Source organism: Anabrus simplex, chromosome 1, assembly GCF_040414725.1.
Source record: "Anabrus simplex isolate iqAnaSimp1 chromosome 1, ASM4041472v1, whole genome shotgun sequence".
NCBI classification, from domain to species: Eukaryota; Metazoa; Arthropoda; class Insecta; order Orthoptera; family Tettigoniidae; genus Anabrus; species Anabrus simplex.
Window position 1 is genome coordinate 1,722,473,619 of NC_090265.1, and position 254,095 is coordinate 1,722,727,713.

A 254,095-nucleotide genomic window follows, 5' to 3' on the forward strand; every position below is an offset into this window, starting at 1 on the left:
TGTGGTAGTTAAAAATAAATGTGATAGAAAGGAAGGTCTTAAAAGTAGGACTGTTAGGCAGTACCATATGGCTGATAAAGCAGGCATGAAGCAGTTTCTAAAAAGTAGCTATGATCGGTGGAAAACGGTACATAAAAATGTAAACAGACTCTGGGATGGGTTTATAGAAATTGTTGAGGAATGCGAAAACTGGTTTGTACCATTAAGGGTGGTAAGGAATGGTAAAGACCCACCTTATTATAATTGAGAAATAAAGAGACTAAGAAGGAGGTGCAGGCTGGAAAGAAATAGAGTTAGAAATGGCTGTGGAAGTAAGGAGAAATTGAAGGAACTTACTAGAAAATTGAATCTAGCAAAGAAGGCAGCTAAGGATAACATGATGGTAAGCATAATTGGTAGTCATACGAATTTTAGTGAAAAATGGAAGGGTATGTATAGGTATTTTAAGGCAGAAACAGGTTCCAAGGAGGACATTCCAGGAATAATAAATGAACAAGGCGAGTGTGTATGTGATGATCTTCAAAAGGCAGAAGTATTCAGTCAGCAGTATGTATTGTTGGTTACAAGGATAATGTCGAGATAGAGGAGGAGACTAAGGCCAATGAAGTAATAAAATTTATGTATGATAACAATGACATTTACAATAAGATACAAAAGTTGAAAACTAGAAAAGCGGCTGGAATTGATCAGATTTCTGGGGATATACTAAAGACAATGGGTTGGGATATAGTACCATATCTGAAGTACTTATTTGATTATTGTTTGGTCGGAGGAGCTATACCAGATGAATGGAGAGTTGCTATAGTAGCCCCGGTGTATAAAGGAAAGGGTGATAGACATAAAGCTGAAAATTACAGGCCAGTAAGTTTGACATGCATTGTATGTAAGCTTTGGGAAGGCATTCTTTCTGATTATATTAGACATGTTTGTGAAATTAATAACTGGTTTGATAGAAGGCAATTCGGTTTTAGGAAGGGTTATTCCACTGAAGCTCAACTTGTAGGATTCCAGCAAGATATAGCAGATATCTTGGATTCTGGAGGTCAAATGGACTGTATCGCGATTGACATGTCTAAAGCATTTGATAGGGTGGATCATTGGAGACTACTGGCAAAAATGAGTGCAATTGGACTAGACAAAAGAGTGACTGAATGGGTTGCTATATTTCTAGAAAATAGATCTCAGAGAATTAGAGTAGGTGAAGCTTTATCTGACCCTGTAATAATTAAGAGGGGAATTCCTCAAGGCAGTATTATTGGACCTTTATGTTTTCTTATATATATAAATGATATGAGTAAAGGAGTGGAATCAGAGGTAAGGCTTTTTGCGGATGATGTTATTCTCTATAGAGTGATAAATAAGTTACAAGTTTGTGAGCAACTGCAACGTGACCTTGAAAATGTTGTGAGATGGACAGCAGGCAATGGTATGTTGATAAACGGGGTTAAAAGTCAGGTTGTGAGTTTCACAAATAGGAAAAGTCCTCTCAGTTTTAATTACTGCGTTGATGGGGTGAAGGTTCCTTTTGGGGATCATTGTAAGTATCTAGGTGTTAATATAAGGAAAGATCTTCATTGGGGTAATCACATAAATGAGATTGTAAATAAAGGGTACTGATATCTGCACATGGTTATGAGGGTGTTTAGGGGTTGTAGTAAGGATGTAAAGGAGAGGGCATATAAGTCTCTGGTAAGACCCCAACTAGAGTATGGTTCCAGTGTATGGGACCCTCACCAGGATTACCTGATTCAAGAACTGGAAAAAATCCAAAGAAAAGCAGCTCGATTTGTTCTGGGTGATTTCCGACAAAAGAGTAGCGTTACAAAAATGTTGCAATGTTTGGGTTGGGAAGAATTGAGAGAAAGAAGAAGAGCTGCTCGACTAAGTGGTATGTTCCAAGCTGTCAGCGGAGAGATGGCGTGGAATGACATTATTAGACGAATAAGTTTGAATGGCGTTTATAAAAGTAGGAAAGATCACAATATGAAGTTAAAGTTGGAATTCAAGAGGACAAACTGGGGCAAATATTCATTTATAGGAAGGGGAGTTAGGGATTGGAATAACTTACCAAGGGAGATGTTCAATAAATTTCCAATTTCTTTGAAATCATTTAGGAAAAGGCCAGGAAAGCAACAGATAGGGAATCTGCCACCTGGGCGACTGCCCTAAATGCAGATCAGTATTGATTGATTGATTGAAACCTACACAGGCTGTTCTTGGTCATCTCCAACAAAATAGTAGTGTTAAGAAAAACGTTGCAGTCTTTGCTCTGGGAAAAGATGTAAGGAGACAAGCTGCTCAACTAAGCAGGATTCCGAGCTGTCAGTGGAGAGATGGCGTGGATGGTTATTAACAGATGAATAAGGATGAGTGAAAAGATCATAATATGAAGATAAAGTTGGAAATGAAGATGATAAATTAGGGCAAATAGTCATTTATAGGAGGGGGAATAATGGATTGGAATAATTATCAAAGGAAATGTTTGATATATTCTCCAAGAAAAACCAAACCCAAGTAAAAATTGATAGGGAATCAGCCTTCTGAATGCAGATCAATGATGATTGAATGAATAAGGCAAAATATCAACCAGCCAATCAGGAAAGAAGAACAACGAAGGGCATGAAAGTGAAAGACTCGTGTCTAATACCGGTGTGGCTGGGAAGGAACAAGATTTGACCAGGGCAGGTCAGATGAGAGTGGAGACTCGGCTAGGGGCCCTATTTTCACCAAATTACACTCCCAATTCAGAACTCCTGGATTGCCATTTGAGTTACCTCATCCAACAGGTAGCAGTTATTGTGTGTGTTCTCTACTGCCCTCATCTCTAGGCAACCAGATAGTCAAGGTTTGATTCAATGTCAACCCTAGGGTGAAAATTTCACCTGAAAAATCATGCTGTGACAGGTGGAGCATCCGGCCTTAAGCCCCCAGCCAAAATGACCCTAGAAATATCTTACCACAGTGCTGTGTATAATTAAATGTTATTTTTCTCTTTCAGAACAGAGTATCCCCCTGTCATCAACATTCACGTAAGTAACAGCTAATAATAGTATGACTGGTAGAGGTGTTAGAAAACATTTCTATTCTTTTGAAGATTTATTGATTTAAAATCCTAAACTTACCTGATGTGATGAATCCAGCATTCATAAAAAATTTGAGTACTTATTGTGATGTCATTAGGGCGCAGTCTTACTTTTTATTATTTTAACTCATGTTCTTCACATTATCACCTTAATCATTCAATAAGTGCACTATTAATTTTTAACATATGACAATATCATTGTTTCATGAATACAATGAGTTTAACATTTGTCACTTTTAATTAAAAGTGGATAAGGATGACCCTGAATATGGTAAAAACTAGTTCCTTAACATGATGTATATATAGGCCTAATGACAAATTCAAATATATTACCTATTGTAATATTATAAATAGTTCATTAATATGAACCGAACATGAAGATTACTTCATATGACATAGTTATCCATCAATACAATAATTTTGACCGTCATATTTTAAGTCGCCATGTAACGAGCTATCAACGTGCTCTTTTAAGGTTTGTAGCAGAGAACTGTGCTCCCCTCGTCATTTACAGGTCACGTGATTTAAAATTAACTTGGATTTACGAGAACCTCCTTAGGTTTATGCCACGGTTGTAATATTGTCATCAGTAACTGAGCCTTGATTCCAAGGGTGGAGAGACAGTGAAACTTCTCAATAACAGACAGGCTTTGGGCAAAAATGAATGTCTATTATTAACCAGCGCAGGGTGTGAGGTTACTAGGAACAGAAGTGGGCCCTCACCCATGAAATAAATGAAGAAAGTCTTTTTTTTTTTTTCAGTTTTAGATTTAATATGTTAATTAATTTTTCTGTATTTATTTTCATAAGAATTATTGTAGATTTACAATATTTTAGTTACAAATGTAGGATATTCTACCTTGTTTAATCAGTATCACATACATCTCATTCACGCGTGACTCTTTTATGCATTTCTGCCAATTTGAGATTGGTAGAATGCACAGTTTGTTTTATATTGTCTTCAGAGAAAAATATATGCCATGCTTCCATTGCCAAATTTAAATTTCATGTTTATCTCCTGGCACCTGGTAGATGTCCCACAGGAATCCTATGCCTAGTTTTATGAGTTGTGCTTCTGCATGTACATCCTGCATGGTAAATGCATCTTTCACTGTTTATATGGATCTATTTCGCACCACATGATCAGAATTCACAACAACAGGTTCTGTTTCAATTCCCAAAAACTCAATTTTGCTACTTTGTTCAATTCGTTTACCATTATCACTGAAACTATCAATTATATCATCTTAGTCTTCAAGTGCTTCTTCCTTCATCTATCCATTGTAACATTTTCTGTGGAGTCACAACACCCATAGTTCAATATATTTACAGTATTCAACGATGCAGAAATATTAATGTAACTAGGTACAAGGTGAGGGAAAATCTCAATGAACTGCAAGGATTACAACAACAACAACACTTCCCCAACAAGTAACAGTTGCAGACTGACACAGAAAACAATGAAAGTTGAACAGATAGAAGGATAGGCACGTGCACTGTGGGACATGACAAAAGCACCACATGCCCAGTGCCGGGTTAAGAAGTGACCGCTGTTCAGAAAAAAATGCAGGATGTTACACAATAAGATAAGCATAATACACTACTTTGTGAACATTCAAAGAACAAAATACACATGGTGAATTTAAATTTACTAAAGAAAATACTGTAGGGCCTACACATAGTGCAATCTATTGCGAATTTACTGCATTGCCCATTATCTTTCATTTAGAACAGCCTCTAACTTCTGGCCAGACCCACATTGTCCGAAATCTTTTCCTGAATCTTTACAATTACAATTGTCTTTCCAATATAAGTTTCAAGTTGAGATGCTAAATATGTTTGCATTTCTCCAACACTTCTCATGATAATCAAACAGAATACCACCTGCATTTAAAAAAGAAAGAAATATGTTTGGTAGTATCATTAAACAGTTTGCTACTGTCCGTTGTGTCAGATTCCAGGAATTGCAACCATTTTCTTTCAGGGTCCATTATTAAGATGTTTTGTTGCATTTGGTAGGAAGTTTTCAGTGTCCCCATCTGTTATTAACTATGTCCCTTAATGAGAAGTAATACTGCCATTAAACCCCATGTATTTCTGCTGGAGAACTTTTCTTTTTTGCTATTTGCTTTATGTTGCACCAACACAGATAGGTCTTATGGCGACGATGGGGTAGGAAAGGCCTAGGAATGTGAAGGAATCTGCCATGGCCGTCATTAAGGTACAGCCCCAGCATTTGCCTGGTGTGAAAATGGGAAACCATGGAAAACCATCTTCAGGGCTGCCAACAGTGGGGTTCGAACCCACTATCTCCTGGATGCAAGAAGGAGAACTTTAAAATGTCCATAATTTACAGGTGCCCACTATTCAAAGGTAAAGTTTAACTTTGTCTTGACTGTTGCTGTTGATCTGGAGATGAATCATCACCTTCAAAATCAGTAACATCTGCAGCATTCCCATTAATGATGCCAATGTAAACAGTTTAGAGCAACAAACTCTCCGAGATGCACTTTTATGCCACTGTCTAATGATGTAGCCACAACTGCTGCGTGGGAAAGTCACGATTAACTATATCCATTCTAAGCAAGTATTTGTAGCTGAGGTCAAGGCTGTCAATTGCAAGTGTAATTTCATAAGAGACAACAATTGTGGAACATCTTGTGGAATACATGACTGAACTAGAAGGTCCACAAAGTCTAAAACTTCATATGGAAATCAGGAGGAAGATAATGACAATTGTGAAAAAGCTAAAGAAAGGAATGTAAATTGGATGAGAAATGCAGAACCTAAAGCCACAAGATAACTGTTAGTGGTGTCTGAAGATCTCTGTCCAGTCCAGGATTCTTCATTAGCAGTTGTCGTTGAAATGTGAAGTCTATTCCATGCTTTGTAAATGAGAGTGCTCTACAGTGAACAAAAAAGATTACTGTCAACTTCAAGATCAAAGCAGTACAATTCTATTGCAAGACAGAAGGTGAATAATATGAAGTTCCAAATAGCTTGCTTCACAGTCATCGTGAGTTTTGTAGCAGAGCTCTTTAGTTAGTTTGGTATACGTGTGCCAATGTTTCTTCTTCCTACTGAGGAGTTCTGAACAACTTGCACTGCATTGTGAAAGAATATAATGTAATCACTAAGACAATGTTCTCCTTTGACAATTGGTAAAAAACAAAATATGTATTTTACTCTGTTTCATGAGTAATCATAATCAACTGGTTCACCAAACTTCATAGGGAGATGGCTTCTAAGAAAAAGACATTCAGTGATAGAAATGCTTTACTTCAGCAAAAATATTAATATTGCCCTTCAACAATAGAGTTAAATGTAAGTTACCTTCAATTTTAAACGTATTACCAAAAACTTATCTGAGCCCCCTTCAGATTACAGCAAAAATAAAACAAAATAACACAAAATTCTTTTAAAAAATGCTTTTAAAATAACACCAGTTTCCTTTTGTAATTATGAACTAGTATTTATCTCCAGCTATCAAAATGTATGTATTTTGTGGAAGGAGGAGTTTTATCTCTTCCTAAATAACATTCATTCTTCTTCTCTTTTAGCCAAAGCCTAAAATACAACAAGGCCGCCCTGAAGATGAAGGAGGTTAGTATGTGATCTTTACAAGTCTCCACAACATAGTGTCATTGTAAGTTAATGGAGAGTACCAGTATCTGATAAACTCCCATTGTTTCCAACATTGTTGCTCCAGTAATTTCGGTGGACAAAATACGATTTGAAATGATAGTCACTTATCAAGCCTCATTTATGTTAGGAAAATTGGGAAATTAAACCTCAAAGTTTGGAGGAGAACAGCCAGTGGTGTAGTTAGGTCACCTTCTGGCCCTCTACATTGCTTCCTGTTGTACCAGAACGAGGATCCTTTTCCATATTCCCTACTCGTGCATATTCCAGAAGCTAGATCATATCCCTCCTTGTGTCACAAGATTTCTTATATAAATGAATGCTTTTTCCTTCTAGTTCTTTCCTATATTCTGTCTCTTCTCTTGTACTTCATTTCCATTCTCTTTGTTTGTGGTGGTATTTATGTACAGTTTATTTTAATTAATTTAATTAATTAATTTTAATAAATAAATAAATAAATAAATAAATAAATAAAAAATAAATAAATAAATAAAAATGATATTTTTTTACAATTTTCTTTACGTTGCACCAACACAGATAGGTGTTATGGAAACATTGGGGTAGGAAAGGGCTAGGAGTGGGAAGAAAGCAACCATGTGGGCTTAATTAATTAAGCCTGGTGTGAAAATGTGAAACCACAGAATACCATCCTAGGGCTGCCAACATCGGGGTTCAAACCCACTATCTCATGAACACAAGCTGATAGTTACGTGACCAAAACCATTCAGCCACTTGCTCGGTACAACTTGTTTTTCGAGTATGAAAGTGCACATTAAAACTGCACAAAACCGCATCAAACAATACTCACTACAATATAATAGAATATTTGTTGATTTAGGTTCTTTTCTTATGACAGTGTTTATAAGGTAAAATAATCAACAATTGGTGGAGCTGTAATTCAACTCTTTGATTACTGCTTATTGTTTGTTTCAGTTGGCAGAGTGGCAATCAATTGGCCGTAAGTACCTACAGAATATCAACAGGCTGGTAGAGTTTCTTGCCTTGGGAACCAGCGTCGTCTTTTGTCTGTGTTACTCCCATGTCGCTGCAGTTCCAGAGATCTAGGATGTAAATGATACAGGCCTTAAAGAGAGTAAAACCCTGGGTAGTTCTAGGATATACAGCAGGTAATGGACACGGTGGTAATGGAAAATACCTGTTATTTCATACAATGCAGCAATGAGAAATTTTAGATACTGGTCCATTTTGATAGTTAAGCGCAGAGCTATGCGTGGAACCAGCTTAATGCTATCTCGTAAAGTGCGAGAATGAGAAATTGTAGATTATATCATATTTCATTACAAGAAGGACGGAGCTACGAGTGGAACCAGTTTTACATGTGTGGCAATGATTAAGTTGTGGATCATGATGAGGTGTATGGAAGTGAGAGTAAGGCTAGTGTTGGCACCAAGTACAAATCAAATTACCCTAATATTAACAAAATGTTACCCTAAATTACCCTAGATTTAAAAAGTGCATGAAGGCTTATAGTAGTTAGTGCCCATTAGACTCATACTAAAGAATAAGACTAAGTATCATTTTCTGTAAGCCAGACAAAAGTCTATATTTCTATGAGTTAGCAGTGACAATATTTATATACCTATTCTATTACATTTTACTGTGTTTAAACTAGCTGATGATCAAAATCTGTCTATTGAATCAGAATAATAATGTTATTGGTTTTTATGTCTTATTAAATACCTCTGTGATTTGCAAGGAAATTTGTTTGGAAGGGTAATAGGGAGGTACATTCAGGGAAACAGGGTGGCCTAGGGAGCGGTGATAAGGAAACAGGGAACTGAAAATCAAGCGGGGATGACATAAAATTGTTAGTGTTGAACCGTAGAAGTATTGTAAAGAAAGGAATAGAATTAAGTAATTTAACAGATATATATTTACCAGATATTGTAATAGAAGTTGAATCATGGCTGAGAAATGATATAATGGATGCAGAAATTTTCTCAGGCACTGGAGTGTGTATCGTAGAGATAGGATAGGAATGGTGGGAGGGGGAGTATTCATTCTGGTGAAAGAAGAATTTGTAAGCTACGAAAATGTTAAAGATGAGACACATGAAATTCTAGGTGTAAGGCTCATTTCTAAAGATAACAGGCAACTTGATATATTTGGAGTGTACAGACCAGGAAAGGGTAGCACTGACATGGATTCGGAATTATTTGATAGGATAGTTGGCTATGTGGGGAACGACATGGAAAGAAATGTGATTGCAGTGGGAGATCTGAATTTGCCAGATGTCAATTGGGAAGGAAATGCGAATGACAGGAAGCATGACCAACAAATGGCAAATAAGTTAGTATGGGAAGGACAGCTGATTCAGAAAGTGATGGAACCAACCAGAGGGAAAAATATCCTGGATGTGGTGCTGATAAAACCAGATGAGCTCTATAGGAAAACTGAAGTAATAGATGGTATTAGTGATCATGAAGCGGTTTTTGTGGTAGTTAAAAATAAATGTGATAGAAAGGAAGGTCTTAAAAGTAGGACTATTAGGCAGTACCATATGGCTGATAAAGCAGGTGTGAGGCAGTTTCTAAATAGTAACTATGATCGGTGGAAATGGTAAATAAAAATGTAAACAGACTCTGGGATGGGTTTAAAGAATTTTTAAGGAATGCAAAAACAGGTTTGTACCTTTAAGGGAGGTAAGGAATGGTAAAGACCCACCTTATTATAATAGAGAAATAAAGAGACTAAGAAGGAGGTGCAGAGTGGAAAGAAATAGAGTTAGAAATGGCTGTGGAAGTAAGGAGAAATTGAAGGAACTTACTAGAAAATTGAATCTAGTAAAGAAGGCAGCTAAGGATAACATTATAGCAAGCATAATTGGCAGTCATACAAATTTTAGTGAAAAATGGAAGGGTATGTATAGGTATTTTAAGGCAGAAACAGGTTCCAAAAAGAACATTCCAGGAATAATTAATGAACAAGGGGAGTGTGTATATGAGGATCTTCAAAAGGCAGAAGTATTCAGTCAGCAGTATGTAAAGATTGTTGGTTAAAAGGATGATGTCGAGATAGAGGAGGAGACTAAGGCCAATGAAGTATTAAAATTAACATATGATAACAATGACATTTACAATAAGATACAAAAGTTGAAAATTAGAAAAGCAGCTGGAATTGATCAGATTTCTGGGGATATACTAAAGATAATGGATTGGGATATAGAACCATATCTGAGGTACTTATTTGATTATTGTTTGGTCGGAGGAGCTATACCAGATAAATGGAGAGTTGCTATTGTAGCCCCTGTGTATAAAGGAAAGGGTGATAGACATAAAGCTAAAATTACAGGCCAGTAAGTTTGACATGCGTTGTATGTAAGCTTTGGGAAGGCATTCTTTCTGATTATATTAGACATGTTTGTGAAATTAATAACTGGTTCGATAGAAGGCAGTTCGGATTTGGAAAGGTTATTCCACTGAAGCTCAACTTGTAGGATTCCAGCAAGATATAGCAGATATCATGGATTCTGGAGGTCAAATGGACTGTATCGCGATTGACCTGTCTAAAGCATTTGATAGGGTGGATCATGGGAGACTACTGGCAAAAATGAGTGCAGTTGTACTAGACAAAAGAGTGACTGAATGGGTTGCTATATTTCTAGAAAATAGATCTCAGAGAATTAGAGTAGGTGAAGCTTTATCTGACCCTGTAATAATTAAGAGGGGAATTCCTCAAGGCAGTATTATTGGACCTTTATGTTTTCTTATATATATAAATGATATGAGTAAAGGAGTGGAATCGGAGGTAAGGCTTTTTGCGGATGATGTTATTCTGTATAGAGTAATAAATAATTTACAAGATTCTGAGCAACTGCAACGTGACCTCGATAATGTTGTGAGATGGACAGCAGGCAATGGTATGTTGATAAACAGGGTTAAAAGTCAGGTTGTGAGTTTCACAAATAGAAAAAGTCCTCTCAGTTTTAATTACTGCATTGATGGGGTGAAAATTCCTGTTGGGGATCATTGTAAGTATCTAGGTGTTAATATAAGGAAAGACCTTCATTGGGGTAATCACATAAATGGGATTGTAAATAAAGGGTACAGATCTCTGCACATGGTTATGAGGGTGTTTAAGATTTGTAGTAAGGATGTAAAGGAGAGGGCATATAAGTCTCTGGTAAGACCCCAACTAGAGTATGGTTCCAGTATATGGGAACCTCACCAGGATTACCTGATTAAAGAATTGGAAAAAATCCAAAGAAAAGCAGCTTGATTTGTTCTGGGTGATTTCTGACAAAAGAGTACTGTTACAAAAATGTTGCAAAGTTTGGGTTGGGAAGAATTGAGAGAAAGAAGAAGAGCTGCTCAACTAAGTGGTATGTAGGATGCTAAATGGTTTTTCCTAAATGTAAAATGTTCATGTATTGAATAGGTGACAAAATAAACAATTTAGCATCCTACATTCAGTATCTTCAATACGGATAACAATGACTTTTATCACTTGTAAGTGGTAAGTTCCGAGCTGTCAGCGGAGAGATGGCGTGGAATGACATTAGTAGACGAATAAGTTTGAGTGGCGTTTATAAAAAAGATCACAATATGAAGATAAATTTGGAATTCAAGAGGACAAACTGGGGCAAATATTCATTTGTAGGAAAGGGAGTTAGGGATTGGAATAACTTACCAAGGAAGACGTTCAATAAATTTCCAATTTCTTTTAAATCATTTAGGAAAAGGCTAGGAAAACAACAGATAGGGAATCTGCCGACTGCCCTAAATGCAGATCAGTATTGATTGATTGAAGACACCAAAAATGTGTCCTGTAGTAGGACTTTTACATGTCAGTAAATCTACTAATGTATTTGAACTCCACAGGCCTGAGCTGGAATCGAACCCACCAACTTAGGCTCTTAGCCTTTGAGCCTGGCCTAAGGTAACATTTGATCTATTTTTATAAAGTCAAATTATAAAATGCTGATTGATCATTATTATTTAGGTTTAAAACCTGATCTTTTTAAATGATTGGAAATAGGCTCCTTACTCTGAATAGAACTGAAGGTGTTCTCTCTCTGTCAAATTCATCAGTGGAAATAATTTTGTATTACAAAAAGCTGCCACAGAAGTCAGGTAAATACAGGCAGGACCCTCAACAAGACTGAATCCATTTAATTTTGTATTCAAAACTTGTAACTTTTCATTATTAACCTAAATTTACCCTATGTAGATTTGTCATCAACACCTTTGTTTATAAGGAAAGGAGCAAACAAGTGTCAGAGAGAGACATGAACATGAGATTTCAAGAAGAATGAGACAGTGATGCTATATAAGCTGGTGTAGAAGGCAGCTCGGGATCAGTTGGTCGCGAGAGAGGTCAGCAACTAAACCTCTGCGGTATCAGTCCCTCGGGTACGTCACCCCTGATACCAAGCCGGGTCATCGGAGTATGCCTCAGACTAGATTGGACTCGACATACCGGATCTGGTCGTCAGATAAATTAACGTGCAATTTCAAGAGGAAGTGTCTTCATGTAAACGTCTAAGTAGGATCTGGTTGTCAGATAATTTAACTTACAATTTCAGCCCAAAGCTTTTACAGTGAAAAGAACAGTTAACCCCTAGCATTTGAATTTGTTTAGCTGGTCACATACCCCATTTATTTTTCTGGAAATGTATGGCTATACTGTTATTTTTTCTCAAGGCTAAAACAATTTATTTTGCAGAACTCAATCTGAAATAAATCTGTTGACATGCTTTGAGCAAATGTCCCTATATACACTGACTGAGCAAATTTCATAGGATAGCGGAGCACAGATTTGCAGGTGTGTTGTCTGCGCACCACACGCCCCGTGTGCCAGCAGCAGTTGTATAGAAAACCATGTGAGCAGTTGGCTGTGCATGTGACAGGTGTAACATGGAACGACGTCGTGAGCTGACACCGTTCGAACGAGATATGGTGGTTAGAGCCCCATGGATGGGAAGTGCGATTTCGGACGTGGTGTGGGAATTCGGCTTCACACAATCAACCGTGTCTGGGGTGTATTGTGAATGGTTGAATGCAGGTGTCACCGTCCACAACAGAAGAACGACCGGCCGTCCAGGCACCCTTGATGACCGTGACTGGCGACATCTGAGACGGATTGTCAGTAGTGACAGACGGGCAACCATGCAACAAATCATGGCTCAATTCAACACAAGCTGTGCTAGACATGTCTCCCAGTGGACAATCCGTAAGAACATGGGTTCTATGGGGTATGGGAGCCGGCACCGCACACAGGTGCCACTGTTAACCCAACGTCATCAGGCACAACGGTGTGCATTTGTCGCCAGTCACCAGGAATAGACACTGGAACCATGCCGATGGGAGGCACCGTGTGTAGTGCAGACCACATGAAGCGATGGATCCCACCTGCCTCGAAGGTGTGGTCCAGGGCGCTGGTGTCTCTGTTATGGCCTGAGGTGCATTTTTCTGGTATGGAATGGGCCCCCTAGTTGTTCTGGAAGAGGCTTTAAATGGTATGCGGTATGTTGGGCTGATTGGAGACCATCTCCACCCATTTTTGGCCTTCCAGCGCCCAGACGGTTCTGCGGTGTTTCAAGATGATAACGTGTCGCCACATCGCTCCGACGTCACCCGGAAATGGTTCCAGGAACATGCAGCGGAGGTCCAATGACTGCCATGGCCACCCAGGAGCTCCGATATGAACCCTATCGAGCATTTCTGGGATGTTCCGGAACGCAGGCTCTGTGTCACGGATCCTGCACCCACAAACAGACCAGCATTGGCGGCTGCTCTACAAACGATTTGGTGTCAGCTGCACCCAGAGGAGGTGGTGATTATTGTTTTAAGAGGAAGTAAAACTAGGCAACCATCCTCTATTTAACACTAATCAGAGGGAAAAACGGAAGGGGTCCAACACTTCGAAAAATGAAGTTATCGGCCAAAGAAAGGCAAGGGCCACGAAGGGCGTGAAAATGAAAGACTCCCTAGCCCTCGCAAACCCAATAGCGTCGGGGTCGGAAAAGAACAAGAGTTGACCAAGGGAGGTCAGATAGGATAGATGAAAGTGAGGAGCCTGACACAAGTAAGTGGAAGCAATGCCAGGACTCAGCTGAGGGCCCCGTGGTCGCCAACCCACGCTTCAAAGTTCAGAGCCCCTGGGGCCTCTTTTAGTCGCCTCTTACGACAGGCAGGGGATACCGTGGGTGTTATTCTACCACCCCCACCCACAGGGGGAAAGCATCCAGAGGACTACCAGGGACTTGCCAAATCACTTCCACGGCATCTCACTGCAGTTCGCAGGGCCAGAGAAGCCCCACACGCTATTAGGTGACTATCCCATGACATTTGCTAAGTCAGTGTATATTCACTTGTCTAATTAGCGTGGGTAGGTGGTAGCATGGTAGTGCAACTTCAGATTCACTGAATATTTCTCAAACACTAACTTTCACAAAGACTTGAGTTCAAATCATTCACAATCGCAGATTGCCTGCCTAGATCATACCAAGAATTATATTTTCTGAAGTCTAGGTATTGCCCAAGAACTGGCTACTTAAAACACGTTTTTCTTGGAGTAAACATTATGTCAGAACATCTCCAACATACGAACTTTAAGGGCTGATTTGAAGTTAATGTCTTCTTCTTGTCCCCAGCATTTATCCCATATAATTCCAGAGCTCACTTTTCTGTACTTCACTTTCCATCGCTTCCAGTCCTCAGACATGTCTCTCACATTTTGTCAGTAATTGAAGCCACTCCAAGTGCAGCTCTGACATCCTGATTTCTTATGTTGGCCAATTTACGGAGTCCCAGAAGCCATCAAGATGGTGTTCATATCTTTTTGTCATGGCCAGCATTCTGAACCATGTAGTGAGTGCTACAGGACAATGACTGTTTTGTAAATCTTCTATTTTTTATAAAACCGAACTTCCAGCTAAAAAGTACTCGCATATCTTAGCACCACTTCATCAAGGCTGCATTTACTCTATTCCTTGTGTCTGACAGTTTATCACAATCTGAAACAAAGACTGATCCCAAATATTTAAACCAACTTGTTTTAGGAAGATCAACACCATCAATGTTGATGGACCCATTTTGTTGCACTCCTTACGTTAACCGTATTTACCCAAGTATTTACCAAGAGTTGCAGAAGATCATCATTATTATTATCATCAGCAGATTCCAAGGATGTGGTGACTGAAATCTGCAATAATGGTGTCAGACACAGGATGAAGAAAAGTGGAGATAAAGCCGACCCCTGGGGCACACCAACTTGGATATTAAATAGTGCAAAGATTCCTGCAGCATATCACACAGAGCTGGTGACATTCCTATATAGGAGATGGATCCATTGAACATAAACTTCTAGGATATGGAGCAATCTGAGTGCGTACTAAATAAGATCATGCAGTACTTTGTCAAATGACTTGTCAAGATCCAGGAATGCCATGTGGAGTGGTATCCATTTCTCTTGGTGGCATTCTATTAGGAGGCATGCAGCATGTATGACATCGACCCTTCCTCTATTTACTGGTTCGGTGTGACATCAAGAGTATTGCGAAGATGCACGTCCAGGACATATTCACAAATCTTCCTAGTATGGCAAAGCAGGCGGAATGGTCTACAACTGGAGCATTCACTGACATCACCTTTACCCTTTCCATATTGGAACTGTAATGCTGGTAACCCAGATAGGAGGGACTTCATATTCATCAGCGAGTTTATTGAAAAGATCTGCCAGACTCTGAGCTGCTTCAGGCACAAGCAGCTTCTGTACTTCAGCTGGAAGGTCATTTGATCCGGTTGCCTTTCCATTTTCCATTTTGTTGATAGCCATGGCATCTTCTTCAGCAGTGATGAATGAAGCTGATAATATTTCATAAAAGTTTCATGAATTTGAGAACGAGTATTCCTGAGACAATAAGCATCTACTTAATTCAGAGTGTTTTACTACACCATGGTGCAAATAGATTACAGACTTATTCTGTCATGACACGGACAGACAGACAGACAGACAGACAGACAGACAGACAGACAGACAGACAGACAGACAGACAGACAGACAGACAGACAGACAGACAGACAGACAGACAGACAGACAGACAGACAGACAGACAGACAGACAGACAGATGAAATCAAAATATCAAAGTAAAACTGTCTCATCTCCACTTTACCAGGAATTATTTAATATACAGTTAAAAAACATAACCTGGAATTCCATGTTGAAAAATTAAAATATAATTCGATCGACTGAGGGTATGGAAACCCACTAATCTGTATTTCACTAAACACTTCTTTTTCCTCTTTCAGGATAATACGAACATCATACGTTACGGTAAGTACCACCTAAATGCATTGTTTCAGAAACCATCAGCCTACTTCTCAGTTATCACATTTAACTGTTTTAACTAATAGTAGTCAAAATAAGTTCCTCTTGCTGGTATATATAGGTGTGTTGTTATCCATTAATATAACTTCCAAGTTCTACCAGTTTTTCAAAACAAACTTTGAACAGTAAATCATTTTTCATAATCAGTATAAATAAGTGAAAAGCTATCTTACAAAATATTCAGGAAACCCACTGCACTTCACATGTAATAGCAAACAATATGCACAAATTAGCAGGACTGATTACAATGATCAATACCATTGCGCACAACAGCTTTCAAAAATATAATACACACAATAAAACAAATTGAAATAGAAAACAACCACAAACTTGACATTATTAAGAACACAAAAATAAAACATCAGAAAAACACCATCTGAAAAAACACAAGCACTCAATTACATGTACAAGAACACATCTAAAAATAGCCTTCAGAACAAACAACATGCTGCAAAGATACATCACAAATGCAACCTAAAGACCTTCTGTCTAAATGTGATATTTATGAACTCAGATGGCAAGAACCTAACTGCAACATCAAATATATATTCAAAACAAAATACAGTTTTAACACCAGGAACAAGGGACACAAAAATGCCATTGGATACATGCGGTACGGCATGTATATTCCATGATATAGATGTTGATTCCCATAGGGAATCTGAAATATTTGTCCCAAATGAGTAAATTTATAATACCAATATAAATGGCCTGTTATTGGACATTATAAATTTTCCAGCTAACTCGATCCTGGTTGCCAGCATTTTGCTCTTGTGTGCTAGGTTGGGCTCATCAGCTGGTACCTACCAATACGCTGGCTAGTGCATACCGTGGAGGCTTGCTTGCTCAAATGTTTTCATTCTCCACCCTGAAGGGGCCAAGGGATGCGGGAGGTCAGTAAAGGATGTGAATAAGTTGGAGATGGGAGAGGATGTCTGTCTATACTTAAGTATGGGACAATTGCTTTATTTATTTCATAGGTTAAGTTACAGTCTTGTATAAGAGAGAAGATATAAACTAGGGTATGATGGGCAATGTGGAGTGTCAGGATGTGAAAGAAAACGGTTTTACACACATTAAAATACCACAAAATAAATCACACGAATATAGGAAACTATGAGCATTTCAGAAATTAATATGCCTGGGACGTACTGCAAGGCGCAAGTATAAATGCATGACCGTAGGTCGGTAATGTCTTTGAGGTTGAGTCAGAGGTACTCCTGAAGCGTGTGGTAATGTGATAGGGAGGACCCACATAAAATAAACGGTGGTTGGTACGCGTGGATTTTGACGGGGTGGAAGGAGGGCTGTTTTGTCTAATGTTATGTAAATAAAAACAAGGCATCATTGAGATATGTGTTTAATTGACTGTACAGTTGAAGGTGTGCCATAAAACTACTTCTTCCTACAATATTTATCCATTTATACAGGTGAAAAGTTATTTGTTGCCTAACAGCAACAGTATGCAGTAGAGGGTTAAGGTAGAGCTCCTGTATTTGTCTAGTGTGAAAATGGGAAACCACAGAAAACCATCTTCAGGGCTCCGACAGTGCAATTTGAACCCACTATCTTCTGGATGCAAGCTCACAGCTGAGTGCCCCTAACCACATGGCTAACTCACCTGGTGAACCAATTCTTGTCTTTTTCTTCTTCTTGCTATTGGCTTTACGTCGCACCGACACAGATATGTCTTATGGCGATGATGGGACAGGAAAGGCCTAGGACTGGGAAGGAAGCAGCCATGGCCTTAATTAAGGTACAGCCCCAGCATTTGCCTGGTGTGAAAATGGGAAACCATGGAAAACCATCTTCAGGGTTGCCAACAGTGGGGTTTGAACCCACTATCTCCCGAATACTGGATACTGGCCGCACTTAAGCGACTGCAGGTATCGAGCTCGGTATGTGAACCAATTCAACATAACGTACAGGCTCTTTCCAGATCATAGAAAAATAAATACAGAGGCTGCTGTTGCTCTCTGCATTTTTCCTGGTGTTGTATAGCACAGAAGATCATATCTGTTGTGCCTCTGGAGGTTCAGAAACCACATTGAGACTCAGGCTAAATCCTCTCTGTGATAACTCGGAGCTAGTTTAATAGAATTCTTGCAAGAATTTTACCTGCAATTGCCAAAAGCAATATAGCATGGTAGTTCCCACATACCCTATGATCGCCTTTCTTGAAGCATTCTTCAAGTCATCAAGTACTTCTCAAGTTTCCCAAATCAAGAGGATGAGTGTGAAAAGTACAGTCTTTAAGGGACCAGGAACCTTTCTTGGTTTTCGTTGACTGAGTGCTTTGGTGAAGTCTCTGTATGTGGGTGGAACTGCCATGGTTGTTGGGGCTGCTGACAGACATTACAAAGTAAGTCCTCGGCGACACTGGAGACATGATTTAGAAGCGCACAGAAATGTTCCTTCCAATGATCTAAAATTTCTCCATTACATTACAAGTAATGGAATTAAAATGTTCAATGTTTCAAATTGTGTTACTGTATATTGTGCTAATTTTATGAACACAGCTGTTTCTTGCAGGATAAACCTCTGTCACAGGAAACATTCTCACACAATTTTATTATTTGTCCTTGAATGTTCTCTTAATGATATTGTGATGGATGGCAATATATTTTAGATGATGTAACATTTCAATGTGATCATGTTTACACAGCAGAGAAGATTGTTTCCAATTCCAAATATAATTAATTCAGTTCAAGCCCTTGACACTCTGATCACATTTGAAATTAGATATAGTGGCTGCATACAAGCTGCTTGCTACCCCCTGTCAGTCAGGTGATGGTGGTGATTATTGTTTTCAGAGGAAGTACAACTAGGCAACTATCCTCTATATAACACTAATCAGAGGGAAAAATGGAAGGGATCCGACACTTCAAAAAATGAAGATATCGGTCAAAGAAAGACAAGGGCCACGAAGGGAATGAAAATGAAAGACTCCCTAGCCCTCGCAAAAATAATAGCGTCGGGGTCGGAAAAGAACAAGTGTTGACCAAGGTAGGTCAGATAGGATAGATGAAAGTGAGGAGCCTGGCACAAGTAAGTGGAAGCAATGCCAGGACTCAGCTGAGGGCCCCGTGTTCGCCAACCCACGCTCCAAAGTTCGGAGCCCCTGAAGCCCCTTTTAGTTGCCTCTTACGACAGACAGGGGATACCGTGGGTGTTATTCTACCGCCCCCACCCACAGGGGGACCCTGTCAGTCAGTACACCATGGCTCTCTTTCAGCTGGGGATCTGTCTGGTATTAGCATCATCAATTTCCTGGTACCATTGTAACCATGGCGACCAGTAGCGCCATCTTCTCACTGTGTGCTTTCTTCCTCTAACTAAGAGCTTGAAAAAAATCTCATTTCAGATGCTCTTCAGTCCAGAATTAAAATCCTTCTTGCCAGAAAATAAACCCTGAACCTTGGAATAAGAGACAGGCATGCTACCTCTACACCACAGGACTGGCTAATAATTAAAAAAAAAATAATAATAGTATCTTATTTACAATATGTAGAAAGTCTTCATTCTCTCACAATTCATGAGCCTTACCATTCGTTTGCAAAGACACTCATTTTTCTCTCAGTTTATTGGAACGCTTTTTCTCCCCTGTGGTGGAATCTCCGTACTCCCTGCTACTCTCTCTCTCGACTTCTCAGCCCAAAAATAAATCCATGATTCTATGTTTTTCCACGTAGCAGAGAAAATGCAGGAGGGAGGTGTCATTAATATTTCTATACTAGGTGATTGGTTATTTATCTCCAAGTTCTGTTTGTGATAATATTACTTTTTGGATGCTTAACTTTTCATTATGTAACAACCATCTGTTATGTCATTTCAGCCAACTCCTGTTGCCACAGGAAATAACCGAGGTATGTATGTAAACGTGCAGCTTAAACATCTACAAAGAATAGAGCAGTCATTAGGCTAGAAATGAGAGGATTAATCAGAACTGGATGGACTTGAAATTTATTTTCCTTTCCAACTCATTGTATCAGTACACAACACACAGAGCTGACTACTAATTAACATTTATTACAACCATTATGTTTCAATACCAGGTATTAAACTTCCATGAATGCAGATGGCATTGATTAGGAAATTCCCAGATGTCAGTGTATTCATAGTTTAATGAATTTGTCAAGTTCTAGATTTAACAATCCTGTAGTCTGTTTAGACATGGTGGTAACCGTAAATATTAGAATAATTTAATTTTTCTTCTGCTAATTCACTTGAGAAAAAACAGGAATTTTTCATGGGTTAGCCAAAGATACTTGTTCAGTTATTAAAGTAAAGTGAACTCGTGAGTTTGTGCTGCACAATGGAGATGAGTTGCAATTACCATTTTGAACACATACCAGCCCTCTGTCATTCTTAAAATCCCGGTACAGGAATTGAGGATGGTAGTTGATAGTGTTATGGAGGCAGACCTCTTACATACCTCAAAAGACCAGGTGGAATGAGTACCATCCTCTATATAACACTAATCAGAGAGAAAAAATGGAAGGGGTCCGACACTTCAAAAACTGAAGGTATCGGCCAAAGGAAGAGAAGGGCCATGAAGGGCATGAAAATGAAAGACTCCCTAGGCCTCCATACATAATACCGTTGGGGTCTGAAAAGAAAAAGAGTTGACCAACGGAGGACAGATAGGGTAGGTGAAAGTAAGGAGCCTGGCACAAGTAAGCGGAAGAAATGCCAGGACTCAGCTGAGGGCCCCATTGTCACAGACCCATGCTACAAAGTTCAGAGCCCCTGAGGCCCATTTTACTTGCCTCTTAAGACAAGCAGGGGATCCCCCACCCACAGGGGGAACACGTTTGACTTGTAAAATGATGTCACGCAGAGAATTTAAAACTGTCACACTAATAATTTCAATTAAAAATTATTATCACTTAATTTCCAGCTGATGACTACCTATTAATTTCAGCATTGGTGAACATTGGCTTCTGTGACTATTTCTCATTATATGCTCTAGTGTGGCCAGTATGTTTGTAGCCCTGTTCACTGACCCATCGTACCAGTGAATAACGGTCTGCTCATTATTATCAATCCTAAAGTACAATGGACTGCTCTCTTCTGCTCCCCTCTCAGAGCACAAATGTATTATTCCATCTCCCTTTCAGTTGATAGCAGCTGTGACCATCATCTTCCCAAACCCAATGATTCCGGCCAAGTACGGGCAAGTAAGTTTGAGGAGGTCGAAGAAGGAGGAGTAGGAAGAGATTGTGTTCTTGATGGAGTAGCTTTATTCATTATTTCTTCAAAAGGGATGTTAGGTTTTCTGTTATTAATAAGTTACCATTAGGATTGGTTCTTTGACCTATATTGGTAAAAATGTTTTCGTATATAGTTAGCAGAGTACCTTTACTAGCTGTTTGAATAGTGTAGACAATGAATGACATAGAGAACTCATTGCTGAAAATCTGTTTTTCTATTACCTTTTAACATTTGTGAGGATGAAGATGTCCCCAAGAGGGACAAGACATGTTCCTCAAATTTTATTTTAAAGAATAAACTTTTAAGTATTGTAAAGGTGGACCTTTTTCTTTATAAGAATCAAAAACTATTCAGAGTTGACAATACAGGCAAAAAATGACTTTGTTGTTTTAAAAATGTTTGGAAATGGATCTTCAAGAAAAGTCTCAAGGCAGTGTTGTTCTATTTTGCTGATTTTATTTTCACATTGTTTTCAAAAATATGTTTTTATTTTAAAAACTGAAATTGCCATATTGTACTAATGTGAATACTTATAGAGTTCTCAGAATACCAAAGAAAATGGGTATGATAAATGATTGTTTAACATTTTATCAAAAAATAATTGAGAGTTCTGACAGAACCCTCCATAGTATTTGAGAATTAAGAGCAGCCACCATGTGGTAAAAATAAATAGACCTGGTGAACACGAGACCTGTTGGTGTCTTTTGAAATGAAACTCCTTCACAATGCAACTTAAATGTCGACAGCTTAAGGTCATAACAAAGTCATTACAGTCCCAACTAAGTCTATACAGTATCATGTCTATAAGTCTGTTACTATTTCTTACAATGTGTAGTCGAGTGAACTGTTGGTTCTGGTCAGGTTAAATATAGAGTAATTGGAAGTGAAAACTTGTGTGTTTGACATTTGTATTTTTGTTCTTTTGCTCACAGGTCACACATCACGCACCCGCCTTTCGTAAGTACCATTATTAGATATGTTTGTTAAGAAATGGGGATATTTAGATTAACATATTTTATCGAGTTGTAGTGTGTATTTCAATGGATACCCTGGGGTGAATAATGAATCAGTTACTATTTCACAGGAACGAGCTCAAAATTAATTAATGGAGCTACAGTAACACTATTATAACTCTCCATCCTTCTTGTATCAAATCTTGCTCACCCATAAACAACTGAAATGTTATTTCACCAGTGGGGGTTGTCACATCCTAGTAAAGGTCCTGAGAGTCATTACTAGACCATATCCTCTTTAAGCTCAGGTGGTCAGGACTGTTGTGGTCCCTAAACTGGAGTGATGACACTCACCATCTTTTAAGAGTCTTAGACCTATGAGTTGCACTTCCAGAAGACAGGCCAGGGCTCCTTAGAAATACCCGGCTGTGGCTTATAAAGTAAGCTGTGTCAGGATGTTTCAGTAAGGATGAAGAGGTGGCATATTATAAGGTGTTAAAAGAGAATGTTAAAGTGCAATGTGGGAAATGATATCATACAATATAATGTTTGGCACTGTTGCAAAAACTGGTCAAACTTTAGGTAAAAGTAAGGACAAATTGTCCCCACTATTACACCTTGGATGTACAAAATTCCCTGTTGTGGCAAACATGTCATCCATTGGTACACATATCATAGAAAAACAATGAAATATTCGCCTCAACCAACCACAACCAGCTGAGCAGTAAATCCGTAACAATGAAGATGTATGTCACGCACAGTGCACAAGAGGGACAGTCTAAACTCGTTTCTACTATGGTTCCTACAAAACCAGGCGAGTTGGCTGTGCGGTTAGGGACACGCGGCTGTGAGCTTTCATCCAGGAGGTAGTGGGTTCGAATCCCACTGTCTGCAGCCCTGAAGTTGGTTTTCTGTAGTTTCCCATAAAGTTACTACAAACATTGCTATGTAGCATTTTACATACAAGTAAAGAAACCACAGGCACCAGCACTTCACCTGCACATTATCACAAACCAGAATTGAGACTGATATAGTGATACAGTTTCATTCAGAGCAGCCAACTTCACATCTTTAAATTCACAACAGTTTCATTCATCCATTTGCTATTACTCTTCATTCATCTCACTCTCTAATTCAAGAACATTTCTACTAAGTCACCGTAGATAATTCAATGTTGTACTCTCTGTTTCAGGGTGAGGAGAATGCCATCTTTCTCCATATCTGTAAGTATGATTTTGTACCTCACTAAGTATCATAGTTTTCAGTTATTTGGTCTTAAATATAAATATAAGTATGAAACCAATTTAGGTTTTGATGTCTTAAATGTAAATATGGGATCTGATCGATGTTTGGATGTCTTAAATGTTGTTCAGTCCTTATCCCATTTCTCTACTGTGCCGTGTACCATATTTTACAACCACTTTCCCTTCCTGATGTCAAGCTCATCTGGGGAGTTTAACAAGATGAAGTGAATGACATGACATATAACAGTACCAAGGAGAGGGTGAAACCCAGTGCCAGCACATAACCTACTCCTGTTGTATAGGACCAAGGCTTAAATTCCTCATCTGATGGACAAATCACCATCAGGAGTATCATAAGCCCTCACTCTATATGAACACTGTGGTGAGGTTTGGCACGCACTCAAGTGATTAGAAATTGTGTACCAGCACCTCTTGTACCCTGCCACCCCACAGTCTGGTGGTAAACTAAAGCCGGCTAACCACGGTGTCAGACCATCTAGACTTTATGCCTTAACAATCACGGCCACCAGGCAGGCTAGTTTTGATGTCTTAAATGAAAATGATTCCTCCTTCTTGCCATCGACATCTGGTAATCATTATTGTCTGTTATTCCTTCCTCTGTAAACAACTGGTGAAAGTCTCCTCCTTCATTCTTACCCTTAGGTACCAGTAAGTCTCAGTGTCATTATCATTATTTTATGATTTTGTATACCTTTTGCTGCATGTTCTGCTTCTTCTCCTGACTTCCAGTCATTGAGACTTATATTTGAAATGATTGCCCTGATTTCTCATCATCATAAATATCATAGATGTACTTTACTTCAACTTTATATTTCCTTACTAGCAGTTACCCGCGGCTTCGCTCGCGTGGATTTCGTAAAATTATAAAAGTAATCATTCCTTGGTACTGTAATAAGACATTATCTGAAAATCCCCAAAATATAAACACTCACCAACAACGTGAGTTTCATTTACCCCGGAAACTCTTTATAACCACGTTTGTGTTATTGCCTTTTGGGGTTAAGATAACCATGCAACGTAGAACTGTACATGTGAGAAAGTCTTCTCTCAAATTGAAAAAAAAATATATTTATTTCCATCTATTTCCATGTCTGTAACATCTTCAGTTTTTGAGATAAGCTATAAGTATCTCCATCAAAAGAATTCAATCCCCTTATCAGTCCTTCCCATTTTCCGAAAACAAAAAATACATGTTTCTTTACTTTTAAAGGAGATTCCAAATAAAATTTTTGCGTCTATAACATCTTCAGTTTTTGAGATATGAGCATCCTTATAAAAAATTATTTCTTCACTTCTTTTCACCCTCCGTTAAATGCCTTTCCAAAATCAAAAAAATATGTGTACCTGTATTTTTAAAGGACTTTCCAAATAGCAAGTTTCATGTCTGTAACATGTTAAGTTTTTTATGTATACTCTAGATATACCGGTACTCATTTTAAAAACTCACCCACTTTTTCACTTCTTTTCAGCCCCTTAAGTTGATTTTCCAAAAACAAAAAATATGTGATTCTTTATTTTCAAAGGAGATTCAAAATACAAACTTTCCCATCTGTAACATCTTCAGTTTGTGAGATATAAGTTTCCTCATAAAAAGAATTCAACTTTTTCTTCTCTTCATTCCACCCCCTCTCCCTTTAAGTGGACTTTCCAAAAACAAAACATATGTGTTTATTTTTAAAGAAGATTCAAAATACCAACTTTCACATCTGTAACATCTTCAGTTTCTGAGATATAAGTATCCTCTTAAACATAATTCAAATCCTTCTTTACCTATCCCCCCCCCCCCTCCCCCACCTGCCCTTTAAGTCAATTTTCTGAAAACAAAGTATGTGTTTATTTTTTAAGGAGATTCCAAATACCAAGTCTCATGTCTGTAACATCTTTAGCTTTTAGAAAGATAAGAATCCTCATACAAATAATTCAATAAATTTTTCAAGCCTTTCCCTCCCCCTTAAGTGGATTTCCGAAAACAAAAGAAGACGTGTTTTTTTATTTTTAAAGGAGATTCCAAATACCAATTTTCACACCTGTAACTGTCAATTTTTGACATAAGTGTCCTTATAAAATGAATTCAACTCCTTTTCACCCCCTCCCCCATAGTTTATTTTCCTCTGAAATGTGTGTTTATTTCTTTTAAAGGAGATTCCGAAGACCAATTTTCACGTCTGTATCAACTTTAGTTTTCATAAGGTACATATCCTCATACAAATAATTCAAATAATTTTTCAATTCTTTCACCCCCCTTAATTGGATTTTCCAAAATCAAAGGAATATGTGTTACTTAACTTTTAATTGGGATTCCAAATACCAATTTTCACATCTGCAACAACTTTAGTTTTTCGGATTTAAGTAGTCTCATACAAATAACTCACCTAATCTTTCAATTTTTTAACCCCCGCTTAAGTGGATTCAACCCTCTTTTCACCTTTTTCAACCCCTCTTAATGGGATTTTCCAAAAACAAAATCATACATGTTTCTTGATTTTTAAAGAAGATGGCAAATACAAATTTTTACGTCAGTAAACTTTAAAGTTTTTGAGATATAGATATACTCATTTTAAAATTTCTCCCCTCTTCACCCCCTTAGGAACGGAATATCCAAAACCCTCCCTTAGTGAGCACCTACACTCTAGTATAAATGTATCCCCAAAATTTCATTGCATTATCTCCAATAGTTTTGGCTCAGCGATGATGAATCAGTCAGTCAGTCAGTCAGTCAGTCAGTCAGTCAGTCAGTCAGTCAGTCAGTCAGTCAGTGAGGACATGTTATTATATATACAGTATATAGATATCCTTTCTCAAGAACCATATGCAGCAAAAGAAATTTTTATTAGACCCTTAGTTTTCCTTGCCTATGTCCTTGGTGACCTGTTCTTTTATCTTACTTGTGATGTAATTTGTTGTACATTGCTTGCAGGATGTCTAGGTCTCTGTCACTGCTTAAGGTATATTATATCTACCAACATGTGCCCTTTGGAAAACAGACACTGTATTTCAATGCATACATGGGCTTTAATTTCACTATGTTTCGGCTTAGGGTTAATAATATCACCCTCTTCATCCTGGACATATTAATCCATTTCAGAGCTTTCTGTAATTGCATTTACGTATTATTATTAAAAGGCTGTCCAGATTAAGATAAAGTTCGAATTAATGGGGTCCGGATTAATGAAGTTATACTGTACTATGGAAGTTAAAACTACCTGTGGTCAAGAACTATTCAAAGGATGTTAAAAGAGAAATATTAAATCCAGTTTTCTGAATACTCTAGTGCTATAGCCAAATCATTGTTGTCCATTAACATAATCTATTTTTAATCACTAATGAACCACAAACATCAGATATAATTTTGATTTCTTCTCTTCCTTAGGCTCGACCATCAGAGCTGGAGGTACCAGATGAGGTAGCTCCTGGGTGCTATTGGGGTAAGTAACAAATGACATGCGAATAACAGTGAAGTTAAGTGATAATGGCAGTAATTATCTGATACACAGAAGCAATTTACTCTTGATGAGGAGAATACCTCAGAGAGATAGTATGCCACCTAAGGAATGTGGATATTATAAACCTATAAGTAAACTAGACTTGAACAAGGTAAAAGAGATGGAAGGGAGGTGGTGGTGGTGGTGGTGGTGGTGGTGGTGGTGGTGGTGGTGGAGATTATTGTTTTAAGAGGAAGTACAACTAGGCAACCGTCCTCTATATAACACTAATCAGAGAGAAAAATAGAAGGGATCCGACACTTCGAAAAATGAAGATATCGGTCAAAGAAAGACAAGAGCCACGAAGGGTGTGAAAATGAAAGACTCCCTAGCCCTCGCAATCCTAATAGCGTTGGGGTCAGAAAAGAACAAGAGTTGACCAAGAGAGGTTGGATAGGATAGATGAAAGTGAGGAGCCTGGCACAAGTAAGTGGAAACAATGCCAGGACTCAGCTAAGGGCCCCGTGGTTGCCAATCCATGCTCCAAAGTTTAGAGCCCCTGGGGCATTTATAATTGTCACTATAGGTAGAACTGAGGCGTCTGAAACTTAATCAGCAGATGTTCATAAAGAGAAATGCGATGCCTATAAAGCCACAATTCCATGCTACAAAGCAAAATACAGTAGAACTCTGTTACAGCAAGAATCCAAAACAGCAAAAAATTTAATCGTTATAATGGATCATTTGTGAAATTCAGAAAAAACCCACACATTAAAATAGGTATAAAATGACAATCGGTCTGTTTAAAACTTGGCTTTTTACAGATGATATCCATACTATGGCTTACTCATTTTCTAATTCTGTTACTATATAAACATGTTTGTTCAATTTCATCCATAAAATTGTAATAGTACCCCTCCAGAGGCTCCTGTGGCAAATGTTTCTATTTTCTTATACAGACAGCTTCACCTAACCTAACTTAATCATATATGTATCATGAAAACATTTTCATTATAAATTTAGATAGAAACAGAGTTTACCAGGCGAGTTGGCCATGCGGTTAGGAGCACGCAGCTGTGACCTCACATCCAGGAGATAGTGGGTTCGAACCCCACTGTTGGCAGCCTTGAAGATGGTTTTCCGTGGTTTCCCATTTTCACACCAGGCAAGGTAACAGGCTGTACCTTAATTAAGGCGATGGCCACTTCCTTCCCATTCCTAGGCTTTTCCTATCTCATCATTGCCATAAGACCTATCTGTGTCGGTGCAATGTAAACCAACTAGCAGACTTTCCAAAATTTAACCAGATGAGACAAATACTAACCTCTGAAATCAGTGTTGCACTCTGCCATATTTTGAGGTGTGTCACTTCTTTCTTAAGTTCAGTACAAAGCATTAAGAATGAGCAATCATTTATTTCAGCCTTTATTTCTAATGAGTTGTTGTTGGTTCAGTCATCAGTCCATAGACTGGTTTGATGCAGCTCTCCATGCCACCCTATCCTGTGCTAACCTTTTCATTTCTACATAACTATTGCATCCTACATCTGCTCTAAAATGCTTGTCATATTCATACCTTGGTCTACCCCTACCATTCTTACCACCAACACTTCCTTCAAAAACCAGCTGAACAAGTCCTGGGTGTCTTAAGATGTGTCCTATCATTCTATCTCTTCTTCTCGTCAAATTTAGCCAAATTGATCTCCTCTCACCAATTCGATTCAGTATATCTCCATTCGTGATCTGATCTATCCATCTCACCTTCAGCATCCTTCTGTAACACCACATTTCAAAAGCTTCTATTCTCCTTCTTTCTGAGCTAGTTATCATCCATGTTTCACTTCCATACAATGCCACGCTCCATATGAAAGTCTTCAAAAACATTGTTCTAATTCCTATATCAATGTTTGAAGTGAGCAAATTTCTTTTCTTAAGAAAGCTCTTCCTTGCTGGTGCTAATTTGCATTTTATGTCCTCCTTACTTCTGCCATTGTTAGTTATTTTACTACCCAAGTAACACTTCCTATAAGACTTCATTTCCTAATTTACTATTTCCTGCAATTCCTGCCTTTGTTCGACTGCACTCTATTACTTTTGTTTTGGACTTATTTATTTTCATCTTGTACTCCTTACCCAAGACTTCGTCCATACCATTCAGCAGCTTCTCAAGATCTTCTGCAATCTCAGATAAAATAACAATACCATCAGCAAATCTCAAGGTTTTGATTTCCTCTCCTTGGATTATGAGGTGGTGGTGGTGGTGATTATTGTTTTAAGAGGAAGTACAACTAGGCAACCATCCTCTATATAACACTAATCAGAGAGAAAAAATGGAAGGGGTCCAACACTTCGAAAAATGAAGATATCGGCCAAAGGAAGACAAGGGCCACGAAGGGCGTGAAAATGAAAGACTCCCTAGCCCTCGCAAACCTAATAGCGTCGGGGTCGGAAAAGAACAAGAGCTGACCAAGAGAGGTCGGATAGGATAGATTAAAGTGAGGAGCCTGGCACAAGTAAGTGGAAGCAAGGCCAGGACTCAGCTAAGGGCCCCGTGGTCACCAACCCACGCTCCAAAGTTCAGAGCCCCTAGGGCCCCTTTTAGTCACCTCTTACGACAGGCAGGGGATACCGTGGGTGTTATTCTACCGCCCCCACCCACAGGGGGGGGTTTGGATTGTGATCGCCTTTCCAAATTCCTCTTTGATTTCCTTTAATGCTTGTTCTATGTAAACATTGAAAATGAGGTGGGACAAACTGCAGCCTTGCCTCACTCCATTCTGGATTGCTGCTTGTTTTTCAAAGCCCTCGATTCTTATCACTGCAGACTGATAATTCTTCGTTCTCGGTATCTGATCCCAATCCCCTTCAGAATCGTAAACAGCTTGGTCCAATCAACATTATCGAATGCCTTTTCTAGATCTACGAATGCCATGTATGTGGGCTTGTCCTTCTTGATTCGATCCTCTAAGATCAGACGTAAAGTCAGGATTGCTTCACGTGTTCCTACATTTCTTCTGAAGTCAAACTGATCTTCTCCCAACTCAGCTTCAACTTGTTTTTCCATTCTTCTGTAAATAATACGTGTTAACATTTTGCAGACATGAGATACTAAACTAATGGTGCGGTAGTTTTCACACCTGTCAGCACCGGCTTTCTTGGGAATAGGTATAACAACATTCTTCCGAAAATCGGATGGGACTTCTCCTGTCTCAAACATCTTGCACACTAAATGGAATAACCTTGCCATGCTGGTTTCTCCTAAGGCAGTCAGTAATTCAGGGGGAATGTCATCAATTCCAGGTGCCTTGTTCCTATTTAGGTCACTCACAGCTCTGTCAAACTCTGACTTCAAAATTGGGTCTCCCATTTCATCAGCATTAACAGCCTCTTCTTGTTCCGGAACCAAATTATCTACATCTTTACCTTGATACAACTGTTGGATATTTTCCTGCCATCTTTCTGCTTTGTCTTCTTTCCCTGGAAGTGGCTTTCCCTCTGAGCTCTTAATATTCATATACCTAGATTTCCTTTCTCCAAAGGTTTCCTTGATTTTCCTGTATGCAGCATCTACCTTTCCTAGGACCATAAAACCTTCGACATCCTTGCACTTAGGCGTAGATATCAAGGATAATTTAATAAAAAACCACCTATTCAATACTTTCCACGTTTAATGTGGTAATTATCTACATGATTTTATGTAGACTTATTTAGGTCAGGTACATGTTTCACCCATTATGTTGGGCATCTTCAGCCTGTAAACAACCTTTAGGTCAAGGTTTGGGACCTTTTTAACCAATATAAACATACCAATATATACACTATATACAATATATACATTATATACAATATATACAAACATTAATGAACTCTTAAGATGGGTAACATAAGTTGATACAGTTAAGTTTTTTGGTCCTAATCTATCTAATATGAAAAATGTCCAAAACTAAAATGGATCTTCTTTTTGGTAAAGAGGATTACATATCGGAGTTTATGTGACCCCTATATCATATTAAGTTCTTGACATACCGTTATTGGTGACAGGATGTGTCGTCAACAATAAGTGGAGATTTGAACTGATTGTTGCTTGTAGGTTGGTTATGATTGAAAAATATAAATTTAAATTAGATGTGTTTTTACTTGGCAGTTCTATTCTGGTTAACTTAAAATGTTCAAAAATAAAAACAAAATGAAACGGATCTTCTTTTTTATCATAAGTCTTGAGAAAGGGTGATATTAAAATTGGGGCTTATTTGACCCACGATTTTCATTTTCATGTTCTTGACGTAACTAATATTTAAATGTGTTGTCATGCACAAGTGGAGATTTAAAAAACCGATTGTTGTAGGTAGACTGGTCAAGAACGTTGTGAATGTAACTGTTAGTGTCTTGATTTTGGGTCTCATGTAATGTCAAGGAATTGACAAGAGTACAATATTAAGCTGTTTCATAGTTTTAGGCTGCTGCTTAATTGAGAAGGAACATCCTAGACACTTGATACAGTCTTGTGTGAATATTGTTCCCGTTGATGTGTTGCTTGGTCTTTGGGAGGGATCTTAAGGATATCTGTAATGAAGTAAAAAAGTAATATTGAATTAAAAATTTAGAGTACGCGTTGTGATAAAATGTATTAAATTAACAGCTCTTAACTGTAAAATGACTTACTTGTTCAATTAATACTAGATGGACCTGTCTGTTCCGGCAGCGCCTGTCTTATCAACATTTCAACTCCTGGTGTTGTACTGGTGCGGTAATGGAGGGGCGGGGCATGAAGGGATAGTGGGGGTAGGCTGGTCTATGGGCGTGTGTGCTGTTGCTGGAGGGAAGTTTGTAGAAGCGATATGGGTGGGTTTAACTTTTGGCATGGTGGATGAAGCATTTGAGTGTGGAGATTTAAATAATTGAGGGATTTTGTTTTGATCTGAATTCACGATATTAATTAATCTAGGTGTTAATTTGTACAAAGGATTTTTAATTTCATTGACGTCGTTGAGATTTTTATTCTTATTGTAGGTTTGATCTAAAAAGATGTGTAGATTTTCCAGTTCATTCATTAATTTCCCTTTACCTATGCTTCTAATGATGGTAAGATCTTTCTCTATGGATGTAAAGTGATGGCCCGTTTCTATCATATGTTGGCTCATCACTGAGTACTTATTGTGTTTTTGAGCGTTATAATGTTCCAGATATCTTGTGTTAAAGCTCCGGCCAGTCTGTCCAATATAAGAAAAATCACATTGTGTACATGTTAGTTTATATATGAAGGACCTTGAATAATGGTTGCTATTGTGATTGAACTTGTTGTGGTTAAAAAATATGTTTCGATTGGTGTTAACTGTCCTGAAGGCTATATTAATATTGTGCTTCTTTAAAGTATTTGCGATCTGATGGACGGCTGGGTTGTTATATGTAAATGTGGCGAAACTAGTTTTTTTAAGGTTTTTCTGTGACGAGGTTAGTAAACAATTTAATTTTGATTTTATTGATCAAACGGTTGACCATATCTATTTTAAACCCGTTGAGTTGAGCAAGATTCCTTATGTATTTCAGTTCAACTTTTAAATTGTTGGGAGAAAGAGGGATTTTTAAAGCTCTATAAATTAAATTATAGAAAGAGGCTTATTTTTGGGACTTGGGGTGTAGGGATGAATTCATAATAGTTAAGGGAGAATGTGTAGGTTTCCTGTATATTCGAAAATCGAAGGAATTATGTCCGCGTGTAATAGTTAAGTCCAAAAACTTTAATGAGTTCCTAACCTCATCCTCTTTAGTAAACTTAACATTGGGGTCAATTTTGTTTAGGGACTCCAAGATCTCGTCACTATTAGTGACATTTTTGTCGAAATTACGAAAGTATCGTCTACAAATCTCAGCCATAAACATACGCCTTTTAATTGTGTTATAATTTTTGTGTGTTCTATTGTGTCCATATAAATGTCTGCTAAGATGCCAGAAAGAGGGTCACCCATCGCTAAGCCTGTTTGTTGGTAAAACTTTGCATTGAAAGAGAAAAAGTTGTTGCTTAAGACAAAATTTAATATCTTCATGAATTCTTCAATTTCCATCTTACTAAGGCCGCTGTGTTTATTGATATTATCATTGATGATTCTTACAGTTTCTTTGGTAGGGATGTTTGGGTACATATTTACGACGTCATAGGAGCACATTGAGTGATTGGGTCACAGCTTAAACTTGTTTAAAATTTTGCAAAAAGTGAATGAATTTTTTAAAGGATGTTTATTATTGAATACGTAATGTTTTTTTAGGAAGCCGTGAATGAATTTTGATACTTTATAGGTGGGGCTGTTCAGTTTACGATAGGGCGTATTGGAATGTCCTTCTTATGAATCTTTGGTAAGGCTCTGGCTGTCGGAATACTAGGGTTCATGTTAAAAAGTTTTGTGTTGTTCTTGTTCATTGAAAAGAAAGTTAGAACTTCTTATTAGAGTTTTTAGATTTCGCTGAATTCTCATGGTTGGATCTTTGTTGACTATTGTGTATATATTATCCTTAAAAAAGTCTTCTGTTTTTGGAATGTATGTGTTTTGATCTAGGAGAACTGTGGATCCTCCTTTGTCCGCTTTTGTGACAATAATGTTGTTGTCGTCTATTTTCTTTTTTACGTTCTGGATCAATTTTTTGTGGTCGAAATTTGAATTTGCGTTTATTTCTTCCGCTAATTTTGGTAGTTTCTTTTTACCTCAAATCTGGTATCATTTTGTGTTTCGAAAGGGAGTTTAGAAATGTTAGCCTCGATCTCAGCTATTGCATTGATAATATCCCTTTCTTTTTTCTTGCTAGGCCAGTTATGCTTTAAGCCTTTATTCAAGATCCTCATTTCTTCTTCAGAGAACTGTACGTCTGTCAAATTAACTACTGTGCGTGTATTGTTCTGTGACGGAGCCGCTTTTTGCGTGTCTGAACTATGTTTTGGTAACCGTGATTGGGATGCTTTTAATTGAGATAGTTTCTTGTCGAGAGTAACTTGCTTCCTATCCAACAAAGCAATCAATTTATTGTCCACATGTAGTTGGAAAGAGTTCCGTTCTAACGGATGTAAAGCCTGAGCTAATGCTAAATGAACTTTATATAACTGCAGATTTAAAAATGACTTCTTTTTATATGACGCTTTAATTTCATTTCTTAACCAAATGTCGTTGACCTTGTTTTGAATTCTAATCAAACTTTGGTTAGTTAAGTTTTTTCGCTGTGTAGGCTTCAAAAATTTTGGGATCAATTTCAGTTCTAGACACTGTTTTAGAAAGGCTATGTCTTTAGTTAGTTTACTTGTACTTGTAATCCTTGCACTTCTCCTTCACCCATTCTTCCTTATCTACCTTGCACTTTCTATCCACTTCATTCTTTAATCGCCTGTATTCTTTACTGCCCTCTTAATTTCTAGCATACTTGTATTTTCGTCGTTCATCAATCAGGTCTAGTATCTCCTGAGTTATCCACTGATTCTTAGTTGATCTTTTCTTCCTTCCTAACATTTCTTCAGCAGCCCTACCGACTTCATTTTTCATGACTATCCACTCTTCCTCTATTGTGTTTCCTTCGGCCTTTTCATTTAGTCCTTTTGCAACATGTTCCTTGAAACAATCCCTCACACTCTATTCTTTCAACTTGTCTAGATCCCATCTTTTTTGCATTCTTTCCTTTCTTCAATTTCATCAGCTTCAGATGGCATTTCATGACCAACAAGTTGTGGTCAGAGTCCACATCTGTTCCTGGGAAAGTTTTGCAATCCAACACCTGGTTTCTGAATCTCTGCCTAATCATAATGAAATCTATTTGATACCTTCCAGTGTCTCCAGGTCTCGTCCATGTATACAGCCATTGTTTGTGGTGTTTGAACCAAGTATTGGCAAGGACTAAATTATGATCAGTGCAGAATTCAACCAGCCGACTTCCTCTTTTGTTCCTTTTTCCCAATCCAAATTCTCCTACTGTACTACCTTCTCTTCCTTGGCCTACCACTGTATTCCAGTCTCCCATCACAATTAGATTCTCGTCGCCTTTTACATATTGTATTAAATCTTCTATCTCTTCATATATTCTTTCGACTTCCTCATCATCCGCTAAGCTAGTAGGCATATAGACCTGCACTATTGTGGTGGGCATTGGTTTGGTGTCTATCTTGATGACAATAATTCTTTCACTATGCTGGTCGTAGTAGCTTACCCGCTGCCCTATTTTCTTATTCATTATTAAACCAACTCCTGCATTTCCCCTGTTTGATTTTGTGTTGATAATTCGGTAGTCGCCTGGTCAAAAATCCTATTCTTCCTGCCAACATACTTCGCTTATACCAACTACATCTAACTTTAGTCTATCCATCTCCCTTTTCAGATTCTCTAATCTACCACAACGATTCAAACTTCTAACATTCCATGCTCCGACTCGCAGAATGTCAGTATCCATCTTCCTGATGATCGCCCCCTCTCGTGTAGTCCCCACCCGGAGATCCGAATGGGGACTAGTTTACCTCCGGAATATTTTACCCAGGAAGAAGCCATCATCAGTACATCATTCATACCGAGAGAGCTGCATGTCCTCGGGAGTTAGTTACGGCTGTAGTTTCCCGTTATTTTCAGCCGTGCAGCAATATCAACACAGCTAAGCCATGTTGAGTATTATTACAAGGCCATATCAATCAATCACCTAGACTGCCGCCCTTGCAACTTCCGAAAGGCTGCTACCCCCCCTTTCGATGAACCATTCCTTAGTCTTGTCTCTCAACAGATACCCATCCGATATGGTTGCACCTGCGGTTTGGCTATCTGCTTCATTGGGACACGCAAGCCTCCCCACCGCGGCAAGGCCACATGGTTCGCAGGGGAGGTCTAATGAGTTAACAACTGCTATTGGCCACATTATTTATGCATCTGTTGTAAAAACATACTCTCCGCTTTCATTTCAAATTTTGTTTACAGTGCACTACTCGACTGGCATTACTAATCAGTTGTCGAAGATGAGTTAGTGCATGTCGCGAGAAAAAAGATACTGAAGATGGTCTATCACATTTGAAATAATCTCTTGAGTACATACATTGTGATAACAGAAAAATTAATGTTCTTAATCACTCGTAATAAATCTCAATGAGAGGATTCTTGCTGAAACTGGAGGATATTACACAGTTTAATATAGAAATTTACAAGGGGCAGGAAAAGAACTGTCACTACAACAGTGTTCTCTCTATGTGTTGTACTCGCTATAACAGACTTCTACTATGTAAGTTAACGTCTATAGAACTAGTGGGTCCTATGGTTGGAGTTAGAGACACAATAACATCCAAATTTGCATAGTTCTGTAAGCTGCTCAGGCTAGACAATCAAATTATGAACATGGCAGCCTTGGTAGCTGTTAAAGAGTTCTATTGCTACTTTGAAGAATCATTTATATAACTGTTATGGCTGACATACAGGAATATTATTTATCATCTGATTATAGAATGTACTATAAAAAGTGTTCAGAATGCGTTGTCTACTGGCAACCTCTATCTATGGGAAGCTGAAGAGCATTTGCTTAATAGAATAATCATGTGCATGTATATTTTAATTAAAAGGGAATTACATTAATTAGTGATTCTCAGCCATTCCATCAAGGAAGCTGAAAGGCTGATAGCACGTGCATTGCGTTCACCAACAACATCCGACAGAAATTATAGTCAAATCAATCATGAAGTTTTGCAATAATTTTTAGGGTGATGCAGTTCTATAACTACTGTACCTTATTGGGAAGCACTTCCCTCTTATTACAGACAGCAAACTGTTGTCACAGATATTCCACAATCACAACGCATGTCCTCAAATGACAACAGCTTGCTTGGTGCAGTATGCCTCACTCCTTTCTGGTTTTAACTATTCTGTACAATTCAAGAAGTGGAAGAAGCCCCACTCCTGTACCCCAATCTACCCAGTGATGAGCTAATATGAGATAAAGTAGTTCCTCAGTTGTACACTGATATATTATACCAGATAACTGGTAATATAGAAGATCTCACCTCAACAACACCTGAAGCAGTGGGACTAATCGCATTCACTTGTAACTCAGCTTGCATCGAACATACTCGTCAAGCAGATAAGATAAATTTGATTCATTCTACTTGTGTGTAAATTTTGTTGTTTGTATTTTTCTTAAGTTGGTCAGTTTCAAATCAGTTGTTTAATAAGTCTGTAAGATACACCATAACCTAAATAAATAAATAAACAACTGCACAGACTATAAAAAATATCCAGTGCTCAACATTTTTCTCCAAGACCTGAAAAATAGCAACAGTTATTTCCAGTACACTTTAAAGAATGAAATTTTCTCTTCAGGAACAATCCAGTGTTAATTACTGGCAGTTTCCATTCCAGATTTCTCAGAAATTTGCATAAGACTCACCTGGAAATGACATAAAGAAGCAATTCGCTGGCCAAACATTAATTGGAATATTAGTAGTTGTGAAAGCTGCTCTTCCAAATGATCAGACCCTTCAAAAGCACCTGTTCACCTTGGGATACTCCAGTGGAAAGCTGGGAATGAATAAATATCAATTATGCTGGTCATTTTGAAAAATTGGTTTGTCATCACCATCGTCATTTCCCGTTTCCAGCTTCCCGGGTCAGGTTGTGAATCAAGGACCTCCATCGCTGCCTGTCTCTCCACCACGCTTCTCCTTTTTCAACTACATCTTCTGATTTTCCTCCCCTCTTCTCTATGCACTCACACACTGAATCTGTCCACCTCTTTCGGGGTCTTCCACATGGTCTCTTTCCTGTTAACTTCTCTGAAAAATCTTTTTTTTTTTGGCACTCTCTCTTCTCCCATCTCATCATATGCCCATACCACCTTAGCTTTGTTGTTTCTATCCTGTCTTCAAGTTTCAAGATTCCTGTCCTTTCCCTCATCTCTTCATTTCTAAATCTATCCTTTCTGGTCTTGCCCTTGATACCTACCTCTTAGAAATTTCATCTCCGCTGCCTGTATTCTACTTTCCTCTCATTTTGTTCAGTCCACGATCTAGCTGCATAGTTTAGTATGGGTTCATAATAGGTTGAATATAATACTTTCTTACATTTCTTCTGGACATCTTGGTTCCACAAAATACCCCCTAACACTCTGGTAGAAGCTGTTTTCTTGTTGTTTTCTTTTTCCAATTTCCTCGGTAATCTTTCCATCTTCTTTGATCACACTTCCCAAGTACTTGAAACTTTTAACCACTTCCAGAATTTTACCATTCAGTTTTATATTTTCCTCTTCCTTCCTTCCTTCCTTCCTTCCTTCCTTCCTTCCTTCCTTCCTTCCTTCCTTCCTTCCTTCCTTCCCATTCTCATCACTATTGAATTACTTTTCTCTGTGCTAACGTTCATCCCAATTTTTTCTATTTTTGCACTTCTGTTTCATCCTCATCCCATATCACTATATCATCTGCAAACAACATGGCTTTTGTTGCCTGTCTTCCCAATCTCTGTTTAATGTTCTTATAAATTTCATCCAAGACTATGATTAATAGTACACTTCCCTGTCAGACATCAGTTTCAACTTTAAACTATTTTGTTTTTCCTATCCTGTACTAGTCTTCACACTACTAACATAATTTTTGTACATAGCTTTTATCATTTGCACTTCCACTCTGTTAATTTGTTTTTTCCTTAATATGTCCCATACAAAATGTCTGTCAATAAAAGTCATTACTATGTCTTTTCCAAAGTCCCATCGTTTCTCCATCATATGTCTTAATGTAAAGATCAGGTCAAATGTTGATCTGTCTTTGCTAAAACCATACTGTTCTTCTTCCATTTCTCCTTCTAAAAAAAAAAATTAAAAAGAAAAAAAAAAGAGTGCAAGAGTGAATCAAGGCCTCATAAAAATTGGTTTGTAAAGATAGAAAAGTGGTGGTGGTAGTAGTGGTGGTGATTATCGTTTTAAGATGAAGTACAACTAGTCAACCATCCTCTATAAATCAATAAGAGAGGAAAAATGGAAGGGATCCAACACTTCGAAAAATGAAAATATCGGTCTTAGGAAGATAAGGGCCATGAAGGGCGTGAAAATGAAAGACTCCTTAGCCCTCACAAACCTCAGAAGAGTTGTAGGTAGTAGTAACATTCGGCCCTGCCAATAAGTAAACACATCTTTTAGCTCCTTACGACTGACAGGAGATGTTGTAGATGTATTCTACCGCTCTCACCCACAGAAGGAAGCCTGATGCAAATGTATTAAACTCAGCTATGCAGCTACAGTTACCTGTGTGTATCTCTAGTGTTCTGATATCATGGGAGATACTGTACTGCTTTTTGCTGCTCATGAACTTTCATCTCTTTACTGCTTCTGGGCAACAGCAGACTTCCTCTTATTATGACATACATTTCATCCAGCTGTTGACAAAATCATCATCATCTGCTTACCTCCTAATTTAGCTACAAAGTGCAATGACTATTAATATTAGGCTACCCTCACAGCTTGGAATGTAAAATGTTCAACCTTGATAGTGACATAGATTTATGAACTTGTAAATCATTTCTTCTATAAGAGAATTTCCTCTGCAAGTTTAACAGTTTTTGTTAAATACAGTAGTTCATTCAAATATCACCATTGCTGACATGTTATTAATTCTATTTTGGAAGACCAGTTGATTGGTTGAAATGTAACAAGAGAACATGTAGAACTTCTAATAAAGCCTGCACATGGAGGCTGAGGAATGGCAATGAGAAAACAAGCTTTCTGTGCAGGCAGCATCGTAGATGCCTGGACTAACAGTAGCCAGTGTGATAGGGAATTGAACATTTTGCTATTGTTCTTAAAGCACAAAATATATGTACAAAAGAAATCATACTGAAAACAAAAATCTGCATACTTATATTTTAAAGTGATGGTAGCTAAAGAGAGTTTTTGTATGCATTCTGCACAGAGGGGTGATCTTCTCTTCTTCAGACTAGCTCTGCCCTATCCCTGGTGATACTTTGTACAGGCTTGAGGACCTGACTGTGTATGTGGGACACTGTAGCTATCTTATTATTTGTATGAATGAAACAGATGACTTTCAATAACATTAACACAGCCTGAATTCGTTGAAACTCATATATATAATACTCATCTGTTGGAGAGGCGACGAGTACTCTGAAGGATGAAAACTAATAATTAATATTTTTCATTTTCCGCAGTGCTGAGGAATAGGAAGCGGGCTGTAAAGCGCCCGTGGTGTTTCGCCTGTGAGGAGCCTTACAGCCTGCCAGTGAAGCACCCAAGAAGGTGGTAAGTCTTATATTTAATATATACTAGCTGCTTCGCTATGGAATTCTACATTGTATATGGAATTCTAGTGTACACATTGTGAGCAAGATTGTATTAAATTGCATAGCTCTTAACGTTACCGTAGAAATGCAACGGGGAAGTCACCAAACATCTTTTCAAAATCAAATCAAAATCCCTTTATTTGCAAATGAGGTGTCTACCTCGGTGGCAAATGGTACACTAAAATACATTATTGTCAAGCACTAAATATTAAATTAACAAGAGAAGAAAATTTTCCTATAATACAATATTACACAATTTATGCTAACAATTTTGTTTATTAAACACACAGCTTATCCTTAATAAATTTATATTGTTTACAAAATTCTACTTATAATATCTCCTGTACTACTTACAAATATAGTAAACTGATATGCAGTATGTGGAATTACTTCAAATGATACTATACAATAGTATAAGATTAAACTTTACATTGCATTTATTTACTTATTTTCTTTTTTACCCATTCTGGAACCTAAGTAGCATAACGACCTGCTGCGTCTTAACCAGAGACCCTTTTGCCACCACTTTTCAGAGTTCCTGAAGGGCCTTCACAGCTACCATAGCGGTCCCAGAGCCCTCGAAGTACCCACTTTTCTCACATGAACATTGAGTTAGGGAATTTTCACTGTAATGGTAGACCTGCTTGCATACCATCAGTCACAATCAGATTGGGGAGTTTTCATTATAATGGTGGACACTCACTCTTCACCTGTCTTTTTACATCCTCAGAAAGACTGTCTTAGTGGTTATCCGAACTGAAATGAACATACATTACAATGATGTCAGTAGGAATGGCGTGATTAAAAGCAGTGCTTTCACATGAAATACTCGATCAAATGAAACACCACACATTTTCTCACTTTTAATGGACAGGACTACACTGCCGATCTAACAGTACATAGTTCCAGAGCTGGAATGACCAAGCCGCAGACAGCCGTGATTCGTAAACACTCTTTGTCATTTTACGGCGGAGAGAGGGTTGAATAGTGGAGAATCCCAGGGCAAATACTATGCCCTTTTACTAATCTGTTTCATATGAGTACCCAATGAGTCGGAAAATGTCAATTCACTACACTGGCGGCAGATATATCTATCTGACTTGAAGGCAAATTTGTCCTCCAAGGCAGATGAGAAACACCCTCTTCACTGCTAATTTTGAATAAAATGATTGTAGCATTTAATAAAAGTGAAGAGGAAGCTTTTCTTAAGAAACAGCTCTTTTCAGGGTTGAATTTTGAGTTATTTCGTAAATTGTGTTGCTATAATTTGGAATAGGTCTAAATTGTTTTTCTAGATCAGGCCATACTACTACTACTACTACTACTACTACAACCACCAAGTTAGCCTCTGCCATAAGTATGCACACCGTTCATTCAAAACTGCGCATCAGAGTAGGGATCAAATAGCTGGAATACTATGAAGACCCAGTGTGTTACGTACCATCTGTGTCAGATATGAACCCGAGGAATGGCATGATAAAGAAGAAAGTTTTCTAACTCCCCGGCTATTTCCCTCCAATATTCAGTCAGGCTATTATACTCGGTACACAGCAGTAATCCCATGTATCGGAGTTGAGAGGCAGCATAAGAGACAAATAATATCACAACAAACAATGGTCAATGTAATGATATTGTTGATCAATGTTTTGTACTTTCGATATTGTAGGCCTTCATATTTAGTTTTCTCCCAACTCTGAAATACCACTCATCATAGTCGGTACGATAAAACTGAATAAAACATAAATGATCGGAAAATGTATTCTCTGTAACTTTTGTGATGTAGTACTTCTCGATAGGACCAAAAACAAACGTATTTAAGAATTAACATTTAGGTGCCATCCCCTAAACTACAATTTCATCCAGGGTGAATAAAATTGTTTATAGCTTAGAGTATAGTTTCTTATTCCCCGACCCTATATACTGATTTTTATTAAATTCTGTTAACCCTTCTGGAAAGGTAAAAATGGATAATTACAAGTAAGTATTCTCATTTTGGTTCCGTATTGAAGTTGACGTATAACTCAAATATGTATGCACACTGTTCAATCAAAACTGTGCATCAGAGTAGGGATCAAATAGCTGGAATACTATGAAGAATCAGTGTGTTACGTACCATCTGTATAAGACATAAATGGTCAAAATTTAATTCTATATAACTTTGGTTATGTAGTATTTATCGATACGACTACTAATAATGTAAATATTTGAGATTTAAATTTTAGGCCTTCCCCTAAACTACCATTTTATTCATCGTGAATAAAATGATTTATAGCCTAGATTATAGTGCCTCATTCTCAGACTTTGTATACCAGTTTTCAATGAGATAGGACCACTAATTACATAAATATTTAAGAATTAAATTTTAGGCCTTCCCCTAAACTACCATTTTACTCAATGTGAATAAAGTTATTTATAGCCTAGATTGTAGTTATTTATTCCCCAACTTTGCATACCAATTTTTATTAAGATAGGACCACTAATAACATAAATATTAGAAAAGAAAATTTTAGGTCTTCCCCTAAATTACTATTTCTATTAGCGTGAATAAAATTATTTATGGCTTAGATTGTAGTGACTTATTCTCCGAATTTGCATACTGATTTTTATTAAATTCTCTTTAGCCATTTTCTAGTGATACGTGTACATACATATATACATGACAGACAGACAGACAGACAGACAGAAATTACGGAAAAGTAAAAAGTGCATTTCCTTGTTACTATGGACATGACCGATACAGAAATACAATTCTTTTCAAATTCTGAGCAATGTACAGACAATTTTATATATATAGATGTATGGATATGATCATATTTATCTTGTCATCCAGACTTGTACTGGTACTAATGAACAGCAATTTTTCATGACCCATAATTTGATTTAACCTATAGATGTTTTAAACTTTTCAGCATAATATCCTTTTCGACATAACATCCTTTTCTTTCAATACATTTTTCCCAAAGTTCTGCAAATTTGAAAATGACCTCGTGGTAAAAATCCTTTCCATCATCTTGTAGACACTGGTGCAATTCTTACTGAATTTTTCAATGTTGCCACATAGTATTGACCTCACATCTGTATAGGTAGTCAGGGATCCCGTGGGCCTCTAGAGAGAACATACTCCTTAAGTGAGGGCTCCCATTATCAATCAGTCAATACTGATCTGCATTTAGGGCAGTCGCCCAGGTGGCAGATTTCCTATCTGTTGCTTTCCTAGCCTTTTCCTAAATGATTTGAAAGAAATTGGAAATTTGGTGCATTGCTTGATGGAGCTGGCAAAGTGTTTGGACAAAACTGCAAGCAAAAGTTCCTTTTAGTTCAGTTTCTGATGACCTCACATTTTGTTCCCGGTTCATAATGAAGGAACCAGTTTTCATCATCTTTTACACCATTACTTTCATTTCAGTGTCTACAGAAGACCCAGTAGTTATGAACTTCTCATCAGCCTAAGCTTGCACTGCACTGTATCCTGCTGAAGGTGATGTGCCCAACTCTTTCCATCTTGCATTCAGTGCAGGGGAACCACAATGAGGCTTCTGTTTCAATTTCATTTCCTACCTTTGCTGGCTCCAATGCACACTTCTTCATGGTAACTCTGAAGTCTACGGCAAATTTCAGCAGGAATTTCTTCTTAACCCTTTTGGAGCCAGGAGCCGATCTGGTCAGCTGCTCACCATTAGCTGGAAGAGGCCACGGCTCCGCCTCCACTCTATTACTGTAAAGTGCCAGGCCGTTTTTAGCGGAAATACATGTATTTTAAAATTCGCGTACATTCGCAAATACCGACATGAAATTTTCTACATATCGACTACGTAGAATAAACAACTAATTTAGAGTGATATTATTTATGATACATAAGAGTATACGTAATGATGTATAATGTATTTCTAAATACAATTATATATAATAATTAATCTGAACGAGAAAAATGAAATCATAAAAAATAAACATTCAAACATGCCACTAGTAAAAACAAGACAATTTTTACTCATCGATAAAATTCACGTATATGTATCGATGTATGGCAAATACTGACAAGAAACTTTCTATGTGCGGACAACATAGTATAAAAAATAATTCTGAATTATTAAAGTATAAAAAATCTAGTTGATACCTTTTCTCAGTTTCGATTCTAGTATCTATTAAAAAGAATTTTACAATACAACAGAACATACACAATTACAAAATGTATATAGATGTTGCTTCCCATAGGGAATCTGAAATATTTGTTCCGAATGAGTAAAGTTGATAAGTGTGATAGGTACCAACTGATGAGCCCAGCCTAGCACACGAGGGCGAAATGCTGGCAACCAGGAATGAGTTAGCTGGAAAATTTGTAATGTCCAATAATGGATCATTTATATTGGTATTACAAAATGTATGGCGCTAAAGCCCTGGTTTGCTTTGGCCTGCTAAACGACCGGTGCTCAGTTTGAAGACCTGCAGTTTACGAAGTGACGCATTGTCAGTGAGACAAATCCTCTCGGTCATTATCCTTGGTTTTCTACACCGGGATCGCCCTCCCACACTCAGATATCTCCTCAGTTGCAATCCTTAGGGTCACTTAGGTCAAGTGGACTTCGAACCAACCCTCAGGCCCAGGTAAAAAATTCTTGACCTGGCCGGGAATCAAACCCGTTACCTCTGGGTGAGAGGCAGGCACGCTACACTTGGCCTGCGGGGATGTTGGTGGTGGTGGTGGTGGTGGTGGTGGTGATTATTGTTTTAAGAGGAAGTACAACTCGACAACCATCCTCTATATAACACTAATCAGAGAGAAAAAATGGAAGGGGTCGACACTTCGAAATATGAAGGTATCGGCCAAAGGAAGACAAGGGCCACAAAGGGCATGAAAATGAAAGACTCCCTAGGCCTCCATACGTAATACTGTTGGGGTCTGAAAAGAACAAGAGTTGACCAAGGGAGGTCAGATGGGATAGATGAAAGTGAGGAGCCTGGCACAAGTAAGTGGAAGCAATGCCAGGACTCAGCTAAGGGCCCTGTGGTCGCCAACCCATGCTCCAAAGTTCAAAGCCCCTGGGGCCTGGCCGCAGGGACCGGCAGTTACGTAATTATAGAGGACTATATGTGACTATAAGGTTTAGGAGATAAAAAGTGAAAAGTAAATTGAAGTGTGATATGGGCGTAGAATCAGATGGAGGGTCATGTTTAGTTCCAAGAAGTTCCATGAAGTAGACAGGAGGCTGAGGAATGTTGTCAGGTTCATTGGGAGAAAATTCCACAAAATGTTCTCCAGAGACATTATTATTATAATGATCTTCGTTATCACTAGTTTCATCTACCACCGTATTCACAATAGCTTTAGTGCCGTTAGAAACAAATAAATGTCTCTTGTTTAGGTGCAATGATTCCGAGGGCGTGTACAGTATAATTTCATTGCTACTCTCTGAACTAAATTCGCTATCGCTATCCGATAAATCATTCGCGTTAACTTCGCATTGTTCCAAATACTGTATTAATTTATCGTCATCAATATGTGCTGAAAAAATATCACGTAAACCACTTGCCATTTTGCTGTCAAAAATCCATTCACTGCAAGGAGCAATCTCTTACTGACCGGTTAGCGGTATTTGTAAACACAGCAAACGACTCTTGTGAAAGCTATAACACCTTCTTAGATCTGCCAAAGCAAGGTCAGGCACTCAATAACGTGTAGCCCCTTTACTATAGGTTGTCACAAAAGTATGCACAACACTATAGGTTGCCTCAAAATTATGTATATCACAGAATTCTAAGCCGGCCGATGTAATCAGCTCTGGCAACTTCCGACTGGGTTTTTAAAGGCTGATCTGATCAGCTTTGGAAATTTAAAGGGCGGGTGCTCGCAAGAGGGTTAAACAAAGAATTCAATGAGAGAAGAGTGCTGAAGAGAAAAATCACTATCAATAATTTCATACCAACTGTTCATCCCAAAGTGATAAAAACGAATGATATCGCAATGCCTAAAGTACGGAAAATAAGTTGATGAATTCCTAACTTTTTCTGCTCATTTATTTTATATAACGGTTGTATTGTGTTTGAATATCATTTATGTTGCCATGCTGTACTCCTTCCTTTATCTACTGTAAACATGAGATTCTTATAACTTTGTACTTACTCTTTCATTCTGTCTCAACTTGCTGACGTGTTAATATGGGGCATGAAGTAGACAGCGTTACAAAAGCCTGGATTCAATTCACAACCCCTTCGCACTGTTCATGTGAGTTAGTGAATATGATGCTGCTGCTAGCAATTTTGGGTTGTTAAGCCTGGAGAAAACCCCTCGGTACTCCTTGATTCGAGTAGTTTATGAATGAACACAGGGCTTCACCCACTCCCTACCTCATCACTATCCTACATTCAGATGCACAGGTCACCTATAGGCATCAAATAGAAAGACCTGCACCAGGCGAGCTCAACATGTCCTGAGACATACCTGGCACAAAAAGCCATGAGAATTACAAAGACCACACAAGACTAGTAAGATGAGCTGTGAAATTACTGTGATTTTTATATTTTTTCATTTCTGGTACCAAGTTGGACAAATATAATGTAACCTGTTTAGCAGTTGTTGTATTTCTTTCTGTTAATCTCTTTTCAGCCCTTGAGCTCGCTCATCTGGGACCTCCAACAAAGGGCGGGTAAGTGTTTTATACAGCTTCCTAGGAGAAAGCATGAATTGAACAATTCAAAATTAATTCTGATAAATCAGCATTTTCAAGTGGATTAGTAATTTTATTGAGAGTGTACATTGTATACACAGAATAAATAACTATGAGTAGGTTAATATCTGAGAGAATGATGGTCTAAACTAAACTTTTAAACACTATAGGAAGCCTGTGTCAAATGAGAAGCAGGCGTTATGTTGTCGCATTATCCAACCCCCTCAATGAGCTGCGCTACATGGAAAATGTCACTACGTTATTATTACTCGTGCCACTCCAAAAGTTTTTTACTTCAAAAAATGACAGCAAAAGAAGCAGCTTCTCAATTGAAACAGACTGTAAAAATTGAACATGCATACTTTTGGAGTATCTCTTCTGGCTCTTAAAACTCAAGCATCCCATCTTGATCCCTTTAGGGAATTTTTGGACACTTTCTTCTTCTAGGGATCTTGCAGTTACCAGGTTCTCTGACACAAATGTTTAAGCTTCTAGGCTGCTTTAATTTGCTATGCACACCTCTGTATACTTCAACTTCCATATATTGGTATAAATACCCACCCTTAGTATAATAATTCTATTTTCAAGTTTAGTCAGGCCACTTAAGGGGGCTATAATTTTATAATTTCTCACCAGCATTGTCTATAAGCTAACAATTCAACTTTAAACCTGCTGGAATTAGCTACAACATCTATTTTATTACAAGATAAGTATAATATTTAATATTAAATTCTATAACTTGATTGGATTTCTTTTTATACCAGCCTCATCGAAAGGAGGGTGAACACCGTGAAGTGAAGGGGGACGACCATCTGTCCCCCAAACCGGGCCCAATGGGCCCAACAGCCACCCCTTCAAGTGAAATATCCAACAGCAACACCTTCAGGGTGAAATATCCAACAGGGCAATTATTCTGGTGCAAGCATCATCAAAGGTAAGTCCTGTGGAGGTTAACGTCCCCACAAACATGCACGGTGGGTACGAACCCATCCTCCCTAGAGTTTTACCTATTCTAGTTGGCTCTTAACACTTGGGTACAACCATCACAAGAATACAAGAATCCTATAGATTTCATCTTAATAAGAACCCAATTGAGAATTTCAACCACTCGGCAAATTAAGCAATTCTGCCCTCGAATCCTAAGAGCAGAACTCAAGATAAAACTGCATACAACAACAAGGGGCATCTAAGTGATGGAAGGAAACCCCTGACAGCAGCAGTTTTCAAGAACATTTTCTACAGTTGGGCACCCCAGCCCTTACAAAAGTCCCAGAAGTGTCATGGCATAAGACAAAGAAATGGTTTGCAGAGATCTGGAAAAGAAATACTGGGTGCCAAAACAGCACCCTAGCTTTAACAGACTCAACAGCACAACTTACTCCCTCCCCAGCATCTACCTCCTCCAACGAATTTTCCCCTGGAAGTGAACATCTTGAACAAACTGACCCTGACCCTGCAGCCAACCGCGACAATCTCACCCAGTGTTACTTCAGCAGACACCTCCCAAAGAATGATATCATTGCGATATTCCCCCCTCCCGCTTAACTGCCAAAACCATGAAAGCCAACAGGATATCCCTCCAAGAAACACTCACCTACTTGACCAATAGCCTGTCAGTCATTGAAGAAACCTAAAACCTTCTCATCCTAATAAATCATGTCAAAAACAGTCATGAATCCCATAACAAAAGCCCTAGAAAAATTTGCAATACTTCTGAATAACCTATCCCAACCGACATCTCAATAAATCCACAAGCAGAGACTGCATTCTTCACAGAACCTCACAAAACTAATAGTACCCAAACCCCCATAGAAACAGATACCAAACAAACACAGAAAAATGGGCTAGGCAAGGGATCAAAATCAAAGCCCCATACAATCAATATCAATCAATGCATTTAGGGCAGTTGCCCAGGTGGCAACTTTTCTTAAATGATTTCAAAGAAACTTGAAATTTATTGAACATCTCCCGTGGTAAGTTATTCCAATCCCTAACTCCCCTTCCTATAAATGAATATTTGTCCCAGTTTGTCCTCTTGGAATTCCAACACCGCCCAGAACCCTGATCCGAGCCAAAACTGTGCCTCCTCTCAACCAATGATGGAGGTGGAGACTACCACTGCAGCCCCTGCCCCCACACCACCACCAAAGACTCCACCACCTACACAGCCAAAGAGAAATCACCTGAATCCCCAGACCCAAGGCAAAAGCTATAACACATCTCGACAGCTTGTAATACAATGTTTCAACTGTCAACACTTACACCACTCCGCCCACGGCTGTTCTCATCCTCAAGATGTAACAGGTGGGGGAGTAACCCCCACCATTCTGCATGTGATGTACCCAAAGAGAAGACAACATTTGATAATTGTAAGGGTGCCCACGCAGCCTCTTACCCTGGTTGCCCCCTTATGAGAGTAGCAATCAGACATAACCAAGCCACACTCAACAGAAAAACACAGCAGACCCAAACTAGTGGACTTCAACATAATACCTCCAAACTTAAATCTACCTCCTGACACTATGAAACTGGCTCTACAGTTACTAACTACACTCATTACGACGGAGTGGTACTAAGCAATAATACCAAGGCAGGTGCACTTTTAATACGTTATTGATAACTTCATACCAACAGGTAAAACTATTTATGGACTTTTGACTTACCATAGCACACAACACTGGTACAGTGAGAGGGTACCAATAAAAACATAAATTATGCACAAACAGTTAAGCAACATCAGGCGTGGTCATCCACTGGATGGATCCCCACATCTGCGCTCAGACCCAAACTAGGAAGCATCGAGTTCTTTCCTAACACCTGACTATATAAACTTACTTGTCACAAGTCCACAACTCAAAATTTAATACTAAAGTAACTAGCTGCAACTTGAATGCGTGCTTTGTCATCATACGCCATGATAGCTGCCCGGTTGGAGAGGATTTCATACCATACTTCTTAACATTACCTAACATTTGCTCTGTAGTCAGCTTCATCCTTAGTTGGCTACAGAGCTAAATTACTTCCACTCCACAGTCGTAAGAGCAGCACAGAGATGCACCAGAAATAATGAAAAAACAAAAGAAAACCTTGCCTCCCCCCTTGGGGTAAGGGGCATTGGGGTGTACAAACTGGTTACAGGAGTATAAGGCTGGAGCGGAAGCTAGAGAACAGATAACAAGATAGAAAGATCTAGAAGACATGTAGAAAGGTGGTGTTGGTGATTATAGTTTTAAGAGAAAGTACAACTAGGCAACCATCCTCTATATAACACTAATCTGTGTAATAAATTGAAGGGACACTTCGAAAAATGAAGATATCGGGCAAAGGAAGAAAAGGGCAATGAAGGGCCTGAAAATGAAAGACTCCTAGGCCTTGGGAACCTAATACCGTCGGGTTCGGAAAAGAACAAGAGTTGACAAAGGGAGGGCGGATAGGATAGATGAAAGTGAGGAGCATGGCACAAGTAAGTGAAGCAATGCCAGGACTCAGCTAAGGGTCCCATGGTCACCAACCCACGCTCCAAAGTTCAGATCCCCTGGGGGGCCCCTTTTAGTCGCCTCTTATGACAGGCAGGGGATACCGTGGGTGTTATTCTACCGCCCCCACCCACAGGTTGAGTCCCTTTTAGTCGCCTCTTACGACAGGCAGGGGATACCATGGGTGTTATTCTATCACCCCAACCCACAGGGGGAAGACATGTAGAAAAAGACTTTAAAAAACCTCAATTGCAGTGAAATAGAACATGCAAAAAGTGACAGAAACCATGAGCACTGCAAAGAAATGTGTATTTTATCTTCAATCCACCCAGATGGATTTCGGTTCTTAAAAAAAAGGATTATGGTAAACCTAAAAAATCAATAACCACTTTATTATTTATTAATACAAATTCATTCCCCCCCATGACAAGGATGCTACAAACATAAAATATACTGATTACAATTTTTTTATGTGTACCGTATATCTTTTTTACAATTTTCTGTATGTCACATTGACACAGATAGGTCTTATGGCGACAATGGGATAAGAAAGGGCTAGGAGTGGAAGAAATTAACTGTAGCCTTAATTAAACCTGCTCTGAACATGGAAAAAAAAGGAAAATAATCTTCAGGGTTGCCAACTGTGGGTGGTGATTATGGTTTTTAGAGGAAGTACAACTAGGCAACCATTTTATTATTTATTAATACAAATTCACCCCCCACCCAATATAACAAGCATGCTACAAACACAAAATATACTGATAACAATATTATGTGTGTGTGTTTTTTCTTTATGTCACATTGACACAGATAGGTCTTATGGGGGTGAATTTGTATTAATAAATAATAAAATGGTTATTGATTTTTAGGATTACCATCATCTTTTTTTAAGAACAGGCACTAATCAGAGAGAAAAAATGAAAGGGGTCCGACACTTCGTAAAATGAAGGTATCGGCCAAAGGAAGACAAGGGCCACGAAGGGCCTCCATACGTAATACGTTCATTTTTCAGTAGATTTTTGTCAGATTCGAGATGGCTGAAACATTTACTTAATAGGCGTGCTTCGATACGTGCCATAAATATCAGTTGCCGTTTATTAGTGCCCAGTGTTCAGCATGCTTCTGGATACTGGAAGATTGAGGTACGATGGAGTAAAATAAAAGAAATCGGAGAACTGCATCAGAACAGTCCGAGGACTGATAATTTAAAAAAAAAATCATAACCTTATTTATTGCTATTAATGAAAAAAATGAAATCCACAGTCGGTTTCCAGTCATTCTACAGCGTCAGGAATGAAATGAATGAAGCCCCCATCTAGCGGCGAGGATAGGAATTGTGCCAAAGCCTGTCGCACTCCTCTGGGGCAATGATTAATGGCTGACAGATGAAATGAAATGATATTAGAGAGTGTCGCTGGAACGAAAGATGACAGGGAAAACTGCAGTACGCGGAGAAAAATCTGTCCCTCCTCCGCTTTGTCTAGCACAAATCTCTCATGGAATGACCGGGATTTGAACCACGGAATCCAGCTGTGAGAGGCCGGCGCCACGGAGGCTTCCTATTATTATTTTGTTCATATCGGCCTACTAACATCCACGTTATTTGAGCTGTCTTCTCTGGGCTTTGATCGTTGCCAGTGCTCCTTCTTTCGTTGCTGGTGTTGATCTTTTCTATCCTCCGTCCACGTCTTTCCCGTCTTCAACTTTGGCTTTTCTTGAAAACCCTGGCGGTCCTTTAGTTATTATTATTATTATTATTATTATTATTATTATTATTATTATTATTATTATTATTATTATTATTATTATTATTATTAATCTGCTTACCCTCCAGGGTCGGTTTTTCCCTCGGACTCAGCGAGGGATCCCACCTCTACCGCCTCAAGGGCAGTGTTCCGGAGTTTCAGACTTTGGGTCGGGGTATACAACTGGGCAGAATGACCAGTACCTCGCCCAGGCGGCCTCACCTGCTATGCTGAACAGGGGCCTTGTGGAGGGATGGGAGGATTGGATGGGACAGGCAAGGAAGAGGGAAGGAAGCGGCCGTGGCCTTAAGTGAGGTACCATCCCGGCATTTGCCTGGAGGAGAAGTGGGAAACCACGGCTTCCAGGATGGCTGAGGTAGGAATCGAACCCACCTCTACTCAGTTGACCTACCGAGGCTGAGTCGAACCCCGTTCAAGCCCTCATACCACTTTTCAAATTTCGTGGCAGAGCCGGGAATCGAATCCGGACCTCCAGGGGTGGCAGGTAATCACGCTAACCACTACACCACAGAGGCGGACATTATTATTATTATTATTATTATTATTATTATTATTATTATTATTATTATTATTATTATTATTATTATTAATTTGTTACGTCCAACTAACGAGCACGTCCGAAATTATTTTGCACAATAATTCACGTTTTCTTTCCACTACCTCTTCATTCTTTCACTGAGTGCCTTACTACGTTCTTCTGCCCATCTCGTATATTTCTTTTCAGTTTTCGTCGACGCAAGTATGGTAAAGAAGCTGCCGTAACCTTCATTAAGGTACATCCCCAATATTTTTCCGGTGTCAAAATGGGAAACCACGGAAAACCATGTTCAGCGCTGCTGCCGGTGGGATTTGAACCCACCATCTCCCAAATGCCGGCTCATAACTACGTGACGCTAACCACACGGTCAGTTTTTAATAATTTAATGATATGAAGTGTGTGGTGCCGACTATAGTAAATTGCGAAAATAATACGAAGGAGTAGAAGAAGAAGAAAGAGAAGAAGAAGAAGAGTATGAGGTGTGGAATTAAACGGGGTCACGAAGCTAGTTGCAAATTGAAGACGGCGTAGGTTCTTAATTAATTCGCAGTGGCTTGGGGATTGAACACTGAAGAACATAAGTCTGTCTAATAATAATAATAATAATAATAATAATAATAATAATAATAATAATAATAATAATAATAATAATAATAATAATAATAACAATAATAATAACTGTTAGAAATAATTCAGTCCTCGAAAACCAACAATGCATTGGGGAAGACTCAATAGTATCCGAACTTTGGAAGCAGGCTGGAGACAGGACAGTCAACAATTTGACGGAGATCCCCCAAAACACCTGAGAGACTGACTCGACTTCTGCCTTGCTTTAAGAGGACTAATTAAAGCAAATATCCGCTTATAGTATTGGGAGTTAGGGATTGGAATAACTTACCAAGGGAGATATTAAGTAAATTTCCAATTTTTTGCAATCATTTACGAAAATAGGAAAACAACAGATAGGGAATCTGCCACCTGGGCAACTGCCCTAAATGGAGATCAGTAGTGATTGATTGATTCAGCCCTTGCACAAGAAACGAGACTTGACCGACATGAACAACTTTATTGAGAAATCTCATTCGTACCCTAACTAGATCCACAACTAGGACTACACCAAGTGGGATTCAGAAAAGGGCACTCTTATAATGAACACATATTCAACCTGAAGTCAGTACTATGACAGGTAAAATGAAATGGCGTATGGCTCTTTTAGTGCCAGGAGTGCCCGAGGACATGTTCGGCTCGCCAGGTGCAGGTCTTTTGATGTGACTCCCGTATGTGACCTGCACGTCATGATGAGGATGAAATGATGAAGACGACACGGACATTCAGCCCTCGTGCCAGCGAAATTAACCAATGATGGTTAAAATTCCCGACTCTGCCGGGAATCGAACTTGAGACCCCTATCACCAAAGGCCAGCACGCTAACCATTTAGTCATGGAACTATGATAGGTAAAAATGGCTGGTGAGTAATATGTCATTGTCTTTGTCGACTTTATGAAGACGTATGGCTCAGTTGACAGACTAGGATTGGACCTGAGGACCCATGACCTTATTCAGCAGAATTTAAATAACACCAGGTCACGAGTGAAGTTCAGAGTAACGCTCTCAGAAAGTTTTGAAATCAAGATGGGGGTGAGACAGGGAGACGGTCTCCCATCTCTCTTCTTTAACTGTGCACCGGAAAAGATCATAAGAGAGTCGCGAAAGGAGTTAGCTAGATAGGGGATTCCATGTGGTATCTCTCCGGGACACAAGCGCAATGGACTCAATATTGATTGCCTGTTATTCACCGACGACCTGACACTTACATCTACAGTAATTCAATAGAAACTTCAGTGAAACAACTCATTGTTATCAGACAACAAGTATCAAAGATAAAGCTACACATTTCGCTCGAGAAAACACAACAAATGACGAACATCAGTGAATATTCTTAACACTGTTTCTGGAGCAGGGCAAGATCACGAAAATCAACGGGTTTAATGATCTGAGAAAATAGCTGGAACGCAATCTCTCCGAAGGAGTAGCACTATGAGCTCGAGGTAACAACTAGAACTGGTATACAAACTGACCAAGAACATGAATAATAAAAATTGTCTCTCCAGTAACACTAAAATGAAGCACTACCAGACAGTCATCCACCCTGTAGCCTTATATGCTTCAGAATGTGTAATACCGAGCTCGATAGCTGCAGTCGCTTAAGTGCGGCCAGTATCCAGTATTCGGGAGATAGTAGGTTCGAACCCCACTGTCGGCAGCCCTAAAAATCGTTTTCCATGGTTTCCCATTTTCACACCAGGCAAATGCTGGGGCTGTACCTTAATTAAGGCCACGGCCGTTTCCTTCTCACTCCTAGCCCTTTCCTGTCCCATCGTCGCTGTAAGATCTATCTGTGTTGGTGCGACGTAAAACAACTAGCAAAAAAAAAGAAGAAGAAGAATGCGTAATATTCAACGGGAAGGGACTTATCGCGTATCATTCAATCTGTAATGTACTCGTATTTCCACTACTGTTTACACATGAAAAGCTCTCGACTTAAATCAAGACTCATCAACTCTTCTCTTATTTATTATCTCCTTTTTCTAGGAGAAACTATAGTATTACTTTACTAAAACAAAGACATTGTTCTACCAAAGCAATATTGCCAACCCTTATCTCCCCTACCAGTTACCAAGTTACATTTAGACAATATTTATATGTAGGTTATGGACAGGAAGAATTATCGTACCATCGCGAGATAGTAGTGGTGACTTTGTAAAGTTATTTATTTTATTAAGCTGCAATGGGTGGAAGTTGGCACCATGTGTGGTAGGTTCGGATGTGAAATGGAGCTCGGGTAATATTGCTGTAGTCAAAGAGGTGTAACAGCACATCAATCAATCAATCAATCAATCAATCAATCAATCAATCAATCAATCAATCAATCAATCAATACTGATCTGCATTTAGGGCAGTCACCCAGGTGGCAGATTTCCTATCTGTTGTTTCGCTAGGCTTTTCTTAAATGATAGCAAAGAAATTGGAAATTTATTGAAGAACTCCATTGGTAAGTTATTTCGAACCCTAACTCCCCTTCCTGTAAACGAATATTTGCTCTAATTTGTTCTCTTGAATTCCAGCTTTATCTTCATATTGTGATCTTTCCTACTTTTAAAGACACCACTCAAATCTCTTCGTCTACTGATGTCATTCCACGCCATCTCTCCACTGACAGCTCGGAACATACCACTTAGTAGAGCAGCTCGTCTCCTTTCTCCCAAGTCTTCCCAGCCCAATCCTTGCAACATTTTTGTAACGCTACTCTTTTGTCGGAAATCACCCAGGACAAATCAAGCTGCTTTTCTTTGGATTTTTCCGTTTCTTGAATCAAGTAGTCTGGTGAGGGTCCCATACACTGGAACCATACTCTACTTGGGGTCTTACCAGAGACTTATATTCCGTCTCCTTTACATCCTTACTACAACCCCTAAATACCCTCATAACGTTGTACAGAGATCTGTACCCTTTATTTGCAATCATATTTACGTGATTACCTCAATTAAGACATTTCCTTATATTAACACATAGATAATGATCCCCAAGAGCAACTTTCACCCCATCAATACAGTAATTAAAACTGAGAGAACTTTTTCTATCTCCGAACTCGTCCAGGCAAGGTCAAATTGCCAGCATACCTTGCCAGCACTTGTGAAATTCTAATTAAAGTGGTGTGTTTCCGTGGAAGTGTATTAGTTTCTCCTGGAGGAAACTTCAAACCAATATCGACCGTAATTCAACCTCAGTAATCTGGATGGAAAGCCAAACGCTGATCCATTGCGGAAATACCCCCCCCCCAACGCCCGCCCTCAATTAGCGTTAGTTTTCAGTTCAGAGGCTGATTGGATCCTCAAATAGCGCCACGTAATGTTAGTTGCGGGCCAATTGACCATGTTTGGAACTGTACCTCCTTAAAAGGACTATTGGGTTTTTTCGACTTCTTGTTGCCGTGAGGCTCCTTGTTATTTTCGAAAAATTCAATAATTCGAGGAGGATAAGTAAACAGATTTACAAAGTCACAAAAATGGTGGTGTTGGCGGTAATAAAGAGACTCTTTATAATAAGCACGCACGCGTTTATTTCAGGTAAAGGAGAGAGTATATGGGACCATATGCTCCACATTCATCTAGATTTTGTTGTAGACGGGCAAAATGGAGACGTGGCCGATGACTCGTACCACCGTTACAAAGAAGATATCGCTATACTCAAGGAGTTAGGGGTACGTAACATATTGATCGGCCTCCAGAAATGCTCACCATACTCTCTCAGAATATCATCTGATGTATACCTTTGTTACAGGCGGAACTTCTACAGGTTCTCCATCTCGTGGCCACGTATTATGCCAACAGGAGAGGCGAACAACATCAACCAAGCAGGAATAGATTACTACAACAAACTGATTAACGAGCTGGTGGATAACGGGATACAGCCGATGGTGAGTAGATTGTCTAGAACTACCAGTGCTGCTGAATACAGTGCTCTAGTAGATTTATTATTGGGATGCACCCAATGAGAACAGTACTGTAGGAGATTTATTGACAGAAAACAGCATTCAGGGAGGTGTTTCGTTGGACTACGGTCAATTGTGAGTGAGTTATCTTGAGCTATCAGTGTTGTTGAATACCTTATTCTGTCAAATTTATTGTAAGGATATATACAATGGTGATCGAGTTATCTCGAACTACTAATACAGTTAAAAGAGTATTCTAGGAGAACTATTGTTGGAATACAACCAATGGTAAGTGATTTACTTTCAGCTACCATCGATATTTTCCGATATTATGAGCTCTACTATCGATAGTAATCGATAGTTTTCAAAAAGTGGAACGAATCATGAAAATAGGACCTTCACTGAACACAATCCACACAAAAAATTCAGTAGAAATTACAACTATTTCGTGCTATGTAATTTCTGAAATTCAAATCGGAATCACTCATAAATCTATTTAGTGGCACGTCCGAGACATTCTCGAGCTGCACGCGCTTGCCCATAACGTGACCACCCGAGAATTTTTTTTTTTCAGCTGCAGTGTTCATTTGCGATCGCCCGACATTTTCTTGGGTATAGTAATATCTTTGGAAAAATGTTTTACAGCATTCTGAACGGATGGCAAGAGAGTTTTCAGTTGCTTTGGTGAAGCCTTTGGCCTAAAATTTGCCTTATCTTCTCTCGCCTATAAGTTTTACATTCTCTGACTCACCAGCTGACAAGGTAAGCAGAAATGGCGAGGGCGAAAAGGAAGAAATGTTTGTCTGATGACAAACTAAGGGACTCGCCTACATCAAAGATGAATCTCTAAATGATACTGGTAATTCTGATAGTAGTAATAATGATTTTTCGCATGATGACCTGGTATTTCTAATGAATGTGAGGAAGATATTTTGTCGGAAACAATGCTGATGGTATATGTAGCACATACATTCGTGTGAAAAAAATGTAATCCTGTAAATACTGAACGATCTAATATAATTCCATTTGCGCATATTCTCGTTTAGGGGTTCTATTACAGTATTCCACACTCATTGCACTTAGCTAACTTTTTATCCTCATTACGCCTAAACCACTTCCAAACGTCAGGTATCTTCCTTCTGGGCATCTATATATGAAGTTCAAAATTTTAAACCGGGATATTAAAGTTACTACCAAACAGTGAAACATCTGTACAATTTCTGTTAGTGCGAAAAATAAGTCAATAACGAAAAAACGAAAACTATCGTTGACTATCGATAGTAGGCAACTGACTATCGATGTCAGACGATAGTGGTCGCTATCGATAACTATCGATAGTTTTCCGTCTCTAGCTACCAGTACTGTTGAAAACATCATTCTAGGAGAATTGTTGTTAAGATAGAACCAGTGGTGAGTTATCTTCAGCTACCAGTACTTCTGAATACAGTACACTGTGAGATTTATTGTTAGGATGCAGTCAGTGGTTATTGGGTTATCTTGGACTCTTAGTAATGAATGAAGTGAAGGTACCTTGCGTTAAAGGATACAATTGTATATCTAACATATAAATTTATTTTTCCTTGTGCTTATAATATTTGGCCAATGTTAACACATAACTAAAAAAATGTTGAAATGTATCCTTGAATATTTTCTAGAGGAAATATTGTTTCATAACAATGTTTTCCCAGTATAAACTCACGTGTGCAGGTACTGGAAATGGCTCTAATGTAAAAAGTAATAAATAAATGAGGATGGTGATCGTATCCAAGTATCCTCAAATAATTTAAGCGCTCCAGTATGAAGCAGCCACAATAGCTGTATCACTGACTGTGATGGAATTTTCAAGTGGAGTTTCCAAAGGACAGCTTGGAGAGATGATCAAATCGTGAATTGCACAGCAGTCTCAATCAGCATTCTGTGTATAACCCCATCTTTTGAGGGAAGCCTAGGTTCTCGTCACTCCAGTCCTTATCCTGTTAAGGGCCTTCCAGACAGTTCAAGATTGTGAAGTATGTGCTGGAGCTCCTTCTTTTTGCCGATTCCAGTCCGATAGTATGGACTGTTGCTGCCAGTGTTGGTGTGGCTGGTGCTGCCGTGCTGATATTAATGAAACTTCTCCGTGACCTTAGAAAATGTGCTATGCCAAGCCTGTGGAAAAAAATGACGGTTTTCCACCTCTTGTCTCAGTTATATTCAGCTCTAGACACAGAGAAAATAAAAATCTGCGTACATACAATTATCTCCGCAACGAGTAGGGATAGGCGGACAAGTGCAAGGAGTTCTTATGAAAAATACTTTTTCGAAAAGCAATGTCCTAGAGTTTTAATGGGCTTAACAGGTCGCTTTAAGTATAAATTACCTTTTAAAATCAAACCCAGCGAAGGTGTTGATGAAAATTTCTGATATATTACACACTGCACGAACTTCTGCTCCAGCACTACTTACTTGATATAACCCAGTCCGTAATTGTAACGGAAGCACTCTTGACCTAATGTTAAGTGATCAATGTAACAAGGAATATGGATACGCTACTGCAACAAGATCCTAACCAGCCCGCCCTGAAAGTACAAGCACTACTGTCATCGTGCAAATACATTTTACTATCAAGTACAATATACCATATAGTTTTAGGAGGGCAGAGTTTGGACTGATATACTATAACTGTGAGTCGGTCTATAAATAACAGTAGACAGATTTTATAATAATATTGTACTTATTCAGTTATATAAGACGCAGCACCTAAAACAAAACCATCTTCTAGCAGCAAATACCCCCTTGCTTCTCTCCTGAAATAAGACAAAAAGTAAAATGGAAAGAGTATCATAGAAAACTGTGTTTTGAGAAAACCGCAATTACAGCTTTCACTAATTGTCTTACCAATTGTACACATTTTTCATGACATCGAGTGACGAAGACTCGAACTGCTGTGTAACTTGAATTATTAAGAAGACTCACAGGTAGTGCAAGAAGTTAAAAGATATAAATGCTAATTTTTACACGTCAGACACGTTTGACCCACGGCTGGAAACTCCACACAAATCATTACAATACCCGCAACCACAACCAAAGAGACTCAAGTCAAACCGATAATGAAGCGCCAAAATTACACCAACACTCCGGAAATCAAACCCACAACTGATTCAGACATGCAAACAAACCCAACTCCAAACATCCCGACTCCCCCACCCCAGCCATACTCACACAACACAAACCGTTCTCTGGACAGAGGCCGAGCAGGTTCCGAACCCAGCCCCAAGCCCAAATACACAAGATACAGCTACACAGACTAGGAGCAGGCGCTCTGCCCCTAAGTCCGAGATACACCCACCACGTAAAATCAACACGGAGACTCGAACCCATACTCGCCCACGTTCATAGCTAGTTACACAGTGCTTCAATTGCCTGAAACTCTATCACTCCGCAGCATCCTGCTCAGAACGCACCCGCTACAACAGATGTGGTGATTCGAACCACCACGCAGATTGTAAGGTGCCTCGGGACCAGGTGAAGTGTGCGAACTGCCAACGCAGCCACGCCGCTTCGTTCCCTGGCTACCCACATTTTAAACAGGAAATATGAGCACGCTACAGACACTAACTATACCTCACCTATGCGAACACACATCCCCCTCCTCTGCTAGGTCTCCAAACCTCTCCCCTATCGAGTACAGGTACCCCAATCACCCCACCCCCACCCCCACTTCTGCTTCAAATTTAACCATGTTTAAATTAGCGCAAAATATACGGCATGCGCCGTTGCAGTACCAAAAGCAACATCCGGCATGGTTGGTCCCTGGATGGGTTATCATTTAAGTCCAACCACACAGAACATCTGCGTCAGCCTTGTCACGAATAGAAACAGGCCGCATCACCTGTTAATAGTTCATTTACTTAACTTATCATTATTAACACCAAATACCCTCCCCACAAGCAAAATTTATTAAGTTTTTAACAAATTCATAAAAGAATATCCCCTAATTAATGACCGAAATATGAATGGCGGAGGTGCACCGGTATTGGTACCTCTCAAACCAGGCTCATAAGAATGACCAGGTTTGCTCTGCTGTAAAACTTCCATTGCCTACTTCGGGTCCCTTTCCGATCAACGGGTCACGTATGTCATACCTTTGTTTCCAGTTGGTCTATGGAGCCATCTGTGTTACTTTCTCTTGGACTGCCGAAAGTAGTCTCAGAATATAAATGCGATCCTTTCAATATTACCAAATATAGACCGAATATACATCGAGTGGAGTTTCCAGTGGGATACACGTTTGCTTCTCAATAAACCCTGTTCAGTTTATCAGTCACCTCGATGAAGCCTTTACGGTGAACTCTGGACCCCAAGAATAATTATTGGTAAATCATGATCTCTTCTAGGAAGGTAGCATTATATACAGCAGGACTAATGACAATAATTAATTTCTCCACAGGTCTCCATGTATCACTGGGATCTCCCTCAGTGGCTCCAGGATCTTGGAGGATGGACCAACCCAATCATTACCGACTACTTCGAGGACTACGCTAGGGTCCTGTACGAGAACTTCGGTGATCGAGTGAGTGCTCTTTGGTTCTTGTATTTACTATACAGGTATATCCTTGTTATTCAGATAGCAGTAAGGAGGGTAGCCTTATAAGCACAGGAGGTCCAGTGGTAGCCGGTTATGTTCCCTTTAAGGGAATTAAAATATTCGATTCGAAATCTTCGGATTAGGATCACTTAAACGATGTCTGCATGGGTTACGTATTTTCACAATTAACAATAAAATAATTTCAAGTAAAGGAAGAAATCAAAAAAGAAATTAAGGTATTTGCTTCACGTCGCACCGACACAAATAAGTCTTATGGTGACGATGGGATAGGAATGTCCTATGAATGGGAAGGAAGCGGCCGTGGCCCTAATTAAAGTACAGCCGCAGCATTTGCCCGGTGTGAAAATGGGAAACCACGAAAAAGCACCTTCAGGGCTGCCGACAGTAGTATTCGAACCCACTATCTCCCGGATGCAAGCTCACAGCTGCGCGCCCCTAACCGCACGGTCAACTCGCCCGGTAAAAAGAAATTAAGAAAATAAGAGATTGGACGCAGGGTGCTACGTTACAAGGAGATGATTATACCCGAGTTTCGAAACGAATAACGTAAACTTATCACTTTAGTGGCTTTTGAATACAATATTTTATTTCATTCTTTCTTAATCCATTTACCCTCCAGGGTTGTTTTTTTCCGTCGGACTCAGCGAGCGATCCCACCTCTACCGCCTTAAGGGCAGTGTCCTGGAGATGAGACTTCGGGTCAATTGCATACAACTGGGGAGGAGGAACAATACCTGCTATGCTGAACAGGGGCCTTGTTGGGGGACGGGAAGATCGGAAGGGATAGACAGGGAAGAGGGAAGGAAGCGGCCGTGGCCTTAAGTTAAGCACCGTCCCGGCATTTGCCTGGAGGATAAGTGGTAAACCACGGAAAAACACTTCGAGGATGGGTGAGCTGGGAATCGAATCCCACTACTCAGCTGACCCCCCGAGGCTTAGTGGACCCCGTTCCAGTCCTCGTACCATGTTTCACATTTCGTGGCACAGTCGGGAATGAAACCCAGGCGTCTGAGGGTGGTAGCTAATCACATTAACCACTACACCACAGAGGCGGAATACTTTACTTCATACTGTGTTAAATTTACTTTTTAATTTCATTTCATTACAAATAATTTTCATTTATAGCGACGCAAATTGACGATGTTTGATCACTGCATTGGCGTTTTCTTGTTCTGTTGCCCCTGTCTCCCTGTGAAAGATATTAGAGGTGTGTACATGGAGTTACGTTGTAATAAAGCATAACAAGCCGCGAAACTGTCCACTAAGCTACCAGAGTCCTAAACAAGGTCTTAGATTAACGAAGGCAATACAACTGTGATATGTGCGGTATTTATCTGTTGGAAATGGATTAACCGATACATTAGCCAGTATTGTACCGAGCGAGTTGGCCGTGCGGTTAGGCGCGCGCAGCTCTGTGCTTGCATTCGGGAGATGGTGGGTTCGAACCCAATTGTCGACAGCCCTTAAGATAGTTTTCCGTGGTTTACCATGTTCACACCAGGCAAATGCTGGGGCTGTACCTCGATTAAAACCACGGTCGCGTCCTCCCCACTCACCTTTCCTATCCATTCGTCGCCGTAAGACCTATCTGTGTCGGTGCGATGTAAAGCAAATTGCAGCCAGTATTGTATTGGCTACAGATTACTGCGAATATTACGAATGCAGAGACCCGATTGCTTGTGTAGATGGATATGGATCTACAGTGCTGCAGTCAGGCGAAGAAACACTACAACAAGGTTAAGTTTTGTGTTCCTTGTTTTATGATCTCTCTGACTATCCGTGCTTGCATTACTGCGAAGCTGTTATCAGACGTGAAATGGCAGTTAGAATTGAAAGATCAAAGGCAGATAACTCAGAAAATCATCCTGCATACGGACAAAATCCATCAAAATCGAAGGCTTAAGTCAGGGAAAAATTTCCTTCATTCTACAAAAAGCCTTACGGTACTGCCCAGAAATATCAAAGTAGCATCACGGAAAAGAAAAAGTTAAAGATATTGAAGACTGAATTCCCTGAAAACATACGTACATATTCACTATAGACTGTTATGCCTTTAAGAGTTCAGTCTGCAAGACTCTGTGAGTTCACTAAACCCCTCCACAATCCTCTAGTTGTGACCAGCTCTGTGGCCTCATTTACTTCCATACGTCTTATCTTTAAACTAGCAAATGTACCCGTGCTTCGCTACGGTTTTTTACTCCGTACACGGATTTGTAAATAAAATATTTTACACGCCGTAATTGAGATTTCATTAAATGTATTAAAGTGCAGACCTCCACTTCGATATTCACTCCTTCTAAATGGTACATCATATTAACAAACGGTTTACGTTATTAGACGCGCCTTTTAACCTTCTACGTGTTTGGTTCTGAAAACGTTTCTCATTTCTCCCATATTTATGGATTACATTGAGTTCGAAACTTCGGATAGGGTGAAAATTGAGTACATTTTTAACACTTTACATTACTTTTTGCACACTTATGTATAAGCTAGAATCATGAATTTGGTCCACATATGGCCCCCAATCGTGCCAATATGCGCACGAAACTCAATGACTCTATCTTTCGTATAAATGTATCAAACAATGAAATATTCGTGTAAAAATCACCAAATTTACGAACAATCCAGAAATACAGCCAAATATAACTTATAAGGGAGAGAGATACGACTGAAAGTCGTAGTACCAAAGTTGTAGATTACTCCAAGTTGAACGGAGATTGTGCCATCCGTTTATGTATACGACTTACCGTTTAGCCAACATATAGCTAAAAAAGAATATCTGCACAGTCATTAAAACTGCCTCACCATTTCGATATTTTGAGGGGTAAAATGTGAGAAATGTGACATTTTCCAATGTTTCCTTCGGTTAAGGCTAAAAGCTATAATTTCGCCAAATTTCAATTTTCTAGCTCGCCTGGCAGATAGTGCCGCCATCTTTATTTGGGGGGAAGGGGGATAAAAATTAGGAAATTCACGATTATTTTAAGCCCACGAAACATATAGGTTGTCGCTATGGATAACTTATGTGACTGCGTTGTTATGCTGAGCCCAAACTTTGAAGCCCCCTAGCGTGCCCACTTCGGGGAATTTTGATAATTTTCTATTTTTCTAGGGATGCTGGAGTCATTAGCTTTTCCGGTACCAAATTTGAAATTTCTGAGGTTTCTGGAAGTGCCTCATTAATTCACGTCTATTTTCTTTTTTTATACGTTTATACAGGGTGTTAGGTGTATACGTGCAGGTATTTTGCTAGTCGGTAAAGAAAAGTACATCTCACAACACATACTATGTACGTTTTACCTTGTCTTATTAGTTTCCCTATAAATGAGCCAAATATTTCAGGGGCTAATGTGTTTTCAATTGCCGTAGTAGGAAACGCTGGTTATGTCATACTGTCCTCGTGTCCTTGAGTCACGTGTTCAACTACACTAGCAGAGTATAGAAGTTGTTGAACCTGTTTGCTATCGCAGGCAAACGCATGTTCTTGTACTCCTCCCATTGTCGCTGGGGAAGAGAGGTGACAGCCCACGTGCGAGACGAGGTCATGCTGTACTCGTAAACCGGTCTAGTGTTCGTAATAATAATAATAATAATAATAATAATAATAATAATAATAATAATAATAATAATAATAATAATAATAATAATAATAGGTTTTACGTCCCATTAACTACTTTTCGATTTTCGGGGACACCGAGGCGCCAGGATGTTGTCTCACATGACGTCTTTTACATGCTACTAAATCTACTGAGCGAGGCTGACGTATTTGAGCACCTTCAAATATCACCGGGCCGAGCCGGATCGAACCTGCCAAGTTGCGATCAGAAGACCAGCGCTCTACCGTCCAGCTAATCAACGTGGCATTAGAGCATCCGTTTCACCATATTTAAGGCATTATATACACGTTGAGACCCATAGTTATAAACGTTGATGAGTGTTCTCTAGGCAGAGCATTAATTACGAGTTGTCAATTATTATTCTTCCTATTATTATTATTATTATTATTATTATTATTATTATTATTATTATTATTATTATTATTATTACACATGCCTTCGCTCCATTGATTTATTCCAAAAAGCATTCTTGTTTTTATTTTAAATGTAATATGTTTGAAGCTCAAGACACTTTTAAATCTACGTATACCAATCAGATGAAGAAATGATTTTGTGCAGCTTTTATGTAAGCAATCCGAGTGACGTTATACTCAGCAGTACTTAGCAGTAGTGCGTGAACAAGTGAATGCGACATTGGATGTGGGCTCCACGCTACCTACCCCACTGTCACTGTTGGCTGCCTGTCCCGCAGTCGTGGGTTAACATCACTGTAGCCAATTGATTACATAACGGAAACGTTTACATGTGCCGAACTAGCCGATATTCACCTCGTTTACGGATAGCTGGAGAAACTGCACATTCGGCGAGGAAGCTGTACAGAAGAAGATTTCCTAACTGCTGTATTTCCAATAGCCGAACGTTCGCCGCTGTGTACCCAAGGCTCCGGGCTTCATTCTCGGATTGAGTGCCGTGGATCGCAACGCGATCCCTTGGATCTTCGGCGGGAAGAAGGATTTAAAAGAAAACTTGGCCAAAGGAGCTTGGCAAGACAAGTAGGTACATCTAACCAGACTGCTCATCGTACATTTCGTGAACAGCTGTTGTACTGTACCCACAGCACTACCACAACAAAGTTCAGCATCTCACTGAGCAAGTAGTCGCATGGTGTGCGTCACGTAGTTATTAGCCTGCATTCGGGAGACAGTGGATTCGAACCCCACTGTCAGCATCCCTGAACATGGTTTTCCGTGGTTTACCATTTTCACACCAGGCAAATGGTGGGGCTCTAACTTAATTAAGGCCACGGTTGTTTTGTCACATTCCTTTCCTATCCCATCGTCGCAGTAAGACGATGGTATAGGCAATTGTAAAAAAATTGAGCATCTCCAAGAAGCTGATTACCTACCAAGAGCTGAATCCTGTACCTGGTTCTTGTAACAATGTGAACGTAATGCAGACGTTCCGCACAGTGAGTTGGTTACAGTTGAGGCATCCTTTACCAGGGAGTGGGATGTAATTATTTTTCACAATGCCCTTACGTGAGCAGAAGAAGACCCTCAATGCCATTCACCAAGGTCATTTCCAGCACAGGTTTTCTAAAAATATTAAGGCTGTAAATTCGGGAGATGTGCTTCTTGGGCCATTAGAGCCGCCTGCACCACTGACTGACTCTAGTTATCTCCATTTTATGCAGTTTTCTCTGCCAGAGCCTCTGGATGACGTGCCACTACAGATACGTAAGCGGCTGTGGCTCATGCACCTCAGTATGTATGCTTGTCGATCACTAGAACGCCGTTTCCCCAATCGGTGGGTTTGTCGGTATAGTCCCGTCAGCTGCCATCCGAGTTCAGTCCACTAGATTTTTATTTCTGGACGCACCTCAAAGACTTGGTGTACCAAGTGGAAATGCCGATGAATTTACTACAAGACGACGTATTGGGGATGCCATCATAACTGTGAGAGCTGACATGGAGGTGGGTGAGGGATTTATGCTGTCACCACATGGAAGTCGGTCGTCGAGTTAACGGACGACATTTCCAGCACCTTCTATGAAAGAACAGAACGGTGATTTTGAAGTACATGTTCCAGTAATTTCGGAGTCGTGTTCAGTGTTATGATATTTTTTGCTATTTATTTTACGTTGCACCGAGACAAATAGGTCTGATGGCGACGATGGGACAGGAAAGGCCTAGGAATTGAAAGGAAGCAGCCGTGGCCTTAATTAACGTACAGCCCCAGCATTTGCCTGCTGCGAAAATGGGAAACCACGGAAAACCACCTTCAGGGCTGCCGACAGTGGGGTTCGAACCCACTATCTCCCGGATGCGAGCTCAGAGCTGCGCGCTTCTAACCGCACGGCCAACTCGCCCGGTAGAGTTATGATTAACAATTCGGATAATAATTCGGAGTTTTTGACAGTTCACTATTTTCTTTTTCGTGTATTGTGACAAATTAAAAGCTACAAAGTTTGAGTGTGATGGATAGCTTTTATTTTAATAATAATAATAATAATAATAATAATAATAATAATAATAACGTTATTTGCTTACGTCCCACTACTTGTTACGGTTCTCGGAGACTCCGAGGTGCCGGAATCTTTCCCACATATATTCTTTAAGTCTACTGATAGGAATCTGACGTATTTGAGAAGGTTATGATGCCACCAGACTGAGCTAGGATTAAGCCTGCCAAGTAAGGGCCAGGATGCCAATGCTTTGACAGTCTGAGCCACTCAGCCCGTAAACTTGAATTTTGATGCGGTTAATAAGAACTGCAAACGCAGCAATAAGTTAATGATTTTTATTCTACCATTAATCATGGGGATATACTAAAGACAATGGGTTGGAATGTAGTACCATATCTGAAGTACTTATTTGATTATTGTTTGGTCGAAGGAGCTATACCAGATGAATGGAGAGTTGCTATAGTAGCCCCTGTGTATAAAGGAAAGGGTGATAGACATAAAGCTGAAAATTACAGGCCAGTAAGTTTGACATGCATTGTATGTAAGCTTTGGGAAGGCATTCTTTCTGATTATATTAGACATGTTTGTGAAATTAATAACTGGTTCGATAGAAGGCAATTCGGTTTTAGGAAAGGTTATTCCACTGAAGCTCAACTTGTAGGATTCCAGCAAGATATATCAGATATCTTGGATTCTGGAGGTCAAATGGACTGTATCGCGATTGACATGTCTAAAGCATTTGATAGGGTGGATCATGGGAGACTACTGGCAAAAATGAGTGCAATTGGACTAGACAAAAGAGTGACTGAATGGGTTGCTAAATTTCTAGAAAATAGATCTCAGAGAGTTAGAGTAGGTGAAGCTTTGTCTGACCCTGTAATAGTTGAGAGGGGAGTTCCTCAGGGCAGTGTTATCGGACCTTTATGTTTTCTTATATATATAAATGATATGAGTAAAGGAGTGGAATTGGAGGTAAGGCTTTTTGCGGATGATGTTATTCTCTATAGAGTGATAAATAAGTTACAAGATTGTGAGCAACTGCAACGTGACCTCGAAAATGTTGTGAGATGGACAGCAGGCAATGGTATGTTGATAAACGGGGCTAAAAGTCAGGTTGTGAGTTTCACAAATAGGAAAAGTCCTCTCAGTTTTAATTACTGCGTTGATGGGGTGAAAGTTCCTTTTGGGGATCATTGTAAGTATCTAGGTGTTAATATAAGGAAAGATCTTCACTGGGGTAATCACATAAATGGGATTGTAAATAAAGGGTACCGATCTCTGCACATGGTTATGAGGGTGTTTAGGGGTTGTAGTAAGGATGTAAAGGAGAGTGCATATAAGTCTCTGGTAAGACCCCAACTAGAGTATGGTTCCAGTGTATGGGACCCTCACCAGGATTACCTGATTCAAGAACTGAAAAAAATCCAAAGAAAAGCAGCTCGATTTGTTCTGGGTGATTTCCGACAAAAGAGTAGCGTTACAAAAATGTTGCAATGTTTGGGTTGGGAAGAATTGAAAGAAGAAGAGCTGCTCGACTAAGTGGTATGTTCCGAGCTGTCAGCGGAGAGATGGCGTGGAATGACATTAGTAGACGAATAGGTTTGAATGGCGTTTATAAAAGTAGGAAAGATCACAATATGAAGATAAAGTTGGAATTCAAGAGGACGAACTGGGGCAAATATTCATTTATAGGAAAGGGAGTTAGGGATTGGAATAACTCACCAAGGGAGATGTTCAATAAATTTCCAATTTCTTTGAAATCATTTCGGAAAAGGCTAGGAAAGCAACAGATGGGGAATCTGCCACCTGGGCGACTGCCCTAAATGCAGATCAGTATTGATTGAACATGTTATTTTCGTTAAGAAGGATGAACTGTAGGTACGTTAATTTATGTAGTTTAATAACATGTACATTATCCGTTTGAAACAAAACGTTCAATGTGCTTTAATAATTCACTTTCAATACTACCTATTTGGATATCTTATCCCATGTATTATTTCCTTCACGCAACGAACGTTGTTTACGTATACGATAGCATGATTTTGCCTTGTTTATTCTCCATTTATGCAATACAAAACGGGATAGTAGCATACTTCGTGTCCTGGAGTACCTATCCTAACTCTACTCTCGAATAATTATAATACCACATAATCTTACAAACCCCGTATCGACACAGATGATCAGGCCATTTCCACACTCTCTATAGCATGGGACTGATAACCACAAATATCCCAATCCCCTAAAGGACCTAACAGCAACAGAACCCACATTAACACCGGCTATTCGATACATCTCTATTAACTGAGATAGATGACTAAGGGCGTCTGAAGGTCTTGAACATGGAAATCCACAGCCTGTTTCCATTCATTCGACCGGGCCAGAAATGGAATGATTGAAGCCCCTTGTAGCTGCGAGGATAGAAAATGTGCCGACTGCCGAAGCCTGTCGCACTCCTCTGGGGCAATGACCTGCACCTGGCGATCCGAAATTGTCCTTGGGCATTCCCAGCACTAGACTGACAGATGAAATAAAATGTTAATGAAGAGTGTTGCTGGAATGAAAGATGACAGGGAAAACCGGAGTACCCGGAGGAAGCTGTACCGCCTCCGCTTTGTCCAGCACAAATCTCACATGGAGTGACCGAAATTTGAACCGCGGTATCCAGCGGAGAGAGGCCGACGCGTTGCCGCCTGAGCCACGGAGGGTTCGTGAAGATATTGAAACGGAAACAAAATGCTAACAATTTATCGTGGACAGGCTGCTCGTAAATAAACCAAACTGGTTTGGGAAGAATGTTAGGTAACATATCATGAACCAGTAGTACCAGCCTTCAGCTGTTATCTTGGACAGGCTGCCTGTATACATAAACAGAGCAAAACTATATTTTCACATCAAAGAGGCGTATTAACTACTCTAAAAAACATTATATCCCTCTGCTCATGAAAATAACTTCCGACGATTATTAAAAAGTTGATATATATATATTGGTTCTGCACATCATTCTCGATTGCTACAAGAAATATCTGCACCTATACACCTAACAGTCTGTATATATAAATCACTCCAGACCGACTTGCTTTTATATATATATAGATAATTACAAACTGAGTCTAAACATCGTCGTGTTGGTCTCCCTCTACCTGTCTTACCCTCCATGACTGAGTCCATTATTCTCTTAGGTAACATATTTTTCTCCATTTTCCTCACGTGACCCCCATAACCGAAGTCGGTTCTGAATACCCTCCTGTCATTGTTCCCACCTGGTTGTATCAGCGATCATTCTCGCTCTTTAATTTGTGTTACTTCTAACGTATGTATAAGATATCGTGAGTCCACCCAACTGTCACTCCCGTAGAGCAAAGTTGGTCTGAAAACAGACCGAGGTAAAGATAGTTTGGTCCGAGAGCTGACTTCTTTCACAGAATATATTTAATCGTTCTCAAGAAATCGAATAATGTAAGAAACGGCATTTCCACTTCTGAAGTAACAAGTTAATTCTTGAGAGCAAAGGCGGCCGGGCGTATGGCTAACTACTCTATCACACTTAGGGCCAAGTGTTAGAAAAGTGACAGCCTTTGCCTTTCACTCCTCCAAGGGCCTTTATGGCCTGTACGGAGAGGGCTGTGTTCAATTTTTTTTAGGGTAACAGAAACATACGCCTCGAAACTCTCGAACGATTATTCTCAGAGAGAGCGGTAACCTTTACGGTAAACCCTCCAAATAGTCCTCCAGATCAGGCTGTTCCAGCCGACCTGCTCGCCAGTGAGTAGCGCCATACTCGCCGCCTTACGTAACTCTGCAACATGCAATACAGCTCGGCTCTGAGGTAAACTGTCGTCACGGCGCGGTGGATACCTGTTGCGGAGAATATTGTTGAATGAGGATGCGTCATCGTGAAGGTGGGAATGTAGGAAATATTCATAAGATGAATTGAAGATACAGAATACAATATGTTTATTGAATATCAGAAGGAACACGGTTCACTGCGGACACAAGTGCTGATATATCGGGAGTCGATGCATTTGCTGACAATATGCGCAGAGCATTCTTCAATGTTGGTTCTCCGAGCATTGATTTGTCTTTGCATTGTATTCGGTTCATGTCCGAGAAATGATGCTCGCAACAGTATGTGGACCCAAACATACACATGAGCTGTGGTGCGTTCTTGTGCAGCCTGGGAAAGGTTTCTTGATGCAGTGAACGATACCATCGTGATAGATCCAGTGTGTTGTAATATCTGTCTTCTGGCAGGGTAACATTCTGTAAGTCTATTATTTCCACCCGGTCTAGAAAGCCCAGAATAACGGCGGATAGGATTCGTCGTCCTTACCACACGACACTTCATAATCTGCAGGCATTCGGGCTGAACAGCGGTCAATTGGTAGCCCAGTTTCCTCCGGGGCTGTTGTGCCGTGGGGTTTAGTTTTTTAATTATTTCTGACTGTGTTCACGGCGGATAGTCATGAGGGGTATCTGAGAAAGGAGTGTTGAATAATCACACTTCTTTTTCAAAAACATCGAGCTCTTGGAACCTCATTTCAAATGGACTGGAGAAGTGCCATGATCTTCTTTATATAATTGTCCAAAGAGGTCTCAGGAGGGATTTTTAAAGAGGAAAGACGAGTGAAAAATATTAAATCTCTATTTCGAATCTGCTTCTCAAGTCAACGGAGCTTTTCTGTGAACCCTCTCAGTTTATCGTACATATCTACGATTAATAGATCTTTTTCTTGCAATGACGTATTCAGGTGGTTTAGGTGCAAGAAACGCCAAGTCTGCTACCCATGTTTGATGACCCATTGTTCTGCCTGTCCTTTTATTTCTACGAAAAGAGCGAATTTCTTAGCGAATTAAAAAAAACACGCCATGAATTTCCCCGACTCAGGGTGCGAACAGTGCTGTGGTAGGATATATCACCGTAAGCCGCTTCGAGATCTTTTGAAAACCCTTTGAACTTACGATGATTAACACCGTGACGCAGACAAAATTTACACACATCACTATATCTTTAATAATAAATTCCAGTTCCACTGCTGCGGTACAAAGTGCCTCTTGATAACTAAAACAGTGAAAAATGCCTCAGTCAATGCAACCATTTCTTTTCGCATGAGTGCGGAATCTTACAGACAAATTTGATTGAAATGTGCAGACGGGAGTGGGGAGCGTAAGGTGCTGTGTAATGTATGATTAATACGGAGTAGGTTTACCAGGTGTAAGCGAGGAAACCTTGTGTTACATAATGTTTATTCTCAGATATTTGGGCTACCGTTACGCTAAAACCTCAAAATAGTCCCCTAGAGTGCCCACAAAACGTAGCCAGCGATTCGAAAGAAGAAGGATACCAGTCGCCTCACCATGCGTAAATTTTGCAACCTTATATTGAACAGCATTGGAAATATTCTCTCGTGTCCCAAACCGTCTCCCAGGCAATAGTTCTTTCATTCTGGGGATAAGGTCAAAATCGCACTAAGATAGGTCCGATGAGTATCATGGGTGTTACAGTACTTTCCACTCGCAACGCTGAAGTTGCCTCTGCTGTTGACAAGATTCGAGCGTTTGTCTCGAACGGCACGACGTAACTGTATCTGCAGGAAGGTTCAGTAGTACGTTGCTGCCATCGTTGTGCCACGTGGAACGAAGTGACGCTCAATCATACCTCACATGTCGTAAGCCAAAATGACCATCAGCTTCACCGAGGAAGGGTTTTGCCAGAACTTCTGTCTTCGTGGTGATCCTGCACGTCGCCATCCTGCAGACTGGAGTTTAAGCTCTGGTTCATGCGCCCTGGCCCAGCATTCATTCGTCACATCCATTCTACACACTACTGCAGTCCAATTGTCCTGCGCGTGGTACCCGTCCAACTAGTGCAATCTTGTACTGTGACAATCAATCAATCAATCAATCAATCAATCAATCAATCAATCAATCAATCAACATTGGTCTGCTTTTATTACCGTCGCCCAGGTGGTAGATTCTTATCTGTTGTTTTCTTAGACTTTTCTTAAGTGATTGAAAAGAATTTGGAAATGTTGTGAACATATCCCTTGGTAACTTATTACAATCCCTAATTTCCCTTCCTATAAACGAAAGTTTGCCCCAACTTGTCCCCTTTAACTCCAACTTTATCTTCATATCGTGATCGTTCCTACATTTCAAAACACCACTCAAACTTATTCGTCTACTAATGTCATTCTGCGCCATCTCTCTACTGACAGCTCAGAAGATACCACTTAGTCGAGCAGCTCGTCTCCTTTCTCCCAAGTCTTCCCAGACCAAACTTTGCAACATTCTCGTAACGCTTCTCTTTCTTCCGAAATCACCCAGAACAAATCGAGCTGCTTTTCTTTCCATATTTCAGGGATCCTATTTACCAGAACCATACTCTATTTGGGGTCTTACCAGCGACTAGCATGCCCTGTCCTTTACATCCTTACTACAACTCTTAAATACCCTCATGACCATTTGTAGAGGTCTGTACCCTTTATTTACAATCCCATTTATGTCGTTATCCCAATGAAGATCTTTTCTTATATTAACACCCAGACAATGATCCCCATAAGGAACTTTCACCCCATCAAAGCAGTAATTAAAACTGAGAGGACTTTTCCCATTTTATGTGTCTATGTGTCCAATGTCCATGTATAGTTTGGACGGGCAACCGATCCTCAAACGGCAGCAAAGAAAACAGCATATATTTGATCTCCTGGCCCCTCGCTTGCGCAACAAGAGTTGATTTACGGAGGTAGTAGGCTTTGAAATGGAAGTGCTCATTCCCCAACAGAAATCCTCACAGCTCTGTTGCCAATGCACCTCTTAAGAATAAATTAAATGCTAGCATGTTTAAATAATCGACGTAAAATATGACAACCATGCTCTTGAAAGCCCTCATTTGCCTTTGCACCCCTTTTTTCCAGAGGTACCAAATCGACTGCCAACACTCTTTATCATAAGTGCGGGCCACATTTTGGGATCAGGAGCTGCCGCCTGGGGTTACGTTCACCGTCCCAACTTTACACTGACAAGGACACATCGGCAATGGGTAAGTCGCCGATCGCGATGAAACTTGGAAAACACATTGAGGTACACGTAAAAATGATGTCGGCATCAATTTTGGGTGCCAACATTCATTAGAGCGTTAACTACGGGGCTTAAAACTTGCGACATTTCAAATTCCGCGCGATCAGCGGTGAATACCTGCTGCCCAATGCTAAGCTGGCACACTGCGTACCTGGAGACACGCCTATGCACCTCCTCCCCTCCACGCTCCAATTGGTTCACCACCGCAGCCGGCAAGCGCGGGGAGAAGGGAAACGTGCGGTGGCAACCAATTGGAGCGTGAAGGTGAGGAGGTGCAGAGGCATGTCTCCAGATACGCAGTGTGCCAGCTTAGCATTGGTCAGCAGGTATTCATCGCTGATCGCGCGGAATTTGAAACGTCACAAATTTTAGGCCCCGTAGTTAACGCCCTAATGAATGTTGGCACCCAAAATTTATGCCGACATCATTTTTACGTGTACCTCAATGTGTTTTCCAAGTTTCATCGCGATCGGCGACTAACCCATTGCCGATGTTCCCTTGTGAGTATCACGCTTTCCAGGACACATCACCGTTGTAAGATAGCACCGTGCAAATATGAGGAGTAATATATTAGCCGCGACTTATTTCCGGACCCTTGTATTTGAAGTTTTGTGATTTTTGACTGAATATTATTTTATACTGTAATGATAACAATTTTGTGCAGGTGAAATTGTGGGTCACGTTCAATGAACCAGCAACCTTCATGACTGGTTATACGTCGGAGAGGGGAATGGCACCTTCAATCTTCAAACCAGGTGTTGGGGATTACCTGACAACTCACCACCTACTGATAGCACATGCTCGGGCCTATCATCTGTACGACGAGCAATACCGTGCTACACAACAAGGTAATATTCATTAGGTCAATATTTTACAGTAATCCAAGTAGTATTAGTTATGTAAAAGTTGCTGCAAGCTCAGGGCCGTATTTTGACATTCTGTCGCCTGCGGTAGTCGTTATTCTTTCCGACTAACTGCAGTACAAACACGCATGGGCATGAATTAAAACTATTTCAAAATGAAGGATACAAAAACAAAAACTATTAAAATGGAATTTATTAAATATATTTTAAAATCAGTTTAATACAGGTCCGTCTCTGTGGTGTAGTGGTTAGTGTGATTACTGCCATCCCCGGAGGTCCTGGGTTCGATTCCCGGCTCTGCCATAAAATATGAAAAGTGGTACGAGGGTTGGAACTGGATCTACTCAGCCTCGGAAGATCAGGTGAGCAGAGGGGGCTCGATTCCCTCCTCTTGCATCTCGCTGTGGTTTTCCGTGTTTACCCCACTTCTCCTTCAGGCAAATGCTGGGATGGTACCTAACTTAAGGCAACGGTCGCTTTCTTCCCTCTTCCTTGTCTATCCCTTCCAATCGTCCCACCATCCCCCCTCTCAAGGCCCGTGTTCAGTATAGCAGGTGAGGTCGCCTGGGCGAGGTACTGGTCCCCCTCCCCAATTGTACCTCCCCTCTTGACTGCCCTCACTTGGCTTTGCACCCCCTTTTTCCAGAGGTACGAAACCGACTGCCAACCCTCTTTATCATAAGTGCGGGCCACGTTTTGGGATCAGGAGCTGCCGCCTGGGGTTACGTTCACCGTCCCAACTTTACACTGAGTATCACGCTTTCCAGGACATATCACCGTTGTAAGGTAGCACCGTGAAAATATGAGGAGTAATATATTGGCCACGACTTATTCCCTAACCCTTCAACAACAGTCTCGCGCTCCAGGACACTGCCCTTGAGGCGTTCGAGGCGAGATCCTCGCTGAGTCACAAGGAAAAACCAACCCTGGAGGGTAAATGGGTTAAGAAGGAAAGGAGAATTTCATTCAGCAGGCCACATCAACAGGGCCTTGCGCCGAGAGTGCCCAGCTGCAGACTTCCTTATTATGGTTCGAATCCCACTGTAGGCATCCCTAGTTTTCTGTGATTTCCCATTTTCACACCAGGTTAGGGCTGTCCCTTAATTAAGGCCACGGCCGCTTCGGTCCCACTGCTAGCCCTTTCCTTTCACATCGTCACCGTAAGACCTATCTGTACCGGAGCGACGTAAAGCAAGTTGTGAAAAAAAATTATAAAAAAAACTTTTATTATGTCATCGTACTCCACATTTCTCACCGGCTCGGGTTCTGTACTGTGTACACCACGGCACTAACTCCTTCTGTGAATCAGTTGTAGAGTGTCGACCTCCCGACCGCAACAGAGTGAGTTCAAACCGTGTAGAAGTAGTCGGATTTTTGGAGGGTGGAAAATGGTCGGTTAGACACTCCATGCCGTAAAATGTCGGCATGTAAAAGATCTCTGGTGACACATTGATATTTTCCCGACAATATTCAGTACATTTCAGCCACAGACGGTTTACTCTGCCATCTAGTGGGCCTAGAGTAGAACGGAACGTCGAAATTGACGAGCAAGCAGCCAGATAGCGTCAAATTAAAATGCTTGCACACGGTAGCTGAGGCCATACGATTATTATTATTATTATTTATTATTATTATTATTATTATTATTATTATTATTATTATTGTTAAGAAGCCTTTCTCGTGAACAGTCGAGAATTTTTCTGAGGACGCAGAGCACAGTTTTCTGCTAAACGTTAAGAATTTCACCTTAATTTCTTGGCACGGCACAAGCCCAAAAGCCTGTACAATATCATGTCTATTATTATTATTATTATTATTATTATTATTATTATTATTATTATTCCATTGCATATTGCGGTCTGATTCATTATGTCATGGGGCTCTAATTTCTTAAAAAGTACCGTAATTCTAGATTTTGAATTCTTCCTATTAACTCATGTTTCTTTTTAATTCTCGTTTCTTGTGCTGTGTAACATTTTAACTCTACGGACACTCATTCTGCAACAGGTACCCTGAACCCTTTAGGTCCATATTGAGGGATACCTACCTTCCTTACCTATCAGCAAAGCTCATGAGATCTGTCTCTTGGGTCGTTTCGGGTTCTTCGTCACTTGCTGAGGTAAAGGTAGGGTTCATTAATTCTAATCTATCTACTGGAATGAAAGGTCTGTTTAAAAGATTCCTATTTATTCAGGAAAATCTGAAGCAATCTGTCACTGGTATCATAGAAGTCAACTGTATCCACTGGACACCACAATCATTTTTACATAATGGTCAGAACACTGGTGTGAGACTTTAATGTAATTGCCTGATGGGCATTCTTACTAGAAACCATTGTCTCAATTATTAATCATTTAAGAAAGGAAAGTCTGGAAATCCTTAAATTCGGCTTCCATGTGAGATCACATGTACCATCATAGTGATTCGTTATGGTCCAGCCCTCGTAACACGAACTCTGGACTCTGAGTATAATTAAGGCCGTCCAATCGGTCTGTGCCACACAGTGGTTCTACGGCATGGACCCTTAATTGAATCGATGTGACCTGCGTCTATGTCATGGACCGACATCTAATCTTCTAAGTTACTTTAAAGTCATTGTGGATGATGACCGCAAGGAAATGATGCTACAATGGCATATGGCCCTAATCTAAGTCACTGAGGTTGATGACCCCCTGACCATCCAAGTTTCTAGGCTGAAGGCTAAACACAATTAAGTTACATCGGTTGATGACCAAAGTTTCCACTTTACTATCCCCAGCACATTCACTGCTCAATCAATCAAAGTTCAATAATTACAACAATAGCAATGCTCACAAACTTTGTGGCAGTAAAATCCATTTCCTTCGGATATGTCCCTTTAATCTTTACTTTATTTTTAATATTCCCCAGACAACAAACTAAAATTTCCAGAATGCATCTCCAAGTTATTCGCTTGATTAAAGTTATTTCAAAATGCGGTTTCACTGAATTTAATAATTAAATAAATTTAAATGATTTAATGAAATGTTAAAGATCAGTAAATTTTATCTCCGCGGACTCTGGTTTCTTCACAAATTTCTACGCAGCTGTGATGTGAGTTCAATATTGCGATGTTTATCTGGCTGGAAAAGAATTTGTTACATCATTCATATCCAGCTATATATCTCGTATCGTGATATCACACTTTAAAATTCTAATCTAGTCCTAACCGTTATTAACACTTGGATATCCTAATAATCTACGTACAAACCAAACAACTCGCCATATAATTACGATGTCATATCTCGTCATTACCATATGAATTTTGCACACCCCTCACAGACAAACCGATCATCACGACCATCGCTCTATATTTTGGACAACCCTGAAATTGGGTTACTCTGTTCCTTATACTCAAAGTTCGTGATTTCAAATGTTCATTACGTCCCCAATTACAGTACTTCACAATACTTAGATCATTACCGGCTATGAAATTTCAACTAAATCCAGCATTTTAACGTTTCCCTGGCCGAGAATACAGTCTCAATACCAAGCCTGTCCCGTTAGATAGCTGAGGTGTCTCACCCCCCTCGCTCGCTTGGCAGTTACAGGAACCACCTGGTTTATTCACAGTTGACTGACTTCTCAAATGTTCCCTTTAAACTCTGCCGACATAATTAAACAAATACGATATTCTAACCAACAAAATGCACAGATTATGCTTCAAGATGCCCACACTAATTATACGCGTCGCCAATTGATACCGCTATAGATTTCTATGAATTTCTTTCCATTCCCAACATTATAAAATATTCCTCGGGCTATCATGTCCCAGCTTCAATGACAGGACTCTAACCTGATTCGCACATCTCATCTCAACTCATAGAAACACTCCTCGGGCTTCAGTGTCCCGGCTTCAATGACAGGTCCAACCTGATTCACAAAACTAACCTCTGTTTCCCAGCTCCACAATTATCATCGACAAAGAACTGGAATAAAATCCTCACTAAAATACCGACGTCTAATATCGCACAATGCATTAATCATGAATAACTTCGCATAAATTATATCGTATTTAATAACTTGATTTTTACGAGAAATGACTGAAACATTCTACTAGATCTTTTATTTGTCAGTCAGACACAGTTTAAAATGGGCATAGAAAAACGTTTCTCTCCGTGACCAAATTCATCTCCCTTGGCTCTCACCCGACAGCGCGCTTCCTCTCGATTGAAAATGAGTAACCATGGATTATTATTATTAACGTCAAATTGCAGACAGAAGAATTTTACGTCGAATGAACATCTTACATTGACATCACAAAATACAGGCAGTACACTCACACGGATGACGATCTACATTGGACGTGATATCACTTCGGAACCCTATTCAATAACTTTTTACAACATTATATGGCACTCGCAAGACTTCAAAATTTTATCCAAGTGGAAAATAAAACAAATGCCTCTTTTAGTCGTACTCTCACACTTACAAAACTTAGTAGGGCGACCACTGCGTCGTATATCCCCATTCAAATACACTTTTAGAAATCACGAGACGAGATATAAGAGGTAGTAAGATGGGAAGTCACCTACCTCATGTCGTCACGCCAGTATTCATCTTAGAGCTCACCTGTGACCCTGGCATTTTATTTAGCCATCTTTACATTCATGGCTGTACATCTCATTATATTTCTTCAGGTTTCCTGGAATAAAGCATAAAAAAAAGAAATACCCTTCACTTGTTTGCGGAGCGCACACGATGGATTATAATTATTCCCGCACACGAATTACTTAATCACATTAGAATATTTCAGTACTTTGACCGTCCTATCTGATACACTTATTTCTCTCAAGAAAACTATCTCCCCATGGAGTCAAGACTTAGCCGCAATGGCTAAAATCTGCAGTTGAACTCAGTCTACTTTCGTTGGTTTGATTTAGCAGAGCAGCTCAACAATTTTTCGTCCGCCTTGTATCACAAATGCCGGAGAAGGAAGCTTCGTCATGGCGTCCCTTCATATTTATAGCAGTTACCCCCTCTCTTCGGATCTCTCCCTTTGCCGCCAAGAAAATTTCTCTAAATTTTCTGATTTACCTAAACTGTAATTTCAAGAGTTTTGAAAGTGACTACATGCTTGCTACATTTCTGACGATAGTGTTCATGGACATTTAAAAATTTTACGGGTTCGATTTGTGAGATGATCGACCTCCTTTGATAGGCACTATATTTTTTTTTGACTTGGCGTGGTCACGCCGTGTACACGCGCTTTGAAATAGTTCATAAAAATGACTTGAGATTCTTCCGCCGTCGACACGTGTGGTTGACGTCACGTACCCCAGAGCGTGGGACCGAAGGTAATCACCCCCTCGTCACGTGCCAAGTCCATGCTATCAAGAATCCAACTTTTAGTTTAATTGTTACACTATGCATAATGTTCTTAGGGCACAAAGGTCATGGGTTCAACCCATTCTATGAGGCCTTTGGTAAAAACAAAAGGTTAAAGTTACTGGCCGAACACTTGCACTCCTTGAAATGCACATGAAATACGTAAAAATCAACTTGGGCTTATGGACTTACGTTACAGAGGCTAAGCCTATACTACGGAGGTTACAAAGGGTTACAAAATCGTAGTCACCTCGACATCAAGTCGAAGGGGAACATTCCCTGTTTAGAGAAAGTTCTTTACACTTGAGTGAGAATTTACATTAAGAAATAAAAGTTACCTTGCGAAAGAAATTTTTAACTTTCCTCTCGAGCTATTACAGACTATTACATTGTTAAGTAGAATCTGCCATTATCTCTAGCTGGTGGACCTCCCGAAGATGGACAAGGGAGCCCTTTCTCTCTGCCTCCGTTACGAGCACACCCTAAACTGGAGTGATCACAAAGACAACATGGTCCGAAATGTTACAGCTTTTATACCGGAGAGGAAGGTTCCAGATTTCTCTGGGCCTAGGCCCTGACACGATCGCCATTCTTACTGGTTAATTTAATAAATGTCAAAAATTGATGGTTGGTTACTTATAATAAATGTACAAATATATACATTTATTTATTTATTTATTTATTTATTTATTTATTTATTTATTTATTTATTTATTATCCATGAATAAAGCCCTACTTTGTCTAGCATATTAGGGCTGTAGGCTATAACTAGTTACCTTAAATATTAAAAACATATAATTCAAAATTTTTGAAGTGAGTGATTACACACACAATTAATTACACTGGGAGAAAAGTAAAACTATCCTTAATTTTTTTTTTCTAAAATAAACTGCAAAAACTTAAAAAATTCTTTCAAACAACAGATGTTGTGAAATATCCTAAAAATAGGTTTGACTAACATTACTGTACAACAGTTTAAGTGTTGTTCCAAAATATATCTAGCTTTGCTGAAGAATGGGCAATCAAAAATAAGATGAGTTGCAGTTTCTTCATCTCCACAAACACAACTGTTATTACTACCAATTTTGAATTTATGTAAATAAAATTTAAATTTTCCGTGACCCGAAAGAAACTGAGTGCTGGTGAAGTTTGGTTTTAATAAACTGCAGTCCAAACGGTCCTGTACTTATTGGCTAACATATTAAGTTGGCGGGAAGAGATAAAAGTGTTGATGATAGAAGTGTTGATATCTTTAGAATACCAAAAACAACCAATAAACAATTCAGGTTAGGAAACCCTGACGCCCAAAATTAGTCTACTTTGAAAATTAATAGTTCATCCTCACCCCAGACGGCGCAATATAAATTGATAGTGGTGACATCTGTCAAGAAATGTCCAAACTTCTTGTATCAAACAGTTTGACGACCAAATTCTAGGTGGCCTTGTCAAAGGCGCTTAATTTAAATGCATGGGGCGGGTGTACCCCGGTACACTCTTGTCGTGCTGTCTGAACACTACTGTCACACCGGTCGAGTTGGCCGTGTGCGTAGAGGCGCGCGGCTGTGAGCTTGCATCCGGGAGATAGTAGGTTCGAATCCCGCTATCGGCAGCCCTGAAAATGGTTTTCCGTGGTTTCCCATTTTCACACCAGGCAAGGTAACAGGCTGTACCTTAATTAAGGCCACGGCCGCTTCCTTCCAACTCCTAGGCCTTTCCTATCCCATCGTCGCCATAAGACCTATCTGTGTCGGTGCGACGTAAAGCCCCTAGCAAAAAAAAAACTACTGTCACACAACAGCCTCACTCAGCCGCTACTGGAAATACTAACTATTCCTCTTGTAGTGCTGTCATCGTCAATAATCACTCATCCCGGGAAAAAAACCTGATAATTCTTTTCTCTTTGTTAATATTTTTGCAGTAACATACTAAGGTCAACGCTCTCTGTCCTTTGACTCTAACAAGATAAGTAATTTCATAATAATACTGAAGAAATAGCCAAGTTTTACTTTGTTGCTATTTGTTTTATGTCGTACCGAGACAGATAGGTCTTCTGGCGACGATGGGATAGGAAAGGCCTAGGAGTGGGAAGGAAGCGGTCGTGACATTAATTAAGGTACAGCCCCAGCATTTGTATGGTGTGAAAATGGGAAACCACGGAAACCCATTTTCAGGGCTGCCGACATTGCGGTTCGAACCCACTGTCTCCCGGATGCAAACTTACAGCTGCGCGACCCTAACCGCACGGCCAACTGGCCCGGTCCAAATTTTACTTCCTGCTTTTTCAAGAATGCAAAATAGTCACTGGTAAGAACCAGATAAGTTGAGTTATCTTGCTAGTATTCTGAATATTGTTAATAAAGTGGCTTCAACCAGATAAGTCAGTTTGTCTTACGTGTAGAATAGTATATTTTCTGTTGTTATTGTGGACGTGGACATCATTACCTTGTAAATGAATTATTGGTAGTGAATTTATACAGCTGCCTTTATTATAGGGAACTGTTAAAATCTTACTAGCTAACAATACACAAATGTGAATTACATCACTTTGGTTTTTACTGGTCCACATCAGAAAATAATGTCTGGTCAATACAGGAAAGGTCACTTACATTTACAACCCAAAGAAGATATTTCATTAATATTTCGATTGGCACAAGATCAAATGAAAACTATTCTTGAAAACGCTATGTCATAAAACACAGAAATATTTGATAACATTTGGTGAATCGGTGATTTCGTGCTTTTTTAGAAATAAAACAAAAATGTTTTCCCAGAAAACTTCATTTTTTTGACTAATTTTCTTATTCCCTGGGATAAGTGAGATGTCCTTGAACGGGATATCCCAACAGACTAATTTGAGGCTGCTCTCTCGATTAAGCACATAAAATTACATTTTTTCCGTCGACACCGAATGTCTAACGACTTGAGTCCGGATGTTCACACAGTAATAGGTTAAAACACGAACTAATTGACTAGCAGGAGATGGCGTCTAGCCCGTTCTTTCGAACTGTAGCAAGAGAAACATAACTGTAGGGGTTATAATTGGCTGAGCCCCTGTTGTTTATGCAAATCTCACAACAGAACTGTTGTCTGGGCTGCGATATATTTGTTGCTCGTTTCAGTCAGTACGCATTGTAATCTATAACTGCCTAAATATCCGGACTCTACCTCATGACGTGCCTGACATGGTGGTGGTGATTTTTGTTCAAAGGGGAAGTACAACAAGGCAACCATCCTCTGTATAACACTAATCAGGGAGAAAAAAGGGAAGAGGTCCGACACTTCGCAAAATGAAGATATCGTCCAAAGAAAGACAAGGGTCACGAAGGGCGTGGAAATTAAAGACTTCCTAGCTCTCGAATGCTGTAATAGCGTCAGAGTGGGAAAAGAACAAGAGTTGACCAAGTGAGGTCGTATAGGACACATGAAAGTCAGGAGCCTGGAAGCAATGCTAGAACTCAGCTAAGACCCCGTGGTTGCCAACCCACGCTCCCAAATTGAGAGCCCTTGGGGCCCCCTTTAGTCGCCTCTTACAACAGGCAGAAGGTACCGTAGGTGTTGCCGTACCTGATGATAAACCTGTCTGAACTGACTCTTCCTACACATTACCATAAAGAAATTGAAATTATTTACCTTGAACACCGGAGAAAATGCTATGTATGTATGTTGTAACTGAAGACCTTGTGCGTGTTGTAGTGTTTTGTTCACGTTTTGAGCAGGAAACGAAGGAGTGTTGTAGGGATCGACACCTCTCCGTTTTTCCGTAAGTGTTCTGTCCCCACTAAATTACTTTGCATGACATTACAAAGCAGAATATTGTGTTCGGGAGAAAACGAACACACAGCTCTTGGACTTTACCTTGGATATCTGTAACGTGGTTGCGAAGTCCCTTACTCTTACCGCCTGAGATACGTCAGTGGGGCAGTAAAGTAACACTTGCTCTTTGTAACAAACTTCACGCAGACCAGGCGGTCCCATGACTATGATCACTATTTCTAGTGTTATGTACAAATAAAAGCTTACCGATAACTATTTGCATTTTTTTTTTTCAGGAAAAATATCCATCACCCTGTCCTCAAGTTGGGAGGAACCACTGACCAACTCCACAGCGGGTGCCATTGCTTCAGAGCGTTCTATGCAATTCGTGGTATGTATTTATGTATTTATTTAATATTCTTCTTCTTCAACTGTTTACCCTCCAGTGTCGGCTTTTCCCTCGGACTCAGTGAGGGATCCCACCTCTACCGCCTCAAGGGCAGTGTCCTGGAGCTTGAGACTCTGGGTCGGGGATACAACTTGGGGGCAATGACCAGTACCTCGCCCAGGTAGCCTCACCTGCTATGCTGAACAGGGGCCTTGTTGGGGGATGGGAAGTTTGGAAGGGATAGACAAGGAAGAGGGAAGGAAGCGGCCGTGGCATTAAGTTAGGTACCATCCCAGCATTTGCCTGGAGGAGAAGTGGGGAAACCACAGAAAACGACTTCCAGGATGGCTGAGGTGAGAATCGAACCCCCTCTACTCAGTTTACCTCCCAAGGCTGAGTGGACCTCGTTCCAGCCCTAGTACCACTTTTAAAATTTCGTGGCAGAGCCGGGCCTCCGGGGGGTGGCAGCTAATCACACTAACCACTACACCGCAGAGGCGTAATATTCATTCATTCATTTGTCTATTTATTTATTTATTTATTTATTTATTTATCAATATAAAAATGAAATTCGTATCTGGAACAGTTAAAGAATACGTGTACTGTACATGAGGATACATTACTAAACATATAGGCCCCACCATGTAAGCGCGTACACTGAGGGTTCAACCATACTCTTTCTCCCCTATTAAAACTGAAAACAGTTATTTAGAGTTATTTTCTAACCGTTGGGTTTGGTTCAATGTCGCCAACCATACAGTTTAGGGAAACTACTCACCGATATGACGTCTTACAGTTTCCGTTCATCCCGCATGTGGCATTAAATGGTCATAATTTTATCGTGATTTGTGAAATTATACTTATTGTCACTGCCGTACTGTTAAAATCACTAGCGTTACATTTGCGATCGTAGCAGTGGGCTCATCACTTGGAATGCTACACCTTTCCAAGACGCTGACGGCTAGTGCGCCGTTGAGACACCACTGCAAGCCCCTTATGTAGGACACTGCCTATTTTCTCTTTCCGTAGGATTTAAATCCTTTGGAAAATACCAAGTAAGTTGAATTGTGTCAGGCTCGAATAATGCATTTAATAGCGTAGTTCAGGTTAAATGACGAACGCATTATTTCATTAATACGGTCTTATTTCGTCCAATTCGAATGTATAAGAAGCATGAAAAATCTACAAGAACTCCTCCGAAAAGGAAAGTAATGTTACCTCCTCTATAAAGAACAATTCAGTTGAAATGGGAAGCAATTTCGTTATTAACCTAATCGTGTCTTATCACAACTTGGGTAAGGTTTGAAGATTTAGCCTTTGTGTATTCTTATTGACTTACGGCACATGTACTTGATACACATTTGCTTGTGTATATTATTACAGCGAGGTTTCTCTTCAGTCCGACAGGTAATTGCACATTTCAAGAAGGAAGCTGACTTATTTACATCAAGCAAATACCGAAGAACATTGACACATCCAGTTTTTAACTATTGCGATGTTGTGTTACTGGATGCTACCAGTGAACACAATAAGAAACTACAGAGAACTTTAAACTCCTGCATTAGATTTATTTTTTGATTGCCTCACATGTATCCACTTTTTATGCAAAAATGTCTTTGTTAAAAGTAGAGCAGCAGAGAAATCAGCATGTATCGACCCTTGACCGAAAATATACCTGCATATCTTTCCTGTAATTTCCGTTTTCTATCTTCCTTTCATGGCCGTGCCACGCGATCTGGGTCAATAATTGCAATACCTCCACATCATACATTTGCCTTCAGTATTCCTTTTATCGGGCGCTAGAATATGGAATGCTTAACCCCCTGAAATTAGAAATTGTTCCTCATTAATTACCTTCAAAAGATAGCCTAAATATTTCCTCTGGAATACGTAAGCTATATTATGTAGTTATGTGTGAATGTCTTGTGTAACTATTCCCAAATGTTGTCATAAATTACTGCTATATGATATGCATTGCACGTAGAGTTGTTAATATTGAATTTATTTTGCTCATTTTATACTTGCAGATCTTTTAGTTTTAGTCTATAATTTATTATATTATATAGAGTATATTAAGTTTGTAACGGCTCAAATCCCGTTACAAGGTAATATCTGTATTTCATTATTATTATTGCATCTGTGATATTATTATTATTGTTATTATGTCCGTATTATTATTATTTTGTTATAATTATTCAATTCCATTATGCAATGCTTGTCGCTTGCGTATTTGTAATTGAGTGTATGCATATATACGTATATGTAGATTAATATTAAATACCTGTACAGTGAGAGTTTCGATATATCAGATGTGGATGTGACGTTGTTATATTGTGCAATACTGCTGACATTTCTGCCAAGTCATCGCTACGTCATGGCTACGTCATCGTATTTAGTTAGCACTGAGCTCACTTTCTTTGAGAAACCCAGCGAGCCGGCGGCGGTTTCACAACTGTATGTAATATTTGCCGCGCGGTAGGAGTACATCATACTTATTTCTGGAGATTACGTAGATGCGTCAACCAACGTCTATATAAGGTGGCTGCATATTGTAGCGTCAGTCATTAGTCATTAGTTAAACGGAAGCTGAACAGTGAAGAAGTCTACTAGATGAAGAGGCCTCAGTCGGTCAGTCAACGAGTGTGAACTAGAGATGGAGAAGACTCAGTGAGCCATTAATTATTGGTCATTAAGAGAGTGAGGCCAAAGTTGGTCGCTCACTTAGTTGAAGATACGGACGCAAGGGCTTACTATGGAGTCAGAGAGGGATACCACCTGCCATGAGGTAATACCATATTGACTTACAAAGAAGTCAGATGATATGGAGAAGAAGCAGTCACAAGGATGTATCACCAAGTTAGGCGTGACACATCTACAATAAACACCAGATCAAAGGAATACGTCGTAATTACACTCAAAGTGTTGAAGATACAGTCAAGTGAATCAGTGAGGGAAATATTTCGTATAAATTGTTAAATGTCCGGTCAAGAAGAATTCAAATTCATGCCTAGTTTCTTTCAGTTGCAATGTCATAATTTCATATTCTCATCTGTTTTATCGCAACAAGACTCACTATTTTATATATATTATTTAAAGGATATATTTTGCTCTATCAAACGAATTCATAGTTTTATTTCAATGACAGTGAAATATCTTAATCTCAAAATTAATGGGGAAACCGAACGCCAATCTCCTTTTCCCAGAACTTATATGGTATGTTGTCAAAAGTAAGCTTATTACCCCACACCCTGTTAGAATCAGTATTAAATGTTTACAAGTTTGAACATATATAATGTATTCAGTATCAAGTCGCATAATTTGGTTAAGTGTAAGAGAGGGCCAAGGGCCCTAACTTCACCACAAATAAAGACATCAATAAATAAATAAGAATACAGTTATCGTAATGCGTATATAGAAATAAAGGCAGAATATATATAACATTAAACTGAGTGCGGGTGAGAGAGAGAGTGTTTATTTCCTTAATTTCTCATTGAGCTTGAAAACCGTCTTAAATATGAATATCTTGATTTTTCATTTCCTTCGATAAGGGAGCCTGCAGTATAGATACTTATATTGAGGTTAGTTTGTGATTTCAGTATGTAACTAGTCAAGTTGGCTAGAGTGATGAGCCATTAAAACAAAGGGAACAGGGCTGTGATATTTGCTTTTTTAGTGTATAGCCTTACGTGCACCCTATCGGCACTGCAGCCCTGATGATCATTGGCCTACCAAGCGATTACTGCTCAGCTTGAAGGCCTTCAGATTAAGAGGCGATGCGTGCTCTGTTTCGAAATATCGCACTAACACTTCGAAGGTTCTTGGAGACGCAGGTATGGGGAAGGGCTTGGAAGGGAAAGGTAGTGGCCGCGGCCTTAACTAAAGTATAGCCCCAGCATCTGCCTGGTGTGAAATTGGGAGACCGCGGAAAATCATCTTCAGAACTGCCGACGATGGGATTCGAACCCACTATCTCTCGCAGCCTCTATCTCACCAACAAATAGTTCCTCAATTGTTCTTACGTACGCTAAGTTGCCCTCAAACCAGCCTTCAGATCAAGGTAAAAATATCTGACCTCGTCGGGAATCGAACGTGGGGCCTCTCGTAAGAGACAGGCTTGCTAACCCTAAACCGCGACTCCGGATTAAACACAAAACAGTCAATAAAAACATTATAGCAAAAAGTATGAAATTTTGCCCAAAATATGGATCTCTATTATCGATCCCTTAGTTCTGAGGATCGCGATCTCCGAGGAGGCTTTTGCTCAGTCTTCATCTCTTGCGGCCCTCAGCCAGAGGTGGTCCACTAAAGAGATTCAATCCAGTTATATTCATGGTGTTTCACACAAATTTAACATGCACCACTAGGATTAGAATAAGAATTACATTATTTGTAGTTACAAATAATATACACATAACAAAAATAACACTTCTTTACCGTAGCTTTGGCTAATCATCATTGATTGACAAAATCTTCACTCGGCTTCTCATACACACTGAATAGAATCCACGGTCCCCACGTGGGACGGGTCTCTCGCTTAAGTGGTTCACCTCAGTTTCGCTTCCTACCGGCAAACAGCTGGTCATCTAGCTCTCACTGCCAACATAATATTCAAAGAATAAAAGCAAATTTTAATAATTTCCTGTAGTTACTAAATCTTTCGATCACTTGGTGAGAACTTGATATGTTCTTAGCTTTCAGTATGTAGATTAAACTAAGTTCAACTCCGAACTTACCGGGCGAGTTGGCCGTGCGCGTAGAGGCGCGGCTCTGAGCTTGCATCCGGGAGATCGTGGGTTCGAGCCCCACGGTCGGCAGCCCTGCAGATGGTTTTCCGTGGTTTCCCATCTTCACACCAGGCAAATGCTGGGGCTGTACCTTAATTAAGGCCACGGCCGCTTCTTTCCAACTCCTAGGCCTTTCCTGTCCCATCGTCGCCGTAAGACCTATCTGTGTCGGTGCGACGTAAAGCAACTAGCAAAAAAAAAAAAAAATCCGAACTTGCAGAATAAAATGTAGGTCAGAAATTGGATTCCACTCCATAGTTAGAGTCCTTATCCAACTCATAATCACGAAGACATGAATCCGGCCTCCGGCGACCAAAATTTCAAAGAAAGGCTGTGATTGTTTCATATCACTTGTTCTTTTTAAGCATTTCCCAGGTGACACCATAATTCAGCTTGTAAACATTGAAATAATTTCCACCTCGTGTCAAAATCCACTCCGCAGAGCTCGTAAGTTTCCAACCTCATGGTTGGACCATTTGACAGTTGTAAATATAGCTATAAGTGAAATCCTAATAATTATATCACGAGACGCGTCATCAGACTATAATCTCTCCCCCTCCATGGCGATATTAACTGGTGTCACCTGGCGTTGTGAACGCGTGATGTGTCACCTATATAAGTAACTACCTGGTAGTACCCTGCTCTGCTCCGGCACTTATTTTAATATATATTTTTACGATTTATATTACCTGTTTGCAGTGAATATTTATAGATATCTTTTTTATTTGTGACGTTGACTGGTCGTTTACGAACCCTTTAGTAGATTTAGAAAAATTGTTATGTGTACAATTTTAAGTTTTAATTTGGAATTATTTAGTTTCACGTTAAACTATTTCTTTGTTACACCGCATATTGCCTGGGAATTACTTGTTCCTTTCAAATAAAAAATAACAGTAAGTTATAAATGTACGCATTTACGCGTCGCACTATACTGTAAATATATACACGATTCCAACTGTCGTTGAGGCTGCCATCCTGAAAATTGTGGATTAAACCCTAATGCCGGTTATTTTGACATTTCGTCTTTCACTTCTCAATGTGCCTGGCGATGAATGCTGAACTTGGACTTCAGCGGCATCCAGAGTGTCACAATTCATCTCAGCAACCCGAAAACTATGGTTTCCACATTACTATCGGTCGTTTTCAATCATTTTTAAATGTCGTCCCCTTTCCTACAGGTGCTAGGAGTATCTTATCCTCACAGTATTTTTTCCAGGTATTAAATCATATGTGTAGCAAGATTAGTTGAGAGCTATGTCGAAACATACACACACACAGCCATAATATTGGTCACTTTGGACATTTTCTTTCTTCCCCTTCCCATCTCCCATGTCGATGGGCGCTGAACATGGACTTAAACGACATCTGCAGTGTCACCATTCATCTCAGTTACTCCAAAAACTATGGATTCCACATTAACATGGGTAGTTTTCTATTACTTTTATATTTCACCCCTTTTCACTCCCGCCCCTAGGATCGATAGTTGTGTCTTACACCCGCAGTTTTTTCCCCACACATATGTGTACCAAGTTTGGTTGAGGGCTGTGCTGTATCCTAGACACATACATCCATAATATCGACCATTTTGGCTATACGTTTTCATCTCTTCTCAATCGCCATGCCAATGGAGGCCGAACTTGGACTTAAACGGCATTCAGAGTGTAACATCTCATCAACCCAGAGAACTACGGAATTGACCCAAAATTGATCGGTTTTTATTATTCTTGAATGTCATACCCTCCTCACCAACACCTCAAGAGATGCTAAGGTGTTTTATTACCCCTACGGCATTGTTTTGCAACTCCCATTCCGACTGGGATTTAACTATGACCTAAACGGCATCCAGAGTGTAACAGTTCATCTCGGCGACCCCGAAAACTGTGTATTCGACACTGATATCGGTCGTTTTAGGTTATTTTTTACACTTCAATCCTCACCCGGGTGTCTTGCCTCCAAAGTCGTTTTTCAAGATAGTACGTCATATGTGTACCAAGTTTCGTTGAGAGCTATGCTGGAACATACAGGCTACAAATTCATTCGTAATCTCGATGATTTTGGACATTTTCTTTTTTCACCCCTTCTCACCTCTTTGACGATGAGGCTGAACTTGGACTTAAACGACATCTAAAGTGTCACTATTCATCTCAGCTACCCCGAAATATTGGACTTCTATTATTTTTATACACCATTTGTATACTTCACCCACTTTCCACTCCCGCCCAAAGGGTGTTAGAGGCGTTTACCCCCAGAGGTTAGTTTTCCAGATGGGAATGGCGTATGGGTTTTAGTGCCGGGAGTGTCAGAGGACAAGTTCGGCTCGCCAGATGCAGGTCTTTTGATTTAACTCCCGTAGGCGAACTGTGCGTCATGATGAGGATGAAAATGATGATGAAGACGACACATACACCCAGCCCCAGTTCCAGCGAAATTAACCAATTAAGGTTGCCTAATAAATAATCAACGGCAGTTAAAATGTCCCGTATTTTCATGCTTGTAATCTGATCACGCTAGCGTGTGTGAACGTTTCATATCTCTAGCTTGTAATTTAAATTAATAAATCCTTGTAAGTTAGATTGTTTTGACTGTCGATTAAATAGCGTATTTTCTGAGAAAAACGGTATTCATGCGCGAATAAATAAGCATCTAGAATGTCGCCATTGTCTGTAATCCAGGTAGGGAGAACATAATTTTGGATCCAAGGCAGTCACCAATATGGTAACATTTACATCTCATAGACATAACTACTATTATCGAGAGGTAATGACGTTTTCTCTTTGACTCCATCGACAATTGATGCAGTATGTATGTAAGTATTTACGTATGAATAACTCCAGATAACAAATGTAATACTCATCTTTCAGCTCGGAATACATGCTCACCCCATCTACAGCAAGGAGGGAGACTATCCTGCAGTGGTTCGTGAGCGAGTTATCAAGAACAGTAAGGCTGAAGGTCGAACTCGCTCCCGTCTGCCAGTCTTCAGCAAGGAAATGGTGGAATACATCAGAGGTGAAGTATTATGCTTGAGGAGCAGAAATTTACTGCATTGGTAGATTAAGAGAGATTAAGCTCAATGGATCACAATGCATGTATAATGGTAATACCCTGTTTATCCAGAATGATTATGTAAATAATACTCCCATTTTAAACTCAAAACTCGTCCTGAATCTCAGATGAATGATATTTAGGGCCGCTTCACACTAGGTGAAAGGAATCGGTTGTTGGAATCGGCTACCAGACGCCCGTGCTTATGAAACATTGTTTTAAATGAAGCTCTTCCCTCTGGGTTACTCTGGGCTGCCATGGCAGATTTGCAACCCCAATTGGGGATAGCTAGTGAACCATTGCTCGCCTGCAGACACGTTCCGTTCAGAACTCCCTTCAGTGTCACTGTGCATTTCAAATTCCTTCTCGTTAGGTATCCCGCTTCAAGATACTATAAACTGTACTGCATGTCTGCCCCTTAATCCCGTCTCTATATACGGGTTCGGGGATGCGAAAAGATTAATTTACATGGCATGTTTTTACGGCCAGATGCCCTTCTTGACACCAACCTCAGTTTAGGAGTTAATGGAGATGAAATGAATTGTGTTGAATGAAACTGTGGCCTACGAATAGGATCTCTTCCGGTATTTGCCTGGAAGTAAAAATAGGAATTCACAGAAAACCATTCTCAGAACAGTCGACTGTGGGGCTCGAACCAGGCGTCTCTCGATTGCAGAAATTGGCTCCATAGCCGTAGCGCGTTGACACGAGCGTATTAAAGAAAATAGTTAAAAAATACTTTATATTCAATATGAATCATCTGTCTAGACAAGGGGACCGAATACGGAAGATTTAATTGTACAAAATATGCAGGTATCTGCAAGTTAAACTGTGAGAAATATAGTGATAGAGTTGAGAAGAGTAATGAAGTAGTGACCAGCACTCAGTTCAACTTACCTCAAAGTTAAGGTTATTATTTTCTTTAGCCGGTGTTGTTCTCAACTTGATATCCGTTCCCGCAATTTCTTTCACACTTTGGAAGAGTACCTCAAAAGATTTCTCCGACATTCTAATTTTACCAAAAATCATGATATGATCACCACATAAATCATCGAAATGTTTATAGAAAAATCCTTCTTCCAAACGAATTTTCAACATAAGTTGTGAATGAAACCTGCAACGCTTTATTTTCTTCTTTCTTTTCGACAGTAACAAGAGCAGGCCGGGGTAGGCGGTTAAGTAGCGCGGTGGGCTACCGCTCGGCGACGCGGACATCACATGAGCTACTCTGTAACCGAGTCCTGCCGCCTCGTGGGAAGCGGCCCAAAGTTAAGAGGATGTCACTGGCAAAAAGGACTTTATTCTTAGATGAATAAATGCAATTCCTTCAGAATTTGTTGAAATGTTCAGGAGTATAGAAGGGTGAACGGACGTAGAGGTCGATGATGTCAGCTCGTGGTTGCACTGCGACAGTTAGATATACAGAATTTCAGCTGACAGACGAGGAGAATATTGCGGCTCGTTTCAACGTAGGATAATGTGAAAAGTGAAGGTAATTCTGATGACGATGCTGGAACAGAGCTAAAATATGCAATTTTCTGTATCAATAAGTGACAATGATGCTCGAAAATGTATGAATATAGATTTGGTGACCAAATTTCCTGAGCCCGAATTCGGCACAGATGAATGGTTCATATTGGACTGTTGATAACACCACAATCACCGCTTACACACTCTTCGTAACTGCTTTGATACAGTACAGGCATAGATTGATATAAAACACGCCTTACTTTGGTTCCTTATCTCTTAACTTCTAAATATTTAACAACTAAAAATGCGAGTATAATCATAGGTGATATGGATGAATATTATTATTAACAAGAAAACATTTATTGAAGTTTGTACACACCGAGCTCGATAGATGCAGTCGCTTAAGTGCGGCCAGTATCCAGTAATCGGGAGATCGTGGGTTCGAGCCCCACTGTCGGCAGCCCTGAAGATGGTTTTCCGTGGTTTCCCATTTTCATACCAGGCGAATGCCGGGGCTATACCTTAATTAAGGCCACGGCCGCTTCCTTCCAATTGCTAGGCCTTTCCTATCCCATCGTCGCCGTAAGACATATCTGTGTCGGTGCGACGTAAAGCAAATAGCAAAAAAAAGAAAAGAAAAGAAAAAAGAATAAGTTTGTACAACATACCTGAACAATTTCATTCCATGTTTGCAATTGAAGCCGTCGATGGCACCGAAGATGTATACCAATCGTACTTCTGTGATGGTGATGACGACTTATGAGTACTTTGTCTCATTCAATTTGTCAGGCATTTCTGAGCAAAGTTCCGAATGATTCATCTGGTTGATGACGATCGAATTTGTTAGATATTGCTCTCTGTAGCGGAAAACGTCAAACCACGCAGTAAGTCATATAAGATTAGATGATATGTTGTTACTTCTACTAAACTCTCAATATCACCTCGCAGAATGGGAGGCACTTAATTGAAAATCTGTATTTTCAGTCATAGCCCGAAGACTGGTTGGATCCTCAAAATGGCACTACCTAAAGTTACGTGGTTACCAGGAAACCGCAAAACTGCATGCCGGCGCTCCAAAATGAGGCGTACCTGACAAGATGTGGTGAGAGGTAGTTTGCGATTGCTTTTCTCACTCGGCCACAAGTGCTATTTCAGCAGGACTGACCTCATGAGGTTTCATAACACTCAGACGCACTTGTAGTGGTCCGAATGTCATTGCTCAGCACAACACGTACCTCAGCACATTGTCACAGCCATAAATGGGACTGGGGCATCGGTGGAGGTTACATTTTACTCTGGTCTGTGCCAAAAGAAAAAGGGAAAACCCTGAATAAAGAAAGAGTAACGGTGGATCACTGAGAACCAAGCATTCCACGATGGTAAAATATGCTGAGTAGTGCTGTGGGAGGTTACAGAACTCAGGGATGAAAATAGTTTGAACTCATGCCGGTAGATAGGGCTGTGGGTGTCAACGTGGCGATATGTGACAATCACTTCGCTGAAAGAAGGTTATTTTTCTCGAAGGAATAGAAACATTGTTGTATAGAAACAAGAGATGTTCATTGTATTTTAAAACGGAGATCATAATCCATATCTAGTGTCAGTTCAGGCGTTTAAACGTTCTCTTTCTTCTCAATATCGCTGTGAAAATCAAACGGGTGTAGGCATTTCATATAGATGAATTAGAAGCTCGATATAAGGTGAATTCCGATTTCATGTGGTGAAGAGAATGAGCCCCCACCACCACCACCACGTATCTAAAAGAAATAGTCTGAATTTATTAGTGAAATTCTTATTTTCAAAAGCCAGTAAATTCGTGTGCTTAAAAATGGTGGCAAATTTCGTCCCCCTGTGGATAAGGTCGGTAGAATAACACCCAGAGTAACCCCTGCCTGTAGTAAGAGGTGACTAAGAAGGGCCCCGGCGACTCTTAACATGAGAGCATGGGTTGGCGACTGCAGGACCCTCAGCTGAGTCCTGACATTGCTTCCAATTAGGCTTATTTGTGTCAGGTTCCTCACTTTCCAATATTCTGGCCGGCCTCCCTTGGTCAACTCGTGTTCTTTCCGGGCCCGGCGGTATTAGAGCACTCAAGGCGTAGGGAGTCATTCATTGTCACGCCCTTCGTGGCCCTGGTCTTTCTTTGGCCGATACATTCATTTTTCGAACAGTCGGATCTCATCATCATCATCATCTGTTTACCCTCCAGGTTCGGTTTTTCCCTCGGACTTAGCGAGGGATCCCACCTCTACCGCCTCAAGGGCACTGTCCTGGAGCTTCAGACTCTTGGTCGGGGATACAACTGGGGAGTATGACCAGTACCTCGCCCAGGCGGCCTCACCTGCTATGCTGAACAGGGGCCTTGTGGAGGGATGGGAAGATTGGAAGGGATAGGCAAGGAAGAGGGAAGGAGGCGGCCGTGGCCTTAAGTTAGGTACCATCCCGGCATTCGCCTGGAGGAGAAGTGGGAAACCACGGAAAACCACTTCCAGGATGGCTGAGGTGGGAATCGAACCCACCTCTACTCAGTTGACCTCCCGAGGCTGAGTGGACCCCGTTCCAGCCCTCGTACCACTTTTCAAATTTCGTGGCAGAGCCGGGAATCGAACCCGGACCTCCGGGGGTGGCAGCTAATCACGCTAACCACTACACCACAGAGGCGGACACTGTCGGATCTCTTCCATGTTTTCTTTCTGATCAATGATAATAGAGGACGGTTGGCTAGTTGTACTTCCTCTTAAAACAATAATGACCGAGCTCGATAGCTGCAGTCGCTTAAGTGCGGCCAGTATCCAGTAATCGGGAGATAGTTGGTTCGAACCCCACTGTCGCCAGCCCTGAAGATGGTTTTCCGTGGTTTCCCATTTTTACACCAGGCAATTTTTTTTGTAAGCGGCTTTACGTCGCACCGACACAGATAGGTCTTATGGCGACGATGGGATAGGAAAGGCCTAGGAGTTGGAAGGAAGCGGCCGTGGCCTTAATTAAGGTACAGCCCCAGCATTTGCCTGGTGTGAAAATGGGAAACCACGTAAAACCATCTTCAGGGCTGCCGATAGTGGGATTCGAACCTACTATCTCCCGGATGCAAGCTCACAGCCGCGCGCCTCTACGCGCACGGCAAACTCGCCCGGTGTGTACCTTAATTAAGGCCACGGCCGCTTCCTTCCCATTCCTAGGCCTTTCCTATCCCATCGTCGCCAAAGATCTATCTGTGTCGGTGGGACGAAAAGCAAAATAGCAAAAAGAATAAAAAATAAAAATAAAACAATAATGCATGCTAACAGCTGCGAGCCACTCGCTCGGTATATCACGGCTAAACTATAACGCTGAGCTGAAATATGTACGCAACAACCGCGATAAATCGGCTTTCTAGTGTCTATAAATAGATACCAGTATTGTAAATAAAGTACATCACTCTAAGCCATTAGACTAACAGCAAGGTGCATCCATTCTAGCTAACTCTGTTATAAAATGAATAACACAATGTGAACACTAAATATTCTATTACTTCAGACAGGTACATACGATTACTTCGCACTCAATTACTACACCAGTCACCTGGTCACGGAGATGGACACCGGATATGATCCATCTATTGAACGAGACTGTTATGTGGCCCGCTCCTTTGATCCATCATGGCCGGAGTCCTCTTCGGAGTGGCTTAGGGTGAGTTTAATAGAGAATGATTACAAAGCGAATATCATTGTACCTTAATAATATCTAGGAGCTAGCATAGTGAATATCTGTTAAGTTTTCTCTATGTTTTGACTTCATACTCTGCCACAAATTTAGGACCAGTTTTAAGAATGTGATGAACTCATCACCATTTAACTCAACTGATAAGAAAATTTGTTAAAATTTCACTCTCATTCATCCTAGAAATATTTTAAATTCAGGTTAATGCTGAAATAATACTTAAGATACAGATTAGATAATTTCCTGTGTCCTGACACACTGTATTCTAGCAGACGGAAAGCATGTCTGTACCTGGGTTGAATCTAGATAGGAATACAGAAAAGATGAGCAGACCACTCAGTTCGTGTGAAACGTTTGAACCAGATGACCATTTGGAACTCAAAGCGGAGAATATGAAGTAACAGTTCCCATAATATTACGGAATGTCTCATTCTGTATTTCTACAGAAGAGAGAAGAATATCCAAATGCTCTTAAACTATGACTTCTGTGTCGACCTTGTGAAGAAACAGTTCAGAATTTTTAAAGGCAAAATTGATGCAAATTTTACACAGGTTCTTTTCATGAATTCAAGTAGCGTGAATGCCTTACTTGTCATCTTGTCAGTATATCACGGCCAGTCTCACCAAGGCCATTCGCGTCACTCACTCAGGCCTGTTCCGAATTACTCAACAAACACTTTGTAATAACTTACTTTTCGTTGATAAGCTTATTACATGTTATTTATTTGCCGGGCCGAGTGGCTCAGACGGTTGAGGCGCTGACCTTCTGACCCGAACTTGGCAGGTTCGATCCTGGCTCAGTCCGGTGGTATTTGAAGGTGCTCAAATACATCAGCCTCTTGTCGGTAGATTTACTGGCACATTAAAGAATTCCTGCGGGACTAAATTCCGACACCTCGCCGTCTCCGAAAACCGTAAAAGAGTAGTTAGTGGGACGTAAAGCCAATAACATTTTTTGCTACCGCTTTTTCTCACACCTGTGGGGTCGTGCGTGCGAACTGCGTCGCACATGTGGATTTGGCCCTGTTTTACGGCCGAATGCCCATCCTGACGTTAACCCTATATGGAGGGATGTAATCACTATTGCGTGTGTCTGTGATGGTTGGTAGTGTGGTATGTTGTCTGAATATGATGAGAAGAGTGTTGGGACGGACACATACACCCAGTCCCCGAGCCAGAAGAATTAGTCAGAAGCGATTAAAATCCCCTATCCGGCCGGAAGTCGAACCCGGGACCCTCTGAACTGAAGGCCAGTATGTTGACCATTCAGCCAACGAGTAGGACAAGGCCAATAGTATTATTATTATTATTATTATTATTATTATTATTATTATTATTATTATTATTATTATTTCTTTGAACCGAGGAGGCGATCTTTGCGCCAGATATTCAACAGTTTTACGTAACACTGGAAAAGTAAGTATGCGATCCCTTGCCTTTAAATCGTCAACCTACAGAAGGCAGAAACTATTCTGAAGAAAAAAAGGAAATTAATTTACATACGATATAAACAGGAGTGGGCCCAGTAGTGAACCCTGAGGGACATAACGTTTCTCGGATAATAAAAACCAAACCAAACCCCATGGCGCAACAGCCCCGAAAGGCCTTGGCCTACCAATCAACCGCTGCTCAGCTCGAAGGCCTACAGATTACCAGGTGCCGTGTGGTCAGCACGACGAATCCTCTCGGCCGTTATTCTTGGCTTTCTAGACCGGAGCCGCCAACTCACCGTCAGATAGCTCCTCAGTTTTAATCACGTAGGCTGATAAGACCTCAAATCAGCCCTCAGATACAGGTAAAAATCCCTGACCTTGCCGGGAATCGAACTCGGGGCCTCCGGGCAAGAGACAGACACGCTACCCCTACAACGCCGGGCCGGCTTCTCAGAAAATATTTCTCCCTTGCAGACTGAACGCTGTAAGGCATAACAGTTTATCTATATATATAAAATAAGACTTTTGTCTGTACATTGCTCAGAATTTTTGAAAAGAATTGTATTTCTGTATCGGTCATGTCCACAGTAACAAAGAAATGCACTTTTTACTTTTCCGTAATTTCTGTCTGTCTGTCTGTCTGTCTGTCTGTCTGTCTGTCTGTCTGTCTGTCTGTCTGTCTGTCTGTCTGTCTGTCTGTCTGTCTGTCTGTCTGTCTGTCTGTACACGCATCACTAGAAAACGGCTAAAGAGAACTTAATGAAAATCGGTATGCAATGTCGGGGAATAAGTCGCTACAATCTAGGCCATAAATAATTTTATTTACGCTGACAGAAATGGTAGTTTAGGGGAAGGCCTAAAATTTAATTTTCAAATATATTAAATTTCCGACCATTTATGTCATACATTTTTACTGTACCGACTGTGATAAAACAGATATTCATGAAATTGTAATTTTTTTCCTAAGTCCATATCAACGCCGAGCCACGAGAAAATGGGTTAACAGAATTTAATGAAGATCGTTATATGGAGTCGGGGAATGAGAAACAAAAGTCTAAGCTATAAACAAATTCATTCACCCTGGATGGATTGCAGTTTAGGAGAAGGCGCCTAAAACGTAATTTTTAAATACCTATGTTATTGGTGCTATCGAAAAGTATTATATAACAAAAGTTATATTGAGTACAATTTCCGATCATTTGTGTTTTAATCAGTTTTACCGTACCGACTATGGTAAGAGTGGTATTTCAGAGTCGGAAGAAAACTAAATATGAAGACCTACAATATCAAAAGCGCATAGCATTGATCAACAGGAACATTACATTGACCATTGTTTGATGTGATGTTCTTTGTCTCTTATGCTGCCTCTCAACTCCAATAGATGGGATTACTGCTGCGTACCGAGTATAACAGCCTGACTGAATATTAGCGGAAAATAGCTGGGGAGATAGAAAACTTTCTTCTTTAGCATGCCATTCCTCTGGTCCATACACTATCTGATACAACTGGTACGTAACACACAGGTTCATCATAGTATTCCAGCTATGCGATCCCTAATCTGACGCGCTGTTTTGAATGATCAGCGTGCATACTTACTACAGAGGCTCACTTAGTAGTAGTAGTAGTAGTATGGCCTGGTATAGAATAACCATTTAGGCCTATTCCAAATTATAGCACCACAATTCACTAAATAACTCAAAATTCGACCCTGAAAAGAGCCGTTTCTTAATTAAAGCTTCTTCCTCTTTAATTTATTAAATTCTACTTTCATTTTATTCCAAATTAGCAGTGAAGGGTGGGTTTCTCCTCTTGCTTGGAGGAAAAATTTGTCTCCAAGTCAGATAGAATTTTCCGTCGCCAGTGTAGTGAATTGAGATTTTCCGACTCATTGGGCAATCCTAGGAAAAAGATTAGTAGAAGGGCATAGTTTATGCCGTGGGAGTCTCCACTATTCGACCCCCTCCCTGCCAAAAAGACGAAGGGTGGTCACGGATCACGGCTATCTGCGGCTTTGATCATTCCAGCTCTGGAACTTTGGACTGTTAAATCGGCAGCGTAGTCCTGTTCGTTAAAAGTGAGAAAATGTGCGGTGTGCTTTTAATCGCTACTTTCCTACCGACGTTTTTGTAATGACCTATGTTGACTTCAATTAGGAAAACCACAAGGTCAGTCTCTCTGAGAATCCAATCCCGTAGCGAAGCACGGGTACATCAGCTAGTAAGGAATATGTAAATAAAATGATCATATCATTGTGAGAAAAAGCCGGCCACTGTGAGTATTTGTGTGGCAGATAACGCGGAAAGCAATGTGTTAGTTATAAAATATACTGTGTAGGTATTTGATATTCGAGTTTCTTAGCAGCGCAGTTCGCTACGTGCTTGCCTCCTGGGTTGTCCGTGCAGAGGCACATTCATTAGGTATGGCATTGATCATCTTTCTACTGAAATTCCTTTCATTATTCTCTATTCGAAATTTTACTCTTATAAGAAAACAAGTTGGAACAGCAAACGTCGGAAGGAAATTGGTAACAGCTTGATGCGAATAAATAGTTTGTGAACCAGTGAGCCCATAACTAAAGGAAGGCGTCCATCACTCTTTCGCTTTCTCTTGCTGGTGGTCGTTATTATTGTTTTTAAGAGAAAGCACAACCGGGCATCGATATATCACTTGTAAGTGAAGCTTCAGTGACATCATATCGCAACATAACCTGAAATTCCATTGACAGAATGGATGCTGTGTAAGAACATCCTGCACCAAAACTCAGCTGCAAGTTTTAACTGGAAGGTCACATCGCATGACACCAGACGTACCAGCTGCAGTGAATATCCCTATCAGTTTGGGGACTGGAAACGGTGTGGCTTGAGGGGTTGATAGAGGCAACTGAGGTCCGTTCTTTCTTCGGGAGTGGGAAGACAAAGCGGTAACGCATACGATGATTCACGCACCTTATATGTCGTGTGCGCATGATCTATTGCACACCGTTCGGCCCTTAAAGGGCATCCCAATCAGATTCATCCAAAAGACACTTCTTAAACTATATTTTTCGACAAATTCCGATGTCAATTTCAAAAACTTCCACTTAAAACAAGCAGCTAGTTTTTAGTTGGTGACCATATCAGCGAAATTTCCGGTAAGTTGAGATGTGATTTCGCTGAAACTTCCCTTGCTAGATTAAATCAGAATATAACAAGGACGAGATCCGACCCGTAAAAGAAAGAAAGAAAGCTTGAAAGGAAGAAGCCACATAGAATGTGAAGTTTACGGGTTAGAATCCATGTGAAACCGTTTAATATTATTCTGGTGGTTTAACTTCGTACTAACACATCGAAGGTTTTCGGCGACGCAATGATTGGAAAGGGTTAGGATTGGGAAGGTAGCGGACGTGGCCAGGTGTGAAAATGGGAAACCACGTTTGTTTAATTGTTTGTTTGTTTGTTTGTTTCACATTTACGAGTGATAAAATGTTTCTGTGTTGTTTATCACCAAGCCTTGTGTTCATAGATGGTGCCCTGGGGTCTACGATAGCTGATCAATTGGATCCACAAGGAGTACGACGGACCCGAAATTATTATCACAGAGAACGGGGTCTCCGACCGCGGGACTTTGGACGATCAAAGCCGCGTCAGTTACTATACAGTAAGTACAGTCATCTTTACATCACTTTCCTACATATGAGAGCAACGTTATTTCCCTCCAGTTATTACAATCTAAGAGGTCACCGTTTTTCGGCATCTTGATGTGGAGTCTTACTGAACAGAATAAGCAGTGCCGTTGAAATGAAATGGCGTATGGTTTCTGGTGCCGGAAGTGCCCGAGGACGGTTCCACTCACCAGGTGCAGTTGTTTTTATTTGACTCCCGTAGGCGACCTGCGCGTCGTGATGAGAATGAAATTATAATGAAGACGACACATACACTCAGCCTCCCTGCCAGCGGAATAAACTAATGATAGTTAAAATTTCCGACCCTGCTGGGAATCAAATCCGGATCCCCTGTAACCAAAGTCCAGCACGCTAACTGTTTAGGCATGGAGTCGGACAGTGCCGTTGATAGGAGACTCCGCCAAGAATAAGCAGCTTTCAGAGAAGCTCGTCTACTGTGGTCCAGATCAACACACTTAGGCTAATCAATGAACAATCTGCTGAGTATCCGACATCTTTCGTATATACTTTTCATGAAAAGGATTTTGATGCTGTTAACCGAAGGAAAATGTGGAGGGCTATTGAAAGTTTGGAATCCCACAAAAGATAGTTCATCTTACACAAGCAATGTACAATGAATATTCTTGTCAAGTAGAATGTAAATAGAAACTGTCTGAATCTTTTGCTGTGAAATCTGGAGGGGACAAGGATGCCTCCTGTCGCCAGTCTTGTTTATCATGACACTGGATTATATATTGAGAGAGGCAACGAATATAAATCTTGCAATTCGGTGAGGATTAAATAACAGATTGGAAGAACTGGCTTATGTCTTCTTGCAGAATGTTTTTGGGATATAGAAATCAAACTTAATGACTTAAAAATAGAAGCTAAAGAAGTAGGCTGAAAGATAAATAATAAAAGACTAAGGAAATGTGTATAAACCATCGTAAAATTCTACCTTCACTACATAGAATGTGTATGGAAAGGTTAGAGCAATTTTGCTATTTAGAAAGCGTGGCCAGTCAGGATGAAGATGTTTTAGAGATGTGGTGAGTCGGATAAATAAAGCTTTTTTTTTTTTGCACAGTAACGACCAATATGGAAATCCCCTCATATTTGCATAAAAACGAAGCTAATAACATTCAACTCAAATATTAAATCTGTTTTACTGTATGGAAGTAAGACCTAGAATGTGACCAAAGACATTACCTCAAGGTACATACCTTTCGGAGGCCACAAGTCAAAGTCTCGTAAAACAGCAGATATTGAGAAGTAAATAGAGGTGGATCGGTCACACTCTGAGAAAACCTCAAGGAAGTACCATAAGACAGACACTGAGTTGAAATGCGCAAGGTAGTCGCAGGCAAGGCAGACCGAAGATTACTTGGAAAAGAACCATAGACAGGGAGATAGCTGGAGTCAAAAGGATATGGAGAAGGGTGAAATCATTGGTGGTAGATAGAACAAGCTGGAGAAATTTCGTCGAGGCCATATGTTCCGCCTAGAAATTAAAGGAAATAAGTCATGTACAGTTCGTAATTAATACCTAATTATGATGATCGGCCAACGGCCGTAGCCGTGTTGAAACACCGGATCCCGTGAGATCTCCGAAGTTAAGCAACATTGGGCGTGGTCAGAAGTTGGATGGGTTGCCACGCGCTGTTGGTTGGGGTAAGGGAATGGAGGAGCGGAAAGGAAATGGCCACCCTACCGCACGTAAACTCCGGCTCAGGAACACCTCTGCGGAGGTTCGGACCTGCCTTCGGGCAGAATAACCCTTACCTTATGATGATCGAGTGTTTGGTAAATCAAGGCATTGTGCAAAACATCGTTAATGTAGGGAATCCAAAAGTGAGCATTTTGTCATGAAGCCTAATGCACACATTTAGTGTGCACCTCTTCTGCCAATATAGACTTATTAGTTCTTCACTGGGAGAACAGATCGTCGCAGAAACTAAGGTTTAACGTGACCGCGAGAACGTTGTTCTGTCATTAAGTGGTTTAACGGTACACTAACACATTGAAACTTTCGGCAACGCAAGGATGGGAAAGGGATAGGATTCGGAAGTTAGCAGCCGTAGTAAGGTAGAGCCCCAGCATTTGCCTGGCCTGAAAATTGGAAACCATGGAAAACAATCTTCAGGGCTGCCGACAATGGGATTCGAACCTACCATCTCCAGAATGCAAGCTCACAGTTACGCAAACTGGGAGAACAGAACGCCGGTCTTCCGGGAAAGTTTATCTCGACTTATGATTAATAATAATCTGACTTTACGTCTGAACTTAGAGGATCGAATTAAGAAAGACAAGCCCACGTACAATGCATTCGTAGATCTGGAAAAGGCATTCGATAATGCTGATTGGATCAAGCTATTTTGAGATCTGGAAGTGGTCGAGTTTACATAGAAACAAGAAAACAAAACTCAGTCTACAGTGATAAGAACCGAAAGCTGTAAAAAGTAGCAGCAATCCAAAAAGGAATTAGACAAGGCTGCAGTCTGTACCCTCTCATTTTCAATGTTTCTATAGAACAAGCGGTAAAGGAAATCAAAGAGGAATTTGGAAAAGGAATCACAATCCAAGGACAAACAATCAAAACTGTAATTTATTGATGATATTACTGCAGAAGATATAGAGAAATTGCTAAATGGTATGGACAGAGTCTTGGAGAAGGAGTACAAGATGGAAATAAATAAATCCATAACAAAACTAATGGAGTCCACTTGAACGTAGTCAGGTGACGCAGGAAATATTAGATTAGGAAATGAAATTTTAAAGGAGGTCGATGAATATTGTTACTTGGCTGGTAGACTAACCATTGACGGCGAAAATAAAGGACATAAAATGAAGAGCAGCACAAGCAAGGAAGGTCTTTTCTAAGAAAAGAATTTGCTCACTTCGAACAATGACATAGGAATTACAAAGACATTTTTGAACACTTTCGTATGGAGCGTGCCTTTGTACGGAAGTAAAAAATGAATCAATACTAACTGGAACGAAGCAGAATAGAAGGTTTTGAAATGTAGTGTTAATGGATGGATATCACGAATGATGAGATATTGAATCGAATAGGCGAAAGGAGAAAAATTTGGGGAAATGTGACCAGGAAAAGGGATAGAATGATAGAAGACATCTTAACTCTTAAGACACCCAGGACGTGTTCAGTTAGTTTTTGAGGGAAGTGTAGGAAGTAAAAATGGCAGGGGTAGACCAAGGTATGAATATGAGACAAAAGTCTCGTGTTTTCACAGCGGGTCTTCGGTTCGTAGTCTTTACCTGAAACGGCAATCCGTCTGTAATCTTGATTGACAAGTCTCACCTATCACTTCTCTTCACATGTATACCATTGTCACTTAACACAGCAGTTTCATACAGCCAGGTTCGAACACATGTTTGTTGACTCTTACAACGCACGACTGTTGTAGAAACTGCCACTCCAGACAAGACCGATAACACGCACAATGAATTCACGTGCTCCTATAAGATGTCAACTCGAAAGACCTGCACAAAACAAGGTGATGGGAAAGAAAGGCAAAGGGAAACCACGGAAGAAGATCATTGAGAGGTAGTTGAGATGATGGGATGCCAAGGTTATGGAGAGATGAGAAGGATCGCAGAGAACAGATCAGTGGTTGCAGCGACAAGGCAAAGCCTTTAGATAATGATGATGGTGATTATTATTATTATTATTATTATTATTACAGACCAGAGTAACCAAGATTGTTAACGCACTACGGCATTCAGGAGACGCGTGAGTTCGAGCCCCACCACCTACTACCTGAGAATATTTTTCTGTGGTTTCCCATTTTCACTTCCAGGCAAATGTCGGGACAGTTTCTATCCATAGACCACAGCCGATTCCTTTCACCTCCTTACCCAATTTATTTCACCTTCATTCCATCTTCCTTGGCTCCTCAACTGATGTTGGCGTCAGGAAGGGCATCCAGGTGTAAAAGAATGCCATTTAAATCTCATTTCATTCCCGACGCCGAGTCGAGAAATGGGACTAGAAACACGTGCATTGCTAGTAGTAGTAGTAGTAGTAGTAGTAGTAGTAGTAGTAGTAGTAGTAGTAGTAGTAGTTCACGTGCTTCCTCCACACACACAATGAACTCTTAGGTTACGACTCGTAATCAACAATCCATAACTGACCGCAAACATAATTTAGCTACGACCAGTTCGAGGCGAGCCTGCTTTTATACAGGGTTTACATTTCAAATCTTCCCTGTATAACTTTAATTAATTTAATTAATAAACACGTTGGTTTAGATATTGATGAAGGAATTTCAAAACCAAGGTTAATTGCATTCTAGGTTTCACCCTCTCACCCCAAGTCAACGTCTTTTGATATTTGAAATGACACACCTATTGTTAATACTTATTTTCGAAGCAGGATGCATTTGTTAGTACATCTCATTGTTCTCATATCTTCTATTTTATATCGTATTGGAAATTTGCGTAAATGCTTTTCTTAATCGGTAACTGTACAACGGAGGTGGTGGTGGTTGTTGTTGTTTAAGAGAAAGTGCTACTAGGCAAGCATCCTCCATTAACACCAATTAGAGAGAAAAATGGAAGGTATCCAACACATCGAAAAATGAAGGTATCGGCCAAAGGAAGACAAGAGCCATGAAGAGCGTGAAAAAGAGACTCCCTAGGCCTCGAGACCTACAATAATACTGTCGCGGTCGGGAAAGGATAAGCGGTGACCAAGGGAGGTCGAATAGGAACATGAGAGTGAGGAGCCAGCTAAGGGCCCCATTGTCGCTAATGCACGCTCCCAAGTTAAAAGCCTCTGGGGCCTCTTTTAGTAGCCTCTTTCGACAGGAAGGAGATAGCGTGGGTTTTATTCTAACGTCCCCACCCACAGCGAGAGTGCGACAGAGGCTGGTTACAAGATTTTCCGGAAAAAGAGTTTGGTAGTAGAAATGCCTTAGAATGGCCAGACATCACCAGATCTGACACCTCTAGACTTATTCCTATGGAGTCACATGAAATTAATTATTCATTCTCCGAAAACCATAAAAGTAGCTAGTGAACGTAATAAAATATATTTTAGCCGACCTGGACGGCTCAGATGCTTAGTCGCTGTCTTTCTGAGCCTAAATTCACGGGTTCAAATCCGGCTCAGGTCGATGGCTTTTAAAGGGTGTCTTACAAGTAAAAACTCCGTTTCGTTGGCTTTTGGCACGTTAAAAAACTCCGCGTAACCATCCATAACACGTCCGCAATTTTTATGTAATTCCGAAAATAGCTACTTGGGTTCGGAGTTACGCCTTAACTGGAGTCCAAAGAAGACGATTAATCAGAAGTCGTAGAGATGACAGGGAATTAATTTTCCAAGTACATGTTACCATCAGTAGTTGCAAGGGTTATGGTATTCTGTACACCTATAAAAAACAAGAAATAATAGTTTTGAAATACAAAGAAGATAGATTTTATTCAGAATTTTGAAGTGAAGTTCCCCAGTATAACACGTTAGCAGTTACCGAAATGTTGTGGTATACTGACACCGAGAATCGTTTTACAATTCCGTATATGTGTTACAGTGATCTAAAATCTCATAAAATCATTCCCCTTACGAAGCAAGCCGCCTTATTTTGCAAAGCCAAACTATTCATCTGGCGTTTATGCCGACTACGTTGGTTTTATAATAACATTCTCTTAGCAAGGCAAGCCGCTTGGCTACTATACTGCGACGGTGTCCCCCATTTTATTTTAATACCTTGATAGGAGCAAGTTAGTCTAGCTCCAGCCGTGAGTAACGTCACCGAATTAGGGCGCCACCCACTCGCCACTGCAGCAAGCATTCAGGGACGAGCCAGACGCGCAAGGCCAGCCCCCTTTGTCACCTCTATGTCATCGCCCCATTATCTCACTGGATGCTTCCCTGACGGCATTTGAAATAACTAGATGATGAACCTAGAGCTTTCGGGTTGCAGAGGACTCCAGCGGTGTCTTCTCTCGCAAAGTATAAGGAATTGCCGGCTTCCCTATACAAGGCAGGCTAGACGAGCATCAGTGTTTTATTTTAGCTAGCGATTGAAATGGTTCAGTTCTTTCAATGGTGAATGCTGCTGTGGAGCACTGGGTCAGTCCGTGATAATAATAGAGTATGGCCTCAGGAGAAGCCTAGTGCAGGTCTTTTTCTAGTAGGCGGCCTATTAGGCAACGTATATGTCTGTGAGAATGGGGCTCTACCTAAGATGGTTTCTAATGTTGAAGACATCACGAACATCCTGACCTCGAGACAGGAGCATTAACTAATTTAAGGTTTAAATCCACGATCCGGGCGGGAATCGAGCCGGGGACACCCTGGGCAAAAGGCTAGCGCGCAAACCATTTACCCGTTGAGTCGAACGATCAGTCAATGTACGATGACGACTGAGTGCTGTTAGTGTTGTGTTTGTGTGAATTGACAGCGAGTGCGGGACATTGCAGCTGTGTGGCAAGGAACAGTGAACGAAGACTGCCGTGAGTGTATGGACAGTGTACCACGTACAGTACTGTAAGACTGTGTTGCGCGTGCGCAAGCTGTGAACTGTGTAGTCGTGATAGTTTACATGGAACCTAATTGTGAACTGCCTGAGGGTCTAAGTGACAGTTGTGGAAGAGTGCGTTGTGTTATTTGCTTTAATTTGAAATCACTAGAGTGAATAACTAGAGTGCCTGAGCGATGAGAGTAAAGAGATTGCGCGAACTGGTGTAATTGTGCGCCTATCTAGCTGTATGAGCAATTATTCATTAGTTAGTAAATCTTTGAGTACACGTTCCCAGTTGTATGCTCAGTTAGCTACCCGCCTACATGTTACAATATTAAATTAAGATACTGATAATATTTAGACTGTGTATGACAGTTATTATATAATCAATAAGTTGAATCTGTAGTAATAGAATACTCTCATATGTTTATTCTGGGAGCAGAACGTGTGGTTATGTCACACTGACTTTTTGTGGGGGGGGGGGGGGAAAGAGATGGAAAATACTCCAAAATATCTGCTTTTACAGAGTCACTTGGCTGAAATCCTAAAGGCAATCCATGAAGATGGCTGTAACGTGGGGGGATTCACAGCTTGGAGCTTAATGGACAATTTCGAGTGGCTCAGAGGATACTCGTAAGTATTGACACATATTATTTTTGAAAAAACAGATTATATTAAAAAATTAATAGTTCATTAATTATTTACTTCTAGATTGATTGAATATTCCGTCTACGTTATGACTAGAAGTTTTTTCTTCTTCAACATAAGAAGTACCTTTTCATATTTTCTCTTATTATCCTGATTAGTGCGTTTCAGCATGTCAGCGCACTTCCTTGTAGTACCCATATTGATTGCACATCTCTTTTCTGTGTATAGTAGTCTATACTTATTGTATTGGTATGGTCATATGTCCTCGCTGACACACGTCTGAATGGCTGGCTCAGGACTCGCTGACTGCCTCGAGACTGCCTCGCGCTCACTCACGACTGACTCAAGACTGTCTCGTAATCGCTCTGTTTACAGGCCAGTGAAAAATTCCCGCAGTTTCAAATCCAGACCATTCCAACGCTTCCCCATTGTTGGCCGTTTCTAGCGTTTTCGGAAGGATCGCAGTCAACTTTCTCACCGCATTCCTCAACAATGCACCTACGCTATTGTTTACATTCGCTGTTGGCCACACTCACATTCTCAACGCTACACCGGCATTATCGCCTCACGCCAGCCACCACATCTTGCACCCTCATTGTTACAGTATCAGTCATCTTCATCGTTTTCCTCCCGTAGTAAGCATATGGCAAGATAACAAATATACTGATCATTTTCTGCTCCTTATGAGAGCAAAGATGGTGCTCATGTACAAAGATCATTTACTTCAATAATGTTGGCACAGATTTAAGTCTACAAGATGAAAATGGAAACGAAATTAAATGTTAAAAATATCCGAACCATGCTGAAAGTTGAACATTAACCCTTTCAGACCTGAAAGGAAACTGGAGGCGTGAATTTTTGTTTGTATGTCAAAAACTGACTAAAATGCTCCTCAATACACATATTGATAGTTTATTTTGCAAAATAAAAACTAACATCCGAAAAAAAGGACCCACACAATTGTGCGTATCAAAATTCAAAACCTCGTTGTATCACATACGATGATGTATCTTCAAAATTTACGTTCACTAACCAATGTACACACTTCATTGAATATATTCCGGTATTCAGTAAAGCTTCTAGATTAATATAAACGCAATAAATAAATACTTACTTTTGGCACTACTGCTTCTCGCAATCTCGCCGATCAACTGTGCTTTTTAAACTCTTCTTCCTTCGCCCTGGCGGTCAAGCGCATACTAAAAACAATTGAAACAGACGCCACGTGTCCCGCACAATCACTGCAGTCCGGTCTAGCGCCGAAAAAACATCAAATACGGTCAGGGATAAACAAAATACGAACCCGCACAATTGTGCGTACTCGGTCTGAAAGGGTTAAATTAATAAACATGTATAACAATTCGAACGAACCATCTATATGCTTTGTTTTCATTTTTACTTTCTTAGGCGTTTCCACTTTTCAGCAGTTGCCTATTCTCAGATGCCACATATCCCTATCCTGCCAGTCTTTTTCGGATGGCTTTAGCTATTGTTCCCCTCCATATTGCCCTTGGTCTCCCTCGACATCTTCTCCCTGGTGGAGGCTTGTGGCTATCGCTGTTCCTCCATCCGTCGGACATGCCCGCAGCATCTCAGTGCTCTGTAAATGGTTCTTCCACATCTAACCTCTATTCTTACTAATTCATTCCTCTCATGCTCCACCGTAACAGATCCATTTCCACAGTCTCAGTCTCTTGTTCAGGGCCCAATACTCTAAGCCATATGTCTGAATGCTTTCAACCACAACACGCAGCACCGTTTTCTTTGTTTCTCCAGATATGTGCCGACTCCAACAGATCCCGTTTAGAGATTTAACAACTACCCCTTGCTTGACTTATCCTGTGTGATATATCCACATTACATTGGCCAGTCTTGGCCATTAGTACTTGAACAGTTCCACATTTTTCAACCGACCGAACTCAAAATTCAAATCATCACCTTGATCACTTCCAACAAATATTCTGTTTTATTCATATTGACTGCTAATCCTCAGTGTGTATATGCATCCACTAACTTTCTCATTTGATACATGGCATCATTCTCATCCATAGCAATACGTACTTAATCCTCACCAATCAGTAGTGTGCAGTACTGGCACACCCAAACTTCTGCACTGCCTATTCCAATAGCCAAGAACACTTAAATGCAGCTGATGACATAGAATATCCTTAAACCTTTACTTGTTTATAAAATTTCTGGTATCTTATTACCAACCTTCACAGCTGCCTTGCATCAATGGTACATTCTTTTCACCAACTCTATTTTTGCACCATCCATACCAACATTTTCTAATGCCTTCCACAGTAATTAGCTTGGCACAGAATTATAATCGTTGTCTATATCAACAAACACCAAATGAAGATCTTGATATTTTGCCAACATTTCCTGGCACATCTGACGCACAAAAGAAAAAATTCTATCCACACAACGTTTTACAGCAATAAAACCCACCTGCTCCTGACATACAACATGTACCAAACTTTCCACTTTGTTATTTTAATTACTGTACTACTGAACAACATTCTCACCGAATACATGACACTTCTTCCTCTGTAAAATGTAACTTAAACAGCTGTGAAATAGTACTATTACTACTACTATTATTATTAGTAGTAGTACTATAGGTACTACTAACCGAGTAGAGGGCGGTTGGCCACGGTTCTACCGTGGTTCTACACTTCTGCATTCGGGAGACGGAGAAGATCAGGCCGTCTACCGTCAGCTGTCCTGAGAATTGTTTTCCGTGGTTTTCCATTCTCCTGCACTAAAAAGAACGCCGGTACAGCTCCTAATATAGGCCACGGATACACCCACCTCACTTTCTCCGCAAATTACATCACCTATACAAACCTCCCTGGCCTGAGAGACGGCGTTACCATCTAGGAAGCCCGCCGCCCCCCTTTAGGGGCAAGCTTTAGTAGTAGTAGTATTTCTCAGCTGTCCAGTTGCTTAATTGTGTGTTGAGTAAACGTAAGAAATCAGTTACTTTCACAACTGCTGTAAATATTCCAAACTTGATCTTTAACCCAAGATACACGACCCAGGAAAGAGCACTTTAAAAATAGTGCATAAAGACACTGTTATTTAATACTGTAACAAAGAAGGCCGAGAGTCTGGAGGGTCTGGCCATAGGCGACAATGCCAGCGTAAGGATTAGTCTGTCACATATCTTTCATGCAAAAACAAAATATAAAATATAACGTTCAATGTTTCAGGGAACGGTTTGGTTTGTACTCCGTGGACTTCAATGATCCGGCAAGGCCCAGGACAGCCAAAGCTTCGGCCCAAGTTATGAAGGAGATCTTTCACACCCGGCAACTACCAGAGCAAACTAACAGTCGATATCTTAACGTGTTAGCTGAAGAAATGGTAGCAATGTTGGCGTCATAACACTGTATATAATTTAAAAAATAAAAGTATGTATTTCTATTAAGTGAAGGTCTTCTCATATGCAAATTGTCATCGAATCCCATCGTTAGCCTCAAAATGAAATTCGACTTGATAATCTGTCCATAAATAAATGGATTGTTCTATCCACGCAGGTGAGAAGTTATGATGGCTAAATGCTATCGAAGCATCTGGGTTGAACATTTTCACACTTTTACCAGTTATCTTCATTCCTGAAGAGTTACTTCTTTCGATATATATAGGGTTGATGACTAAATTTTTGATCACCGAGCCCGATAGCTGCAGTCGCTTAAGTGCGGCCAGTATCCAGTATTCGGGAGATAGTAGGTTCGAACCCCACTGTCGGTAGCCCTGAAGATGGTTTTCCGTGGTTTCCCATTTTCATACCAGGAAAATGCTGGGGCTGTACCTTAATTAAGGCCACGGCCGCTTCCTTCCCATTCCTAGGCCTTTCCTGTCCCATCGTCGCCATAAGACCTATCTGTGTCGGCGCGACGTAAAGCTATTAGCAAATAAAAATTTTTTTTTTGATTAACTTTTATACCACCTTCAGTTACCTACAATCGCCATGGCTTATATTTCCAAATGAGATGTGTAACTGATTTGCTCTTTTCACAGCACGGAAATTCATTTTTGTAATTTTTTTCTAAATTCAGTCCTGGTGTATCATATAGGACATAGGGTCATTCCATTCTTTCTAACAAGGGGACATTCCCTACTCGTCACCACCGATTTTGCTCAAATTTATAGAACATGCAGGGCTTGGCTAGAAATGAAAGTACCCAAAGTGGCAACTCCAGATGGCCAAGCGTATTTTAAAAAAATGTTGACGCGGCTCTGGCACCGTATTAGCCACTTACGTTATCGCGCCCGCCGAGCAGTTGTTGGCGTAGCGGTAAGAGCTTGGACTAGTAATTCGGTGGTCGTGGGTTCGACTCCCCGTGTGGAGTCTTTCTCAATTTTTGTATTATTCATTTATTTTAATTTATTGTACTTATTTATATGCAAAAGGCATATTGCACCCATAAGCGAATTTGCCTAATTAATTTACAATTAAAAATTGAATATTTCGCATATGAGATACCACAGTGAGGCTGTGAATCTAGCAGTCACAAAGGAACTTTCTGGCGCCAGTCAGACGGCAAGAAGTATCCACGAAACTCTTCTCTAAGCACGACCAACTTGTAAACCAACCTAAGGGTTCCTTCCAATAAATTTTATGACACCGCGTAGGAGTGGCGACTTGCTGTTCGGTTCTCACGAGAAAAGCACGCGTTGAGGCCTGACCTACTTAGCTAGGACAGAAGGGACAACGACAATAACCGCCAATCCTTGGGAGGAAGTGGAAGTACCCACGTTTGGAAGAGCGCGAAAGTCTCAGCCAATCAGAAAATTCTAAATTTGAATGAACTGTCACAGCGGGAAATCTACAGTCAGTATTTCGCGATCTGAAGCCCGTTGTGGTGGTGAGAAACAGTGTCCTGATTTCTTTATAATATTTGGTGAATTATCAGTGCGAATCTGTGGTTAATTAGTGCCTAATTAATACAATTTAACTTCACACGGAGGAGTAAGAGGACCTAGAAGAATGAGCTGTCATGGCGGGATGGAGCCATCCACCGGAAGAAAATAACACCAGTGACGCGCGCCGTCGTGTGGATTATCCTGTGATCATTTCCCGCAGCGCATTATCACATGTGAGTCAGACAGAATTTAGGAAGTTCTGCATATAAATTTTGAAAACTACAACCTACGGATGTACGATAAAGCGCCCCCGAGGACTAGATTATTACGCCACATCCCTTCCACGGAACTATTTTCCAGGTGGTCGGAGGACTCTTTACAAAACCCAGCGACCAGAGGGCTGAACTCTCAGTTGTTGTCTTGAATATTCTCAGTGTGTTTCTTGAATTCTCAGTTGTTTTGAGTACTCTCGATGTTCTTCAGAATTCTCAGTTGTTTTGTTGAGTCTTGGCAGTGATTCTGTGTGTCTTAGTGTTACTTCAATATTCTCAATGTATCTACGTTTGACAGAGTGACAGAGTGTGTCAGCAAATTCATTTAGTCAGCTTTACTTTTGGCTGGTAAGAAAGCGATTAGACACTTGTAGGCATTTTTAGAAAGCCTTGTATTATTTACTTGGGAGAGTAGCATTTCAGAAAATGAACACTTTAACAGACTTTTACTGTAAATGCAGAGAGAACAGGCAAGGGCTACACTTTCAACTTAATAAAACTCACATTACGAGTCGAGAGGAACAAGTCCATGTTTTCAGCATATTTACATAAAAACATCTCTAACCAACGGGTAGTTTCACATGTGTTAACAGCATAAATATTCTCCACAACATAAACTGTATTTTAGCTTGCTTCTACCATTCAATAAACTGTTTTAACAAGCGAGATATTTACGGCCAGAAACTAGTAAAGACAGACAGGGAGGAGATTGACTTTCTTCAATGAAGGCCGCAATAGTAAACCTTGAGGAAACAGTTATGTCCCGGTGGGGTTAATGTTCTGTAAGCTGCAGTGTAAACAAAGCTGAGAGACCGGCGAGCAGACCAGCAGGTGATTTCCAGGTAGATAGTGAGACGACCGTCCAACACAACAGGAGTCTGCAGTGGTAGCATCTAACTTTCACTGGAGTGAGAGAAATGCGAGTGTTTTATGCTAATATAAACGTGTGTCACGGCATGGCAAAAATGTGTCAAATTTGCGTGTGTAAAAATCTGGAATACCACATCAGCTTGAAGATGGAATTCTAATTTCACCATGACCGAGGCTGGAGGGCGAGCCAGCCTGTCTCCATCACACAGGTATGAGCATCGATAAATAATGTAAATAAATATGTAGGACCGTGGCTAATCGATGATCAATGTAGTTTAGGGTAATTAGGTAGGATTGTAAATAATTCACGGTTGATAATTGTAACTATAATAATAATAATAATAATAATAATAATAATAATAATAATAATAATATTGCACTTTCAGCTAGGATTATTTGTGCACTTTGTTTAGGTAGATGTTTGTTTGCGTGTTGTTGGTTTATTTCTGTAGTATGTCACTTTGACAGTTAGGCAGCTATGATATTTGATCTATTGAGTGTAATGCCGTTTTATTATTATTATTCATCATGTTATTTAGATCGTGGGCTTTTGAGTCACATTTTGTTGGTGTTTTGATCTTGTAGACGCCGCCGCGATGATTTCAATGTTTATTTTTGCTATGTTTGCGCATTTCAGTTTGTTTTATTTGTGGAGTCATCCTTCAGATGACCGGTTTTGATTGTACCTATCCCGTGTATTTTGCGACGATTTTTGGTAGACGCGAGTATTTATTTCTGTGTAGTTGCGGTTACGCATGTTTCAACATCTGTGTTTTGAGAGGCAATCTCGTCACTTTTTTTTTATTTTAAGAAGCAGTGAGTGCCATTGATGAGTCAGCTCTGAGATTTTTGTGATGTGTTAAGCAGAGAATGATCGAGAGATCGAGCTAGATGATTAATATCCCTGATGATCTACGTTGATAATGGAAATATGATTTGGACCATGTTGTAAGAAGTCGTAATGCGCACGACAGATATTTTGGCCGCCGGATACGAGCGAGGCCGTATTGTGAGAATAATGAATAATAATGACGTCGAGAATTAATGAGTAAATAGAATTGTGAAATGAAGAATTTAACCACGAGTGTTAAAGGTGTTACGACATGGGTTATGATAGTAGGCAGAAGCCTGTATTTGTTTAAATAATTCCAGGGAAAGTAGACGCTCGGCAAATAATGCTAGCCAATGTACAATGTGAGCAGAGCGACGAGTCAATGTGTTTTGAATAATCATGTAGAGTCATGGATGCCATGAAATAACAGTAATTTGTCCATCAAGGTTAAATAGTATCATGTCCAGACATTTATCGTCTGAGGTTACAGATTGCCGTCAAATTCACAATATTTATATTTTTGCTACTCGCAGCGGGGTATATTTTTCTGGAGACTCCGATTTCATTTGCGCACTTCCATCCTTATTAATTTCCAGTAGGCCGCGATGGTGGGATCTAGTTTTGTTTATTTGTTTTTCATTCTGATTGTACTTTTTACCATTTATTTATAGGACGTAAGCGTAGGTGAATTATTTATATTTGATTTGATGTAAATAGATAGGTGTAGATAGGCTAGTTTTGATTTCTGTATTCTCTTTGTCGGAGCAGTGTTTCTCCGTTAATTAATGTAATGATGTAAATAAGATCTCAGATGTTAGGTTTATGGATCATCGATTATGTCACAGTCGAAACTATAGTAGTGGTATGCTCATACCAGGCATTTATGTAATTACCAAACTTTCCTTTTAAAATCCACTACATTTTATTTTGAAATGAAGCGATCCTTAAATAAATAAATTGTATAAACTGCCGCAATGAACGAGATAAACAAGATGGCATCTGCCTCCATCTAGTGATGGTACCCCAAATATGAGTTCATAATGAAATGCAGTCAGCGGCAAATGCAATAGAAATTTAAATGTACAAGGATCGCTATCATTTGAATTGTTAATATCAGGCGTTTGGCCTAAATTTCTGTTTATTCTTAAGAAGTCCAGTCTATCACAGGTATGCAAGTGAAGTTTTTAAATTTAGATGAGTGGTTGGATACACTCAGATTGATGTTTCAATAATTTATTTTGTTTAATCATGAGGTGTTGAATAAGACAACGGTTATGTAGGAAATGAAGTGTGATGTTCATGGCTGTGTTTTCTTCGAATTATTTCCTTATGTGATACACTTGCTTAGTGCAGTCTATGATTATTTAAATTTGGGTATTTTTACCAAATGAGCCACATGTGTTTAATATTTGATAACTCCTATGAGTCAGTGGATTGATGACGTAACAAATTTAATTTATTATGAGACAACTACTTTAAATTTATTTTTGAGAAGTATTATCTCCGTAATATAGTTCTGTATTCCAAGAAGGTGGTCTTTCTGACCAGAGTTTTAAACTGAGTCATGTTATTAACTTGAGGACTGTGTCAACAGAGTCTGGAATATTTTAATTAAGGTGTGACCTTCAGTCAGTTTATTAGGCAGTTTATGATGTTTTGTAAGGCAGATCCTCAATCTTTAATTTTCTTAGTTTCATTGATTTCATTTTGTTTACATTTTCACTAATTCAGTTTACGTTCATTTTTAGCATTTTGCATTTTTATTTAATAAATTAGTCTTTATTTTAATTTTTAATTCAGTCTTTGGGTACCGTCATTTTAGTTAGTTTACCCCCTCTTTTCATTCCCTCACTCCTTATTCGACGGGTGGCCTCTCCGGGGATAACGGACGGGCACGACTGAGGAAGAAGAGTCTACATGCAGCGGTGAGTATTATTTACATGTCATCTATTACAGGAGCAGCCGGCGCAAAGAAGAAGGAAGAGATCACCGCAGTTGTTGCCTTAAAAAGGGCACAATATAGGATGCCATTTTTTTAATGAGCGCACCTTTGTAGAAAATTTGGAGTTGCGAACTTTCCCGACGTGTTCAAACAGAAATTCTTCTTTTTTCTCCTTTATTGGCTATCTCCCCTCCTTGGGGAATGTGCCATAAATGTGAATAGTTATTTCGCTGTAAGATTCATTTTCACCTGACTAGTGAAGGTTGCTCCTGGCGGCTCTACACAAACAATTGATTCTTGGCGCAGATAGACAATGACAATGAAGTCCCATTTTTTTTTACCTTTTCTATGCCTTTTGCGTATAAATAAGTAAATAACATTAATTATTCACTTCTTTGTGTAACTGGAAAATGAGTAACATAAAAGTTGACAGAGAAAACAGTCTCCACACGCGGAGTCGAACCCACGACCATCGAATAACCAGTCCGAACTTTTACCGCTACGCCAACAACTGCTCGGCGTGCGCGCTAACGTAAGTGGCTTATACAGTGCGAGAGCCGCGTCAACATTTTTATTTTTATTTTTATTTTCTATACTCTTGGCCATCTGGAGTTCCCACTTCGTTTACATTCATTTCTAGCCAAGCGCTGCATGTTCTATAAATTTGATCGAAATCGGTGGTGACGAGTAGGGAATGCCCACTTGTAAGATGTATGAGACGCCATCGTTTTGAGCATCTAGTATCATATGTTATACAAATGCCACTCTTGTCGCCTCACATTATTATTATTGTTATTATTATTATTATTAGTAGTAGTAGTAGTAGTAGTAGTAGTAGTAGTAGTAGTAGTATTTGTCTTAGACCATTCCTATGCTGTTATACTATGTGATGGCTAGAGTTTTCAAAAGTAGAAAATCAAACCATTAATAAATAATAAAAACATGTGGCATAAGTAATAGGCCTACACCTCGTAAACAGGAGATGCTAAGAACTTGCCTCCTCCAAAATTTAAATTGTACACAAAGAAAGCCCTTACTTAGAGGAAAACGCAAGTGTCTGGGAGTGTGTGAGAAATGAATAATAACGGCGTATGGCCTCCGTAGCGGCCTGAAGCAGGTATGTCGACTTGAGGCCACATAGGTGACCTGCGTATCTGTGAGTATGAGGCCCTTCCTGAGAAGAATTCTAATGTTAAAGGAGGTCGAGATACCCAGATTCCGAGCCAGAGTATTTAACCAATAGAAGTTAAAATCCATGATCAGGCCAGATATCAAAGCCCTTGGACTAAAGACCAGCATTCTAATCATTAAGCCGTGGAGCCGGACAACATGAACGAGTGAATGAGAGGATGGTTAGAATTAGTCAGTCAACTGGTTGATTAAGGGCAGTGAGCAGTATTCATCTACTTCCATTAAGACTTCATTTCCCAGTCTAATATTTCCTGTATCACCAGAGTTCGTTCGACTGCACTCCATTACTTGTGTTTTGGACTTATTTCATCTTGTACTCCTTACCCAAGACTTTGCCCCTATCATTCAGAAATTTCTCCAGTTCTTCTGCAATCTCAGGTACTTACGTATGGTTCGTCCATTATTGGAATATGCAAACAGTGCTTGGGACCCTCACCAAGAATACCTAATAAAATAAATAGTGTGCAGAGGAAAGCAGCAAGATTTGTAACAGGGGATTTCAGGAGAAAGAGTAGTGTATCAGAAATATTAAAGTAACTTGGGTGGGAAACTTTAAGTAAGAGAAGGGAGAAAACTAGACTTATAGGATTATATAGAGCCTATACAGGAGAAGAAGCATGGGGAGAAATCCTTGACAGGCTTCAGTTGGAAAATAATTATATCGGCAGGACTGACCACAAGTATAAAATTAGAAGGAATTTTTTCATTCATTGGGAAGAGCGTGAAGGAGTGGAACAGTTTACCAGGGGTAGTGTTTGATCCTTTCCCAAAATCTGCACAGATATTCAAGAAGAGAATAAACACCAACAGAGAAAATAAATGAAAAGTTAGAGGGCATTCGACCAGTGCAGGTTATTGTAAATAAAAAGTATTTGTGAATAATTCCATTCCCTGGTCTAAGGAGTTTGGACAGCCGAAGTAGGGGACTGCCTGCGGGGGTGAAGTACAGTGGGGACTTCGAGGGCCCTGGGACCGCTACGGTAGCTGTGAAGGCCCTTCAGGAATTCTGAAAAGTGGTGGCAAAAGGGGCTCTGGTTAAGACGCAGCAGGTCGTTATGCTACTTAGGTTCCGAAATGGGTAAATAAATAAATAAATAAATAAATAAATAAATAAATAAATAAATGCAATGTAAATTTTAACCTTTTACCAGTTGTATAGTATTATTTGAAGTAATTCCACATACTGTATACGAGCTGACTATATTTGTAAGTACAGGAGGTATTATAAGTAGAATTTGTAAACAATATAAATTTATTAAGGATGAGCTGTGTGTTTTATAGAAAAAGTTGTTAGCGTAAATTGTATAATATTGTATTATAGGAAAATTTTCTTCTCTTGTTAATTTAAAATTTAGTGCCTGACAATAATGTATTTTAGTGTACCATTTGTCACTGAGGTAGACACCTCATTAGCAAATAATGATTTGATTTTGATTTTTTGAAAATAAGCAGATACAATAAGAGCAATGACCAATGAGAATTGATGTACGCATATATGTTACATTTTTTCAGGCTGTTTCCATGGCTAGATGACTAGCATTCTGGCATTTGGTCCATGGAGACCTGAGTTCGATTCCGGGCCGGCTCGGGGGTTGGGATTGTGTGCCGTCTTCAACACTATAATTCATCTTAGGTGGGGCCCCATCCTCACAGACGTGCAGGTCACCTACCAGACATCAACTCGAAAGACTTGCACCAGACCTCTCCGTCCGGATGTCACACGCCATTATTATTATTATTATTATTATTATTATTATTATTATTATTATTATTATTATTATTATTATTATTATTATCATTATTATTCTTTTAGACCTACGATAGACCACGTGGTTCTTAACTCTGGTGAGCTCTTTTCTTCCTCTTAGCCCAGTATTCCTTCATTCTAGCGCTATGGATGTCTTTTCTTTCTTGAGTCCATTTCACTCCTACTCCTGGACGCAGTGATTTAGTTGTTAGTGACTGGAGAGAGTCAGATGTCTTGACTAACTTTCTGAAATCTCGGTTGTAAATGTCAATGTGATCAATTTTTAGGTATTGTAGGTCTTTCCGTACTAAATTCGTCCATTTGGCACTTGTTGCTTTCCCTCTAGATACAGTGTTGAAGATCCTTGAAGTGAGTCTCTGGCTGTCCATCGTGACTACGTGACCATAGAAAATTAGTCTTCTCTTCCTCATAGCTGTTGTAATGCTCTCTATTTTACTGTACAGTTCCTTGTTGTGCCTGATTCTGTAGCTATCTCCTTCCTTAATGGGACCCATAATCCTTCTGAAGATCTTTCGCTCTTTCAGTTCCAGTTTTCTTATTATTTATTATTATTATTATTATTATTATTATTATTATTATTATTATTATTATTAGATTTTCCGATGATATTTTTCTTTTACCCGAGATTGAAAAAGAAATAGAGAAATTGCTGAATGATAGGGACAGAGTCTTGGGGAAGGAGTTCAAGATGAAATAAATCCAAAACAAAAATAATATAGTGCAGTCGAACGAAGTCAGGAGATGCAGGAAATATTAGATTAGGAAACGCTGAAAGGAAATAGATAAATATTGTTACTTGGGTAGTAAAATAACTAATGATGGCAGAAGTAAGAAGGACATAAAAGCAGACTAGCATAAACAAGGAAGGTCTTTCTTAAGAAAAGAAATTTGCTCACTTCAAACATTGATATAAGAATTATAGAAATGTTTTTGAAAACTGTCGTGTGGAGCGTGGCATTGTGAAGAAATGAATCATGGACGATAACTACACTAGTGTCCAAAAGTTAAGCATAATCACTAAACGAGGCCATTCCGCCGGATAGGAACGTCAGACGGATTGCTGAACAAACGGAAGCTGAATCACACACCATATGTCACACAACTTGTCCAGAAAACAGAAAACAGGTTCTGATAGCTAAGGTACATCTTCGACAACAAGTAACAAAACTTGGCAATGTCTTCCACAACAAAATATGCTGTTAATAGGGTGTATGGTTACCCCTAACGGTCACACATGCTTCGCAGCGACGTGGCATGCTCTCTATCAGCTGGTCCAAGAGCTCATGTGGCAGTCGATCCCATTCTTCCGAAAGGGCGAAGCGAAGGTTTTGGAGGCTGCCGGGATGCAATTCGCCTCCCCAATGCATCCCAGTCATGTTCTATAGGATTCACATCCGTTGACCTCGCCGACCAGTCCATGCGATGAATGTCTTCCTCAGCCAGAAATTCATCCAGCAGAGCAGCGCGGTGCAGTCGAGCATTATTGTCCATTGAGAGGAAGTCTGGACCAAGCGCACCTTTGAAGAGTCGAACATGTGGTCTCAGTACCTCATCCCTGTATCTCCGAGCGTTAACAGTGTTCCTCGGACCACCCATGAAGATGTGCAGGTCAGTACGGCCATTCAACATGATGCCGCCTCACACCATCACGTCACCACCACCATACTAGTCCGGTTCCACGATATTCCTGTGGTTGTATCGGCTACCCAGTTTTCTCCAGATTAATGTGCGACGGGAATCGTTCTGCAAACCGAAGGGGGATTCATATGTGAAGAGCACATGATTCCATTCATTCATGGTCCATTTTCGATGTTGACGGCTCCACAGTAAACGGGCCCGTCTCTGTGCTAGAGTGAGTGGATGCTCACCGCTGGATGTCGGGCTAACAGCCCTGCTGTTTTGAGCCTCTGGTACATAGTTTGCCGGGAAACGGCAACCCCCGAGACGGCTGCAAGCTCCGCCGACAATTGTCTTGCAGATGCACTCCGATTTCGTCGGGCGGTTAAGGCCAAATTTCGGTCCTGCTGTGGGGTGGTGACCCTTGGTCGACCTTGTATTGGCCTACGACTAATATCTCCTGTGTCTTGAAGTCGCCTCCAAAGCCTACAAATGACACGTTTTGGCACATTCAAGGATACAGCAACTTCGGTCCGTGTCTGGCCTGCTTTCAGGGCGGCCGAGTATTCTACCCTGCAAAACGGGGTCCAAATGGCATCGTTGTGCCATTATGTTGTCACGTTCACACGAGGCTACACTCCACACACTATAACAAGGCAAACACGACTGAGGGAATATGGGGCGCAGGCACTTGCTGTGTTTACCTTGCGGTTACGCCGTTAGTCAAAGCAGGGAACACTCCTTTCCTATACAGAGCGAACACGTAAGGTTGGTAGGTGCATATGTCGTGCGATTTGCGGTCTATTTCCTGTTGCCCTGCTTATTCGTAACTTATGCTTAAATTTTGGACACTAGTGTAGCTCAGAAAGAAAGAGAATGTAAGCTTCTGAAATGTAGTGTTACAGAAGAATGCTGTAGGTGCAATGGATAGATCGAATCACGAATGAAGAGATGCTGAATCGAATTGGTGCGAGGAGATCGATTTGGATAAATCCGACAAGAAAAGTTAGAATGATAGGACACATCTTAAGACACCCAGAACTTGTTCGGTTGTTTTTTGAGGGAAGTGTAGGCGGTAAGAACGGTAGCGGTAGACCAAGGTATGAATATGACAAGCAGATTAAAGCAAATGTAGGATGCAGCAGTTACGTAGAAATGAAAAGGTTAGCACAGGATAGGGTGGTATGGAGCGCTGCACCAAACCACCAGTTTATGGACTAATGACTGAAACAACATTATTATTATTATTATTATTATTATTATTATTATTATTATTATTATTATTATTATTTTCTTTATTCCCGTCCAAGTAGCGCGATTGAATTTATTTAGTTGCTTATGTTGTTGCCTTTTTCTTCTCCCCATATCACTTCATTTTCCCGCTGTGGCTCTTCTTGCGATCTTTTTTACTAAGTTTTGTTGATATTAGTGCTTGGATGGCCTGCAAAGCTGTGATTGTCGATTAATTTTATGAACATAGATCTGTATAATACAATGTCATCTGTGATGCCTATTTTCTGATTTTTTTTCCAACTCGAAAAGTCATTTTTTTTAACTTTCATTGATAGGGCGTGGTTCAGAATTCTTATGGTCCGTCTCTGTTTTCCCTATCTGTGAATATGTCCGTAATATTTCAAACGTCTCTTCTTTAATGTATCTGAGATTTTCTCTGAGTGTTGGTATTAGTCATGACTCATGAGATTTCCTTATCATCCAGATTCCCCCTGTACAGACTGATCCAAACAAATCGCTAAGGTTTATTCTCTCTTACATCTTTAATCAATGATCTGCCTACAATGATCAGTGTTTCAGATGCAAATTACAGTGCGTTAGGCTTGCTTAGAATGTCGTAATGCCTTGGTTTTGCATTTCGGGATATGGCTTCTTGATTATACGTATATGTTCCAAGTGAGTCTGTACCCTCTCTGTGGGTTAGAGATCATTTTTCTGTTTGCTTCAGGATTCAGTCCTGAAGGTTGGATGACTTCTCCCAGGTAATTTAATTTAGAAACTTGGGATATTTTTCCATATTGGGTTTTCATTGGTTGTCCATCTGGGTACCGAAGAGATCCTTCCATGCAATGGGTTTCTGGTATGAGATCTGGCGTCTTGTTCTGCATGCAGTTCCATAGATTTTTTCAATGGATGCAATCACTTCCTGTCATCTGACTAGACTGCTAAGTCATCAGCGAAGGCCAAACACTGTAAATTAATTTTATTTTCACGAAGTATGCCAAGGATTATTTCTTTAACTTCCTTTTACTCAAATCTTAATCACTTTTTCCAAAACAAAATTAAGCAATAGAGGTTACCGCACATCTTATTGTCGCTCTCCTGTTTTAACATCAAATGGCTCAGACAATTCTCCCAAAAATTTAACCTTTGAAGTGGTGCCTGCCTGTTAGTGTTTGCATGATTAATTCTCTTGTTTTAGCGTATACTTTGAATTCTCCTAGTACACGGAAAAGTGTCGATCTGTCCATCGAGTCATATGTTTATTATTGTTATTACATCCTACGAAATTGAATACTGAATATCAAAAGCATTTTTTATTATACAAGAATCACACGATAGTAAAGCAGGTAAGTACTATGTTCGTAATAAAACAACTACCTTCAATATCTAGAGGATTGGAGAAATCTATTATACCAGTTCAAGGGCTCATACACAAAACAACATTCTATAATCAGATATAAGTAGGTGCCTTGGTTCTTCACCTAAGTCCTTGGGTCGATAAGTATGTATTTATATAACTGAGTTTCGGGCTTGACGTGTCTAATTGTTTACCACCTGCTAAGTGGTACTTGACCTTCAGTGAAATAACGGTTCATTACCTGATACCGGTATATCATCGTCTCTTCGCAGAGGTACAGTAATCATTTTCAGGATGATACGCGCTGTCAACACTTGGCTACTGTTTCTCGGATTCCTAGCCATCGGAGCTGTACAGGGCGCCAGTTCTAACAACCAGTTCCCAGATGGTTTTCTCTTCGGGGCAGCCAGTGGTGCTTACCAGGTGGAAGGTGGTTGGAACGAGGACTGTAAGATTCAGTTCAGATACAATTCAAGACATTAGCAACAACAACGAGGTAATATTTACCCTTCGGCGTGTGAATCTATATTTGAAACCACAAAGCGCGTAGGTGATTTCTTAAATCACTATCCTTTGGTTCGGATTCCAAGAAAAACTGTACAATCCCTGGTCACAATCAAGATAGCAACAGTCAGGTAAATTTTCAAACTTACATTTGGTTTTATAAACGTCTGTTATAGCTGGGTTTTATCCACACAAAAATGTTGCATAGGGTAATATGATGGCAGGAAACGTCGAATAAATGCTATTTTAAAAAAATATGTATATGAACGGTCAATTTCGCCAGGCTTAGTGGCTCAGACGGTTGAGGCGCTGGCCTTCTGACCCTAACTTGGCAGGTTTGATCTTGGTCCAGTCCGGTGGTATTTGAGGGTGCACAAATACCAGTAGCGGCCTACTCGTAAGGACTTTCAGACAGTGTCCTCCATAGAGAACGAGAGGGCTTTTAAATTTAGTTTCTCTCGATATTTGAAGTCAAAAACTGGACTCGAGTAATGCTAAGAATATTACATTCATCGCAATACTGTAAATTCGCATCAATAAGGAAGATTGTTCGGCAATATGAAACTTAGGTGAGTAAATTTTAGCGCGCAGTTTGCTGGTAAATATTTTCAGGTTGAAAGTAAGGCACGGACTCTCGAACTCCCGTCCCGGATATAGTAAGGGTGAGGGGGGTGAAACGTAAGAGGGAAGCGCGCTGGTGGGCTGTTTCCCTGTTACGAAGGGTGCGGGTAGGGGCTTTAAGCACGGCAAAGTTGTGATGTTTGGGACATCACTGAAGGTTTTTAATTATTGAACTATATATTTAATTGATAAGATGTATATATTTAATCACTGATAGGTCATGTTTAAATTAATATGTATATATATATAGGGTCTTTATCATCCATTTCAATCATCATTTCATTTCTTTGTATCGCGGCTATAACGTATTCTGAACGAACAAATTATTGGGTAAAGTATTTCAACATCACGCATATTTATAACTTGCAGTAAATTTTCCAATAGCCGTTGTGAGGTGACCAGAGTCAGCAGACTAATTTCAGCCCAATTCCAGGAAAAGTACGTCATCGAGATTACGAGAGACCTTACCCTCTCCACCTCATGAAGATACAGTTGATACATTATTAACACCCACTTTTCAAACTCGGCTTGGGGACGCTTTATTTCAGCGGGAAAGTTCAGCCTATGCGAATGAACGTAATGAAGCAACGTGATGGATTGACAGCTATACATCGGAGAAGGGATGAGACCTCGAATCTTACTGGACCATGTGATATGGATGATGGAAGGAGACTTGTGAACCGATAAATACCACCGACAAGGGCTGGAGAGGACATTCATTCGGACAGCCGGACTTTCTCATTTATATACTTATTCATTCTACGTCTACACATCGGAGAAGATTTTAACTTAGTTCACTTCGCATCTGAGTATATTCTACTCAAAAGTTACTCTCATTGGGACTTGTTATCTCAATGACGAGAGGTAGTCAACGGGAGACCGGTTCTGACTGGTATAGGGGAGCAGAGCTTTTATTATGAGTTTAGCTACGCTACTGTTCCGTAATAAGGAAGAATACAAGTGTATTCTCTCCATGAACATAACCCATGGTGGTTTTGCATTTAAAATTAGGACTCATTACGACTTTATGTAAGGAGTACAGTAGGAAGTGTTAAAGACAGGAAATGTAGAGGCAGGAATGGAATCCAACAACAGATGAGGCAGCCTGTACGAGAGATCCACCCATCTTCAGCTTCAAGACAACAGAGTCTACATTTGGTGAGCTTATGGCATAAGTTACTGCAAGTCTTCGCGCAACAGTTCATTTTCTTAAAGTTAATTTCATTCACTTTTTATTTTGCTTCCGTAAGTTCAGATTTCGTTAATACGCCGTTACGTCACGTTTTCATCTTAATAAATAGCTGTTTTAATTTGTATTTTATGAAATGATTATTAATGATCCTTAAATTCCAAGTTAGTGTACTTAATGATTTGTGTTCCGTTCACCCCACCCCTGGGAGTTTTTTGAGTCTCATTACGTATTATTATTTATTATTATTATTATTAATTATCTACTTTTGTTTTCAAGCCATAAGCTTGAAGACTGGCGCCCTTGGGATACTGTTTCTGGAGAAACAATGACATATCATTTATTTATTTAATATTAAAGTGACCCGCCACGCTATAAATTTGTCATACATCTGTGGGCAAAGTGGGTACGTCACAAAGTCCGTAGGAGTAAAGGTATCTTCACAAACACCTCGACGAGTATGCGCCAGCCATGGCTGCATGTAATAACAATAAATAATAACTAGAGGCCGCAGCATTCCTTATAAATAGGTCAGATAACTCGTCTTGATATGCCTGTCGTAGTCTTATTTTCCCTGCCCTTTTCAATGGTTTTATGCACATTTAATAAGAAGCGCGCGTTATGGTGTGGCGCAGTTCGTAGTCAGAACTCATCCATTCTGAAGTCATCATGCTTGGTGTTATGTCGTGGAAGGCAATGGTATTTTTAATCACAGTTCATATAGAACGGTTGTCTTGTGTGCTCATAGATTATTGCCTGGAATGAGCGTTTCTTGCCAAGCAGAGAACTTTTTTTAAGATGTATGGCCTTCACTCTTTCTAGTGTAGCTAGGTTATCCTTCGATAGGTGTTCCCAGATAATGTCTAAGAAACATGTCATGATGGGGTCTGTTTGTACATAGACTTTTTCTCTTAGCAGAATGTATTTGGAAGCTGAGAACGGTTAGAGAATCATAGGGTATCTAGCAAGGTATAGTATTATTCCGTAATCAGAGGAATCAGATGCTTGACAGTTAGTAATAAAATATGGCTGCATGCAATGGCATTACTAAGGATGAAAATCACTATATCAGAATACCAGCAAATGTACCCGTGCTTCACTACGGTATTCTACAGTGTACACGGATTTCTCCGTAAATTACTGTAAAGGCAGAGAGTAAGATTATATTAAATCGCATGCCTCTTAGCGCTATCCTAGAAGCAAAACAGGGAGGACGGAATACGTCGTTTTCGATGTAAGGTAGGCATTGGGGAAGTTTTGAGGATATTGGCAAGCCACAATTCCTACTGCCAATCACAATCGAGTGCAGGAGTTTCTGCTATAATGGCAGGCTCACCTGGCAACAGCCATTCACGATAGATATTGAGAGTTTTCATTATAAAGACAGGCCCTTTTTCGTAATGCAAGTCGCAGTCGAGTTCGAAAGATTTGATTATAACCGAGAAATGCAGCGCTATCTAACGTATCAACAACGAGACAGGGCAATAAGCCATACGATCAAAGTTGTTGATGTCTCCAAATAGAACGGCGATTATGCTATCTGTTTTGTAATACGACTTACCGGTTAGCCGCCAATTATCCCGAAACGAAGGTCTGCGCCGTCATTAAAATTCCATCCATATTTCGATATTTTCCGGGGCCAAAAGTTATACATTTTCATAGCTTAAAATATTTCCTCAAATAAAATAGTGTCCAGGTTTCGGGATTAGCACTCGCATACAGTATATACAGAGTACCTAAAGAAGAAAATAATACAGTTATTAAAATTGAAATTAATAGAAAATAGGATTATAAGGGAGGACAGCCGGATAGGACAAATATGTGAATACCAAGTCGATGTATTACAAAATCAAATGCCCCTCAATAAATTATGCCGGTATGAGTTATGGATATAAGAAAGCGGTAACAGAAGAGAAATGTAGGCCCAGGGATTCTTAGATGAAAATATAAGATGACTAATGGTGTTATTACTTAAGCTATTCGAGAATGGTTATAACCTCCAACAATATTCCGCCAGAATCCCGCAGAGTGGCGATTGACGTCTCTCTTGCTTTCTACCCAAGGAACAACCACGAATTTACAGGAATGATGACGAACATAGCAATACGTTACTTCCCTGCTGGCTAGCAGCCAGAGACGTTGCCATGGTAACCTGTAGGTTCGTTGTCGGTCCGTTGTCTGCTCAGTACAGAGCATGATACCCGCAGAAAATAGTAATTTTCTCCATCATTTTAAGAGTAAGCTAAATCATGAACAAAACAGAAGTTGTTTATAATGAAGAGACGTTTCACATACAGTCCACGGAGTTTACAGAAAATCAATAGTATAAGAGAAAATGGAGGAAAACCGTTCTGGCTTTCCTATAAACCCCCGTCTATTTAAATATTTTAAATGATATGCATATTCAAGACCTTTCCGGGGATGCGTGTACTCTAAATATTATATCGCTTGGTCGAGATCTATCCAGCAGTTTCGCCGTGATGGTGGAACAAGCAAACAGACAGACACAAAAAGTAAAAACCACCGATTCGGTCTTGAATTGACCTAAAACGGATAAATATCTGAAAAATTGGCAAAACAAACGAAATTACAGACAGCGGGCCCCCAACGATTTTATTTATATATATTAGAGATTTTTAGGAAGAAAGTTCTTACAAATGGAAGGCTTCCAAGGGAGGAAGGAAAACAAAACAGGCACAAAGTGGACTGAAGACAGGAAAAAGAAACACAGTGAAACAATGAAAGAATACTGGAAGAAAAGGAAAGAACAACTAAGGAGGAACAATTGAAATTGTAACGTGGTCCTTAGAAGGCCGGAACGCAAGAAGAAGAAGAAGAAGAAGAGAAGTGTTGGTCGCTTAGCAACATGCTAAGTACAGAATGTATTGCGGGTTAGGGTAAGCCTTCGCCTGCAATTATTGGAGTGATCATTCAATGACTTGATTTCATGATTACTCAAAATTGGCTGAACTTAGAAATCTATTAATGTCTCGTGATTCACCAGCAGGTAGTTCCGGAGAGATTAAAACAAAAGTGAAGCAAATCGGTCCACTAGAACGTACGGACGGATTTGCCAAAGCTGTTCCTAGTAAACTCCTTTAATATATATATATATATATATATATATATATATATATATATATATTAATGACCTTGTATGCCCTATTTTATTTATATTTGAAGACGAAAAGTAATAATGAATGATAATGAAATGTAACATTTTTCGTGGGTTGGGTAATTTAGTGGTCCAGCTAGGTTATATTTTTAAGGGGCACATTGAAAAAACTAACAGTCGTGTTTTCCTGGAACTATCTATAGCTATAACGAACGAGCTTCTAGACACAAACTTTTACCCGCGCCTTCAGTTGATATGTGACGACAGGGAATGTTGATTCAAATTACAAAGGTGAAGTAACACGGGCCTCTGGCTTGCATCCCGCGATTCGTGAGGGTTGGCAGCAGTGAGCGAGTTCGTTTTCGCGCGGAAGACTTGAATGAGTGCGGTGGTACTGGTCTGTAGTTGTACTCTTTGATTGTAACCTTTCTTTATGCTCGTACTTCGTGATGATTATTCTGTGTGCTATTAAGCATTGAAAGTAGTGTGTTAATTTACCAGTGCGATTGTATTTCGGAGCCGCTTGTGGTGATAGCGATATCCTCCTGATTCTTTATCTGTGCTTAATAATAATAATAATAATAACAATATAATAATAATAATAATAATAATAATAATAATAATATCCATTCTAACCATGTTAGGGCGGTTAATTATTCCTGCTTTTGAAAATTAATTATATGGAACTATTTTCAAGAGTAGACGTCTTTCGGTTGACAGTAGATTAGAACTGAAAATTCTAGGATATCCGAAACCTGATTTAAATATTACACAGGTTCAGAATCCTTGCAAAAATAAAGGTGGCTGTACCAGAAAATTCAATCGCAGACTGGTTGTGTGGATGTGAGATAAGAAATACGTACCGGGCGAGTTGGCCGTGCGGTTAGGGGCTTGCAGCTGTGGGCTTGAATCCGGGAGATAGTGAGTTCGAACCCGACTGTCGGCAGCCCTGAAGAGAGTTTTCTGTGGTTTCCCCATTTTCACACCATGCAAATGCTGGGGCTGTACGTTAATTAAGGCCACGGCCGCTTCCTTTCCATTCCTAGGCCTATGCTACCTCATCGTCGCCATAAGACCCATCTGGGTTGGTGCGACGTAAAACAAATAACAAAAAAATGATATAGTACATTCTTTTGCTGCACGGGTTAGGCTATGAATTCTCGTGATCTCGCGTGGACATTAACTGGTGTTAGGCACCTGAAGCACTTGAATGAGTAAAACAAACTAATCTAGTGAAAAGCATAGGATAAACAATAGTATTCCGTTCACGATGCTTGGTAAGGTAGACATCAGGTGCCAGTAGGTAGTGCGTATAGGTTGAAAATTAAACAGGTCAATGAGGAAGTATCGAAACACCGTTACATACTCAGTAAAACGATTGACTGCATTAAGTTTTGCGGACAATTTGAGTTCACACTGCGAGAAAACAATGAAACCGATTCATCCGATAATCCTGGAATTTTTCGTGGGTTGGTTAATTTAGTGGTCCAGTTAGATTATATTTTTAAGGGGCACATTGAAAAAACTAACAGTCGTGTTTTCCTGGGACTATCTAAAGCTTTAAAGAACGAGCTTCTAGACCCAAACTTTTACTCGCGCCTTCAGTTGATCAGAACAACCGGTACAATCATCCAAAATCTTACTCAATTCATTTTTGCAGACGAAAACTGTTCTTACGCATCCTGCCCTAAAATTCCATCCAGTAGCGGATTTTTTTCGGGACATTCTAAACGATCTCATCTAATACGGCTGTCCGTTTGGAAGATGTGGAGGAAAACGTGGAAAATCCTTCTGAATTACAATTTTTAAAATCCTTTCACTTGCTTGCTGTGGTATGCACAACGCTCGATAATCCAGTTAAATTGATAGGCGTAACCATGAAAAATTGCGTTTGTACAGCATTCATTCTTGTCTGTATACCTGTGTGTTGCCCGCTTATCACATTCGAGCCATCTGCGTTAGGCCTATTACTTATTGGAGGACTTATTTGTCTCCAGTTTATCTAGTTCGTCAAATAAAGCTTGTCTAATTTTGTATATACGTAATTTTCACATCAGATCCTCAGTTATGGTATCCTTTAAATGTAATCATCATTGTATATACAAATGGCAAAAACAGTTGATAAGGGCAGCCTTAAAATCTCAATTTACTCTTCTCTTTTCTGTCAAAATTGTCAAGAAACAGGTGTGGGGAAAAGTAATATGCCCCCACCCCCCTGCCGACCTAACAGTCCACCGGCCGCCACTGTCAAATACGTCTGTCCCGTGTCAGTAGATTTACTGGCACATAAAAGAACTCATCCGGGACTAAATTCTGGCACATCGGCGCCTCATAAAACAGTTAAAGTAAATAGTAGGACATAAAGCAAATAACATTATTGAAGACATATTTCCAAAATGTCGTGCCTAAAATAAAGTTGTTAATGGATTAGTTAATATAAACGTTGAGGTCTTGCAAGAGCAAAACCCCCTTTCTCAAATGTTCGTCCGTCGGATAGAGACTTTAGCCTTGAGCAGACACCTTTCTATTATTCAATAGGGGTAGGCTATGTGCCAACATCGGTTTTCACCCTCCGCCTACCTCACTATCATTATTGCCACCACATCATAATCTGAAACACACTCTCAAACCACCCACAGGCGTACAGTACACCAGAACACTCTGAGGGCGGCATTAATTTTTGACAGATGATCTGGTAACAGATTCAAGATGGCTGTAGCGTTTACTTATTCGATACGCGTGCTTCGATCCGTGTGATATAAGTCAGGGGCCGTTTCTTAGCGCCTAACGTTCCGTTTGTTTTTGAATCCTTAGTAAACATTTCTTGTTAAAATAGTGGTGTAATCAACATTCAACTGCGATTAAATCGTACGTTATGTAGTTCTAGAGAGCATGGTTTGGTAGAGTGTTCAGGCAAGTGAAAGAAAACTGCAAGGTTCAGGTTCATTATTGTACAGCTTGTCGCACTGACACAGATAGGTCTTATGGCGACGATGGGACAGGAAAGGGCTAGGAATAGGAAGAAAGTGGCCTTAATTAACTTACAGCCCCAGCATTTGCCTGGTGTGAAAATGGCAAACTACTGAAACTATCTTCAGAGCTGCTGATAGTGGGGTTCGAACCCACTATCTCCCGGATGCAAGCTCACGGCTGCGCACCCCTAACCGTACGGCCAACTCTTCCGGTCTACAGGATTCAGAATAAGGATTTGCCATTGCCGAGTGTATCAGCTTTGCTAATGCAAAGTTTATGAGAATCTTTGAATATCGCCCATGACTGTATTCTTCCTCTTCTTCTTCATGATCCTTTACACTTCTCTCGTTAGTTCCCTTCTTCTTTCGTGTTCTCTGACTTACAGTTTTCAAAGCAGAGGTACTTTATTTTTCGAGAACGATTCATAGAATTTTAATTAAACTGGGTGCTCCCTTTCTCAATTAATGTAAATTTCACTCGAATCTTTCTTTGATATATCTACGAGTATTACGTCGGAAACTGGAGTCTCGCGGAGTTTCGAAATAATGAACAATAAATGTTAAAATACATTAAAATTCATCTAAATAAAATCCATAGGAACTTCTCCAGTTAATGATGATTCTTATATCTAGAGCCAGGAATTGTAAGCGGTAATAGGATAGAATGCAAACTACTGAAGCGAGTACCAAGTATAGTCTAATCTGCACAGCGGTTGTGCTATGAGAATTGCATAAATTTAGGGGTTCGGCCCATCAGAATCCCTCTCTCTCACTACATTACAGAAGAGCGGCCCAGACAACAGCTGCTAATAACCAAATTAGTTTGCATTCTAACCTATTACTGCATAAAATTCTGGGCTTTACTTATATCATAGTAAATGTAAACAAATTTTCTACGTGATGACTCCCTGGGTTTTTTTTAACAAAATGAACATGAATGGTGCGATAAGTAGCAAGAATGAAAATAGGCTGGAAGGTTATAGTTTAAAAAATTCATCAATCACATTGTAAATATATGTACAAAATTTCGTTGATCTACCCTGAAAATTACAAAAGTGATGACAATTTGAAAATTTCACAATTCATCTTTTCTCTTTTTTTTTTTACAATTTGCATTACGTCGCGCCGACACGGATAGGTCTTATGACGACGATTGGACAGGAAAGGCGACCATGACCTTGATTAAGGTACAGCCTGTTGTGAAAATAAGAAAACACAGAAAACCATCTTCAGAGCTGCCGACGTTGGGGTTTGAGCCCACTATCTCCCGAATGTAAGCTGACACATATGTGACCCAAACCGCACAGCCATTCGCTCGGTTTCACAATTATTCATCCATCGCCTCTAATTAAATTGGTTTCCTGGCATAATGGTAATTACACCTTAAAAACCAAAGATTACAACTCACATGCCTAAATTAGGGTAAGTAAAACCTATAGAATAAATCGGTTAGGATAGATGAAAGCAAGGAGTCTGCCAAAAGTGAGTGGAAGCAATGCTTGGACTAAGCTAAGAGTCCCGTGGTTGCCAACCCAAGCTCAATCAATCAATCAATCAATCAATCAATCAATCAATCAATCAATCAATCAATCAATCAATCAATCAATCAATCAATCAATCAATCAATCGATCAATCAATCAATCAATCAATCAATCAATCAATCAATCAATCAATCAATCAACCAATCGATCAATCAATCAATCAATCACCACTGATATGCACTTAGGGAAGTCACCAAGGTGGCAGATTGCCTATCAGTAGTTTATCTAGTCTTTTCTCAAATAATTTAAGAGCCCTGGGGTCTCTTTTAGTCACTTCTTCCGACAGGCAGGGGATACTGTGGATGTCATTCTGCCACCCAAACCCACAGGGGAAAATAATGGCTGGTGAATGAAAGAGACAGAGGTGGTATTATTATATTATCATTATTATTATTATTATTATTATTATTATCAAAATATTTCGCTGTGGTCTCAAAGCTAATATAATGTACTTTTTCCCTTTGACATAAATTTATAATAATGGCTGGAGGCCACTGGAGAGGCCTGGTGTGTGGTTCACCGCGCACCTCATCCCTCATGCGGTCATCGCAGGCACCTGCTGCCCGGAGTCGTGAATTTTGAGACTCTTTAGAATGTTAATTTAGCTACCAGTTTGTAGTCGTCAGTTTTGATACTATTTGTACCGGGCGGTACACCTCCACTCCGCTAATTTAAAATGTGCGCCAGTTGAAACTCCTCTGCTGGAGGAAGTCTGAACTTTATCTATGCTATTAATTCTCTACTTTCTCAGAAGATGTCACCACGTGGAAAATTTTGAGTTTTTGAACTGTGTCATTTTTGATGTGGTTTTGTTTCGCTTGAAGTAAGAAGTGTGAACTTTCTCTTCTAGAGGACACTACTGAAGATCAACAATAGTGCAACCTAGTGCGAAGTCAAAGAACTATTTTGTTGGAGAAATTTTTATTTCAAATGTTTGTCTTTGCTAATTTTTTTTTCAGTTATTGTTTAAGTTGGCTGTATACCCCTCTCTTTCCCCTTGTTTTGCATTTAACCAATCCTGAATTTCTTTGAGTTATTTCCGACCAATCCGATGTATCTTCCCCCAACTTGGATATGTTTCTGTACCCGAGCCAATAAAAAGTTTGTGGGAGGGTGTTTTCATTCCCCTAACGCCTAGAACCTTCCGCGAGAGGATATAAACTGCTGATTTTAGGGTCTCCGGGCCACTTCTGTTCCATCTTTCAGTGTATAAAGTACATAGCAGGAGGCGGGAAGCGCCTCTTTCCTCGGCAGCGGTCATCAATAAGGTAATGGCCGATTAATAAATTCTTTCTTTGCTAGCTCAGCAGTTTAACTCTCGGGGCGGGTGCGAAGCGTTCCTCCATGTAACCTTTTCCTAAAATGTAACGATCTTTTCTTCTATTCTCTTTTAAGCTGCATATTGGGATAGAGAGTGCTAACCCTCTCGAGCTCCCACTCACATTTTCTTGAGGTGAACTTATTTTCTCAACCTATTCTTCGTTAATGTAAAACAAATTGCTCTTTTCTAAAGTCACTTCGGTAGTATGGGATTAGCCCTTGCATTAGTGGCCTAGAGCCAGATTAGGTTTTTAAAAACAAGTGTATTAGGAGTGCAAGATCGCCTCCTCTCAAATTGTTATTTTAGAGGTCATGTAATTGCCCATTTTTATTTAATAGACCTCAGTAGGTTGGGTATTTTACCCCTGTGTCTATGTCCAGTGAGGACAACTTGAAGGTGGAGTTTGGTGTGGCCTGGGAGAGGCTTAAATTTTGAGAGCGAGTGGCTCTTTTGAAAATTGAGTGTTGTATGCCTCGTGGAGGCTTTTCTGTGTAATTTGGAGCAAGGGCTCCTAGGTATGAATGGGGTTTTCTGCCCCTCTGTTAAAACTCGTGTTTGGGGTAAAACTGAGCTGATTGCCCAAGCAGTGTAAAATCAGGGCGCGAAGCCCAATTCCTGTAAATATTGTAACTACCCTTTTTGATTTGCTACTTTGTACCTGCCATGCTTGTTATTTCTTTGTTTTTGAAAAGAAAATATAACCTTGTTAAATTTTAAATTAATTTTGCTTTCGTAGCTGGAGACCTATTCACACCCGCACCTTCTTTCACTTCTACCTACCACGGAAAACTCCGTAACAAGTGGTAGCAGAGCGTGGTTGAATGGGTCTCAATTTAGCCCCTTTTGACGGCTAAACATTGTTTGTTCCGAACTCTAACTATTTTCCCAGTTGCTGGAATTTTTTGAGTTTTTCAAAATTGTTCTGTCATCATGCCCGGCCCTCGCGATGTTCTCCATCTTAACTATTTGCGCAAGGAGGAGCTTATCTATGAATTGACTATTAGAAATGTACAATCTGGAGGCACGGTTGCAGTAGACACAAACAAGCTTAGAGAGTCCCTAGATTTGCCCATTTCATCCCCAATTTGGGAGAAAAAGAAATTGACGACTCTCTTTCCACGATCACGGAGAATATTACTGGGCTAGCTTCTGTAGTTAGTTTTTTTGATGAAAATGATCCTTCTCCTAATCAAATTAAGCGTGTGCAAGCTAGGCTATATCATTTTTCGAATAGGGTTAACGATCTGTTGTCTCTAAAGTTGAATGACGTTCAGAAGAAGGAAGCTAGTACGCTGCTTGAAAATATGTCTGAATTATCTAGCAAGGTCACTCAATTGTTAACAGGGGAGGTTCCTCCCAAAAGCGATCTACCCACAACAGTGAATGCAGGTAGTGAGGAAGCGCCTCCCAAGGGAGAAGTTAATAGGATAACCGTTGCTGCTCAAACTATCCCTGCCCCATTGGACAACGAATCTGAACGTCGTGCATCATTGAGTAACATCCGTTCTGAATTAACTTCCTTGCCATTGAAACCTTTACCTACTATGTCACCCGGGTTTAGCAGCTTGCCTCATCCATTGGCAATGTTGCTCAGAGGTATCTCTAAGTTTTCCGTTAATACCACCAGTGATGTAATTTCTTTTTTAAGATTTCTAGTTGAATTTCAGGATCATGCCCTTGTGTTTTCTCTTTCTCCATGTCAAATTTTGCAAATTATCTATCCGTATGCTATTGGTATTCTCTCAGATAAAATCGTAAGAGCCATTGCTGAGCAATCATCTATTGAGGATTTCCATGCCCATTTGCTAGCTAACTTCATCCCGGCTAGGGCCAGGTCCTCCCTTATTCAGAAGTACTATTACCGTGTACAACGCTTGGATGAAAACTTGGCTGATTTCATACAGGACATTAAGTTTTATACTAGGGTGTTTGCTCTTCATTTCCCTGAGGATCAGATTGTACAAGCTATTGTGGAAGGGATTTCACCACCCTACAGGTCATATTTGTGTTTCGCGGCGTGCCCGCAAACTTTCTCTGAACTTGAAGCATTGGCCGTCTCAGCGGAAGGAGTTAGATACGCCGATTCTTTGCGTGTCGCGAAAGAACCCCCGCCTTCCTTTAGTAATACTCGGCCTCCACCTCGCCGACCAGTCAATCCCCGTAAATGTTATGCTTGCGGGTCGCCTGACCATCTGCGCAACAAGTGTCCACTGATCAAGTCAAGTGGGACAAGGAATGGAGCCGAGTCATCACAAGGCTGTTTTAAATGTGGGGCTTTATCACATATCGCCAAGAATTGTCCCAATTCGAATAGCACCCCCTCCTGCTCAACTTCTGGTGCAAATTCCACCTATGCCAATAATAAAAAGTGACTAGTGGCTTCGGCTGAGTCGACTAATCCATCTTCCCGAGACTCAGCCCGGGGTAAACAGGTTGTAAATTCAGGGAACGAGCAATTTTCAAATTCATCTTTTGAAGGTCCCAAAGAGTGTCTTAGGATTGCGGCGGATTCCCCCGCACCGGTCCCTTTTCTCAAAATTGAGTTAAATAACGAGCCTATAACAGCTCTCTTAGATTCAGGTAGTGTTTGTTCTATTATTTCGGCTGATTGGTATTCAAAATTGAAATCTGTTTGTAAGCTTCCTAACTATTGTTTGTCGGCGATCCAATACGTTTCGGCTAATTCCTCTCCATTAGAAATTCTCGGTTCCTTATATGTCAAAATTCGTATTTTTCAATTCACATGGAAAGTTAAATTGTTTGTGGCCAAGCATTTGTCGTGCCCCATTATATTGGGAGCGGACTTTATTTCTCACACTGGTCTTGTGCTCGATCTTCAGAGTAGGTCTTGCACTTTCAAATTTGCCTCTAATTGTAATATCCCTCTATTAAAGTGTAATTCTGCATCATGTTCTTCTATTTCGCCTACCCAGGATGAGATGTTGTTAGACCTTAGACATCTACCTGAGGAGCAGGCTGATAGTATTCGCAAATTGTGTCAGTCGTTTCCCGAGGTGTTCTCTGATACTCTTGGTGTTACTGACCTTATTGAATACAAAATTGAGGTCACGGATTCGATTCCTGTCCGTTTTCCACCTTATAGGCTATCTCCACCTAAAATGAAGGCTCTAAAAGAAATCATCGATCAGATGTTGAAGGACGGTATTATTAGGCCCTCTAAGTCAGCGTATTCTTCGCCTATTTTTTTAGTCCCGAAACCCCAAGGAGGCTTCAGGCCTGTCATTGATTACAGGGCTCTCAATCGGAAGGTGGTGTTACAATCTGTGCCCCTTCCCGACCTTCATTCTTGTTTTTCATGGTTTCGTAAGGCCAAGTTCTTTACTATCTTGGACTTGAATCAGGCCTATAATCAAATTCCACTTGCCAAAGAGTCTAAACATCTTACAGCGTTTGCCACGGACTGGAATTTATACGAATACAACCGCGTGCCTTTCGGGCTCCCCACGGGAGCAGCTGTACTCACTAGGCTACTAGATAGGGTCTTCCCCGACATCAAATTTGAGTACTTATATCACTACTTGGATGATGTCGTCGTATTTTCTGAGACTTTTGAAGAACATCTAGATCATCTGCGAGAAGTTCTCGATCGCCTTCGTAAGGCTGGGTTAACTGTTAAGTTGTCCAAGGTTGCCTTTGCTAAGCCCTCTATGTCTTTCCTAGGGCATATTGTGTCACCTGATGGTGTAGCGGTCGATCATTCTAGAACACAAGCCATCCGTGATTTTAAACCTCCCAAGGACATTAAAGGTATCGCCAGGTTCATTGGTATGGTGAATTTCTTCAGGAAGTTTATTCCTAACTTCGCTAATAGAGCGGCGCCCTTAAACCTTCTTCGTAGGAAAGGCATCAAATTCGAGTGGGGACCTTCTCAACAAGCCGCTTTTGAAGACCTTAAATTAGCTCTTTGTAATGCCCCTGTACTTGCTATGCCTGATTTCTCGAAGAAATTCATTGTCCAAACCGACGCATCGTCGTCAGCGGTAGCTGCAGTCCTTCTTCAAGAGACTGAACTAGGGAGGCGCCCCATCGCCTATGCGTCTAGGACATTGTCGGCTCAAGAAGCCAAGTATTCCATCTATGAGCTCGAAGGTTTGGCAGTCTTATTCGCCTTAGAGAAGTTCCGTCTCTATCTGGAACATGTCAAATTCGACCTGGAGACAGATAATCAAGCCTTAAGCTGGGTCTTAGGTAGGCCGCGTCGTACTGGTCGTATAGCCCGCTGGGCCATCCGTATTTCTGCCTTCCAGTTTGATGTTAGACATATCAGAGGTACCGAAAATGTTGTTGCTGATGGACTCAGCCGTATGTTTTCTAATGACGTCGAGACCCACGAACCGGTCGACAGTTCATCACCTTCCGAGTCCATACTATCTAAGGTTAATGCCATCCTAACAGATGCTCCCATGCTCTCTAGGGATATCGAGAAATACCAACGTGAAGATCCGACGCTGGCTCCGATAATGGAAACCCTTTCTTCTGGGGAACATGTTGTCCCTTATGTTCTGAGGAATGGTGTTCTATGTTGCCCTTCGAGGCATGATAAGATGATGAAAGTTGTTGTTCCAGCGGTTCTTGTACCTATGATCTTCAAGTATTATCATGAGACCCCATTAGGAGGGCATCTTGGTATCTTTAAAACTCGTGAAAAGATTCGTGAAATGTTCATCTGGAAAGGTATGGACGGTGAAATCCGTGAACTAGTAAAGGCTTGTAAATCCTGTTTGCTTAGTAAACCGACCATGTCCACCAAGGTAGGCCTCTTGTCTTCTCAGCAAGCGTCGCGCCCCATGGAACGCCTGTATATTGATTATGTAGGACCATTCCCCCAGTCAAAGGGTAATGCCAACAAGTTCATCCTTGTGTGTGTAGATGGTTTTACAAGATTTTCTTGGTTATTTCCGACTAAGCTGGCTACCGCTCAGTCTACCATTACTTGCTTAAATTCTATTTTTGCTTCTTTTGGTCCGTGCCAATATATTGTATCTGATAATGCTAAGGCTTTTACATCTAACTTATTTCGTAAATTCTGTTTTGACTTATCCATCTCTCATGTAACTACTTCTGCTTATTACCCTCAACCATCTCTGGCTGAACGGGTTAATCGTAATCTCAGGTCCGCACTTATTGCCTATCATCATGAAGATCATTCCAGGTGGGACACGTCCCTGCATTGGTTAGCTTTTGCTTTGAATTCGGCGGTTCATGAATCTCATAAGTTCACTCCAGCTTCCTTGATGTTCAAGTTTGTTCCCAACACGCCGCTCTCTAACCTTTGGTCTCTGAGTGACATTCTACCCGAGACAATAGATCCGGATAATATTAAAGATCTTTGGAAGAAGGCTAAAGCCAATCTTAAGGTATCTCATGAAAAGGTTAGGGAAAAGTATGATCGTGGACGGAGACCCACCACTTTGAAGGTAGGTGACCAGGTGATGGTCAAGAATTTTGTTCCCGCGGGCAAGCTTGCCCCCAGATTTCATGGGCCATGCATCATTCTCGATTTTCTTACGCCGGTTACATTGTTAGTAAGCAATCCAGTCACCGAGAGGATATTTAGGGTTCACCTGTCCCAGGTGAAACCGGTGTAAATTTTGTGTCAACTTGCTTCATATAATTTGATAGGAATATGAAGGTTATATTTTTTTTTTGAGTTCCTCTCTTAAGGCATTCTGCTCCTTCTATTTTATTTTATATGTAAGCATTTCTGTGAAACCTCCCCCGATTTGTTAAACTGCCATCCTGTCCTTGCCACGGCCATTACCACGCTCCCGTCTCCTGCTCCACTACACACAGTGGCTGGCTTAGATGAAATGCCATGGATATCTGCACGCCGCTGGCCCCTCAATCTCTCTACATGCCTGTGCCCTCAAAAGAAACATGATGGTCCAACACAATTCTGCCGCCTAGCTTAAATGTTTCAGTGCCCCCGCAGCCGCGCGGCGCTGTGCCGCGGCTGGGTTCGAGGACGGGCCCCCTCGGCCCCAGCGAGGACGACATGTGCACGGCGAGCCGGAGCTCTCCTCCCGGCCTAGGCTGATGTGCGGCGCACGACCTGCTACTTGCCCGCAGCCTGTATATGTTCACCGCGGGCGCGGCGTGTTTCAACACCTCTGCTCCCCTCATAGTGCGGGCGAGCGGTATCTCAGGGTACTTGAGGGGTCCGAGCGGCCTCCTTTGGACGCAAGCTGCAACGGCCGGTCTGGCCATCCAACTTCATCAACCTCAACTACATGGACAGTTACGATAAGCAATGACTACACTCGGGAATTCAACAGCAATATTTGGTGGACATTGCAAAATTTTTCATCACTTTTAAGTATTAAAAGTTTATCCTCAGAATTCTACTTCTACAAACTTAAAAACTATTCTTCATCTGCAACAACAAAATTTTGAAACTAAATCAAACCAAATTAAGAAAATCTTATAAATTTTTTTGGCAATTAATCTCCATATCTACATCAAAACTTGGACCTTGTTTTCAAACAATTTCATGTGTCACCCCGGGAGGAACTTTTGGGGGGGGGGAGGTCTATACCGGGCGGTACACCTCCACTCCGCTAATTTAAAATGTGCGCCAGTTGAAACTCCTCTGCTGGAGGAAGTCTGAACTTTATCTACGCTATTAATTCTCTACTTTCTCAGAAGATGTCACCACGTGGAAAATTTTGAGTTTTTGAACTGTGTCATTTTTGATGTGGTTTTGTTTCGCTTGAAGTAAGAAGTGTGAACTTTCTCTTCTAGAGGACACTACTGAAGATCAACAATAGTGCAACCTAGTGCGAAGTCAAAGAACTATTTTGTTGGAGAAATTTTTATTTCAAATGTTTGTCTTTGCTAATTTTTTTTTCAGTTATTGTTTAAGTTGGCTGTATACCCCTCTCTTTCCCCTTGTTTTGCATTTAACCAATCCTGAATTTCTTTGAGTTATTTCCGACCAATCCGATGTATCTTCCCCCAACTTGGATATGTTTCTGTACCCGAGCCAATAAAAAGTTTGTGGGAGGGTGTTTTCATTCCCCTAACGCCTAGAACCTTCCGCGAGAGGATATAAACTGCTGATTTTAGGGTCTCCGGGCCACTTCTGTTCCATCTTTCAGTGTATAAAGTACATAGCAGGAGGCGGGAAGCGCCTCTTTCCTCGGCAGCGGTCATCAATAAGGTAATGGCCGATTAATAAATTCTTTCTTTGCTAGCTCAGCAGTTTAACTCTCGGGGCGGGTGCGAAGCGTTCCTCCATGTAACCTTTTCCTAAAATGTAACGATCTTTTCTTCTATTCTCTTTTAAGCTGCATATTGGGATAGAGAGTGCTAACCCTCTCGAGCTCCCACTCACATTTTCTTGAGGTGAACTTATTTTCTCAACCTATTCTTCGTTAATGTAAAACAAATTGCTCTTTTCTAAAGTCACCTCGGTAGTATGGGATTAGCCCTTGCATTAGTGGCCTAGAGCCAGATTAGGTTTTTAAAAACAAGTGTATTAGGAGTGCAAGATCGCCTCCTCTCAAATTGTTATTTTAGAGGTCATGTAATTGCCCATTTTTATTTAATAGACCTCAGTAGGTTGGGTATTTTACCCCTGTGTCTATGTCCAGTGAGGACAACTTGAAGGTGGAGTTTGGTGTGGCCTGGGAGAGGCTTAAATTTTGAGAGCGAGTGGCTCTTTTGAAAATTGAGTGTTGTATGCCTCGTGGAGGCTTTTCTGTGTAATTTGGAGCAAGGGCTCCTAGGTATGAATGGGGTTTTCTGCCCCTCTGTTAAAACTCGTGTTTGGGGTAAAACTGAGCTGATTGCCCAAGCAGTGTAAAATCAGGGCGCGAAGCCCAATTCCTGTAAATATTGTAACTACCCTTTTTGATTTGCTACTTTGTACCTGCCATGCTTGTTATTTCTTTGTTTTTGAAAAGAAAATATAACCTTGTTAAATTTTAAATTAATTTTGCTTTCGTAGCTGGAGACCTATTCACACCCGCACCTTCTTTCACCTCTACCTACCACGGAAAACTCCGTAACACTATTTACTACTAATTTTAGCCCGTGAATTTTCAGACTCATGAGTTTTGAGTCGTAAAATTCCTGTCATCTTTCTGCCTTATCTTATTTCCGTAGAAGGGGTTTTCCAACTGAATTTTTAATATTGAAACACCTACTTTTCCTTTCTTCAAAGATTCCCTGTGGTCAGAGACCACGTCTACTCCTGCAATCCAACACCTGGTTACTGACGGATACCTTCCTATTTGAACCAAGTATTAGCAAGAATGAAATTATGATTAGTGCAGAATTCTATTAACCGACTTCCACTTTCATTCCTTTGTCAGAGTTAGAATTCTCAAGCTACCTTACCTTCGCTTCCTTGGCCTAATACTGCATTCCAGTCTCCATTCAAAATTAGAGTCTCGTGTCATTTTACATATTGAATTAAATCTTCTGTATTTTCATATATTCTTTCGAATTCTTCCTCATCTGCTGAACTACACTACTCTGGTGGGCATTGGCTTGGTGTCTGCCTGGCAAAGAATAATCCCTTCACTATGCTGGTCACAGACCAGAATCCATATTTATTTATACATTATTAAACCAACTTATGCATTTCCCCTGTTTGATATATTATTGATAGTTCTCTAGTCGTCTAACCAAAATTCCTTCTCTCTCTGCCAACGTATACTGTATATCAACTAAATCTAACTTCAGTCTTCCCATTTCCATTAACAGATTCTCTAACCTACCACAACTATTCAAACTTATAACGTTCCAAGCTCCGACTCACAGAACGTCAGTAGTTATCTTTCTGATGATTGCCCCCTTTCGTGTAGGTCCCACCCGAAGATCCGAATAGGGGGACTATTTTATCTCTGAAATATTTGACACCGGCGGAAGCCGTCATCAGTATATCATTCTTCCATAAAGAGAGAGCAACAAATCCTCGGGAGTTAGTTATGGCTGGAGTTTCTCGTTGCTTTCAGCCATATTAAATATTATCATAAGGCCATATCATTCAATAATCCACATTTACGCCCTTACAATTTCCAAAAGTCTGCTATCCTCTACCTCCACTCACATCAAGCTTTTGATGAACCATTCGTTAGCCTGAAATCCCGACAGATATCCATCCGATATGTTACACCCATGGCTCAAATACCTGCTTCATTGGGACTCATAAGCCTCCCAACCGCGGCAAGGTTACATGGTTCACAGAGTAGACAAGGACTCTCACATTGGGGATGAAAATTCTGTTACAGTAATAATAATAATAATAATAATAATAATAATAACAACAATAATAATAATAATAATAATAATAATAATAATAATAATAATTGTACCGGATGGTACACCTCTACTGGAGAAACACTGAATTTGGAACTAGACCAACTTAAGCTTTTCCTCAGAAGATGTCACTACCGCAAATTTTGTGATTACGAAGTTGTCAGTACTGTGTGGATTTCAACTTGTTTTGTTTTCCATTGATCAAGAAGTGTGGACATTCTCTCATAGATGTCTCTACTAAAAAACTATGATCATGCACCCTGGTGCGAAGTGAAGGAACTTTATTTGAAGAAATTTTGTATTCATAAGTTTTTTCTTTACTAAATTTTGTTCATTCATTTTTGGATTGGCAATATTTATCTTTTCCTTCCGCCAGTTTTGAAGTTAACCAATCAATAAATTTCTGTAATTAATTTTCAGCCAATCCCGTATTTCTTCTTCGATTTTGTGTGTACCTTTTGATGTTAACCAATAAAACTCCGTGAGTGTGTCTTGATCATTCATGAAAGGTCTCGAACTTTCCCCGAGGGTTTTTAAACTGCTGATTTTCTCGTCTCTCGGCCACTCGATCAGCATCTAACTAAGTGTGTGGACGTAAAGCAGGAGGCGGGAAGCGCCTCTTTCATCCGGGAGCAGGTCTTCAATAAGGTAATGGCCATTTAACATCTTTATTTCTTGCTAGCTCAGCAGGTTAACCCGCGGGAAAGGTCCGAAACCTTTTACAATGTAACCTCATTTCCTAAATATGTAATTTTCTGCAGGCTTATGTAAAATCTTACTTAAATCTGTAACTGTAATTCGGGGATGGAGAGTGATTTACCCTCTCGAGCTCCCATTCATTTTGGTTTGAGGTAACTACGTTTTGGTAACTGATTTTCTTCTTTTCCTTAATGTTTTAAATTTCTTCCTTATACGAGTCACCTCCATAGTTTGGGAATAGCCCCTGTTTCATAGGCCTAGTGCCTCTTAGGTTTTAAGAATGTATGTGTAGAAGTGCAAATACACGCCTCCATTCCTTTGGGTTTTTCGGGCCAGTTTCTTAACCTGTTCTTTTTCTGCTAAGGCCCAGCAGGTTGGGTACTAGATACCCCCGAGTCATTGTTGTAAGTTGTGCCTTGATGGCAGTTAATTTTAAAGTCTGACATTGCCTTAAATAGGCTTGAAAAACTGAGAGCGCGTCTGCTCTTTTCTGGTGTTGTAAGAATGCCTCTGGGAGGCTTGAGGTCAAAATTTGGGAGCAAGGGCTCCATGTAGTAAGGGTTTTCTGCCCCTTTGAACAAATTGTGCTTTTGTAAAACTAGGGGCGTGTAGCCCGAGAGAAGTTCTGGAATGTTGGATCTTTCTAGTCTTGTTTCCAAATTGTTATTTCACAAAGTGAAATGTTGTTAAGGTTTTGTCGTTGATTGATTGTTAAAATTAAAAAATATAACCTTTATTTGAAATTTTAAATTAACTTTGATTCTGTAGTTAGACCCATTCATCCCGGCACCTTCTTTCACCTCTGCTGATCCACTAAATCACGGTAACAATAATAATTGTCAATGAAATATCGTGCACCACAGAGGGATAAAAAGCGTAGGGTTTGAATGGCTGGGCAAGGAATTAACTAGAGCAGAACTTAAAATAAAATCGAAATTTTACTTTTTCTAGTTTAAAATTTGAAAAATAGAAATTATGAATGAATATCAACAATATTAACGAGCTCGTCACTTCTAACGATATAGGGAACTTAGAAGTCCGAACAGCTGGTACAAAACTTGAGATAATTATCAATTTGTTGATTTACATAGGAAAGAGCCTTATTGCTCTTGACAGGAACAATATTTTACAAGAGCACGTTTTGCTCCGATCATTTACACAACACAGGAGTCTGCGCTTCAAATAGACCATAGTCCCGCCTCGTAGAGGCATTAGTTTCTTACGGTACACTCCAATTCCGCCTTATAACATAACGGTTGGCCTCAATTAAGGTGTATGTTCACAGTTGCCCGTATGTGGGCTTATCTATTGCTCAACAGCTATATAATTCTCTGTTCCTCAAAGGGAACTAGCACAAGAAACAATTATAGAATAAACAGGGGCATGATTGCCCATACTAAATGGCCATAAACAAAATGCAAGGAGGCTAAAGACCTGCACTGCTTCTAGAAATAGTTAAACTCCTAAGTGGGCTTATGTATCAAGGATACGGAGGCTAGTCCTATACTAAACCGGGGTGACTACATGAGAAACGTTAATGCCAAATAAGTTTTCTCAAATTAGAGGTTTGAAAAAGTCACCCCATGCGAAGTTGAATGGTAAACGACAGAGGGTAATCACTCTTTGTTCCCTTACCCTGCATATTTCCCTGTAGGGAATAGAACAGAGTCCTTAGACTTGCTGAAAATTCCACATCGGAACCACCAAATTTAGAAATTTACAATAAATAAAAGAGGTTGACACCTTCCCCTCACACTAACCGCATGAGCTATCACATATCTATGAAAATTCTGCCATTACCTAGTGTCGCTGGGCCTTCCTCGCGCAGCCGCGCCCCTGCCTCCCTATGGACACTCCGCATTCACAATAACTGGAGCAATTCAGACAATATGGCCCTAAAGCACACTGCTTTTATAGTATTTTAAGGGGAAGCTTCCAGACACCTTTACCGACAGGATGGATTCCTGTACACACCCCCAATTTTAACTGGCTAGAGAAAATATCCACAAGTTTCTGATAGGTTTGATTACAATATTTAAGAATGAACCATCTGAAGTGCTGACAACTTCAATATATAGATAAAACAATCCTCAGAACCGAAGGTTTGTTAAGTGCAAAAATAAATATCCCTTTATGAAATAATTAGAGTTCATCCCGCTAGAGGGAGCAATTAAACCGAAGGTAGAGACATCTAACAGTTGAAGACTAAAGTATCTTGTAGTTTAAGTTTGTTTACTCAGATGACCCTAGACAAGGCACGTAGTTTAACTGGCTGGGGAAGGTAAACCCTAGGTAAAATAATATTAATAATAAATATGGTAATCTAGGACTCCAGATTTCCTTTGAAATAGAACAGTATATTACCAACATCAAAACATCCTCTCATCGCTTGAAGACAGAGCATGGTATGATAGTAAGGGTTGACAGTTGACAGCTTCAAATGCCTCAGGGAAATCGTACAGTTGAAAACTAGCGAGAGAGAAGTCAACTACACCAAGCGAGAGGAGATGGCCACTGCTTTTCGTAGGATTCATGCTTTATACAAGAGGAAAATCATCTCAAAGCGAGCTAAACTAAGACACTACAACACAGTGATAATAATTTCGTGTGGCTGTTTCTAGCCGAGTGCAGCTCTTGTAAGGCAGACCATCCGATGAGGGCGGGTGGCATCTGCCATGTGTCGGTTACTGTGTGTTATTGTACTGGAGGATAGTGTTATGTGTGGTGTGTGACTTGCAGGGATATTGGGGCCCGCACAAACACCCAGCCCCCGGGCGATTGGAATTAACCAATGAAGGCTAAAATCCTCGACCCGGCCGGGAACCTAACCCGGAACCCTCTGAACCGAAGGCCAGTACGCTGATCATTCAGCCAACGAGTCGGACAACGCAGTGATTAAAACAGAGTGTCTGTATGCTAGTGAATGACTAAGATAAATATCGGGACTAAGAGAAGCCGAGAAATTTGATAGAAAGATTCTCTGCAAGATAATAGGTCCAAAAATAGTGGATAGCCAGTATAGGTTACGATGATGATGATGATGTTTTTAGTTTAAGAGAGCCTAAAAGCTAGGTCATCGTCCCGTATAGGTTACGAAGAAGGGGAGAATTATATCGGGAAAGAGAAAGTTTGATTGAGTCAAGGAAGAAAAAGACTCAAATTGTGTGGACATCTGTTAAGAATGGACAAGAAGAGGCTGATAAAACAATTTTAAAGCACTTGGCAGTAGACCTAAAGTTTCCGACAAAATCTTCAATCAGTCAATCAATCAATCAATCAATCAATCAATCAATCAATCAATCAATCAATCAATCAATCAATCAATACTGATCTGCATTTAGGGCAGTCACCCAGGTGGCAGATTCCCTATCTGTTGTTTTCCTAGCCTTTTCTTAAATGATTGCAAAGAAATTGGAAATGTGCTAAACATCTCCCTTGGTTATTCCAATCCCTCACTCCGCTTCCTATAAACGAATATTTGCCCCATTTATCCTCTTGATTTCCAGCTTTATCTACATACTAGCTGCTGTACCCGTGCTTCGCTACGGGATTCTCGAAAAAACTGACTTTGTGGTTTCCTTAACTGAAGTCAACATAGGTCATTACAAAAATGTCAGTAGGAAAGTAGCGATTAAAAGCAATGTTATCATGTAAAATAACCGATTAAATGAAAAACCGCACATATTCTCACTTTTAGCGAACAGTGCCGATCTAACAGTCCAAAGTTCCAGAGCCGGAAAGACCAGGCGGCAGACAGCCGTGAATACTCCTCTACCATCATTCCGTTACATATGCACACTGCTCATTCCAATCACTGCCTCAGAGTAGGAATTGAATGCTATGATGAACCAGTGTGTTACGTACCAGTAGTATCAGAAAATTTATGAACCAGATGAATGGCATGCCAAAGAAGAATGTTACCTAACTCCCCAGCTACTTCCCGCCAATATTCAGGCAGGCTGTTACACTCGGTACGACTGGGCGAGTCTGCTGTGTGGTTAGGGGCGCGCATCTGTGAACTTGCATCCGAGAGATAGTGGATTCGAACCCCACTGTCGGCAGCCCTGAAGATGGTATCCCATAGTTTCCCATTTTCACACCAGGCAAATGCTGGGGCTGTACCTTAATTAAGGCCAAGGCCGCTTTCTTCACAGTCCTAGCTCTTTCCAAACCCATCGTCGCCGTAAGACCCATCTGCACCGGGCAGGTTGGCCGTGCGGTTAGGGGTGCGCAGCTGTGAACTTGCATCCGGGAGATAGTGGGTTCGAATCTCACTGTCGGCAGCCCTGAAGATGGTTTTCCGTGGTTTCCCATTTTCACACCAGGCAACTGCTGGGGCTGTACCTTATTTAAGGCCACAGCCGTTTCCTTCCCATTCCTAGGCCTTTCCTGTCCCATCGTCGCCATAAGACCTACCTGTGTCGGTGCGACGTAAAACAAATTCTAAAAGAAGACCCATCTGTGTTGGTGCGACGTAAGACAAATTTAAAAAAATACTCGGTACACAGCAATAATCCTATCTATCGGAGAAGGGTGGCAACAGAAGACACAAACACATCACAACAAACAATGGTCAATGTAATGTTATTGTTGATCAGTTTTATGAGCTTTCTATATTGTAGGCCTTCACATCTAGTTTTCTTTTGACTCTGTGATATTAGGGTGTCTTATAAAATTATTTTTAGCGTAGATTGTAGTTTATTATTATCCGACTTACCGATTTTCATTTAATTCTGTATACCCATTTTTCTCGTGACTCGGCACTGATATGGACTTAGTAACAAAAATCCAAATTCAAGAAAATCTCTGTGATCATAGCCGGTACGATAACAATATATAAGACATAAACGGTCGGAAATGTAAAAATATATAAGTTATGTGGTATTTATCGATATGACCACTAATAACTAGGGCCCGGATTCATATGCAATAAAAACTCCGAAAATATGCATGCTCATATGCACTAAAAATGTTCTAAATATGCACGAAAATATGCACTAAAAATAAAATAAAATACAATTACCAGATGCATTATTTAATTTTAACTCAGTGTCAAATTGATAAACATGTTTAATTCCTTGCAAAATGATGCATGTCAGTAAGTTCCAACAGTTTTTCAATGTTTGCAGGAGTCAATAACTTTCTGTTGTCGGCCAGAATTAATGTATACGCTGAAAATGATCGTTCTACGTCGACGAGCGTAAATGGGTAATACTTGAACACTGGCTCTGACAGATCGGAACATTCTTCTGGCAAAAATGTAGGCATTTTTACAGTTTTATCAGGTGAAACGCTGCAGCAGACGAAGAGCAAGTTAACAGATGGACGCACTTGTTTAAGCAAGTCTCGGGAGGGTACCGTAAGGAGAAGGAAAGAGTAATGTCAGAAAGAAGGAAATAGCTATTATGAAAAGTGTCATTATCCGTCTACCTGCTTATATTGCGACACTGAAAGCTTATTCCTTGATCAGGGAAGGCTTTTCATGTTGTCAAAGGATGTATAATATACAGAGTTCATTGATTTTTTTATTTCGTTCAGAAATCTTAGATAATCGAGCACACATAAGAGAAAAATATGTCCGTATATGCACTAACGCTCAAAATATGCGGTAACGTTCAAAATATGCATTTGCATATGCGCATATGCATTTTTAAAATATCCGGGCCCTACTAATAACATAAATATTATTGAGAATTACATTTTAGACCTTCCCCTGAACTACCATTTCACTCAGCGTGAATACAATTGGTTACGGCCTAGATTACAGCGACTTATTCCCCGACCTTGCATACCGATTTTCTTTAAGATAGGACCACTAATAACATAGATATTTGAGAATTACATTTTAGGCCTTACCCTAAACTACCATTTTTCTCAGAGTGAATACAATTATTTATGACCTAGATTGTAGCGACTTATTCCCCAACTTCGCCTACCGGTTTTCGTTAAGATACGACCACTAATAACATAAATATTTGACAATTTTTAGGTCTTCCCCTAAACTACCATTTCAGTCACCGTGAATATAATTATTTATGGCCCAGCTTATAGCGACTTATTCTCCGACTTTGCCTGCCGATTTTCATTAAGATACGACCACCAATAACATAAATATTTGAGAATTAAATTTTATGCCTTCCCCTAAACTACCATTTCACTCATCGTGACGAAAATTATTTATAGCCTAGATTGTAGCGACTTATTCCCCGACTTTGCATACCGACTTTCATTAAATTCTATTCAGCCGTTTTCTCGTGATGCGTGTACATACGTACAGACAGACAGACAGACAGACAGACAGACAGACAGACAGACAGACAGACAGACAGACAGACAGACAGACAGACAGACAGACAGACAGACAGAAATTACGGAAAATGAAAAAGTGCATTTCCTTTACATTCTTACTACATCCCCTAAGTACCCTGAGAGATTCTGATGGGATATGGAAGAAAATAAACAAAGAGGACCTTTATAGACAATGAAAATAGCTCTGTCTCAATGTGGAAACGATGGTTGAAATTCTATGGACATCTGGTGAGAATGGACGAGAACCGACTAACAAAGAAGATCTTTAAGTATACCGTACGACTGAAGACTACAACGAACTGGGTGGAAGAAGTCGAGAGGAATGCTGAGGAAAGTGGACTTCCGGCAGATGTGATCAACAATATAAAGTAGTTCAGAAGCCTAATTGACAACATTAAGACATTCGCAGAGAGACCACCAAAATGAAAAAACCTACAACCTGTTTTCCAGTCATGGACCGGGTCTGGGATGGAATGAATGAAGCCCCCATTTTGCGGCGAGGATAGGAATTGTGCCGGCTGCCGAGGCCTGTCGCACTCCTCTGGGGCAATGATTAATGACTGACAGATGAAATGAAATTATAATGGAAAGTGTTGCTGGAATGAAAGATGACAGGGAAAACCGGAGTACTCGGAGAGAAACCTGTCCCGCCTCCGTTTTGTCCTGCACAAATCTCACATGGAGTGACCGGGATCTGAACCACGCAACCCAGCAGCGAGAGCCCAACGCGCTGCCGCCTAACCCACGGAGGCTGAAAGACCACCAAAATATAATCCCAAATTGATAATAACCGAGGGGCAGGGAAAGATCAGAAGTGAAAGAATGAAGAAGTTCAGGGACGAGGAGGAGAAGACGACGAAGAAGTAGAAGAAGCTGACCAGATAACCTTAGTATCTATGCGGTCCATTGTTGACCAAATTCGGATTAATAATAATAATAATAATAATAATAATAATAATAATAATAATAATAATAATAATAATAATAATAATAATAATAATCTCTTATTGTTCCTGCAGTTTTTCCTACTGCTGGGGGTTGACACCTCCTTACGATTCGGTCGAATTTTAGGGCCGGATGTCCTTCTTGTTACCAACCCTATGTAAAAGGATATAATCACTGTTGCGTGTTTCTGTGGTGGTTAATAGTGTAGTGCGTTGTATCTAGTTGAAGAGAAGTGCATTATACCTAGTCTCCAAGGCAGAGGAATTAACAAGACGCAGTTGAAATACCCGGGTCGGAATGGAACTTAGGTGCCTTAAAACGAAAGACCAGTACGCTGACCATTCTTCCAAGAAAATTATTTACTTCAGTTTATACCAGTTATTCCTGGTTTGCTGGAGTCACCCAAGCATATTTGGTTTTGGCTGGGATGAACTTCCTTACTCCATGTGTTTTTTCAGATGCAAATTCCAGCAAATGAACGACAGCGATTCGAACCTCAGTCGTTCGGGTGGAGAGCCAGCAGTTGAACCACTACTATTATCATGTCGTTCCCACCATTAGCTGCATATGTCCATTAAGTCCTCAACCCGGAGGCTGGTTGGATACTTAAGGGGAGTATCAGGGGCCTATCCTGATAATGTTAAATTTAACAGATTTACTTCCCGGTTTCTTTCAAGCTGTCCAAGGCAATACAACTAAATTCTGCTAGGATGTAGATGCGTATCTAATCCATTCACTTTCTTGGTTCTAGCTTTATTAAAAATCAAGATAGGATATTTTTAAATCAAGTTTTTTAAATTTACCGGTATTTATTTTTAAAAATATTTACGTTCAAACTATGTGTCGTATCTCTACCATTGTAGATCTATATAAAATCAATAACGCTGTTAAGGAGACACAAAAATTTCAAAGCTCAGTCTTAAGTAGATTCTGGAAAAAAGGGGAAACATTCGCAAACAAAGATAGTTTATCAGAAATCACACTTGAAAGTGTAACGCCACTTAAAAGACGTGGATGTGGATGGTAACAAGTTTATTACTAACTTATATAAACACCAGACGTGACGTAATATCATAGCGATCAATGTAAATACCGGTAAATTTTTAAAAAACTTTATTTAAAAATATCGTCAATGTAATGTAGTAAACTGATGCAATAGGATGTTTACTATAAATCAATACAAATTACCGCCTTCTAGAGCAAATATTTCCCGAGATATCTTGTCCTAACTGAACAAGTGTTCACGAAATCTGGAGAGATGGTTTTTGCAGTAAGACATTATTTTTAGATTTATAAATAGTTACAGTCATCCAGAATTAATAAAACATACATTAAATTAAAGAGGAAACTCCAAACAATAATTTTCCACAAGAAGCTAAAAAAATTCACTTTTTACCACATTTTGTACTCCCCTTAAATAGCACCATCAAAGTTTAAGCGGTATTGGAAAAACCACAAAGAAGCCTATGGCAGAATTATGAAGACTGAGGTAGTTTGCCATTGCTTTCCTCACTGGGCCAGAAACTGCCATTGCAGCACGATCTGACCCACGTGAAACACATCTCGTAACATCCGACACACTACTCTGTACCTACCTGTACTTCCCTGCATGTCATCGCTCAGCACCACCCGTACCTAAGCAGCTTCCATGTTGTCACAGCCAAAAGTAAAACTGAAACTTCGGTGGGAGCTAAATTTTATTCTGGTCAGTGTTCACACACAGATGCAAAAATACTGCATCCATCAAGAAACACAACAAACACTTAGCTGTATATTTCTAAAACAAGGTCAATTATTCCTTCTTTCGTCCTTTGGAATAGTGTTAGAAATACTTTGATAGTATTCTTTGTTACTTTCAAAAAATTCGTTCACTTAAGGAAATAAAGAAATTTTAAAAGTCTCGAAAATATTGTTGATGTCAATAAGGGGAGTATAATTAGCAGACACACGTTTCTTGCAGGTAAAGGGGAAAGTATATGGGACCACATGCTGCATGCTCATCCAGATTTTGTCGTAGAGGAGCAGAATGGAGACGTGGCTGCTGACTCGTACCACCTGTACAAAGAGGATGTTAGTCTACTCAAGGATTTAGAAGTACGTATAATATTATTGTTCGGCCAACATAAATGCTCATCATATTCTCTCCGAATATCACCTTATGTATCCCATTGTTGCAGGCGGACTTCTACAGGTTCTCCATCTCGTGGCCACGTATCATGCCAACAGGAGAGGCGAACAACATCAACCAACCAGGAATAGATTACTACAACAAACTGATTAACCTGCTAGTGGATAACGGGATACAGCCAATGGTGAGTAGGTTGTTTTGAGCTACCAGTTTTGCAGAATGAAGTGATCTGGTGCTTATCACTAGGATACTTCCAATAGTGCGTGAGTTATCTTGAGCTACCAGTACAGTTGAACAAAGTGCTCTGGTACTTGTCATTGGGATACACCCAATGATGCGTGAGTTATCCTGAGCTACCACTAATGTTGAACAAAGTGCTCTGGTACTTATCATTGGGATACACCCAATGATACGTGAGTTATCTTGAGCTACCACTAATGTTGAACAAAGTGCTCTGGTACTTATCATTGGGATACACCCAATGATGCGTGAGTTATCTTGAGCTACCAGTATTGAACAAAGTTATCTGGTACTTATCATTTGGATACACCTAATTATGCGTGAGTTATCTTGAGCTACCACTTCTGTTGAACGAAGTGCTCTGGTACTTATCACTGGGATACACCCAATGATGCGTGAGTTATCTTGAGCTACCAGTATTGAACAAAGTTATCTGGTACTCATCATTGGGATACACCTAATTATGCGTGAGTTATCTTGAGCTACCACTTCTGTTGAACGAAGTGCTCTGGTACTTATCATTGGGATACACCTATTGATGCGTGAGTTTTGTTGAGCTACCAGTATTGTTGAGAAAGGTGCGCTGGTGCTTACCATTGGGATACACCTGATGGTGCGTGAGTTCTGTTGAGCTACCAGTATTGTTGAATACAGCATTCTAGGAGAATATTCTTGTTAGAATATAGATAATGATCTTGAGCTACCAATAGCGTTGATTACAGTACTGCAGGAGTCCATTATCTTAATACAGGTAATGGTGGGTGGGTTGTCCTGAGTTACAAGTATTGTTGAATAATGGTGGCGATTATTGTTTTAAGAGGAAGTACAACTAGACAACCATTCTCTATAGAACACTAATCAGAGAGGAAACATGGAAGGGAGCCGACACTTCGAGAAATGAAGGTATCGGCCAAGGAAAGGCAAGGGCCACGAAGGATGTGGAAATGAAAGACTCTCTAGGTATGCAATGCTCTAATGCTCGGAAAAGGACAAGTGTTGACCAAGGGAGGTCAGATAGGATAGAAGTGAGGATCCTGGCACAAGTGATTGGAAGCAATTGCAGGACTCAGCTAAGGGCCCCGTGGTGGCCAAACCACGCTCCAAAAGCTCAGGGCCCCTGGGGCCACTTTAAGTCGCCTCTTGCGGTAGACATGGGATACAGTGAGTGTTATTCTACGGCCCCCCACCCACAGGGAGTTACTGTCCAGTGTAGCAAGGAGGAATTGTTGTTAGGATACAGAAAATGATGAGTGGGTTGTCTTGAATTACCAGTAATGTTCAATACAGTTCCCCGTTGGATTAATTGTTAGAATTAAGTCAGTGGTAAGTTGGTTGTCTTGAACTGTTAGTACTAGACGAAGTGAAGGTATTTCGCGTTAAGGGTTAAGATGGTACAGTATTGTATATCCTTTAACACATACATTTCTATTCAATGGCCAGTGTAACGCTTTATTGAACTAAATGCTACAGACCATGAAGGCCCTTGGAGTGGTGGAAGGGAAAGGCATCCACTATCCGTAACCTCGGCACTGGATGGGGTAGAGTGGTTAGCTCTACGCCAGGCCGCCTTTGCCCCCAGGAATTAACCTTGTACTCATTTTTGGTGTAAGCTGAGTGAACCTCAGGGCCATGTGCACCTCCGGAAGTGGAAATCTCGTTTCTTAAATATTACGACATCCTGAAGGCCAGGCAGCCCTTATATTTTCTATAGAAAATTGTATTTCATAACTGTGCGTTTTCCGGTATATGCACAGATACATGTGCCGGCGCTAGAAATGACTTTAATGTACAATGCAAGAAGTCAGTGATAACTAATTAAATTAAATTATTAACACATTGCATGAAAAAGCATTTAATTTCTTCAGGCTTTTTTCAATCTTGAAATTACCACTGACTCGCTCCAGTGTAGCAGTGGGCTCGTCAGTTGGATTGGTACACCTTTCCAACCACTGCAGGCCTCTTATGTAGGACAATGCAGTGACGGTCCACTAAGGCCCGGTTTCACAGTGGGGAGTGCAAGTGGTAAGCCGAGCTTATCTGTGACTGGCTTAAGCTGCATGAAACTGAGGTTTAAGCTAAGGATTCAGATCAGATGGTAGAGCGCTGGCCCTCTTATAGCCCAACTTGGCAGGTTCGATCCTGTCTCAGTCCTGTGGTGAAGGTGCTCAAATTCATAGTTAGTGGGACGTAAAACCAATAACATTAATAAATAACTTATATTTCTGAATATATTTCGAGGCTCAAGAGACAAAAATGTCGGTCGGTCACTTGCTTTCTTGGCTTACGCTGCGTGAACCATCAACGATAGACCCCAAGTGTAAGTGTACGAATTGTAGAGCATAGAAACCTCTACAAAAAAGTCCGCGATGGTATATACCTATTTCCAACCGTTTGCCCTCTAGAAACGATGTTTAACCTACAAGTCAATCAATCATAGGCTACGGATGTAAATAAAGATGAGAATTGAATCACTGCGCATGTGCAAGCATTACCAACTTCGGAGATGTTCAGCTTAGTAAAGCTGCACATGGTCCCCCTACTGTGAAACTCGTAGTGTTTAAGCCAAAGAGTAAGCCTTGCTTAAGCGGCGTGCGTGGCTTACTAAAGCTTCGGCTTAAACTCAAACTGTGAAACCGGGCCTAAGGGAAGTATGTGCCTCCACTTGTAATAATGGCTGCCTTTGGATTTTATATCAAAAATTATCGCAGAAGGAAGCCATAATTTAATTTGACCGATTGCGAATGTTAAAATCTTCAGACTTTGACAATCGTGAAATTACCAGCGTTTCACCCCGGTGTAGCAGGGAGCTCATCGGCCCACTAGCCACCAGCGTCTTGGAATTGTGTAGAAATCCAACTGATCCAACTACATTTTTAATACATTACATGAACTTGGTTTATTACAGCTGACTGAGATCTCACTCACTTGAATGCTTTCTTTGATGAAATGAAATGGTTTAGTGGGATACGCTAAAGGTTCATTATAGTACGAAGTAATTTCGTTTCTGTTAAAGTAGCTTTAGGATATCAGTACTGTACGTGTTTTTATTTGAAACCTCCCTGAAGGAACGCGTGGGAAATGACTACATTCAGCTACTTTCCTAAGCACATACGTTATTTTCAACGTCAACATCCGAAGGAGCTCAACACCATCAATGTTTTCCTCAGTTTCCTCGTGCACCAAAAGGAACCGTGTTCTGCAAAGTTCCCAGCATTGTGGTCAACAGCGAATCCCGGATGCAATGAGCCTCGATTGTGGTTTGCTAACATAAGTATGTATGTAGGGGAGGTAGGTCAATCAATCAATCAATCAATCAATCAATCAATCAATCAATCAATCAATCAATCAATCAATCAATCAATCAATCAATCAATCAATCAATCAATCAATCAATCAATCAATCTATCTATCTATCTATCTATCTATCTATCTATCTATCTATCAATCAATCAATCATCTGCATTTAGGACCATCACCCAGGTGTCAGATTCCCTATCAATTGTTTACCTAGCTTTATCTTGAACGTTTTCAAATAATTTATCGAACATTTCCCTTGATTATCGGCAATGAATTAAAGCAGGGCCTCTCAAATGCCCAGAATCTCATGCGTGCAAACTGAGGCGCAGAGGTCCTGTGCATAGTGCATCGGTCCCACTCGGCTCGGCTCGGACCAGCGCGTCGTCTCGGGGCGACTTGGCTAAGCTCGGCTCAACTTGGCTCAACTTGGCTCGGATTTGGAGCAAGTGAGGAAGAGGGAGACAGGCGGAGCGAGCGAGACAGGCGTGGGGAAAGAGAGAGAGAGCGCGCGCTATTGCTCCAAATCGACTGCACTCTGGTCAACCAAGCGAAGTCATGGGATTAATTAAGAGCTAAGGGGAAAAAATAGTGTGAAGTATTTTTTACCGCCAATTAAATTAATTATGTATCTTGAAGAGGGGGAATTTTTCAGACGTGTGTAATCGTTGAGATTGGTTTAGTTCTATATTTTGCGATATGTATTTCCATTGCCTCTGTTTTGTTCAATGATTTGCTTTCATTTTCATTATGTAAAGTTTAAGATCGTGATTGATGCCTGTGAAAAGAGGGGAGCTGTCATATACGAGTTCTGCGAATGCTAAATACCGATTGTAACTAACAGCATTATTTTATTCCTTGTACCTAGTGAGGATATTACGTTTCGTTTGGTCTATATATGTGGCGGTGCAGTTTAGTACTTATCATTTGAGTTCATAAAGTTTGATTTGAAAAAAAAGGTATTGTTTGTTTAGGTTGCATTTGTTAATGTGTCTTTGTAGCGTGTTGTTCGTTCTGAAAGCTAACTTTGTTATTTAAATATTACCTATCTAGTACAAATTCTTGTTCACGTAAATGAAGACCGTATATTTGTTACTTTCAGGTGTAGAATTCCATTATTTCGTCTTTGTTTAATAATTGATCTACTATTTCAATTGGATGGTCGTTTTCCTTCACAATTTTATTTATTATCTGTATTTCGTTTTTGAAATTTGTTGTGCCATATTAGAGTGTATAATATGGAAACACTTCCAGATTTTACGTTTAATACATTTGTACAAAGACATAATAATAAAATACTTATCTTGTGGTTGTGATATCTGTACTATCACAACACTGAGTAAGGTGCCCTTAACACATTATTTTCAAACCGGAGCTTAGTTAACTGTAAATTAATAATAGTAATAATAATGGCATGTCCTCAGTTACCATGTGAAGACATTTTCATTTGACGCCATTTGGCTGTCTGCTCGTCAATTTCGACGTTCCATTTTGCGCTAGACCTACTAAATGGCAGAGGAAACCGAATCCCTCTTGAGTGGTCCATGGCTTAGTTTTAATTAATTTTGTCTGATAAACACCAAGTGTGTTCCCGGAGATCTTGTATATGCTGACATCATACGACATGGAGTGTCTAATGAACTTCTATCCGCCCTTCAGAAATCCGACTACCTCTGCCGGGTTTGAACCCGCTATCTTGGGATTCAGAGGCCGACACTACTACTGATACACAGAGGCAACTAACTATAAGTTTAAGCTTGCCATTTATGTTATTGCTGTTATCTTTCAACTCTTTTTTAACTTTCGTTGTAATTTTTATCAGTTACTCTCGAAATGGCATTTACATTCTGATACTACTCTTCTGGCAGTCGAATATAAATCAAAGAAGAGATGGCTCCATAGTCTAACTGGGGACAAAGTAGTGTCAGAATGTAAATGCGATCCCCTGAATATTAACAAATGCAAACCAAGAATATATAGCACAACTTTCGAGTGGGACACACGGTAGCTTCTCAATAAACCTTGTTTAATTCATAAGTTATATCGTTGAAATCTTTACACGACCTCTGGACCACAATATAATGCCTAACAAATTATAAGCTCTTCCAGGAAGGTATTAATGTATACAGCAGGATTAATGGCAATAATGAATTCTCCCACAGATCACGATTTATCACTGGGATCTCCCTCAGTGGCTCCAGGATCTTGGAGGATGGACTAATCCCATCATCGTTGACTACTACGAGAACTACGCTAGGGTCCTGTACGAGAACTTCGGTGATCGAGTGAGTGCTACTTGTTTTTTGTATTGAATATGCATGCAGATTTTTGTTCTTCAGATAGCAGTAAGGAATATAGACTTATAAGTACCGGAGGTCAGCTGGTAGTAAACTCCACCCTCCAGCCTCAACCACCCCACTGCAGGTTAAATTAAGGGGTTTTAAATGTTCTATTCGTAAATTTTGGATGGGATTAGAAAATGATGGCAAATTATTATATGGTTCCAAGTTAACCGAAACGTCATATGTCAACAAAACTTTATTTTTTTCCAAGTAAAGATGTCTTATTTTCGTCGGTTGTTGGAACCAAGAAAAGACAAGAAGAATGTTCATGACCTTAACAACAGGTTTTGGAAAAAGCACAGTAAATGGTCTCGGATGTCACGAAATAAAACACTGTACAATAAATGTAAGGAATTTTTCTGTAAGCAATATTACAGATAGAGAAATATTTTTTTAAATAATCATCATAACTTTTCAGCTCTTCTGTCTCTTACATTTTTGTAATTTTTTAAGAACATAAGTTCACTTTATGCCTTAGCTGGCGAGACCTAGTGTTTACAGTGCACTATGTCTTCTGTTATGGGCTAGAGCTATATTGTTACGTTCATTGATCTGTCTCAGTCTTATCCTTGGCTTTGACAATATGAAAGTGTCTGAGGTAAGAGTGATGTTAGTAATACTATTCCATATGCAGCCAGTCCTTGCTATGAATGGTGCGAAGATGTTGCTCATAGGGTCGGTTGGTGCATGCATTTCAGTGAGAGACTGATATGTAATAGCAACTTCTGGCACAGTGAGGGAAGCAAGAGGAAACTACCTCCCTTCTCATATCCCCAGTACGCCTCTTCAGTGATGCCTAGGCCATTTTTGATAGCTGTTGGTGGAGTTGTTGAGGATCCAACCAGCCTTTGGGCTGAGGAATGAACGTACCTACATACATACATACATACATACATACATACATACATACATACATACATACATACATACATACATACATACATACATACATACATACATACATACATACATACATACAAGTTCACTTTTTGCAATTTTTGTCCAACGTGACGTGGAATACCAAACATTTTACGATGAGTATTTGGAGATTTTGATTTCTGATTGAAATTATGATATTTCGTGCAGGTGAAATGGTGGCTCACGTTCAATGATCCAGGGACTTTCATGTCTGGTTATACGACAAAACAAGGAATGGCGCCTTCAATCGACAAACCAGGTGTTGGGGATTACCTGACGGCTCATCATGTACTGATAGCACATGCTCGGGCCTATCATCTGTACGACGAGCAATACCGTGCTACACAGCAAGGTAACATCAGGTGAGAATTCTAGTCATCCAGTCAGTAGATATATGTAAATGTAGCTGCTAATATTAGATTAGTGGAAAAATAACTTCTCCAAGTTGTGACTGAGGCGCTGAAAAACAAAAGAACTGTTCATCATCTAGTTCAATAGTGTCCTCTTGGAGCTTACCCTGGTGATCCAACAGTTATGACGGAGGGATCAATATACTACATTCGTGGCATGGATATTAGTTTATAATTTAAGATAATTGTAAATATTAATTTTTAGTGATGTAGTCATACCCTAAATAATAAATAAATTTTTATCGAAGGCAAAGTTAGGGTTACTCTTGGGTGTTATTACGGGCTGCCTAACCGATGCAGCAAATGCGTGCTGATCCTGAGGTTCACTAAGACTACACTAAAACTGAGAACCAGGTTCATTCCTGGGGGTAGAAGCGCCCGGTCATAGAGCTAACAACTCTACCCCATCAAGTGCCGAGGTTACGGATAGTGCAAGCCTTTATCTTCCACCCCTCAAAGGGCACACATTGGCTCTACGGGGATGGTTTCGCTTTCCTTATGCCCACTGAAATTATTAATATTACATTATTTGACTAAATTATGCGATGTTACAAGTGCAATTAATAATAGTAATAATAATTTCGTTTTCGTGTGACAGTTGCTAATCTGGCGAAGCCCTTATACGGCAGACCCTCCGAAAAGGTTGGGTGGAGTCTGCTGTGTATAGGAAACTGCTTGCTGAGGTGGTGGAGGGTAGTGTTGTGTGTATTGTCTGAAATGAAGGAATATTGGGGACAGTACAAGTACCTAGTCTCCGAGCCAAGGAAATTAACCATTTGAGAATAAAACCCCTGACCCAATCAGAAACGGACGCCGGGGCCCTCTGAATCGAAGTCCGCTCCGCTACACTGACCATTTATCCAAGGACCCGGACGTAATAATAATAATAATAATAATAATAATAATAATAATAATAATAATAATAATAATAATAATAATAATAATACAGCACAACTTTCCGAATGAAAACACACTAAGCCATCAAAAAACTGGGCTTATATTTCAATATCTAGCCTTTGCAGGCGATGTTGTGTTCTTTGCAAAGCATCTAGAAATTGCAACCTTCTTGTGGAAGTCATGAAGGAAACAGCAGAAGAGACAGGATTGAAAATATTCTTTGAAAGTACAGAGTACAGGATTCACGAAGTACATCTTCCGATGGAATGTTATGATGACCTTACAAACTCCTTCAAACTATTTTACATGTACATGGTCCTGTCTATCCTAATTATTACCATTACTGTACTAAAGGAAAAGTGAAAATAGAAATCGTACACATACAGTACGTAAAGAACAAGAGTAAATCCACTTTTCCTTCGATGACTTCTTCCAGTCTTGCTGACTCCTGGAGAACCTTACTAATGGTAATCTTCTCTTACCGCCTCAGTCATGTTAGTAGCGCAGTAAAATTACGCTTATTTGTGGTTACAACATCCCTGTGATTAGAAATTCACGTAAAACGTATTGTCACGTGCCTACAATCACGATGTCCTTTGCGCCGAGCGAGTTGGCCGTGCGCTTAGGGGCGCGCAGCTGTGAGCTTGCATTCGGGTGATAGTGGATCCGAAGTCCACTGCCGGCAGCCCTGAAGATGGTTTTCCGTGGTTTCCCACTTTCACACCAGGCAAATGCTGGGGGTGTACTTTAATTAAGGCTAAGGCCGCTTCCTTCCCACTCCTAGCCCTTTCCCATCCCATGTCGCCATAATGATCTATCGGTGTCGGTGCGACGTCAATCTACATGTAAAAAAAAAAAAGAAAGATATAGGCCTACATTGCCTCCTTGAACTACAAGTTTATTTGCTCTTTTAAATATATATTTTTTATAAATAAGTTTTAAAACTACCTGAAAATGAAAACATGTGGTAAAAGAATAATACCTGAAAAGTAGTTAATTAAAATAGAATGGGATGTTTCGTTCTTGAAGGAACATCATGAGGTTCCATATGTTTTTGATTTTCAGGTAGTTCGTAAATGTATTTGTTCAAAGATAAGTTCCGGTAGAGTGAAGAACCTTATACAGTGGAACCTCGAATCTCCTTGGGAATGACATTTTATTTCGAGTTATCGAACTTTCGAGATATAGATAACACTGTTTTTGAGTATGTATAGCACATTATTGAATCATATGTATCTACGGACTTATACCGAATACATTATTTTTACAGTATTTAAGAATATACAAACATATTCTATTTTACTGCAACTCTTGTGTAGTAACTTTTGAGAATACAGGATACAGCACATACAGTTGTGGAACAAGAAACGTACCTCCGTTAAAACCTTTGGAAAAAATTCGTTAGTCTCTTCTGTTTGTTACAGTTAACCTTTCCTCTCTTCACGTTGAGACTTCTCGTTGAAACCACGCGGCCGAGATTCGTACATGGAGCTTGTCATTCGCGACTTCGAGGGTTGCTTTCGGACGTGACCGGTAATTAAATCACACCCGAGAAACAGTGAGGCTTCGCTGATTTTCCGATTACTAGAAGTTTTAGTTTCTCGGTTCCCGTCATCACTGTAACCCTTTCTTTACTTGGTAACTGTAACTTGCTGAAGTCCAGAGCAGTTAGATACGTAGATTATAGCATGTAATTAATTTATCGTCGTATACCGTAGTCAATATAAATATTCATTTCAGGAGTCGGACAGGATATAGAGGTACTGAGGATGACTATTGTGGTGACCTCTTTGGGGGTTCATGTTTCCGGGGTATCTGACAAACCTCGACAGCATGTCCGAGAAGTTTCATTTCTTACTATAATGTTAGTAACACACTTCTTAAGCCTTTCTTTCTCTGCTCAATTTCTAAATCACTTACAAATGTTAAATTTTGATCCATGATATTTCCAGGATAACTTATTCTTTATTTATGTTTTTACTCCATGTTTTTCAGTTATGCTGTATTCAGTTTTGTAAACTGCATGTATCGAATATTGTTAAAATAATCAGTAGCCTCTCCCGGATCTCTGGTTTCCGAGAATATGGGAGATGAGTGTTACCTTAAATCTCCTGCCAACTCTACGTTTGCGAGTTTTTCTATAACCCATCAGCTACGGGTAGTACACACAGTGTAAATATATATATTTAGCCTTCTATATCTAATGTATTTTTTAATTTTTATTTTTTATTTATTCGTTCTGACACTAATATATGTTTTACAAAAGGCACAGAACAGCTCACAAGTTCTTTGAAAAAAAAAATTGAATTATCTTAGAAGTGAAGCTTCCACGGTGTGAAGAATTATTTAATTTATTTTCCGGGTTGAACCGTGTTGTGCTTGCACGCATATCACGTACAGTTTGCCGACGTTTCGAATACATTGCAGTATTCTTTGTCAAGGCGACTGAGATACCCCTACTCGATCCGAGGTAATCAGTCTCCCAGGCAGAAACTACACTACTAGAGTGGCCTTGATCTTGGCCTTTTATATCCTAGCCTTTCTGGCTGACGTAAGCCCTGGCTGTCTCGCGAGGCTTCTGGAAAGTGTATGTCACAGCCAGATAGTGGGGGCTTGTCCGCGCTGTTATGTAATGGGGTTGCGGCCCGTGTGTTTATGTTGTGGTCTGTATGTCTTAAACTATGAATGATAGGTATCCAAGAATTACTGATTTTGTATCCTTCTTCTAAATTTATGTTATTCGGATGTTTCTTGATTTCGATAGCCTCGCGGATTTTCCTTTCCAGATTCCAAGGGATAGCTGCTAGGATCTTGGTCTTGTCAAATGATATTCCGTGCCTAGTTTCGTAGGAATGCTTGGCTACTGCTGAAATATCTGTGTTTTGGTTCTTGGTGTGACGGATATGTTCTTTTAGGCGGGTGGAGATCAGACGTTTTGTCTCACCTACATAACAAGCTCCGCAGCTACATTCAGTGTGATACACTCCAGGGGCCTGTAATTCTATTGTGTCTTTTACTGGTGGTAGATAACGGGCTAGCTTACGGTGAGGTTTATAGATAGTTTTTATGTTGTATTTGTCCAGTATCTTGCCGATCTTGTCTGTAGTGTTTTTAATGTACGGATCAGTGACACAAGACAGACTCTGGACTACCTCAACAATAAATTATTTCATCTCCACCTACAACTTGCCAGCACTTTGTCGCTCAATGACTGGACCACGTTAGACAGCATTAGCAACACACAATCCCAGCGTACACTGGAACTAGCCACTGCCAAGCATAACAAGAAATTCAACCGCCTCTTACAAAAACAGAAACCGAAACCACCTGCTCCACTGAAGAAGAATGTAATAGTAAACGTCACAGACAAGCCACTCAGTGAACCTACTACCTCGGTCTTGAGAAAAGGACTCAACTACGCAGTAGCTCCGAATAGTATACCGGTAGAAGAAATAATTAGCAAAGTAGAAATTGCAATCCGGCACCTTCCTACCGAATCTGCAGAGGAGATCAGACAGGATGTATCATGTCTACTGAGATCCGCAAAGCCGCCGCCATCCAATTTGACTAAAGAAGAAATTCATGCCCTAAAAACACTACGTCAAGATACGGAAACAATTATCCTACCCGCAGATAAAGGCAACGCTACGGTGATAATGACACGCACAGACTACACTCGGAAAATAGAACAATTACTCACCGAATCTACATACAGGAAAATTAGGAACCCTACCAACCGCATTAAGAACAAACTCCACACACTAGTAAAAAATACCTGTATCCCGGCCGAAATACAGAAGAAACTGATATCCTCGGACCCAATACCTCCAAAATTGTATGGCCTGCCTAAAATCCACAAAGAAGGCATACCTCTGCGACCTATCGTGAGCGCTATAGGCTCTCCCACGCACGAGATCGCCCGTTACTTAGCTGGACTACTTCAGCCACATACAGGAAACACTGAAACCTACGTGAAGGACTCCCGACATTTCATCCAGCTCCTTAAGGACCAATCAATTGAAAGTACGGACCTATTAGTAAGCTTTGGCGTCACGTCAATTTTCACCAAGGTGCCGCTAACAGAAGTATTTCCGCTATTAGATCAGAAATTTCCAGAAGACCTGTCAACACTAGCTAAAGAATGCCTTAGCGCCACTTATTTCTATTTCAACGGGGAGTTCTACGAACAGACAGAAGGGGCCGCGATGGGGTCGCCACTCTCTCCAATAATAGCAAACATGTATACGGAACACGTCGAACAGAAAGCCTTAGCTACATCTGCCCTGAAACCGAAATGTTTTCTCCGTTTTGTGGACGACACTTTTGTAATCTGGCCTCACGGAAGCAATAACCTACAGCTATTTCTCGACCATCTCAACTCCATACACGTAAATATTCAGTTCACCATGGAAATAGAAGTAGACGGAAAACTACCGTTCCTGGATGTGCTAGTAATACGTAACCCCAATGGGACGCTGAGTCGCGCAGTATACAGGAAACCCACTCACACAGACAGGTACCTACACACCTCGTCTCATCATCACCCATCACAAAAGCAGGCTGTCCTAACATCACTAGTGAACAGGGCCATAGCGATATCTGACGCAGAGCACCTCGAGGAAGAAAAAGATCATCTCACGGAAACCCTTAGGAAAAATGGCTACTCGCTCAATAACATCCGACGAGTCCTTAAAAAATCAGAAGAGAAGAAAGAAAAGACCGCCGCAGGAAAAAAACAACGGGAAAGAAGAACTGACCCGCCAGAAAACAGCGATACTGCCATACATTAAAAACACTACAGACAAGATCGGCAAGATACTGGACAAATACAACATAAAAACTATCTATAAACCTCACCGTAAGCTAGCCCGTTATCTACCACCAGTAAAAGACACAATAGAATTACAGGCCCCTGGAGTGTATCACATTGAATGTAGCTGCGGAGCTTGTTATGTAGGTGAGACAAAACGTCTGATCTCCACCCGCCTAAAAGAACATATCCGTCACACCAAGAACCAAAACACAGATATTTCAGCAGTAGCCAAGCATTCCTACGAAACTAGGCACGGAATATCATTTGACAAGACCAAGATCCTAGCAGCTATCCCTTGGAATCTGGAAAGGAAAATCCGCGAGGCTATCGAAATCAAGAAACATCCGAATAACATAAATTTAGAAGAAGGATACAAAATCAGTAATTCTTGGATACCTATCATTCATAGTTTAAGACATACAGACCACAACATAAACACACGGGCCGCAACCCCATTACATAACAGCGCGGGCAAGACCCCACTACCTGGCTGTGACATACACTTTCCAGAAGCCTCGCGAGACAGCCAGGGCCTACGTCAGCCAGAAAGGCTAGGATATAAAAGGCCAAGATCAAGGCCACTCTAGTAGTGTAATTTCTGCCTGGGAGACTGATTACCTCGGATCGAGTAGGGTTATCTCAGTCGCCTTGACAAAGAATACTGCAATGTATTCGAAACGTCGGCAAACTGTACGTGATATGCGTGCAAGCACAACACGGTTCAACCCGGAAAATAAATTAAATAATAATTGAATTGTTCGTTTCGTACAAGAAATATCTATGTACTGAACAAAAATTATGATGCCGGAAGGAAATTAATACTATATTTTCCATACAAATGGTTCCGCATTAGAATTTTTTTATCGAAGAAACAATTTTGTCTTGAATATTGCTGTCCAGTCTGTACGATTGCCATTCGACAAAATTTCTGGAGATGATACCTCCAGCACCCAGAAACAGTCCTCTTAGTCGCACGTTCCTGACGCTGTAGACTCTCTGGAATTAGGGTATTGTTGGTGCATATATATCCTGTTTTTCTTTAAGTACGTCTGCAGTTAAGAACAGTCACGTTGAATTTTATTCAGCGAATATCATAGGCATAGGCAAAATTATCCATATATAGATTTTATGAACATCCATTGATACCAAAATTTACAATTGAAGCTCTTCACAGCAACTGAACATGCGTCATTTTGTCGATTCACCGCAAATTTCTTCTCTCTTGTCAGAGAATGGGTAGAACTTCATCTAGGTCCATCTGTCGTATCTGTAGTAAGTGATAAATCCACGAAGAGCAGCAGCAGCAACAACTGGAGCAGAGAAAATCATTGAAGAAATATTTTACACAACACCTTTCAGCAGATCTACCTGGAAGCTATCAAAGAAACGTAGCCTACTCTGATATCTCTTCATCGTCAAGGTGGTCCACGCCCTTACCCGTGGAGATGATCTAGAGATTGAGAGCTGCTTTTTATTTCATAATGTTATCGAATGCCAATTTGGAAGTTAGGAGGAAGCTGGAAGACACCAGCGGTCTCGCAGCCAAAGGAAGTAGGTTACGGTAACATAACCAATCAATCAAGGAGAATTTGTTCAGTCTTGACCTAACTGACTAATGGAGCAAGTTGCTATGGTGGCTACCATTCAGAGAGTGGGGGCGGGGAGTGCGCTTTGTCTCCTTTCGGACGCGCACTGTACCCAAGACTTATTTGCTGATGCTTCCGAGGCTTCAGTCGTCCCAGCGACTCGGTCGCAGACTGATCCTCAAAACAGATCAACAGTCCTTGACCTCATCTGGAGTTCGGCTGTCACCTCAAGGACACCACCAAATACGATGAGGGTGTCTTGCTTCCTTGACCTAACACTGGAAGTTTTCGTAGAGGTGATGGCCCCTCCCCGCCATCACCCGTGGCGACCATCCAGTAAGTCGATGCGCTTTGTCGCCTCCGGAATCCTTTCGGACGCGCACCTCATCCCACATATGTATTAATATCTTCGAATTTTCAGTCGTTGCTGACACTCGGGACTGAATCCCCAAACAGAGAAAAACCCTGTTCTGAGGAACAGTAACCTCGTGTCGAGTTCGGCTGTAACCTCGACGATATTAACAAGTATAATGGGGGAGTACCAGCTGCGACCGCAGCAGGCTTCCCCGTAGTGATGGCCCCTCCCCGCCATCACCCGTGGCAACCATCCAGAGAGTCAGCACGCTTGATCGCCCCGGGAATCCTTACGGACGCGTGCTGGGTGAACGGGGAATAGCGAAAACCTTTCTTACCCTTCTTATATTAACTAAATGCGGACTGCACAGTAAGCGACCTGTTCAACAATAGAGTGCTTCTGTCGTGTCTTAGTGTTGACTGTGCACCGAATGTGTTGTGACTATAGAAGAGTATGAAGGCTTCTCCCAATACCATTATTCCCTACCAGATTTTAAAATTATGTTACACTAAGGAATAAGGTCGTAAGAAAAATGAACTGGGTTTCACTCGAATATTATATCGTTTCCCACCGGAGGATTGTTGAATTGGGCTGTGAAACTCCTACTCTTACATTCTATTCTGGACACATATTCCTTTAAGGATATCAGACACGGTAGTAGTGTCACTACCTCAATCCTGTAGATGGTGCACCACGCTCAATGAACAGTGATGACTATGTATCGCGTGTATTACAAGCTGCCATTTCCTCAGACGTTTTTGTGGCAATAATAAGTGTGTACGTTTCCTTAGAAACAAGTCTGACATATCAAGCTTCCAGAAAGTGAAAGTAAAATTATTTCCATTTATTCAGAGTACTTCCTTCGTGATATACAGGCCATATAGAAGCTTTCATCGACCCGAGAGTCCACATGCATGTCCCATAAAACATAATTTTTTTACTAGTTGCTTTACGTCGCACCGACAAAGATATGTTTTATGACGACGATGGGACAGGAGAGGGCTAGGAGTGGGAAGGAAGCGGCCGTGGCCTTAATTAAGGTGTGAAAATGGGAAACCAAGGAAAACCACTTTCAGGGCTGCCGACAGTGGGGTTCAAACCTACTATCTCCCGAATACTGGATACTGGCCGCACTTAAGCGACTGCAGCTATCGAGCTAGGTCATAAAATATAAATACTCCCTTAAATAGCTACATAAAATGTTCCCCTTATATCAGAAACAATCATAAAATATATATATTCTATTTAACCTAATTTTAACATAATATGTACAGGCTTGAGTTCTCGCTTATTACGTTTAATTTCAATAATCATTCTGTAGCCGTATATTAATCCATTCCTTTCGGTAAGAATCTGTGAATCTTTTTGTTATACAAGAACATGAGAACCCCAGGGGTTCTTAACTTGGGAGCGCGGTTTGGCAACCACGGGGCCCTTAGCTGAATCCTGGTGTTGAGTTTGTAACATATTTGAAATTAAATGTAATATGATGGGGTTGGCAGTAGAGAGAGATGTCTGGGTTGGAGAGTGTGTGTGGGTGTTGAAAAAAAAATGTGAATGGCTGACAGAGAGAAGTGCTTGTTTTTTCTTCTGAAATAAAAAGTAAAATATATGACTTCGGCGGGGTGTTTTCTGATTTTTAATTGGTGAACCTAACATTTATTGGCGACCGTGACAGGACATCATTAATAAAGGAAGACCCCCGTGAAAATAAAAAAAAGATGGAAAACCTCACGAAAGCAAGGACCGTGAAGCGGCGGTTATTTACACGAGTATACAACGAGGTTATGTCGTCGTTACAAGACGGTGAACCAGACATAGAAGAAATTCAGGTACAACTAGAAATCCTTCAAGAAAGGTATGATACTATCGCTAATTTAGATGGATTGGTATTTCAACAGATGATAGATGATAATTGTGAGGTTGATCAAATAGCAGATGAGGAAGAATCAGCTGATGAATATAGACGTAAATTCTTGAGCTGTAGGGCTAAAGCAACAAGATTTTTGAATACCACTGTGCCGGCTTCCTCTACCCAAAGTGTAGTAAATGAAAATATAGCTGAAAGAAAGAAATACAGACTTCCAAAAATAGAATTGAAGAAGTTTTCTGGGGAAATAATTGACTGGTTATATTTTTGGAGTCAGTTCCGTAAAATACACGAAGATGAGGACATGGGGGAGGAAGATAAATTCCAGTATCTCATTCAAGCTATGATAGAAGGTTCTAGAGCGTACGAGTTAGTCACAAGTTTCCCTCCGACTGCCGACAATTATCATAAAGCGATAGACAGTCTTCAAGCTCGATTTGGTAGGGAGGACTTACAGGTAGAAGTTTACGTTCGTGAACTACTGAAGCTAGTTTTAACCAATGCAGTAAATTCTACAGAAAAACCAACACTTAGTAGCTTATATGATAAATTAGAATCACATCTCAGGTCTCTGGAAAGTTTAGGAGTTACTACAGAAAAGTGTACTGCAATGCTATACCCCTTAATTGAATCATCCTTGCCAGAAGACTTACTAAGGGCCTGGCAAAGGAATACTTCTTTCAGATGTGATTCTGTCTCCAAAGATCGTTTGAAACAGCTCATGGCTTTTCTCCAAAGTGAAGTTGTTAGTGAGGAAAGAATTTCATTAGCAATGAAAGGGTTCAACATTAATACATCCCAAGGGCTCAAGATTAAGGGAGGCAAAAAACCAAGGGAAGCTGCTGAACCAAATATCCCCACTGCTTCTGCCTTGTTATCTACTGATATTTCTAAAAGACAGGAGTGTGTATTTTGTCTTAAACTTCATTCAAGTTCAGAATGCATTAAAGCTCAACAAATGACTGTGGAGGAAAGAAGGAAAATCTTGAGTAACAAGCACTGTTGTTTTAATTGTTTAAAGAGAGGTCATCAAAGTAAAGCTTGTAAATCCATTATTAGATGTATTGTTTGTGGTGGGAAGCATGTGGTACTAATGTGTTATAAACTTGGTAACAAAGACAAAGAAAGTGTTTCAAAAAATAATTTTGAGGGAGAAAGAAAGTCGATTAGTGAGGATGCCACTCATGTAGATAAGTCTATGGCTAACGTCTCTTGTTCTCCTGAGGTATATTTACAAACTCTGGCGGTTGTTGTTATGGGTAAGAGTAAACAAAAAACAGTGCGAGCGATCATTGATACCGGGTCTACTAAATCTTACATTGTGCGTGGCTTAGCTGAACAAATGGGGTACCAGTCAGTCGGAAAGGAAACTCTAATACACTCTTTGTTTGGGGGAGTACGTTCCCAAGAGGTAAAGCATGATTGTTACAACATAAGTTTAAGAAGATTAGAGGGAAACTATTCCAAGGAACTGCAAGTTTTGAGCCAAGAAATAATTTGTGAAGATGTCCCATATGTTAGGAATGGTACTTGGAGTAATGAGATAAAGGATCTGAAGATTTGTTTAACAGACGTACAAGACCGAGGACCCATACAGATTCTACTGGGGGCAGATGTCGCAGGTGAATTGCTTACTGGAAAGACACATCAACTAAAGTGTGGTCTAGTTCTAGTTGAGACTGTTCTAGGGTGGACACTAATGGGAAAAATTATAAGTAATAAACCTAGAAGGGATGCAGCGTCACTGTTGGTGACATCATTGTTTTCAAAACAAACAAAAATTTGTGATCTATGGGACTTAGAAATTCTTGGAATTACTGATCCTGCAGAAAAGGAATCTACCATCGAGAAGAATGAAAGAGTTAGGAAGAATTTCCTTGAGACTGTGAGGCTGAATGAAGACAACAGATATGAAGTGTGTCTACCTTGGAGCGAGCAACATCCACCTCTTCCGGACAATAGCGAAATAGCTCAGCGCAGATTGGAGACAGTCACAATGAAACTACAAACTGAGCAACATTATGGAGGATACGATGGTGTCTTACGAGATTGGATGGGGCAAGGAATTATTGCAATGGTATCCGAAGAAGAGCTGGCGAATGGCGGACACTATTTACCACATCGACCTGTCTTGAAAGAGAACAGCACCACCAAGATAAGACCTGTATTTGACGCCTCTGCGAAACAGAGGAACGCTCCTTCTCTAAATGATTGTATTGAAAAGGGACCTAACCTTATAGAGTTGATTCCTAGTTCATTACTCAAGTTCAGAGAAAATGATATTGGAGTCATCGCAGACATAGAAAAGGCATTTCTCCAAATAAGCGTCCATCCTAGAGACCGTGACTTTCTAAGATTTTTTTGGTGGGATAAGGAAAGTACAGAAAAGATGAAAGTGTTTCGTCATAATAGAGTTGTTTTCGGTCTTGCATGTTCTCCTTTCTTGCTGTCGGCAACAATAGAATTCCATTTGAACGAGATGAAGGGAGAAGCAGTTGATAACAATCCCTACTTGGTTCCGACAACAGAACTGAGAGAATGTTTCTACGTAGATAATTGTACTACAAGTGTTAACAATGAAGCTGAGCTCAATTCATTCATGAAAGAGGCAAAAATAATTATGGAGAAGGCATCTTTCAACCTGCGAGGGTGGGAGTATTCTCACGACAAAACAACTGAAAACCTATCACAAGTGTTGGGACTCGTTTGGAATAAAGAAAACGATACTATGGAGTTGAATCTGGCACATGTCATTGATATCATACCTGATGTAATAACAAAGAGGACAATACTAAGAGCTGCTCATAGATTATTTGATCCTATTGGTTTTTCATGTCCTGTATCTCTCTGCCCTAAATTAATTCTGCAGGAACTTTGGGCTTCTGAGCTGGACTGGGACACTGAGGTAAATGAATCGACAAAGAAAAGGTTTCTGAAATGGTTGGCAGAACTACCTCTCCTGGCTGAGATTAAGATTCACAGATGTCTGATTGGAAGGCTGCAATCGGTTGAAGATATCTCTATACATATATTCTGCGATGCTAGTCAAACCGCATATGCAGCAGTTATATTCTTGCGAGTACAGAGGATTGATAACGTGGATCTACGGCTTGTACAAGCAAAGGCACGAGTGGCACCCAAGAAGAAGATCACCATACCACGTCTGGAATTATTAGCAGCTACCATAGGTGTTAGACTTGCCACATCAGTGTTACCATCATTAAGGTCAAAGGAAATTATTGTTCATTATTGGAGTGACTCATCGACAGTGTTATCCTGGATAAAATTAGACGAACCTTGGGGAACATTCGTATGGAATAGAGTTCAAGAAATCCGAAGATTATCCAGAACTGAACAGTGGCGACATGTTCCTGGAACCATGAATCCAGCTGACCTGGCATCAAGAGGATGTGATCCAAAGCATTTACTGGAACAGAGATGGTGGGAGGGTCCGAAATGGCTGAAACAATACCCTACTCAATGGCCCTGCTCCGAAGTTACAAGAAACGATGAAGAAGTGTTCGAAGAAAAAAGAAGAAAAGTCAACACTATGACCGCAATAGAAAATAAGTCAAATACGCAAGAGTGGCACCTCGACTATTTCTCGAGTTTTCGGAAAACAGTTCGCATGATGGGGTGGATCTTGAGATTTCTGCACAATTGTCGACAACAAAAATTAACTAGGATATACGCAGAACTATCAGTTGAGGAGACGACCAGAGCGGAGAAAATTGTGATGAAGTTCATACAAAAGGAGTGTTTTGTAGATGTAAAGGACGAGAGATTTAGCACACTCTGTGTTTTCACTGATGACGAGGGAGTGATGAGACTGAAAACAAAGATAATAGCACGTCGGGATGATTACGCTTTCCGCTGTCCTATTATCCTTCCTGCAAAACATGCTTTAGTTCGTGCTCTCATTAGGGAAAAACACAAAGAGTTATGTCATGCTGGTACACAGATTCTGCTCAGCGGGCTCCGACAGAAATACTGGATCCTCGGTGGAAGAAGAACTGTGAAGAGTGCAATTGCATCATGTGTTGTCTGCCGAAGATACCATGGAAAACATCTTGAAGCGGAACAGGCTCATCTACCCGTTGACAGAGTGAGAGAGGCTTCGGTTTTTGAGATATCAGGGGTAGACTTTGCAGGACCTTTGATTTTGAGAGGAGGAGAGAAAGCCTGGGTCTGTTTGTTCACGTGTGCTGTTTTTCGTGCGGTCCATCTGGAGCTTGTGACATCTTTGGCTACCTCAACATTCCTAGAAGCCTTTCGACGCTTTGTATCCAGACGTGGAAGGCCAGCGATAGTCTACAGTGATAATGGGACGAATTTTCATGGCGTCTGTAATGCCTTGGAGACGATTCAGTGGGATAAAATTATTGAATATAGTTCTGCAAATGAAATTGAATGGAAATTTAATCCACCCGCTGCACCATGGTGGGGAGGTTGGTGGGAGAGATTGATTGGTGTTCTCAAACAAATGCTCAGGAAAGTTCTGGGAAATTCGTGCTTGTCATACCAAGAAATGATGACAGTCTTGTGTGACATCGAAGCTGTGATGAATTCTCGGCCGCTTACCTACCTGTCCAATGATGGAAGTGACCTGATGGCATTAACCCCTGCAATGTTTCTGCAAGAGGTCAAGGAGGTTGGAATGCCCGATATCGACATGATAGAAAATGTAAGATTCGACAAAAGATACAGATATAGACAGAAAATAAAAGAAACTTTAAGGTTGAGGTTTAGGAATGAGTATCTTGGACAACTAATTCAGAAGAACCACCATACAAAAAGTCAGTACAAACCCTTCGTGGATGAAGTAGTACTAGTAGACAATGACAACCCCAAGAGACTGAATTGGCCGTTGGCAAGAGTGATGGAAGTTATCCCTGGCAAAGGTGGTGTTGTGAGACTTGTTCGTCTGAAGACTGAAAGAGGGGTACTCGTGAGACCGGTGCAGAAGGTATACCCACTCGAAGTGACATCTGCAGAAGACCATGTCTTCAGACAATTTAAGCTGTGTGAAAAGAAAGAAAGTGACCGAAGGACAATTAAATCATCGACCGATAGCTCCAAACTGAAAACTAGTAGTGGGAGACTGGTGATTAAACCCAAAAGATTTGAGGATTGAGTGATATTTTTTCACAAGTGTTCATTTATTCTATGTGATATTTATCTCAAGTGTTTTTATTTATTTTGAGTTCCAAAAGAGACAAGAAAAGGGGAGAGGTGATCTTGCTGTTTTGTATTGTGTATAGTAAATTCAGTTTTGTATTGTTATGTGGATAAATGATGTGTTGAGTTGTTCCCACAACTCAAGGTGGGAGGATGTTGAGTTTGTAACATATTTGAAATTAAATGTAATATGATGGGGTTGGCAGTAGAGAGAGATGTCTGGGTTGGAGAGTGTGTGTGGGTGTTGAAAAAAAAATGTGAATGGCTGACAGAGAGAAGTGCTTGTTTTTTCTTCTGAAATAAAAAGTAAAATATATGACTTCGGCGGGGTGTTTTCTGATTTTTAATTGGTGAACCTAACACCTGGCATTGCTTCCACTTACTTGTGCCAAGCTCCTCACTTTCATCTGTCCTATCCGACCTCCAATGGTCAACTCTTGATCATTCCGGACCCTGGCGCTATTAGGTTCCCAAAGCATATGGAGTCTTTTATTTTCACACCCTTCGTGGCCCTTGTCTTTTTTTGGCTGATACCTGCATTTTTCGACGTGTCGAATCCCTTCCATTTTTCTCTCTGATTAGAAGGATGAGTGCCCAGTTGTACTTCCTCTTAAAACAATGGCCACAACCACAAGAACATGAAAGTACCTAACATCGTCACTTTTTTGTTCTATTATTTTGCTGGTAGACCTACAGCTATTCAAGATCCTTTTTCTTTTTTGCTAGTTGCTTTACGTCGCACCGACACAGATAGGTCTTATGTCGACGATGGGATAGGAAAGGGTTAGGAGTGGGAAGGAAGCGGCCGTGGCCTTAATTCAGTACAGCCCCAGCATTTATCTGGTGTGAAAATGGGAAACCACGCAAAACCGTCTTCAGGTATGCCGACAGTGGGGTTCGAACCTATTATCTCCCGGATGCAAGCTCACAGCTGCGCATTCCTAGCCGCACGGCCAACTCGCCCGTTAACCGTTCAAGGTCTACAGGAAGGATTATATGTAGGGTTAGTAATATATTTGCGTTCTGATGTCTTAAATTTAGCGTTTTCTAGCGTTTATACATTTTTAATGAGATTTTTATAGTGTTCTGAAGAAAGACAGAAAATATGAGTTCATTCTCAAAATATGTAATATTAACGTGAAACTAAAAATCAAATTAGCATAGAGCTAAAAGTAAAATAAGAATGAATGAAGTGTAGTAGAATTGCACATTCATTTCAAATAGATGTAGACTAAGCCTCCGTGGCTCAGGCGGCAGCGCGCCACTGGATACCGTGGTTCAAATCCCGGTCACTCCATGTGAAATTTTTGCTGGACAAAGCGGACGCAGGACAGGCTTTTCTCCGGGTACTCCGATTTTCTCTGTCATTCCATCAACACTCTTCAATATAATTTCATTTCATTAATCATTCATTAATCATTGCCCCAGAGGAGTGCGACAGGCTTCGGTAGCCGGCACATTTCCTATCCTCGTCGCTAGATGGGGGCTTCATTCATTCCATTCCTGACCCGGTCGAATGACTGGAAACAGGCTGTGGATTTTCATTTTTTCATAGACTGAAGCATAACACAGAAAGGAACAAATTTATAATTGACTGGCAAATACACCCGTGCTTCACTACAGTATTCTCTATTGTACACGGATTCCCACGTAAAGTACTGTACACGCAGTGAGAAAGATAATATTAAATTGCATGTCTCTTAACTTTATCTGAGAAAAACCACGGGAACGACCGCATACGTTGCTTCCGATGTACGGTGCACGCTGGGAACTTTTGATGTTAATGACAGGCCACGTTCCCTACTGCTATTCACAATCGAGTTCGGGAATTTCTACTATAACGGCAGGCTCACTTGCCTAATGCCATTCACAATGGAGATGGAAAGTTTTCATTATAAAGAGATAAATACACCGCAGAATGGCAGCTTGGCGTCTCTCTTGCCTTCTACCCAACGAACAACCACGAGAGCACAAGAATAATAACGAAAATGGCATTACATTACTTCCTTGTTGGCAAGCAGCCGGAGACGTTGTCATGGTAACCTGTAGGTTTGTTGTCGGTCACTCAATGCAGAACATGAAACCCGGAGAAAATAGTAATTTTCTCCGTCATTTGAAGAGTAAGCGAAATTATGTACATAAAATAAGTTGTTTAAAATGAAGGTATGTCTCACATATAGACTACGGATTTTACGAAATTCAATAGTATAAGAGAAAATTAAAAAATCCCGTTCTGGTCTTCCTACAAACCCCCAGTCAATTATTTGATTTTTAAATCATATGCATATCTATATCTGCTCCTGGATGAGTATACTCTAAATATGAAGTTTGGTCGAGATCTATCCAGCCATTTTGCCGTGATGATGTAACATACGGACAAACAGTCACGAAAGCTAAAAGCCACTGATACGGTCCTGAGTTCACCTAAAACGGATAAATATCTAAAAAATTGGAAAAATAAACGAAACTACAGACAGCGGACACACTAGAACTTTATATATATATTGATACAGAAACTACAGATAGCGGACACACTAGAACTTTATTTATATAGATACAAAAACCAAATGCCTCCGTGGCTCAGGCGGCAGCGCGCCGGCCTTCTCACCGCTGGGTACCGTGGTTCAAATCCCGGTCACTCCGTGTGAGATTTGTGATGGACAAAGCGGAGGCGGGACAGGTTTTTCTCCGGGTACTCCGTTTTTCCCTGTCATCTTTCATTCCAGCAGCACTCTCCTATGACATTTCATTTCATTAATTAAATGAGCCCCAGAGTGCGACAGGCTTCGGCAGCCGACACAATTCCCATCCTCGCCGCTAGAAGGGGGCTTCATTCATTCCATTCCTGACCCTGTCAAATGACTGGAAACAGGCTGTGGATTTTCATTTACATACAAAAACCAACTAACAAAGCTATATGAAATAACTGATCAACCCTTGAGTTGCGGTAATATATTACAAGTTATCCATTTCATGACCGTATCGATGTTTAATCAAGAAGTAAGTATAAATAACCACCTAAGCGATACTTTATTATTGCCTCAGGCAAAATTCAATTAAAACTTACAGGACATGTTTCGACCACTTAGTGGTCCTCTTCAGCTGTATAAATAAAGAATTGGGAAGAAAAAACATTATGACAATAAGCACAAATAAAAGTTCTTTGGAGACCCCTTTGATAAAAATGGAGGTCATCAGAATAGGACATCTTGCCTCTCGCTCTTGTTTGGAAAAGATGTTTATTCTGCGCTGTCTAGAGGGTCTGTCTTTGAGCGCGACCTGGTGAAGTAACGATGTGATACAGTCTGACAGTTCATGGTAAGCTCTGGAGAGAAGGGAAGTAGAGTTTTATCGTCATCTAAAATAACATGTGAGGGAGGAGGGAGATTGGGCTGTGCTTCTGCGATGTAGTGTTTGATTATATCTCTTGTTCGTCTAGTTTGTTTCATGTCTACCCATTCTAAGTATTTGCTAATATTCTCGTTTAAGATGTTTTTATGCTCGTTCTTTTCGTTGAGATTCTCTTCACCATTTTCCAATTTATCAAGAACGATGTGGATGTTTTCCAGGTTGTTCATAAGATTACCTTTATTTATCATACAGATAATTTGAAGGTCTTGTTTTATATTGGTGAATTTGTGGTTGGACTCTTTCATATGGGATCCCATGGCAGAGAATCTTTTGTATTTTTCAGCATTGACGTGTTCTTGATATCTAATTAAGAAGTTCCTTCCAGACTGTCCCATGTAAGTTTTTTTACATTGAGCACAAGTCAGCTTATAAATACCCGATTCCTGGAATTCGTCATCTTTAAGTTTATTAGCTTTATTGTAACTAAAGAATCTATGTTTCGTGTTGTTGTTTGTAGAGAAGGCTACTTTGGTATTGTGTTTCTTGAATAAGTTGGTGATTTCGTAAATCTTCGGGTTATTAAAGGTGAATTTTACATATCCTTTTTCTTTTTCTGAATGCCGTTCAAGTTTAATTTGTTGTTGGTATTTGCATTTAGTGATGATTTTATTGATGAATTTCAACTGAAACCATTATGTAGAGCCTGTTGACGAATGAAAGAAAGTTCCTTTTTTCTGTCTGTTTTTGTTAGCGGAATTTCAAAGGCTCTGTTGACGAAACTATAATAAGCGGATTTCTTTTGCGAGATGGGATGTAAAGAATCACTTTTGATTGTGGTCGGGGTAAAAGTGGGTTTCCTGTATATTTTAAATTGGAAATGGTTGTCTTTACGAATTGTTTGGATATCCAGAAAATTGAGTATGCCTTTCTCTTCTTCTTCAGCTGTAAATTTTATGTTTGGGTCTAAATTATTCAAAGTATTAAGGATACTGTGACTGTCATTTATTTCCTTGTTAATTATGGCATAGGTATCATCAACATATCGAAGCCAGAGATCGAGTCCTTTAATGTGACCTACTATCTGAGTGTGTTTCAAATAGTCGAGGTAAATGTTAGCTAAAATTCCAGAAGCCGGCGCTCCCATTCGAAGTCCATCTTGCTGATATATTTTATTATTAAAAGAGAAGAAATTGTGGTTCAAAACGAATTCCAAGATAGTAATGAAGTTTTCTATTTCAGGTATACTGATACGTTTGTGAACTAATAAATTCGTCTTTATAATCTCAATGGTGTTCTTAATAGGAATGTTCGTGTACATGTCCTTGATGTCGAAGGAACTTGTTACATGAGATGAAGTTAACTTGAAATCTTTAATAGCAATGCAGAACTCTTTGGATTTTTGTATCGAAGATTTGGTATAAAATACGTAGTTATGAGTTAAGAACCTATGAATAAATTGGGATATTTTGTATGTGGGGCTTCTCCGAAAATTAATTATAGGTCTCATAGATCCACCCTTTTTATGTAATTTAGGCATAGCTCTTGCTTTAGGAAGTCCTGGATTCATATTAATGAGTTTTTGAATATCTTGGTCGTTAAAAAGGAAGGAGCTTTGCTTCAGTATCCCTTTCAAATTCTTTTGAACTTTAGGGAGGGGTCTTTCTCAATTATCTTAAATTTGTTGTTAGTGAAATAAGTTTCTGTTTTATTGATGTATTCGGTTTCATTTAATATTACTACTGTTCCACCTTTATCAGCTTTCGTTATCACTACATCACTTTGTCTGATTTTACACTGAAGATCCTTCTCGATCTTAGTGTTTGTGGAATTGGTTAGTAACCCTTTAATAATGGAGGGATTTTTTTCCTTTGCTTCGTACCGTACGTCATTCTGAATGTCGACTGGAAGGGTTTGTATGGCTGTCTCTGTTTCTGCTAAAGTTTGTATTAATACTTGTCTGTTATCGAAACTATGCCAATTGTGATTAGGCCCTTTGCTTAATGATTGTATTTCTTGTTCTGTAAACGTCATGTTCGACAAGTTCATGACGGGGGGTGGGAATTCTTCACAATTAAAAGAAGATTTAGGTTGATGCTTATTTAGATTTGTTGGGGGATTGCTTTTTAGGTTTTCTAACTTCTTATTCAAAGTTGTACGTTTCTTGTTTATTAGAAGTTCAACTTTATCTCTGCCGTATTTTTGTACAGAATCCCATTCTAGCGGAACTAAGTTACTAGAAGCAGAAAGGTGCGCTAGGTAAAGCTCCCGGTTGAGGAAGGATTTCTTCCTACACATAAATTTAATTTCTCGTTTAAGCCATATGCGGTTAACTGTTCTTTGTGTATAAATTTGGAAAACTGAGCCTGCTCTCTACAAACAACAACACGAAACATAGATTCTTTAGTTACAATAAAGCTAATAAACTTAAAGATGACGAATTCCAGGAATCGGGTATTTATAAGCTGACTTGTGCTCAATGTAAAAAACTTACGTGGGACAATCTGGAAGGAACTTCTTAATTAGATATCAAGAACACGTCAATGCTGAAAAATACAAAAGATTCTCTGCCATGGGATTCCATATGAAAGAGTCCAACCACAAATTCACCAATATAAAACAAGACCTTCAAATTATCTGTATGATAATAAAGGTAATTTTATGAACAACCTGGAAAACATCCACATTGTTCTTGATAAATTGGAAAACGGTGAAGAGAATCTCAACGAAAACAACGAGCATAAAAGCATCTTATACGAGAATATTAGCAAATACTTAGAATGGGTAGACATGAAACAGACTAGACGAACAAGAGATATCATCAAACACTACATCGCAGAAGCACAGCCCAATCTCCCTCCTCCCTCACATGTTATTTTAGATGACGATAAAACTCTACTTCCCTTCTCTCCAGAGCTTACCATGAACTGTCAGACTGTATCACATCGTTACTTCACCAGGTCGCGCTCAAAGACAGACCCTCTAGACAGCGCAGAATAAACATCTTTTCCAAACAAGAACGAGAGGCAAGATGTCCTATTCTGATGACCTCCATTTTTATCAAAGGAGTCTCCAAAGAACTTTTATTTGTGCTTATTGTCATAATGTTTTTTCTTCCCAATTCTTTATTTATACAGCTGAAGAGGACCACTAAGTGGTCGAAACATGTCCTGTAAGTTTTAATTGAATTTTGCCTGAGGCAATAATAAAGTATCGATTCGGTGGTTATTTATACTTACTTCTTGCGGTTATATAGCAAAATAATTCTAATATTTTGCTATAGCTGTGGTGTACAGCTTGCTTGCCCTTCTAATTTTGCATTTTCTTAGTATATACAGTGGTATATTGAGACATTTAAATACTTGCAACTAATTTAATACAATTATTTTCCTGTTTTATTTGGTGAAAAGCCCTTCTGAGTAACCCGTTACACGCTCGTTCAACTTTAATTTGTCATTTCACGAGTGGGTCCTAAACCTATTTCTGTTACCCCTACAACCCTGGTTGCTATATAATTAAAATTCGTATCAGGAACAGTTAAGGAATGCATGCACACGAGATTACATTAGTGAACACAACCCCTTCTTCCCCCCCCCCCCCCGTCACTGGTGCTACAGGCCTTGATCTAGAAAGCGATCACCGAGCTCGATAGCTGCAGTCGCTTAAGTGCGGCCAGTATCCAGTAATCTGGAGATAGTGGGTTCGAACCCCACTCTCGGCAGCCCTGAAGATTGTTTTCCGTGATTTCCCATTTACACAACAGGCAAATGCCGGGGCTGTACCTTAATTAAGGCCACGGCCGCTTCCTTCCCATTTCTATGCCTTTCCTATCCCATCGTCGCCATAAGACATATCTGTGTCGGTGCGACGTAAAGCAAATAGCTACTAAGCAATCGCTACTCAGCAGGAAAGTCTGCGATTACGAGGTGACGCGCGGTCAACCCGACGAATCCTCTCGGCCTCTTATTTTTCTAGACCGAATTCTCTTTTTATATAGCTCTTTAATTGCTCTCACGTAGGCTGAGCGGACCTGGAACCAACCTCTAGGTCCACGTAAAAATTCCCGACCTGGCAAGGAATCGAACGTTCTCGGTAAGAAGCAGGCTTGCTACTTCTAGATCTGACATACACATACCAAAAAGTCAATAAAACGTCCACAGTCCTAGCCCTTCATTCAAGCAACTCAATGTTGAAAACATACTAAGGATATCCGCTCCGAATTTTATTTATTTATTTATTTCTTTATTTATTTATTTATTTATTTATTTATCTATTTATTTATTTATTTATTTATTTATTTATTCGTGACGAAGTTAGGGCTCTTCGCCCTCTCTTACACTTAACCACATTATGCGACTTGGTACTGAATAGATTATATACAGTATGTTGAAACTTAATATACTGTATGTAATATAATAATATAACTTAATACAGACTAAAACTATAAGATCTACATCCTAAGTCCAAAATGAGCAAATTAAATTCAATATCAACTACCCTACGTGAAATTCATATAATTTAACAGTAATTTATGAAAACATTTGGGAACTATTTACTCAAGACATCACTCACACATTCACACATAGCTACATAATATAGTCTACGTATTCAAGAAGAAATGTTTAGACTGTCTTTTGAAGGTCATAAATGAGGAACAATTTCTAATTTCAGGGGGTAAAACATTCCATATTCTAGCGCCCGACACAAGGAAAGAATTACTGTAGGCAGATGTATGGCGTGGAGGTATTGCAATTTTTGACCCAGATCACGTGTCACGATCATGAAAGGAAAATAAAAAACGGAAATTACTGGGGAGATATTCAGGTACATTTTCAGTCAAGAGTCGATAGATAAGGGTCGATACATGCTGACTTCTCTGCGGCTCTAAATAAAATATAATAAAGTGTTGTTGTTTGAGTCATCAGTCCATAGACTGGTTTGATGCAGCTCTCCATGCCACCCTATCCTGTGCTAAACTTTTCATTTCTATGTAACTATTGCATCCTACATCTGCTCTAATCGGCTTGTCATATTCATACCTTGGTCTACCCCTACCATTCTTACCACCTACACTTCCTTCAAAAACCAACTGAACAAGTCCTGGGTGTCTTAAGATGTGTCCTATCATTCTATCTCTTCTTCTCGTCAAATTTAGCCAAATTGATCTCCTCTCACCAATTCGATTCAGTATCTCTTCATTCGTGATTCGATCTATCCACCTCACCTTCAGCATTCTTCTGTAACACCACATTTCAAAAGCTTCTATTCTCTTTCTTTCTGAGCCAGTTATCGTCCATGTTTCACTTCCATACAATGCCACGCTCCACACGAAAGTCTTCAAAAACATCTTTCTAGTTCCGATATCAATGTTTGAAGTGAGCAAATTTCTTTTCTTAAGAAAGCTCTTCCTTGCTTGTGCTAGTCTGCATTTTATGTCCTCCTTACTTCTGCCAACGTTAGTTATTTTACTACCCAAGTAACAATATTCATCTACTTCCTATAAGACTTCATTTCCTAATCTAATATTTCCTACATCACCTGCCTTCGTTCGACTGCACTCCATTACTTTTGTTTTGGACTTATTTATTTTCATCTTGTACTCCTTACCCAAGACTTCATCCATACCATTCAGAAAATTCTCGAGATCTTCTGCAGTCTCAGGTACAATAACAATATCATCGGCAAATCTCAAGGTTTTGATTTCCTCTCCTTGGACTGTGATTCCCTTTCCAAATTTCTCTTTGATTTCCTTTACTTTACATTGAAAAGGAGAGGGATAAAATGCAGTCTTGCCTCACTCCTTTCTGGATTGCTGTTTCTTTTTCAAAGCCTTCGATTCTTATCACTGCAGACTGATTTTTATACAGATTGTAGATAATTATCCGTTCTCGGTATCTGATCCCTATCATCTTCAGAATCATAAATAGCTTGGTCCAATCAACATTATCGAATGCCTTTTCTAGATCTACAAATGCCATGTACGTGGGCTTGTCCTTCTTGATTCGATCCTCTAAGATCAGACGTAAAGTCAGGATTGCTTCACGTGTTCCTACATTTCTTCTGAAGCCAAATTGATCTTCTCCCAACTCACCTTCAACTTATTTTTCCATTCCTCTGTAAATAATACGTGATAAAATTTTGCAGGCATGAGATACTAAACTAATGATGCGGTAGTTTTCACACCTGTCAGCACCGGCTTTCTTGGGAATAGGTATAACAACATTCTGCCGAAAATCGGATGGGACTTCCCCTGTCCCATACATCTTGCACACTAAATGAAATAACCTTGCCATGCTGGTTTCTCCTAAAGCAGTCAGTAATTCAGAGGGAATGTCATCAATTCCAGTTCCTATTGAGGTCACTTACAGCTCTGTCAAACTCTGACCTCAAAATTGGGTCTCCCATTTCATCAGCATCAACAGCCTCTTCATGTTCCAGAACCAAATTATCTACATCTTTACCTTGATACAACTGTTCGATATGCTCCTGCCATCTTTCTGCTTTGTCTTCTTTCCCTAGAAGTGGCTTTCCACCTGAGTATGCGAATATATTCTTTACTAGCAAATGTACCTGTGGTTCGCTACGGTAGTCTACCTTGTACACGGAGTTATACATAAGTTACTGTACACGTAGTGAGTAAGATTATATTAAACTGCGTGTCCCTTAGCGCTATCCGGGAACAAAACGGGGATGAACCCATACGTTCTTTGCGATGTAAGGTGCACGTTGGAAAATGTTGATGATAATGGCAGGCCACATCCCCCCCCCCCCCCCCGCCTTTCCGATTGCCAGTCACAATCGAGTTGGAGAGATTTGAGTATAATCGAGAAATGTTGCACTCTCTAAAGTATAAAGAATCGAGATTCGACAGCAAAGCATGGTACCAGTGTTGAAGATCTTTCCAAATTGAGCAGAGATTGTGTAATCTGCTTTGTGAAATGACTTACCGTTTAGAAACCAGTTACCACGAAATGAAGGACTGCAACTTCATTAAAACTGCCTCCATATTTCGATGGTTTTCGGGGCCTAAAAGTAATACATTTCAACAGCCTGGAACTTTCCCTCAAAGCAAAGAGTGTCCAGTGACCAAGCGAAGTATGTATATAACAAAAATTGTTTAATATAAAGCGACGTTTCACATATTGTGCACGTATTTTACAGAAAATCAATAGTAAAAGAGAATGGAAGAAAACTGCTGTGGACTTCTAAAAAAACCATTCTATTGAGTGACTGTTAAATCATATGCAAATCTAACCCTTCCCCTGTATATTCTATACATGAAGTTTGGTCGAGATCTAACGAGCCGTTTCGCCGTGATAGTGGGACAGACGGACAAACACACGAAAGCTAAAAATCATGGATCCAGCCTTGAGTTGACCTAAATAGGATAAATATATTTTTAAAATTGGCTAAGCAAACGAAATTACAGACAGCGGACCCCTTATAACTTTATTTATATAGATAATCATGGGCAAGTTTATAAGTGCAGACCTTCATTTCGAGATTTACTGCTTTTAAACGGTGCGTCATATCAACAAACGGGTTCAGCCATCAGACGCCAATTTAGAGTTCTCCATGGTTTGTCCTACGACATTTTCTCGTATTTCCTGTATTTATGGATCAGATTGAGTTAGTAACATTAAGTAGGTTGAAATTTGGGTGTAGTTTTCACACATTAATTCCTTTTTCGTATTCTTACCTGGCAGTCGGGGTCATAGCTAACATATGACCACTGGTCGTGTCAATGTGCGTACCGAATCTGATGATTTTATCTTTCTTGTAAGTATGCCAAACGATAAGATATACGTGTAAAAAGTACAAAGTTAACTTAAAATTGATAAATGCATCTCTATCACTTATAAGTAATCGAGATACGACAATATGTCACAGGACTAAAATTGTAGATCCTTCCAAATTGAAGGGCAATTGTGCTATCATTTTAGTATACAACTTACAGTTTATCCACCAGTTACCCCAAAACGAAGGTTTCCACCTTCATTCAAATTTCCTCCATATTTCGAAATGTTCCGATGCCAAAAGTTATACCACATTTGAACAGCTTGGAAATGTTCCTCAAAGGAAAGAGTGTCCAGGTTTCTGGATTAGCACTCGCATACGTACGAAGTAATTAAGGAAGAAAATATTAGAGTTAATAAAGTTGGAATTAATAGACAATATGGTTATAACTAAGGACAGCCAGATAGGACAGAATATGTAAATACCAAGTGTATATATTTTAAAATGAAATGCCCCTCACTAAATTGTGATATGAGTTACGGATATAAGAAGGCAATAAGAGAGGAGAAATTTAGGCGCAGGGATTCTTAGGTAAACAGATAAGATGACTTATGGTGTAATTACATAAGCCTAAAAGACAAGACAGAGGCAAGAAATGAAAGTGGAAAACAGAAGTAGAAGAGAAATACAGCAAAATTTAGAGAAAATGCCAGAAAACACCATGTGTAAAATCATGGGCTACACTCCGCGGTACTGTTCAAGTATAACAGGCCCTTTAGAGCTATTCGAAGACGATTGTAACCTCCAACGGTATTCCGCAAATATCTCACAGAATGGCAGCATGACGTCTCTCTCACCTTCTATGCAAGGAACAACCAAGAGTTTACAGGAATGTTGACGCAAATGTCATTATGTTACTTCCCCGCTGGCAAGCAGCCAGATGCGTTGTCATGGTAACCGGTAGGTTCATTGTCGGTCTCATGACCCCTCGATGCAGAGGATGAAACCCGCAGAAAGTAGTAATTTCCTCAATCATTTGAAGAGTAAGCCAAATTATGCGCATAACATAAGTCGTTTACTATGAAGCGACGTTTACAGAAAATCAATGGTATAAGAGAAAATGAAAAAAAAACTGTAGTGGTTTCCCTATAAACCCCATTCTATTGAGTGATTTTTAAACATATGTATATCTAAACCTCTCCTTGGGTGAGTATACTCTATATATGAAGTTTGGTTGAGATCTGTCGAGCCGTTTCGCCGTGATGGTGGAACAAACGGACAAGCAGACACGAAAGCTAAAAATCACTAACAGCGGACCCCCTACAACTTTATTTATATAGAATTTTTCCTAAATATTACAATCCTTTTCTTAATCTTCGTTATCCGGTCGATTAGGTTAGCAGTTTGCCTTTTTATACCCCTACGAGCGCTAATGTGAGTCAATGTACTGTTTCACTTAAGCCCTTATAACTATATTAGGTGTGGAAAGTTTTCAAAAAATCAAAAAGAAAACTGGTATTGGGCTAAGGAACATATTACATACTGTACGTTTTTCGAGGTTTGAGTACATGAGTCGGTTGTTGTAGCTCTTGATCATGACGTCAGAATAGAATAACTCAGACGAGATCTTCGAACAAAGCCCGGCATCGAAGTTCCATCTCTCCTAATAGAATGATACGCTAGCTGCATCGGTAGAGCATACGGGTCAAGTGGAACGTCCTAAAAGGAAGTAAACTATATATATATATTAGGGGATTCTTAATTATGAGGGGAATACTATTTACCTATGAAATGAGAAGAATGAATTGTATTTTTATACACACAATTTTTAATACCTGAGAAAGCACATGGATGTTATTTACACGGATATGCCACCATATTAAACACACACATTTTTACACTACGACTTTCTTGATGATACAATGTCCTTTCTAGTCCGTTATCTAGTTTCGTATTTCAATCTGAAAATATGTAAGACTTGAGAAGTCAATCCTTCTCTGACCAATTTAACACGTGAAATATTTACCAATTTATACACCTACAACTTTACACAGAAATATAATAAATGAAGGCATATCTTGTATTTATCCCGCCTAGTTTACACTGTTAAGTGGTTAAGTGGAAGAGAGGGCCTTGAGCCCTAACTTCCCCACTGTAAAAAGGCATAAACAAACAAATAAATAAATAAAATAATTAAGTTATATATTTAAAATGTCACATTATGTCGTCCTAGCGGCGTATTAAATATTAGATTTCTAGTGAACCACGTGATTGACATTTCTATACATACGAGGAAAATATCTGAAAGTCGTATCGTACTACTTATTAGAAAACCTTATCTCACTATCTCATAACTGAGCAAATATTACCTATCACGTGTTCCATTGGGATGTCACTTAAATACTATTACACTACTTGGACATTTATACAACGGTGATCCCTGTAACGACACATTTTAGAGAACGAAAGACCAGTACAACATTCAAAGAAATATCACTCCCTGTAATAAATGGCAAATAGAAATACACTTTGCATTCACGTGATGAATCGTGGACAGTATGATCCGTCCGTAGTTGGAGGCAGTGGGCATAACTGCCTCTAGTGCTGCTGAGACACGAGCTCAGGTCCTGTGACAGTGTGAGGTGCGAACTCCAATCTGAAAATCCCTAGGTGATTTAATTAACGCCAAGAAATGGAGGGAATTCTCTCATCTTTTAGAACTGTAGATCTACCCAACGGTGTTATTTTCTGAATGGTTGTATGTAATTTCGACACCCGAGAAGGGAGATGAGCCCCTGGCAATGCGTTCTTCTCAATGCGATAACAGTATTCTCTCTCTTTCCTTGCCTGGCTCGGCCATACATTCCACAAACCAGCTGTCTGCAATTGTACTCCCGTTCACTTTCTCTTTCAACACAGGGGACCACGGGCGGTCCAGTTAACGAACTATCCCGTCGCTCGACTTTCAATCTCATTACTTTCCTAGGATGATATTTGCATCAATAACACACACCGGCTTTCATCTAGCCTTATTTATATCCTTAGCGCGGAATCTATGCATCACGAACATTATTCACTAATTTGGGGAGAGATTCATATTTCATTAACACCGCATTTAATTATATCTATTATCCGCCTGAAAAGCTCGGCCCCATCTTACGGCTTATCCAATACATACATGTTATAGATGAAAATGTCCTATCACCCGGGACAAACATGTTAACACTCGCGATCTAGGTAAAACATACACATTGCCACACCTCACTGTCATCCCGTGGTTTCTTCTTCATCATCCTTAACTCATACAGGGGGATTACCTAACATTTTACGTGAAGCATCAAAAACAAAGAGCTTTAGAATTTCTGGATGACTCATATTGGTTATAACTGATGATAAATGGAGGGATCTTACGTGAATATAAAAAATTCCTTCAATTCCCATAATGCTTCACAATTAATCGATTCTAGGGCCATAAATATATCATGCACTAGTTCCCATAGTAAAATAAATAATATACGGTTATCCAACCGTAATGAAAAATCAATACGAACCGTATTAAGTAACTATTACCATCCCTTTGAAAACAGCGAAATCCTACACTACATTTCTAAAGAATTAGCATGCATTAAGGTATTTAAATTTTTACAAGAGACTTGACCTTCAAATATTTAAAGTGGAACTCATCTGGTCTGGATCACACCCACAGCTCACTCAGGAAGGCACATACAGAGGTTTAGCCGCACATTGCGCCTACATCAGTGGCATGGAGTCCATTGTTCGGCTGCAGGTAGGTCGATGGCATGATGACTTGATAATGCGGGAAGATCTCGATGTTCTACGGCGTGTTGAATAGGCATAGGCCTCCTGTACGTTGAACTTCTTTTTCTTCTTCTTTTTATTCTTCTTGAGAGAGTGATGCCATTGGCACACAAACACAATGAGGGGATCTGACTTGATTATAATTGTGATAAATGACGACACAGTATAATTAGTACGATCAGAGAAACTCACGAGCTCTCTAATTAAGCAGCGGTATTGTTCTTGTCACCCGATACTTTCTCCTCATTGCCTGTCCAATCCACTATCAGCAATTTAGGCCCCTAATTACACACGTTCGTAATTTCACTGTGACTCGGTGTCTGAGGCTATCATCACAAACGGAGTTTAACTCGGCCTAATTCAGCAATAGTTTTTAGGGAATGCATATTAACTACTGTGCTTGGGGTTGTTTAGCCTATACCGCCCTGGTCAAGTACATCGTCAATAAGCCACTCTTTTTTCTACCAACTGACTATCCATTATTACACAGTTATTTGACCCCTTATGCTATTCCCTCGGTATTAATAAGTTCGTGAATTTAGTTACACGATCGCATAGCCTACTAGCGTTCGATTCACACTTATTTCACTCACGTATAATTTAGTCATTTCACACATTGCATAATCGTCATAGTTGGGATTAAGATGCCGTCCTCTGTTAATATCGACAAGCTTTCACATTCACTACTAAATAATTATTTCACTGACAGCATTTCAACTTTGTAGCCACTATTGAATAATTACTGACTAGCCACTCACTTTGTAGCACTGTAACAAATAATACTATTACTGAAGAGTCACTCACAGCATGTACCACCTCACAATGCAACTGGAAGAATCGAAGTACGACACTTGCTTCGGTTCGCATCCCTTTTTATAATGAAACCGTGTTAAACTCGAGGGAGAGGGTAAAACTCCTCCTTATGAAATTCGCTCCGTTAATCGGATGTTCTCAGGATAGATTAAGGTATCAAATTAAAGCTTGATTACCCGAGTTGCCACTGATCGATTCTCATCCAGATACCTTCGTGCATTTCACTACAATCTTGAAAGTGTCCCTCGGTAGCCCAGTGAGGGAGTAGCCTATGACTCGGGGGACTTTAAGCTTCTTTCTAGCGGTCGGCTTTCTCCAAATGGTCTGCACCTGTCAGGATGATTGTTTGCAGCGTGTATGATCTCATTACAAGCATGTAAAACACATCTTGGCGTTCCTTCTATATAGAGATCTGATCTTTTGGCAGTGGAAGTGTTAAGTTCCACCTCCTTCTGAAAGATTACTCCCCTAATCTTCTCAGAGTCGAGTGAACACTCAATTTGTAGCCCTTAAATTCTTCTATATACTGATCGAGTTTCATTCAGATCGCAGTAATTTATGGAGAAAGTACTCACAAAATTGCGTCTTCCCCGCAGCGGAATACCGTCTCAAATATAACTCTAGGCGGAGATTCCACTGCGTTTCGATTCCCCAGTACTTCTCGGCACTCCTCGTAGCTGCCAAAGCAGTATTTAAAAGCTTAAAACCAAATTAGAGGCTGTTCAGTGAGATAACGCTAAACTATTCTAAGACGCTTCTCCAAGTGAACGTTATGATCGGTAAAATATTGATCCACTTCGGAAAGGTAGCCCTTCGGAGTCATGTGAGCATTCGACGCGAATTTCTTTGATTCGTCATGAGCCATGCGTATAAAGTTAGACATCGGCATTGAACCTACGTCATAAGGAGTCGAGCTGTGGCGCGGTGGAAAGCAAGTCGGGATTGCTTCGTTCACCCGCGACGAATACCCCATTATTCCTGGGTCGATAGTGTCAAGCGTGGATTTCGTAGTCATGGTTCCCTCGCTTCTTCAAGATATACTTTAGTACAGCTTCCCCCTTGGACTCTTGTAATTTGAGGTTATTCACCTCTGCTCTGAGCTCCCTGATAAGATCCTCATGTAAGTCTGTTTTGATACTCGCTTCGTGAATCTTCTGACCCCACTTGTCCGTCTGTTTTGTGAGATCTTGTAGTTGGCCTTTGATTTTTCGTTTTCCGCCAACTTCCGCGTTCACTTCATCCTTTGCTTGTTCTAACCGACGATCCATAAGGTCTTCGGTGTCGTCTGCGGCCTGTGTCAATCGTCCCTTGATGTCTTCGGATTTCAGTGAATGTTCCTTGAATTTATTCCGTAGGGTCTCAATGTCCGTCTTCTATGCGACCGCTTGGACTTCCAGGATCTCGCCTTCCTAGGTGGTCATCGTAATCTCAAATTTACTCATACGTTCGTTTAAACGAGTTTCTGGTTGTTCTAACTGGACCTTCACAGAGTATATGTGCTTTGTTACGTCACCGATGTGCGAGTTTAAGAGTTCCTTGTGTTCTTCGGCCTGGGGCGTACATCGCGCTTCTTTATTCTCTAAACGTTTAATGAGCTGTCCTACCTTCTCAGTGTATTGGTCGAGATGCATATCCAATTTATTATACGGTACTGTTCGTGAGTGTCTGTTTTTAATAATTCTAAACGCTCCTTATTGCCCGCGTCTAGCTGATTTAGACGCTTGTCTAATTTAACCAACTGCTTTTTGTATCTGCGTTTGCCTGCTCTTGCCTCTCGAAACGTTCATTTAATTTATTAAATTGTTCCTTATTGTCTGCCATCATTTTGGCCATCATCTCCCTAGCTCCAACATCTTCGTAATAAGACTTATTTAAGAAATCTGTACCTCTCAAATCGAGCACGACTAGATTACCTCAACACCATGATTGAAATTTATTTATTTAGTTAGGCGTGTTTTTATCACACTAAATCGAAGCAAGCTTCAAAACAGCTGTATCAGGCCTCCTAGTAATTAATAGTGACTCTCTCAGTATACCTATAAAGTGTCTATCATTAACATCCTGAAATATTCCTTAAACGAATTTACTTTAGCCCTTCATAAATTAAAATTACCCGAACTTCGCGACCTACAATGGGCTCGATAATTTACATATAACGGAAAACATGGTTTATTTAATAAATATTATATGCCATCAGCTTCGACATTGGTAAGATGCATTAGCAGACAGTTAGCTGTCTCCGAGCTGGCAACATTGCACTGTTCACCATAGAAAGTTCAAGAGTAACGGGATGAGGCTTCCCCTCTTAACCAGGATGTCTAAATCATTTACAATGGGACATGTCCCCTAAACTACCAAGTCTTGCTAAAATGCATCACCGTTAGCCTAGACCCGTAACTAGTAGAATTTGAAGAATTATTCTTATGATGCAGATGTTGATTCCCATAGGGAACCTAAAATATTTGTCCCGAATGAGTAAATTTATAATACCAATATAATGGTCCGTTATTGGACATTATAAATTTTCCAGCTAACTCATTCTTGGTTGCCTGCGTTTCGCCCTCGTGTGCTAAGTTAGGCTCGTCAGTTGGGACTTAGCACACCACCCAAGACGCAAGGCTAGTGCATACCGTGGAGGCTGCTGCTGCTTCAAAGCTTTCATTCCCCACCCTGAAGGGGTGGGGCGGGCCACCTAGAGGGTGTCGCCCTCTCTCTGGCCAAGAGATGCGGGCGGGTTGGGGAGATGTGATGGAAGAAGGAGGTGGGTAAAGGATGTGAATGTGTAGGAGAGATGGCGAGGTGCTTTATTATATCATAGTTTGAGTGTTTACATTGATGTTATCTTAAAGCTATTTTACAGTCATATAGATGAGGAGGGTTAGATGTTGCTGAAATGGAGCGAGGAGGGGTAGGTGCAGTTACTCTAGCATAGATGGGTTGATATGCCTGGAAGGAGGTATGAGGTTAGGAGGTGGAGAGTAGTTGTGCATTGTTGGAGAGAGGTGATGAGGATGCGAAGGTCAGGTGTGGGAGGTCGCGGGGTGATGTATGCTATGTTGGGAGGGGTGAGGTAGACTGTTGGATATGCTGGGATTGGAGTGGGAGGTGGTCGGGTACGGGGGTGTGCGTGGTCAGGGGTACGGCGGTTGGGCGGGGAATAGGAAGGTTCCACTCTATGATGTTGGCCAAATACTTGAGCTCCTGAGCTGATGAGTTGCTGGACGTGTAGTTCGGATGGCAGCTGTAGTCGGACCATGTAAGTGGGTCCGTGGTTGTTGCGTATCCTTATGGCCCGTTGTGCTGGGATGCCTGCAGTTCGGAGTTCGTGGAGTATTTCCGGCTCGGCGATATGCGGAGAGATTCCACGTAGCACGCAGCTGGGCCTGGGCTGGGGCGATGGTGACTGTTGGAACGATGTTGAAATGTTCGAAGTGTTGACTGACGGCGATGGCGGAGGTAGTTCCTGCGGAGTGATGGGGGGTTGCAGGGGTGAGCGTGTCGTGGGATTCGGGAGAGATGATGACATGACTGGGGAGGGGTGGCAGGTTACGCTGGTAGGGATCACGATTGATGCCAGATTGCAGGGAGAGGTAGTAATTGTAGTGATTGTGGTGGTGGTGGTGGTAGCGGTTGTTGTTGTCGGGGGAGGGGGCTCATGGAGGAAGGGTATGAGGCCAGGATCTTTCTGTAGCTGGTTCAGTATTGACTGGGGAGGTGGTATCACAGAATAGTTCTTGCCTCGAAATGTTGCTCCGCAGGTGAACAGGCGGCGCTCTGCTTCTTCTCCGCTGGTTTGTATTATGATGTGCGCTGTAGGCATCCTGGTGCGGGAATCGTCCGGTCTGAATACATTAACCACCTGAGGGTCTGCTGCATTGAGCTCTTGGTAAATGTCACTTTCGGAGATTGTAAGGTCTATTCCTGGGATGAATACGTAGGGCATGGTGGATGGGGGAGGCGACAGCCAACGAGGCGTCTGCCTGGTTATGCTTTGTTGCGGTCGGCTGAGCTGCGATTAAAGGTGAAGGCTGCCCGGCCGAAAAAAAAAATTCTGGGAGTAGATATAGGTGATGAGGTGTTCCTGCCAGAGTAGCTCTTCGGCGTCCCCCGAGGAGAGATTCGTCCTCTGCCGTGGAGGCTGCTGCTGCTTAAATGCTTTCATTCCCCGCCCGAAGGACGGGGCGGGCCCCCTAGATCGTGTCGCGATCTCTCGGGCCGGGAGAAGGGAAAAGAAGTAGAAGGTGTGATAGAAGAGGAAGATGGGGATAGCGATGTAAATATTCATGAGGAAGTAACGGTGGGTCTTCTTAGCTGGGGAGATGGGAACGATAGGAATTGTGCTCGAGGAGTGAAGTTTAAATGAATGTAGCAGGGTGGAAATGGAATGTGAGGAGTTGCAGAATTGTTGTGATATTGTTAAGGGAAGTGATGAGGAGTCGGATGATATCTAGCGTTGGAGGTGGTGGAGGGAAGAAATTAGGTGGGGAAAGGCGTGGGCAAACGGGTGTACTAGGTTGGAAAGGAGGAATTGGCCGGGGGCGGCAATATGGTGGGTTGAAACGTTGGCGAATAGGTTGAGGTGGGGAGAGAGAGGGCTCAACTTTATGACGATGGCGATAGATGTAAGCTCCATTGGCAATAAGTCGTTGGACATCTTCGGCAGTTGGAAGGTGTATGCGGACCATATACGTCGGGCCGGAGGAGTTCTTGATCCGAAAGACGCGACGAACTGGGACGCCTTCGGCTTGAAGTTCCTGGAGAATCGTTCGAGCTGAGAGAGCAGGATCCACTCCGCGTATCACACAGCTGTACATGGTGTGACAGGTCGATGAGGACTGCGTAGATGGTGGTGACGAAGGCAGTGCTGCAGCTGTAGACGGAGATGTCTCAGTGGGTTGGTTCAGGTGTTGAGGTCCTTCAGGGCTAGGGCAGACAGGGAGGAAAGAAGTCATGAGAGGAGAAGGATGGCATGTTATAACAGTTGTGACCGGGACAGAAGGATAGAGAGGGATGGAGGGCGTGCTGGTCGTGGCGATGGTAGTGGTGATGGTGGTGCTGGTGGTGGTGGCGATGGGAGTTGTGTAGAAATGAGAGGAAGATGGTTGGGACGGAGTCCACTGTGGTGGTGTTTCGTTGGCAAAGTACGAAGGACAAGATGTCACTCGGTGGATCTGGCTGTCCAAGTAGATTCCGCTGGCGAGAAAATGTGAAACGGCGTCAGCTGAGTGGAGATGTAGCAGGACCCGACGTGTAGGGACGAAGTCTTGCAGTATCCTTGAGACGCTTCGGGCTGGGACGTGTGCCATTTGGAGTTTGGCAAGTAAGTCCTGGTCAGAGAGAGCGGGATCGATGTCATGGAGCACGCAGCTGGACATGGTGCTGGGGAGGCTGACTACCAACTAGGTGTCGGCCTAATATGCTGATTGAATCGGCGGGAAGCTAAGTTATAGATGGTGAGCCACCCGGCCGAGCAAAAATGATTTGAAGGTGCGACGGAGTTCGGTGCAATCCAAATCAGAGGAGAGAGTTGCCCCGTGGAGGCTGCTGCTGCTGCTTGAGAGTTTTCATTCCCCGCCCGAAGGACGGGGCGGGCCCCCTAGATCGTGTCGCGATCTCTCGGGCCAAGGGGAGCGACGATAACTGTGAGGAGCAAGGAATGAGTGAGATGGGAGGAGCGATGTGACAAATTGAAGGAGGTGGGCTACGGATATGCGAATTTTAGGGGATTTTCGCTAGGATTGAAATTTAGAGAAGATTGTGAGGATAGCATTGAAAGGTGAGGATATGCAAGGACGTAGTGAGATTATGAAGGGAAGATATTAAGTACCGGATGAGATGGAGTGGCGGAGGTGGGTAAGGAAAGAAGCTATATGGGTGAGGAGGTGGACTGACAGATTGACTAGGTGAGAAGTTGACTGCCTGGGGGCGGCGGGGAGAATTGTTGGTGGGTTGTCTGACAGGATTAGGGGGAGAGATGGACGGTTCTACTCGATGACGTTGGCCATATATGTAAGCTCCGTGGTCAATGAGGTGTTGAACATCTGTGGCGCTCGGGACATGGATGCGTACCATGAATGTTGGCCCTGTTGCATTCTTGATGCGGAAGACTCGGCGGACTGGGATGTCTTTAGCTTGTAGTTGCTGAAATATGGTCCTTTCGGAGAGAGCCGGGTCCACTCCACGGATGACACAGCTGGACATTCTGTGAGAAGTTGTTGGTGGCTGCGAGGGCGATGATGTTGCGGAGGCTGCTGTTCTGGGTGAAGCTGGCGAAGGCGGTGCGTCGACTGTGGTATTCGTTGTTCCAGGAAATACATAGGGATGTGAAGGGAAGGGCGAAGTGAGGAGTGAAGAGGTCATTAGTGAAGGTGGGTGGCATGGGACAACTGTTGTAACAGCGATCTGGGAAGTACGGAGGGTAGATGTTGGAGTGGTCGAGGTGACAGTGGTGGTCGTGGTGGTGTAGGTGGTGGTAATGGGAGTGATGTAGAAATTTGACGAAGTCTGTAGTTGTGGTGGTTTCTGTGATGGCGTAGTTGTAGGCTCGGCTGTGGTATAGGCAGTTGGCTGGGCTGACGTAGTTGTTGCCGGAATTTCTTCTACTCGATGGAGCTTGCCTTGGATATAAACGCCATTATCAACAGCATTCCAGAAGTCAGCTGCAGATGGAGTATAGAGTAGCACATCAGTTGATGGTCCTGGGCCAGCGGAAGATCGTATGGCATGGTGGATGCCAATCGCACGGAGTTCTGCTTCAATTTCTTCTTCGGGGATAGCTGGATTGACATTCCTGGCGAGACAGATATACAGAGTGGGGAGGCCGACTTCCATCTTGGTGTCAGCCTGATATGCTTTTTTGGGTTCGGCGAGGCAGCAAAGTTAGAGTTGGTGAGCCACCAGGCCGAAGAAAAAGTAATTGGAGATGCGCAGAGAATAAGGCAGTCAAGTTTCGAGTTGCGCGAGAAGGATACCCAGAGCTCCGTGGAGGCTCGCTCGCTCGGACGCTTTCATTCCCCACCCTGAGGGGGTGGGGCGGGCCACCTAGAGGGTGTCGCCCTCTCCCTGGCCAGGGGATTGGACGGGGTTGTGTGGGATTGGAGGAAAAGAGAGATGGGGGAAAAAAAGGATTAATGCGTTGGAGGAGATGTTGAAGTGCAAGAGTGACTGGAGGTGGGCGTAGGATTACTCTTTATTATATATGACGGGCATAGGGGGGGAGGCGGGACATTCTGTGAGCGGTTTTTTTTTTTTTTTTTTTTTTTTTTTTCAATACAGACATGATGCAAAAATGGATACAACAGACTTCGTGGGTAACATAAATTGACAGAGAAAAGAAAAAACACATAAGGTGATGAATATCATAAGTACATGTTACAAAGTTTGGGAAAAATAAAAATAACAAGCATACTTAGTGACATAGCCTTCCTTAGCAGAGCCTAATTCAAAATCTCGGACATGTACACTCCAGTTAATATACGTAAATTATACAGGAGGAGGCAGAAGCGAAGTATGTATATATGGTCTATCTTGGAGATATATAAAGTAAGGAATAGGTGATTAATTATCAGTACATTAAGTATGAATTGTATAAAGAGATTAAAGAAAATAGGTACTAAGTGAAAAAGTAGAGGACTTGGTAGCAATGTAAATGAAAAAAAAAGTTGCCCCTAGACAGTCTCCACACGCTGTCCGAGTGGAGGGGTCTGGTGGAGAGATTTGAAGATATGGAGTGGGGTGGGGATAAAGAGAGGGGTTTTGAGAGGGGAGTGCAGGAGAAGGGAGAGTATAGGATTGTTGCGGTCAAGGGAACGTTGGAAATAGCGGGCAGCAAGAATGGAGACGAAGGTATCTAGTTTGGGAATTGGGAAGATGTTGTACAAGTCAGAGGTGTGAAAGAGTGGATGAAGGCGGAGGGCGATGCGAACTAGGCGGCGTTCCATGGATAGGAAAGGTTTAAGGAGGGTAGGGTGAGAGTCTGCAACAGCCAGCCAGGCGGTGAAACCATAGACGATGGCAGAACGAATGAAGGCGGTGTAGGTGAGTAGGAGAAGGTGGGAGTTAAGGCCCCAGGTAGTCCCGGCAAGCCGGCGAACCAACCGGGCTCGACGGGAAGATTTGGTTTGAAGGGTCCGGAAATGCGGGCGGAAAGTGAGGAATTCGTCTATGGTTACACCAAGGTACTTGAGGGAGGGTTGAACGGTAAGTGGGGTGTCGCGGATGGTGAGTCGGAGGAGGCCAGGGTCACGGGTCACTGAAAAGCGACGGCGGCTACGACGGATTAAGATTGATTGGGTTTTGGAGGGGTTTATACGGAGATGCCACTTGTCACACCAGGAGAGAAAGGAGTCAAGGTAAGGCTGTACAAGGTTATTCATGCTAGAGACGGAGGGAAGGGGTACTAGAAGTGCAGTATCGTCCGCGAACTGAAGTAACTGAATGGGGGCGGGTGGTTGAGGAATATCTGCTACGAACAAGATGAAGAGTATTGGGGATAGCGGGGAGCCTTGAGGAACACCATAGGACATAGAAAATGAAGAGGAGAGTTCACGATTAATGGATATCCTAGCAGATCGGTGGGAGAGATAAGAGGCGATGAGGCGAATGTAGGTAGTAGGTAGGGCAAAAAAGTGAAGTTTAAAGATGAGGGCTGCGTGCCAAACAGAGTCGAAGGCCTGGTTGAAATCGAAAGTTATGAGAAGGGAAGGTTTTCCATGGTTGAGGTGATTGGAGGCTATTTGGATGAGCTTAAGGAGTTGGTCGTGTGAGGATAAGCCGGGACGGAAACCTCCTTGGGAAAGCGGGAGAAGGTGATGGGACGACAGGTGGGAGTGGAGGCGGCGGACCAGGATTTTATCTAGAAGTTTAGCTAGGACAGAAATGAGACATATTGGTCGGTATGAGTCTAAGTCGGACAAGGGTTTTCCGGATTTGGGGAACAGAAGCATGATGGATTTCTTCCAGGCGGTTGGATAGAAACCGGTATGGAGGATAAAAGTGAAAAGGGTGGCTAGAAGAGTGAAGAGGATGGGAGGGGCTTCACGTATATGGCGGTAACGGATATTATCGGGGCCGGGTGCGGTGTTGCGAGTTTTGGAGAGAGCGATATGAATATCAGTGGGGGTGATGGGAGAATTGAGAGGATGAGGGGAGGGTGTGTGTGTAGCAGAGGGAATGAGTTTAGGAGAAGCTTGAATATCATGATAGAGCGGTGTGTCAGCAAAGCAGAAGTGGTGGGAGATTTGGTTGTTGAAGCGCCAGGCGAAATGTTCAGAGAAGATCTCCAACTTTTCCGTGGTGTTAGCTGGAGACTTTCCTTGGTGAATGATAGGATAGGTAGGGGTGCTGTGTTGGCCGAGGAGGCTGGAAAGACGACGCCAGTATTGGGAGGGATGAGCATGTAAGGAGTTAAGTGTTGTACAGGTTTGAGACCATGAACGACGTTTATAAGAGATAAGGTAGTTACGTATTGTGCGGATTAGTTGGCGGTGCCGACGGAGAAAATAGGTGTCACGGGTGCGGGTGAAATCCTGGAGATAGGATTGAGAAAGTTTCTGGAGACGGAGAAATTTAGGCGGAAGGCGCGGTTTGGAGGGTGAATGTAAAGTGGTGGGGATGTGTGCTTGGGAAGCAGAGGAGATAGAAGAGTGCAGGAGATCCTGAAGTGAATCAACTGAGGTCTGGTCGGTCAGAGGTGGAGAAGAGTGTGGGAGCATGTTGGAAAGGGCGGAGCGATATGAATTCCAATTGGCTTGAGCAAAATTGGGTACTGGTTGGGGAGGTGATGTATTTGAGGAGTGGTGGTGAGTGGGGATTTGTAATAGAACAGGGATATGATCACTGCCAATGCTGGGAAGAAGTGTAATAGTGATGAGATGTGTAAGAGAATTATGTGTGATGATGGCATCAGGTGTGGTCTGGGAGGAGGGGCGTGTTGGGCCGGGAAGGGGGAGAAGGGAGGAATCGATGGCACTGAGGAGGGAGTGGAGGCTGTGCATTTCCCGAACGGATCTGTCGGTGAGATTCAGGTCGGCAAGAAGAATGTAGTGCGGAAAGGTTCTGCTGAGGTGAGTGATGTAATCTAGTGGGAGGGGTTGGGTGGAACGCGTGTAAATTGTAGCGAGATGTAGGATGCGGGAGCGAAAGTAGATTGTGGCGGCGATGGATTCTGGAAAGTGAAGGGGATGAGGTGGAACATGAAGGCGAGTGGGAAGGGAACCTTTTATAGCTATTGCTGATCCCCCTCGTCCGCGGTCGTCGGGGTGATCTGCTCGATGAAGGATGTATCCAGGAAGATGAGCTGAAGTTCGTGGACGGAGCATGGTTTCGTTCAGTAAGATGGTGTGAACGGGGTACTGTTGGATGAGAGTCAGGAGGTGGAGACGCTTGGTGGAAAATGATTGGATATTGATGAAGAGAATGGAGATGGGAGGGGAGGAATTCACACGTTTGGATCGACAAGCCATCAAACAAGAGTCTCCAAGCGGGTGAATTGAAAATGGGAGTTTAGGCCTGAGTGGGAGGTGACAAAATGTAGGTTGAAAGTCTGATTGGCCGCTGCTTGCAGGTGAGAGAGGACTAATGGTCGGTGATATGGGAATAGGTTGAGGAGAGTGAGAGTGGTGAAGCGAATGATATCTTCGATGGTAGGAGGAGAGAACTGGGAACGGTTGAGATCTGTAGGTGGGTCAACGGTCCGAACGGGGGCGATAAGTTCGGGTCGGTTGTCAGGGGGAGGAGGACGGGCCTTACAGAGACGGGAGTAGGTGGGATGTGAGTCACCACACGTGTTGCAGTGAGGGGGTTGTGTGGTGTTGGGGCATTTTGGAGTAGGATGTTGCTGGGAACAGTGTCCGCAAATAGGTGTTGGTGCTTTGCAGTCGGCCGTTTTGTGGACGTTGTACTGTAGACACCGTTCGCAGCGTAGGGGTTGCGGAGGAGGGGCTTTGGAAGGCTCCACTCGGTGGTGCTGGCGATATATTGAGACACCTGTGGAAAGTAGTCTATCAAGATCTTCGGTGGTGGGGACCAGCACCCGCACCATGAAGGTCGGCCCGGATACGTTCTTAATTCGAAAGACTTTTCTTGCGGGAACGCCCTCGGCGTTAAGCTCCGCAAGGATCTCGGAGTCTGGAATATCCGGGTCGACCCCCCTGATCACACAGCTGAAGAGACTGTGGCGGGGTGGAGGGGGAGGGGTCTTTTGTTTGGGTTGTGAAAGAATTTTGAATGGTGAGCTGGAGCCCAGTTGATGAGCACCTACTAAATTGGAAAGATGACTAGCGGCTTCTGCACTGGTGACTTTGATGAGGTATCCATGGTTGGTAGGCCTGATGTCGGCGATGTCTTCACGACGAAGATTGAAGCGGAGAAGTGTTCGGAAGATCTTCTGCGATGAACGGAAATCAGGGGATGGGTTCTGAAGGAGGAAAGTATGGGTAGATTGGGGTGGTTTTTGCAGGAGACGGGGGTTGGTTATAGGACGATGACTGCCAGAGAGAGGAGGAAATTCGGTGGTGGATGATGTATTTATTGGTGGAATATTGGCTGTTTCCATGGAGTCAGTGTGCTGTGAAGGTGGAGGAGGCGGTGGCGGTGTCTCGATGGCGACGACTTTAGGTGGTACTGATCCCTTTGGTGTGGCGAGACGTCGTTTAACTCCCTGGGATGGCTCTCGTTGCGGCGCTGGTGGTACTAAGAGGTGACTTCCATGTGCAGAAGAGGGAATGGGATGCTCCTCGGAAGACATGAGGCCCGTGGCATGGGCTTGTGCTAGTGTCACAGATGAAGGTGACAGTACGGCAGTGGTGGTGGTGGCTGTCGATGTGGTAGCGGCGATGGTGCAGGTGGCGATGAGATCCATTATGATAATATGGCTGTCTTAAAGACAGAATATTCCCTAGGGGGTAAAAACCCCCTGATGTGGAGAGGGGACCCCAGAGATTACCGAGTCCACAACTATGTAGCAGAGAAGAATGCAATGATGAATGCAGATTGCCTGGGGAAACCCTTACAGTAATAGAATTCCTCGACGTCGATGGCACGTCCCGAGGTGAAACCTCACGAATTACTATGTCCACCTGGCGAGACCACGTTTTCAAGGAGCCATAAACTCCCGTGACTGCTTGCGGTGTAGCGCAATCCGTTGGACGGTCAGCTTCGATCGTCAATCCCCGTGGAGGCCACTGCATAGGCTATTTGAAGCCACCAGCAGTGCCAATGCACTATGAGAGCTATGTCTCATTTCCAAAAATAGATGCCTGCCTGGCCATCAAATGATGCAGATGTTGATTCCCATAGGGAACCTAAAATATTTGTCCCGAATGAGTAAATTTATAATACCAATATAATGGTCCGTTATTGGACATTATAAATTTTCCAGCTAACTCATTCTTGGTTGCCTGCGTTTCGCCCTCGTGTGCTAAGTTAGGCTCGTCAGTTGGGACTTAGCACACCACCCAAGACGCAAGGCTAGTGCATACCGTGGAGGCAACAACAACAACAACAAGAAGTTCTTTCATTCCCACCTCTGAGTTAGGTGGGCGGGCCACAGCTAATCCAGTAGCTCTTAGGCCGTGTAAATTGAATTGTATAGCGAAAGTGAACATCTTGCGTGTGGCATGTATCGTACATACATAGAGGAGGGAGAAGGAAAAGGGTTTGGCGCAGAGGCAACCGAAACCACCCAAGGAGGACCCCAGGGAGAGGCCACACTACACCCGCCCACATTAACCCCCGTTATCCCCCATTTATTGATCAAGACAGGAATACATATATACAATTAACAACATATAGTACAACTGTTAGAATGGAGATGTGCTTGAGTATAGTTCATTGCGTTGAAAATGACATATATAAAGGCAGTAAAAAGAAGGGATGTGAACACACAGTACAGAACTTTAAACACACACATTGGAAACTGTGGGCCAAAAGAAAATGTTTTCGTTGTTGTTGTTTCAATGCTTTCATTCCCCACCCTGAAGGGGTGGGGCGGGCCACCTAGAGGGTGTCGCCCTCTCTCTGGCCAGGAGAGATGACGGGGTTGAGAAGAAGTGAGAAAAAGAGGGAGATGGGTAAAATGCGGTATGAGTAAGTAATGGAGATGAGAAGAAAGGACGTGTCGGTTATCGATTGCTTTAGTGACAGATTTACAAGGACAGATAGGCTATGTGCGAGGTGTGGAGGTTAGAGCGGTGTGCTTGGGTGGAGATGAAAGGTTAGAAGATTGAGGGTAGCGGTGAGATTACAAAGGGAGGTAGTGAGGAGACGAAGGAGTTCGTACGTCGGAAGGGGTGTAGCGAAGAAACTTGTCGGGGGAAGGGGCGGACAGACTGGTTGACGAGGTTCGAAGGATGGAGGGGCTGGCCGGGGGCGACGAGACGTGTTTGGAAGGGAATGACGAAGTTGTAGGGGCGATGAACGAGAGGGTTCCACTTTATACCGATGGCGGTAGATAGTTGCTCCGTTGTGAATAAGATGGTGTACATCGTTGGCAGTTGGAAGGTGTAGTCTGACCATGTATGTAGGACCGGAGTCGTTCTGGATCCTGGACGCACGGCGGGCAGGGACACCAGCTGCTTGAAGTTCCCGGAGTATTTCCCATGATGAGATTGTAGGGTCGATGCCGCGAAGTACACAGCTAGGCATAGCTGTGGATGATGGTGGTAGCTGCGTTGGCGATGACAGAGACTGGGAGGTTGCTGCGGCGTTAGGGTATGGAGATAGTGGCGGTGCTGCGTGGGAATCCAAGACGTTCGTAGGGGGTTGCTGGGGGATAGATTGTGCGGGAAGTGAAGTAAGAGGAAGGGATGATATCATTATTGACGAAGGGTGACAGGTTGCTACAATAGCGGAGGGAGTATTGGAAGGGATAGAGACTGAAGTCGTAATGGTGGTGGTGGTGGTGGTGGTGGTCGTGGAAGTGGGAAAAGGGGGCAGTGACTCTTCTTGCGGCGTCCTGGGTGGAGAATCAACTTCGGCGAGCAGGTTAGCAGGATCTGTGTTGAGTTGGGCGATGATGTTCGGAGGAGTAGGCTCCACTTGGTAAAAGCGTTGATAGATAGTAACGCCGGTGTCGAGGAGACGGGTTACATCGTCCACTCTGGGGAGATAAAGAAGAACCTTTGATGACCTTAATCCAGTAGTGCCATCCAACAGCCTGCAGGCATCGTAGATGGGGGCGCCGGTTGAGCGGAGTTCGTGATAGATGTCAGTATCGGTGAGAGCGGGATCAACATCGCTGAGAAGACAGGTGTGCATGGTGGTGTTGGGAAGGCTGACCTCCAACTAGGTGCCAGCCTATGTGTTTGAATTGAGGTCGGCTGGGTAGCGAATATAGATGAAGGCCACCCGGCCGAGCAAAAGATTTGAAGTTGCTGCGACGGGAAGTATGCGTCCGCTCCCCAAGAGAAGTGAAGTCGCCTCTGTCTCTGTTTTCGACGACGACGACGACAAGAAGTTCTTTCATTCCCACCTCGGAATGAGGTGGGCGGGCCGCAGCTAAACCAGTAGCTCTTAGGCCGAGTATATTGAATTTTATAGCGAGAGTGAACATCTTGCGTGTGGCATGTATCGTACATACATAAAGGAGGGAGAAGGGAAAGGGTTTGGCGCAGAGGCAACCGAAACCACCCAAGTCGGACCCCAGGGAGAGGCCACACGACACCCGCCCGCATTAACCCCCGTTATTCCCCATTTATTGAACAAGACAGGTATATATACATACAGGTAACAACATATAATACAACTAGTAGATTGGAGAGGTGCTTGATTAGAGTTCTTTGCACGTAAAATGACAGAGATAAAGGCAAGAAAAAGAGAGAATGTTAACACACAGTACAGAACGATGCACACGCACATTAGAAACTGTGGGCCAAAAGAAAATGTTGTCGTGATAAGGCCGTGTGCACTATGTAAACAAAACATTAATGGCCTGATGGTGATAGTAAGCCATCAAGCGAACATACACGAACGAAGAAGCAATTTAATACAGTGCTGTCAAAAGAAGAAGAGGTACAATTACAATACACGTAAAGAAGGGGAAAAGAAACGGTAGCATGTGATAATGGAGGAATAACATCAAGTAATAGTAATGTTAAGATCAGTTCACGAGAAAAAAAAAGTCTATGGAGTACAAGCGACAGGTTGTATAACAGAATGGTAAGAGATAGCACGTTAGTGCCATAAAACACTCAGTTAGGCAGCTTGAGAATAAGTACCACTGCCGTCAGGAACATTTCAAACAAGTAATCATACATAAAATAGCAAATGTAATGGGTAGCAGTGGTAAACGGATAGGGAAGCTACGTGATTGGGGGTGGAATAATATGATATGTACCTGGAATTCTATTATTATTAAAAATATGAGTAGCTAATGGAGATAGTGTAAGCGCTTCAATGATCGAAGGGTTGTGATTGGAGTGACCAGTTTGAAGATATTTAAGTCGAAGAGTATGTAAGTGGGATAGGATAGTGGGAAAAGTATAAAGAGGAATGAAATTGGCAGAAGGTGTATCAAGGAGGAGGCGAGGCGATAGGCAATGCGTAAAGCATGCCTATCCAGTTTAAGCAACTGTAGATAAAGGCGGCTATCAGCCGGAAGCCATGTCAAAGATCCATAAGTGACAATGGGACGGATGAATGTTTGATAGACGCGGAGCACTTGGGGCGGGCGAAGGCCCCAAGTACGACCTGTAAGAAGACGGAGAGCATAAAAACGGTGAAGGGAGCGTTTGTAGACATGGTTGATGTGATGATTCCATTTGAGGTTATTTTGAAATTTAATGCCTAGGTACGTGAGTAAGTTAGTCTCGGATAAAATAGTGTTATACATGGTTAAATGGACACGATTGCGAGGTCGTGTAATTCGCGATTTTTTCCGAAAAACGATAAGTTGGGTTTTAGTTGGGTTAATCGAAATGTGCCAAGAGTTGAACCAAGTTTCAAGAACGGTTAAGTAATTTTGGAGATGTTTAGTTAAAGTTTTAGTAGTGGGTGTTAAAGCTAAAATGGCGAGGTCATCGGCGTATTGATATAAACGTAACGGAGGATCAGGATGAGGGATATCGTGGGTATATAGGATATAAAGAAGAGGAGAAAGTGGAGAACCTTGGGCAACGCCAGCCGTTAACGGAAAAGGATAGGAAAGGGTGCCATGGATGTTGATCTGTGCCGTACGGCATGTCAGATAATTGTACAGAAAACGGATAATAGTAAAGGGAAGCGGGAGATGACGAAGTTTATAAAGAAGGCCGGGATGCCAGACCGAGTCAAAGGCTCGGTGGACATCGAGGCAAACTAATGCTGCTGTTTTTCGAGGTTGTAAGTAGGTATGAAGGGAGGCAGAGATATGAAATAAATGGCCATGCGTAGAATGATGAGGGCGAAAACCAGCCTGAGAAGTGGGGAGGAGACTTAAGGAATCGAGGTAGGAATTAATCCTTCGACTGAGGATTCCTTCAAGAATTTTGCTAAGAACCGGAAGTAAAGAAATCGGGCGGTAGGAGGGGATATCAGAAGGGAGTTTATTGGGTTTGAGAAATAGGAGAAGGGTGGCCTTACCCCAATGAGCGGGGTAGGCCCCAGTATACAGAATAAAAGTATAAATCGTACTGAGAAGATCAATGAGAAGGGAAGGCGCTTCTTGGATATGCCGGTAGGAGATTCGGTCACAGCCAGGAGAGGTATTCTTCCTATGTTTCAAATAATGACGGATATCGGAAGGTGTAATAGGAGCATTTAAGGGATGGGTATAATCGACATGGGAAAAATGTAGAAAAGAAGGTTGGAGGTCAGAGTGGTCAGGGTGAAAAAAGGTATTTATGAGATGTTCGTCAGGGTGGAGAAAATCAGGGTTCGAGGAAGGAGAAAAGACGGTCCGAAAATAATCTGCAAAGATATTCGCTTTGTCTTTATCAGTACGGGGATGGGTAGGAGCATGTAAAATGGGGTAAGTGGGGAGGGGCTTATTCGTTTTAGTGAGTTGTCGAAAAGTCGTCCAGAACTTACGTGGCTCATGATAATCATTTAAGTCGGTACATTTATCAGTCCAGAATTTACGTTTAATAGCCTTTATGTATGATCGAGCATGTCGTAATGTGCGTCTGTGAAGCTGTAACGTAGTCGGGTCTTTGGTGCGAAGATAGGAATGATAATAGTCACGGGCAAGGTGAAGGAGGTGTAAAGCCTTAGGTGGAATAGGAGGTTTAGACGGATGGTAGGAGTGGCGAGGAATATGGAGGTTATCAGAAATGATAATGGCGCGTTCAATAGTCTCAATGAGGGAGTGGAGAGCGGGGATAGAAGTAGGGGGTGAGGTACCGTGGAGTATATGTTCGATAGTAGTACGATATTCCTGCCAATTAGCATGAGAAAAACGACGGGTAGGAGGGGGACGAGAAGATGAAACATTTGAACCCGAATAAACACCAGAAATAATAATAAGGGCCGGAGCATGATCACTTTTGAGTGGAACAAGTTGTTGGATAGTTGGAGAAGAAGCCAAAGAGGGGGAAAGGAAAAGTACATCAGGAGTGGATTGGTTAACAGGTAGAGTATGAAAAGGGAAAGGATAATGTACACCCCGGAGAGTGTGACATAAATCTATGAAGTCACGGTGTTGTGTGGGTGTATAGGAAGTAACATTAATATCGGCTAAAATAATATAATCGTTAAATGTTGAGTCAATGTGTTGTATAAAATCGGTGGGGGCTGAAAGACCAGGTGAAAGATAAAGAGTAGCTATAGTGATCGATTTGTGGGGAGTGAGTATTTCTAAGATGAGGTATTCTGAGAAGTTGTTAGGAAAATTATAATAATGTTGAATTACGGTGTATGTGCGACGAACGCCGATGGCGACGCCGCCGCGACCTTGACCAGGACGGTCAGCGCGGTAAAGTACAAATGGAGCAAATTTAGGAGTAAAAGCAGGCGTCAAAAAGGTTTCATTTAATACAAAAACGTCCGGGGTGTACATGGAAAAGGACATATCCAGAAGCGGAAGGTTGGCGCGAACTGATCTTACATTAGCATAATAGACCTTGAAGTTATCGCATAAAATGTACCGTACTCAGGGGAAAGAATGAAAAATGCATTCTACTCCCCGAGTATGACACATCCACATGTGTATTGAGCGCCAACCGAGCCGCTAGCTGGAGTTGGGTAAGGATATGGGGACGGTGGGTAGGAAGGATATTCTGTAACACCATCGTGACAAAACGAATGATGTTTTCAGAGGTGGGGGAAGGAGGACAGTATTGGATTGGGTAGTTGGGAGATCATGGGATTGTACTGGTACAGCGGTTTCTGGCTTGTTAGGTTCAGGGAGAGGTTTGTTTTTACATTTGTAACTAAAGGAAGGGTGTTCAAGGTTACAATTTACACACTTAGGGGTTGATGTATTGGGACAGACTTGTGTGGAATGTTCCCGACGTGAGCAAATGGCACATACCTCAGGATGATTACAAGGCGCGCCAGGAGCATGGTCATAGCGCTGACATTTGGAGCAGCGAATCCGTTGTGGAGGCGCAGATCTAGAAGGCTCCACCCTGTGACGCCGGCCGTAGATCAGCGCGCCGTCCCGCAACAGCGCGTCCAGCGTCGGGGTAGTCTTGCTGAGAATGCGTACCAAGGTTGTAGGACCATTTGCGTTCCGGATGCGATGGACTCGGTAGATGTCTAAGCCGTCGAGTATGAGTTGGTCCATGATATCATTATCGGTGTAGTCCTTGTCCACGCCGTATGCCACCACAGACATGATGGAAGATGGGCGGGCAGGTGGGTCAGGGCGAGGAGCAGGACTGCGCGAAGGCATGTTGAAGACCTTGGCGTTGGGTCCCAGTCGATTAATACCTATTTTATTGGAAAATGGGAATAGTATGGTTTGCTGGTTTTTATGTTGAAGCCCCCTTCTCGGGCGCGTTGAATTTCAAGGTTATATTCCTCAGGATGCGGCGTATGGGCGTACAAGACAGTGTAAAGCGTCTTGATGTTGGAGTGGGCGGCGTCCAGGTCTCGAAGCTTGAGAAGGTAGAAGGTCGGCTGGAGCGTGGCCTTGAAAGATTGGTCAATGGCACTGCGATTACGAATGTTCGGTGGCAGGGCAGGATTCAGCGCAGCCTGGGCGTACGATTTCATTCTGCCAGGCATAAACGGTGGAGGCTGCTGTTGTTGAGAGGTGGTCGGTGTCAGTTGCGACAGCGGTTCGATTCCCGCTAAAGGGTCAGCAATGGCCCTAGAAGCAGGATCGCGGTCACAAGAGGATGAGCGGCTGGAAGCAGGAGAAACAGCAGGCTTCGTGCCTGGAGCGTTGCGGATCTTCTTACGGCCCCCGGTTGTATCCGAGGCGTCAGAATCCGCCCGTCGTCGTGGCTGTTTGGTCTGCGTCACGTCCATTTCTGGTGATAGAGGTGGATCTGCCAATGGTGTAGAAGATGATTCGCTCATATCGTAGCTTCCTTCTGGTCTGGATGATGGTAGATTCGTTGTCGTTCAGAGTAGCCGGGCCGATCATTAGCCAAAACTGAGGTCTGTTTTCGTGGCAAGGCCTTGTGCACTATGTAAACGGAACACTAATGGCCTGGTGGTGGTATAATCCATCAGGCAGACATATACGAACAAGGAAGATATTTAACACAGTACTGTCAAAAGTAGAAGAGGTACAATTATAATACACGTAAGGAAGGTGAAAAGAAACGGTAGCATGTGATAGTTGAGGAATATCATCAAGCAATAGTAATGTTGAGATCAGTCCGCGAGAAAATGACTAAGGAGTACAAGCAACAGTTTGGAGAACAGAATTGTAAGGGATAGCACGTTAGTGCCATAAAACACTCAGTTAGGCAGCATGAGAGTAAGTACCACTGCAGCCAGGAACATTGTACACAAGTAAACATATATAAATAGCAATTGTAATGGGTAGCAGTGGTGAACGGATAGGGAAGTTACGTGATTGGTGGAGGAATGAGATGATAAGTTCCAGGTATCCTATTATTAGTAAAAATATGAGTAGCTAAAGGTGATAATTTAAGTGCTTCAATGATCGAAGAATTATGGGTGGAGTGACCAGTTTGAAGAAATTTGAGTCTAAGATTATGTAGATGGGATAAGATAGTGGGAAAGGTATAAAGGGGAATAAAAGTGGCAGACGGAGTATCAAATGGGAGGCGGTAGGCGATACGTAAGGCATGCCTGTCCAAGTTTAAGTAACTGTAGATAAAGACGGCTGTCAGCCGGAAGCCAGGTCAAGGAGCCATAGGTGACGATGGGACGGATGAATGTGTGATAGACACGGAGTACTTGGGGCGGTCTAAGGCCCCAAGTACGACCAGTGAGAAGACGGAGAGCATAAAAACGGTGAAGGGAGCGTTTGTAGACATGATTAATGTGATGATTCCATTTAAGGTTATTTTGAAATTTAATGCCCAGGTACGTTAATAAGTTAGTCTCGGAGAGAAGAGTATTATACATGGTTAGATGGACCCTGTTTCGAGGTTGAGTAATTCGAGATTTTTTCCGAAAAACTATGAGTTGAGTTTTAGTTGGGTTGATAGAAATATGCCAAGAATTGAACCAAGTTTCAAGAACAGTTAAATAATTTTGGAGATGTTTTGTTAATGTTTTAGTAGTGGGTGTTAAAGCTAAAATGGCGAGGTCATCGGCGTATTGATAAAGGCGGAGGGGGGATCAGGGTGGGGGATATCGTGGGTATATAGGCTATAAAGAAGAGGAGAAAGAGGGGAGCCTTGGGCAACGCCAGCTGTTAAGGGGAAAGGATAAGAAAGTGTGCCATGGATGTTGATCTGTGCCGTGCGGCATTTCAGATAATTGTACACTAAACGGTTGATAGTAAACGGAAGCGGGAGATGACGGAGTTTATAAAGTAGTCCTGGATGCCAGACCGAGTCAAAGGCGCGGTTGACATCGAGGCAAACTAATGCTGCTGTTTTGCGAGGTTGTAGAAAGGTATGGAGGGAGGCAGAGATATGAAATAAATGTTCATGAGTAGAATGATGAGGGCGAAAACCAGCCTGAGATGAAGGGAAAAGACCTAAGGAATCGAGGCAGGAAGTAATCCTGCGACTTATGATTCCTTCAAGAATTTTACTAAGAACCGGAAGTAAAGAAATCGGGCGGTAGGAATGTATGTCAGACGGGAGTTTATTGGGTTTGAGAAAGAGAAGAAGGGTGGCCTTACCCCAATGAGCGGGGTAGGCCCCGGTATATAAAATAAAGGTGTAAATCGTACTGAGAAGGTCGATGAGAATGGAAGGCGCTTCTTGGATATGCCGGTATGAGATACGATCAAAGCCAGGAGAGGTATTTTTCCTATGTTTCAAATAATGACGGATATCGGAAGGTGTGATAGGAGCATTTAAGGGATGGGTATAATCGACTTGGGGAAAATGTAGAAAAGAAGGTTCGAGGTCAGAGTGGTCAGGGTGAAAAAAGTGATTAATGAGATGTTCTTCAGGATGAAGAAAGTCAGGATTCGAAGAAGGGGAAAAGACTGTCCGAAAATAATCCGCAAAGATATTCGCTTTGTCTTTATCAGTACGGGGATGGTTCGGAGCATGTAAAATGGGGTAGGTGGGGAGGGATTTGTGCGTTTTAGTGAGTTGTCGAAACGTCGTCCAGAATTTTCGTGGTTCGTGATAATCAGCTAAGTCAGTACATTTATCAGTCCAAAATTTACGTTTAATAGCCTTTATGTATGATCGAGCATGTCGTAATGTGCGTCGATGAAGCTGTAACGTAGTCGGGTCTTTGGTACGTAGATATGAATTGTAGTAGTCATGAGCAAGGTGAAGGAGACGTAAAGCCTTAGGTGGGATGGGTGGTTTAGAAGGGTGATAAGAGTGGCGAGGAATATGGAGGTTATCAGAAATGATAATGGCACGTTCAATAGTATCAATTAGGGAGTGAAGGGCGGGGATGGAGGTAGGGGGTGAGGTACCGTGGAGTAAGTTTTCTATAGTAGTGCGATATTCCTGCCAGTTAGCATGGGAAAAACGACGGGTAGGAGGAGGACGGGAAGATGAGAGATGAGAACCCGAATAAACACCAGAAATAGTAATGAGGGCTGGAGCATGATCACATTTTAACGGGACTAGTTGTTGAATAGTGGGAGAAGATGCCAAAGAGGGGGAAAGGAAAAGAACATCAGGAGTGGATTGGTTAGCAGGTAAGGTATGAAAAGGGAAAGGATAATGTACACCCCGGATATGATGACATAAGTCTGTAAAGTCACGATGTTGTGTTGGAGTATACGAAGTTATATTAATATCGGCTAAAATGATATAATCGGTAAAAGTCGAATAGATGTGCTGAATAAAATCTGTGGGAACTGATAGACCAGGTGAGATATAAAGAGTAGCAATAGTGATCGATTTGTGAGGAGTAAGTATTTCTAATATGAGGTATTCGGAGAAATTGTTAGGAAAATTAAAATAATGTTGAATTACGGTGTATGTGCGACGAACGCCGATGGCGACGCCCCCGCGACCTTGACCAGGGCGGTCAGCGCGGTAAAGTACAAATGGAGCGAATTTAGGGTGAAAAGCAGGCGTCAAAAATGTTTCATTTAATACAAAAACGTCCGGGGTATACATTGAAAAGGACGTATCCAGAAGCGGAAGGTTGGCGCGAACTGATCTTACATTAGCATAATAAACCTTGAATTTATCGCATGAAATGTACCGTACTCAGGGGAAAGAATGAAAAATGCATTCGACTCCCCGAGTATGACACATCCACATGTGTATTGAGCACCAACCGAGCCGCTAACTGGATTTGGGTAAGGATATGCGGACGGTGAGTAGGAAGGATATTCTGCAACACCATCGTGACAAAACGAATGATGTTTTCAGAAGTAGGAGGAAGGAGAACAGTATTGGATTGGGCAGTAGGTAGATCATGGGATTGGACTGGTACGGCGGTTTCAGGCTTATTAGGTTCAGGGAGAGGTTTGTTTTTACATTTGTAACTGAAGGAAGGGTGTTCAAGGTTACAGTTAACACACTTGGGAGTTGATTTATTGGGACACACTTGTGTAGAATGTTCCCGACTTGAGCAAATGGCACATACCTCAGGGTGATTACAAGGCGCTCCAGGAGCATGGTCATAACGCTGACATTTTGGACAGCGAATCCGTTGTGGAGGCGCAGATCGAGATGGCTCCACCCTGTGACGCCGGCCGTTGATCAGCGCGCCGTCTCGCAGCAGCGCGTCCAGCGGCGGGGCAGTCTTCGTGAGAATGCGCACCAAGGTTGTAGGACCATTTGCATTCCTGATGCGGTGGACGCGGTAGATGTCGAGGCCGTCTTGTTGAAGTTGATCTAGAATGTCACTATCAGTGTAGTCCTTGTCCACTCCGTATGCCACCACGGACATGATGGAAGATGTGCGGGCGGGCGGGTCAGGGCGATGAGCAGGGCTGCGCAGAGGCATGTTGGTGACCCGTGGAGGCCACTGCATAGGCTATTTGAAGCCACCAGCAGTGCCAATGCACTATGAGAGCTATGTCTCCTTTCCAAAAAAAATACATGCCTGCCTGGCCATCAAATGATGCAGATGTTGATTCCCATAGGGTGGTGTGCTAAGTCCCAACTGACGAGCCTAACTTAGCACACGAGGGCGAAACGCAGGCAACCAAGAATGAGTTAGCTGAAAAATTTATAATGTCCAATAACGGACCATTATATTGGTATTATAAATTTACTCATTCGGGACAAATGTTTTAGGTTCCCTATGGGAATCAACATCTGCATCATAAGAATAATTCTTCAAATTCTACTAGTTACGGGTCTAGGCTAACGGTGATGCATTTTAGCAAGACTTGGTAGTTTAGGGGACATGTCCCATTGTAAATGATTTAGACATCCTGGTTAAGAGGGGAAGCCTCATCCCGTTACTCTTGAACTTTCTATGGTGAACAGTGCAATGTTGCCAGCTCGGAGACAGCTAACTGTCTGCTAATGCATCTTACCAATGTCGAAGCTGATGGCATATAATATTTATTAAATAAACCATGTTTTCCGTTATATGTAAATTATCGAGCCCATTGTAGGTCGCGAAGTTCGGGTAATTTTAATTTATGAAGGGCTAAAGTAAATTCGTTTAAGGAATATTTCAGGATGTTAATGATAGACACTTTATAGGTATACTGAGAGAGTCACTATTAATTACTAGGAGGCCTGATACAGCTGTTTTGAAGCTTGCTTCGATTTAGTGTGATAAAAACACGCCTAACTAAATAAATAAATTTCAATCATGGTGTTGAGGTAATCTAGTCGTGCTCGATTTGAGAGGTACAGATTTCTTAAATAAGTCTTATTACGAAGATGTTGGAGCTAGGGAGATGATGGCCAAAATGATGGCAGACAATAAGGAACAATTTAATAAATTAAATGAACGTTTCGAGAGGCAAGAGCAGGCAAACGCAGATACAAAAAGCAGTTGGTTAAATTAGACAAGCGTCTAAATCAGCTAGACGCGGGCAATAAGGAGCGTTTAGAATTATTAAAAACAGACACTCACGAACAGTACCGTATAATAAATTGGATATGCATCTCGACCAATACACTGAGAAGGTAGGACAGCTCATTAAACGTTTAGAGAATAAAGAAGCGCGATGTACGTCCCAGGCCGAAGAACACAAGGAACTCTTAAACTCGCACATCGGTGACGTAACAAAGCACATATACTCTGTGAAGGTCCAGTTAGAACAACCAGAAACTCGTTTAAACGAACGTATGAGTAAATTTGAGATTACGATGACCACCTAGGAAGGCGAGATCCTGGAAGTCCAAGCGGTCGCATAGAAGACGGACATTGAGACCCTACGGAATAAATTCAAGGAACATTCACTGAAATCCGAAGACATCAAGGGACGATTGACACAGGCCGCAGACGACACCGAAGACCTTATGGATCGTCGGTTAGAACAAGCAAAGGATGAAGTGAACGCGGAAGTTGGCGGAAAACGAAAAATCAAAGGCCAACTACAAGATCTCACAAAACAGACGGACAAGTGGGGTCAGAAGATTCACGAAGCCAGTATCAAAACAGACTTACATGAGGATCTGATCAGGGAGCTCAGAGAAGAGGTGAATAACCTCAAATTACAAGAGTCCAAGGGGGAAGCTGTACTAAAGTATATCTTGAAGAAGCGAGGGAACCATGACTACGAAATCCACGCTTGACACTATCGACCCAGGAATAATGGGGTATTCGTCGCGGGTGAACGAAGCAATCCCGACTTGCTTTCCACCGCGCCACAGCTCGACTCCTTATGACGTAGGTTCAATGCCGATGTCTAACTTTATACGCATGGCTCATGACGAATCAAAGAAATTCGCGTCGAATGCTCACATGACTCCGAAGGGCTTCCTTTCCGAAGTGGATCAATATTTTACCGATCATAACGTTCACTTGGAGAAGCGTCTTAGAATAGTTTAGCGTTATCTCACTGAACAGCCTCTAATTTGGTTTTAAGCTTTTAAATACTGCTTTGGCAGCTACGAGGAGTGCCGAGAAGTACTGGGGAATCGAAACGCAGTGGAATCTCCGCCTAGAGTTATATTTGAGACGGTATTCCGCTGCGGGGAAGACGCAATTTTGTGAGTACTTTCTCCATAAATTACTGCGATCTGAATGAAACTCGATCAGTATATAGAAGAATTTAAGGGCTACAAATTGAGTGTTCACTCGACTCTGAGAAGATTAGGGGAGTAATCTTTCAGAAGGAGGTGGAACTTAACACTTCCACTGCCAAAAGATCAGATCTCTATATAGAAGGAACGCCAAGATGTGTTTTACATGCTTGTAATGAGATCATACACGCTGCAAACAATCATCCTGACAGGTGCAGACCATTTGGAGAAAGCCGACCGCTAGAAAGAAGCTTAAAGTCCCCCGAGTCATAGGCTACTCCCTCACTGGGCTACCGAGGGACACTTTCAAGATTGTAGTGAAATGCACGAAGGTATCTGGATGAGAATCGATCAGTGGCAACTCGGGTAATCAAGCTTTAATTTGATACCTTAATCTATCCTGAGAACATCCGATTAACGGAGCGAATTTCATAAGGAGGAGTTTTACCCTCTCCCTCGAGTTTAACACGGTTTCATTATAAAAAGGGATGCGAACCGAAGCAAGTGTCGTACTTCGATTCTTCCAGTTGCATTGTGAGGTGGCACATGCTGTGAGTGACTCTTCAGTAATAGTATTCTTTGTTACAGTGCTACAAAGTGAGTGGCTAGTCAGTAATTATTCAATAGTGGCTACAAAGTTGAAATGCTGTCAGTGAAATAATTATTTAGTAGTGAATGTGAAAGCTTGTCGATATTAACAGAGGACGGCATCTTAATCCTAACTATGACGATTATGCAACGTGTGAAATGACTAAACTATACGTGAGTGAAATAAGTGTGAATCGAACGCTAGTAGGCTATGCGATCGTGTAACTAAATTCACGAACTTATTAATGCCAACGGAATAGCATAAGGGGTCAAATAACTGTGTAATAATGGATAGTCAGTTGGTAGAAAAAAGAGTGGCTTATTGACGATGTACTTGACCCGGGCGGTATAGGCTAAACAACCCCAAGCACAGTAGTTAATATGCATTCCCTAAAAACTATTGCTGAATTAGGCCGAGTTAAACTCCGTTTGTGATGATAGCCTCAGACACCGAGTCACAGTGAAATTACGAACGTGTGTAATTAGGGGCCTAAATTTCTGATAGTGGATTGGACAGGCAATGAGGAGAAAGTATCGGGTGACAAGAACAATACCGCTGCTTAATTAGAGAGCTCGTGAGTTTCTCTGATCGTACTAATTATACTGTGTCGTCATTTATCACAATTATAATCAAGCCAGATCCCCTCATTGTGTTTGTGTGCCAATGGCATCACTCTCTCAAGAAGAATAAAAAGAAGAAGAAAAAGAAGTTCAACGTACAGGAGGCCTGTGCCTATTCAACACGCCGTAGAACATCGAGATCTTCCCGCATTATCAAGTCATCATGCCATCGACCTACCTGCAGCCGAACAATGGACTCCATGCCACTGATGTAGGCGCAATGTGCGGCTAAACCTCTGTATGTGCCTTCCTGAGTGAGCTGTGGGTGTGATCCAGACCAGATGAGTTCCACTTTAAATATTTGAAGGTCAAGTCTCTTGTAAAAATTTAAATACCTTAATGCATGCTAATTCTTTAGAAATGTAGTGTAGGATTTCGCTGTTTTCAAAGGGATGGTAATAGTTACTTAATACGGTTCGTATTGATTTTTCATTACGGTTGGATAACCGTATATTATTTATTTTACTATGGGAACTAGTGCATGATATATTTATGGCCCTAGAATCGATTAATTGTGAAGCATTATGGGAATTGAAGGAATTTTTTATATTCACGTAAGATCTCTCCATTTATCATCAGTTATAACCAATATGAGTCATCCAGAAATTCTAAAGCTCTTTGTTTTTGATGCTTCACGTAAAATGTTAGGTAATCCCCCTATATGAGTTAAGGATGATGAAGAAGAAACCACGGGTTGACAGTGAGGTGTGGCAATGTGTATGTTTTACCTAGATCGCGAGTGTTAACATGTTTGTCCCGAGTGATAGGACATTTTCATCTATGTATTGGATAAGCCGTAAGATGGGGCCGAGCTTTTCAGGCGGATAATAGATATAATTAAATGCGGTGTTAATGAAATATGAATCTCTCCCCAAATTAGTGAATAATGTTCGTGATGCATAGATTCCGCGCTAAGGATATAAATAAGGCTAGATGAAAACCGGTGTGTGTTATTGATGCAAATATCATCCTAGGAAAGTAATGAGATTGAAAGTCGAGCGACGGGATAGTTCGTTAACTGGACCGCCCGTGGTCCCCTGTGTTGAAAGAGAAAGTGAACGGGAGTACAATTGCAGACAGCTGGTTTGTGGAATGTATGGCCGAGCCAGGCAAGGAAAGAGAGAGAATACTGTTATCGCATTGAGAAGAACGCATTGCCAGGGGCTCATCTCCCTTCTCGGGTGTCGAAATTACATACAACCATTCAGAAAATAACACCGTTGGGTAGATCTACAGTTCTAAAAGATGAGAGAATTCCCTCCATTTCTTGGCGTTAATTAAATCACCTAGGGATTTTCAGATTGGAGTTTGCACCTCACACTGTCACAGGACCTGAGCTCGTGTCTCAGCAGCACTAGAGGCAGTTATGCCCACTGCCTCCAACTACGGACGGATCATACTGTCCACGATTCATCACGTGAATGCAAAGTGTATTTCTATTTGCCATTTATTACAGGGAGTGATATTTCTTTGAATGTTGTACTGGTCTTTCGTTCTCTAAAATGTGTCGTTACAGGGATCACCGTTGTATAAATGTCCAAGTTGTGTAATAGTATTTAAGTGACATCCCAATGGAACACGTGATAGGTAATATTTGCTCAGTTATGAGATAGTGAAATAAGGTTTTCTAATAAGTAGTACGATACGACTTTCAGATATTTTCCTCGTATGTATAGAAATGTCAATCACGTGGTTCACTAGATATCTAATATTTAATACGCCGCTAGGACGACATAATGTCACATTTTAAATATATAACTTAATTATTTTATTTATTTATTTGTTTGTTTATGCCTTTTTACAGTGGGGAAGTTAGGGCTCAAGGCCCTCTCTTCCACTTAACCACTTAACAGTGTAAACTAGGCGGGATAAATACAAGATATGCCTTCATTTATTATATTTCTGTGTAAAGGTGTAGGTGTATAAATTGGTAAATATTTCACGTGTTAAATTGGTCAGAGAAGGATTGACTTCTCAAGTCTTACATATTTTCAGATTGAAATACGAATCTAGATAACGGACTAGAAAGGACATTGTATCCTCAAGTAAGTCGTAGTGTAAAAATGTGTGTGTTTAATATGGTGGCATATCCGTGTAAATAATATCCATGTGCTTTCTCAGGTATTAAAAATTGTGTGTATAAAAATACAATTCATTCTTCTCATTTCATAGGCAAATAGTATTCCCCTCATAATTAAGAATCCCCTAATGTATATATAGTTTACTTCCTTTTAGGACGTTCCACTTGACCCGTATGCTCTACCGATGCAGCTAGCGTATCATTATATTAGGAGAGATGGAACTTCGATGCCGGGCTTTGTTCGAAGATCTCGTCTGAGTTATTCTATTCTGACGTCATGATCAAGAGCTACAACAACCGACTCATGTACTCAAACCTCGAAAAACGTACAGTATGTAATATGTTCCTTAGCCCAATACCAGTTTTCTTTTTGATTTTTTGAAAACTTTCCACACCTAATATAGTTATAAGGGCTTAAGTGAAACAGTACATTGACTCACATTAGCGCTCGTAGGGGTATAAAAAGGCAAACTGCTAACCTAATCGACCGGATAACGAAGATTAAGAAAAGGATTGTAATATTTAGGAAAAATTCTATATAAATAAAGTTGTAGGGGGTCCGCTGTTATTGATTTTTAGTTTTCGTGTCTGCTTGTCCGTTTGTTCCACCATCACGGCGAAACGGCTCGACAGATCTCAACCAAACTTCATATATAGAGTATACTCACCCAAGGAGAGGTTTAGATATACATATGTTTAAAAATCACTCAATAGAATGGGGTTTATAGGGAAACCACTACAGTTTTCTTCCATTTTCTCTTATACCATTGATTTTCTGTAAACGTCGCTTCATAGTAAACGACTTATGTTATGCGCATAATTTCGCTTACTCTTCAAATGATTGAGGAAATTACTACTTTCTGCGGGTTTCATCCTCTGCATCGAGGGGTCATGAGACCGACAATGAACCTACCGGTTACCATGACAACGCATCTGGCTGCTTGCCAGCGGGGAAGTAACATAATGACATTTGCGTCAACATTCCTGTAAACTCTTGGTTGTTCCTTGCATAGAAGGTGAGAGAGACGTCATTTTGCCATTCTGTGAGATATTTGCGGAATACCGTTGGAGGTTACAATCGTCTTCGAATAGTACTTGAACAGTACCGCGGAGTGTAGCCCATGATTTTACACCATATGGTGTTTTCTGGCATTTGCTCTAAATTTTGCTGTATTTCTCTTCTACTTCTGTTTTCCACTTTCATTTCTTGCCTCTGTCTTGTCTTTTAGGCTTATGTAATTACACCATAAGTCATCTTATCTGTTTACCTAAGAATCCCTGCGCCTAAATTTCTCCTCTCTTACTGCCTTCTTATATCCGTAACTCATATCACAATTTAGTGAGGGGCATTTCATTTTAAAATATATACACTTGGTATTTACATATTCTGTCCTATCTGGCTGTCCTTAGTTATAACCATATTGTCTATTAATTCCAACTTTATTAACTCTAATATTTTCTTCCTTAATTACTTCGTACGTATGCGAGTGCTAATCCAGAAACCTGGACACTCTTTCCTTTGAGGAACATTTCCAAGCTGTTCAAATGTGGTATAACTTTTGGCATCGGAACATTTCGAAATATGGAGGAAATTTGAATGACGGTGGAAACCTTCGTTTTGGGGTAACTGGTGGATAAACTGTAAGTTGTATACTAAAATGATAGCACAATTGCCCTTCAATTTGGAAGGATCTACAATTTTGGTCCTGTGGCATATTGTCGTATCTCGATTACTTATAAGTGATAGAGATGCATTTATCAATTTTAAGTTAACTTTGTACTTTTTACACGTATATCTTATCGTTTGGCATACTTACAAGAAAGATAAAATCATCAGATTCGGTACGCACATTGACACGACCAGTGGTCATATGTTAGCTATGACCCCGACTGCCAGGTAAGAATACGAAAAAGGAATTAATGTGTGAAAACTACACCCAAATTTCAACCTACTTAATGTTACTAACTCAATCTGAACCATAAATACAGGAAATACGAGAAAATGTCGTAGGACAAACCATGGAGAACTCTAAATTGGCGTCTGATGGCTGAACCCGTTTGTTGATATGACGCACCGTTTAAAAGCAGTAAATCTCGAAATGAAGGTCTGCACTTATAAACTTGCCCATGATTATCTATATAAATAAAGTTATAAGGGGTCCGCTGTCTGTAATTTCGTTTGCTTTGCCAATTTTTAAAAGATATTTATCCTATTTAGGTCAACTCAAGGCTGGATCCATGATTTTTAGCTTTCGTGTGTTTGTCCGTCTGTCCCACCATCACGGCGAAACGGCTCGTTAGATCTCGACCAAACTTCATGTATAGAATATACAGGGGAAGGGTTAGATTTGCATATGATTTAACAGTCACTCAATAGAATGGTTTTTTTAGAAGTCCACAGCAGTTTTCTTCCATTCTCTTTTACTATTGATTTTCTGTAAAATACGTGCACAATATGTGAAACGTCGCTTTATATTAAACAATTTTTGTTATATACATTCTTCGCTTGGTCACTGGACACTCTTTGCTTTGAGGGAAAGTTCCAGGCTGTTGAAATGTATTACTTTTAGGCCCCGAAAACCATCGAAATATGGAGGCAGTTTTAATGAAGTTGCAGTCCTTCATTTCGTGGTAACTGGTTTCTAAACGGTAAGTCATTTCACAAAGCAGATTACACAATCGCTGCTCAATTTGGAAAGATCTTCAACACTGGTACCATGCTTTGCTGTCGAATCTCGATTCTTTATACTTTAGAGAGTGCAACATTTCTCGATTATAATCAAATCTCTCCAACTCGATTGTGACTGGCAATCGGAAAGGCGGGGGGGGGGGGGGGAATGTGGCCTGCCATTATCATCAACATTTTCCAACGTGCACCTTACATCGCAAAGAACGTATGGGTTCATCCCCGTTTTGTTCCCGGATAGCGCTAAGGGACACGCCGTTTCATATAATCTTACTCACTACGTGTACAGTAACTTACGTATAACTCCGTGTACAAGGTAGACTACCGTAGCGAACCACAGGTACATTTGCTAGTAAAGAATATATTCTCATACTCAGGTGGAAAGCCACTTCTAGGGAAAGAAGACAAAGCAGAAAGATGGCAGGAGCATATCGAACAGTTGTATCAAGGTAAAGATGTAGATAATTTGGTTCTGGAACATGAAGAGGCTGTTGATGCTGATGAAATGGGAGACCCAATTTTGAGGTCAGAGTTTGACAGAGCTGTAAGTGACATCAATAGGAACTGGAATTGATGACATTCCCTCTGAATTACTGACTGCTTTAGGAGAAACCAGCATGGCAAGGTTATTTCATTTAGTGTGCAAGATGTATGGGACAGGGGAAGTCCCATCCGATTTTCGGCAGAATGTTGTTATACCTATTCCCAAGAAAGCCGGTGCTGACAGGTGTGAAAACTACCGCATCATTAGTTTAGTATCTCATGCCTGCAAAATTTTATCACGTATTATTTACAGAAGAATGGAAAAATAAGTTGAAGGTGAGTTGGGAGGAATTCATTGGCTTCAGAAGAAATGTAGGAACATGTGAAGCAGTCCTGACTTTACATCTGATCTTAGAGGATCGAATCAAGAAGGACAAGCCCACATACATGGCATTCATAGATCTAGAAAAGGCATTCAATAATGTTGATTGGACTAAGCTATTTAAGATTCTGAAGGTGATTGGGATCAGATACCAAGAACGAAGATTTATCTACAATCTGAGTAAAAATCAGTCTGCAGTGATAAGAATCGTGGGCTTTGGAAAAGAAGCAGCAATCCAGAAAGGAGTGAAGTAAGGCTGTAGCTTGTCTCCCTCCTTTTCAGTGTTTACATAGAACAGGCAGTAAAGGAAATCAAAGGAGGAATTTGGAGAAGGAATCACAATCCAAGGAGAGAAATCAAAACCTTGAGATTTGCTGATGATATAGTTATTTTATCTGAGATTGCAGAAGATCTCGAGATATGGACGAAGTCTTGGGTACTCCGATTTTCTCTGCCATTCCATCAACACTCTTCAATATAATTTCATTTCATTAATCATTCATTAATCATTGTCCCAGAGGAGTGCGACAGGCTTCGGTAGCCGGCACATTTCCTATCCTCGTCGCTAGATGGGGGCTTCATTCATTCCATTCCTGACCCGGTCGAATGACTGGAAACAGGTTGTGGATTTTCATTTTTTCATAGACTGAAGCATAACACAGAAAGGAACAAATTTATAATTGACTGGCAAATACACCCGTGCTTCACTACAGTATTCTCTATTGTACACGGATTCCCACGTAAAGTACTGTACACGCAGTGAGAAAGATAATATTAAATTGCATGTCTCTTAACTTTATCTGAGAAAAACCACGGGAACGACCGCATACGTTGCTTCCGATGTACGGTGCACGCTGGGAACTTTTGATGTTAATGACAGGCCACGTTCCCTACTGCTATTCACAATCGAGTTCGGGAATTTCTACTATAACGGCAGGCTCACTTGCCTAATGCCATTCACAATGGAGATGGAAAGTTTTCATTATAAAGTGATAAATACACCGCAGAATGGCAGCTTGGCGTCTAGGGGGTTTAGATATTGAAGGTAGTTGTTTTATTACGAACATAGTACTTACCTGCTTTACTATCGTGTGATTCTTGTATAATAAAAAATGCTTTTGATATTCAGTATTCAATTTCGTAGGATGTAATAACAATAATAAACATATGACTCGATGGACAGATCGACACTTTTCCGTGTACTAGGAGAATTCAAAGTATACGCTAAAAAAAGAGAATTAATCATGCAAACACTAACAGGCAGGCACCACTTCAAAGGTTAAATTTTTGGGAGAATTGTCTGAGCCATTTGATGTTAAAACAGGAGAGCGACAATAAGATGTGCGGTAACCTCTATTGCTTAATTTTGTTTTGGAAAAAGTGATTAAGATTTGAGTAAAAGGAAGTTAAAGAAATAATCCTTGGCATACTTCGTGAAAATAAAATTAATTTACAGTGTTTGGCCTTCGCTGATGACTTAGCAGTCTAGTCAGATGACAGGAAGTGATTGCATCCATTGAAAAAGTCTATGGAACTGCATGCAGAACAAGACGCCAGATCTCATACCAGAAACCCATTGCATGGAAGGATCTCTTCGGTACCCAGATGGACAACCAATGAAAAACCAATATGGAAAAATATCCCAAGTTTCTAAATTAAATTACCTGGGAGAAGTCATCCAACCTTCAGGACTGAATCCTGAAGCAAACAGAAAAATGATCTCTAACCCACAGAGAAGGTACAGACTCACTTGGAACATATACGTATAATCAAGAAGCCATATCCCGAAATGCAAAACTAAGGCATTACGACATTCTAAGCAAGCCTAACGCACTGTAATTTGCATCTGAAACACTGATCATTGTAGGCAGATCATTGATTAAAGATGAAAGAGAGAATAAACCTTAGCGATTTGTTTGGATCAGTCTGTACAGGGGGAATCTGGATGATAAGGAAATCTCATGAGTCATGACTAATACCAACACTCAGAGAAAATCTCAGATACATTAAAGAAGAGACGTTTGAAATATTACGGACATATTCACAGATAGGGAAAACAGAGACGGACCATAAGAATTCTGAACCACGCCCTATCAATGAAAGTAAAAAAAAAATGACTTTTCGAGTTGGAAAAAATCAGAAAATAGGCATCACAGATGACATTGTATTATACAGATTTATGTTCATAAAATTAATCGACAATCACAGCTTTGCAGGCCATCCAAACACTAATATCAACAAAACTTAGTAAAAAAGATCGCAAGAAGAGCCACAGCGGGAAAATGAAGTGGTATGGGGAGAAGAAAAAGGCAACAACATAACCAACTAAATAAATTCAATCGCGCTACTTGGACGGGAATAAAGAAAATAATAATAATAATAATAATAATAATAATAATAATAATAATAATAATAATAATAATGTTGTTTCAGTCATTAGTCCATAAACTGGTGGTTTGGTGCAGCGCTCCATACCACCCTATCCTGTGCTAACCTTTTCATTTCTACGTAACTGCTGCATCCTACATTTGCTCTAATCTGCTTGTCATATTCATACCTTGGTCTACCGCTACCGTTCTTACCGCCTACACTTCCCTCAAAAAACAACCGAACAAGTTCTGGGTGTCTTAAGATGTGTCCTATCATTCTAACTTTTCTTGTCGGATTTATCCAAATCGATCTCCTCGCACCAATTCGATTCAGCATCTCTTCATTCGTGATTCGATCTATCCATTGCATCTACAGCATTCTTCTGTAACACTACATTTCAGAAGCTTACATTCTCTTTCCTTCTGAGCTACACTAGTGTCCAAAATTTAAGCATAAGTTACGAATAAGCAGGGCAACAGGAAATAGACCGCAAATCGCACGACATATGCACCTACCAACCTTACGTGTTCGCTCTGTATAGGAAAGGAGTGTTCCCTGCTTTGACTAACGGCGTAACCGCAAGGTAAACACAGCAAGTGCCTGCGCCCCATATTCCCTCAGTCGTGTTTGCCTTGTTATAGTGTGTGGAGTGTAGCCTCGTGTGAACGTGACAACATAATGGCACAACGATGCCATTTGGACCCCGTTTTGCAGGGTAGAATACTCGGCCGCCCTGAAAGCAGGCCAGACACGGACCGAAGTCGCTGTATCCTTGAATGTGCCAAAACGTGTCATTTGTAGGCTTTGGAGGCGACTTCAAGACACAGGAGATATTAGTCGTAGGCCAATACAAGGTCGACCAAGGGTAACCACCCCACAGCAGGACCGAAATTTGGCCTTAACCGCCCGACGAAATCGGAGTGCATCTGCAAGACAATTGTCGGCGGAGCTTGCAGCCGTCTCGGGGGTTGCCGTTTCCCGGCAAACTATGTACCAGAGGCTCAGAACAGCAGGGCTGTTAGCCCGACATCCAGCGGTGAGCATCCACTCACTCTAGCACAGAGACGGGCCCGTTTACTGTGGAGCCGTCAACATCGAAAATGGACCATGAATGAATGGAATCATGTGCTCTTCACATATGAATCCCGCTTCGGTTTGCAGAACGATTCCCGTCGCACATTAATCTGGAGAAAACTGGGTAGCCGATACAACCACAGGAATATCGTGGAACCGGACTAGTATGGTGGTGGTGACGTCATGGTGTGAGGCGGCATCATGTTGAATGGCCGTACTGACCTGCACATCTTCATGGGTGGTCCGAGGAACACTGTTAACGCTCGGAGATACGGGGATGAGGTACTGAGACCACATGTTCGACTCTTCAAAGGTGCGCTTGGTCCAGACTTCCTCTCAATGGACAATAATGCTCGACTGCACCGCGCTGCTCTGCTGGATGAATTTCTGGCTGAGGAAGACATTCATCGCATGGACTGGTCGGCGAGGTCAACGGATGTGAATCCTATAGAACATGACTGGGATGCATTGGGGAGGCGAATTGCATCCCGGCAGCCTCCAAAACCTTCGCATCGCCCTTTCGGAAGAATGGGATCGACTGCCACAAGAGCTCTTGGACTATCTGATAGAGAGCATGCCACGTCGCTGCGAAGCATGTGTTGCCATTAGGGGTAACCATACACCCTATTAACAGCATATTTTGTTGTGGAAGACATTGCCAAGTTTTGTTAATTGTTGTCGAAGATGTACCTTAGCTATCAGAACCTGTTTTCTGTTTTCTGGACAAGTTGTGTGACATATGGTGTGTGATTCAGCTTCCGTTTGTTCAGCAATCCGTCTGACGTTCCTATCCGGCGGAATGGCCTCGTTTAGTGATTATGCTTAACTTTTGGACACTAGTGTAGTTATCGTCCATGATTCATTTCTTCACAATGCCACGCTCCACACGACAGTTTTCAAAAACATTTCTATAATTCTTATATCAATGTTTGAAGTGAGCAAATTTCTTTTCTTAAGAAAGGCCTTCCTTGTTTATGCTAGTCTGCTTTTATGTCCTTCTTACTTCTGCCATCATTAGTTATTTTACTACCCAAGTAACAATATTTATCTATTTCCTTTCAGCGTTTCCTAATCTAATATTTCCTGCATCTCCTGACTTCGTTCGACTGCACTATATTATTTTTGTTTTGGATTTATTTCATCTTGAACTCCTTCCCCAAGACTCTGTCCCTATCATTCAGCAATTTCTCTAGTTCTTCTTCAATCTCGGGTAAAAGAAAAATATCATCGGAAAATCTAATAATAATAATAATAATAATAATAATAATAATAATAATAATAATAATAATAATAATAATAATAATAATAATAATAATAATAATAATAATAATAATAATAATAATCATAATAATAATCATAATGGCGTGTGACATCCGGACGGAGAGGTCTGGTGCAAGTCTTTCGAGTTGATGTCTGGTAGGTGACCTGCACGTCTGTGAGGATGGGGCCCCACCTAAGATGAATTATAGTGTTGAAGACGGCACACAATCCCAACCCCCGAGCCGGCCCGGAATCGAACTCAGGTCTCCATGGACCAAATGCCAGAATGCTAGTCATCTAGCCATGGAAACAGCCTGAAAAAATGTAACATATATGCGTACATCAATTCTCATTGGTCATTGCTCTTATTGTATCTGCTTATTTTCAAAAAATCAAAATCAAATCATTATTTGCTAATGAGGTGTCTACCTCAGTGACAAATGGTACACTAAAATACATTATTGTCAGGCACTAAATTTTAAATTAACAAGAGAAGAAAATTTTCCTATAATACAATATTATACAATTTACGCTAACAACTTTTTCTATAAAACACACAGCTCATCCTTAATAAATTTATATTGTTTACAAATTCTACTTATAATACCTCCTGTACTTACAAATATAGTCAGCTCGTATACAGTATGTGGAATTACTTCAAATAATACTATACAACTGGTAAAAGGTTAAAATTTACATTGCATTTTTTTTTTATTTTTTTTTTTTACCCATTTCGGAACCTAAGTAGCATAACGACCTGCTGCGTCTTAACCAGAGCCCCTTTTGCCACCACTTTTCAGAATTCCTGAAGGGCCTTCACAGCTACCGTAGCGGTCCCAGGGCCCTCGAAGTCCCCACTGTACTTCACCCCCGCAGGCAGTCCCCTACTTCGGCTGTCCAAACTCCTTAGACCAGGGAATGGAATTATTCACAAATACTTTTTATTTACAATAATCTGCACTGGTCGAATGCCCTCTAACTTTTCATTTATTTTCTCTGTTGTTGTTTATTCTCTTCTTGAATATCTGTACAGATTTTGGAAAAGGATCAAACACTACCCCTGGTAAACTGTTCCACTCCTTCACGCTCTTCCCAATGAATGAAAAAATTCCTTCTAATTTTATACTTGTGGTCAGTCCTGCCGATATAATTATTTTCCAACTGAAGCCTGTCACGGATTTCTCCCCATGCTTCGTCTCCTCTATAGGCTCTATATAATCCTATAAGTCTAGTTTTCTCCCTTCTCTTACTTAAAGTTTCCCACCCAAGTTACTTTAATATTTCTGATACACTACTCTTTCTCCTGAAATCCCCTGTTACAAATCTTGCTGCTTTCCTCTGCACACTATTTATTTTATTAGGTATTCTTGGTGAGGGTCCCAAGCACTGTTTGCATATTCCAATAATGGACGAACCATACGTAAGTACCTGAGATTGCAGAAGAACTGGAGAAATTTCTGAATGATAGGGGCAAAGTCTTGGGTAAGGAGTACAAGATGAAATAAGTCCAAAACACAAGTAATGGAGTGCAGTCGAACGAACTCTGGTGATACAGGAAATATTAGACTGGGAAATGAAGTCTTAATGGAAGTAGATGAATACTGCTCACTGCCCTTAATCAACCAGTTGACTGACTAATTCTAACCATCCTCTCATTCACTCGTTCATGTTGTCCGGCTCCACGGCTTAATGATTAGAATGCTGGTCTTTGGTCCAAGGGCTTTGATATCTGGCCTGATCATGGATTTTAACTTCTATTAGTTAAATACTCTGGCTCGGAATCTGGGTATCTCGACCTCCTTTAACATTAGAATTCTTCTCAGGAAGGGCCTCATACTCACAGATACGCAGGTCACCTATGTGGCCTCAAGTCGACATACCTGCTTCAGGCCGCTACGGAGGCCATACGCCGTTATTATTCATTTCTCACACACTCCCAGACACTTGCGTTTTCCTCTAAGTAAGGGCTTTCTTTGTGTACAATTTAAATTTTGGAGGAGGCAAGTTCTTAGCATCTCCTGTTTACGAGGTGTATTACTTATGCCACATGTTTTTATTATTTATTAATGGTTTGATTTTCTACTTTTGAAAACTCTAGCTATCACATAGTATAACAGCATAGGAATGGTCTAAGACAAATACTACTACTACTACTACTACTAATAATAATAATAATAATAATAATAATAATAATAATAATAATAATGTCCGCCTCTGTGGTGTAGTGGTTAGCGTGATTAGCTGCCACCCCCGGAGGTCCGGGTTCGATTCCCGGCTCTGCCACGAAATTTGAAAAGTGGTACGAGGGCTGGAACGGGGTCCACTCAGCCTCGGGAGGTCAACTGAGTAGAGGTGGGTTCGATTCCCACCTCAGCCATCCTGGAAGTGGTTTTCCGTGGTTTCCCACTTCTCCTCCAGGCAAATGCCGGGATGGTACCTAACTTAAGGCCACGGCCGCTTCCTTCCCTCTTCCTTGTCTATCCCTTCCAGACTTCCCATCCCTCCACCAGGCCCCTGTTCAGCATAGCAGGTGAGGCCGCCTGGGCGAGGTACTGGTCATTCTCCCCAGTTGTATCCCCGACCAAGAGTCTGAAGCTCCAGGACACTGCACTTGAGGCGGTAGAGGTGGTATCCCTCGCTGAGTCCGAGGGAAAAACCGAACCTGGAGGGTAAACAGATGATGATGATGATGATAATAGTAATAATAATAATAATAAATAATAATAACAATAATAATAATGTGAGGCGACAAGAGTGGCATTTGTATAACATATGATACTAGATGCTCAAAACGATGGCATCTCATACATCTTACAAGTGGGCATTCCCTACTCGTCACCACCGATTTCGATCAAATTTATAGAACATGCAGCGCTTGGCTAGAAATGAAAGTAAACGAAGTGGGAACTCCAAACTTAAATAAAAGTTTACAATGCACTTGAATATATATGTAGGAAGTTAACTTACAGTATAATAGTATACAGTGCACTAAATACACTACAATGCATTGAATAAAAGAAACAGCAAGTGAAATTCTTTTTGTTAATCAAATACAGAAGAAACAAAAGTTTCTAAAAATAAAAAATTAGTATACAGTACACTTTAAAAGAGAAAGTAGTACTTTACATTGAATAAAAGAAACAGCGAGTGAAATGTTTATCTAGTTTGAAATTCTAAAAGATTTGTTTTTCTTAATTACAAAAGTGTCAAAAAAATTATTAAAGTAAACACAGAAGAAACAAGAGCTTCTCCTCCTATCTACAGAGTAAATTACATTATTTTTACATTCGAAGGGTAAAACTGATGAGAAAGTGGAGGAGATGCTTACAAATAAGCAAACCTACTATGCAAGATTGCTATACATTGGTTATACTTCTTTTCTCTGCAAGACTGTAATGTCCAAATGGTAATGTATAAATTTTGTTATCTGTTATGTATCTTTTGTCATCATATGCTGAGAGTGCTAGTTTGTATTGACGAACCGTGAACACAGAATGAGAAGTAGAAGTAATGCATATGAATATGGATAGAATGACGAAAAGAGTATGGGAAACAACAGCGAGGACACGAGGAAAGACAGGAACCAAGTGGGTAGTTGAACTCCGGAAAGATTGGTCGGAATTGGGGATCAAGGTGGAAGAAAAGGAAAATTGGAGAAGCAAGTACATACCGACTAATATGCCAGAGATCAATGATAGGGATGGGTACAGGAAAAGGATTGAGAGTCACCAGTGGAGTAGACAAGAGAAGAGGATACTGAATATCTCGGAAGAAGAGCGGGAGAGAAGAAGAGAAAGGATGAAGAGGTTCTGGGAGGACAAGAAGAAAATGCAATCCATGAAGGAGCTGTCCGTGGTCCTACAGAGGCCGTAACGCAAGAAGAAGAAGAAGAAGAAGTAATGCACACTTGTAGTTTAGTCACTTGTTCACCTTCATAAAGACAGCGTCTATACTGATCAATTGTAAGGTGATCAACAACATTTTTTGACACCCTTAGCTTCACATGTAGCTTTCTCTTTTGTACACAACTTAATAGCATACATCTTTGGTCGCAAACCTACAAATTCTTCAACAATACTTCCACCGTTTTCATCCTTCATTAAACCTATTTCACCTGAATTTTTTCTTTCAATTTGGAAAGGATTATTTTCATCATAATTTCCTGTGTCAAACAAAACTGAATTTTCCTTCATAAACTCGTAAATATCAAATGAAAAATTGTATATCAAACTGTCAGTGTATAGTAGTTGTGAGTTTGAATCTGTGTTTCTTAAAATAACGTTGTAGTGAAAATCGTTCATTTTCATTTTTGACAAATTTAAAATCGTAGCACCGAGGTAAACCGGTTGATTGTGAAGAATTTGAAGTTTCTTCATTTCGATAATCATACACTGATCGTCTACTATAATACGACCTTTGAAGTTTGCTCTTGAGATCAACGTACGTGCACCAGAACAACCCTCCCTCTGTGTGACCCATCTAACGTCGCGCAGCTTCCTTACGTTCATTAATGGACGACCAAAAATTGCGTTATTCATTAATTTATAGAAACTTTTCTCGAACTCATTTTTTGCTAACTTTCGTTTCTCTGTGTTCAAATCAATGTAGCATTTTAACCATGCGCTCTGATTAAACTGAATCGCTCTGTAAATGCGAGCTACTTTCATACCTACTTCTACACACTGTTTTAATAGCCTATAATGAAGAACATAACGTTCCTTGTTGTAAAGAGTGGTCATTAGTTTCGTAGATATTTCAGGACACAATGGATAATCGGCATGTTTGTCATGAAGTTCTGAGGGGTAGATTAAATCAGCTTCTACCATAAACCCAACATATGCTTCATCTCCTACATTCATAATGTCTAAATTCTCGACGTTCTCTACCCATTGAAAGCCGCCCATTGGAAGAAACTGTTGCATAGCGAATCCATACAAATTGTTCACGTCAAAGTACATTATGTATGATTCCGGTTTGGACTCATCGTATGTTAACATGTACTTGTTATTTGCTACTGCATGCTGCGTAACGCATTGCACATTACCACCGCATATGGAGCGTTCGAAAAACTGTAGCATGTCGACATCTTGAAGTAATTCTAGCTGGACAGCTGTTATTTTTTTCATAGCACTCCATGCCATAGACGGTACCGTGTAGAAATGAGCGGCATCAATACCATATGTCTATTATCCACTTAATCTAAAGTTTTCAAATACATCAGCCAAGAGTAAATCATCGATTTTCAAGTAAAGATCAGAATATTCACCCAACGATTTACAATTAAACTTATTCCAAACAAGGTGAGCAAACGCGTAGTTTTCTTCCGAAACAGTTTCACCCTTTAAAGAGCTAAAGAATGAACTTCTTGGCGGTAAACTAGTGTCGTCTAACACCTCCATACTAGTGATATATTCGTATGGAAATATCCCTTTCCGAGAAGCGAGTTTAAACTGTAAATCATCGGTGAAATACCGTCTCGTTACAAGCTTTAACTCGTCACTAAGCAATAGTGACATTTTGTCCAGCGAAAAAGGAATAAAGTTGTAAGTGTCTATAAATCTTAGTTCAACACATTGTCTTTGGTTATAACGTATGAAGTTTGAAAATCCTTTGTATCGCTCCATGTTCACTGGTAATAGTTTAATGTTCGCTCTGAGAATTGTCACATCATCCCCTCCCTTCCTATGCAGTTCTCTAATTATAAAATGACCATCATAGGCTGTTAAATTATGGAATGCTACCGGCAAGATAGAAATTTTACGATACTGTAAGTTACACGATTGATGTGCTGACCCCCTGTAGACACCCGTTAAATGACAATGATCGCGAACTTTAATTTCATTATCTGCGATATCCTTCTCACATATGTGACATAATGTAGACGAGAGAAAATAATTTTCTTGCTCAACAGTCAATGGTAACATCGGTTTTGTTTCAAAATAATAGGGCGCAAGCGTGTCCACTACATAAGTTATACATCTCGTCTACGAACCATTTAACACAATCACTACCTCGATAGAGTTTGAAAGAGCACAAATCTGTGTCAAAACTACAGTGTAAATAATATGCTACGCTGTATGGCACATGTTCGTGAATTGGAGTTGAATGCGACGTGTTATCATTTGGAAAACAAGTAGACACAGGTTTCAGTATGCATTCTGTATCAGCATACACAATAAAAGGCACTGTCTCTTTAACCTTATACTCTGCAAAGTACACTAGCCGTTCCCTATCTGAAGGCATTATACATTTGCCCACCGGAAATTGTATACAGTCATTACTGTGCAAAGATAATGTTTCCTCATTGCGGAAGTAAGACAAACACCGTCTGCAAATATATATTCTACTGCGGTTCTTCGTAAGAGATGAGCGCACAAGACGTGGACGATTCTTAATCAAACAAAAGTGATACTTCTCACTGTCGTCAATCTGAAGCATTAGAAGAACTTTCTTTTCGCACGTTTTATGTGAAATGTACAAAGGTACAAGAGTAAACTCTTTTTTGTATTCTTTCTGTCCTATGCACACCCAGTTGTTCTCGTAATACTGCGCTCCGAATACATTCACGGAGATTTCGTTTTGTTCTTCAAATTTTCTCATGTATCTCATTTCCATCGGGATTGGTATGTCTTTTAAATTTAAAATTTCATTATAATGTGGATAAGAAGAAATGCGATCTACATGATGTTTAGCTGGAACTAAACCAGCAACTACACTCCACGCAAAGCAAGCATCTCGTGTGTTCTGCAGATTAATAACTGCTTTCTTATTTCTAATTGCTGTAGGCAACGTTAAACTAGTTGGCGACTTGCCAACGTGAAAACCTACATTTTTATTAATGTTTATCCGCAATTCGCGAATTCGTAGCAGAGACCAACCCGAATCACGAGCCTCGAACTCTGATAATTTTTTCAGAATCGGTTTAGTTACATGCTCGTTGTACCATTCACTTAAATTAGTACCTTCGGTAATTTCAGCATTCCTTGAATGAAAATATTTGTTATCGATTTTATCGTGAAGAACATGTTGTGTGCAGAGAACGGTATTTACTTTTAATGTTTGTGTGTTAAGTGCTTTCTTCACATACTTATTAAACCACACGTAAGATTTATCTAGGAACTCTTCGGGAAGTAAGAAATCATTAACATTTTCCTCCGCTAGTGTGTACACTCTGCGCCGAAAAGCTTCCTCGATTTGTTTACACTGAAAAGCAGACAAATCTTCTATCTGAAAAGTTAGCGCATTAACAGTGCGAGCGTGAAAATAAATTTCTAACATCCGATTACGCATTTCCTCTAGCTCGTTAAAATTTTCAATTAGCTCGAACTGAGCTTCTTCTCGCTCCTCGCTAGGTTCGAACCGATATGAAATTAATATTGATCCATTTACCTCCCTCATAAACTCACGAATGCGTTCAAACGCTCTATCAAAATGAGATTGCATTCTTCCCGCATCTTCATCTGTCTGTAAATTAATGTCTAATTTTCTACGTTTGCTCGAAAGAAACTCCATGACTAAAAAAAATTACGTTTTGGTGCTAAATTTTTCTGCGATCTCAAGACAAGTCCAGCAGTTGCTGTAGCAACGACTTATCAAGAATGTACAATCCGTCATTACACAGTATAACCATCGAGCTAGGTCACTCCCTGCTACATCGAGTGAACAGTGAACAGCTTCGCTTGGAAACTCGTCCTGAAGCTTCCCTAACAATGTATTCCGGTAATAGGAAATTTTATTCGATTCTTGTGAAGAAAAGGAAAATTCAATTTTATAAATTTCTTCGAATGTATTATACCCAAGAAATAGTAAAAAATGTTCATTACTTGAAAATTCACTCAAAAGAAATCGCACTACAGCAGCTGTCACTTCCTGCTGGCTTTCGTAAGCTTTACTCAGGTTCGTCACATATACTTTATAATTAAAAAGGGGAGTCCCTCTGTTCCATAGTTCAATACAATTAGCACTTCTTGCTGTTGTTGTGCGCTCAGTTGTCCTGCTTCATTTTCAACAGGCTGCGAAGTAGCGACCACATCCTCCTCTCGATGTACTTGCAGACGACGACTCTGTATGCTTGGATATGCTTGATGTTCAGTTCCTGGTCTAATCTCAACTTTCTTCCACTTCATCATATCACCACCACGAACCTGGAAAGAAGCACCACATACTATTTTCAATTAACAAAACAATAATACAAAATACGGTGAAAAAAATACATATATATGAACAAAAAATACTATCTGCATACTTACTTAGTTAAAATAATTGTTGTAACTGTTGACATTTTACTGTAGGAAGCACACTTGATGGTAGCCCCTCTCCATGCCTTTGTACATCATTTTCAAGTTGTTTTTTAATGAATTTATTTCTTCTATTTCTTCTGCTGTAAGTTTTGAGAATTGCGCCGGCAGGAAAACACTCACAGTCTCCTCATCTTCCCCTTCTATATCAACGATTATTTTCCTCCCAAATCGTGTTTCTACCGCTCTCAGCGCTTTAACCTTAAATGGATGGTTAATTTGCAACTCGCTTAGTTTTTTATTATGAAATTGTGGTGTCTTTGCAATTTTGTTTAATTTCATTAGCATATCCATTATGTTGAAGCTGCTATATCTTTTTAAAATTAACAAACTAAATAAACTTACACTTACTGAAGAGGAAAGAAAAGTAGTAGTAGTAGTAGAGAACTCTTCCAACTAGATGATAGTTTTCATGTTGTGCTCTGCTCCTTAAATACTCCCTGCCACCACCTTCACTCCTCACCAGTAGGCTGCACTTGTCACTGGTTCACCTTCACTCGAAATTACAACCTACCATACACATCCTGTTCACCTTTCATGATGGAGATAACCTTCAACAAGTTAGAAAGCGGATCTTGCCTAGTAACAGCTGCACTGTACCACTCCTTAGTGTTTTCCCCTCACCCACAGTAAAGAAGGAGGGAGGGTTCATTTTTACATAAACGAACATCCTGTTCAGCTTTCACCAGCAAGTGACCTATTAAAGCAAATCCAGTTGTCACATAGTTACTGTACCTTGCCCGCAAGAGTAACCTTTCAAGAAATTAATTTCCTCTTACATAAAGACCTCTAAGTGTGTTGTTCTCATTCCACATGTGGTTGACCCCCTTAGCCAGTGAAAGCTACTCCAGCAAGTAACCTTTTAAAGCAAATCCTGTCACAGCACCTTGCCCACACCTTTCAAGAAATAATTACCTCTTGACCTCCGAGTATGTGTAGTTAACATTCCACACGCGCCTTGCCAAGTGAGCGGCCCGCGCAGGGGAGGGAAGCGCGCCCCGCGCATGCGCAGAGGCTGCGGCTGGTCCAGTCTCCTTACTGGTCCAGAGTCCTTACTGGTCCAGAGTCCTCAAATCCCCTCTACTATTAAATAACACGATAAGCATGTAAAAATCGATTTAAAGAGAAGTTAAAGAGAATTCACGGCCATTTCACTGTATAATTACGGTACTTAACAGTTTTTTGGATTGTTGACGATTGTTGCTACATGCACATGATAGTTGTGTAGATAAATACAAAGTCAGCTGATTCATTATTTCCATAATTTTTAGTCTTAGTTCCCTGCATACTTTGTACTTTCCACCTTCGTTTATTCATCGAGTAAATGTTAATATTCAAATTCCTATATCCCAATAATATTGCATTACAAGCCCCCGGTGTGGTTTTGACACAAATTATAGTAGACAACCTCTTATTCTCAGCATTTAACGACACTTTTATTCTCTGTCCCGCGTAGTAGGGAAAATAATACTAATCCACTAGCGGTAAAAGTTCATATAACCACACTTCAGCTGAAAATTATAGTGTAGATACATTGTAGTGTAGATGCAGTATATCTAGATAGTGCCATATCTTGCCTGCTATATTCGTGTGTATCTATTAGAGCGTAGTTCCATTAATATTTTGTCTAAACATTTAGCTTCGTTGGTAATCTTTGAGTACAGTAATTTTTTCAAATTTCATTTCTGTTTGTGCTTAGTAGTGACATAAGGTACCGGTATTGTAATTAGGATACGTCTGAAAGTAGTTTAAAAATGACTGTAGTGTAGTGTACAGTAGTATACGAGTAGCCTAATATCCTATCAGAATTTAGTGTCCTTATTTTATTATTGTAAAATATTTGTGTAGTACAGGTGTAGAAGAGGTACTCGTAGAAACTCTTACTAAAATTCTGTTGTTATAATTAGGATAGGCTTAATTGCAGTTTGGAATTGTGTAGTTCTTGTGTATTTCTTTAGATATTCAGTAATTAACAGCATATCCTGTTAGGGGTTGTAGGATAAAAATTGTGTAGTATTGTAGTGTAGTCGTATATTAAATTACCTTATTGTTGTGTGATCTTTGAGTACTATCCCAGACAATATATTCCTCCGTTCATTTATTCTTTGCAAATAAGTTATTTTATTTTTATTTTCATTTTTTCCGTAAAGAATGGCTAAGGAGCGCGAGTGTACGAACTGTGGGTGTGGCGAGGCATTGAGGGGTATGAGGGAGGAGTTGGAGAGTTTGAGGGAGATAATTAGGATTCTCACAGAAGACAGGAAGGAAGATAGGACTCCCTCAAAAAATGTACAGATTACAGTAGGTGTACAAGAGGGAGGGGAAGGAAAGGGGGGAGTTGTAGAAGACAGGTGGTCTAATGTTCTAAGGGGAAGGAGATTGCAGGCTAAGGGCTCTATTCAGGATCAGAGTTCAGGACAGGTGTCTGTGCGAAATCGGTACGAGTCACTCCACGTAGAACAACAGAGGGAAGATGAGGGACAGGGAACTGTTGGTGAGATGTGTGGAAGTAGGAGGAAGGGAAAAGGTAGGAAGGGGAAATGTAGAGTAGAGGATAGGAAAAGACAGGTGGAACAGGGTCATGGGAAGGAGAAAAGGGAGGAGGAAGTAGCTTCGGCAGCTATCAGGAAAGACAGGGCTGCCCAGGAGGGGAGGGATTCAAATGAGGTGGGTAGGGTTGAGGCTCTGGTCATGGGGGATTCCATCGTTAGACACGTGGGGAAAGTGTGTGGAGGAAAGGGAACCAGGGTAAATGTTATCCAGGAATTAGGTTGAGGCAGATGTTGAGGAAAGTAGAAGAGAGGGAGGACGGGAAGTAGAAGGTGGTAGTGTTTCACGTTGGTACCAACAGCGTAAGGCAAGCTGATATGAGTACCAACATAGTTGGAGACGTGTGGGATCTGATAAATGCAGCACGGGTGAAGTTGAAGAAAGCGGAGATTGGATTGATCTACTGCTGGCTTTCAATCCCCAGATATTCTAATTGGTTGATTTAGAACTGCCTTTAGAACTTACAAGGAAAGCAACATTTCTAGCCTTTGCTTATCTCGCCCACCATTATTCCCTAAAAAAATACACATTAAAGTCGCCCATGATTATTACATTTTTGTTCTTATTTTGTAGGTCGTGTAAAATAATTTTCAATACTATTATAAAAAGTTTCAACACTACTAGAAGGATTTCTATAAATGCATAGGCTTATAAGTATTAACTTATAATCCACTAGTTCAACAAATCTAGCCTCGAAATGCTCCTCTACATTCAGATATTCAAATTTATCCAACTGCTTACATTTTATATTATTATTCACATATTAGGCTATTGGTATCAAAAGAAGCAATCTCCACTTTTCGTTGGAAATGAGTTACTGATACCGTTGTATTGTATGTTGTTTGTCTTTTTCAAAAAGAACAAAATCCCATCGTTTCAGAGCACGAACGTACAGTGTGGCTTTCAAACAGAACAATCTCCGCCATCTGTTGGTATCAAAAGGGACAATCTCCAGAATTACCTATCGGCTCTTTCTGCTCACGCCAATGTTGTGCTGCCATATTGGTTCAATTGAGTTATAAATTGAGATTGTCTTGCTTATGCAAGCCCATTTTTCGGTTTTAGAGTTATACTGTAGGTATTTTCGGTATTTTGAAAGTATATGAACGTGCACGAACATATTATAACACCAAAACAAACCGTACCTTTCTTCAGGGTGTTCTGTGATGGACATGCTATTGCAAAACGTGATACCTGTTTCACCCACAAAAGCGAGGTAATAGGCTCATGATCATAGGAAATGGAAATCAGTTGTTGCAAAAAAGTGGCAATAACATTCAGTCAGTAAATATTTTTTACCAGGTAGAAATTCAATTGGGAAATGGACTTATATACTCTTGTATAGTCAATATCCATATGAACTGATCATAACTTCAGGGCACTTTATTTTAACAGTCATTAGTTTACAGACTTCTCTTTCTTCTTTTTACTGACTATCTGAAGGATAATGTTAATTTTTAAATTTTATTGTACCCTCTATTGAATGTATTGGTAATACGATTGTTTGCAAATTTAAACTGATGTGTTTCGTGCTGGTGGTCTTCCGTTTTTCAATCTAGGTAATATTATTCATCACTTTTGTAACTCTTAAATAAATGTACAGTACATGATAGTGACATTCTTGACCTTTCAATCTAGTGTAAAGGAAAATAGTGTAGGTATCACAATTCTGTAAGTTATTAGCAAAAAGAGCAATCTCCTTACATGTTGGTATCAAAAAGAGCAATATCCACGAAAATCTGAAAGTTAATATCAAACGGGACAATCTCCGAAATACAGTTTAAAATACCTCATTAACCATTAATTATATGGTAGGTTTCCTTTGATTACTCACTCACAGCCTCTCTGTTGTTTATATAAGACAAAAATCACCCAGATAGAGTGAATAGAAATGCATTAGATAAAAAAACACTCCCACTGTAAAGTGCAGGAAGGTGGAGATTGCTCCTTTTGATACCAATAGCCTCATATATACAAAAACCTCTTTCTTTCTACAAAACGTTCTTTCAAAAGCATAACCTTCTAATACAAAGTTTGAAATCTCATCCTCTATCAAGCAATGTTCAGTTAAACATACCTAAAACATCATACTCTTGTAGGTTATCTGCCAACAGAACCTCCATACTTAGAATTTTATTTCTTAAAGATTGAACATTCTGGTTGAACAAATTTAGCTCTCCCTTTAGATTATTACTATTGCTACCTCTTACCTTAAATAATCCTGCTCTAGTAATAGGCCTACTGGTCGTTTGGTTGTCCTACTCGACGTTCTTATTTTTGGTTGTTTAGCTTGCCCTCCTTCAGTTCGTCCTGATGGTGCTCCAACATCCAAGTTGTCCAGTAACTCCTGTCCTCGTTCATTCAAGTGATTGCTATTGATGAGCTCAGTGGTTTCCTCTTTAGTTTTCTCTGGGTATTCGGTGCTTTCTGGTATTGCTGTCTCTGATGATTGTGGTAGAAGCACATTAATCCCCTTCAGCTGATTTTATTCTCCTGGGCATTCTTCTTTAGAAGCACATTAATCCCTTTCATCTGATTTTATTCTCCTGGGCATTCTTCTTTAGTGGTAGGACTCGCCTCAACTCTTCTTACTTTCATTACCTGCAAATGTTCTACCCCAAGGGATCAACTGACGGGCTTCTTTCAGTACGGTTTGTATGCTGGGAAAGGAGTGACCAAAACAAAAATAATTTTACACTCTTTATGCTCATTCGGGTGACCAAATCCTATTATTTTTAAAGTTTATTTTTAAGGTCTAGCGATAAGCTATCACTGAGGAATCAAAATCAATGTGGGTAAAGAAAAATAAATCCCAAACGAAGTGAGCTGCATTTACCATTTCAGCTACATATCAACCCTCCTGCTATTCTTAAATTTCTGTCAGTACCGGGAATCGATCCCTCACCACATAGGACGGCGGCTAATTATGTAACCGTTACACTACAGGGTCGGACACTAAGTGGGTAACAAGGGTCTTAAAGAGTAGATTATAAAATCCATACGAAATTTTTTTTCAAAATGGCGCCCGGTAATGACGACGTAGTGTTTTTGTTGAAAATATCTTCATTTCTGCTCGCTTACACCGCGTTTAGGACAAAACTTTACCATTGAAACACCAGCTTCATGACACATCCATTTATTACGAGCTGTTGACTACAACTGACTTACACACACACACACATAGCAATTCAAAAATGTCCAAAGAATAAAACAAATGAAGATAAACCACTTGACTAAATTAATATGAATTACCAAAACATAACCTCAATGTTGTATTCCTAAAATATGTACAAGATATGATACATGACATTTTATTTTTTTATGAGAAAACTTCAACATTCCAACACTCCCCCCTTTTCTCAAAAAAATAAAAATACAACACCTCAATCAATTGTCCTCTCATCGCAAACCTATAAGCTTATACAAACTCTTAAGCTTGTTGCTTGATAAATTCTTCGTGAACAAGTCTGCAGCATTTCTCTCTGATGCTACATATACAAACTCAATTAACCCCTTTTCTACCAGTTCTCTACATACATGGTACATGATGTCAATATGTTTTGACCTTTCACTCACAAAATCATTTTTACTCAATTTAATTGCTGCTGCATTGTCAGCAAAAACTTTACAAGGTATATCCATAAAGCTTTCCAGCCCTAGCTCTGATAGCAAATCTTTCATCCAAGTTACTTCTCGAGATACCTCTGCCATTGCCATGTATTCAGCATCCATGGTAGATCTAGCAATACAACTCTGTTTCTTACTATACCATGATATTGCTCCCCCTGCCACAGTGGTTACATAACCACTCACTGATCTTCTAGACTTAGTATCTCCTGCCCAATCTGCATCACAGAACACTTGTACTGACTCCTCACAATTTTTGAAACACAACTTTAAATCTCTAGTACCACATAAATATCTCATGATATGCTTCACTTCTTTCCAATCTTTAATCTTAGGTTTTTGACAATTCTGACTAACTTTACTTACCGCAAATGCAATGTCAGGTCTAGTATTATTTGACAAATATAGCAAACTTCCTACTGCACTGCGATAAATGGTACAATCAAATTCCTGCTCATCATTTTCAGCTGCTGAATACCCACTTGGTAAAACAGTCTTACTCGGTTTACAGTCCCTCATGGAAAAATCAGCAAGTAATTCGTCAATGTATAAACTTTGACTCAACATAACCCCTTCTTTTGTCTGTTCTATTTTTATTGACAATAAGTTTGTTGCTTTCCCTAGATCTTTAATCTCTAACTCATCTGCCAACCTTATTTTAACCAACTTAACAACCTCTTTGTCACCTATTGCAATAATGTCATCAACATACAAGCCAATAATACAACACTCCTTTACATACACACATGGTTCTTTGATACATCTCTTAAAATCTAGTCTTCTAATTATAGCATCAACACAAGCATTCCAGTCTTTACTCGAATTAGGTAGTCCATAGATGCTTTTCTTCAATTTACATACATAGTTTTGGACATCCTTTTCTACAAACAATTCTGGTTGCTCCATGTATACAGTACAACTGATTTCACTATTTAAGTAAGCACTAGTTACATCTAGATGTTCTACAGTCCAGCCTCTACGTACTGCAATACCTATTAACAGTCTCATTGTTTTCCTCTTTATAACAGGACTAAATGTTTCATCAAAACTAAGGTTCATCTGTCTCTTAAAACCTTGGGCAACCAACCTGGCTTTATATTTCTGAATGTTACCCTCACTGTCATATTTCAATGAAAACACCCACTTAGAACTAATTATCTTGACATTTTCTGGTCTTTTTACAATTTCCCAAACATCCTTCTTTCTCATCTCATTGATCTCCACTTTCATGGCCTCCATCCAGTTACCAGACTCTTGGCTTGACATAGCCTCCTCAACTGTTCTAGGTTCTACTATATTTGCATGCCTAACTTCCATCACTGCCTTACAATCTGCACATGTCTTACCTTTCCTCTGTCTTATTGACCTTCTCAGACTATTACCTGGCTCTTGTATTGCTATAGACTCAACCTCTAGTTGTTCCTCTCCAGTCGTTGGCTCAACAGCCAGTGTTTCCTCTCCGTCCTCTGTGTCTAACTCAGTCCCTAATTTTATCTCTGGATCTTCAGTGCACAGTATGTCAAAGTATGTTTCACCACCCTCTGTCTTTGGTACATTTATCTCTTCCTTGATATCAATTCCAGGACTTTTCACCTTAAAGGGAAATATCTGTTCCTCAAATACGACACTTCTCCTCACTATTACTCTTTCCCTTTCAAGACTCCATAACCTATATCCATCTTTAGTACCTGTCTCGTACCCTATCATAACGCATGGCTCTGCTCTGGGATCTAACTTCCTGCTGTCTGCCCTCACAGCCCATGCCTGACATCCAAATACTTTCAATCTACCTATTTCTTCCTGATCCAACTTCCTATTGAACCACAGTTCATACGGTATCTGAAAATTTATTGCTGAGGATGGGCACCTATTTCTCAAGTACACTGCTGTCATTACCGCTTCTCCCCAGAATTCCTTTGGTAACCCTGACTGGATCAATAGACATCTAACAGTATCAAACATCGTTCTATTCTGCCTCTCTGCTAATCCATTTTGTTGTGGAGTGTACGGTACTGACCTCCTATGAGTAATACCACATTTTTGCAATTGTGCTTCAAACCTGCTACATGTATACTCTGTACCATTGTCAGATTGCACCACCTTAATTCCTACACCATGTAACTTTTCTGCATTTGCCTGATACCTATTAAACACCTCTAATACTTCATCCTTATTTTTCATACATACAGCCACATTAAATCTGGAGTATTCATCAATCATGGTTACAACATATTGAGCTTTCCCAAGTGATGGTGGACTAATTTTTCCAATTACATCAGTGTGCACAACATCAAGTGGTTTTTCTACCTTACGCTCACAAGACTTAGGTACTCCCTTGTTAGTTAGTTTCCCCTGAATGCATACAGAACAAGTATTAATGTCATTACTCCTTTTCAATTCTAACATAGGCAATTTAAACAAGGCTTCAGAATGTGCATGTCCGTATCTCTCATGCCACAACCTAACCTGCCCAACACTTTTAAATACTACATTGTTATTACATTCTTGATCTATCATTTGATCACAGTCACTCACAGCTACAATATCATTTCTCCCCTCTATTTGTACTACATACACATCATTCCTCCTGTTTGCAACAAACAATGTTTCATCTCCATTCTTATCTACAACCACTGCTTTCTCACCTGCAAATCCTACTTTGAAACCTTTGCTGGTTAACTTACCGACTGATATTAAATTTGCACCTAAGTTTGGTACATACAACACGTCTGTAAATGTAATTGTCCATCCTGTGGACATTTTTACTTTTACCTTACCTATACCTTTAATATCCAGCTTACTGTTATCTCCTATTTCTACATTCCCGATTACATTTGTTAACATGTCTGTAAACATCTCCTTTGTTGGACACATATGATGGGACGCACCTGAATCGAACAACCAATCTTTAATTTTCTCAGCTCCCACAGAAACGACCATGCTCATCGCCTTATCTACTACATGTATAATTTCTGAGCTTACCAGTTTTCCACTCGCATTCACTGATTTACTCTCCTGCGATGGTTCGTCACTCTTCATTGTTGGACATACTTTTGAATAATGTCCTGACTTACCACAATTGAAGCACTTTTGGGTACTGCGACAATATTTAGATACATGTCCCTGTTTACCGCAATTGTAGCAACTATATTTTCCTCGTCCCAAGTCTTCTTTCTTGATATCTCGCTTCTGTTGAACAACCATGGCTTGAGCTTCATCCTCCTCACGTTTTCCAGTGTCATAAGCCTTTCCTCCATTTTGCTGAAGTTTCCTTCTGCTTTCCTCCGTGAGTAATCTCGCCTTCACCTTCGAGATGGTCAGTTTCGCCAAATCAGCTTCCAAGGAAGGTATACAAGCTGCATATTCCTCTGTAAGATTTCCGATGATCATTCCTGCAACTTGTTGATCTGTGAATTCGTATCCGGCTTTACTAGTTCTCCTCCAAAGTTGATTTATTTTTGCGAAGTATTCTTGAACACTCATGTCCTTCAGCTTCACAAAATGAGTTAACTGTTTCAAGGTCATAGCACCATTCACTAGCCCTCCGTCATTGCACAACTCGTCCAGTTTTCCCCATGCCCTTTTCGCTGATTCAATATCTGCAATGTCACTTTCAAAATCTTCTCCGACATATTTGAAAATAACCGCTAACGCGATCACATTGTTTCGCGCTCGTCGTCTCGTTTCTGTCTGAGGCAGTTGACAACCTGGCGTATCCTCATACCCTATTACCGATTCCCAGACATCTTTCAACAACAGCTCTTGTTTCACCTTTAATGCCCACGAAAAATAGTTCTCCACTGTAAGCTTGGCCACATTCCTATTCAGTGTTTCTTCACCGGTCCACGAGGTCGCCATTTTTACCGTCAATAGTGTCACAACTTGCTTCGTCCGACGTTAATTCACGTTGCTCCATTTCCACTTACATTGACCGAAATTTACTGCGGCGTTTTGGCGCTCTGGAGCTCTGGGCCCATAACCTGTTGAAAATATCTTCATTTCTGCTCGCTTACACCGCGTTTAGGACAAAACTTTACCATTGAAACACCAGCTTCATGACACATCCATTTATTACGAGCTGTTGACTACAACTGACTTACACACACACACACACATAGCAATTCAAAAATGTCCAAAGAATAAAACAAATGAAGATAAACCACTTGACTAAATTAATATGAATTACCAAAACATAACCTCAATGTTGTATTCCTAAAATATGTACAAGATATGATACATGACATTTTATTTTTTTATGAGAAAACTTCAACATTCCAACAGTTTTATTCTCCGAGTAAATTAACCGTAAAATGTGACGAAAAGTGCGAAAAATGTCGAAAATTAGTGAAAAATGGAATGTTGTGTGATTCATGTGATCGATGGTGGCATTATAAGTGCGGAAATTGCCCTAGAGACGTAAAAACTAATGAAAATGTTGACTGGATTTGTGAGCAGTGTGTTCGGAATGTTGTTGTTGGGGACGGCGTTGACGAAGCACCGAAAACAGTCGATGAGGAATATAAAAGTGCATTAGAAATTATAAACATTCTAAAAAAGGACAATGAGACTCTTAAAGTTGAAAATCAAGAATTAAAAGAAAGACTGCGATCGCTAGAATTTGGGACTGACCATTCTTCGAGTGATATACCGGTACAAGTAACAAACTCGAGCACGTGGTGTCAAGTAGTTCGTGGATGGCCGGCTAAGAAGAAATCTACAACTGAATTTCCGGAAATAAACATTAGAAATAGGTTTTCTGCCCTAAATAATCTAATCCTGGAAGAAAGTGATCGCGCGCGTGAAACCAAATCATCGCGATCCGTTGCCGTGCCGAGTTTAAAATTTAGGCCTAGAATTCAGATTCAAGACCCAGTTAGGCCTAAATCAGCGAAGGTAGCTGTGTTTGGTGATAGCCAAGGAAGGGGAATTGCGGGAGTTATTAACGACGAGAATATAGCAGCAACCGGAGAAATATATCCAGGAGCTTCTATGAGCAGTGTTGTGGAAAACGTAGAAGCAGCAACTAGGAACTTCGGGAGCGGCGATGCAGTGCTTATCATCGGTGGGACGAACGACGTAGCTCGCGACGACGCCAAGAATGTAAGATCACAACTTAAACATACCGGTACACTAGGGAAGCTGACCCACACTAACGTTTTTGTAGTGAACGTGCCCCACAGGCATGATTTGAGTAGAGACTCGTGTGTGAACATTGAAGTGGACAAGGTCAATACAGATATTGTTAAAATTTGTAAACATTTTCGGAATACTCAGGTTATTGAATGCAGCAGTTTTGAGAGATACTGTTATACAAAACATGGCCTCCATCTAAACAATTCAGGTAAACGAAAGATAGCAAATATTGTTCTAGATTTTATTAATCTTAAGATATGTACTGTAAAACAGGCAACTCCCTTGAGTTATAATACTGACCAGGAAAACTAGTAGAAAGAGCCAGCTGTACTTCAAGCTGGCTCAGTCAACTAGAAAAAGAAACTCAGGATAGTAAGGAATTTCAAGTTACCCAATTACAACAGTCAAGTTTTAGGGAGGAAGGGGGTCTGAGATTGCTCTTGGTAAACTGTCAAAGTATAGTAAATAAAAAATTAGAATTCGGTACATTGATGGAATCTTATGAGACTGATGTGGTGATAGGAGTGGAATCGTGGTTGAAAGAAGGGGTGGGTAATAGAGAAGTATTTCCAGAAGGGTACACAGTCTATCGTAGAGACCGAGGAGATAAAAAGGGAGGGGGGTGTTTATTCTGGTGAAGGAAACTTACTGTTCACATGAATGGTTTACCGATGAAAGGGATGAAATATTAGGGATAAAATTAGTTTGTGATAATATGAAGGAGGTGGGAATTATAGGAACATACAGGCCTGGAAGAGAGGAAAGAGACATGGAAATCTTTGAGAAAATAATAGATTATACTCATAAAAACAATAATAATGATATGGTAATAATTGGGGGAGATCTAAATTTGCCTGAAGTTGAATGGAAAGGAGCTGCAAGTGAAGCCCATGAACAGAAACTGGCAAATAAGTTAATTTGGGAGGGAGGATTTACACAAGTAGTACAAGAACCGACTCGTCTCAATAACTTACTAGATGTATTCTTGGTTAAACCATGGGAAATTGTTGATAAAACTGAGGTAATTGAAGGAATAGGAGACCATAAGGCTGTAATAATGGATGTAGGACTCGTACCAAAAAGGCTTAATAAGAGGGTTACACAAGACAAGAAACTGTACAGAAATACTAAAGTTGATGAATTTGGGACTTACCTTAAATCACAATTCAGTTGTTGGATAAGTGAAGGCAGTAACGTGGATACACTTTGGGCTAAATTTAAAGGAATTATTTGGGAAGGAGAGAAGAGATTTGTACCTGTTAAGAAGGGTAAAATGACCTCAGACCCTGTTTATTATACAAGGGAAATAAGAAAATTAAAAAGAAAATGTAGAATAGTAAACAGGAAAATCAAAGAGGGTAGGGAGAGTAGAGAAACTAGAAAACAGCTAATGAGGGAACTGAATAGAGTGAAAAAGGAAGCAAAAGAGAATTATATGAATGGCATACTTCAAGAGGGTAATGACCACAAAGGGAAATGGAAAAAGCTGTATTCATATATCAGGAATCAAAAAGGAAAAGGAGTCCAAATTCCTACAATGGTGGGAGAAGGGGGTGAACACTATTTAACAGATACTGAGAAAGCAAACCTATTTAGTAGGGAATTTAGAGATTCAGTAGAAGATTGTCAAGAGTTGGAAACCGAAACAGAAGATAGAGAGGGAGAGAGACAGAGGGAAACAAGAAGCTTCTCATTCACAAACGAAGATATTTTCAGAGAAATCCAACTGCTTCAGCAAGGAAAAGCTGCAGGAAGTGATCAAATTACTGGGGAGGTATTAAAGACAATGGGGTGGTACATAGTGCCTTATTTAAAATTTCTCTTTGACTATGTCATAAATAATAGTGTAATACCAAAGGAATGGAAGGAATCTATAATAATACCAATTTATAAAGGAAAGGGTGATAAAAGGAAACCAGAGAACTACAGACCAATCAGCCTGACCAGTATAGTTTGTAAAATTCTGGAGAGTTTAATATCGAAGTACATCAGAGGGATATGTGATGATAAAAATTGGTTCATGAGGAGCCAGTATGGATTTAGAAATAAATTTTCTTGTGAGGCACAACTGGTGGGATTTCAGCAGGACATATCAGATCAGTTGGATTCAGGAGGTCAGTTAGATTGCATAGCCATAGATCTTTCCAAAGCCTTTGATAGAGTGGAACATGGAATATTATTAAAGAAATTGGAGGGAATAGGATTGGACGTAAGGGTTACACGTTGGATAAAAGCATTTCTAAATTAAAGGGTTCAGAAAGTCAAAGTAGGAAATAATGTATCGCAGGAAGAGAAAGTTTGGAAGGGAATTGCACAGGGTAGTATAATCGGTCCGTTACTTTTCTTAATATACGCAAATGATTTAGGGAACAATATAACATCAAAAATAAGATTGTATGCAGATGACATAATTGTTTATAGAGAAATAAACAACATTGAGGATTGTTCAGAATTACAAAGGGACCTTGAAAGTATCCAACAATGGGTTGAAGAAAATAATATGAAGGTTAATGGAGGCAAATCAACTGTTACAACTTTTACAAACAGGAGCTTTAAAACTGAATTTGAATATACTTTGGATGAGGTAGTTATCCCAAAAGATGGCAAGTGCAAATACTTAGGTGTGAGATTTGAAAGTAATTTGCACTGGAAGGGACATATTGATGACATTGTTGGGAAAGCATACAGATCATTACATGTCATAATGAGG

The 254,095-nt window shown here is 40.6% G+C and overlaps 2 protein-coding genes across 2 annotated transcripts; both read left to right on the forward strand.

The window, feature by feature from the left end:
• The first annotated feature begins 21,232 nt into the window (after positions 1-21,232).
• Positions 21,233-113,771, forward strand: LOC136882256 (myrosinase 1). Its single transcript, XM_068226632.1, is given in 15 exon segments — positions 21,233-21,256; positions 26,879-26,933; positions 31,632-31,771; positions 47,636-47,805; positions 48,898-49,073; positions 56,780-56,906; positions 56,994-57,129; positions 61,574-61,696; positions 75,495-75,678; positions 85,089-85,183; positions 92,826-92,973; positions 98,000-98,148; positions 103,113-103,247; positions 110,260-110,366; positions 113,597-113,771. Coding segments are annotated over 15 exon segments (1,944 nt in total).
• A 12,861-nt stretch (positions 113,772-126,632) lies between these two features.
• On the forward strand, positions 126,633-164,560 carry LOC136864071 (myrosinase 1-like). The gene is made up of 6 exons (XM_068226637.1): positions 126,633-126,786; positions 156,801-156,934; positions 157,018-157,152; positions 162,665-162,787; positions 163,931-164,114; positions 164,421-164,560. Exons 1-6 carry the CDS (start codon positions 126,633-126,635, stop codon positions 164,558-164,560), a joined length of 870 nt encoding a protein of 289 aa, XP_068082738.1.
• Positions 164,561-254,095: the final 89,535 nt, after the last annotated feature.

What these genes read in the sequence shown, in the direction of transcription:
- LOC136864071 (XM_068226637.1), top strand. Translation starts at nt 126,633, where the DNA reads ATGATACGCGCTGTCAACACTTGGCTACTGTTTCTCGGATTCCTAGCC. An exon ending in GTCTACTCAAGGATTTAGAA is followed by an intron (nt 156,935 to 157,017) that starts GTACGTATAATA and finishes CCATTGTTGCAG; the next exon opens with GCGGACTTCTACAGGTTCTC. An exon ending in ATAACGGGATACAGCCAATG is followed by an intron (nt 157,153 to 162,664) that starts GTGAGTAGGTTG and finishes ATTCTCCCACAG; the next exon opens with ATCACGATTTATCACTGGGA.